At 38.0% G+C, this 287,760-nt stretch overlaps 1 protein-coding gene and 1 long non-coding RNA gene across 3 annotated transcripts; one reads left to right on the top strand and one right to left on the bottom strand.

The window, feature by feature from the left end:
* Positions 1 to 120,065: 120,065 nt before the first annotated feature.
* On the top strand, positions 120,066 to 279,233 carry LOC149798640 (uncharacterized). 2 transcript variants are annotated; one of them, XM_089957474.1, is made up of 4 exons: positions 120,066 to 121,622; positions 137,618 to 137,653; positions 270,863 to 270,908; positions 274,373 to 279,233. In XM_089957474.1, the coding sequence occupies exons 1-4, from the start codon at positions 120,283 to 120,285 to the stop codon at positions 274,565 to 274,567; spliced, it is 1,617 nt and encodes a 538-aa protein (XP_089813600.1). In that variant the 5' UTR covers positions 120,066 to 120,282; the 3' UTR covers positions 274,568 to 279,233. The 2 variants fall into 2 exon arrangements, with proteins under 2 accessions (XP_089813600.1, XP_089813601.1); XM_089957475.1 differs by lacking the exon at positions 137,618 to 137,653.
* Positions 184,206 to 192,214, bottom strand: LOC149798641 (uncharacterized). The gene is made up of 3 exons (XR_016421007.1): positions 192,003 to 192,214; positions 186,549 to 186,607; positions 184,206 to 184,528 (listed from the first exon to the last, which is right to left on the bottom strand). It is a non-coding gene; the product is annotated as an uncharacterized LOC149798641 (long non-coding RNA).
* Positions 279,234 to 287,760: the final 8,527 nt, after the last annotated feature.

Below are 287,760 nucleotides of genomic sequence, written 5' to 3'. Positions count from 1 at the left end.
ATATGGCAAAGAGAATAAATATCTTTACGGGGCATATGAGTGGCCCTGAGAAGGGCTTTTGTTTTCTTCTATTTTCTAATTCCTTCTTTTTCTGCACCAGCTTCTTATTTTCTGTCCTACATTTTTTGTCTTCTTCTCATTCTTTTCCTCCTCCTGTTTCTCCTTCTTCTCCTCCTCTTTGTTCCTCTTCTTATTCTCATCTTCTTTTCTATTTTTTCATTCAGTGCTCTCATTCTTCTTCTATCCTCTTCATCCTCCTTCTCCTCTTTTTCTTGTTTCATCGCTTCCCTTAGTCTTTCCTTAGTCTTTCTCAATTTTTTATTTCCATCTTGACTCTATGGGGACTGTAAGAATAGTAATCCTCATCCAGTTTGACCAGCATCTCTTCTATTATCCCCAAATTGTCCACGACTACCTGCAACGTCTTCATTTTTTCAATTGTATTAGAAACCATCTGAATATTCTGTGTAGAATAACGCGAATCTATGTTGGATTATAGAGGCTTGCGCTGTTCTGAGCATGTACCTCTGATTTGTGCCTACAAGGTAGGCTATTTAATTGCTCATAGGGGAAGGAATTAGAGCCACTTCCGCCAGGTATTTATGTGCTCAAGGAGCAATTTTTAATTGAAGCCGTCAGGCAGTGGACTTAATAGAGGTCCTAACTGTCTGAATGGAGGGCTTGAAGGCGAGTGGGAATAGACCCATCACACACTCAATTTTTTTCTGTCGGTACTACTTAGCTGCACTGGGTATTTATGAGTGGGAATGGACCCATCACACACTCATATGTATTGTACTGAATTTTCAGTAGCACTAAGGGCGTGCACTGCACGCTGATTGATTTTTATGTCCGGCTGTGGAAAGGGAGGAGTGGGTGGAAAGGGCGGATTTAAGGTCACAGGTCGGTGCTCCTAGACTCCAATGTATTGGGTTTAAATTGTCGTGTTACACAATTTGGAATGAAAAACTCTGTACTGTTTTAAGTTAGAGTTTTGCTAAGGAGAGATACCTTAGGTGACAGTTTTTAGCAAAGTTTGCCACCTTGTGTGGCTGGTCCTGATGGTCTTGGACTTTTGAGACCACCTTATATGTTGGATTAAGTTTTTAGGGTCCTACGTGTCTAAATTACCGTGGTTTTATTTGCGGCCTTGTGCTGCTGGGCCAGATGGTCTTTGGTGTTTTAGATCACCTTATAGGAGTTAATTTGAGGTCTTCCTTTCATAAAGTTATTTATTGGTTTGCCACTTTGTGCGGCGGGCCCTCATGGTCCTAGGTGTTGGACCACATTATATGGTCTAATTTTAGGGACCGAAAAATGCTCGTGCTATAGATATGACTGCCACCTTCGGCTAGAGTGTTAATTTCTCAGAGGTATTAATTGTGTTACGTACATGCGGGGCTGTCAGGTAGACTTTAGAGATAGATGGTAGATGAGGGGTTACTTAGATGGTGTAAGGGAGAAGTAAGTGTAAACAAAAAATTTATTACAGAAATAAAAAGCAATGTTTTTTTCTTCTTCTTTTTGCTCCCTAATTATGTTCCTAGTTGCGTTATAAATCAGGTGTTATTTTAAAGTCAGGTCAAATACATTTGGCAAGGCCTATTGCATTGTTTAGCGGGTCATACATCCGGATGACCCAGGGTGCTGAAGTGTGTGATAGGAGCAGATGCAGCATCAGTCCGCGCTTAACGGTACACACCCGGACCTGGTGGTAAACCGTATGCTACCCCCCACACCCAATTCCCCACCCAGTTACACCAGGAGAGGCGTCCGGTGGTGAAATGACCAATTGTATTTCGGATAGTTTAGTTATGGTATTTAAGTTTTATATTTTATTTTGTAGCCCAGATTCATGTACAAAGTTAATTATATTTATATGTTAGATTAAGGTTGGCGTTGTTATTCATTAAAAACTCTGGGTATGTTTCCAGGGATCCAATCTTATTTTGCTCCATTTTTAGTTTGGTTCTTTCTTTCTTTAGTTTGTGGCAGGTGTTGAATAGATGTGTTAGGTCTTCTGGAACCCGGCAGTGGTAGCAATTTATGTTGTGGGGTTGAGGTCCTATGTACTGCCCAAAGCTGCTGGCCAATTTAGTTTTTTTCGGTGTAGATTCTAGTTATATACTATCCACACACGGGAAGGAGAAAACCAACCCCAAATCTACTATTCACACACGGGAAGGAGAAAAACAAACCCCAAATCTACTATCCACACACGGGAAGGAGAAAAAACAAACACAATATCAACTATCCACAAAAACGTACGCGAACTCATACAAACACACATACACACAACGTACTCGCACCCATACAAATACACACTCTACTTTTCACACAACGTACACGCACTCATACAAATACACACACACTCAAACACACACACAATCACATCAGCAAAGGAGTGAGTGTTTATAGTCACACTACTCCACATTCACACAAATTGGCAACTTGAATAGTCTCTTTTCGAGGGATTTGGTTAATCCTGAAAAGGACTGTATTTTGAACTTCAGATGCACCTCTTAATGTGTGTACCTTCCGGGTCTGGCCCCACACACGCAACGTCCACTCCAGTCCTGCTCCCAGTTCAGTTTTGTTCTTGGGAGCGCAAAGGCTGCTTGATTGATTCAGCACCCCAATCTTCCGCTTGTGGGATTCTGAAGACTTCTTATTGCCTGATTCTCCTATTCCACACCCGTGGATGATGTGGTCCATTTACCTCCTGCTGACGCAACTCCTCCTCCCAGTTTTCCGTTTGGGGGACCACGCGTCTCTGTGCTGGTGGTAGTGTGTGTGTGATTAGGATTTTTAACGTAGCTTTTAACAATTTTTCAGTCATATCGCTACGTTGTCTGCAGTGTGGCAGTTTATAGTGATGTCTAGCACTGGGGCATCATGCAGCAGACATATAACATGAAGTCTCACCCAGTCGCATTATCCTTACACCAGTCCGACCAGTCCTAACACCAACCTCTTAGTGCTGAGCGCCTAGCGAGGCAGCTGTTAGTACCATTTTTGTAAGTCTTTGGTATGACTCGGCCTGGGTTCGAACCCACGACCTCCCGCTTCCAAGGCGGACGCTCTAGCCACTAGGCCACCGGAGCGGTGTGTGCTGTTGGTAGTGGTTGTGGATGAGGTAGTGGCTGTGTTGGTGGTAGTAGTGGTGTTACCAGAGGCTTCACCTCGCACACCGACCTAATCATCTGATGAGGCAAGATCCTTTCTTCCTTCTCTATCTTCTTTCTCTTCTCCTCTTCCTCATGCCTGGCTTCCTCCCGTATTGCCTCCATGGCCAGCTCAACCAGGAGCCGGCTGGTATAATCCGTGTGCATCTGAAATTCTATCAATTTTGCAATTCTGCTCATATTAAGGAGTGAACGCTGGGTAGCCAGACTGACAATCAATCAATCAATCTTTCAATTTAGGTCGCTTTCGCCCATTGGGCATGTGCGACCGGTTAATACCCTCACGGAGGGCTGGTTAATTTTTTCGAGGGGGGCGGAATAGTATCACGTTCCCCAACGCTATACTGCACACACTGTGTGTTATTTGATTAGTCCATTTTCGAGACATTTTTGTCTCATGGGGCTCTTGGTGAATGGCGGCAGACCGCACGCACTCATTCCTATGATACATGTCCAGCAGAGGCAAGGGATGTCGATCCGAGCGGAGGGGAGGTGCCTTGCATCCGGGATCATTTATTTTTGCTCCCAACTTTCCGAATAGTAAATGGTGTCGTCTTGCCGCATTTATTAATTTTTAAAATCATTATTTGTGCTGTTTGTAGAAAGGTGGATCTGCCTAATCTATTTGGTAGTGCTACTTAGTTGTATCGCTAGTAGTCTGTATCAGTTGCTTCGCTTATTGGGGGATTACACCCCAATTACAGCGCTACCCAAGTATCGTGAAGGCACGTTAATCGGGCTAATAGGTTTAATACGTGCTAGCATAGTATGATTGAATATCCAGTTGAGGGTAGGACGGTAGGGGTATAAATAGGAGGTGAGCCGTTTGTGACATCCAGAAATACTTTAGATCCCAATTTCTAGAATAAAAAGCGTCTTGCTGAATTTTGAAAGATTGTATATGTGCTGTTAGTTATAGTGAAAAGAACGAAAGAATAATAATGAAATTATTATTTTTATTTTTTTTATTTGTTTTTTATATATAAAGTTGGGATTAAGTTCTACTTTATTTTCATAGGGTTTTTATTTGTATCATTTGATAGTTTATAGTTCTAAGTGGAGTGAGGGGATGACCATTAAGGGTTAAATTTTATTTGTTTGCCAGTTTATTTCTGGAAAAGTAGGATATTATTTATCATACGTTGAATTGATGTTAGGGTTACTGGACGACAGAAATTCCGGGTAGGTTGTTAGGGATCCTATGTGTTTTTGATTGGTCTTGAAGATATCCCGTTGTGCATGATATTCGTGGCACTCATTAAATATATGTTGTAAATGAATGTCAGACTGGAGACTGTCCTGCTTTATATTGTTCAAGAGCGGACGCGATAGAAAACATCCCTATAATGTTTAGAGTCGGAACGCTATGATTGTTGATTTGAGTGAGAGGGATAGAGAGAAGTCAAAGAGCATGTATAATGATAAAAATTGAAAACAAACGACAGGCGCATTTTTTTCAAAACAATTTTTTATTCAAACAACAAATAACCACAATTAACCATAAAACATTTTTTCAAACAAACATTTTTCAAATAACTATTTTTGATAAGGTTGACAACGTTGTGAAGTTAAGCTAGACTTCCACTGATGGAAGTCATTGGGCCATTGATGTACAATACATTTCCTAGCTAAAGACAAAAGATAACCATAATGGTCACAAAACCATCGATCTACTTTGTCATCGTTTCTAGAAGAGTGACGATCAAAATAAGTCACAAAATGTTCTAAAGAATATCCAAGACTGTGTTGATGAAGAAAATATACACAATATTGTCCACACACAATGGAATCTGTGCTTTGTACTTTCACATTATTGAATCGTGTCGTCTGGGCATTTCTTCTCATAAAGTCGATGATGTCGTCTTCCAAAGATGGCAGTCCATACGAATCAAAATACTCTACACAACCATCACGGGGAAAGTAGACGGATACCCAGTGGGTTCCTGAGAGCTGACTGTCGTCCGTGTTGAAGACATAAGCTTGATGGTCTTGAGGTTTGCGATGATGCAGTTCATCTTTAGCACACACGACAGGATTCCAAAAAGCAGTGTACGAACTGTGGTTCAAAAGGTAATAAAGTTCCCAGGTATCCATTTTTTGTGTTGTTTTGCTTTTCTGTTTTTTTTTCTTCACAGATAATGATAAGCCATCAATTCAATCCTAACTGTTTGCTTAAAAATGTCTGACAAGTAACCGTTTCTTCGCTTCGTCTCCGCACTCTGAGCCAAGAGAGCTTCGATGCGATGGATCTCTAGAGCAATCAGGGGAGGAGAGGAATGACCACGCAGGTCTTTATACCACTGATGCAACACGGCTTCTTCTAAGATGTGACTCCAAGCTTCGTCCAGATACTCGTCCAATTTTTCCTCTTGACTCAGCATCAGACATTTAACGTGTTGAATTTGACTGGGATGATCGTTTCGACACCCATACCAATCTTTCTTGATCAATTCCGTAATTTTTCTGCTAGGTGTTTGGAAAAACAGGAGACTAAGTGTTGTTCTTGTTCTGGTCATCTGGACGTCATGACTATGTCCTCTTCGTCTTTGTCTTTGGGTTCTACTTCCACGGTATCCTCCAATTCCATTTCCATAGATTCTCGACTATTCAAAGAAGGATTACAGGCTTCCATAATTTCTAATTGTTATGTATATTTGATTTAATTATATCTGATTTAATATATATTTATTTCAATTTAATTGTCTGTCAGTTTTAAATATTTTTATTTTTCATTATATGATATTGTAATGAAAATTTATTCACTAGAGATGATATATTTTTAGAAAATAGTTTGAACTTGACTGTTAGTTTATAAACACCAGGTGTTGATCTAAATACTGACCTTGTTTCAGAATTTGTAGTAACCTTCGTAAACAAGTTCCATTTTATTTTAAAATGATTGGTTGTTTCCAAGGTCATGATGGGACCTTGCCTTTAAGATATAAACAATTTTGTTAAAAATTTCTTAGGGTAAAAATAATTGGTTTTCGTCAGGGTCACACTGGGTGTACGTGACCTATAACAGGTATTTGATTCTATAAACTTCTAGAAGATGATCACATGACCCTTGTTTACGTTTTAGAAAGCCCATATAACCCATGTTTTGGAGAATTAATCAGTAGAAGTTGAGCCGTTAAACTGTTCGTTGTATGTTGTGCTGTTTGGAGTTATTTCAGATTATTTGGATTCAAATGGATTAATTCTGTTATTTTTCTGGAAAATACATGTGCTCATGTAATATTGTGGAACAAGGACAGTTGTTTTTATAAAAATTTATTTAGCTATCAGAAACCGGAGTGACAGTTCTCATTTCTACAATGAACTGTAGACTTCAACACTACAGATTGTAGCATATATCATCGTCTTCCATCTTGGATTCTTCGTCGGGATTCGAACGTGAAATCAGTAGAACAATTTGTTATTAGGACTACTAAAATTGTAATCTCGGATTATTTTTGGATCATTTTTTGGGGATTTTATTCTATAAAACCGTAAGTTCATATTTTGTTTTCATTTTTACAGAATTTTTCCAGGGAAATAATTTATTGTATTTTTCAAAGCTTGTTGTTTTCACTCTTTCTTGTGTTACTGTTTATTCGAGCATAAATAAGTGACATAAGAAATTGCGCGCTCGTCCTAAGTATATTATTGAATTTTGGATAGAATATTTCAGAAAACTTTTTTTTTTAATTCCCCTAGTTTTTGAAATTTTAGTGAAATCGGCAAGCTTTTTCTAAAATATCATCAAAGGTAGATAACTTTTCTTAAATTCTACTCGGGAGTGGTTGGAAATTTTGAAAATGGAAGTACAGCTAAAAAAGTTGGAATTAGAGATAAGACAGGTTCAGTTTCAGATAGAAAAGATACAAAAGGAAAGAGAGATGGAGGTAAGACGAATGCAGTTCAGAAAGAGATGGAAGTAAAACGATTGAAGTTGCAAAAAGAGAGTGAGGAGAGAGAAAGACAAATGCAGTTACAATTTGAGAAAGAGGAGAGAGAGAGAGAAAGGAAAGAGAGAAAGAAAAACAAATGCAATTGGAAGAAAGAGGGAAAGAAAGACAAATGCAGTTACAAAAAGAACAAATACAGTTACAAAAAGAGATAGAAGTAATGCAAATGCAAAAGGAAATGTCAGCATTCGTGACTCCAGATGGACGTTACCAATATAAAGTAATGCCGTTTGGGATGAAAGGGTCGCCAGGTACATTTAAACGTCTCATGAATATGATTACCTCTGGTCTAGGCAATTGTGATGCTTACATCGATGATGTCATCATCTACAACGATATCTGGAAAGAACATTTAGCAACAATTCGGAAATTATTTGACAGACTCACAGATGCATGCTTGACAATTAATTTATCTAAAAGTGAGTTCTGCCGTGCTAGTGTAACATTTCTAGGACACATCGTGGGACATGGACAAGTTAAACCTATAGATGCTAAGGCCAAGGCTATCTCTGAAATTCCCGTGCCTTTTAATAAAAAGAAACTGATGCGATTTTTAGGCATGGCCGGATACCATCGAAAATTTTGTTCTTATTTTTCTATAATTGCTGAACCGCTGACAAATTTATTGAATAAGAAAAACAAGTTTCTTTGGACTGAAAAATGTCAGGAGGCTTTTGACAAGTTGAAAGCCATACTTAAAAGCGCGCCAGTTCTTACAGCTCCAAATTTCAGCCAATCTTTTAAACTGTCTGTTGATGCAAGTGATGTTGGGCTTAGAGCAGTTTTGATTCAAGAAGATGAAAGTGGTATTGATCATCCAGTGTGCTATTTTTCCAAGAAATTGAATAAGCACCAAAGGAATTATTCAACAGTCGAGAAGGAATGTTTGGCTTTGCTATTGGCATTACAACATTTTGTAGTTCAGCTCCTTCTTTGATTATTGTATTTAGTGACCACAACCCCATTACTTTCATCGGCAAGATGAAAAATCGAAATCAAAGACTACTAAGGTGGAGCTTGTTGTTACATGAACATAATCTTGACATCAGGCACATCGAGGGAAAATATAATTTAATAGCAGACGCACTTTCCCGTGTATAACAATATATTATTTCATGTACACTGTGTAATTTATATGAGTTCTTTTAAACCTCATGTATAATTAGTCTGTGGTAAAAAGAAAGCTTCATGTATAAATCTTTCTTTTTCTTTATGGGAGGAAGTGTTATGTATAATTGATTTAATTATATCTGATTTAATATATATTTATTTCAATTTAATTGTTTGTCAGTTTTAAATTTGTTTATTTTTCATTACATGATATTGTAATGCAAATTTATTCACTAGAGATGATACCTTTTTTTAGAAAATAGTTTGACCTTGACTGTTAGTTTATAAACTCCAGGTGTTGATCTAAATCCTGACCTTGTTTCAGAATTTGTAGCAACCTTCGTAAACAAGTTCTATTTTATTTTAAAATGATTAGTTGTTTTCAAGGTCATGATGGGACCTTGTCTTTAAGATATAAACAATTTTATATTTATTTCTTAGAGTAAAAATGAACTTCTAGAAGATGATCACGTGACCCTTGTTTACGTTTTAGAAAGCCCATATAACCCATGTTTTGGAGAATTAATCAGTAGAAGTTGGGCCGTTAAACTGTTTGTTGTATGTTGTGCTGTTTGGATTTATTTCAAATTACTTGGTTTGGAGTTATTTCAGATTACATGGAATCAAAAGAATTAATTCTGTTATTTTTTTCTGGAAAATACGTGTGCTCATGTAATATTGTGGAACAAAGACAGTATTTTTTATAAAATTTATGCAGCTATCAGAAACCGGAGTGATAATTCATATTTCTACAAGGAACTGTAGACTTCAGCAATACAGATTGTAGCATACGTCATCGTCTTCCATCTTGGATTATTCGTCGGGATTCGAACGTGAAATCAGTAGAACATCTTGTTATTAGGACTACTAAAGTTTTATTATCGGATTATTTTTGGATCATTTTTTTTGTGGATTTGATTCTATAAAACCGTATGTTCATATTTTTGTTTTATCTTTACAGAATTGTTCTAGGGAAATAAATTATTGTATTTTTCAAAACTTGTTGTTTTCACACTTTCTTGTGTTACTGTTTATTCCAGCATAAACAAGTGACATAAGATTAATAGTCAAGAATGACTTCTCTCAAACTGTTGATTTTTATTGTCGAATTCTGCATACAGATGACATTCACCGTGTTGTTTACGGGTATTGGCTTTGCAAACTGAAGTTCCACACGAATCTGGCCGGATTTTTTTAGGGTGGAAATGTTCCTCGTCGCTGCCTTGGTCTGGAGTGAAATCAAAGGCCCACAAAGCGTAGCCTCCTGCATAATCCTCGTACGTAATACCGTGACTGGTGTTGGTTCCTAGCTGCCCCGTGGTTTCGCACAGGGCCAAGTACGACCTCAGGTAATTATTCTTCCCGTCACTAAAGTCAGGGTTCTAAGGAATGGTACACAAAGTTTTGCCATCTCGACTGACTTCGATCTTGGGCGCGTTTTAGTGCTGAAACTCAAAAGGATTTTCCTCGAAGGCTCCAATGAAGGCTGTATTTTTCACGATACCAATGATCACACGTTTGGGTAACTGTCCTTGGAACAGATGATCTTCGATCATGGATTGATGTCCAGCGGGAATAGTGAAAGTTTTCACTTCCACGCGTCGTATCGGATACTTGGCGGTCGTTCTGCTCGAAGTGTGACTGATGTCGTTTCCCACTTTAGGTTACACTTCTACACGTCGTACGTAGAGTCTGGCTTCTTGAATGACTGTTTTGTTATAGGCAGACTCAGCTATCAAATGGAAAGCGGTACTGCTACGATTTAGTCTCAAGCGGACATCCACTCCGTTCAGCAAATACTTCTCTTGCAACCACATGTCTAAATGCAAACTATTCATCAGTGTCCGCCAGGCGTTATATAAAGTTATATGTCCCGCTCTGCCCAAAGAGAGACTCACATACAGAATAGAGACTCCATAAAGAAAAGTCTTCTGTATGGGTACAAAACATTTATTCAAATATATACATGTACATGGGTTTTATGGCCTAAGCACTATCCATTTAATACATACAAATTTCGACATGCAACAAACACATTCACAAGTTATCTATTTCTTGGTTCGAGAAAACTACTTGTAAAAATTAAAGTTCATGCCTTCACAAAAAAAAACATATACAACGTATATGCCATTCATAAAAGAGTGACATACTACAATTAATGTCCATTTTTGACCAAAAGCTAAAACAAGAAACAAACAATCAAATAGGACAAAGTTCCTGCTTTTCTTTTTATCAGTCACTCACGTCGTTTAGATTTGGTCAACTACCATTTGTGTCTCAGCATAGATGTTTCCCATGACGTACTCCCTTTCATCTGTACATCTGCGGGCATATCCATCATGCTAGGTGCACTTATCGATAAACAGATCAATGGCGGTTATTGTCTTCTTCCCATGGAGGTAAAACGTATGCCATATGAATGGTCACTTTTCCATCGATGATGTCAAACTTTTCTCTCATTGTATGCACGTCTTCAATAGTTTGGAAGAAGTTAATTCTGCAGGTGTACTAAACACGAGACATACAGGAGAGTTCAAATTATCTTGATACATAAATAGCCTCAAACGACCTTGATCTTTGACTTGACAATGATGTTTGAGTTCCAATAACAGTGAGTCAAATAAGTCCGTGATGAAACCTGCTGCTTCCTCGGCTGCAACGTCAGACGCAAAGTCTTTAAATTTCACTGTGTAGGTGTAAGTTGTCGTCCTAATTTCTCTCGAAGTCGCTGTATGAGTCATTTGGATGCTAAAATACTCCTTTAGGTCTACTGACGCACTTTGCTGTCACGGTATGGTGGTGAAAGAGGACAATGATGTGTGTTCCTTCTCTTTTTTTCATCTGTGTAGAGTGCAACATCTTCCTCGACGTTTCTCCTTGCAATGAAGTGTCCTTCTTGGAAGTCGTCCCTATTTATAATAGGTGTTATCCCGTGTTCATATGGTAAAGTCTTGTAGTCTGGAAGTCCCACTGGTTGCACATACTTTTCCATGACGTTAGTAAATAAACAACTAAGATATGGTACTGCATTGGTGATATGCTCGTTAAGCACATCATCGCACTCGAGTTTTCTCTCGCTCGGTACTTGCTGTGTGAAAAGATTCATCTTCCTCGCTTGGTCTTTGTAGTTACAATGAACTATCGGTCGTGGAAGTTGTCCCTTTTTACATGCTGACCAATATCGACGTGACCGTACGGCAAAGTGAAGCGGATGGGAAGCCGCACTCGCTTCTGGTACACGATTTGATACACTTTTTCCAAAGGTCGACTGACGATTTGGTGTACAGCTAAACGTACAATCTTGTGCTTTCTTATCGTCGGTGGTCACATTAAAATTTCCATCCTGTCCAGACTGCAAAACTTCTCTGAGCACGCCAAAGTTCACTACTCGACTGATGCGATAATTGAGAGTCAATAGTAGTGAAGGGGGATCCTATAGGGTCTATGGGATTTATCATTAAAAACACCCTTGGGACAATATAGGGTCTATGTAAATTTAACATGGAGAAAAATCGTGGGACAATATAGGGTCTATGGGAATTTAACATGGCCAAAAATCGTGGGACAATATAGGGTCTATGGGAATTAACATGGCCAAAAACCCTTGGGACAATATAGGGTCTATGTAAATTTAACATGGCCAAAAAAACCCTGGGACTGTATAGGGTCTATGTAAAATTGAAACAGGGAGGGTCTCTATTTTAAAAAAAATAAAAAATAAAATAAAAAAAGGGGTAGGCAATGGTAAGGCTATCTCTTTTCGAGATATATGGCTGGCCCTGAAAAGGGCCTTTGGGTTTTCTTCTTCTTCTAATTTCTTCTTTTCCTCCACCAAGTTCTTATTTTATCTCCTACACTCTTCTTCTCTTTCTTTTTTTTCTTCTCCTCCTCTTCTTTCTTCTTCTCTTCCTCCTCTTCTTTCTTCCTCTTTTCATTTTCTTCTTCTTTTTCAATTTTTTCGTTCCATTTGCGTATTCTTATTCTTTCCTCTTCATCCTCCTTCTCTTCCTTGATCTCTTTCATGACACCACTAATCTTGTCCTTTGCTTTCCTTAAGTTATTAATTTCCATCTTCACAAGATGGGGACTATAGGAATAATGGTCTTCAACCAGTCTTATTAGCATCTGTTCCATTATTCCTAAGTTGTCTAAAACGTCTTGCAAGGTTTGTATTTTGTCCATTTGGTTTGACGCCATCTTCTTTTTATTCTTTGCAGAATGGTTTGAACAACGAACACTGTGGGTTCTTATAGTGAAAGCGCGGACGTGAAGGAAAACATCCCCCTAATAACATAAATTTGATCTTACCTAGATTATGACTAACATCGCGCGTACGTGAAGGAAAACATCCCCTTACTTTCTCATTTCATATAATATAAACCTCAACTATACTCTCTACATACGCTAAGAATCAATAAATAAACCCATAATCTACTATTCACACAAACTTACTTCATCATTTACAAACACAAACACACAAACTTACTTCAACATTTACAAACACAAACACACAATCACATACACTTCCACTATTAATAAAGAGTTAGTGTTTATATTCACACTACTCTACCTACACACATTGGCAAATCGATCGTTATTTCTTTTCTAGAGTATTGGGTAGCCCTGAAAAGGGCTGTTTTGTTTGGAACTTCATGGACACCTGGTTAATGGTGGCACCTTCCAGGCCTGGCGCCACATACACATCTTATCCCCCAGTTACTTTTTACCTTTTGGGGGGAGAGAGCAGAGGCAGGATATGTCGCTTCAGAATCCCAATTTTCGCTAACTGGGATTTTGAAATTTCTTCTCTCCTTTTCCTCCTCCTCTTCTTTGTTTCTTCTTTCCTCTTTATATCTTCTTTCTTCTTCTTCTTTGTTTCTTCTTTCCTCCTCTCTTATCCTTCCCTCCTCGACAATGGCTTCCGCGGCCAGTTCATTTAATATGCGCATGGCATATTCCAGATGCACATGAAGCTCCAACAGTTTCTCATGTCTCGTGTTCATTTTTTGGTGTTGATCAATCAACAAGGGTAGCTGGACTGCCGAACGAGTTTCAATTTATACTGAAAGCGCGGACGTGAAGGAAAACATCCCCCTAATAACATAAAATTCATCTTACCTAGATCATGACCAAAAAAAAACAACAACGCGCGGACCTAAAAGAAACACTCACTCACTTTTTTATGCTACCCATCACTATTTTAAAATTTTTTATAAATCACTTCAATAGACTATCCACATACGCAAATCAATCCAATCTAACCCCAAATATACACCTCAAACACTAAGAAAAGATATCATTTTAATCTACTATCTCCACCAACTTACTTGAGCTCTTACTAACTCAAACACACCAACACATACCCTCACATTTTTTAAAAGAGTTAGTGTTTATTTTCACACTACTCTACCTACACACATTGGCAAATTAATAGTTATTTCTTTTCTAGAGTATTGGGTAGCCCTGAAAAGGGCTGTTTTTTTTGTTTGCTATGGTATTCTTTTTTAGTTTCTAAGAATGCGATGTCCTCTGAGGATAGACTTTCTGGCGATAGGTCTGCTTCTTCGGAAAGAAAAGAAGAACTCTTTGGTGTCGATACGGCAATCGACAAAGCCTCTGTCAGGTTCAGGTTGTTGCTGTTGTTGTTGCTGTTGCTGCTGTCTCTGAAGTCTGTACTTCTCTGTCCATTCTTCTTTTTCCCTGTTCATTTCTTCTCTGAAGAGCTCTTCTATCAGGTCTTCAGTGATTTTTAACATTCTCACATTTTCGATTTCTTCTGGCTTCGGTATCAGACTGTGTCTGACCCTATGCAAATTCACGTAGGCTTCGTTGAGCTTAGCTAGTTTGGAGCACATCTTCTTAGGAGGATGAGTCGACAATGGATGGTTAGACTGGAAACAACCCGGTTCTTAAAGTCAAAGCGCGGACGTGAAGGAAAACATCCCCACACGGTTTTCGAGTCGCAACGTTTAGTGAGTGTCATGAGAGGGATAGTAAGAAATCAAAGAGCATCAATCAAACATTCTTCTAGGTAAACAAAAGACAAAGACATTTTTTTCAAAACACAACATTTTTTATTCAAAAATCACTTAACACTAAACAACAACTCTAACATTTTTAACAATAATCCAACACTATAACATCAAACATGTTTTTGAAATCACTAACATTTTTTTCTCAATGGATAATTTACTTTAAACAGGGCTGACAACGTTGTGAATGAAATTGTGATTTCCACTGTTGGAAATCATTAGGCCATTGATGGACACTACGTTTCCTAGCTTGAGACAAAAGATAAGCATAATGGTCACAAAACCATCGATCTACTTTCACATCGTTTCTAGCAGAAGAACGAGGATCAAAATGAGTCACTAAATGTTCTAAGGAATAGCCTAGGCTGCGATGATGCAGATAATACACACAATATTGTCCACACACCAAGGAATCTGTGCCTTGTAATTTCACATTATTGAATCGGGTGGTTTGAGCATTTCTTCTCATAAAGTCAATGATATCGTCTTCCAAAGGGGGCAATCCGTACGAATCAAAATATTCCACACATCCTTCTTGAGGAAAGTAGACGGCTACCCAGTGGGTTCCTGGGAGATGACTGTCGTCCGTGTTGATCACGTAAGCTTGATGGTCTTTAGGTTTGCGATGAGGGAGTTCATCTTTAGCACAGACGACAGGATTCCAAGAAGCTGTATACGAACTGTGGTTCAAAAGGTAATAAAGTTCCCAGGTATCCATTGTTTTCTGTGTTGTTTTTTTCTTCTTCTTCACAGGTAATAATAAGTCGTCAATTCGATCCTGACTTTTTGCTTGAAAATGTCTGACGAATAAACGGTTATTCGTTCTGTTTCCTCACTCTGATTTAGGAGAGCTTCGATACGATGGATCTCTTGACTGGTTAATGGTGGACAAGAATGTTCACGCAAGTCTTTATACCACTGGTGCAACACGTCTTTGTTCGAGATGAGACTCCAAGCATCGTCCAGATACTCGTCCAATTTTTCTTCTTGACTCAACATCAGGCATTTATCGTGTTGAATTTGACTGGGATGATCGTTTTGACATCCATAACAATTTTTCTTGATCAATTCCGTCATTTTATCGACCAAGTGTTTGGCAAAACAGGAGACTAAATGGGCTTCTTGTTCTGGCCATCTCGATTTCATCATGATCACTTCTTCTTCTTCCACAGTCTCCTTACATTCCATGTCCAAAGTTTCTCCACTAGGTAAAGAGGGATAACAGTCTTCCATGGCTTCTAGTAATCTAGAATGACTTCTCTCAAACTATTGATTTCTATGGTATTATCAAATTCGGCATACAGGATGACGTTCACCGTTACATCAGGGTCTCGGTTTGCAAACTGAATTTCCACACGAATTTGGCCGGATTTTATAGGGTGGAAATGTCCCTCGTCGCTGCCTTGGTCTGGAGTGAAATCGAAAGCCCACAAAGCATAACCTCCTGCGTAATCCTCGTACGTAATGCCGTGACTGGTGTTGGTTCCTAACTGGCCGGTGGCTTCGTACAGGGACAAGTACGATCTCAAGTAATTCTTCTTCTCAAAGTCAGGTTCGAAAGGTCGGGTACACAAGGTCTTGCCATCGCGACTGACTTCGATCTTGGACACGCCAAAGTGTTGAAAGTAGAAAGGATTTTTTTCGACAGCTCCGTTGAAGGCTGTATTCTCGACGATACCAACGATTAAACGTTTGGGTAGCTGTCCTTGGAACAGATGATCTTCGATCATGGATCGCTGTCCCTTGGGAATGGTGAACGTTTTCACTTCCACGCGTCGTATGGGATACTTGGCGGTCGTTCTGCTCAACGTCTGACTGATGTCGTTACCCACTTTAGGTAACACTTCCACACGGCGTACGTAGAGCCTGGCTTCCTCGATGACAGTTTTGCAAACAGTAGTACCTATCAAATGGAAAGCGGCACTGCTACCATTCAGTCTCAGGCGAACATTCACCCCGTTTAGCAAATATTTCTCTTGCAACCACATGTCCAGATGTAAACGATCCATCAGTTCTAAACTTTGTCCGTTTTTGATTTTGTCTCTTCGTTCTACAAATCCGTCATTGTTTGGTGTTTTGCTTGCATCAGTTTCGAAGCTTTCAAACTGGCCTGCTTCGTCAGCTTCCCATAGCACACAGGCATTGAGATGAGTGTTCTTGGCATCTATTCCGTACGTCAAGAGATTTTCCAGGTACGCTCGATAAGGGTAAGTATCCATGCTGCTGCTGACCAGTTTGTTGTTCAAGTACAAGTCCACTCCGCTAAACAAGGAATGCATGAAATTGTTGACGGGAGCTATTACCTCATCGCCATCTAGGGTCGAATTGTCCTCATCGACAACTTTGACTTTCAAGTACAAGTAACTGCTATTCAGATCGATGTAATCTTCGGGCTGTCCTTTGATTTCAAACTCGATGGGAGCTGAGGCTGTCAATGAGGAGACGGGGTGAAATTCCACCCACTGGGATTCTTGCATCGTCATCATGGTGGGGGGCATGGCTAACAGATCCAGTTCCGTCTTGGAACAGGCGCATGACTCTCGGTGCATCATTTTTTTGTTCTGTTCTTTCTCAATAATCGAAAACGTCTAAGTCTCGAACGGTTCTTCTTTTCTTGGCCTTTCTCGCTTGAAGTCTGGTGAAAGGGTGTTTTCTTCGTCGTCTCTTTCTGCCTTGTCCTTGCTGAATGCCTGATTCGGTAGCGTGCAGGGCATTTATAGGTGTGTCTCGTCGACCCAAAATGTCTTTGCCCGTTTGCAGCAAGACATTTTTGCCTGCCCTCATGAAGGCTTCTTTAGGGTTTTGTTTGTCGATGATGACATTTTGGAGAAATTCTTTGCCTTGCGTCAGTGCCGCATCTTTCAAGGCGTGCAATCCGCGTGTCACCATCGGTTCAACACCGGAGCCACCGAACGAAAGGCCGATTTTAACATGTCTCCTAAACCGTGTCCTCGCTGTCGAGCAACCCCTCGGTACACTGGATACATGACTTACTTACGAGTCGTGAGAAAACCGTTTTCGAAAATGGAGTTTCACCGTGACTTTTCCTTTGGTGAATGAAATATTTTATCCCAAATCTCCTTTTATAGTAATGTTGACTGTGTCCAAATACGACTTGCTGACAGGCAAATAGTGAGGATGGACAAATTCACGGTGGACGTGGTAAGTGTTTCCACCTTCCTCGTCAGCGTTTGCGGCAGAATCCACTTTGAAAGGAATGACACGTAGTAACGGTACGGAGGTGTGTCCCACCACGTTGTACTCCACCACATCGGAGTACACGAACATCAAATTCAGTCCTTGGTTCAGTTCTACCGGGGTACGAAAATACTTGGCAAAAGAATCGTTGTCAGAAATGACTGGTAATTCACCTTTTTCTTTTTCTACTTTCTTCCCCAGCTCCATGTCACCGCCCAACATGTCAAACAATTCAGGACAAAATAAGAAAGACATGATTTTGGGCCCCTCAGGAAATTTCATCAGGAAGCGACGAGCTGTTTTGTGGTACTCCAGGGTGACACTTTTATTGACACTTTCCAAAGCTTTCAGAAACACACCATTAAACCTGGTGGCTATGGTGTTGACCAAACGTTGACCACTAAAATAATAGCCTGGGGGAATGAACAAGTGATAGGTGGTCCACTTTAGATTTGGTGTACGGGTTTTCTTGTCATATTTGCTATGGGTATCCATCCACTGTTGCATTTGCTCGTCATGAACTTCCACATCAAATTTATTTTCATTGGGAAGGACATTGAGGACTTGGGTCGGGTGAATCATTTCTACTAAAGCCACTTCCCAATGGGCTTCGTGATCTAAGGGGATGGCCTGAGGTAATTTGGCCGTGTAACAGCACAACGTGTTGTGGGGAAACACCTCCATGGAACTGTCACTGGGTAAAGTTAAGTAAAATTGGTTTTCGTGACTCATAATTCCAGAGTTCTGTGGCTGTCCGAGGGGATATTACTGGACGTCAGAGGCGTGTCTCCGCCCAAAATGGGGTTCTGGTTGTGGTTGGACTGGTGACTGACACTGGCACTGGACACGAGGTTCCCGTGGTTCCCGTTCGAGGAGAATTTCAGGGAGGGATTTGGAAGCAGGTAACCGATGCAACTGCTCAATAAAATGGTCCACAATTGTTTGTCTCCTTGTTGCAAACTCAAATTGGCAATGGCTGCCCCGATGACACAATACACCACGAAGATTTGGCAGAAAAAGACGATTTGCGTTTTAGGCACACGTTCTCCACACCACACCCACAAGGGTTGTTTTTGTAAATCTTGCACAGAAGAACTAGGTGAAGAAGGAGTGGTCGACGTAGCTGCGTCTGCTGTGTGAAAGGGCATGATGGTCACTTCTTCTTTTTATAGTCGATGACTTGCGAAGCGTCGATCCAAGAATCGAAACTGGGTGGATATCCTTTCCAACGTACTTTGACTTCTTTGACACGTCGTTTGCCCACTTTACGGGTTCTGCGTTCGAGAATGCTTTCGATGTCGTACACGTCGTCTTCTTTTTTGGTGACACGTTGTAACTCGGGTAAATAAAACGTTCCTTTGAGCACTTCTCCGTTCATGTCTTCCAATTTATAGACGGCAGGATGACGGCCATGCACTCGTCCAGTGACACGAAACAATTCGGTGGTCCAGTTAGGTAAGTAACCTTTGTCGAAAGTGCGTTTGGTTTTGCCAATGCGTACCCAATCTCCTACGGTCAACTCTCCACTTTTCTCGGGGACAGCCCTCGTCGGGGACGTACCGAACAGACGCTCGAACACCAGCACTTCGTTGTCGGGAGTCACGTCTTGCGGGGCACGTCCGATGCTTCGATGGTAAGATTGGTTGTACGCTTGCACCAGGTGCGGTAAGATGTCGATGTACTTCAGAGTGTGGTGATGCGTAAAATATTTCCACATGCGTTCTTTCAAAGTACGTTGAAAACGTTCCACGATGCTGGCTTTGGTTTCGGGATTCTCGGTGGTAAAAAAAATGAATGTCACGTTTCTTTAATTCTTTTTGGAAAGCTTGGTTCAGAAATTCGGTGCCTTTGTCCGTTTGCCATCGAAGAGGGTGACGACCGCTTTGTTTCAACACCCGTTGTAGGGCTCGCACTAACTCGCTGCTCGATTTGGAAGTCAAGGGCACGACCCAGGCAAATTTGGAAAAGACGTCGATGACACAAAACAAATATTTGTAGCCACGATTGTAGCTGGCCAAATGAGAGACATCGGCTAAATCGGCTTGCCATTGATGATCGATGCCTTCCACTCGGGTGCGACTTCTGGCAAACTTGCGTCGAATGGGTTTGTGTAAAGTGTAGGTAGCTTGTTCTTGTAACCATCGTTGCACTTGAGGTAAACGGAGACTTTTCAGTCGAGTTTTGGCAGCACGATACAATTTTTGAACTCCTGCGTAACCTGCAGGATGTGAGGGATCGTAGTAAATGCTGGCTAAGACTTTTTCCATTTTTTATTTTGTGTTGGTGTGTTAATAAGTCACCCACTCTTCGGTGATGCTACTTTGGGTGGGTCGAAAGGGTGGTTTGGAAACGGATTTACGTGTCCGATGGGCTACGGGAGTAGAAGTCGAAGGTAGTGGTGGTGGTGGTGGTGGTGGCAATGGAATGGCTTTGGTCTTCTTTTCTTTTTTCGCTTCTGGTTTCCCTTCTTTCTTTTTCACTTCTGTCGAAGGAGGCGTGGACATCATCTTTTTAACCCAAGCTTTCATTTCTTCTCGTTGGGGTGTAGGGGACGGGGTCAACAAGGATGCTGCAATCTTACTCGAAATGGGAGCTGCTGACGGTGTTTGAAACACTTCGCGCATCTCTTCTTCCTCAGGTCTTTGTGGGGTAGCATCTCTGGTGACCCTTGGAGATGGTAGTGGTGGTAATGATGATGATGGTGCTGGACTTTTCATCAAGGTCTTAAAATCTTTTAGAGTGGGTAAAGCTGTTTCGTCTAAAGCTTTCTGGTGAATGAGTTGCAGTCGTTGCAAGAGTTGACCGTACTTTTGCGATTTTTCTGTTTCGGACAAATCTTGGCGATCCATCAAGGACTGCAATTCGTGTTGTAACTGGGACATCTCGCTCAAATTGGGATTGGGAGGTAAATGCGGGGTGCGTTGTTCTTGCCACCGATGGTATTCCATCCATCGTTTGTAAGGCACTAAAGCTAGTTTTCGTCCTTCCATGGGGTTGTCAGGGGTCGATTCTGAGATCTTGGGACTTTCGAAGGCCTTTTTATCTTGCTCCCATCAGTCCTCCCAACATGGTTCCCAAGACTCCTTTCAGTATGGGGCCTAACAAGAGAGGCAAAATGCCTCCACGTTGAACCAACATCTTCTTTTTTTGACGAATGGGAATTTTCTTTTGAACCATTTGGCGAAGAACGTGACGATGTTTGCCTAAGCATTGTTTCTGGTGTTTGGACAAAGGGATCGTGCCTTTCAAAACGTTCAAACAACATTCGCACACGGTATCGATGACCTCTTTGGAGGCCGTTTGAATGAGTTTTTTTCGTAGGGGTGGAGAAGCTTTGGACAGGACAGATAACAGGTCCCCATGTTTGGCTAAACGTGGTGGCAGTCCTTTCCTTTTCTTTCCTTGGGGTTTTCTGGAGGGTGACATCTTTGAGTCTTTAGGAGCACCAAAAGAACACTGATACCCTACTTGGTCACAGGCCTTTTTTATACTGGAACGCGTCGCCACTGATTGTCTTTACGGCGTATCAACTTCATGACAGGCATGACACGTCGTGCAGGGGTACGTAACGGACTAAATCGAGTCAGTTCTTGCTTGGACAAATCCAGTAAACTTTGTAACATGCCCGATCTTTCATGGACTTTGATTTTGGGAGAAGGTAATTTGTGAGCAGCAGCCACTGCCGCTAAATTGGAAGGTCCTGCCACTGGGGAAGTTCTTTTGGGGGTCATCAACGGAGAAGTTCTTGGTGTGATTAACGTCTCCAAGTACTCTTCAGTTCCTGGTGACATCAACGGAGAAGTGGATAAACGTGAGGCTGTCGGAGACACAGTCACCGCTGTGGCAGGTCGTGGTTTGCGAGTGTAAGGCTGCGTCCTGGCCGCAGTGCCTCTCTTGCGACTAGTTTTCTTCTGTGGGCTTTTCTTTTTCTGGGGACTTTTTCTCTGTTTCTTTTTCTTGGGGCTTCTTTTCTTTTTCCGGGGTGGTGTCTGGTAAGAGGAGGGTCCCGCCACTGGAGAAGTTCTTCTCATTGGGGACCTGGTCTTTTTCTTTTTCTTCTTGGGGCTTCGTTGGACTTTTGTCTTAGGGATAACTTTGGGGGCATTAGGATCCCATCTTAAGAGTGAGCGAATGATGACCCCTCCTAGAGTACCGCTCCCTCCAGGTTTCAAAATGATTTATTTTTTGGTTTGAGTGTCGATGCGAGAATCGGCCAGTTGGACCAAAGCGACTTTGTTTCGATCGAAAAAGCGTTTGGTTTGATGAGGAATCTGAATGATTCCTTGGAGTAATTGACGTGCCGTCACCGTGAACCATCGTAAGACTTCTTTGAGACTAGCTTCTAAGACACGAGCTCGTGTTCGTGGATCTTTTTCTCGACTGATGCCATACAAGGCACGAATCAATTTGACGGGAAGATGCGACTGAAGGGACGTCATGTTCGCACTGAGAGTGAGACAGACGAAAAAGGGTCTGAGGTTTTTATAGATTTTTTTATGGGGAGTGAAATGAAGTCGAGGACGGAGACGTGTACAGGACAGGCCCTCCGTCTTGGCACCAGTGGTGAAACAAGTGGGTACGAAATCGCAAATCCTCGGGAGTCGTAGGTTTCAAATCGACGAGTAAATAGGCGTGTGGAGTTTGAGTGGCATCGTCGTACGCCTGAGTCAGCCAAGGCGTTCCTAACTGTTTGGCTAAGACTTGCACTTGCGATTTATCTCGAGGGCTTTTAAACAAGACCACGTAATGTGCATTGAGACTGATGGTGCGATGGGCTTTACTTTGTTGAAACAAATTTTGGGTGATGTAAATGACACTGGCATTACGGTGATGCCCTTTGCGCGTGAACCACAATTTAATTTCTTCTTCGTCTTCTCCTAACATGTCGTCGAAAATGACCAAATGGGTTTGACGGGAGTCAGAGACGATGCCGTCGTCTTCTTTAGGAATGCCTTCCACAAACACGATGGAATCGCCTTGACTTTCTCGCAAGAGGCTGTACGCCGATTGCCACTCTTTGTAACACCACACGATCCGTTGAGGGGGTCGATCGATCAAATGATGTTTATGTTCGATCAAACGTTTGACGAATTCGGTTTTGCCTGAACCGCTAGGTCCAGCAATGAGCATGTTAAAGGGATGGCGAAGATACAAAGCCTCCCAACTGGCACGATCTAAGTGTTCGTCGATGACTTTGACAGTAGAGGAAGAGGGAGCAGAGACAGCAGAGGTAGCCATGGTGTGAGAAATGTCACTTGTGACACGAAAAACAAACAAGACAAGAGTTTATATACTTTTTCAGAACACGTTTATTGAATGTTTTTTTCAAACATGAATACGAAAGACAAAAATACATAAAAGCCAAAGGCTTAAGTACAAGGATAAAAGGCACATGATAACTATGAACGTGGAATAAACACAAGTGTCTGTACAACAACATGTTTTGGGTAATGTTCTAACCAGTTCTATAGTAGGGGTAAGGTCACACAAGTGTCCTCCCGAAAGGGTCTTTCAGGCCTGTCCACGACAGTCCTGTCCTGGGTGACGGGTTCTTCTGGCACCGTCACTAACACGGGTTGAAAATAACTTTTTTCCTTGAACAACTCTCGTGCATACTGGGCCACTTCTTGGGTCCAAGCCTCAAAACCCCATTCTTTCCAGGCACGGACATCTGTCCAATGGGGATGTAAGTCACAAGCTACACACACATCGTCATACACGTCTTGGGTAGCTAAAAGTTGACGAATCTTTTTTTCCTGTTGAGGTCGAGAAGTATCCAGATGAAACCGCAAGGCTTTGAGCAAAAGGAGTTTTTCGTGACCATTTAAGGCCATGGAGGTGGTAAGTACTGATCGTAAAGAGTCCACAAAGAATCGGCTGGTAAACGAAATCCCAGAAAACAAGTCACTAAGACACACACCACTTGTCGTCCCAAACTGAATGGATACAGTTCTTGTAATAATCGATGGTAATGATCCACGGTTTGAATATGGTCATTGAGTTCCTTCCACGGAATCTGTTGGATGACATGTGACATAAACCGTGGCATGGCAGCCTGTTTTTATATTCTCTTTTTTTCGGATGCAATACACGTACTTTCTAGCCAGAGATCTTCGTTCTCCAGTAGGGAATCTAAATCTTGCATACTGTAACCGAAACGTCAGAGTTCGATTAGGTGTTTCCTCTTCCGCTAAGCAGATTCCACGTAAAATATGTTTGTAATCCTTTAACTTGTCTTCCTCAATGCGTTGCACTAGGTGAATCTCGAAGTAACCATAATCATGAACATGTCGATCATTAGCGACCTCAAAGTTTCGAACAATGTCTGACCATTGAAAGAATTTCTGACGAATCAGTTCTCTTATACCATTCAGGTACCAGTGGTTAAAGATCTGGTGACGTAACGGATGCAATTGTTCTTTACGTTTCACTTGTATTTTGACTAGCTCTCGGTAAATACGTTCTCTCAACTCCACAGGCAAAGCACGAATGTTCTCTAGCAAAGTATCCATGAATAGGTCATACTAAATCCTCTTTGGTCTGACACAAGAAATGTACTCTTTGCACAAACATGGTTTTACTTCAGTGTCGAATTTAAATCGTTGAGTCACTAATCTACACATTACAATTCGTTCAGAAGTTTCCTATTTCACTAAGTTGACATTGTGTTCAAGATGTTGGTAATTCGTTAACTCTTCCTCTGGAATTCGATGCAGTACGTTTACAGTGATGTAGTAGATAGAATCGTCCATACCAAACCAATCCTTTTTAAAACTAGAGGATCGTTGATCAATGTCCGTCCGATGGAACACTTTCAATTGAATCAGTCCTTGTATAGCCGTCAGGTACCAGTGGTTCAAACACCGGTGACGTAACGGATGCAATTGTTCTTTACGTTTCACTTGTATTTTAACTAGTTCTCGATAAATGCGTTCTCTCAACTCCACAGGCAAAGCACGAATGTTCTCTTGTAAAGTACTCATGAATAGGTCAGTCTGTACAATTCACAAAAGTAATCCACATAGTGAGTAATTTCTGACCACTGCCATTCAGGGTAACGTCCAAGAATGTCACTGAACTCTTTTGATGTAAACGGTCTAAAGCGATATAATAGGATGAATGCAACCTTGACCCAAAGAAATCTAACACACTGGTTGACTTTTTTCACTTTCCTCTTATGAATTTCTCGACACAAAAGTTCTACAGTGACCCATTGAGATTTCACTCTGGCAAACCCCTGCCAAACTTCCTTATAAATCTTCTCTTGCAGTTCTTTAGGTAATGATTCAATATCGTTTTTGAAATGAAGTTTAAATACTGGTCTCGGTGATGTCCAACATTTGACTCCTAGCCAATCTGGTTTCTTCTTCGTCAACGACATGGTAAGTTACTTCAATGTCTCGGTCCCACTAAGGGTAAGTAATGACAATTCGGTGACCATCGAGCATGCTCTACGTAGGCCGAATCTTGCGGTTCCCAGTGGTGAAGTGACACACCGCAACTGAAGCACTTGACTTTATCTCCTTCACCCAAGTAGAAAAATCCGGCTCTGGCTAATTCTTCGGGGGTCGGTCCTCCCAGATACTTTGGCCATTTTCCTTTGAACGATTGAAGACGATTTTCAAAGTCGCAGTATTCCGACAAACGCACAGGGAACGAATATTCGTCTTTCACAGGTTCGTTTCGATGAGGGTTAAGTGACATAGGTAGGAGTTTGCTCAGGGCTGGATGATATCCGTAAGGGGGTAGACGTGAAGGTGGACATTCCCCTTTAAAACGAAACCCAGTAAAATGTCCAAGAGGACGAGCGGCATCACTTTCGCATCCCTCAGGTTTGACACGCACAGCATCCCTTTCCATGATAGGGGTAGGGACACTAAAGTTCCCATGATGCTTTACGGCATCGCTCAGGTCACAACGTACAGCATCGTACACATCGCAAGGCTCACAATCGCACTCGTCTGCAAACTCCGTTACGCAATTACAATGGTAACCACATGGACAATCGCAGTTTCCTTCCGGACATTTTCCGTCGCAATGCCTGGGTCTTATCCATCCAGTATTAGTCACACTAGAGGAAGATACAACTTTTTTACAATCCCCAAACTGGAACGATGTCTCTTTCAAAGTATTCATCTTGTTCGCTCGGTCTTGGTAGTCCCAATGAACTATCGATCTTGCCTAGGGTTCCTTTTTTATATACAGACCAATACCGACGTGACCGTACGGTAAGGTGAAATGATTGGGAAGTCGCACTCGCTTCTGGTACACGATTTGATAGACTTTTTCCAAGGGTCGACTGACGATGTGGTGAGTGGGTAAACGTACAATCTTGTTCGGTTGATAGGTGGTCACTTTAAAGTTTCCATCCTCTCCCGATTGCAAGGCTTCTTTCAATACCCCAAAGTTGACCACTCGACTGGTACGATAATTCAGAGTCAGTCCTTTCACTTTGCACGTCGTGTGCACTTCTCCTTGTTTGTCCCGGTATTCGTAGCCGTAATTTTTGGGACCACCACTGACGAAACTTAGAATCTTGTCGTCGGGATGCTCGTCTGTCCAGGCTCCTAAACGGTCTCCTTCGATGTTAGGGTGATGTTGAATCGGGTGATGGATGTAAATGCAACTGTCCGTGTCAAAGTACAGGACGCGTTCTTCTAACAGTTCTAAAGCTTCGTACAATTTTAAGCGAGCATGGGCTGTCACGTAAGCCGCAATGATGACATTTCCAAAAGGGTCGTCTTGTACAAAGTCCAGATCTTCTTCGTAATTGACCAAGATCAAATTCTCTCGAACGACGTCCACGTGTTTCATGTATTTGGTTTTGTCGTGAATCATCTGGAAGTAGCGGGAAGGTTCTGTCAAATATTCCGTCTTGGGTAAACACGGTCGTTGTGCCATTTTACCCCACAAGCAATTTAACATCACTTTGGCAAACGATCGCCTGCCTTCGTTTTTTTCGATGTGGTCTAAAGTGATGCCTTCTTGTTCGTAGTATTTCTCTTTGAATTTTATTTGGTCTTCGGGAGTGTGACACCAGGACGGATAGCCGCTGGCTTCTTGCTTCAGTTTCAAAAAGGCATCCACGTAGTCTGCGAAAATGCCTTTCTGAGTAGGGTCACCCTTGTGGTATTGTTGTGTCTTGGGAAAGTGGCAAATTTCGTACACTTCTAACAGTTGGTATCCCATGTCCAGAGCTTTGAACAATTCTACGCTGACCCAGGTTCCCGTCAAGGCACGTTCTTCCTGGCTGTGCTGACAAGGTTGGTCTTGGTTGCACGTTTCGGCACAAGTACGGCACAAGGGAAACATCAGTTTGCCTTGACAATGGTGAGGTAAGACGGGATGGTATAGGTTCGTGGGAGGCAAAACTTTACACTTGATCAAGCCTTCGTATTGTCGAATGTTTTTCAGGTCGATGTGTTCCGTCAACAATTGCGGGTGCCCTACAGGAAAGCGACAATATTTGCACACGTAGGGATACAGCGAACACACGTCCAAGTATTTGATTTCTTCTCCTTTCTCTTCGTCGGTTTGGTACAGCAAACAGGTGGCATTGGTCCTTCGTCCGTACAAACTATCCCTCGGGTTCAGCGGGTCCATGAACTGGTAACTTTCCACGAGGCGTTTAAACTCGGGATCGGTTTTCATACGGTGATCGTACTCGTGTTCCCACATTTCCACCACTTGGTATCCTTCCTGTTCTAACTTTAGGCGCCGCTGACAAGTGTCCTGGTACAAGTCTTCCATGGTTCGTTGCAAAAACTGATTTTTAGTGCCACGGTCAGGGTAACAGACGGGACATCCGTGAAATAAGCAACCGTTAAACTCGTACACGATCTTGGGGTTTTCTAAGTCCCAGCCATCGACCGAATACGTTCCGATGGTCTTTTCGCCCCCTCCGTTGCGGGCATGTTGAATCCACTTGTCTTCCTTGTCGCACAAGTAATGTAACCAACGTAGGGCTTTGACCGAGTATTGACGTTTGACAAAGTGGGTCGTTTGAGGACTGATGACAGCCACGGTGTTTTCAGGCATGAATCGTTGTCGATACACTAAGGAACACGCTTTGGCAATGGTGCAAGCTTCTTTCAAAGGATCAACCCCTCCGTGTTCCATGAACAGTTCTCGAAATTTTCCACAGCAACGCCGTAAAATGTCCACGTCGGAACGACAATACTTTAGCATTTCTTCCTGAAAGTCGAAAGGGTCCGAGGCGTGAGCCTGGTACCAAGCGTAGAAAGCTTCTCGTTGTTCGCTACGCATGTTGTCGGGGTCGTAATAGTGAGCCTCAGGTAAATGGGGTAGAATGGCGTGTTGATTGGCTTCCGTATTGAAAAAGTGTGGAAAGTACCCTTTAGCCATTTCTGTCATTCCAAACGTTTTAGGCATTCGACTCAAAGGCATGGCCAAGTAACTCATCGAATCTTTAAACTGTACTTGTCCCACTTGCATGAAAATGATTTTGGCTCCGTTCAAAGTCACTTTAGGACGCTCGGTGCCTTGTTCCGTATAGTACCTCAAAAGAAACTGTCCATCGTATCCGGAGAAATTGTGAGCCATCACCGTGGCATGACGATGACAATCTCCGTAACTTTCGATATCCTCTTGGCTCCACGTCTTGTCGACGGGGTCTAAGACCCATTGGGCAAAATCGGCTAACGTGTTCGGCCCCCGAAAGATTTTTTCACGCCCTCCGGGAATCTTGCTGCAGTGAGGGCAATGACTGAAGATAGGTTCTTGAATGCACTTCTCGCACGCTCGATGAGCCACGCAGAAATTAGGAATGTGAATGCCGGTCTCTTGCATGCATTCGAAATCGAAAAAGATGAAATTGCCTTTCTTCTTGTGACCGTCCTCTTTCTCTGATGGGGGTTGGTATTTTTGCACGTAACATTGGTGTTCCAAGTCCACGATGTGGTGACAAATGTGACATTTTTTCTTTCCTGAACATACGTGTGCCTTGGTATTATTGGTACGTATGACTTGTTCACACGTAGAGCACAATCTCAGCAGTTGACAAGCGCATTTCTTCTGTGAACCTTGCGTCTTCAAATGTTGTTGGTAACAGGTAGGGCTGACAAACGTGCGCAGACAAGTCGAACAAGGCACTGGTTCTTCGCTCAGACAGGGTGAAGAGGCCAAACATCCTGTGCATTTCGATCCACAATGCTTGTGTTGCTCTCGATTATTATAACCATGGTCACATTTCTCACAGTAATAACCGTATCCCAGGAATCCGGTGATACTGGTAATGGTATCGAAATGGTCATCGTGATGATAAACGTGAATGTATTTTCCGTCCTTAAAATCTTGCCCTCGAAACAACAGAGACCCGCGCACTTCTTGAGGGTGCACTTTCAAAGTGTATCGTGGAGCTAGGGCATCTTGCAATTTTTGCATCTCAGGAATGCCACAGGGTGTGTCTTTGGACATGCCAGCTTGTCGTAACAGGAGTTCTGCTTCACTTCGTTGTTTGGCTCGGTCCGATTGTCGAATGTTCTCCCAGTCTCTTTTCCATTCTGCCGTGTCGTTCTTGTTGACATAGGTTCGTCCCACCACGATGGCACGGGCTAAACACATCTGGTCATGAGGATTGTGAATTTGGACAAGGCTACGCTTAATGCTGCGAAGGTCATTCACCAATAACATCTTTTTGCGTCCGGTCCCTTGAGGAGGAGAGACGTGGGTCATGTCCAATGTGGCTTTTCCATCGGTGATGTCAAACTGGTCATTAGATTGTTGCACGTGTTGAATCTTGTCCATGACTTTGGAAGCGGTCAATTCTGCAGGGGTGCTAAACTCGATCCAAACAGGGGATTTCAAACCGTCGTGTTGTATGGAAAGTCTCAAGCGATCGTCTTCTTTGGGTTGACATTGTCGCTTGAGTGAAGTGAGCAGAGAATCCCACACTCCGGTGATGAACCCTTCTGCTTTCTCTAGCGGTACTTCGGACTTGAAATCTTTAAACTTCACCGTGTATTTGTAAGCCGTGGTTCTAAATTTTCTAGAGGAACGCTTTTCCGTCTCTCGAATGGAATAGTATTTTTCAGGGTTGACTAAGGGTGGTGAAATTGGTTTAGAGGTTTCAAATTCTGGTTCACTCATGTCCTCTTCAAAATCACTGGCATGAATTTGTGCCAAGATTTCAGCCCTGGTTCGAGGCGATAGATCACGTTTCTGCCTCTTACTTTCTTCTTCTTTCTTCTCGAATGAATTAGATCGTTTCATCTTGAAAGCAAAAAGTCAAATGACTCAAGTTCAAACACCATGAGCTTCTTTATAGTCATAGCAGACCAGCGTATATAAAAGGGTGTGTGTCTTGTCCTTTCACTATTCATTTCACTCTCAAACCGAGCACAACCATGGAAGAGACTAACCAGATGGAACGTTTCGTCAGAGCTTTGCGAGGGGTCATTAGAAAATTCTCTTCAGACCAGCCTACGGACTACTCTCCTTCCTTTAGAGATAAAAGTCAAGATACTTACTATATCTGTCAGAAGAAAGGGCATTGGTTTTCAGAGTGTCCAGACCGTCAAAAAAGAACAAAAACAGGGACTAAAAAAGACAAAAGTCAAGATACCTGTTATTATTGTAAAGAAAAAGGACATTGGTCTCCAGATTGCCCAAAAAAGAAACAAGAGGAGTCAGAAGAAAAGAGGGATTCTTCAGAAGAAGAGAGGGATTCTTCGAAAGAAGAGAGGGATTCTTCAGAGGAAGAAGAGGAAGAAAAATGACAATTCTATTTACAAGAGGCAAAGAAACAGGAGAAGAAGGAAAGAAGAAGGGAAGAAAATGAGGAAAAGACGGTGAAGAAATTCAAAAAACAGAGAGACTAAACAAGGAGAAAGAAGAAGTCAATGAACTTTTAATTAAAGTGTTGTGTTGTGAATTGTGAATTGGATTGTAAAAAATGGAGAAAAGAATAAATTAATGATATAAGGTAAGTGTCTTTGAGTTTTGATTTTAAAATAAGAAGCTACACTCACGCACTCATACACAGACACGTACTATAAGGGTAAAATGGGTGGGGTTTATTTTTTTGAGTTATTGGCAAATTGAAATTGTATTTCTTTTCGAGAAATGTGGGTGGCCCTGAAAAGGGCCTTTTTCTTCATGGTGAAGGGGTGAGTTTAAGCAATCAACTTTAACTGCCTTATGCCTTTGCCACGGCCAAGGCCTACTTCTGGACTGCGTAATGTTGATGATGATGATAATGATTGGGTTGAAATCACTAAGGGTGGTACGATAGGCTTAGTCACAGGGTTGACGTGTTTAGCTCGGGAAGGTCGTATTCTCTTCGGTCGTGATAAAGAAGTCTGATACATTTGTTTCAGACTTCTTAACTCCGCTAAAATGTCCAACAGTACCGTGACCGTTTGATTTTCACCCTCTTGTTTCTTTGCTGCTACTTCTTCTTGCTGTTGTTGCAGTTGTTTTTTTCTTACCTCTTCTTCTTGTTGCTGTTGCTGTAGGAGAAAAGCCTGTTCCGCTTCCTTTTGTCGTTGTATAAATTTCTCCAATTCTTCTTTCTGTCTCTGTCTAAAATTTTCCACTTGCGGTAATGAAGAAGGTAACGAAGGTTCCGGAACAAATTCTTGCGAGGAGAGAAAATCCACAAAATCCCAATTCACCTCTTCTGAAAGTAAGTCCGGGTTCCCTTGGGCGGTCTCCCCTGTTTGTGCACCCCATTGGATCGTTTTCTGAGTTCCCGTCATGTTGAATCACTGTCGCATAGATTGACTGCACACAAGCGCTAGCGAATCTATATAGACTACGTGACGTCACAGACTGCTCTCTTCAGATTGGATGCGGGCTGACTGAATTCTGTAACGCGTGTTCGGATTGGTGAATGAACTCAATCCGTTTCAATCCTTTCTGTCCCTATAAATAAGCGCAGTTCACTGCATTGATTCACCTATTGTCGGAGCCTCAACATGTGGACAGACGTTGAATCTTCAACCCTTGTGTCAACAATGATGTTCAGGACGGACATGCTCATGTATGTCCGATCCAAGTGGACCGTTGTCCACAGGACCAGCAGCAGCCTGTGGATAAGAAGAGTCTATATAGAGAGACAAGGTTGCCTCAAGAGAACTCTGATGTATGGCCCTGCTGTAAGACGAAGTTTGAGGACAAGAAGATGTCGCAAATGCCCTTTATGTTAAGGGCATATTAACATAAACCAAAGGCCCTTTTCAGGGCCAGCCATATATCTCGAAAAGAGATAGCCTTACCATTGCCTACTCCTTTTTTTATTTTATTTTTTATTTTTTTTAAAATGGAGACCCTCCCTGTTTCAATTTTACATAGACCCTATACAGTCCCAGGGTTTTTTTGGCCATGTTAAATTTACATAGACCCTATATTGTCCCAAGGGTTTTTGGCCATGTTAATTCCCATAGACCCTATATTGTCCCACGATTTTTGGCCATGTTAAATTCCCATAGACCCTATATTGTCCCACGATTTTTCTCCATGTTAAATTTACATAGACCCTATATTGTCCCAAGGGTATTTTTAATGATAAATCCCATAGACCCTATAGGATCCCCCTTCACTACTGTCAATCCTTTCACTTTACACTCTGTGTGCACTTTTCCTTGTTTGTCCTGGTATTCGTAACCGTAATTTTTAGGAACATCACTAGCAAAACGTAGAATATTGTCGCCGGGGTGCTCGTCCGTCCAGGCTCCTAAACGGTCTCCTTCGATGTCAATGTGACGTTGACCCAGGCGATCGATGCAGAAGCACTGTCCGTGTCAAAGTACATGACGCGATCTCCTAACAGTTCTAAAGCTTCGTACAATTTTAAGCGAGCATGGGCTGTCATGTAAGCCGCAACGATGATATTTCCAAAATCGCTTCTACAACGTTCAGTTCTTCTATGTAATTGACTAATATCGTGTCCTCACGAACGACGTCCACCTGTTTCATGTATTTGGTTTTATCGTGAATCATCTGGAAGTAGCGGAAAGGTTTGTCAAATACTTCGTCTTGCGTAAACACGGTCGTTGTACCATTTTACCCAACAAGCAATTTAACATCACTTTGGCAAACGATCGCCTTCCTTCGTTTTTTCTCCACGTGGTCTAAAGCGATGCCTTCCTGCTCTCAGTTTTTCTCTTTGAATTTATTTTGGTCTTCGGGAGTGTGGCACCAGGATGGATAGCCGCTGTTTTCTTGTTTAAGTTTCAAAAAGGCATCCACGTAGTCTGCGAAAATGAATTTCTGTGTCTCGTCACCCTTGTGGTACTGTTCTGTCTTGGGAAAATGGTAAATTTCATACACTTCTAAATGTTGATATCCCATGTCCAGAGCTTTGAACAAGTCCACACTGACCTACGTTCTCGTCAAGGCGCGTTCTTCCTGGGTGTATTGACAATGTCGGTCTTGATTGCACGTTTTGGCACAAGTACGGCACATGGGAAACATCAGTTTTCCTTGGCAACGTTGAGGTAGAACGGGATAGTACAATTCAGTGGGAAGCAAGTGTTATGTATAATTGATTTAATTATATCTGATTTAATATATATTTATTTCAATTTAATTGTTTGTCAGTTTTATTGTCGTATTGTCGAATGTTGTGCAAGTCGATGTGTTCCGTCATCAAAATTGTGGGTGCCCTGCGGGAAAGAGGCAATATTTGTACACGTATGGATACAGCGAACACACGTTCAAGTATTTGATTTCTTCTCCTTTCTCATCGTCCGTGTGGTACAGCAAACAGGTGGCATTCGTCCGTCCTTCGTACAAACTCTTCCGCGGGTTCAGAGGGTCCATCAAGTTGAAACTTTCCACGATACGTTTAAAATCTGGATCGGTTTTCAAACGGTCACCGTACTTGTGTTTCCACATTTCCACCTTTTGGTATCCTTGCTGTTCTAATTTCAAGCGTCGCTGAGAAGTGACCTCGTACAAGTCTTCCACGGTATGTTATAAAAACTGATTTTTAGTATCACCTTGATGACAGCAGAGGGAACATCCGTGAAATAAGCAACCGTTAAACTCGTACACGATATTGGAGTTTCTTAAGTCCCAGACATCCACCAAATACCTTCTGATGATCTTGTCGCCTCCTCCGTTGCGAGGATGTTGGATCCATTTGTCTTTATTGTCACATAAGTAATGTAGCCAGCGTAGGGCTTTGACCGAGTATTAACGTTTGACAAAGTTCGTCGTTTGCGGGCTGATGACAGCGAGGGTGTTTTCGGGCATGAATCGTTGGCGGTACACTAAGGAATACGCTTTGGCAATGGTGCAGGATACTTTCAAAGGAATAATCCCTCCGTGTTCCATGAACACTTCTCGAAATTTTCCACAGCAGCGCCGTAAAATGTCCACGTCGGAACGACAATACTTTAACATTTCTTCCTAAAAGTCGAAGGGGTCTGAGGTGTGAGTCTGGTACCAAGCGTAGAAAGCTTGGAAAAGTATACAGGCCCAATATTCTCCTTGTTAAATTCCCATTAACGCCAGAGTTGCCCACGACCTTTCAAAAACCCTTGAGGCTAAAATTGCCCACAATCTTTCAAAAACCCTCGATGCAAGAGTTGCTCACGGCCTTTTTGACTGGGATTTGCATAGGGGCTAGTGTGTCCCCATATACTGCTTACATCCTTTGCTGTTGTTGTTGCTTGATATTATAATAACTCCGCAAGGCGCAGAAGAAAACAACAAGAGCTTGTTGTTGCTGCTTGAATTTGTAATAACTCCGTCTGGCACAGCAGAAGAAAACAAGGGTTTCTTCTTTTCAAAAATAGTTCATAATGCGTCACTCTGACTGAAACAACCGGGCTGAGACAACCAGATTGAGATAAGAAAAGATAGATTAACAAATCAGGTAGATTTCTCTGTCACATGGATGGAAAAAAAGGATCTATTTCAGAGTTTGTACCAAGACAAGAAAATCCTAGTCGCAGCGTAATCTTTATTTGTCTAGCCTCGTGGAGAAGCAAATATTGTAGCCCCTTGGCTGGGATTTCCTTGTTGTCTCGAAGCAAACTATAACATATATTCTATAAGTATCGATCCGTGTGTTAAGTGAAACTTGGAATAAAAAAGAAAATACGACGGATATACATCTGCTGATTCAACTTTGCGCCTCCACAAAAAAATTAAATTTAAACTTTTCTTGCTGTTCTCTCTTTCATTCATTCTTTCTTTCATTCTGCCTCGTGATGATTTCATAAATTCGAGAACAGTTTCATTGTCTTATGTACGTATTAATACCATCTTAACAATGCAGAACATTTGTGAATTGAGTGGAAGAATAGGAAGAAGAAAATGATGACAACAGTGTAGAAAAGGAAGAAATAACCTATAGCAACCCCAATCGCCAGAGTGTATATGGACCGTAAGATAGTTTAAAACCCTTTATAAATATATAAATATATGCTGAATAGAAGAATGGAACCGAAATTCACCCAAATAAAAAGTCTGACATGATCAAGAATCAAATACGTTTTATGTCACGCAATATTTTTGATGTAAACTATATGCTAAAAACATCCAAGAACCACAACTGTAAAAAGAAAATGTTGTTTAAGTATGAAAGAGTTACCTTTCCAAAAATGGCGTTAAACTAACAACATCAACTAATATAAATATAAAATTTATATTAGTTGATGTTGTTAGTTTAACATCATTTTTTAATCACATGATTGTATATTCAGAACCATGGAAAACACCGGGTACAACCACAGATCCACAGGAAGCTAGTGATAAGATTTCTCACATACCGAAGTTGGCCGAGTCTGAGATCAGTAATAAGGAGACCTCATTAGATCACTCCGACGCCCGAGAACCGATTTTACCCAGTACTGATGTGTCCACACCAATACCAGAGTCAAAGTAAAACTGTCCGATTCAAGAACAGTTTACCATGTCTCAAAATTCTTTGTTCTTTTTTTTTCTCCCTTTTAAGCAATGGAAACTAATAATGAACAACATAATGTGTGAATGTCACCTTTGCCACCAGCTTGTATAACACTTTAATTGTTGTACAGCCACCTATTAAGTTATACAGTAACTCAAAGGTCGCTGTTCTACATATGATCGTGCTCATCCAGCTCCAAATGCCTTTTATGAATGGCTAATGTATCCTAGAGCTTGATTATGGCATGAATGGTGGCAACTACCGGTAACATACGAAAATATGATATGTCCATTATTATTCACTAGATAACAGGTGAGACCGTCATGTGCGCTAGTGAAAGGCAAAGTTAAGAACTGTCCGACTCAGGATCAGTTTACTGACCGTATGTTAGCGAATATAATATGCGTCCAAGTATAACATGCTCTCGTGTATTAATCGCAGTTTTTCTATTGTGTTATTTAAAAAAAAAAACAAAAAAAAAAAACAATATAATAGATTACTAGTCGACGTATATAACCTGCAGGTTTTTGTTTTAAAAAAATAACAAACGACCAAAATCTGTGTTGGCTTCTTTGCATTATAAACATAGTAGAAAATAGTAGGGTATGGTGAATCATCCTTTCTATTTACCACTGAACCACAGTAGAACCATTTCAACCAAATTGTGTCAATTCATAATTAGTTCCCTCTTCTTAAGTTGAGCAGTAGGACCAAATATTAAATGTAGGACCAAAGTCGCGCCTATCCATTACCGGTAATTCAAAATCAATAAACCGCTCCGTTGGCCTAGTGATCAGAGCGTCCGCCTCGGATGCGGGAGGTAGCGGGTTCGAACCCCAGCCGAGTCATACCAAAGACTTACAAATATGGTACTAACAGCTGCCTCGCTTGGCGCTCAGCATTAAGAGGTTAGTGTTAGGACTGGTTGGCCTGGTGTCAGGATAATGTGGCTGGGTGGGGCATCATGCTACATGTCTGCGGCATGATGCCCCAGTGCTAGACATCACTATAAACTGTCACACTGCAGACATCGTAGCGATATGACTGAAAAATTGTTAAGGCTACGTTAAAAATATAATTACACACACACACACACACACACACACACACACACACACACACACGCAAAATCAATAAAATAGTCACCTACCCTTACATAATCGCCGGATGGCATGAACTACACTCCTTCTGATTTTACCTCACACACTAATAACACTGGCAACTATTCGGAATGGATTCCGGAAATGTGAAATTCTTGCGGAAGTCGACTAGTCTACGGTAGTTCTGAAACCGACTACAACAGAGAATCAGACCCATCCATGGCAGTTTAAGACTTTAAGACTCTTCATAAATTAGTTAAATATTAAACTGAAGATGCTGATTTTATTACGTTGATCTTATCTTCTTGTTATTATATCGTCCTTAAACTTTGAAAAATGTAGCTGAAATGTAAAACATAATTGTATGATCAATATTAAAATGGCTTACTATTTCTAACTTGGTGCGTTGTTTAAAATAGAAAATTAGCCTTTTAAAATATTATAAAACGCGGTAATACGAGTAAAAATCAAATTGTATAACTTTGTCACGTGCCTCCTACGGAGTTAGTTTTAACACCTGAAAAGGTGGACAATTAAAATTTAAATAGCTCCTAGCCCCCCAGTCTGCAATGCCGACAGTGTAGTTATATAAATAACTCAAGGTGAGAAGAATAACCATTTGATAAAATATATTAAAATTTCTCAACTGCAATTTCTTTCGAACAAATACGAACAATGACCTATTCACTGTCGCCATTTACTATTTCATCATATGAATTTAAGGTCTTAAATGAGAGTGTTTCCCTTCATTGTTGTCTCTGTTGCTCATCTATCAGCCTCTTATTTCTGTTTTGGTACTTCCGGTACCATTGACTACGTGCTGTCCTGGCACTTCCGGATCCGTCCTTCTGACACTTCCGGTACTCTCTTCCACGGTTCCTTCTGGCACTCCGCCTTCACACAACTACTGACGTTACAATAGACGTGCTCTCAACGTGTTTTCTCTCTCTCCGATTTTCGGGTATCGCCTCTCACACCCTCCCGGAAAACTTCCTCAAGAAGCCTTTGTCCGCAAATCCAAACTAGAATTCCTCTAAAATTCCTTCACGCCTTTGAAACAGCGCACAACTTCGGCTACGCGGAGTACAGTCTAATGCCTTCCAACTTCTCTTCGATCCACATCTGGCGACGTTCGCACAAGTGCTGATGGGAAAATGGACGTAATCCGTACAAATTGCTTATTGAGAATCCGCCCTAGATTCGAATCTCTCAGTTCCGATTGGATACGGTCTGGTCTCTTTGAAAACTGCCCTGGGGTAATTAACATTTACCTGTTGTCCAGGGTTTCCGGTCACCAAAAGCCCGAACTTGCTCCAAGCTGGTCGTGACATAAATGACTGAGTGCAAAACAAGAAAAGGCATCACTACCTGATCGTAGAATTCCCTTTGAACTTAACCTCGAACGGGTCATTGCGTAATGGTTAAGCAACAGACAGGCGGTTTGTGTCCAAAATCGGGTCTATTGTCGTAATCTTGCTTAACACGTATTGACATTATGCCAGGTGCCCTTAACCATCAATTAACTATAAGAAGATATGTGTATACATGAAGATCAGCAAATTTTCCCCACAAGCAACGTGACAAAACACTCGGACATATATGCTCCACAAGGGAGGAGGTACGTGGTAAAGAAAACTTGGATAACTCACGTATTATATTCGCATATTTACGGTACTTCATTTACGTGTCAAGGACTACGTATTCATGAAGTCGTCGAGTGAGGGTCTCCTCTGCCTTATAATTAATATCAGTGTAATCGTGATCCGATGTTAACAGGCATACATGATTCTATTACGGTTTCATTCTTACCTCTTGTTTTTAGAGAATTCAAAGAAAATGTTATTTGGGCAACCCAGATTCAATCTGAAATGTAAGAAAGAAAAATATCAAAATATTTAAAAAATTATAACATTTCAGTGTTTTAGCAGGTTTATAACGATATAATTTCTGAACATTTTAAACATTTACTCTGAGTAAAACGTAATATTTTTAGAATCTTCACATCTGACGATTATAATGACAATATAAATGTAAAGAAATATATTGGACTGAAACGTCATAAAACAATAGTCTAGATCAGGTAGGCTGACAGGGCAGGACAATTAGAACAAAATTCCGGGGGCCCACAACAGTCAGGGAGCGTCACAATCTGTAATTCATAGGGGCCTACTGGAGAATTTTTCCTTGGGCCCACAAATTCTGTCAGCGGTCCTGGTCCAGAAGGTAACTGGCAAAATACGGATAGAAGCCGTGTCATGCATATTTAAATGATACGACATCATTAAAGTGTATTTTTCCGCAATTGTGTTTATGGCGTTAACAATAGACGTCTTGGTAAATCGTAACGTATTCGCTGCCGACAAAGGAAAACCCCGATTTAAATAAATAACTATGCTAATGATGTGGGGAAGAGTTCTGCTAAAATATGTTATACCTATCTTTACTTCAACTTATCGGTAAATGCATCACGAAGGTTAACAGATAATGTGCTACAGTGAAAGCCCTCGAAATCGAAAACCCCTGGACACCCCCAAATGGTTCGATTTGGAGATATTTTCGGCTTTTGCAGATGTGAGAAAAAGTCTTTTCGAAGTGTTTATGTGACGAGAGAGAGAGAGAGAGAGAGAGAGAGAGAGAGAGAGAGATGTAAGCATGAGAGCCTCGGTGTCTGAATGTAAGACTGTGCAAAGTTGATGAAAGCTGAGTTCCTTCCATAAATCATATCATGTCAGATGAATAAGTACAATTGTCAAACAGAAATACAGTCCTCGTCACAAGAAACATCCGAGAAACGAGATACTGTTACAAATTTACAATTAGTCCAATAAAACTATCATTGATACTCCACACTGTTTAAATATTCGTATAATTCATAATAATCATAGTTCAAGAGCATCGACCGAAGACGGTTTGGGGCGTTGTCTGCTTACTTTTTGTTATATATTTCTATTACTAATGTGGATTGTGTTAATGACTCCCTTTACTGTGCCGTATTCAAATTACGCGCATCCTTATCAGTCGCAAAGTTTTCTTAATCTCCGTATATGATCTGAAATTTCATGGCATGTCATTAAGAATCAAACTTGGGGGGGGGGGGGGCGGCAGACAGATCCACTTAACTGCCAAAAAAAGAAAACGTTTTTATGTTTGTGTATCCCCTAAGGTCTGTTGTGTTGTGCCTTTTTAATAAATAAAACTTTCCACAAAAGTTTATTAGATATATTTTCAAGCGGGTACCTTTCGCTAGTGATTCAAGAGCCCAGGCTGGTTCTTTTAAGTTGTTCATCCGGCTAGCGACTTCGTTGTCCGAGGCGAATTCCCTTCCCCTGTGTTTAGTTGTGATCTTTGCCAAAGAATCTCCGAATTCCTGTGTTTGCTATGTGTGTTGTTGCTATCTTATTTGTGTGCTATAGATGTTATTGTAAGGACGGTGATATATCAAATTTATACCCAAGTTGTCTATTCATATTATCATTACACACACACACACACACACACACACACACATGTTGTTGTTGTAGGGTTTAACGCCATTTTTCAGCACAAGATAGGCTATACATGGCGGCCAGTATTAATGGTGGAGGAAGAAGCCGGGAAAACCCCCGGAGAAAACCACCGACCCACGAGAAGCTACTGGCAGGCTTTCTCACATACCCACATTGGCTTAATCTGAGACTCGAACCCACGCAGACAGAGGTGAGATGGTAGTAATCCGTAACGGCCACTCGGGGCCCCCATATATATATATATATATATATATATATATATATATATATATATATATATATATATATATATATATATATATAGGCAAAGCTCCAACAGTGAGGTTAACCTGGTTAAGAAAGACTTTATATTTCTTTTTTTTAAACCAGAACAACGACAAGCAAACTATGTTCTGTTGATCATGTGTATATATATATATATATATATATATATATATATATATATATATATATATATATATATCACCAGCATCAATCGCAAATAGATAAATGGTAAATAAACGTGGTCGTTATAAAGTTCCTAATCTACAAGCATTACACGCTGTCTCTTTCGTCTCTTTGGTATGGTACAGACTTAGGATTAGCCAACCGTCAGTCGTAATCTGCATCAGCGCATGTGTGTCAAGTATTGTTGTAACCACGCATGCCCTTGGGACATTTTCCCAGATGATAGCTTTCGGTTTACTGTGTAATAAAGGATGATTTCAACAAAGGAAAAAAAATCTGGTCTGAAAACAATTCATTCTTGAGAGGATTTCGGAATTCTGAGATTCGGTTTCAGGAGTTTGACTATTTTTGGTACATATATTTCACAAATTTTTAGAAAGTTCTGTCTATAGTGAAATTATAAAGCTTTTATTAAAATACAGAATAAGGTAGTTTGTTTTGTTTTTTAGTTAGTTTTTCTCCCTTGCCTTGCTTACATACCCGTATATTCTTTTCTATATTCCTTCCTTCTTCCATCCTTAATTGCTTTCTTCACTTATTTGGTTGATTAGTTTTATTAGTATGTACGTTTTTTATATAGCTGGAATGGTAGCAAGTAAATAAACTCAGCAATAACAAGGATACAACGATAGTACTATTAGGACGTTGTGAATTCCCATACCCGTGTGAGCACTGTGATATAATATGGATAAAATGGTGTACTTTTGTAGATTCCAGTATTAGACGACATGCATACATACATACATACATACATACATACATACATACATACATTTGTGTGTGCGCGTGCGTGTGTGTGTGTACTATTCCTTCTTCACTTTTCAGTATAAATATAAAAGTACTTAACATGCGCACAGTTTGACCACTATAACATACTAGTATATAGTTGTCGAGGGCTGTGACATTTTGTGTGTGAAACAGCTTAATAAGAAATGCTAGGTCACATCTTGACCTCAGGCTACTCTATACACCAAAGGTAAGCATGCAACACCTACCTCAGGTGGGCTGTCGCAGATGGCTGAGTGGTATAGGTTTATATAGGATTGTTATGTAAACCCATCTCGAGAAAGGTGAAATAGCATCATTTATCATAGCTTGTTCGCATTTATATCAATGTGTGTGTGTGTGTGTGTGTGTGTGTTATCTCGAGAAAGGTGTCATAGCACAATTTATCATAGCTTGTTCGCATTTATATTAGTGTGTGTGTGTGTGTGTGTGTGTGTGTGTGTGTGTGTGTGTGTGGGAGAGAGAGGGGGGAGAGGTGAAAGCAGAAGGAGCACACCTGCACTATTTAAAGGCGACATTAAAGATGAAAAGAAAGTATTAGAGCAAATGCAATAATTATTGCACGTATTTACAGACCTTTCCTTGAAAATAGATGCATAGATGGATGTACATTTCACTGAAAAATAAAGAAGACTAAGACATTCTCGGACGACATAACAATACGTCATTCATATTTTCCCAAAGAGTTACGTCTTGTCGTGACAAAATTATGTTATTCGTCTTCCACTGAGTTTATCCCGACTATGAAAACGATGGAGTGGTATCACAATAGACGTCTTAGATAACTCTTCGTAATTTAGGTAAAGGAATTTTATACCCCGTTACATGCTATAGATAGTTTCCTTTTACCTGGGAATATATATTTTGCTAGAAAATTATCCCGATATATGCATACACAAAAAGTGATAACGGCGCAACTTCAAAACGGTTCCCCAACGTTTCGGGCTAGGGAAGATGTTCGTCAGGGTAGGAAAAAAAATATGCAAAACAAACACTTAACACAAAACCTGCGAAATATTCTAGACTCCTATAGGTTAGGATCAGTAGGGGCAATTTATAACAAGAGATACAACAAAATAAAGTTATACAGTAGTAATAGATGAGCGGATTCTTGTGTCTATCACATAACGAACCAGTTAGTATGCTGTGACCCAATTCTAAGTTAAGAACAAAGGACAAGATAAAGCGTGATGAGAGGTTAGAGTCAGGAATTATAACAGTAGGATTATGCAAGGAGGTTTTCACGGAAAAAGAGTAATATAATTATGTGTCTGGATCATTGACAAAAACTATAGTAATAATAATAATAATAATAAAGATAATTTTAAAAAAATGTAATTACTTGGGTAGATATTAGCGCTAACTTTAAGTCGGGTGTAAATTTAATGACAAGCTGTAATGCCGACAAGGCTGCATCGGGTAGGTTGTGATATTTTCATTTATGCCAAATTCTCCATCCATGTGTTTTCATCATTTTTGAAATGATGTATGAGTTATTTAATGCGGGAATCATATTGCCCAGACAATGGAGTGAATATAACGTCACATATGAGACTAAATCGGTATTTCGCTTAAATTGCCATACAGATTTATTACAGAGTCTCAAACGTTGCTATACGAATTTTTTAAATATGGATCTGGAACGTTTTGATAAATTATTCAAGTTAGGAATTGTAGTGTAAGAACAACGACGTAAACCCCGTGAAGCTTATGTATTTAAAAATAATGCCTAGAAACGTCACTGTATAATATTGAGCAGCAAAAATTTAAGTTCGCTGACATTAACCGAGTCATGAGTCGAATATAGGGAATATAGTGAATACATCACCAGCGATAGCAAATTGTTTCCTTGTTTCTAAACAGGGTAAAACAACTTATCACGTTTACGCTCATATATGTCAACAATTTGCTACCAATGTTGTATCGTATCCAGGAGTCAGATGACGTGTGTCTTAAATCACTTCGAGCTCACAACAGCAATCATTCCGTATGGCCATCTGTGTTTCTTCTTCATCATTCTAAATCTTTTCGTATCTCTTCTCAAGGTAGATTGACCACTCCGGTGGCCTAATGGTTAGAGCGTCAGCCTCGGATGCGGGAGGTTGTGGGTTCGATCCCCGGCTGAATCATACCAAAGACTTACAAATATGGTACTAACAGCTGCCTCGCTTGGCGCTCAGCATTAAGAGGTTACTGTTATGACTGGTCGGCCTGGTGTCCGGATAATGTGACTGGGTGGGACATCATGCTACATGTCTGCGGCATGATGTCCCAGTACTAGACATCACTATAAACTGCCACACTGCAGACATTGTAGCTATATGACCGAAAAATTGTTAAAGCTACGTTAGAATCTAAATCACACACACACACACACACACACACACACAAGGTAGATTAGTGCGGATGTCATTGTTATATTAATACTGAAAGTATTTTCTTAATCATGTGCGGCCCCGGGTCGATGTGTTATCTGCAACATAAATGGTTAAGAGTCACGGTATCATTACATGTGGACAAAAATATTTAGTTGCTTAACCGTCACAGCAAGCACCATTAGTATAAAAAAATTCCTTGTCGACGTTGCCTGTAATTATTCAACACGCAACAGCTGCTTAGCGAACCTGACTTGTACTGCCGTATAATTGGTGAAAAGTCGAAGCGTACAATCATGCTACAACATTGGCAAGAACATTCTCAGAGTTACAACAGTGCAACGAAAAATAAAGTCCCGTATATTTTATCTCCGCGGCCTTCCAATGCTGCGACGTTACGGTAAACATCAACTCAGAGGTTCAGTCGAATACAACGCAAGTTGCTTAACAAGTCCCATGCAGGCTTTGCTACTTGCTACACTGTTGTCAGATACATCGAAGCGACTGAGCTACCAATGTCGTATCGTAGCCAGATGATGTGGGTCTTAAATCACTCGAGGTTACAGCGAAATCCGATAGCAGCTCTCTTAACCCGCAAACGCATAACCCGCAATCCTCGATTTTTCTGAGGCAACTAATTGCTGGATCTGTGATTGTCCATTACAGACATTAGGACTGATGCCGAAGGGTGTGCAACGCATGCAATTTACAGCAATGAATTTATCCTTGCAAAACAAAAATCCCTGCGGTGCTTCATAACCTGATCTGTTATGATGGTCACATAATAGTGCATGAGGTCGCGGTAGTACCAATAACGTGATCCCCAACAACATGGACAAATACTTGACGTTTAGAAACGGGATAATTGCAGTTTATTGACTTACTGCAGTTTTTTAAATGACTGCCTAGACAAGTAAATGGTAATGATTGCTCTGTAATTAAGAAATCTACCCTCACGAAAATATGAGTGATCACAAAAGGATTGTCGAAATTAGGTTGCACCGAATGAAGCTTTTATTCGTCATTGTTTCGAGGAAATTGTTTAACAAAGATTCTGAGCAATCTAATAACGCATACGTTGTGTTCAATTTCTGAAATCTTGGCGATTACCACGATCTGTACACGTGAAAAGAGAACTTTAACTCGAAGACGTCTTTGTTGCGTTACGTGACAGTGCTATGCGGGTGAATAAGCTAGATCCCGCATATTACATATTACCGGGAATGGCTGGGAACGCATTGTTGTATAAAACCAAGGTCGAATTGGAAATATCCACCGACACCGACCGACATATATTACCATCTGTTTGTCGAAAGAGGAATCCATGACGGTATATCGATGTCGAGTCGCCTGTATGAAAGGGTCAACAATCCGCTCTAGGAAATAGTTGCATAATGTTTCTTACAATAATAGTTTATAAGGTTAGGCAATGATACAGTCCATGCCTGTTGAAAGGTTTCACTGGATCGATCCCACAACTGCGCGCGCGCGCGCGCGCACACACACACACACACTGGTTTTAAAAGGACTTCGTTAAACTCATGAACAATGCTGTATTCTGGAAAACAGTGGAGAATTTGTTAAAGCTAATCGTTGTTGATTTTGTTAGGGACAACTAACAAGATAAACTTCACAGGCTCGTTGCTGAAGCCATGTTGAATCACACAATCTGTTCGACAGCGGATTCATTGCTGTTGGCAGTAAAAACATCAAAACTGAAGCTGAAAAAGTCTATACGTTGGCGCATCAATGCTGGATATATCCAAATTATTAATGCCCGAGTTTTATTACGATGAGATGAAATCGCGGAACGGTGACAACATTAAGATGTGGTACGCAGATATAACTTCTCTGCTAATGCATGGCACAAATGATGATGTGTATTCGAATATGGCCGAAACATGTTTGGTAGATGAATTTAACACAAGCGAGTATCTAAATTATCATTCGCTGTTTTAGTAATCCCAGCAAAAAGGTACTGGTAATTCAACGATGAGTCCTCGGGGAATGCTACTCGAAGACTATGTGAGACTGTGTTCCAAAATATAAACCATCGCAGTTGTTCCATGTAAAAACATTAAAAAGGCTACATGACTACGATTTGTTGTCGCGAATGATCTTCAGCATATGTATGTGGAATGTCTTTGCGAGTGATATAAATTCGCACACACATCTGATCCAGTCAAAGAAACGTCGTATGGGTGTTTATTGCTGCACCAAAGTAAGTTTGTCCCCGCTTGACACCATGCGATAAATGTTACCCCATTAGAATCACTTTTGTATGCCTACGGGATCCACGCGCTTATGAATCAACTTACGATTTTAAAATAGACCATGCTTGTATTTCTATATTCATGTGAATTACTTGCAATTCCTTTCGCTCTTATGCTCTGCTTATTCACCAAAAGGCGCTAGATATTAACGTCTTGGTTGTCTCTGAAAATCAACCCAGTCCCAGATTGTAAATGTATCAATAGACCATACCGGGTCAGGAACACTATGTTACCCGCTCTCAAGCTCCCCTGGTCCTACTTCCAAAAGAGTCTAATAAAACGGATGTTATAAAATTGTTTTGTGGTTGGAGTCGCCTCAGCGGACTTTAATCCAATTATGAGTGTGGCTTCATTGCTCAACGTTTCCATAACCGAGCGAAATCGTGTCACCCAATTTAGCGTGAGAAGAGTGTTTGCAGACGTCTCCAGAACGAACAGCGCCTTATGTTTTGGTAACAACACATCAACAGCTCTGAGAAATTATTTGCCCTGTTCGACCTGCAACAACCGTGGCCATGTTAGATATGAACGTTTAAGTGATGAACGTTTAAGCGCGTCTGCGACAATCGCTACAGTTTTTGACGTCAACGGCTCAGGAGCCTTGCATCTACTGACATCATTTACGCGTACTTGCATGTGCGTCCTCGTACCCAATATTGTGCAGAAATCAAATGATCAGCCAAGGGAAATCTTTCTTAGTCCTGGTACATTAATTTGCCATAATGCTTGTTTAGCTAGCCATGTTAGAACGACCTCGTGGGTAATTTTTGCTGCGCTTGCTAACATTTCAACAGCAGCTTCACTCATCGAAAATCCAAGCGGAATTTAGTGTACTGCAGACAATGTCCGCTCGGAAGTCATGTTTCTTTATATTACAGTTTAACCTTCAGCGAGAATCATAGCCTTCGCACCTCCTTTGATTATCCATCTGGCGATTCTTTCTCAGTGTTGACCCGCACGGATGTCACTTGATGCTTTGTACGCAAGATCTTGTTCCTAACATGTGGCACCGACAGTTTATACTTTCTTCTCCAAGCAGTTGCACAAGTATACAAAAATGGTAATCGATTAGAAATGTCTTTGTGTGCTGTACCTTTACAAGGCCAGCCTGTTCAGCAATTAAACTTCGCGATCACATTATTAATAGCAGAACCATGATAACCCTCCTAATAACCAACACGAAAATATAATCGAAGCGGAACAGCTGCGAGATTAAATAAATTTGTGGAATCGTCACAGCAACCCCCGTTGGTTTGGGTGCGGCGGGAATCTCAACCACATTGACTATTATGGCAGTACCAATTGGAATTGCTATCCGAACTATATTGATAGTAAACAGGTATCGCGGGTATTCGTGGTAGAATAATTTCGCTACTGTTACATTTTCGAATATGTGACTATTCAAAACTTGTCACTGCGGCACGCAAAAAATAATCTCATTTTGATTAGTAAATTCTACTCGATAACTTTCGAGGATAAAACGATTAGCATGCCGAAGTTCAAGATTGTGTTGCCGGAAATGGAAAACCACCGACGACTTGCACATATATGAACCGATATGTTAGCGCCCAGAACAGGCAGCTGATTTACATTCAGTAAAACTCAAGTCAATTTTTGCCAGTATATAACAATGTGGGTCTATCCGTTTACTATGCTAGCCGCGCAAAATCGTTCACACTAGCGTTCAAACGAGTTTTACTGACTGAATTTCAGTCACACTATAAGGTATGTCTTTTTAAGTCATAGGGTATAGAAGGCGTTGACCTAAACTAGGGGGCCCCGAGTGGCCGAGTGGTCTAAAGCGCTCTCCGTTATGGATCACTGCCATCTCACCTCTGTCTGCGTAGGTTCGAGTCTCGGATTCTGCCAATGTGGCTATGTGAGAAAGCTTCTCGAGGGTCGGTGGTTCTTTCCGTGGATTTCCCGGGTTCTTCCTCCACCATTAATACTGGCCGCCATGTATAGCCTATCGTGTGCTGAAAAATGGCGTTAAACCCTACAACAACAACAACGGCCTAAACTAGTCAGCAAACTCAAAACCACCAGTTGTGTTACTACTGCTGGCGAGGTGTATTGTTTTAGTAGAAGATTATATTGTTTACATTCCAGTCTGCTTGCAATCACATTGTGTAAACTGGACTCACTAAAATGATGGGTACAGTAATTTACGACTGACCAAGCCTTGGTAAAATATTCGGCGTTTAATTCATTGTGTGAGTAATTGGTGTACAGTGTCAACATGAATAACGGTACCCATGTTTATTCAAGGCATCTTGTAAAAATAAAAAGACATTTTCTATGGTAAATAATTACCTTATCGACCAGTACAAAAGAGCAATTCAAGGTTGTGTGTTCCTTTATTCCCTGAAAAATATACTGGTCTTAATTTGCTTGATTCCTAGAATAAATTCAATGTAAAATAAAAGTGTCCAAAAAGTTGCATTCATCATGTTTCCTTGTTCGTCTACAATAATCAGCAATAAGTGTATGTTTGCCTCAATGGGATGACCATCAGACACAAAGGTGACTTTGTTTTAGAATCAGAAACCAACATTCAAAAACTGACTGTATGAATATGTTTGGCTCATCATCTCCCATACATGAGTGAGCGACGGTACCTCGGATTGGTAGAGCGTCGGAGTCGTAATCCAAGGGTCGCAGGTTCAATACCCGTCCAAGTCAGATAAGGTGGGCACACTAGGTGCGTCCTTGGGAAGGCACTTCACTAGTTTCTTTGGCATGACATAACCAATAATGTCCTAAAATGTGTGATCAAGGACAACAAAAACAAAATTCCCTCATCACACACACACACACACACACACACACACACACACACACACACACACACACACCGTGAGCCTCAAAACAAGTACAACGACACGAGGACTCGTCACCACATCGTCGAAAGTTTCCATTTTGGAAACGTTGCCGCGACAGAATCGACAATGTATCGGTTGGTGCAGAAATTTCCGCGAAAGTAACATTATTTAAGTTGTACATTGTTAGTGGTAAAAACTACCTATGTGTTTGACAATCAGTCGATCACATCTTTCAGACTGAGACAAACTTAGTTCTCCAAGTTTGATGTTGCAATGATTAAAATCCAGCCATGCTTGAGATTTGTACGACTGACGGACACCTCCTGATAAATACGTAGAGCGTGGCGATTCGTAATTTACTCTCCACTCATGCATCCGAAATTTCTCAAGTATATTCTAAATCCTGAGGGAAAATAACTTCATAACTAGAGAGAGTAATAGTTACAGGGTTAAGAATGTTGAACATAAAATGTAGGGCAGTTTGTTTGGAATGAAACACGCAACGTGCTTAATACCGATTGCTAAAAATATCAATCGGATCATTATTGCTATATTTTTATAATTGTCTTAGCGGTTAATGGAGAGAGAGAGAGACCATACGTGTGTGAGCAGGTGCGTGCCTACGTGCGTAATGTAACGGAATCCACTGTGCATAGATAAGATAATGGCAACAGAACGTTCGAAAGAAAATTTACCGAACGCTTTATGAGCAATCGTTTCCGGCACATAGATCGATTGACCTGTTATTTAATTAACTGATCGAACCATAAGATATTGATATACACGGAAAAACAGGTGAGACTGAGAGATCAGTTCATCGATGCCGTCAGTGAATGGGGTCACTTTGGAGACAATGGGAATTAGCATTAGAAACCACCCTGGGTCACTTTAGCGACAATGGGAAATTCACATGGGAATATATTTTGGGTCTGTTGAGCGACAAGGGAAATTAACATGGGAATAGAGTGTGGGTCTGTCTATGGACAATGGGAATTTAACATGGGAATAGAGTGTGGGTCTGTCTAGGGACAAGGGGAATGGAACAGGGGACTAGAATGTGGGTCTGTCTAGGGACAAGGGGAATGGAACAGGGGACTATAGTGTGGGTCTGTCTAGGGACAATGGGAATTTAACATGAGGAATAGATCGTGGGACTGTCTAGAGACAATGGGAAATTTAACATGGGGAATAGATCGTGGGACTGTCTAGGGACAATGGGAAATTTAACATTACGGAAACCCCTGGGGGGATATGGCCTCAAGGGAATTTAACATATGGAAACTGAACATGGTGGGTCTGTATAGCGTCAAGGGGAATTGAACATGGTGGGACTGTCTAGGGACAATGATGGTAGAGGGTCAAACACAACAGAGACAGAGACATACATACACTAGTACAAGCGTGAGATTTATATATAAAGCATTACCAAGACCTGAAATCTTGCTGGGGTGTTCAAAAATTTGCATATTTGTAATGATGCTATAAATAGCTATAATCAAGGAAATGCTCAACGACAAAATGGATGTAACTAAAAGTAACGCTACAATGACGAAATTGTCCCAGAATTTAAAGGAAAATAAACATATCCCCGAAAATTAAGTAACAATGGTTTAGACTAAAATGGATAAAAATAGTAACTACTTACAATATCAACTTGTGTGACGATCGTGGATAAACACCCATGTATCTATTTATAGCTATAATCAGCTGAAATTCCTATTAAATCTCACTATCTATCTATAGCTACATCTTGTGGGTTATTCCTTTGGAAAATCCCACTATCTTTTTATAGCCTCAGCTTGAGTGACGTTCCTGTTTATGAACTCTAGTACATATGAATAGCTACAACCTGTGGAAAACCCCAAGTCCATATTTATAGTCTCAAAATTTCCAGCGTCAGTGACGTCACTGTACTGGAAACTAGGGGATAAATGGCAACAGTGTTGCAAGTGGCTGACCTGAATACGCGCTACTGTAGGTAGGTAGGTAGAATGTATTTGATAGGGATAAAGGGAGTTTTATAGGGACAAACAGAGACCAATACACACACACACACACACACACACACCACAGAGGGAAGAAGAAAAAACAAACCCAAAATATACTATTCACACAGGGAAGAGGAAAAAAACCAACAAATATACTATCCAGACGTTCTTACACACACACACACACACACACACACACACAGATCGAAGAATAAAACCAAAATAAAATATACCATCCATACAAACGTACGCTAACGAATACAAACCCCAAATATACTATCCATACAAACGTACGCTAACGCATACAAACCCCAAATATACTATCCATACAAACGTACGCTAACGCATACAAACCCCAAATATACTATCCACACAACGTCGCTAACGCGTACAAACCCCAAATATACTATCCACACAAACGTACGCTAACGCATACAAACCCCAAATATACTATCCATACAAACGTACGCTAACGCATACAAACCCCAAATATACTATCCATACAAACGTACGCGAACGCATACAAACCCCAAATATATTATCCATACAAACGTACGCGAACGCATACAAACCCCAAATATACTATCCACACAACGTCGCTAACGCGTACAAACCCCAAATATACTATGCATACACCGTCGCTAACGCGTACAAACCCCAAATATACTATCTACACAAAATTACGCGAACGCATACAAACCCCAAATATACTATCCATATAAACGTACAGGAACGCATACAAAACCCAAATATACTATCCACACACCGTCGCTAACTCATACAAACCCAAAATATACTATCCACACGGCAGGGAGGGAAAACAGACCCCAAATATACTATCCACACAAACGTACGCGAACGCATACAAACCCCAAATATACTATCCACACTCGGGAGGAAGAAGAAAAAAACAACCAAATATACGATCTACACAACGTACGCGAACACACACACACATACACACACACACACGCACACCACAGAGGGAAGAAGAAAACCATTATACACTATCCACACGGAGTGAAGAAATACATGTAACCCTTTATATATACTATCAACAGAGAGTGAAGAAAATAACCCATTATATTCCATCAACACAGAGTGAAAAAGAAAAAGTTTTTTTGAAAGTACCTAAGCCCTCACCTGCAATGACCAACTCTGCCAAACACCTACATCCCACACCCCACCCCCAACATTACGAAACCCATTTAACCCGTTATTTTATGGCATCAGTGTGTGATTTAGGAAACATCAAGACACAAAATGATGGATGAATAGACTGACTATTGTTAACCGACTTGCATGCCTAGAGAGCTTGCGTGAAGGAAAACATCCTTCCATTTCAATTTTAACTAAAACATGATCCAGAGGGATAGAGAGAGGTGAAAGAGCACAATTTCATAAAGTGTGAGTAAAAACAAAACACGCCATCCTTATTATACAATGTCAAGACCAAGAGACACTTACGTTTTCTTTCTGGTCTATTCTCTTTTAGAAGGTAGTATGAAATTTCACATCAGGGCCAACGCATCGGCTCACATTGTCAATGTTTCCATTTCCATGTCTTCACTGGCACAAGTTCTTCCTCATCTTCAATTTCTTCTTCTTCTGAATCCCTCTTCTCTTTTTCATCTTGTTTCTGTTTTTTCTCTTTTCTCTTAGGGCACTCTGATTCCCAGTGTCCTTTCTCCTGACAACGATATTAGGTATCTTGACTTTTGTCTCTCTTTCTTAGACGAAGCAGGTATTCTGGAGACAAATACCCATTTACCTTTGCAGATATAGCAAACTTCATCAACACTTACACACTTTCGTATGACTCTCATCAAATCAACGACCAAAAGAGTAAGTTTTGTTGCCACTTTCGCCTGTGAATTATGCTTTCGTATGACTTTTAGCATATATTTGACCAGCAGGTCGATCTGTGCTGACTCTTCCATCTTCTTGATCGTTTGAGAGTGGAATGAATACTCGGACGCTAAGACACTCTCCCTATATACAGGGACCTGCTGCGTATGAAACCTAGTCAAATGTAAGTTTGCAGTAAGATGAAACGATTTCATTGAGAAAGTAAAAGGCAGTGACGTGCCGTGTCGCCTCACACAAGATCTGAAGTGTTAGCTCAAATCCGTGTCAGCGATTTAGAAGACGACATAACTGAACTTTAATCAATGCTCTCCAATTATGCCACAAAACCACGAGTCCTGATTCACGCCAAAAGAAATTTCTTTCGGTCCATAAAAAATAGTATCACATCTGAGAAACGCAAAAACGAAATTCCAGAAAACTGAGAACGACGGCTTACACCTACAACGTGAAATGTATGAGTTCAAGTAGTGCGTAAAACTTAGTCAAATTAAATTTTTATAGTCAAGACGAAACGATCTCTTTTCGAAGAAGAAAGCAGACAACAAGCGACAATGGCGATCCGTGTCACACAACACTTTTCAAAATGTGTATTATTAGAGGTTTGTTCTAGCGATCTGCACGGTTAAATTAAATGTTGATGTATTTTGCAATAAGACGGACACAATTTCCATGGGATAGCCCATGGTACCATTGTTCATGCATTAGTTTAATTTTTTTAAATATTTTTTTTATATAAATCGCCTATAGGATAGACCCAGTAAAGCATGGCCATTCTCGTCACTGTGAATAGCTACTCAAGTCAATTCGAAGTGAACGCGGTAAGAAAATAAGTATAGCCAATGAAATGGCTTACAACGGGTGATGCATTGTTTTGTTCTAGGACTGTGTGGCATAATAATCCCTACGCTCTTGCGTTGTTACCATTACAGTGCAGACAGACTGGAATGTGAACTTACAAGCCCTCTTTGTGTATTGTACCATTTCTTCTTACCACATCAAAATACTGAGCGTCACAGTATTGGTTCGCGTTTTCAAGGTGACCATTTTTTTATATCTTACTTAAACATTTTAACATAAACACTCACACTCACATCGGTAGAGTCAGAACAGACGTGTTACAGTATTGAGGGGCATGTTATCTTTTTTTTCTTCAAACTAATAAATTTGGGGTTTGTATGAAGTAAAGAACCGAAAGTACAGTGAACCTTAAGGATGATGACCCAGTCTCTCTGTCTATTGATGCGTGTATTTACTTAAGAAGGAATATGACCTCTAAAACACAAAGAGATACGGCAAGCATAATTAGAATGAACACAACGATGTTTTCCTTCACGCCCGTGTAATTTAGAGTTTCAATCCTCTTTCAAGACAAACTTGGTCTCCTTTTGTAGGGCTTGAAATAAAAAAAAATGAAAAATCTTAAGCACTTTGCTATAGATAATTTCATCAACAGACTAAACAACATAAATACCGTTACAACACCAGAAAGCCTTAAATCTTCTATCAAAAAGAAATGCATCAAAATATTAAAGATTAACGATAACTAACCAATGAAACCGAATTTAACAAAGGCAATGACATGTGAAGAAATGTCTCTCACTTTGGAAAGGTAGGCGAATGTAATCTGTCATGCACCATCAACTTGAAAAAATTATAAACAGAGAGAAATCTGAATTCAAAATTCATTTTTTTTTAAAAAATTGCTTCGTTTCTTTTTTCTTTTTTGGAACAAATCTAAGCACTAATATAGAGTGGAAAAGGGACAATGCACATAAAAGCTTTGATATTTCTGAAAAAATGAGGGGATATTCCTAACGTTCATAATCACCTATATATGCTTGGACTTGTCTGTGACTTATCCACAAAACACGATGTACATATTTCTGGTCAAGCTGCAAGTGTGTGCGTGTTTTGGAAAATGGTAAAAATTGGATATACAATTTTCTCGTGACACTTATAAAGTGAAGAGTCTGTGCAAGTGTAAAGATTTCCACTTTAGAAAATGTGAAGTATCACAAGTTATTATCACAAACAGAAGTGGAACATAGGGGCTTGCAAGAAAGAAAATAACCCAGACAGTTGGTGTCATCAAGAGTGCTAGAGACGGTACCCGAACTTGCTTGCTTGCTTACTTGAATGAAAGTGATTTTCGCTCCAATGGAGCATGTATCACTGGTTTAATCACGCACCGCGTGATTTTTAATTACTCCTGGGGAAGGAAAGAGAGCCTCATCCCCCAGGCTTTTATGTACTCACAGACTACTTTTAAATTTAGCCACTCAAGGTGTAGGACTAACTAGTCCTTAACAACCTGACGGAAAGGCTTTAAACATGAGTGGGAATAGTCTCACCACACACTCATTTTTCTTACTTGGTTTGAAATGCCTCAGGTGTCAACCCAAGCAGTATGTAAAGCCCGCTACGATTAGTCGGTAGCGATGACGTCACATTAGGACACATGGGCGTGTGGCAGGTGGAAATCGTTCCACATTCTGCCACGTGTACGATGTCCGAACGTGGTAAAGGAGGAAAAAAGGTGCTCAGCAAGCCAGCGATGGATGTTAAGTACTCCCCAAAACGCCAGCCCGTACTTATTTCAAATCAAGTCCCGTTTTTGCTAATAGACAATAAAAAGTACCAATAATGTGTTTTCCACCTGTGCAATTAGTTCAAATCTAACGAGTCTGTTAAATTTCCTACTTCCTAACGTATCTATCTAATATTAGTACTTAGTATACATAAAAATAACCATACTGGTCTTATTTAAATTAATATGTCTAAGCGACATATACAAGTTTTGTCACTGTTAGGTTTAACAAGTTAAGTTTGTTGTGATGTTCCAATGGGTCAAGTTTGTTTCGAGAAAGTTTAGTCAAGGAGGGATACAAAGCCAAATATGGTTCCCTATTTAATAAAAGGCAATCCTTTGGAGCCCTAAAAAGGGCTGTTTTTCTGCTAGAAGGTACCACGTCTCTCTTTCGCCCTGAAGATCTTTGCCGCACTCCTAGTCTCATGATTCTTGATATCAGGAAATGCGTAGCCATGATGGGTGACAATGTAAGCAGCGGCTTCTACCAGTTGGCTGAGGGGGTATCCAGTGTAGGCTTGTCTGTAGAATTGGGGGGAGAACTCTGACCCTAAATCCCCATTGAGAAGGTCTTGGTTTAAAGGTGTCTAGAGATTTGTAGGCAACGTATTGTATGGCTCTTATATACTGTCTTGCTTTGTTGACGTCATACAATGCTTGATCTAGCCCCATTTCGGTGTACTTCTCAACGAGGGTCAGCGTCCCCCTCCTCCTCCTCAACCGCCTCTATTTCCTCTTCTGGTTCTGATACTAATTCTTCAATTGAGGTAGATAGTTTCAAATCCGCTGCTATGGTGTCTGTCGCTGTTATTGTTGTTGTGGTTGTTATTTCAGCTGGGATTGCTTGTAGTATCAGAGTGAGAGAAGAACGTAGTGCCTCCGATAATTGAGTCTGAGTCTGCCATACCGTTTGTCTAACATAATTGGCCCTTTGTTCTGCCACCACTCTTTCCGGGGTGGGTTGTTTGTTAGGTTGGCTGTTGACTAGATGTTATTTGTGGTCTCGAGGTGGGTGGAGTGCTAACTGGCTGGGTCTGCATTTCTTGCTTCCGCTGCTGTTGCGTATATTTCTTCCCTCCACACCGAGTTGTGGGTCTAATTATTTTAATTTCGTTGTAGCCGAACTTACATTATCCATATTATCACCAAAAAAAAAAAAAAAAACCGCACAGACCTAAAAGAAACACTCATTCACTTTTTACTGACCATCACTATGTTAAACATTTTGATAGGCGACGGAAACGAAGGGCTTAGAGTCACACTTTCTAACCAAGATAAAGAAATCATGTACTTATAGACTCACTTCTGTTTTTTTTTAGCTGATTAACATATCATAGGCAATGTAATGTTATTTCTTTTCGAGAGTATGGGGTAGCCCTGAATTTTTTTTTTTTTTGTGAACTTGAAGCTAGGGCGATCTTTTAGGTTATAAGATGGCAGCCTCCTCTGACGACAGGCTTTCTCACAGGATAAGGTCTGCTTCTTCGGAAAGAGAAGAAGAACTCTTTGGTATAGATACGACAGTCGACAAAGCCTCTGTCAGGTTCATGCTGCTGCTGCTGTTGCTGCTCTCTCTGCTGTTTATGAAGTCTGTACTTCTCCGTCCATTCTTCTTTATCCTTCTTGATTTCCTCCTTGAAGAGCTCTTCTTTCAGGTCTTCAGTGACTTTCAACATTCTCACATTGTCTGTCTCTTCAGGTCGCGATATCAGACTTGTCATGACCCTATGCAAATTCACATAGGCTTCGTTCAACTTAGCTAGTCTGGAGCACATCTTCGTAGGAAGATGAGTCGACAGTGGATGGGCAGACTTTGTTGTTGTTGTTGAGTTGGATTATAGTGGTGTGCGCTCGCATTGAGCATGTACCACTGGTTTATGATGCCACAGGCACCAATTGATTACTCCTTGGAGGAAGGAATGGAGCCACTTCCTCCAGACATTTCTGTGTTCACAGAACACTAATTGATTGGGCCGTCAGGTCGAGGTACTTTTTGTGTACACATCGATATGATTGTAAGGCCTATGTTTTGTTTTTGTTTGAGTGGGATTGGACCCAGCACACACTCTGTCATTCATTTGCATTGATTAGCGACTAGTGGGATTGGACCCGATCTAGTTCGCATTTTTAATTTATGATGCGTGCACTGCACGTATGGGTTTTGATGTCTGTCCGTGGCAAAGGGCGAAAGTGGTCAGGCTCGGGCAGAGTTGTCTTGCCACAGGTTAGCAGGGTTTTTCCGATCCAGGATATTTTTTTGTTCTAAATTTCCGTCTTTGGAATTTAAAAAATAAGAAACTCTGTGCTGTTTTAAGAGAGATAGAGTCTATTGAGGTCGATGTTAGCTTACAGGTGACAGCATTTGTCGATGGTTTTGCAGCCTTGTGCTGCTGGCCCCGGATGGAGTTGGTGTTTTTTCCATCTTATTGAGTAATTGTTTAGGGTCCTAATTATCTAGTTGTAAATTTTGGTTGCAGCCTTGTGCTGCTGGCCCTGATAGTCATTGGGTTTTTTGACTACCTTATACGAGTAAGTTTTAGGGTGGTATTCTATATATTTGTTATGTTTGCAGCATTGTGCCGCTGGGCCTGATAGTCGTTGGTTTTTTTCGACTACCTTATATTTGTAAGTTTAGGGTCTTGGTACGGGGATCCCTGATGGTCTATTCTTGCGACCACCTTATACGTTAGTAGTTAATGGGGATACTTTAGCGACAATGGGACTTTAATGTTAAAATGGGGGGTTGTACCCTGGCGACAATGGAAAATTTAACATTAGAGAAAAAAGTTTGTACCCTGGCGATAAGGGGAATTTAACATGCGGAATAAATCGTGGGACTGTTGAGCGCCAAGGGGAATTGAACATGGGGAATAGAGTCTGGGACTGTTGAGTGACAAGGGAAAATGGAACAGGGTCGGGACCCTATTTTAAAAAAATAAAAAAAAATAAATAAAAAGGGGTAGGCAATTGAAAGTCTATCTCTTTTCGAGAGACTGGAGTGGCCCTGAAAAGGGCCTTTCGTTTTCTTCTTCTTCTCCTAATTTCTTCTATTTCTCCACCAGCTTCTTATTTTCTGTGCTACACTTTTTCTCTTCTTTTCTTTCTTTTCTTCCTCCTTTTTTTCTTTTTCTCTTCTTTCTGCTTCTCCTCCTCTTCTTTCTTCCTCTTCTCATTTTCTTCTTCGTTTTCAATTTTTTCGTTCCATTCTCTCATCCTTATCCTTTCCTCTTCATCCTCCTTTTCCTCCTTTATTTCTTTCATCAGAGCACTGATCATGTCCTTTACTTTTCTTAAATTGTTGATCTCCATCTTCACTCGATGGGGACTATAAGAATAGTGATCCTCGTTTAGCCTAACTAATATTTGCTCCATCATACCCAAATTTTCCAGGATGTCATGCAATGTTTTCATTTTATCAAGTTGGTTTGAAGCCATCTTCTTTTTTATTCTCTGTAGAATGGTTTGAACGACGAATACTGTGGGTTCTTATACGAAAAGCGCGGACGTGATGGAAAACATCCCCCTAAAGCCCAAAAGTTATATTACCTAGATCATCACTTAAAACGTGCGGACGTGAAGGAAAACATCCCCTACTTTTCTCATTTCATATGATCTACTATCCACATACCTGAAGCAACAATAAACAAACCCAAAATCTACTATCCACACATGCAAAGCATTAAAATCAAACCCCAAATTTACTATCCACACAAACATACATGATCACTTACAAAGCCCAATAATCTACTATCCACACAAACGTACGTCAGCTCTTACAAACACATACACTCACACCACATAAGAGTCAGTGTTTATATTCACACTACTCTACATACACACATTGGCAAATGGATTACTATTTCTTTTCTAGAGATTGGGGTAGCCCTGAAAAGGGCTGTTTGTTTTTGAACTCCAGTGACACCTGGTTAATGATGACACCTTCCAGGCCTAGCACCACACACACATCTTCTTCCCCAGTCTCCTTTTACTTTTTTTCTTGAGAGCGCAGAGGGAGGATGATTGGCTTCAGCACCCCAATCCTCTGTCTCTGGTATCTTGTAAGCCATCCTCTCTCCTATTTTCTTTTCCTCGTCTTCCCTCTGTCTTCTCTCCTCCTCTTCCTTCTTTATTCTTCCCTCTTCTACTATGGCCTCCGCTGCCAGTTCATTTAACAGGCGCCTGACATATTCCAGATGTATCTGAAGTTCAAGAAGTTTGCTTATTCTGGTATTCATTGTCTTCTTAACGAATGAACAGGGTAGCTATACTGCCAAGCGAGTTTCAATTTATACTAAAAGCGCGGACGTGATGGAAAACATCCCCTAAAACAAAATTGATATTACCTAGATCATGACCAAACAACGCGCGGACCTAAAAGAAACACTCACTCACTTTTTATACTACCCATTACTATTCTAAAAATTTATTAAACCTGTCAGGTTCAGGTTTCTGTTGCTGCTGTTGCTGCTCTCTCTGCTGTTTATGAAGTCTGTACTTCTCTGTCCATTCTTCTTTCTCCCTGGTCACTTCTTCTCTGAAGAGCTCTTCTATCAGGTCTTCAGTGACTTTTAACATTCTCACATTCTCTGTCTCTTCAGGCTTCGGTATCAGACTGTGTCTGACCCTATGCAAATTCACGTAGGCTTCGTTTAGCTTAGCTAGTTTGGAGCACATCTTCGTAGGAGGATGAGTCGGCAATGGATGGTTAGACTGGAAACTACCCCGGTTTTTAAAGTCAAAGCGCGGACGTGAAGGAAAACATCCCTTCACGGTTTTCGAGCCGGAACATTCAATGAGTGTCATGAGAGGGATAGTAAGAAGTCAAAGAGCATGAATCAAGATTTCTATAGTCAAACAAACCACAAAGGCATATTTTCTTCAAAACACAAATTTTTTTATTCAAAATCACTTAACACTAAACACTTAACACTAACAAACAACTATAACATTTTTAACAATATAACATCAAACATTTTCTTCAAATCACAAACATTTTTTTCCAATTAACACATTATTTTGGACAGGGCTGACAACGTTGTGAATGAAATTGTGATTTCCACTGTTGGAAGTCATTAAGCCATTGATGGACACTACGTTTCCTAGCTTGAGACAAAAGACCAGCATAATGGTCACAAAACCATTTATCTACTTTCACATCGTTTCTAGAAGAAGAACGAGGATCAAAATGAGTCACTAAATGTTCTAAGGAATAGCCCAGGCTGCGATGATGCAGAAAATACACACAATATTGTCCACACACCAAGGAATCTGTGCCTTGTAATTTCACATTATTAAATCGGGTGGTCTCAGCATTTCTTCTCATGAAGTCAATGATATCATCTTCCAAAGGAGGCAATCCATACGAATCGAAATATTCCACACATCCTTCTTGAGGAAAGTAGACGGCTACCCAGTGGGTTCCTGGGAGATGACTGTCGTCCGTGTTGATCACATAAGCTAGATGGTCTTGAGGTTTGCGATGAGGGAGTTCATCTTTAGCACAGACGACAGGAATCCAAGAAGCCGTGTACGAGCTGTGGTTCAAAAGGTAATAAAGTTCCCAGGTATCCATTGATTTGTGTGGTTTTCTTCTTCACAGGTAATGATAAGTGATCAATTCGATCCTGACTTTTTGCTTGAAAATGTCTGACAAGTAAAAGGCGTTTAGATCCGACTTCTTACTCTGGTCAAAGAGAGATTCGATGCGACGGCACTCCAGAGACGTTAATGGAGGAGAAGAATGTTTATCCAAGCCTTCATACCACTCGTTCAACACGAATTCTATTTCGATGTGATCCCAAGCTTTGTCCAGATATTCGTCCAATTTTTCTTCTTGACTTAACATCAGACATTTGTCGTGTTGAATTTGACTGGGATGATCGTTGTGACATCCATAGCACTCTTCCTTGATCAATTCTTTCATTATATCTGCCAGGACTGTAGCAAAACAGGAGACTAAATGGGCTTCTTGTTCTGGCCATCTCGACTTCATCATGATAACTTCTTCGTCTTGGGATTCTTCTTCTTCTTCCACGGTCTCCTTACATTCCATCTTCAAAGTTTCTCCACTAGGTAAAGAGGGATAACAGTCTTCCATAGCTTCTAATAATCTAGAATGACTTCTCTCAAACTGTTGATTTCTATGGTATTGTCAAATTCTGCATACAGGATGACGTTCACTGTGTGATCTGGAGGTGGATTTGCAAACTGAAGTTCCACACGAATCTGACCCGATTTTATAGGGTGGAAATGTCCCTCGTCGCTACCTTGTCTGGAGTGAAATCAAAACCCCACAAAGCATAGCCTCCTGCATAATCGTCGTACGAAATACCGTGGCTGGTGTTGGTTCCTAACTGTCCCGTGGCTTCGTACAGGGACAAGTACGATCTCAAATAATTCTTCGCGACACCAAAGTTAGGCTCAAAGGGTCGGGTACACAAGGTCTTGCCGTCGCGACTGACTTCGATCTTGGACACATTGTAATGTTGAAACTCAAAAGGATTTTGATCGTGGGTTCCGTTGAAGGCTGAATTCCTGACGATACCAATAATCAAACGCTTGGGTAACTGTCCTTGGAACAGATGATCGTCGATCATAGGTCGCTGTCAAGCGGGAATGGTGAACGTTTTCACTTCTACGCGTCGTATCGGATACTTGGCGGTCGTTCTGCTCAACGTCTGACTGACGTCGTTTCCCACTTTAGGTAACGCTTCCACACGACGCACGTAAAGTCGGGCTGTTTGAATGATAGTTTTGTATTCATTGGCATGGGCCATCAAATGGAAAGCGGCACTGCTACGATTCAGTCTCAGACGGATATCTACCCCGTTGAGCAAATACTTTTCTTGTAACCACATGTCCAAATGCAAACGATCCATCAGTTCTAAACTTCGCCCTTGCAGAATTTTCTTTCGATGGTCGTTAAACCCCACATTCTGAGGATTGTCATCTTCTGTCAGGACTGTCTCGCTAAACGTGGCTACACCTGCCGTGTCAGGTTTCCATGCCACGCAAGCATCCAGATGAGTATTTTTGGCATCTTTTCCGCAGGTAGGCACGATATGGGTAAGTATCCATGCTGCTGCTGACCAGTTTGTTATTCAAGAACAAGTCCACTTCGCTGAACAAGGAATGCAAGAAATTGTTGACAGAAGCTACTCTAGCATCGCCTCCAGGATTGGTGTTGTCCGTTTTGATCACTTTCACTTTCAAATACAAGTAACTGCTATTCAGATCGATGTAATCTTCGGGTTGTCATTTGATTTCAAACTCGATGGGAGCGGAATCAGTCAAAGAGGAGACGGGATGAAATTCCACCCACTGGGATTCTTGCATGGTCATCATGGTGGGGGCATGGCAAACAGATCCAGTTCTGACTTGGAACAGGCGCAAGACTCTCGGTGCATCATTTTTCTCTTTCTCAATAATCTAAAACGTCTAAGTCTCGAACGGTTCTTCTTTTCTTTGCCTTTCTAGCTTTAGAAGTGAAAGTCTGGTGAAAGGGTGTTTTCTTCGTCGTCTCTTTCTGCCTTGTCCTTGCTGAATGCCTGACTCGGTAGCGTGCAGGGCATTTATAGGTGTGTCTCGTCGGCACAAAAAGTCTTTATCCGTTTGCAGCAAGACATTTTTGCCTGCCCTCATGAAGGCTTCTTTAGGATTTTGTTTGTCGATGATGACATTTTGGAGAAATTCTTTGCCTTGTGTCAGTGCCGCATCTTTCAAGGCGTGCAATCCGCGTGTCACCATCAGTTTCAACACCGGGGCCACCGAACGAAATGCCGATTTCAACATATCTCCTAAACCGTGTCCTCGCTGTCGAGCAACCCCTCGGTACACTGGATACATGACTTACGAGTCGTGAGAGAACCGTTTTCGAAAATGGAGTTTCACCGTGACTTTTCCTTTGGTGAATGGAATATTTTGTTCCAGATCTCCTTTAATAGCAATGTTGACCGTGTCCAAATACGACTTACTGACAGGCAAATAGTGAGGATGCACAAATTCGCGGTGAACGTGGTAAGTGTTTCCACCTTCCTCGTCAGCGGTCGTGGCAGAATCCACTTTGAAAGGAATGACACGCAGTAACGGTACAGAGGTGTGTCCCACCACGTTGTACTCCACCACATCGGAGTACAGAAACATCAAATTCAGTCCTTGGTTCAGTTCTACCGGGGCACGAAATAACTTGCTAAAAGACTCGTTGTCGTAAATGATTGGTAATTCGTTTTTCTTGAGCATGGCCATTCTCATGTCCATGTCTCCGCCCAACATGTCAAACAATTTAGGACAAAATAAAATGGACACGATTTTACTCCCGCCAAATTTCATCAAGAAGCGACGAGCTGCTTTGTGGTATTCCATGGTGACACTTTTTTTGACACTTTCCAAAGCTTTCAGAAACACGACATTAAACCTGGAGGCTATGGTGCTCACCAAATGTTGACCACTAAAATAATAGCCTGGGGGAACGAACAAGTGATAGGTGGTGTACTTTTGATTTTGTGTGCCAGGGGTTTTGATGTTATATTTGCCATGGGTATCCAGGTACAGTTGCATTTGCTCGTCATAAATTTCCACATCAAAGGAATTTTGATTGGGAAGGACATTGAGGACTTGGGTCGGGTGAATGATTTCTACTAAAGCCACTTCCCAATGGACTTCGTGATCTAATGGGATGGTCTGAGGTAATTTGGCCGTGTAACAGCACAACGTGTTCTTGGGAAACACCTCCATAGAACTGTCACTGGGTAAGGTTAAGTAAAATTGGTTTTGGTGACTCATAATTCCAGAGTTCTGTGGCTGTCCGAGGGGTTACTGGACGTCAGAGGCGTGTCTCCGCCCAAAATAGGGTTGTTGTTGTTATTGGAGTGGTGACTGACACTAGCAGTGGACACAAGGTTCCCCTGGTTCCCGTTGGAAGAGAATTTCAGGGAGGGATTGGGAAGCAGGTAACCGATGCAACTGCTCAATAAAATGGTCCACAATTGTTTGTCTCATTGTTGCAAACTCAAATTGGCAATGGCTGCCCCGATGACACAATACACCACGAAGATTGGCAGAAAAAGACGATTTGCGTTTTAGGCACACGTTCTCCACACCACACCCACAAGGGTTGTTTCTGTAAATCTTGCAGAGAAGAACTGGGTGAAGGAGTGGTCGACTTAGCTGCGTCTGTGTGAAAGGGCATGATTTTTACTTCTTTTTATAGTCGATGACTTGCGAAGCGTCGATCCAAGAATCGAAACTGGGTGGATATCCTTTCCAACGTACTTTGACTTCTTTGACACGTCGTTTACCCACTTTACGGGTTCTGCGTTCGAGAATGCTTTCGATGTTGTACACGTCGTCTTCTTTTTTGGTGACACGTTGTAACTCTGGTAAGTAAAATGTTCCGTTGAGCACTTCTCCGTTCATGTCTTCCAATTTATAGACGGTAGGATGACGGCCATGCACTCGTCCAGTGACACGAAACAATTCGGTCGTCCAGTTAGGTAAGTAACCTTTGTCGAAAGTGCGTTTGGTTTTGCCAATGCGTACCCAATCTCCTACGGTCAACACTCCACTTTTCTTGGGGGCAGCCCTCGTCGGGGACGTACCAAATAGGCGCTCAAACACCAGCACTTCGTTCTCAGGAGTCACTTCTTGCGGGGCACGTCCGATGCTTCGATAGTAAGATTGGTTGTACGCTTGCACCAGGTGCGGTAAGATGTCGATGTACTTCAGAGTGTGGTGATGCGTAAAATATTTCCACATGCGGTCTTTCAAAGTGCGTTGAAAACGTTCCACGATGCTGGCTTTGGTTTCGGGATTCTCGGTGGTAAAAAAATGAATGTCACGTTTCTTTAATTCTTTTTGGAAAGCTTGGTTCAGAAATTCGGTGCCTTTGTCCGTTTGCCATCGAAGAGGGTGACGACCACTTTGTTTCAACACTCGTTGCAGGGCTCGCACTAACTCGTTGCTCGATTTGGAAGTCAAGGGTACGACCCAGGCAAATTTGGAAAAGACGTCGATGACACAAAACAAATATTTGTAGCCGCGATTGTAGCTGGCCAAATGAGAGACATCGGCTAAATCGGCTTGCCATTGATGATCGATGCCTTCCACTCAGGTGCGACTTCTGGAAAACTTGCGTCGAATGGGTTTGTGTAAAGTGTAGGTAGCTTGTTCTTGTAACCATCGTTGCACTTGAGGTAAACGGAGACTTTTCAGTCGAGTTTTGGCAGCACGATACAATTTTTGAACTCCTGCGTAACCTGCAGGATGGGAGGGATCGTAGTAAATGCTGGCTAACACTTTTTCCATTTTTTGTGTTTGTGTGTTAATAAGGCACCCACTCATGGAAGATGCTACTCTTATACTCTTGGGGTATTTTCTTGGATTGCAATGCTTTGCGTGTGCGACCAGCAATAGGTGTCGCAGAGGAGGATGTCGGAACAGGGGATATCGGTTCTTGTTTCACTTCTGTCTTCACCTCTGTCTTCACTTTCTTTTTCTCTTGTGATAAAGAAGGGGTGGTCATCATCTTTTTAATCCATCCAATTCTGGAGGTAGGTGGTGTTGTTAACTTGTGTACTTTTTCTGGTGGAGTTTGAAACCCTTCTTCTTCTTCTCCTTTTTCTGTCTTGGTCACTGGTAGTGGTGGTGGTGGTACTGGTGATGGTGCTGGACTTTTCATCAAGGTCTTAAAATCTTTCAGAGTGGGTAGAGCTGTTTCGTCTAAAGCTTTCTGGTGAAAGAGTTGCAGTCGTTACAAGAGTTGACCGTACTTTTGCGATTTTTCTGTTTCGGACAAATCTTGGCGATCCATCAAGGACTGAAATTCGTGTTGTAACTGGGACATTTCGCTCAAATGGGGATTGGGAGGTAAATGCGGGGTGCGTTGTTCTTGCCAACGATGGTATTCCATCCATCGTTTGTAAGGCACTAAAGCTAGTTTTCGTCCTTCCATGGGGTTGTCAAGGGTCGATTCTGAGATCTTGGGACTTCAGAGTGCCTTTTTATCTTGCTCCCATCAGTCCTCCCAACATGGTCCCCAAGACTCCTTTCAGCAATGGGCCTAACAAGAGGGGTAAAATGCCTCCACGTTGGACCAACATCTTCTTCATTTGACGAAGGGGGATTTTCTTTTGAACCATTTGGCGAAGAACGTGACGATGTTTGCCTAAGCATTTTTTCTGGTTGTTGGACAAAGGGATCGTGCCTTTCAAGACGTTCAAACAACATTCGCACACGGTATCGATGACCTCTTTGGAAGCTGATTGAATGAGTTTTTTTCGTAGAGGTTGAGAAGCTTTGGACAGGACAAATAGCATGTCCCCGTGTTTGACTAAACGTGGAGGCAGTCCTTTCCTTTTCTTTCCCTGGGGTTGTTTAGAAGAGGGATGTTTTCTGGAGGGTGACATCTTCAGGAGCACCAAAACACTGATACCCTACTTGGTCACACACCTTTTTTATACTGGAACGCGTCGCCACTGATCGTCTTTACGTCGTATCAACTTGAGGACAGGCATGACACGTCGTGCAGGGGTACGTAACGGACTAAATCGAGTCAGTTCTTGCTTGGACAAATCCAGTAAACTTTGTAACATGCCCGATCTTTCTTGGACTTTGATTTTGGGAGAAGGTACTTTGTGAGCAGCGGCCACTGCCACTAAATTGGAGGGTCCTGCCACTGGAGAAGTTCTTGGGGTCTTTAACGGAGAAGTTCTTGGTGTGATCAACGTCTCCAAGTACTCTTCAGTTCTTGGTGACATCAACGGAGAAGTGAATGAACCTGAGGCTACCGGAGACGCGATCACCGCCGTGGCAGGTCGTGGCTTGCGAGTGTAAGGTTGCGTCCTGGCCGAAGTGCCTCTCTTGCGACTAGTTTTCTTCTGTGGACTTTTCTTTTTCTGGGGGCTTTTTCTCTGTTTCTTTTTCTGGGGGGCTTCTTTTCTTTTTCCGGGGTGGTGTCTGGTAAGAGGAGGGTCCCGCCACTGGAGAAGTTCTTGGAGACACGGGTCTCCTTGGGGACCTGGTCTTTTTCTTCTTCTTGGAGCTTCGTTTGACTTTTTTCTTGGGGAGAACTTTGGGGGCATAAGGATCCCATCTTAAGAGAGAGCGAATGATGACCCCTCCAAGAGTACCGCTCCCTCCAGGTTTCAAAATGATTTGTTTTTTGGTTTGAGTGTCGATGCGGGGATCGGCCAGTTGGGTCAAAGCGACTTTGTTTCGATCAAAAAAGCGTTTGGTTTGATGAGGAATCTGAATGATCCCTTGTAGTAATTGACGTGCTGTCACCGTGAACCATCGTAAGACTTCTTTGAGACTAGCTTCAAAGACACGAGGCCGTATTTGTTTCAGTTTCAAAAAGGCATCCACATAGTCGGCAAAAATGTCTTTCTGCGTGGGGTCACCCTTGTGGTATTGTTGTATCTTGGGAAAGTGACAAATTTCGTACACTTCTAACAGTTGATATCCCATGTCCAGAGCTTTGAACAATTCTACGCTGACCCAGGTTCCCGTCAAAGCCCGTTCTTCCTGGGTGTGCTGACAAGGCTGATCTTGGTTGCACGTTTTGGCACAAGTACGGCACAAAGGAAACATCAGTTTGCCTTGGCAATGGTGAGGTAAGACGGGATGGAACAAGTCCTTGGGAGGCAAAACTTTACACTTGATCAAGCCTTCGTATTGTCGAATGTTGACCAGGTCGATGTGTTCCGTGAACAATTGCGGGTGCCCTACAGGAAAGCGACAATATTTGCACACGTAAGGATACAGGGAACACACGTCCAAGTATTTGATTTCTTCTCCTTTCTCTTCGTCGGCTTGGTATAGCAAACAGGTGGCATTGGTCCTTCCTCCGTACAAACTATCCCTCGGGTTCAAGGGGTCCATGAACTGGTAACTTTCCACGAGGCATTTAAATTCGGGATCAGTTTTCAAACGGTGATCGTATTCGTGTTCCCACATTTCCACCACTTGGTATCCTTCCTGTTCTAACTTTAGGCGTCGCTGACAAGTGGCCTGGTACAAGTCTTCCATGGTTCGTTGTAAAAACTGATTTTTAGTGCCACGGTCAGGGTAACATCCGTGAAATAAGCAACCGTTAAACTCGTTCACGATCTTGGGGTTTTCTAAGTCCCATCCATCGACCGAATGCGTTCCGATGGTCTTTTCGCCCCCTCCGTTGCGGGCATGCTGAGTCCACTTGTCTTCCTTGTCGCACAAGTAATGTAACCAGCGTAGGGCTTTGACCGAGTATTGACGTTTGACATAGTTGGTCGTTTGAGGACTGATGACAGCCACGGTGTTTTCAGGCATGAATCGTTGTCGGTACACTAAGGAACACGCTTTGGCAATGGTGCAAGCTTCTTTCAAAGGATCGACCCCTCCGTGTTCCATGAACAGTTCTCGAAATTTTCCACAGCAACGCCGTAAAATGTCCACGTCGGAACGACAATACTTTAGCATTTCTTCCTGAAAGTCAAAAGGGTTCGAGGCATGGGTCTGGTACCAAGCGTAGAAAGCGTCTCGTTGTTCGGTACGCATGTTGTCGGGGTCGTAATAGTGAGCCTCGGGCAAATGGGGTAGAACGGCGTGTTGATTGGCTTCCGTATTGAAAAAGTATGGAAAGTACCCTTTAGCCATTTCTGTCATTCCAAACGTTTTAGGCATTCGACTCAAAGGCATGGCCAAGTAACTCATCGAATCTTTAAACTGTACTTGTCCCACTTGCATGAAAATGATTTTGGCTCCGTTCAAAGTGACTTTAGGACATTCGGTGCCATGTTCCGTATAGTATCTCAAAAGAAACTGTCCATCGTATCCGGAGAAATTGTGAGACATCACCGTGGCATGACGATGACAATCTCCGTAACGTTCGATGTCCTCTTGGCTCCATGTCTTGTCGATGGGGTCTAAGACCCATCGGGCGAAATCGGCTAGCGTGTTCGGTCCCCGAAAGATTTTTTCACGACCTCCAGGAATCTTGCTGCAGTAAGGGCAATGACTCACGATAGGTTCTTGAATGCACTTTTCGCACGCTCGATGAGCCACGCAGAAATTAGGAATGTGAATGCCAGTCTCTTGCATGCATTCGAAATCGAAAAAGATGAAATTGTCTTTCTTCTTGTGTCCATCCTCTTTCTCTGGTTGGGGTTGGTATTTTTGCACGTAGCATTGATGTTCCAAGTCCACGATGTGGTGACAAATGTGACATTTTTTCTTTCCTGAACATACGTGTGCCTTGGCTCTATTATCACGTATGCCTTGTCCACACGCGGGGCACAATCTTAGCAGTTGACAAGCGCATTTCTTCTGTGAACCTTGCGCCTTCAAATGTTGTTGGTAACAGGCAGGGCTGACAAACGTGCGCTGACAAGTTGAACAATGCACTGGTTCTTGCCCTTCGCTCAGACAGGGTGGAGAGGCCAAACATCTTGAGCATTTCGAGCCACAATGCTTGTGTTGCTCTCGATTGTTATAGCGATAGTCACATTTCTCACAGTAATAACCGTATCCCAGGAATCCGGTGATACTGGTAATGGTATCGAAATGGTCATCGTGATGATAGACATGAATGTATTTTCCGTCCTTAAAGTCTTTCCCTCGAAACAACAGAGGCCCACGCATTTCTTGAGGGTGTACTTTCAAGGTGTAGCGTGGAGCTAAAATGTCTTACAATGTTTGCATCTCAGGAATGCCACAGGGTGTGTCTGTGGACAGGCCGGCTTGTTGCAACATGAGTTCTGCTTCACTTCGTTGTTTGGCTCGGTCGGATCGTTGAATAGTTTTCCAGGTTCTTTTCCATTCTACCGTGTCGTTCTTGTTGGCATAGGTTCGTCCCACCACGATGGCACGGGCTAAACACATCTGGTCTTGAGGATTGTGAATTCGGACTAGACTCTTTTTGGTGCTGCGAAGGTCGTTCACCAATAAGACATTTATGCGGCCAGTCCCTTGAGGAGGAGAGACGTGGGTCATGTCCAGTGTGGCTTTTCCATCGGTGATGTCAAACTGGTCATTGAATTGTTGTACGTGTTGAATCTTGTCCATGACTTTGGAAGCAGTCAATTCTGCAGGGCTGCTAAACTCGATCCAAACAGGGGATTTCAAACCGTCGTGTTGTATGGAAAGTCTCAAGCGATCGTCTTCTTTGGGTTGACATTGTCGCTTGAGTGTGGTGAGCAAAGAATCCCACACCCCGGTGATGAACCCTTCTGCTTTCTCCAACGGTACTTCAGCCTTGAAATCTTTAAACTTCACCGTGTATTTGTAAGCCGTGGTTCTAAATTTTCTAGAGGAGCGCTTTTCCGTCTCTCGAATGGAATAGTACTTTTCAGGGTTGACTAAGGGTGGTGAACTTGGTTTAGAGGGTTTGGATTCTGGTTCACTCATGTCCTCTTCAAAATCACTGGCATGAATTTGAGCCAAGATTTCAGCCCTGGTACGAGGCGATATATCACGTTTCTGCCTCTTACTTTCTTCTTCTTTCTTCTCAAATGAATTGGATCGTTTCATCTTGAGTGCAAAACGTCAAATGACTAAAGTTTAAACACCATAGACTAATTTATAGTCATGGCAGACCAGCGTATATAAAAGGGTGTGTGTCTTGTCCTTTCACTATTCATTTCACTCTCAAACAGAGCAGAACGATGGAAGAGATTACACAAATCGAACATTTCATCAGAGCTTTGCGAGGGGTCATTAGAAAATTCTCTTCAGACCAGCCGACGGACTACTCTCCTTCCTTTCGAGATAAAAGTTAAGATACTTGCTATATATGTCAGAAGAAAGGGCATTGGTCTTCAGAGTGTCGAGACCGTCAAAAAAGAAAAAAAAGGGGCTAGAAAAGACAAAAGTCAAGATACCTGTTATTATTGTCAAGAAAAAGGACATTGGTCTCCAGATTGCCCAAAAAAGAAACAAGAGGAGTCAGAAGAAAAGAGGGATTCTTCAGAAGAAGAGAGGGATTCTTCAGAGGAAGAAAGTAGCCAGGTAAAGAAAAAGAAACAGGAGAAGAAAAGAAGAAGGGAAGAAAGTGAGGAGGAAGAGGAGGAAAAGAATGTGACGGTGAAGAAATTTAAAAAACAGAGAGACTAAACAATGAGACAGAAGAAGTGTATGAACTTTTTAAAGTGCTCTGTTGTGAATTGTGAATTGGGTTGTAAATATTTATAAAAGAATAAATTAGGTATAAAAGGTAAGTGTCTTTGGGTTTTGATTTTAAAATAAGAACGTACACTCACGCACTCATACACAGACACGTACTATCGGGGTAAAATGGGTTTTTTTTTTGAGTTATTGGCAATTGAAAGTCTATCTCTTTTCGAGAAATTTGGGTGGCCCTGAAAAGGGCCTTTTTTGGTGTAAGGGTGAGTTTAAGCAATCAATTTTAACTGCCTTAAGCCTTTGCCACGACCAGGGCCTACTTCTGGACTGCGTACTGTTGATGATGATGATGATGATTTGGTTGAAATCACTAAGGGTGGCACGGTAGGCTTAGTCACAGGGTTGGCGTGTTTAGCTCGGGACTTCTTAACTCCGCTAAAATGTCTAACAATACCGTGACCGTTTGATTTTCACACCCTTGTTTCTTTGCTGCTTCTTCTTGTTGTTGTTTTTTTCTTACCTCTTCTTCTTGCTGTTGTTGCTGTAGGAGAAAGCTTGTTCTGTTTCCTTTTGCTGTTGCATAAATTTCTCCAATTCTTCTTTCTGTCTCTATCTAAAATTCTCCACGTGCGGTAATGAAGAAGGAGACGAAGGTTCCGGAACAAATTCTTGCGAGGTAAGAAAATCCACAAAATCCCAATTCACCTCTTCTGAAATTAAGCCCGGGTTCCCTTGGGTGGTCTCCACTGCTGGTGCACCCCAATTGATCGTTTTCTGAGTTTCCGTCATGTTGAATAACTGTCGCATAGATTGACTGCACACAGACGCTAGCGAATCTATATAGACCACATGACGTCACAGACTGAGCTCTTCGGATTGGATGCGGGCTGACTGAATTTTGTAACGAGTGTTTGGATTGGTCAACAAACTCAATCCGTTTCAATCCTACCTCTACCTATAAATAATCGCAGTTCACTGCATTGATTCACCTGTTCTCGGCGCCTCAACATGTGGACCGACGTACACTCTTCCACCCTTGTGTCAACGATGATGTTCCGGACGGACATACCCATGTATGTCCGATCCAACTGGACAGTTGTCCATAGGACAGACACCAGTCTGTGGATACGTAGGATCTACGTAGAAAGACAAGGATGCCTCAAAAGAGGCCTGATTTACGGTCCTACAATGAGACGCAGCCTAAGGACAAGAAGAAGACCAATGCGGTGCCCCTTATATTAATGGATACATTAACATAAAACCAAAGGCCCTTTTCAGGGCCACTCCAATCTCTCGAAAAGAGATAGACTTTCAATTGCCTACCCCTTTTTTATTTTTTTTATTTTTTTAAAATAGGGTTCCGACCCTGTTCCATTTTCCCTTGTCACTCAACAGTCCCAATCTCTATTCCCCATGTTCAATTCCCCTTGGCGCTCAACAGTCCCACGATTTATTCCCCATGTTAAATTCCCCTTGTCGCCAGGGTACAAACTTTTTTCTCTAATGTTAAATTTTCCATTGTCGCCAGGGTACAACCCCCCTATTTTAACATTCAAGTCCCATTGTCGCTAAAGTATCCCCATTAACTACTTACGTTCTATTTTGGGATTATATGGTTATATCTAATTTTTGTCTTAGCTGTCACCTATGTAGAAGATAGATTTTTGGAGTTGTTAATTAGGGTGTTAGGAGAATAGTATGTTAAGAGAAGTGGAGAAGGGTTGTTTATTATACCACCTACCCCCTGTATATTCCTTCCTGGTATTTTTGGTCTAGTTATCTTTTTGGTGTTCTTTAATTTACGCTTGTTATTTGTATGGTTTTATCAGTCAGTGGACTTATTTGATTAGAATTGTTTGGATTCAGCCTTAGTTTGTTTTTATTATTCAGGTCCATGCACGGCCGTGTTAGTCTGTGAACCCACGAGACTTATCCGGCCGTCCTAGTTCCTGTTTAACTGGTCTATAGCTATGCGTATATTTTATGAATGTGTTTATTGTTGTAATCTAATCAATTTTGTTTTTGTTTTTAGCTTGTTTCAGATTAGATTCTCTCGTTGATCACGCTCGCCTCTCATAAATGGAGAGTTCGGGAGAACCGAATCCTAGTCCCTGCTATTAGTCTAAAAGGGTATATTGCTTAATTAATTATTTATGGTTGGTATTTAAATTTTTGTTTATATTTCAGTTTTTTTAAGGAAAGCTATGATGTTGTTGTATGTGGTTTTTAAATTGGGGTTCGTGCTATTAAGAAATTCTGGATATGTACTCGGCGATCCTATTTTATTTTGTTCAGCTTTGAAAATTTCCCTTTCTTTCTTTAATCTGTAGCATATGTTAAATATGTGGTGCAGATCTTCAGGCACCCGACAGTAGAAACAGTTTGTGTTGTGAGGTTTTGGTCCTATGTGTTTTCCGTAGCTGTTAGCCAACTTGGTTTTTCCTGTATAAATTCTATTTATTACTTTTTGATCTTTCCCTTTAAGTAAAGGCGGTTTCCTATTTCTAATGGTTTCTTTGAGTGTGGTATGTATTTTTTTGCCTGTCTTGCTATTGTCCCAATATTCCTGCCATTTCTGATTTATCATGACTGTGATTAGGCTGTAGATTTCACTAACACTGTAAGCCAGTGGTACGTGGTTTAGCTCGCTTAGTTTTAGTTTAGCTAAGTCGTCTGCTAGATTGTTTCCTAGTATGTTTATGTGGGATGGGACCCATAGGAATTCTACTTGTTGTTTATTGCTTTTTAGTTTCTTTAGTATTAAATTGGTTTTATTTAGGAAATTTTCTCTGCTGTTGGGGCTGTTATTTAGAATGGTTGTAAGGACGCTTAGCGAGTCGCTTATTATTACTGTTTGGGGTGGGTTGCTTTTCTCCACCCATTCTAGTGCTTGTAGTATTGCCCAGAATTCTGCTGTGTAGATTGAACAGTGGTCCGGTAGTCGGTGACCAACTTGTATCTTAAGTTTGGGGATTACGTATGCAGCTGCTGTTTTTGCGGGTTTTGTGGTTTTTGAACCATCTGTGTATATTTGTAGATGGTTGGAATACTTAGTTTCTAAAATTTCTGATGTTATAGTGTGCAGCTGCAGTTCTTGATTTAATTTATTTCCATGTTTGGTGATAGAGGTATTGATGTTTGGGTCTTCGTTATACCAAGGTTCAGGATCGAAGGTATTGTTATTTTCTTTTTGCTTTATGTCTATGGGGAGTAGTTTCGTTAATTCGTGCACTATTTTTCCTGTTGGTGCGTGATGCTTTTGAGTGTTACTAAAGGAGATGTTGCATTTCTCTATTGCTAGCGATGTGGGGTGAGTGTTTGATTGTGTTTGTAATCGGGCTGCGTATCTCAGTATTAGTTCCTGTCTTCTGAGATGGAGCGGTAGTTCGCCTGTTAGTACTTGGAGCTCTACTAGTGAAGTTGATGGTAATGCTCCAGTGATTGTAATTAGGGCTTTTCGTTGTATTTGCTCTAATTTTTTTAGTTGTTTTGTTGGCGCTAGATTGTAAACTTGGCACCCATAATCAAGTTTGGATCTTATCAGTGCCCGATATATTGATAGCAGTGTTTCCTGATTGGACCCCCAGTTCGATCCTTTAAGGCTTCTTAAGAGATTGATGTCCTCATCGCATCTTTTAACTACTTCCTGTATGTGTTTTCCCCAATTTAGGTGTTCGTCGAAGTACATACCCAGAAACTTCTTGAATTTAACATATTTTATTACTTGATTGTTTATTGTGAAAGTTGGTTGTGGTTTGTTTCTTTTGTGCGTGGGGGAGAAAATGATGACTTCTGTTTTATCCTGTGATAGTTTGAACCCCCATTTGTCAGCCCATTTTCCTATGTTGTTTAGACTATCTTGTATAGTTTGTATGGTTTTTTGACTGCTGGGTTTGCCAGCTTTCCATATTCCGCTGTCATGGGCAGACTGGAGACTACCCCGTTTTTATGGTCAAAGCGCGGACGCGAAGGAAAACATCCCTACACGGTTTTCGAGTCGGACCGTTCAATGAGTGTTATGTTAGTGATAGTAAGAAGTCAAAGAGCATGAATCAAAATTCTTATAGCCAAACAAACCACAAAGACATTTTTTTTTTCAAAACACAACATTTTTATTCAAAATCACTTAACATTAACAAACAACTCTAACATTTTTAACAATAATCTAACAATATAACATCAAACATTTTTTTCAAATCACAAAAAATTTTTTTCAACGAACACTATTTTGGACAGAGTTGACAACGTTGTGAATGAAATTGTGATTTCCACTGTTGGAAGTCATTAGGCCATTGATGGACACTACGTTTCCTAGCTTGAGACAAAAGACCAGCATAATGGTCACAAAACCATTTATCTACTTTCACATCGTTTCTAGAAGAAGAACGAGGATCAAAATGAGTCACTAAATGTTCTAAGGAATAGCCCAGGCTGCGATGATGCAGAAAATACACACAATATTGTCCACACACCAAGGAATCTGTGCCTTGTAATTTCACATTATTGAATCGGGTGGTCTGAGCATTTCTTCTCATAAAGTCAATGATATCATCTTCCAAAGGAGGCAATCCGTACGATTCGAAATATTCCACACATCCTTCTTGAGGAAAGTAGACGGCTACCCAGTGAGTTCCTGGGAGATGACTGTCGTCCGTGTTGATCACGTAAGCTTGATGGTCTTGAGGTTTGCGATGATGGAGTTCATCTTTAGCACAGACGACAGGATTCCAAGAAGCCGTGTATGAACTGTGGTTCAAAAGATAATAAAGTTCCCAGGTATCCACTTATTTGTGTGGTTTTTTCTTCTTCTTCTTCATAGGTAATGATAAGTGATCAATTCGATCCTGACTTTTTGCTTGAAAATGTCTGACAAGTAACCGTTTCTTCGTCTCGTCTTCCAACTCTGATCCACGACAGCTTCGATGCGATGGATCTCTTGAGTTGTTAATGGAGGAAAAGAATGTTCATGCAAGCCTTTATACCACTGTTGCAACACGTCTTCTTCCAAGATGAGACTCCAAGCTTCGTCCAGATATTCGTCCAATTTTTCTTCTTGACTCAACATCAGGCATTTATCGTGTTGAATTTGACTGGGATGATAGTTATGACATCCATAGCAATCTTTCTTGATCAATTCCTTCATTTTTTTCTGCCAAGACTATAGCATAACAGGAAACTAAATGGGCTTCTTGTTCTGGCCATCTAGACTTCATCATGGTGACTTCTTCGTCTTTGTCTTGGGTTTTTCTTCCTCAGGGTCTTCACATTCCATGTCCAAAGAATCCCTACTATATAAACATTGATAAAAGTTTTCCATGACTTCTAATAGTCTAGAATGACTTCTCTCAAACTGTTGATTTCTATCGTATTGTCAAATTCAGCATACAGGATGACGTTCACCATATTATCTGCGCTTAGATTTTCTGCAAACTGAATTTCCACACGAATCTGGCCGGATTTTATAGGGTTGAAATGTCCCTCGTCGCTGTCTTGACTTACAATTCGTTAGAGAACCGTTTTCGAAAATGGAGTTTCACTGTAACTTTCCCTTTGGTGAATGGAATATTTTGTCCCAGATCTACTTTTATAGCAATGTTGACAGTGTCCAAATACGACTTACTGACGGGCAAATAATGAGGATGTACAAATTCACGGTGTACGTGATAGGTGTTTCCACCTTCCTGGTCACTGGTCGTGGCACTATCCACTTTGAAAGGAATGACACGCAGTAACGGTACGGAGGTGTGTCCCACCACGTTGTACTCCACCACATCGGGATACACAAAGATCAAATTCAGTCCTTGGTTCAGTTCTACCGGGTTTCCAAAAGCTCTGTAAAAATCCATATTTACTGTTGATCTTGAGGCTCAAATTGTTTGTGACCATTTCTGCATGTCCACCCAAAATTTCAAACCAACTACCATTGAACCTGAGGGACAATGTGTCCGTATCTTGAAATTTGATTATGAGACGATGAGCCACTTTATAGTACTCAATCTTCACACTTTTTCTGGCTCTGTTCAGTGCTTTGCCAAAGGCTAAGTTGAACTTGTCCGCAATAGTGTCCACCAAATGTTCACCACTAAAATAATAACCTGAAGGAATTTTCAATGTGTAGATAATGAAGGCTGGATTGCTGGCTGGTCTTGTGCCCCCTAAAAACCCGATTTTATTGATTTCTTCTTCCAATTGGGCATTCAGGATTTCCACCTGGAAAGTGTTTTGCTTTTCGGTGACGTTTTTGATTTGTGATGGGTGAATGATTTCCACCAAAGCCACTTCCCAATGGGCCTCGTGATCTAATTGGATGGTTTGAGGTAACTTGACCGTGTAACAGCACAAAGTGTTCTTGGGAAACTCCTCCATAGAACTGTCACTGGGTAAGGTTAAGTAAAATTGGTTGTTACTGTTCATAATTCCAGAGTTCTGTGACTGTCCGAGGGGTTACTGGAAGTCAGAGGAGTGTCTCCGCCCAAAATGGGGTTGTTGTTGTTGTTGTTAGAGTGGTGACTGACACTGTACGCATGGTTCCCGTTCTTCCCGTTCGAGGAGAATTTCAGGAAGGGATTGGGAAGCAGGTAACCGATGCAGCTGCTCAATAAAATGGTCCACAATTGTTTGTCTCATTGTTGCAAACTCAAATTGGCAATAGCTGCCCCGATGACACAATACACCACGAAGATTTGGCAGAAAAAGACGATTTGCGTTTTAGGCACACGTTCTCCACACCACACCCACAAGGGTTGTTTTTGCAAATCTTGCAGAGAAGAACTGGGTGAAGGAGTGATCGCAGTAGCTGAATCTGTGTGAAAGGGCATGATAGTCACTTCTTTTTATAGTCGATGACTTGCGAAGCGTCGATCCAATAATCAATACTGGGTGGATATCCTTTCCAACGTACTTTGACTACTTTGACACGTTGTTTGCCCACTTTACGGGTTCTGCGTTCGAGAATGCCTTCGATCTTGTACACGTCTTCTTTTTTGGTGACACGACTTGATTTGAAATAAGTACGGGCTGGCGTTTTGGGGAGTACTTAACATCCATCGCTGGCTTGCTGAGCACCTTTTTTCCTCCTTTACCACGCTCGGACATCGTACACGTGGCAGAATGTGGAACGATTTCCACCTGCCACACACCCATGTGTCCTAATGTGACGTCATCGCTACCGACTAATCGTAGCGGGCTTTACATACTGCTTGGGTTGACACCTGAGGCATTTCAAACCAAGTAAGAAAAATGAGTGTGTGGTGAGACTATTCCCACTCATGTTTAAAGCCTTTCCGTCAGGTTGTTAAGGACTAGTTAGTCCTACACCTTGAGTGGCTAAATTTAAAAGTAGTCTGTGAGTACATAAAAGCCTGGGGGATGAGGCTCTCTTTCCTTCCCCAGGAGTAATTAAAAATCACGCGGTGCGTGATTAAACCAGTGATACATGCTCCATTGGAGCGAAAATCACTTTCATTCAAGTAAGCAAGCAAGCAAGTTCGGGTACCGTCTCTAGCACTCTTGATGACACCAACTGTCTGGGTTATTTTCTTTCTTGCAAGCCCCTATGTTCCACTTCTGTTTGTGATAATAACTTGTGATACTTCACATTTTCTAAAGTGGAAATCTTTACAAGCCGTACACAATACAAAACTTATATGACTTTGGCTTTTGACACTTGCACAGACTCTTCACTTTATAAGTGTCACGAGAAAATTGTATATCCAATTTTTACCATTTTCCAAAACACGCACACACTTGCAGCTTGACCAGAAATATGTACATCGTGTTTTGTGGATAAGTCACAGACAAGTCCAAGCATATATAGGTGATTATGAACGTTAGGAATATCCCCTCATTTTTTCAGAAATATCAAAGCTTTTATGTGCATTGTCCCTTTTCCACTCTATATTAGTGCTTAGATTTGTTCCAAAAAAGAAAAAAGAAACGAAGCAATTTTTTTAAAAAAAATGAATTTTGAATTCAGATTTCTCTCTGTTTATAATTTTTTCAAGTTGATGGTGCATGACAGATTACATTCGCCTACCTTTCCAAAGTGAGAGACATTTCTTCACATGTCATTGCCTTTGTTAAATTCGGTTTCATTGGTTAGTTATCGTTAATCTTTAATTTTTTGATGCATTTCTTTTTGATAGAAGATTTAAGGCTTTCTGGTGTTGTAACGGTATTTATGTTGCTTAGTCTGTTGATGAAATTATCTATAGCAAAGTGCTTAAGACTTTTCATTTTTTTTTTATTTCAAGCCCTACAAAAGGAGACCAAGTTTGTCTTGAAAGAGGATTGAAACTCTAAATTACACGGGCGTGAAGGAAAACATCGTTGTGTTCATTCTAATTATGCTTGCCGTATCTCTTTGTGTTTTAGAGGTCATATTCCTTCTTAAGTAAATACACGCATCAATAGACAGAGAGACTGGGTCATCATCCTTAAGGTTCACTGTACTTTCGGTTCTTTACTTCATACAAACCCCAAATTTATTAGTTTGAAGAAAAAAAAGATAACATGCCCCTCAATACTGTAACACGTCTGTTCTGACTCTACCGATGTGAGTGTGAGTGTTTATGTTAAAATGTTTAAGTAAGATATAAAAAAATGGTCACCTTGAAAACGCGAACCAATACTGTGACGCTCAGTATTTTGATGTGGTAAGAAGAAATGGTACAATACACAAAGAGGGCTTGTAAGTTCACATTCCAGTCTGTCTGCACTGTAATGGTAACAACGCAAGAGCGTAGGGATTATTATGCCACACAGTCCTAGAACAAAACAATGCATCAGCCGTTGTAAGCCATTTCATTGGCTATACTTATTTTCTTACCGCGTTCACTTCGAATTGACTTGAGTAGCTATTCACAGTGACGAGAATGGCCATGCTTTACTGGGTCTATCCTATAGGCGATTTATATAAAAAAAATATTTAAAAAATTAAACTAATGCATGAACAATGGTACCATGGGCGATCCCATGGAAATTGTGTCCGTCTTATTGCAAATACATCAACATTTAATTTAACCGTGCAGATCGCTAGAACAAACCTCTAATAATACACATTTTGAAAAGTGTTGTGTGACACGGATCGCCATTGTCGCTTGTTGTCTGCTTTCTTCTTCGAAAAGAGATCGTTTCGTCTTGACTATAAAAATTTAATTTGACTAAGTTTTACGCACTACTTGAACTCATACATTTCACGTTGTAGGTGTAAGCAGTCGTTCTCAGTTTTCTGGAAGTTCGTTTTTGCGTTTCTCAGATGTGATACTATTTTTTATGGACCGAAAGAAATTTCTTTTGGCGTGAATCAGGACTCGTGGTTTTGTGGCATAATTGGAGAGCATTGATTAAAGTTCAGTTATGTCGTCTTCTAGATCGCTGACACGGATTTGAGCTAACACTTCAGGTCTTGTGTGAGGCGACACGGCACGTCATTGCCTTTTACTTTCTCAATGAAATCGTTTCATCTTACTGCAAACTTACATTTGACTAGGTTTCATACGCAGCAGGTCCCTGTATATAGGGAGAGTGTCTTAGCGTCCGAGTATTCATTCCACTCTCAAACGATCAAGAAGATGGAAGAGTCAGCACAGATCGACCTGCTGGTCAAATATATGCTAAAAGTCATACGAAAGCATAATTCACAGGCGAAAGTGGCAACAAAACTTACTCTTTTGGTCGTTGATTTGATGAGAGTCATACGAAAGTGTGTAAGTGTTGATGAAGTTTGCTATATCTGCAAAGGTAAATGGGTATTTGTCTCCAGAATACCTGCTTCGTCTAAGAAAGAGAGACAAAAGTCAAGATACCTAATATCGTTGTCAGGAGAAAGGACACTGGGAATCAGAGTGCCCTAAGAGAAAAGAGAAAAAACAGAAACAAGACGAAAAAGAGAAGAGGGATTCAGAAGAAGAAGAAATTGAAGATGAGGAAGAACTTGTGCCAGTGAAGACATGGAAATGGAAAAATTGACAATGTGAGCCGATGCGTTGGCCCTGATGTGAAATTTCATACTATCTTCTAAAAGAGAATAGACCAGAAAGAAAACGTAAGTGTCTCTTGGTCTTGACATTGTATAATAAGGATGGCATGTTTTGTTTTAACTCACACTTTATGAAATTGTGTTCTTTCACCTCTCTCTATCCCTCTGGATCATGTTTTAGTTAAAATTGAAATGGAAGGATGTTTTCCTTCACGCACGCTCTTTAGGCATGCAAGTCGGTTAACAATAGTCAGTCTATTCATCCATCATTTTGTGTCTTGATGTTTCCTAAATCACACACTGATGCCATAAAATAACGGGTTAAATGGGTTTTGTTGTGTTGGGGGTGGGGTGTGGGATGTAGGTGTTTGGCAGAGTTGGTCATTGCAGGTAAGGGCTTAGGTACTTTCAAAAAACTTTTTCTTCTTCACTCTGTGTTGATGGAATATAATGGGTTATTTTCTTCACTCTCTGTTGATAGTATATATAAAGGGTTACATGTATTTCTTCACTCCGTGTGGATAGTGTATAATGGTTTTCTTCTTCCCTCTGTGGTGTGCATGTGTGTGTGTGTGTGTGTGTGTGTGTGTGTGTGTGTGTGTTCGCGTACGTTGTGTAAATCGTATATTTGGTTGTTTTTTTTCTTCTTCCTCCCGAGTGTGGATAGTATATTTGGGGTTTGCATGCGTTAGCGACGTTGTGTGGATAGTATATTTGGGGTTTGTTTTCCCTCCCTTCCGTGTGGATAGTATATTTGGGGTTTGTATGCGTTAGTGTACGTTTATATGGATAGTATATTTGGGGTTTATATGCGTTCGCGTAATTTTGTGTAGATAGTATATTTGGGGTTTGTACGCGTTAGCGACGGTGTGTGGATAGTATATTTGGGGTTTGTATGCATTCGCGTACGTTTGTATGGATAGTATATTTGGGGTTTGTACGCGTTAGCGACGTTGTGTGGATAGTATATTTGGGGTTTGTATGCGTTAGCGTACGTTTGTATGGATAGCATATTTTAATTTTGGTTTTATTCTTCGATCTGTGTGTGTGTGTGTGTGTGTGTAAGAACGTCTGGATAGTATATTTGTTGGTTTTTTCCTCTTCCCTGTGTGAATAGTATATTTTGTGTTTGTTTTTTCTTCTTCCCTCTGTGGTGTGTGTGTGTGTGTGTGTGTGTGTGTGTGCCTGTGTGTGTGTGTGTGTGTGTGTGTGTGTGTGTGTGTGTATTGGTCTCTGTTTGTCCCTATAAAACTCCCTTTATCCCTATCAAATACATTCTACCTACCTACCTACAGTAGCGCGTATTCAGGTCAGCCACTTGCAACACTGTTGCCATTTATCCCCTAGTTTCCAGTACAGTGACGTCACTGACGCTGGAAATTTTGAGACTATAAATATGGACTTGGGGTTTTCCACAGGTTGTAGCTATTCATATGTACTAGAGTTCATAAACAGGAACGTCACTCAAGCTGAGGCTATAAAAAGATAGTGGGATTTTCCAAAGGAATAACCCACAAGTTGTAGCTATAAATAGATAGTGAGCTTTAATAGGAATTTCAGCTGATTATAGCTATAAATAGATACATGGGTGTTTATCCACGATCGTCACACAAGTTGATATTGTAAGTAGTTACTAATTTTATCCATTTTAGTCTAAACCATTCTAACTTAATTTTCGGGGATATGTTTATTTTCCTTTAAATTCTGGGACAATTTCGTCATTTTAGCATTACTTTTAGTTACATCCATTTTGTCGTTGAGCATTTCCTTGATTATAGCTATTTATAGCATCATTACAATTATGCAAATTTTTGAACACCCCAGCAAGATTTCAGGTCTTGGTAATGCTTTATATATAAATCTCACGCTTGTACTAGTGTATGTATGTCTCTGTCTCTGTTGTGTTTGACCCTCTACCATCATTGTCCCTAGACAGTCCCACCATGTTCAATTCCCCTTGACGCTATACAGACCCAGCATGTTCAATTTCCATGTTAAATTCCCTTGAGGCCATATCCCCCCAGGGGTTTCCGTAATGTTAAATTTCCCATTGTCCCTAGACAGTCCCACGATCTATTCCCCATGTTAAATTTCCCATTGTCCCTAGACAGTCCCACGATCTATTCCCCATGTTAAATTCCCATTGTCCCTAGACAGACCCACACTATAGTCCCCTGTTCCATTCCCCTTGTCCCTAGACAGACCCACACTCTAGTCCCCTGTTCCATCCCCCTTGTCCCTAGACAGATCCACACTCTATTCCCATGTTAAATTCCCATTGTCCCTAGACAGACCCACACTCTATTCCCATGTTAATTTCCCTTGTCGCTCAACAGACCCAAAATATATTCCCATGTTAATTTCCCATTGTCGCTAAAGTGACCCAGGGGTTTACGTAATGTTAAATTTCCCATTGTCGCTAAAGTGACCCAGGGTGGTTTTTAATGCTAATTCCCATTGTCTCCAAAGTGACCCCATTCACTACTGCCGTCCTTGTCTGCTTCTTACTAATTTAGATTTCTCCTACAACACGTTCATCTAGACTCCTACAACCAGTCTTGAATCAATCGATCTCATTAAATGAAATTATTATAAAACTCAAAATGGGCTAATTACATGTTAATAAGCACCCAAAAAGGGCTAGTTAAATGTTTTAAGTTTTCAAATACATGACTATGTTGGATATATTGGGACCTGGAGTTTGAGCAGAAGGTGCAACCCTCACCACCACGAAAAATAATTTTAAAAAGACTTAGAGGACGTGTATACCTATATAACGTCTTGTAAGCTCCATTGCTGTAACTCTGGGCAAAATATTCAGCAAACGATTTGGCATGCTCATGTTTCAAAGTTATGAAGCCTCGAGCCAGAGAAAGGTTTAAGTCGAAAATATTACGTCTGAAGGTTTCTCACGTGCTTGAAGTGTCAGCACGTCGTCCCTCAAAACACTTGTTTTAGATGACATTGGAAAGTATTTGCTTTTGGGATCACAGCCTCTGTTTGTGTTCAAATCTTTTTGTGTTGTGTCAGTGCGTGCTAATATGTCACTGGCAGATGCATTTAAGTGTCATTAGTGCTAATTTTCCACGCGTGGAGGACGAACTGGCAGTTGGTTATACAAGTCGACCAAATTGTCCAATTTTCAGTAATTTTCATGTGTGTGTGTGTGTGTGTGTGTGTGTGTGTGTGTGTAATTTTTTATTTTTAACGTAGCTATACCAATTTTCAGTCATATCGGTACGATGTCTGCAGTGTGACAGTTTATAGTGATGTCTAGCATTGGGGCATCATGCCACAGACATGTAGCATGATGCCCCACCCAGTCACATTATCCTGAAACCAGGTCGACTAGTCCTAACACTAACCTCTTAATGCTGAGTGCCTATCATGGCATCTGTACTATTTTATAAGTCTTTGGTATGACTCAGCCGGGGTTCGAATCCGTGACCTCCTGCATCCGGGGCGGACGCTCTAACGACTAGGCCAGCAGAGCGGTCCTAGTCCTCAGGTTAGACAGCAAGAAGCAAGACATAGTATTAAGACAGCTAGAGACAGAATAGATGATCCTTACCCAGACCATGGATGCAATCAAACACTTGCATCAACACAACGCAACAAGGGCAAGTCATGGTCTGATGGAAGATGAGAGAGAGAGAGAGAGAGAGAGAGAGAGAGAGAGAGAGAAAGAATGTGTGTGTGCATTTGTGTGTTTTGGATTTTTTACGTAGCTTTAACAATTTTACAGTCATATAGCTACGATGTCTGCAGTGTGGCAGTTTATAGTGATGTAGTCACATTATCACCAGGCCGACCAGTCCTAACACTAGGCACGCTGATTGCTAACGAGCTTAGATAGCCTTGGAAATTGTCATCCCAACGAGTCACAGTTTAGCCTCCTTTGAAGGATCTAATACTTGCTGACCTCATCGATCCTGACTGTGGCGTTTGGTAGGGTTAGGGTGGGGTACTCCCAATATATTATTTAAATTACTATTGAAGTCCCACCCAGGCTCGATGTTGTAGGAAGTGAAATTAGAGAGAGGTAAAGCTCCGAGCCCCCAGTCAGCAATGCCGACAGTTAAATTATTGAGAACACAAAGGTGAAATTCAAGAGAATAACAATTTAATGCAATTCAATATTCAAATGATAATAATTTCCCAATCACTCTTCTTCTTCTCGACCAAGTGATAGCCTATTGCATCCTGTGATTTATAGTGTGAGATTGCTTTTCCATCTGTCATCGTTTTCTACTCATCTGTATCTCTCCTATCCCGCCAATTCCTTCTCTCCTTCAGACTTCCCTCCTAACTCCTTCTCCTTGACTGCTCCTTCTCCAATTTCTCCTCCTCGACTCCTTTTCCTCCTCCTCCTTGACTCTGCTTTCCGACTATCCTTCGATTCACAATCGACTTCTCCACTGGTCTCTATTCCGTCTCTCTCCTAGAAACTCGGGACTAAACCACATCGGAAGTCTGTCCCCTGAAAGCTTCCTGTGAAAACATAAGGACGTTAGCATATTTTCTAGGCCATCTCGTCTCACCGCCTCACACTAAACCAACAATCAATCATCAGATAAAGGCTATTACATTTTTCGGTCACGCATTCGTGCACATCGAAATACCCATACGCTCTTGTATGGTAAACAACGTCGTAATAATAGCACGGTATCAACTACTTATCATACAGACATCAATAAATTGCATCACATCAGTATATATATTCTTAATCTCATTATACTGAACAATAGCACAGCAATCAGACGCATCTCTGTACATTACACTCCCACAAGTGTACACAAATATTCAAATATCCATATTAGTTAATTTTACACACTGCAACCATAGTTCCAAAGTTACAATTCAATTCAACAGTTGCAAAATCTAGAATATCACATGAATAAATGCACTAGTTTATTACGAATTAATCAAATAGCGAATTACAATAATAATTCTAACTACGAGCTAGCAATCTACATAATTCTTTACATAATCATAGCTCATTTCTCAAATACGCATGTAAATTAAACACTACAAAGGTAATTCTACGTACTAACGATTCTAGTAATGAAGTATACATACTGCACATAATTACAATTACAATGCCTTAATATTCTGCAACAATCGAGCAAATAGCTCACTGATCTTTACGAAGCTTTGTCTTTCCTTAGAATTTCCTACGTTTTCCCGCCAATTCACGAGTTATTGCTACAACTTCTCAGCACGATGTTTCACAATGACTAGGGTTTCTAGTCTAAGGTACTCAGTTAAATTCGGGTTGAAATGGTGACCACACCCTCTCTCAATTCCGATCGGATATCGATTCTACCCTGTTCTATTCAACTTAGCAGACAATGCTCCAGCCGTCTGTCAACGTGGTGAGATTTACGACGCCAATAAGGGTCCTTTGTTCTTGAACAAAGCTTTCAACGTCCACATGTGATTTTTGACACCCAGCAAAGCGGGGCTCTCGTAACAATTACGAACAGGACCACTATAGAAGCGGGGTATAACATATATATATATATATATATATATATATATATATATATATATATATATATATATATATACGGCTTCTAACCATTTGCTTTGTTCTTGACTTACGTAATCGCGGGCAGGCAACGTGACATTGACAGTACCATGGGACGGACAAGGCAAATGTTTGAATTGCCCCAACACCTGAGGCCGTACCTGTTCCCATCATTCGTGGTTACATCTCGGCCCTTTCATGGGCTAGTAACATAACTGCCTCAAATGCCTAAGGGTGTTCACGCTTGCTTGACAATCATTTTCTATAAAAGCTCATTTAATGTACAATCATGATCCATTCGTTTTCTGTTCTAAAAGATTAATCGAATATATCATAATTAAGACTATACATTTTTAATGGGTCACAGACCTGGTATTGATTTATTGTTATTTTGGGGGGAAAATTATGTTCACCATTATGTACACTATGTACATCAGATTCTAAAGTAGCACAGAGTAGGAAAATTCATAGTTAGCGTGATCCTAACTACAACATACGGCTTAGGGGTCATCCATTTAGTACGTACGCAAAAATCTGGCAAAGCTTGACCTCCTCCCTGTACACATGCATACTTTTTTACACACCCACCTGCGTACGTACGCTTAACGCACCCACCCACCCCCAAATTCTACAGAACTGCCTATATTTTAATCCACGCATAAACGATCATGGATTAACAATATTAACGTGGTTGATAAAACAGATAGTCCACCGACGTTGAATGTCTGGCTGCATCAAAGAAATAAGCTGCGGAACTTTAAAAAGTTTGTCTAGTGTCCGCTAAAATTCAAAACCCAGTCTAAACCCAGTCGAACAGGTTACGTATTAGACAATTATTATCGAGGTTTCACCACCATCACCCCCGTTTCCTATGCGTACGTACATTATCAGTAGACACCCCCACCCCCGACGCAAGCTTACGCATTTGTGTTAACCCCCTCCCCCCTCCATGCGTACATACTAAATGGACGGCCCCTTACACACAGTTGGTTGTTGGGAACAATTCGAATTAGATAACTCGTCAGAATTTGTTCGCTAGTACATCTATGACGTTTAAAAGAATTCCGCTGACGCTTGGGGACTCCGGCTCGACTGGTTCGCGTCCAGACATGTTCATTAAATAGCATGCGGTGCATACAACAGAGGCAAATGGGTATCTGCTACACATTCAGTGAGTAATTAAGCAGCACGCATGCGCACAGTAATTTAATTCCTGAATTGGATACAAACGTCGCGTGGCTGGAGGACCGATAAACGTCCTTAATCTGAGATCGAGCGATCCATTTAAGTGAGTCAGATACTGACACCAAGCTATTACACAAATTACTAACACTGACAGTTACGTTGTATGTTACTTTTACTGATGTAGGCATTATACAATGTTATTGAAATTTAACTAATGTGGCTCATGTTAATGACTCCATCTTTTGTGCCGTAGCCAAATCACGCGCATCCTTAGTAATCGCGAAGTTTTCTTAATCTCCGTATAAGATCTGAAACTGCAGGGTTTGTCACCGACAATCAGACTTTCAGAATAGTACTCTGTCGCTCTCGGTCAGCAAAGGATCGAAAGAGAGGTCATGTACATGGCTAATAAATCCTACTAGTGTTAAAAATAAACAAGCCCACAAAATGAATAGCATTAATTTTTAATTAGATAATTGGTAAATAAACATGGTTTTTATAAAATGTTTTACGTACAGGCATAATAAGCTTGTAGGTAACATTAGTATCGTGCAAAGACTTCCGATTAATCTATTGTCAGTGCGCATGTCAAGTAAATGTTTTAACCGGGCATGCTCCGGGTGAAGATGTTTCATTTTGCTCGGGGAAAAGTATGATATCAAAAAAGGAAAAAATCGGCACGACCAAAACATCGTTCTTGCGAGGATTCCGGTATAATGAGGTTTGGGATTTGAGGAGTTTCGCTTTATATGCACAATATTTGTTTGTAAACAAGTACCTTTTTCAAGTTACAACAAGTTCTAACAAACACATATCCACCATTTCTTGACGATGGAGATGTTCATTGGGAGCGAGGTGATATATATATGGAGGCGAACGTAACAGGGACGTCATTTAAACCTTTTTCGGGGTGTGTGTGAAAAACTTGATGGGGGGGGGTAAAATTTTACGTGCTTGCTAATTTTCGTATATAGGCAACAGCAATTTCAATTTTACATTTTACAGCACATGCAAATTCAGGGGGAGGGGAATCCCCCGCCCCCTACCCCCACCCCCCATGACGTCCCTGGAACGCAAGGTCAAAAATTTGTATTACCTGAGCTATAAAGTTAACTGGTAAAAAAATAAATACGAAAAATTGACAATAAACAATATTTAATGATATAACAACAAATCTGATGATAGAGGAGGGTCAATATAGTTAGCACGTTTTTCAAAGCCCATAATAAAAAAAAAAAACATCATTAGCGTGGTGTCGACTTACCCGTGCCTGAGCGGTGCATGTGAGTTGTAGTTATAATTTTAATGTATATTTGATAGTGTCTTACATTAGCGCCAGATATTTTTCATACGTATTTAATTGTACGTATTGTGAAAATGAAACCTGTTTCGTACGAGAGAGAGAGAGAGAGAGAGAGCTGCCACAGCATATTTGGAGTATCGGACTCGTACGCCGAGGGACGTAGGTTCCATATCCCACCAAGGGCAGTCCAGGGTTAGCTGCCTTGCTGTTTTCTTGGGGAAAAGCGTTAAGCTCCAATTTCTTCAGCAGGATTTTGCCAGTAATTTGCTGAAAGTGCCTTTGAAAATACAACTGGCAAAATTATTCATCTTTTTTTATTTCTGACTACTTTTGAAAAGGTGACAAAGATTTTGAAATATGTCGCATGGAAAAAAGCTGGTTTGCATTTAGTGAAATTTCTGTCCAATTTTCCAGACTTGGTAACACGTTCGCTTCCCATCTATGCTGTCCCTGATGCGACAACTGTTGCTGGCAAGGGTTTCGGTTGGCCAAGTGGTCTAAGGCACTCGCCTTTACAGATCACTAACACCTAACCTCTGTTTGTATGGGTTCGAGTCTCACTCGGCTAACGTCGGTATGCGAAAGAGCTTGTCAGTAGCTTCACGTAGGTTGGTGGTTCTTCTTGTGGCTTTCCAGGGTTCTTCTTTCTCCAGATATATTGGCCATCATGTACAGCCTCAAATGTGCTGAAAAATGGCGTTAAACAAACAAATCCAGATGAAACCATTGCCGACACGTAGCTTTAGCGCTATCCAATGCCCATAGCTTTTCCAAAGTTTTCCTTATTTCTTTCTACCTAATTTTTCCTTCGCTCTTCTCCACATGGATCTACGAGAAGATTTAGTATACTAAAAGACACTTTTGACAGTCTCGTATAAAGGATTCCTTGCTGTGGGTATATCGAGAACGAGGCTAGAAGGTGTAAATCTTCTGACAATCGGAACTGGTTTCTCTATAAAATTTCACCTCCGAATTGATTAGTTCACAGTCTCAGGTTGATCCATATTGGCTACTCTTTGTTGGACATGTTGCCGGTCTAATCGTGGAAAAATGCTTTTATGTAATGATACGGCGTATTAAAAAAGAGACATAATCGTAAAACAAGGGAAATAATCGTAAATGGCGGAGATCGCTGTTTATGCCATTTAATTTTTGTACATAGCAAGCACGCGCTTCATTTGGTAAGCCTTTTGCATAAGTTGATCGATCGTCTTCCTTCGCCGCCATAGTGGTTCTGCCAACCAGAGCTCTGCACAAGCTTAGTTGTGACGTCACACAAGGAATCCCCGATATTCCCTATAAGGCAAAATAGAACCATGTCCAAAAAATATGATAGGATACTTTTATGACATTATTTTCACAAGTTCAGTAAAAGTTGATAAAAGAAGCATGTGAACATCCGGACGAAGAATAAGTCAACCCAATCCCTGCCAATGTGGATATGTGGATATGTGAGAAAGCTTGTCGTTGGATTGGTGATTCTTACCAGGATTTTCATGGATTTTTCCTCCATCATTTGTACTGGCAGTCATTTATAGCCTTTCTTGTACTTAGAAATGGCGTTAAACAAAAAAAAAAAAAAAAGGCATGACAGTCTAATTGTACTTAAATAATTGTATGATGTATTATGCATAATCGCCGTTTAAGTAAGTACCTCTGCTCTGTAGCGATTTACTATACGATTTCATGTATGATTCCTAAGACATCAATCTCTTCGAACATGTCAGTATTTAGAAGAATGCAAAATCGTTCGACTCACATGATCCATTTGATTTATTCTGAATACTTGCTAATTCAGTTTAATAGATGCCTTGATATAATTTGAACTTAGTAAAACTCTACGCAACAATATGTTAACATGGGTTTTTCAAAACATAAATTATCAACGCTTATGAGAGAACATACATTGTCAAATTCTTCCATTCGGAGGCGAGTAGTTCTTGCACGTTGTCAGTCCTTCGATTTAGGAGAGAAGTGCTTTTTGTGTTTTTTTCATGTGGTGCGCAATCTCATAACCACTAATGGAAGAGCTTGTTTTGAAAAACACCGAAAGCTTGTAAGTTTCCGCTACGTCGGTGTAATGAGCGCATGACGTTTTTTGGTAAACGAGGTATATGTATATACAAGAACGGTGCATATAGGAGTCACGGTACTAATTCAACCCCCATAGTAAACATATGGAAACACCATCATATTCAAAATTCAATAACTTAAAATTTCTGGGTCCTGATGATCAGACTTATATTTCTCTATGCAAACCTACCTTTGGTGAAAGCTTTTGTGTGGAGAACACCATAGGACCCGCGGCATTTTTTAAATCTACATGTGCATGAAACACATGTTATTGATTCTGCACCAAATGAATCAGGTGCTACTTTCATTATTGAGTACTCCTAAGTCAAGCCTGTAAAAATACTAAAATTGCATCAATAGAATTTTGTCTATATATTTTTTTTAAATTACAGATAGGATAAGCTCTCAAAAGATATTTTTACTAAACTTTTAATTCTCATTATTAACCAATTATGGACCACCAAACACATATATACTCTATTATTTGTTAACCCATTTCTAGACTGGTTCACAGCTCTTCCGTATAATTAGTACCGTGTGTCCAAGACTCACGGTACTAATGATGTGGAAAAATGGGAACCAGTCAAGAAATGGGTTAAGATAAAACAGAGAATGTATGGGTTTGGCTAGCCAAGATTGATTGATAATGAAAGTAAGATTTTAGTAAAAGAATCTTTTGAGAGCTTATTTTTGTTGCAACTGAAAAAAAACCCGGAGACATCATTTTATTCATGGGATTTCATTCATGTTAAGACTTTAGTTTGGAAAGCTCAAGCTAGTATCTGACTCTTTGCTGCGGAATTGAAAACACACGTTTCAGACACACGTAGATCCAGAAAATGTCGCGGATCATCTGGTTTTCTTTTCGCCTAAGATGTCATCTGTACTGTTAAATATAGGTTTGATCACGAGCGTTCGGAAATTTAAAGTTTTTCAATTTTTAATATCATGGTGTATGCATAGATTTACTATGGGGAGCTGTAGTAGTACATGAGTTCTGAAGCCACCACCTAACATCAACGCAACGCAATGAAGATGGTGTCACGTTATAGGTTACTCCATGTATTTCAATGATTAGATCTGAAATGAGAAGTCATTTAAATTACTATGTCAAATTTTATATTTCCTATGGTGGCAGATTTTTGCCAACCAACTGCCACTTTTCTACTTAGATAAGACTAATTATTCATTCAAATATATCATCATAATAAATAAGTCGTTTTAAGACAAGAATTGAGTCAGCCTTTGTAAAATCAAGGTCGATGCATTCATGTTTTTTATGTCGACTTAAGAAACAGGATACATTGACCAATAGCCGTGTTAATGCCCACTTGACCAATAGTCGTGTTGTCAGATAACCGAAGGACGACGAGCTCTTAACATAAATCTCAGGGAGATATCATAGGGCTGCTCTGCATTTCACATTAGAAGATATCATAAGGAACACGGGTATTTACACATCCCACATTAAAACAATTATCCCAAAAATTTGACAAATGAAGAAAATGATAGCAAATTCATGTCAATTTATGATGTGATGTACTAAGGCATGTATGTATGTATGTATGCATGTGCCTGTATGTATTTATGTCTGTATGTTTGTGTTCTCTTGTACTGATGCATACCATTTTAAACAATATTTGATAATGTTCAGACTAAAAATGATCTAGTTAGAAGTTTTAATAAGTACTAACATGTATGTATTAATTATGCATATATGTATGCATTAATGCTTGTATGTATGCGTGTATGTCTGCTCTCAAAAATACCATTGTGATATTATTAAATATCGCTAAAAATACTGCTATTAATAACAAGAATAATATAAAAAATTATTGTTATTAGTAGAAGTATTAGTATTATTTCTTCTTCTTCTTATAATTATTATTATTGGCATCCGTCCGTCTACGGGAGACGATGGTATAGCTTCAGAGTAAGTTGTTTCGCATTCATCCTAGCTCTTTCAGCGTGCTTTATGTTTCTGTCTGCCTCGGCTTTTTGAACGCCCTGTCTGACAGCTAGGCGCCAGGTGGAGCGTTCGTTAGCGCAGCTCTCCCAGTCGTTGATGTTCATGTTGGCCGTCTTCCTGTCCTTCTTGCAGACATCTTTGTAACGCAGACGTGGCCGTCCGGTCGGTCGTACACCTGCTGCTCGCTCACCGTATAACACAGGTCCTTGGGAATACGGCCTGGGTTCATTCTCGTGTCGTGGCCGAGCCAGCGAAGGCGCCTCTTGCTGAGAATGGAGAACATGCTGTTCATGTTGGCACGTTCCAGAACCTCTGTGTTGGGTACTTTGTCCTGCCACTGAATGTGCAGAATGCTCCGCAGGCATCTCAAGTGGGAGATGTTGAGTTTCCTCTCCTGTCTTGCATAAATGGTCCATGTCTCGCTGCTGTAGAGGAGTGTTCTGAGCACACAGGCCTGGTAGACGATCAGTTTGGTCTTCTCAGTGAGGTTGGGGTTGTTCCAGACCCTCTGGTTCAGTCTGGCCATCACTGCTGCTGCCTTGGCAATCCTGCCGTTCACCTCAAAATCAATGGAGAGTGAGTTGGAGATGGTGGACCCGAGGTTTGTGAACTTCTCAACAACCTCAAAGTTGTACCCATCGATGGTGACGGAGGGAGGGAAGTCTGCGTCCTGCGCCATGACGTTAGTTTTCTTCAAATTGATGGTCAGTCCAAACCCCTTACAGACATGGGAGTGGCGGAATACCCACTGATGAAGTCCATCTTACGTGTGTGATGTCAAGGCTGCATCGCCGGCGAAGAGCAATTCACGGATGAGGACCTCTGTGACTTTAGTCTTAGCACGGAGAAGGGCGATGTTGAACAGCTTGCCGTCAGCCCTGGTATGGATGTGAACTCCCTCGCTGAAGTCATTGAAGGCGTACTGGAGAAGCATGGAGAAGAAGATGGCAAAGAGCGTCGGATCAAGGACGCAGTCTTGCTTCACTCCGCTTATTATTGGAAAGGCCTCCAATGTTGCGCCATTGAAGCACGCTGTGCTGTGCATGTTCTCGCGGATCGACGTGACAACAGCGAGCAGTAGTGGGGGCCAGTCAATCTTCTTTAAGAGCCTGAAGAGTCCGCTCTGACTGACTAGGTCAAACGCCTTCGTCAGGTCTATGAAGGTGATGTAGAGGGGCATCTGCTGCTCGCGACACTTCTCCTGCAACTGGTGAAGTGAGAAGATCATATCTACAGTTAACCGGCCGGCTCGGAAGCCACACCGGGACTCTGTGTAGACGCGGAAGGCTAAAGCCTGCAAGCGCGCCAAGGCGACACGGGCGTAATTCTTTCCGAGGATGCAGAGGAGGGAGATGCCCTGGTAGTTGTTGCAGTCGCTACAGTCTCCTTTGTTCTTGTTCAAAGTGACGCTGTTTGCGTCACGCATGTCCTGGGGAATATGTCCCTGTTCCCAGCAGAGGCAGAGGAGTACGTGCAGGGGATGGAGCAGTGCTGATTTTCCGCTCCTGAGGAATTCAGGCGGAATGCCGTCGTTTCCAGGAGCTTTCACACGGGTTAGGCAATCGATAGCTTTTCCGAACTCTTCCAGGATCGTCAGTGTGTCTAGTTCCTCCATGACTGACATGTCTTTGATGGCGTCCAGGGCGGTGTCGGTGACGAATTTTGGGCTGCACACAGCTCGAGATAGTGCTCAAACCATCGTTCCAGCTGTTTCCCCTGGTCTGTGATGACTTCGCCCGTCTTGGACTTGAGGGAGCGGTCTTGAATTGGGGGGGGGAGGACTTCGCCTTCTTGATACCCTCGTACATGCCTCTTTCATCCCCGGTGTAGACAGCTGTCTGTATACTGGAGCAGAGGTTTAGCCAGTAGGTGTTGGAGCAGCGGCGGGCGGTCTGCTGGGCGTTGTTCCTGGCAGTCCTGAGGGCTTGTAGTGTACTTAGGGCTAAGCGCAGCCTTATATACCAAGAGGGCTTTCCTCTTCGCCTCAGTCACGGGCTCCATCTCCTCCAGTTGGCCTCATACTAGTCGCCATTTTTGCACTTCTTCTTCCCGTAGGCAGTGATGGCTGAATTGTACACAGCGTCACGGAGGTGGGACCACTTGGAGTCGATGGTGTCATCAGGTGTTGCTTTGGTGAGAGCTTCCTGCAGTTTGCTGAAGAGAGCTGTATCAGCAAGATTATTATTATTATTATTATTATTATTATTATTATTATTTAGCACATTTTGCAGCTCATTACAGTTTTTTTTTTTATCATTCTCTTTATCTCGAATTTCCGACATGACGCCCATCTCTGTCTCCGTCTCTCAAAATTCTGCCGTGACGGCACGACTCACACGCAAGTATTAGTCAGTTCCTAGTGATATAGACCTGGATAGAAGGTTTCCAGTCGTTGCTCTTTCCTTTGGATGATGTTGCTTTCTACGCATGCGTCAGCAATTTGAAGAAAAGAAAAAGGTCATTAATAGATGTATTCTTAGGTTTTCTGTTCTGACAGGGATTAATACTAATAACAGTGAGTGTTCTGAAGGATTTAATGCCATGGGTCAAAAGAAGAGGTTTTTTTTCTTACCATACTCATACCAATGTCAGTTTAATAAATTTATTAATTACAAGCGAGCGTCCGATAGTCAGAAATAATCGGAGGGTGAAAACTTCAGTATGAAATACGTCCCAACCAGGTTGGCTACCAGTAATGTCAGAAAAAAAAGAGGAGGAGGACGCTCTAACCACTTAGGCCATCTGAGCGGTATTCAACCAAGTTAAGCGTAACAATACCCACACTATTCCTGTCCCCTTAACGACCCAAGCCGGCCAGTTAAATAAACGTAGAACCTAGTAATTTGACTCCTACAATCAGAGAGCTCGAGGCACACGAGGTCAATGAAATCACCGTACTCCCCAAATCACCCGTCACGAAGGAGAACCGTAAAACCCAGACGTACGCAAAAATGACCAAAAAAAAGTAGGGGGACAAGGGCAACATAAAAATGCAACCCAGACAGTAAAAAACAAAACTGAAACAAATAAATGTTCAGAAAACTCAACGCACTCAGGTTTACAGCAGCCAGGTAGCCGGACCCTCCTAAACTAGATCAGCGAGCCCATTTAAAATAGAATCAGCTAAGGCAGAGCCTATCAAAGTCCCCTCAAACCCCAATTGATTACAGGTACAACAGATAATAGGGAAGCAACCATTACGTGGACCACCAAATTAAAACTGAATTAAGTCCAGCGACACATTACAGGTAACAAAACCACAAAAAAACAACCAGAAAAATGAAGGAAAAAAATAAACCTACATTAACCGCTAAGAAAACCCTCAGTGCACTAAGGTGTACTGCGGCCAAGTAGCTGCACCATCCAAAACAAGACCGGTAAGTCCAAGTGTAAGCACAACAGATAAGGCAGAACAACTAAAATCCCCCCCCCCCAATCCGAAACCAATCACAATCGAATAAGGAAAAGGAAAACAACATCTACATGGGGTACCAACTTGAAAAAAGTCAAATAGATCCAACAACACAGTCCAAAATCAACTAGTGATATTGGGATCCTCAATTTCGAAGAAAGCAAACACTAACTCGTTGTCACATGGATTAGCTCATAGCAGGGGAATAAACACAAAACTAAGAAAAAATAACAACACTGATAAACAAACAATGATTACACCACCAAGCCCAATTTTTTAACATCATCCCATGGAAATAACAATCTATCACAAGCACAGAGGTTAATATCAATGCGATTAGTGATTGAAGCATCACAAATGAGCTTCTGTAAACCCCTCTCCAACTCAGTTGGGGGGAGAGCTTAAAAATAGTCCGTACCAAACAAAACGGGCACCAAATAGTGAGTTCAAACCGTCTCAGACACAAACAAAAAAGGGGAGAATTCCTCTGCAGTTGAAACAAATTTGACTCGGACTATACGGCATCCGTTACAAGGTCCAAGAAATCAAAAACAAACCATGATTTTGCGCAAAATGGAAATGATGGGGGCCTTTTTCCACGAAATACAATTTCAGACCACGATGTGATAGATGCGAATCATAAACTACATGGTACAAGATAATGTATCATACTCTAACTCCAATATACATACTATCGACAGCGAATCTATTATACAGTCCAAGGTTACCAATACCAGACATAGTATGGATTGCAGGTGCTCGATTACAATTACGATTCCAATTACGGGTTGTTTGTCACTGATGATTACGATTACGATTATAGAGGGATTATTACTATTGCAATTGCTTTGTATTTGCTTCTTATATTCTTTGTTCTGGGCAGATGTCAGGAAATTTAGCCTGTATAATGGTCACCTACAGTTACAGATTCATTATTGTAATTGTCAACATTCCTGGTCTTTTGTTTATGGAAACTTTTATTATTCTTACAATGATTAAGAACATAATTAGTGATGTTCTGGTTGTAATAATTTGTCATCATGATTATGCTTAGGCGGATAGTAAATCAACCCCTCCCCCGTGATGATATTGATTTCAGAGTAGGGGCTGATATCACCTATTCATTAAAACATGCAAACGTCTACAGACACTTTTGCCTGCACACATCGGTGTACATTTTATACACTTACCAGTATTTCTCGCGGCTGTGGAGCTTCCGTCGACTGAAGGTTTTCTTGGGTGGCATGTACGTTATATTTCCGGAGCAAATCCTATGTTTGGTGACTTGTAAATCCACGTGGAACAGCACAACCCTCAGGCCAGTTTGAATTTCGCGCTCGATATGGCTGTTACTAGTTACTGGTATGTGTCTAAAGTGTACGCAGGTTTGTTCCAGAAAGATTTGCAGGCAGCAAAATTGCACATATAATAAACAGATCACATCAGACTCACATATCGTCGGTCAGTATCAACACAGATTTTGGGGGTTGATTTCTTGGACTATATTATACTAGGCGAATACACTGCCAATAAAGGATAGTTACGATTATGATTATAGAGCTACCGAAATCAGTGATTACGATTACAGCTCACACTGTAATTGATAACAATCGATTACGATTACACTCGTAATCGGCCCCATGCCAGACCCCCCGCGTCTGGTCAAGACAAAGACCCTATAGAACCCCCAAACACAAACATAACCAAGGCCTCAAAAAAGAAACCACAATTCTCCCCAAGCCTCAAACTTGCGCACAACCAAACGTAAATAAAATATCCACACCCCCAAAACAAATAAGCAATATAATACTAAAATAAACAAAAAACACGTACACGTTCAGACTCCCACAGAGCTGAAAAACATCCCCAAAACAGGCAGCCAAAAACTGTTTCCATCACTCAGCTGCTCGAGTTCATCCGGGATATAATGGACGGGGTTATTAAGCTGAATGTAGAGAACCTTTTATCCTTCGACACTGTATGATCCCTCATAAGATCACTGACAAACTTTACAAGTTCCGGTGTGTTGTTTTCTTCTTCAAAACCGATCGTATCTATTTAGGAATTATGTGATTGCGGACTACAAGCAAGATTTAGTTATCTCCGCAATTAAAGAGTTTTACAACCTGCAAAACTATGCACCTCCGAAGATGAATTTTTTTACAACGGAAATGCTCTAATAGGCAGCAGCAGATGTACGCTTTGCAAAAGCACATTATTAATACCCTTTTTAAAAATAAAAAAAAAATTGTGCATAGTTTAAAATTTCTTCAAAGAGATATATTAGGTTGAGTTCAGTAAAACATGAAAATTAGCAAAGTAATGGGTCCACTTCTTTAGAACTAATTTGTTGAACATACAGACGTGACCTTAGAGCTGGTCGGCTTCTCCCTACTTTATATGCAATTTATGACAGGAACTCTGCTCATCAGAAGATGCTTAAGGTCAAATAGTATATCTAAATATAAAAAAATCAGACATGAAGTCGACAAACACAATTCGCATTCTGCAATGGACCTGCAGTGGAACTAATCAAAATATCCCAGATGTAACCGAAAAAAAATCGAGCAAGAACAAATTAAGCCATATTTGATATGCCGCCAGGAGACTCACTTGAGTAAAAAATGGAAACATATTCCCCAAATCTCAGGACACTCAACGTTCTATCTACAACACATATCCTAGAGAACAAATAGGAATTCGACTGGCGAGATTCATCGATTACGCTCTTTCAAGAGAATCTTTCGACCTCTACAAAACCTAGGACCACTTCCCGAATTTAAATTTATGAAAATAAAAATGGGAAATAGACAATTCATAATAATAAACACGACCTACCAAGGCGAGATAAAAGCACACAGAGACTTGCTACAATACTGCAGATAAGTTAGGAGAAAATATAATTATCTGTGAAAATTTAAACGCCCACAGTGAACAATGGATAGGAAACCACTTGGACATGATAGAAAGGAATGTTGAAAGGTGGATCACGACATCTATCTTGGTAATACTAAACAATGGACCCCGTACCAGAGTAAATCTTGAAAACGGGTCATTATCAGCCATTGATTTAACTATATGCGCTCCCGCGATCGCAGAAATTGGACACCCACGACAGAAGGGATTAGGCATCAAACAGCCCGATCCTTGCTGGAATGATGATTGCAAACCAATCATAATGGAGACAGTAAGACTCTAAACAGATTTAGGCACACAAAACAAGCCAAAGACTTTCTTTTTTCTTTTTTTTATAAAGAAAGAGAAAGGACAGCACGAAAGGTCATTTTCACTGCCAAACCAAACTCGTGGAAAGATTTCTGCTCGTCATTAAATCATAAGGGAAACTCTAAACAAGTATGAACTAAAATTACGAAAATAAGGTTAAAGCTATCCTCTCCACACCCTCACTCCCCAATTAGTAAAAAGTAAAGAAAAAAATAAAGAAAAAGACGACAAAGTAGAATCACACTTTGTCAGTATGAGCAGAAATTGCAACCATCCCACCATATTCCAAAGCCACCGGAACTGGGTGGAAAAAGAATACATCCAGCTGTTCGCAGACAGGGGTAGCCTTTCAAGTTATCTAAACAACGACTTTACTATTCATGAAGGGTGAAAGGATCTCATTCCACCCCCACCCACCACCCACCCCCGGGAGTATACGCTGGGCTATAAACCAAAACACGGAACTCGCTATTTTGGATCTGGTGAATGCGATCTGGAAATCTGGAGAAATTTCAACGAGTTGGAAAACACTCAATAGTGATTCCTGTCTCGAAACTCGTAATGGATCTGGATGATGTAAACCCTTGTCAACAATATTTGTGAAAGTATGCAGACAGTGATTAATAAAGACTGAAGCACTACCTACAAAGTAAAACTTTGTTATAATAAAACCAATGTGGGTTCCGCAGCAGAAGATTCACTCTAGATCAACCTCTACAAGCACGTTCGGAACCAAGCAAAAAGCTGGCACTCAACGCAAAGAGGAAATGTGACACAACCTAATTGCAGTTTTCCTTGTTCTTGAAAAAGCCAATGATCTAATTTGGACATATGGATTAATTGCGAAGTTAAACCACAGTGGGTTAACAGGCTGTATAACAAATGGATATTAAACTTCCTAAACGGTAGGAAAATCCAAAACAGAGCGGGGGACCAACTCTCAGAAGTACACGAACTCGAAAATGGAACCCCACATGGCAATGTACTGAGCCCCACTCCATTTGTCCTCACGATTAATAACCTGGAGCAGTCAATAAGATCGGTTTCGTCTGGACCTATCGCAGTTTGCCGACGAGAGCAGAATCTGGAAAGCGGATAAACCATCCAGTGAAGCTATAGTGGGCGAACTGCAATCGGGACTAAATAGGATTGGTCGCTGAGCCGATAAATGGGGCTTCAGACTAGAAGCCGGCAAGACAACTGGAGTACTATTTATACCAAACACAAAATACGTTCGGATCCACTAAAGTTATGCCTTCATAAACACATACAATTTAAAATATCAGATGTTATTTGATGAGCACCCAACATGTGGCATGCACATAACTCCGAGGGAGAAGATGTCGACAGAACCCTAAATCTTAAGGGAACCGAATGGGGAGGGGGGCGGACCAAGACCAACTTGTCGCATTATATAGGTCATTAATTCGTTCTAAAATAGACTATGAGTAAATAATGAGGGAATAGAAAAGATCAAGAGGAGATGGGAGGAGGAAAAGAGGGCGCGGAAGCAAAAATTGATGGAAGAGGTATTTTCGCCTACTGAAAGATGGGTGAAAGTACAGGCATGGTTGAAGAAATGGGAGGAATAAGCACAGAGAGAGGAGCAGCGGTAGCAACTGCGACCGCAAGAGCCAAAACTGTCCCTTGTTCGGCAGGTCGGGAACTGGTAAATGGGGCGGGGGGGGGGCAGGGAAGATGAGCCTAATTTTAGGCTCACTGTCTCCGTCAGCAGAAAAATGACTTAGACCAGCTATGCCCTTCCTGCCGAGACTGGAATGGGAGATACTGGTTTTGACTCTCAGACTCTCCAGTGCATGTTCGTATGGCATCATGTTTGTGTACATAGTGTGTTTTGTACTCCTATTCTCTTGTGTGTGATTATATATATATATATATATATATATATATATGTGTGTGTGTGTGTGTGTGTGTGTGTCCTTTTCTCTCCGTGAACTTTACTGCTAGGGTTATAGGGATTATAAAGGGTGGGAGTGGTAGATTAGTTTTAGTTTTTTCACTTCTTTTCATTCCACTTGTTTTACATCCTTATCTTTGAATGATAGCATATAACTCTCTCTCTCTCTCTCTCTCTCTCTCTCTCTCTCTCTCTCTATATATATATATATATATATATATATATATATATATATAGCCAGTAACACAGGCCCCAAGTACCAAGTGTCCTATTAATGATGTTTTTGTGAACATTTTTACATTCCAAGTCCCAAAGAACACCAAGTACTATCATTCCAAGAATTTGTTCATGATGTTATTCTTATGACATAATTTTAATTTAATTATTGCTAAACCTACATACATTTTAACATGGAATTCCCACTGACCTCAAAATGCAATTTTTCAAAATGGCGACCGTTATGTTAATTGCCGTAGGATACAAAGTGTCACTTTTGACACCCGGGTTCCATATAGTATTATTTTAGCGAGAGAATGCAATCTTTATGCAAAAAGTAAATGTATACGTCAACGCAAGTTTCTTTTTTTCACGAAAAAGTTATTGCCCTTATTAAAAGTGCAATCTTTAGCAAAACTGTCACCTGATTTTATTTGGTATCATGCCACATACAAGCATTTTTCGCGAAAACAGTTACATATTTTTAAACGGTATCATTTTATGAAGTCTATCACTTATTACACGAAGACATATCTTTGGATGTTGAGGCAAGCCTTTCAAGTAAAAGCGAAGTGACTTTATCGTTCAAAAAGGTAAAATTTTGATCAAGAATGAAGATTCAAATTTTACTATGACAATGTTTGTTTTTTCAAGAAATTTTTTGTGTGGATCTGAATGACAATGAAGAATGGTGTCATGTAGACCTTTTCACGGCGAAAGTGACTCACCAGAACAAGTTTCCTCATAAGAAATTGCTTCATGTTTTACATGTTTGGCCAGAGTACACGTTTTCCATGAAAAGCAAATATCATGAGACAAAAAATAAATATACTGGTTGGAAGGAGAATCGCAGTCAACCCCAAACCCCTTTCATCTGCATCTCTGCCCCTCGTTTCAAATACGAACTTTTTTCGAAAGAGAAGCTTCTTTAAGTTGAACGAAACTACCCTTTCTTTAATCAGAGTGAGTCTATGTTAATCAGAGTGAATCTATGTTAATCAGAGTGAGTCTATGTCCAAATATTGTAGTGAGCTGACTCGAAAATTGCTCAGAGAAGATGGGCTGAAGCAATATATGAAATATACTGGATCAGCCCCATGGTTTTGTTCGCTTCATTTTGTAACTTTATGCCAACTCCTCAACAAACAAACGACGGTGCATATTTACCAGAATTAAAAAAATTGTATGTGATTTAAAAGAAAAACAATCCTAGATGCTTCCAAGTAGATTAATAGCTGCCTTTGTTCAAGGACACTTTCTTATAATAATAAAATTAACGATAACAGTAAGGACTGTATTTAACGAAGGCCACTCAGTTACACAAAAATGTTAATTATTCATTGAGTCCTTCTAGGCAAGCGCACGCACGCATGCGCAGATTAAGTACACACAAATCACAAACCGAGACTCATTAATTACACCAGTAAACTGTAACAGACGAAGTTAGAACTGCCAATGTTCACTGGTCAACATTAAATAAACTAATAACAGTAGTGAATAGGGGGGGCACATTAGCGACAATGGGAATTAGCATTACAGACCCCCCCCCCGGGTCAGATTAGCGACAATGGAAATTTAACATGGCGAAAAATCGTGGGTCAGATTAGCGACAAGGGAAATTAACATGGGAATAAATCGTGGGTCACTCTAGCGACAAGGGGAATTTAACATGGAACTATAGTGTGGGTCTGTCTAGCGACAAGGGAAATTAACATGGGGGAATAGAGTTTGGGCTTGTCTAGGGACAAGGGGAATTGAAGATGGGATTTTTTTTTTTTAAATTTTTTTTTAAAAAAAGGGGTAGGCAATTGAAAAGTCATTCTCTTTTCGAGAAATATGCGCGGCCCTGAAAAGGGCCTTTGGTTTTTCTTCTTCTGTTTCTAATTTCTTCTTTTTCTCAACCAACTTCTTATTTTCTCACCTACACTCTTTTTCTTCTTTTTTTTCTCCTCCTCTTCTTTCTTATTCTCTTCCTCCTCCTCTTCTTTCTTCCTCTTCTCATTTTCTTCTTCTTTTTCAATTTTTTCATTCCATTTTCGTATTCGTATCCTTTCCTCTTCATCCTCCTTCTCCTCCTTTATCTCTTTCATGACACCACTTATCATGTCCTTTGCTTTTCTTAAGTTGTTAATTTCCATCTTTACACGATGGGGACTATAGGAATAGTGGTCTTCATTGAGTCTTACTAACATCTGCTCCATCATTCCTAAATTGTCAAGTACGTCTTGCAATGTTTGCAATTTATCGAGGTGGTTTGAAGCCATCTTCTCTGTAGAATGGTTTGAACGACGAATACTGTGGGTTCTTATACGAAAAGCGCGGACGTGAAGGAAAACATCCCCTAAGACGTAAAATTGATATTACCTAGATCATGATCAAACAACGCGCGGACGTGAAGGAAAACATCCCTACTTTCTCATTTCATATAATAAAACCCAAACTATACTCTCCACATACGCTAAGAAACAATAAAGAAACCCATAATCTACTATTCACACAAACATACCTGAGCTCTTACAAACACAAACACATACACTCGCACTATAAAAAAGAGTTAGTGTTTATATTCACACTACTCTACCTACACACACATTGGCAAATTGATGGTTATTTCTTTTCTAGAGTATTGGGTAGCCCTGAAAAGGGCTGTTGGTTTTTTTTTTGAACTCCAGATGCACCTATCTAATGATGGCACCTTCCTGGCCTGGCGCCACACACGCATCTTCTTCCCCAGTCTCCTTTCACCTTTCTTCTTGGGAGTGCAGAGGCGGGCTGATTGGTTTCAGCACCCCAATCCTCTGTCTCTGGTATCTTGTAAGTCATCCTCTCTCCTATTTTCTTTTCCTCCTCTTCCCTCTCTCTTCTCTCCTCCTCTTCCTTCTTTATTCTTGCCTCTTCTACTATGGCTTCCGCGGATAGTTCATTTACTATGCGCCTGGCATATTCCAGGTGCATCTGGAGTTCTAGCAGTTTCACAATTCTGGTGTTCATTCTTCTGGTGGTGTTGATCAATCAACAAGGGTAGCTAGACTGACGAGCAAGTTTCAATTTATACTGAAAGCGCGGACGTGATGGAAAACATCCCCTAAAAACATAAAATTGATCTTACCTAGAGCATGACCAAACAACGCGCGGACCTAAAAGAAACACTCACTCACTTTTTTATGCTACCCATTCCTATTCTAAAATTTTTTTTTTCATGAATCACTTCAATAGACTATCCACATACGCAAAAGTAATCCAATCTAACCCCAAATATACACCTCAAACACCAAAAAAAAAGACATCATTTTAATCTACTATCCACACCAACGTACGTGAGCACTTACAAACACAAACACACAAACACATACCCTCACATTTTTTGAAAAAGAGTTAGTGTTTATATTCACACTACTCTACTTACACACATTGGCAAATTGATGGTTATTTCTTTTCTAGAGTATTGGGGTAGCCCTGAAAAGGGCTGTTTTTTTTTTTTGCTATGGCAATCCTTTTTTAGTTTCTAAGAATGCGATGTCCTCTGAGGATAGACTTTCTGGCGATAGGTCTGCTTCTTCGGAAAGAGAAGAAGAACTCTTTGGTGTCGATACGACAATCGACAAAGCCTCTGTCAGGTTCAGGTTGCTGCTGCTGCTGCTGTTGTTGTTGTTGTTGTTGCTGTTGCTGCTGCTGCTGCTGTCTCTGAAGTCTGTACTTCTCTGTCCATTCTTCTTTCTCCCTGTTCACTTCTTCTCTGAAGAGCTCTTCTATCAGGTCTTCAGTGACTTTTAACATTCTCACATTCTCTATTTCTTCTGGCTTCGGTATCAGACTGTGTCTGACCCTATGCAAATTCACGTAGGCTTCGTTGAGCTTAGCTAGTTTGGAGCACATCTTCGTAGGAGGATGAGTCGACAATGGATGGTTAGACTGGAAACAACCCGGTTCTTAAAGTCAAAGCGCGGACGTGAAGGAAAACATCCCCACACGGTTTTCGAGTCGCAACGTTCAGTGAGTGTCATGGGAGGGATAGTAAGAAATTAAAGAGCATCAATCCAACATTCTTATAGCTAAACAAACCACAAAGGCATTTTTTTCAAAACATCATTTTTTATTCAAAAATCACTTAACACTAACCAATAACAACTCTAACATATTTTAACAAAAATCCAACATTATAACATTAAACATTTTTTTCTTCAAAAAAATGACAAACATTTTTTCTCAATTCACACTCTACTTTAAACAGGGCTGACAACGTTGTGAATGAAATTGTGATTTCCACTGTTGGAAATCATTAGGCCATTGATGGACACTACGTTTCCTAGCTTGAGACAAAAGATAAGCATAATGGTCACAGAACCATCGATCTACTTTCACATCGTTTCTAGTAGAAGAACGAGGATCAAAATGAGTCACTAAATGTTCTAAGGAATAGCCCAGGCTGCGATGATGCAGAAAATACACACAATATTGTCCACACACCAAGGAATCTGTGCCTTGTAATTTCACATTATTGAATCGGGTGGTCTGAGCATTTCTTCTCATAAAGTCAATGATATCGTCTTCCAAAGGGGGCAATCCGTACGAATCGAAATATTCCACACATCCTTCTTGAGGAAAGTAGACGGCTACCCAGTGGGTTCCTGGGAGATGACTGTCGTCCGTGTTGATCACGTAAGCTTGATGGTCTTGAGGTTTGCGATGAGGGAGTTCATCTTTAGCACAGACGACAGGATTCCAAGAAGCCGTATACGAACTGTGGTTCAAAAGGTAATAAAGTTCCCAGGTATCCATTTGTGTGGGTTTTTTTCTTCTTCACAGGTAATAATACGTTGTCAATTCGATCCTGACTTTTTGCTTGAAAATGTCTGACAAATAACCGTTTCTTCGTTTCGTCTCCTCACTCTGATTCAGGAGAGCTTCGATACGATGGATCTCTTGAGTGGTTAATGGTGGACAAGAATGTTCACGCAAGTCTTTATACCACTGGTGCAACACGTCTTCGTCCGAGATGAGACTCCAAGCTTCGTCCAGATACTCGTCCAATTTTTCTTCTTGACTCAACATCAGGCATTTATCGTGTTGAATTTGACTGGGATGATCGTTTTGACATCCATAGCAATTTTTCTTGATCAATTCCGTCATTTTTTCGACCAAGTGTTTGGCAAAACTGCAGACTAAATGGGCTTCTTGTTCTGGCCATCTTGACTTCATCATGATCACTTCTTCTTCCACGGTCTCCTCACATTTCATGTCCAAAGTTCCTCCACTAGGTAAAGAGGGATAACAGTCTTCCATGGTTTCTAGTAATCTAGGATGACTTCTCTCAAACTGTTGATTTCTATGGTATTATCGAATTCTGCATACAGGATGACGTTCACCGTTACATCAGGGATTCGGTTTGCAAACTGAATTTCCACACGAATCTGGCCGGATTTTATAGGGTGGAAATGTCCCTCGTCGCTGCCTTGGTCAGGAGTGAAATCGAAAGCCCACAAAGCGTAGCCTCCTACATAATCGTCGTACGTAATACCATGACTGGTGTTGGTTCCTAACTGTCCGGTGGCTTCGTACAGGGACAAGTACGATCTCAAGTAATTCTTCTTGTCAAAGTCGGGTTCGAAAGGTCGGGTACACAAGGTTTTGCCATCGCGACTGACTTCGATCTTGGACACGCCAAAGTGTTGAAAGTAGAAAGGATTTTTAGCCAAAACTCCGTTGAAGGCATCATTCTCGACGATACCAACGATCAAACATTTGGGTAACTGTCCTTGGAACAGATGATCTTCGATCATGGATCGCTGTCCCTTGGGAATGGTGAAGGTTTTCACTTCCACGCGACGGATCGGATACTTGGCGGTCGTTCTGCTCAACGTTTGACTGATGTCGTTACCCACTTTAGGTAACACTTCCACGCGTCGTACGTAAAGCCTGGCTTCCTCGATGACAGTTTTGCAAGCGGTACTACCTATCAAATGGAAAGCGGCACTGCTACGATTCAATCTCAGGCGGACATTCGCCCCGTTCAGCAAATATTTCTCTTGCAACCACATGTCCAAATGCAAACGATCCATGAGTTCTAAACTTTGTCCGTTTTTGATTTTGTCTCTTCGTTCTACAAATCCATCATTGTTTGGTGTTTTGCTTGTATCAGTTTCGAATGTTTCAAACTGGCCTGCTTCGTCAGCTTCCCATAGCACACAGGCATTGAGATGAGTGTTCTTGGCGTCTATTCCGTACGTCAAGAGATTTTCCAGGTACGCTCGATAAGGGTAAGTATCCATGCTGCTGCTGACCAGTTTGTTGTTCAAGTACAAGTCCACTCCGCTAAACAAGGAATGCATGAAATTGTTGACGGGAGCTATTACCTCATCTCCATCTAGGGTCGAATTGTCCTCATCGACAACTTTGACTTTCAAGTACAAGTAACTGCTATTCAGATCGATGTAATCTTCGGGCTGTCCTTTGATTTCAAACTCGATGGGAGCTGAGGCTGTCAATGAGGAGACGGGGTGAAATTCCACCCATTGGGATTCTTGCATCGTCATCATGGTGGGGGGCATGGCAAACAGATCCAGTTCCGTCTTGGAACAAGCGCAAGACTCTCGGTGCATCATTTTTTTTTTGTCTCTTTTCTCAATAATCGAAAACGTCTAAGTCTCGAACGGTTCTTCTTTTCTTGGCCTTTCTAGCTTGAAGTCTGGTGAAAGGGTGTTTTCTTCGTCGTCTCTTTCTGCCTTGTCCTTGCTGAATGCCTGACTCGGTAGCGTGCAGGGCATTTATAGGTGTGTCTCGTCGGCCTAAAATGTCTTTGCCCGTTTGCAGCAAGACATTTTTGCCTGCCCTCATGAAGGCTTCTTTAGGGTTTTGTTTGTCGATGATGACATTTTGGAGAAATTCTTTGCCTTGCGTCAGTGCCGCATCTTTCAAGGCGTGCAATCCGCTTGTCACCATCGGTTTCAACACCGGGGCCACCGAACGAAAGGCTGATTTCAGCATATCTCCTAAACCGTGTCCTCGCTGTCGAGCAACCCCTCGGTACACTGGATACATGACTTACTTACGAGTCGTGAGAGAACCGTTTTCGAAAATGGAGTTTCACCGTGACTTTTCCTTTGGTGAATGGAATATTTTGTCCCAAATCTCCTTTTATAGCAATGTTGACCGTGTCCAAACAAGACTTACTTACGGGCAAATAGTGAGGATGGACAAATTCGCGGTGGACATGATAAGTGTTCCCACCTTCCTCGTCAGCGGTCGTGGCAGAATCCACTTTGAAAGGAATGACACGCAGTAACGGTACGGAGGTGTGTCCCACCACGTTGTACTCCACCACATCGGAATACACGAACATCAAATTCAGTCCTTGATTCAGTTCTACCGGGGCACGAAATAACTTGCTAAAAGACTCGTTGTCGTAACCGATGGGTAATTCGTTTTTCTTCATCATGGTCATTCTCATGTCCATGTCTCCGCCCAACATGTCAAACAATTCAGGACAAAATAAAATGGACACGATTTTACCCCCTTCAAATTTCATCAAGAAGCGACGAGCTGCTTTGTGGTATTCCATGGTGACACTTTTTTGGCATCCTCCAAAGCTTTCAGAAACACGACATTAAACCTGGAGGCTATGGTGCTCACCAAATGTTGACCACTAAAATAATAGCCTGGAGGAATGAACAAGTGATAGGTAGTGTACTTTTGATTTTGTAAACGGGTTTTCTTGTCATATTTGCCATGGGTATCCAAGTACTGTTGCACTCGCTCGTCATAAACTTCCACATCAAATTTATTTTGATTGGGAAGAACATTGAGGACTTGGGTCGGGTGAATGATTTCCACTAAAGCCACTTCCCAATTGGCTTCGTGATCTAAGGGGATGGCCTGAGGTAATTTAGCCGTGTAACAGCACAACGTGTTGTTGGGAAACACCTCCATGGAACTGTCACTGGGTAAGGTTAAGTAAAATTGGTTTTGGTGACTCATAATTCCAGAGTTCTGAGGCTCTCCGAGGGGTTACTGGACGTCAGAGGCGTGTCTCCGCCCAAAATGGGGTTCTGGTTGTGGTTGGAGTGGTGACTGGCACTGGCACTGGACACAAGGTTCCCGTTGGAAGAGAATTTCAGGGAGGGATTGGGAAGCAGGTAACCGATGCAACTGCTCAATAAAATGGTCCACAATTGTTTGTCTCCTTGTTGCAAACTCAAATTGGCGATGGCTGCCCCGATGACACAATACACCACGAAGATTTGGCAGAAAAAGACGATTTGCGTTTTAGGCACACGTTCTCCACACCACACCCACAAGGGTTGTTTTTGTAAATCTTGCACAGAAGAACTAGGTGAAGAAGGAGTGGTCGACGTAGCTGCGTCTGTGTGAAAGGGCATGATGGTCACTTCTTTTTATAGTCGATGACTTGCGAAGCGTCGATCCAAGAATCAAAACTGGGTGGATATCCTTTCCAACGTACTTTCACTTCTTTGACACGTCGTTTACCCACTTTACGGGTTCTGCGTTCGAGAATGCTTTCGATGTCGTACACGTCGTCTTCTTTTTTGGTGACACGTTGTAACTCGGGTAAATAAAACGTTCCTTTGAGCACTTCTCCGTTCATGTCTTCCAATTTATAGACGGTAGGATGACGGCCATGCACTCGTCCAGTGACGCGAAACAATTCGGTCGTCCAGTTAGGTAAGTAACCTTTGTCGAAAGTGCGTTTGGTTTTGCCAATGCGCACCCAATCTCCTACGACCAAGTCTCCACTTTTCTTGGGGACAGCCCTCGTCGGGGACGTACCAAACAGTCGCTGAAACACCAACACTTCGTTCTCAGGAGTCACGTCTTGCGGGGCACGTCCGATGCTTCGATGGTAAGATTGGTTGTACGCTTGCACCAGGTGCGGTAAGATGTCGATGTACTTCAGAGTGTGTTGATGCGTAAAATATTTCCACATGCGTTCTTTCAAAGTGCGTTGAAAACGTTCCACGATGCTGGCTTTGGTTTCGGGATTCTCGGTGGTAAAAAAATAAATGTCACGTTTCTTTAATTCTTTTTGGAAAGCTTGGTTCAGAAATTCGGTGCCTTTGTCCGTTTGCCATCGAAGAGGGTGACGACCGCCTTGTTTCAACACTCGTTGCAGGGCTCGCACTAACTCGCTGCTCGATTTGGAAGTCAAGGGCACGACCCAGGCAAATTTGGAAAAGACGTCGATGACACAAAACAAATATTTGTAGCCACGATTGTAGCTGGCCAAATGAGAGACATCGGCTAAATCGGCTTGCCATTGATGATCGATGCCTTCCACTCGGGTGCGACTTCTGGCAAACTTGCGTCGAATGGGTTTGTGTAAAGTGTAGGTAGCTTGTTCTTGTAACCATCGTTGCACTTGAGGTAAACGGAGACTTTTCAGTCGAGTTTTGGCAGCACGATACAATTTTTGAACTCCTGCGTAACCTGCAGGATGCGAGGGATCGTAGTAAATGCTGGCTAAGACTTTTTCCATTTTTTATTTTTTTGTGTTTGTTTGTGTGTTAATAAGTCACCCACTCTTCGGTGATGCTACTTTGGGTGGGACGAAAGGGTGGTTTGGAAACGGATTTACGTGTCCGATGGGCTACGGGAGTAGAAGTCGAAGGTAGTGGTGGTAGTGGAGGTGGCAATGGAATGGCTTTGGTTTTCTTTTCTTTTTTCACTTCTGGTTTCCCTTCTTTCTTTTTCACTTCTGTCGAAGGAGGAGTGGACATCATCTTTTTAACCCAAGCTTTCATTTCTTCTCGTTGGGGTGTGGGGGACGGGGTCAACAAGGATGCTGCAATCTTACTCGAAATGGGAGCTGCTGACGGTGTTTGAAACACTTCTCGCATCTCTTCTTCCTCAGGCCTTCGTGGGGTAGCATCTCTGGTGACCCCTGGGGACGGTAGTAGTGGTGGTGGTGGTGGTGGTAGTGATGATGGAGCTGGACTTTTCATCAAGGTCTTAAAATCTTTCAGAGTGGGTAGAGCTGTTTCGTCTAAAGCTTTCTGGTGAAAGAGTTGCAGTCGTTGCAAGAGTTGACCGTACTTTTGCGATTTTTCTGTTTCGGACAAATCTTGGCGATCCATCAAGGACTGCAATTCGTGTTGTAACTGGGACATCTCGCTCAAATTGGGATTGGGAGGTAAATGCGGGGTGCGTTGTTCTTGCCACCGATGGTATTCCATCCATCGTTTGTAAGGTACTAAAGCTAGCTTTCGTCCTTCCATGGGTTGTCAGGGGTTGATTCTGAGATCTTGGGACTTTCGAGGGTCTTTTTATCTTGCTCCCACCAGTCCTCCCAACATGGTTCCCAAGACTCCTTTCAGTATGGGGCCTAACAAGAGAGGCAAAATGCCTCCACGTTCGACCAACATCTTCTTCTTTTGACGAATGGGAATTTTCTTTTGAACCATTTGGCGAAGAACGTGACGATGTTTGCCTAAGCATTGTTTCTGGTGTTTGGACAAAGGGATCGTGCCTTTCAAGACGTTCAAACAACATTCGCACACGGTATCGATGACCTCTTTGGAGGCCGATTGAATGAGTTTTTTTCGTAGAGGTGGAGAAGCTTTGGACAGGACAGATAACATGTCCCCATGTTTGACTAAACGTGGTGGTAGTCCTTTCCTTTTCTTTCCTTGGGGTTTTCTGGAGGGTGACATCTTTGAGTCTTCAGGAGTACCAAAAAACACTGATACCCCCGACATGGTCACAGGTCTTTTTTATACTGGAACGCGTCGCCACTGATTGTCTTTACGTCGTATCAGTTTGAGGACAGGCATGACACGTCGTGCAGGGGTACGCAACGGACTAAATCGAGCCAGTTCTTGCTTGGACAAATCCAGTAAACTTTGTAACATGCCCGATCTTTCTTGGACTTTGATTTTGGGAGAAGGTACTTTGTGAGCAGCAGCCACTGCCACTAAATTGGAGGGTCCTGCCACTGGGGAAGTTCTTTTTGGGGTCATCACCGGAGAAGTTCTTGGTGTAATCAACGTCTCCAAGTACTCTTCAGTTCTTGGTGTCATCAACGGAGAAGTGGATGAACGTGAGGATGCCGGAGACGCAGTCACTGCCGTGGCAGATCGTGGTTTGCGAGTGTAAGGTTGCGTCCTGGCCGAAGTGCCTCTCTTGCGACTAGTTTTCTTCTGTGGGCTTTTCTTTTTCTGGGGACTTTTTCTCTGTTTCTTTTTCTGGGGGCTTCTTTTCTTTTTCCGGGGTGTTGGTGTCTGATCAGAGGAGGGTCCCGCCACTGGAGAAGTTCTCCTTGGGGACCTGGTCTTTTTCTTTTTCTTCTTGGGGCTTCGTTGGACTTTTTTCTTGGGGATAACTTTGGGGGCATTAGGATCCCATCTTAAGAGAGAGCGAATGATGACCCCTCCTAGAGTACCGCTTCCTCCAGGTTTCAAAATGATTTGTTTTTTGGTTTGAGTGTCGATGCGGGGATCGGCCAGTTGGACCAAAGCGACTTTGTTTCGATCGAAAAAGCGTTTGGTTTGATGAGGAATCTGAATGATTCCTTGGAGTATTTGACGTGCCGTCACCGTGAACCATCGTAAGACTTCTTTGAGACTAGCTTCTAAGACACGAGCTCGTATTTGTGGATTTTTTTCTCGACTGATGCCATACAAGGCACGAATCAATTTGACGGGAAGATGCGACTGAAGGGACGTCATGTTCACACTGTGTGAGACAGACGAAAAAGGGTCTGAGGTTTTTATAGATTTTTTTATGGGGAGTGAAATGAAGTCGAGGACGGAGACGTGTACAGGACAGGCCCTCCGTCTTGGCACCAGTGGTGAAACAAGTGAGTACGAAATCGCAAATCCTCGGGGGTCGTAGGTTTCAAATCGACGAGTAAATAGGCGTGTGGCGTTTGAGTGGCATCGTCGTACGCCTGAGTCAGCCAAGGCGTTCCTAACTGTTTGGCTAAGACTTGCACTTGCGATTTATCTCGAGGGCTTTTAAACAAGACCACGTAATGCGCATTGAGACTGATGGTGCGATGGGCTTTACTTTGTTGAAACAAATTTTGGGTGATGTAAACGACACTGGCATTACGGTGATGCCCTTTGCGCGTGAACCACAGTTTAATTTCTTCTTCGTCTTCTCCTAACATGTCGTCGAAAATGACCAAATGGGTTTGACGGGAGTCAGAGACGATGCCGTCGTCTTCTTTAGGAATGCCTTCCACAAACACGATGGAATCGCCTTGACTTTCTCGCAAGAGGCTGTACGCCGATTGCCACTCTTTGTAACACCACACGATCCGCTGAGGTGGCCAATCGATCAAATGATGTTTATGTTCGATCAAACGTTTGACGAATTCGGTTTTGCCTGAACCGCTAGGTCCAGCAATGAGCATGTTAAAGGGATGGCGAAGATACAAAGCCTCCCAACTGGCACGATCTAAGTGTTCGTTGATGACTTTGACAGTAGAGGAAGAGGGAGCAGAGACAGCAGAGGTAGCCATTGTGTGAGAAATGTCACTTGTGACACGAAAACAAACAAGACAAGAGTTTATATACTTTTTCAGAACACGTTTATTGAATGTTTTTTTCAAACATGAATACGAAAGACAAAAATACATAAAAGCCAAAGGCTTAAGTACAAGGATAAAAGGCACATGATAACCATTAACGTGGAATAAAAACAAGTGTCTGTACAACAACATGTTTTGGGTAATGTTCTAACCAGTTCTATAGTAGGGGGCCTGTCCACGACAGACCCGTCCTGGGTGACGGGTTCTTCTGGCACCGTCACTAACACGGGTTGAAAAGTAACTTTTTTCCTTGAACAACTCTCGTGCATACTGGGCCACTTCTTGGGTCCAAGCCTCGAAACCCCATTCTTTCCAGGCACGGACATCTGTCCAATGGGGATGTAAGTCACAAGCTACACACACATCGTCATACACGTCTTGGGTAGCTAAAAGTTGACGAATCTTTTTTTCCTGTTGAGGTCGAGAAGTATCCAGATGAAACCGCAAGGCTTTGAGCAAAAGGAGTTTTTCGTGACCATTTAAGGCCATTGAGGTGGTAAGTACTGATCGTAAAGAGTCCACAAAGAATCGGCTGGTAAACGAAATCCCAGAAAACAAGTCACTAAGACACACACCACTTGTCGACCCAAATTGAATGGATACAGTTCTAGTAATAATCGATGGTAATGATCCACGGTTTGAATATGGTCATTGAGTTCCTTCCACGGAATCTGTTCAATGACATGTGACATAAGTCGTGGCATGGCAGCCTGTTTTTATATTCTCTTTTTTTCGGATGCAATACACGTACTTTCTAGCCAGAGATCTTCGTTCTCCAGTAGGGAATTTAAATGTTACATACTGTAACCGAAACGTCAGAGTTCGTTTAGAAGTTTCGTCTTCCGCTAAGCAGATTCCACGTAACAAATGTTGGTAATCCTTTAACTCGTCTTCCTCAATACGTTGCAGTAAGTGAATGTCGAAGTAACCAAAATTATGAACATGTACATCATTGGCGACCTCAAAGTTTTGAACAATGTCTGACCACTGAAACAATTTCTGACGAATCAGTTTTCTTATACCATTCAGGTACCAGTGGTTAAAGATCTGGTGACGTAACGGATGCAATTGTTCTTTACGTTTGACTTGTATTGACAAGTAGAAAAATCCGGCTCTGGCTAATTCTTCGGGGGTCGGTCCTCCCAGATACTTAGGCCATTTTCCTTTGAACGATTGAAGACGATTTTCAAAGTCGCAGTATTCCGACAAACGCACAGGAAACGAATATTCGTCTTTCACAGGTTCGTTTCGATGAGGGTTGGGTGACATGAACAGGAGTTTGCTCAGGGCTGGATGACATCCGTAGGGAGGGTAGACGTGAAGGTGAACATTCCACTTTAAAACGAAACCCAGTAAAATGTCCAAGAGGACGAGCGGCATCACTTTCGCATCCCTCAGGTTTGACACGCACAACATCACTTTCCATGATAGGGGTCGTAAGAACAAAGTTCCCATGATGCTTTACGGCATCGCTCAGGTCACAACGTACAGCATCGTACCCATCGCAAGGCTCACAATCGCACTCGTCTGCAAACTCCGTTACGCAATTACAATGGTAACCACATGGACAATCGCAGTTTCCCTCCGGACATTTTCCGTCGCAATGCATGGGTCTTATCCATCCAATATTAGTCACACTAGAGGAAGATACAACTTTTTTACATTCCCCAAACTGGAACGATGTCTCTTTCAAAGTATTCATCTTGTTCGCTTGGTCTTGGTAGTCACAATGAACTATCGATCTTGCCTAGGGTTACTTTTTATATACAGACCAATACCAACGTGTCCATACGGTAAGGTGAAATGATTGGGAAGTCGAACTCGCTTCTGGTACACGATTTGATAGACTTTTTCCAAGGGCCGACTGACGATGTGGTGAGTGGGTAAACGTACAATCTTGTTCGGTTGGTGAGTGGTCACTTTAAAGTTTCCATCCTCTCCCGATTGCAAGGCTTCTTTCAATACCCCAAAGTTGACCACTCGACTGGTACGATAATTCAGAGTCAGTCCTTTCACTTTGCACGTCGTGTGCACTTCTCCTTGTTTGTCACGGTATTCGTAGCCGTAATTTTTGGGACCGCCACTGACGAAACTTAGAATCTTGTCGTCGGGATGCTCGTCTGTCCAGGCTCCTAAACGGTCTCCTTCGATGTCAGGGTGCTGTTGACTCGGGTGATGGATGTAAATGCAACTGTCCGTGTCAAAGTACAGGACGCGTTCCCCTAACAGTTCTAAAGCTTCGTACAATTTTAAGCGAGCATGAGCTGTCACGTAAGCCGCAATGATGACATTTCCAAAAGGGTCGTCTTGTACAAAGTCCAGATCTTCTTCGTAATTGACCAAGATCAAATCCTCGCGAACGACGTCCACGTGTTTCATGTATTTGGTTTTGTCGTGAATCATCTGGAAGTAGCGGGAAGGTTCGGTCAAATATTCCGTCTTGGGTAAACACGGTCGTTGTGCCATTTTACCCCACAAGCAATTTAACATCACTTTGGCAAACGATCGCCTGCCTTCGTTTTTCTCGATGTGGTCTAGAGAGATACCTTCTTGTTCATAGTATTTCTCTTTGAATTGTATTTGGTCTTCGGGAGTGTGACACCAGGAAGGATAGCCGCTGGCTTCTTGTTTCAGTTTCAAAAAGGCATCCACGTAGTCAGCGAAAATGCCTTTCTGACTGGGATCACCCTTGTGGTATTGTTGTGTCTTGGGAAAGTGGCAAATTTCGTACACTTCTAACAGTTGGTATCCCATGTCCAGAGTTTTGAACAATTCTACGCTGACCCAGTTCCCGTCAAGGCACGTTCTTCCTGGGTGTGATGGCAAGGCTGGTCTTGGTTGCACGTTTCGGCACAAGTACGACACAAGGGAAACATCAGTTCGCCTTGACAATGGTGAGGTAAGACGGGATGGTATAGGTTCGTGGGAGGCAAAACTTTACACTTGATCAAGCCTTCGTATTGTCGAATGTTTTTCAGGTCGATGTGTTCCGTCAGCAATTGTGGGTGCCCTACAGGAAAGCGACAATATTTGCACACGTAGGGATACAGCGAACACACGTCCAAGTATTTGATTTCTTCTCCTTTCTCTTCGTCGGCTTGGGACAGCAAACAGGTGGCATTGGTCCTTCCTCCGTACAAACTATCCCTCGGGTTCAGCGGGTCCATGAACTGGTAACTTTCCACGAGACGTTTAAACTCGGGATCGGTTTTCATACGGTGATCGTACTCGTGTTCCCACATTTCCACCACTTGGTATCCTTGCTGTTCTAACTTTAGACGTCGCTGACATGTGTCCTGGTACAAGTCTTCCATGGTTCGTTGTAAAAACTGATTTTTAGTGCTACGGTCAGGGTAACAGACGGGACATCCGTGAAATAAGCAACCGTTAAACTCGTACACGATCTTGAAGAAGGTAACGAAGGTTCCGGAACAAATTCTTGCGAGGAGAGAAAATCCACAAAATCCCAATTCACCTCTTCTGAAAGTAAGTCCGGGTTCCCTTGGGCAGTCTCCCCTGTTGGTGCACCCCAATGGATCGTTTTCTGAATTTTCGTCATGTTGAATCACTGTCGTATAGATTGACTGCACACAAGCGCTAGCGAATCTATATAGACCACGTGACGTCATAGACTGCTCTCTTCGGATTGGATGCGGACTGACTGAATTTTGTAACGCGTGTTTGGATTGGTGAATGAACTCAATCCGTTTCAATCCTACCTCTACCTATAAATAAGCGCAGTTCACTGCATTGATTCACCTGTTCTCGTCGCTTCAAGATGTGGACCACAGTCGAATCATCCACCCTTGTGTCTTCCATGATGTTTAGAACGGACATGCTCATGTATGTCCGATCCAAGTGGACCGTTGTCCACAGGACAAACACCAGTCTGTGGATACGTAGGATCTACGTAGAAAGACAAGGATGCCTCAAAAGAGTGCTGATTTACGGGCCAACAGTGAGACGCAGCCTAAGGACAAGAAGAAGACCAATGCGGTGCCCTTTATGTTAATGGATACATTAACATAAACCCAAAGGCCCTTTTCAGGGCCAGCCATATTTCTCGAAAAGAGAATGACTTTTCAATTGCCTACCCCTTTTTTTAAAAATTTTTTTAAAAAAAAAAAGATCCCAAAAGCCCAAACTCTATTCCCCATGTTAATTTCCCTTGTCGCTAGACAGACTCACACTATAGTTCCATGTTAAATTCCCCTTGTCGGTAAAATGACCCACGATTTATTCCCATGTTAATTTCCCTTGTCGCTAATCTGACCCACGATTTTTCGCCATGTTAAATTTCCATTGTCGCTAATCTGACCCGGGGGGGGGGGGGCGTCTGTAATGCTAATTCCCATTGTCGCTAATGTGCCCCTATTCACTACTAATAACAAATATCAACATACACGTACCTACAGAAAAGTAGCCGCCGGAGGTGGATAGGTCAAACTCTATTATTTAGAACTTAGATTTCATCTATTTAATACATCTGTTATTTAGAACATATTTGAAGGTTCTTTTATTTCTTATGGGATATTGACCCCAGAATATTGAGAAAGGTTTTTAATATATATATTTTTTTTCTTTCTTAAGTTTGGGAATTTAAAGCACATATGTGTCATTGATGTCATGTCGGGTATCCCTCCATTCTCTGAATCGAAAACTATTTCTGCGGTAGACGAAGCGGCAGGTTTATACTTCATTCTGGCTTGTCGAAGGTAATGGTAGGATTTAAAAAACATGTATTAATCGCCTCTTGAACGTTTTCAGTTTGAAACTCCAGCAGTCCTGTATGCAATAAATGCAACCGCGGTGTTATACAAATAAGCATATATATATATATATATATATATATATATATATATATATATATATATATAAGCACACACACACACACACATGCGCGCGTTCAGGAGTGATAGTTATACGTTGGAGGAGGACCTGGGATTTTCTGAAGATTAAAAAATACAAATTTCGGATTCTCAACTAGCTAGGAGAAACAAAATACTCTTGTTCCGATTTGGTTCGTACAAGTCCCAGTCCCCCCCCCCCCCACCGTTTTAAGTTGTCGGTCTGTAAAAAATTGTGCAGCCTTAATTAATTTAATTACTTGTCAGTGTTGCACTACACGCGTACATCTCCGTATTCCTAACAAACACACAACTCAACAACAACAATTGAATGGATGTTACTTGCGGATGCACTCGGGGTTAATGGAAAACTACAAACCCATTACCATCTTGTTGTACATGATGGGTAGATCACAATATTTGATTAAACCGCTTTACATCTTTTCACTTGTTTTATATTGCTATAAAACGCATTCATATCCCATGTCATTCACTCACTGCGTAAAGGCTGTATGTGCTATAGTTGTGGCCTAGCCTATCTTTGTAAACGTTCGACCCCATTAAATAAAAAATAAAAAAAAACTCGGTCGAAGGTCACGTGCTAGTCGCCGCTTGAAAGGTCAGACTGTTCTCGTGACGTCAAAATGTTATCCCAGAATGCAATATTGCTCATGTCCGCCTGTATACTCTGGAAGAAGAAGGGTCCAGTTAGTTGAGTTAAATTTTGTGTTTACTGTTTCATAAGAGCGGATTTATGTTATGAACAACGCCATGGATTGAAAGAATTATAATGGATAATTCACTCCAAATCCATTTTCTTTTATGGATTTTGAGTACAGCAAGGAAAAGGTAACTTTCTTTTTAGAGTCGTGTGTTGTCAAAAATGGCTGATAAATCTTTATCAGAAAAGATGGCAGTTGCTTCGGAAACACAAGCTGCTGCTCATCCTGTAAGAGAAACTGATCCAAAAGATGACATTGAACAAAAACTCCATCTTAATGCAATGAAACCTATGGTAGATGTCCAGCCTAAGAAAAAGGGTACGTTCAAAATCACCAATGTAATGAAGAATGATGCAGACGGAGACAGCATGGATGATTTAGACGAAAGTCACACCGAGGTTACCGAAGATGTAAGTTCGGATATCCTCGATATTTCCAGAGCAACTGATAATGGACAAGATACTCCTTCGGAAGACATTGTCTTCCAGGGTCTCTCAAATGAAATGGATGCCAAAGAGAATAAAGATAAAACTGGTTCTGATATGCATTCAAGATTTCGTGTTGTTAAAATAGAAACTAAAGAACCGTTCTTTAGGGGTAGGTGGCGATGCCATGATTATCTTGACACAATGCAAGTTATGTCAGAAAGGAGTGATACAAAGTTAGCAGAAGAAGGTAATTCAGGCAGTTCAAGTGCTGCTAGTTCGATACATTATGTACATGGTGTTGATGATCCGTCAAAAAATCCCTTATTAGCAGATGCCTGTGGGACCATGCCAGTTCCAGTTCCTACAGAGATTCAGAATGCAGCTAAGCATGAGAGCTTCCAGCCTATCCATCCAGCTCCTGTGTCAGTGAATTCCGGCAACTTGGTGGTTCCGGCTTTCTTTCAGGAAAGTCCCTCAGTTACTGGGATCAGTTCACAAAACCCAAAATTTATACAACATTCAAATTCCCAACAGAATATTCCACAGACAACTCCAATTTTAGCAGACAGTTCACAAAACTTGCAACAAGGACAACTGACACAGAGTAGTCATGTTCCGCAACAACCATTATTTATGGCAACCCCTACTCAAATTGGGACTGTGGCTGATCTAGTACCAAACATAGCTGTTGCTTCTATTGGCATACCTTCGATGCCATCAATTTATTCTACAATACAATCTATGTCCCAGTTGCCGAGTGTTGTGTCATCAGTTTCTGGCACAACAAATATGGCTCATCCACAAGTAGCAACCAGTACATACCAAACTTTTGTGCACCCAGAAAATCAAAGCTTGCCTGTTTCCCATTCTGGTCATTTAGAACATGTGAATGTCAGTGGACTTATTCCAACAAGTCAGATCAGTAAAGCAACATTTAGCGACCCTCCTACTTTTATGCCATTTACTAATGCAGTCCAAGTATTAGATCGTGATCTCAAAGATACTGTTTTACAGAATACACCTTTGTTAACACCCCAAAGTGTTGGAGACAGTACTGAAGAACCAGATGACAGGTAGGTCAAGCATTGCATACATAAATTAATTTCTGGATGATGATTGTGAAAAATTGTTAGCATTTTTTTCTTGGGTATAATATCTGTCCAACTTTAAAAGGTAGACTCAAAATGAACTACTAATAATGTACTGTCAGATGACTAGACTGACCATTCCGTCTGCTTTTAAATGAAGGAAATAGTGAAAATGTCAGAGGTGGATTGATATACAGATAAATCAGTATAGATATTATAGGCCAATATGATAACTGGCTGTCATTCTTAACTTTTCAAAATTTAAAAAAATGCTAGACTTGTAAAATTTATGTTTAGTAAATAGAATAGATAAATGAAATGGTTGTTTTTAACGTGAACCAGTCATTCACGCAGTAGAGGCAGTAAAGACAATCAACTATGTTCAGCTACATAACGGTTTTTCCTGTCTGCACAACTAATGGTGCACCTTGTTTGTTCACCCATATGCCTGCCGAACTCTACAAGGGAAAATATACTTGCCAAACTCTACAAGGGAATTAGTCCTACAATGTCCTGCCTCCCCAGATATTTGTCTTTTTTTTGGTAGCTGTCCTAAATAAAGGCACTGTTTAGCTTGTTCAGAGGTCGACTAATATCAGAACAAGAAGACAAATTTTCAGGAATATCTCACACTTGGCAGCCCATATCAATTTTTCCTCCCTACTAAATAAAGTCATTTTAGACTGTCTATACTTACTCTGATGACTTTTTCCTAATAAATTCAAATTCTCACACAGGCAAATAGATGTGTTTTTAAGTACCATCAACCTAATTTCAGCTGTCTGGAATGTGATGTAAGCGGGGAATGCCGAAATTGGATTACATTGAAGTACGTTTCTTTACACAAATTAAAAATATGCAGATATTCAAGAACATTTAGATAGCTTTGTTTTGATCAATATATTTATGATCCTTTTAACACAATAACCCCTTGCAGGTTATTTGTAGTTTTCGCCTGAAATTCGAGTAGGAAACACATTTTGAAAGCTATTTCTGAATACATCCTAATACATCAACTTCCAGGTGATTTTCCAATAACCTAATGCCTAGTTGTGTTAGAAACATCATTTTTCTTTGGCTATTTGGCTCATGCATGAGCAGAAGGGTAAAAGTTATTGTTTTTTTGCTTTACGGACCCATTATTTTTGTATCGAGGCGACTCTTGTTTCCAAATGCCCATCTTATCCTACTTTTTGCAAAGGTTCATCTGTCTGCTTGCAGTTCATCTTGGTCTGTATTAGATCTGAGACCAAAAAGTTGAAAATCCAGACACAAAATCGGATTCCGACCATAAGGTTTTTCCCTCTGTATTTTGTAGTGCAACTAGAAGTTCCAGGTTATTTGGTATCATTGTAGAGCTACATCTGTCTACCTTTCTGTAATACCACCCACTTTAGTGCATTGTACATGACCTTGACACTACAGAGCTCGGCAGTAGGCTACTACCTCCTGCCACGTAAACTCGTCGCCAGGGGTTAATGTGTTAACTGATTGAACATTCCTGGCTTTCATTGCCTTCTGGCCAACTGAAATATTGGTTAATGGAACTTGAAAACACTCCATTTGCTTCAAGTAAAATAAATACCTTGTGGCAAACTAGTTTTAATAATTCTAAAATGCATAGAAAAAGGAATATTTACCAATATTTTGCTTGCTATATTCTTGTACTGTATACTTTATCACTTTCTTTCATGCAGTTTAGGTTTGTTTTGCTGCTTAGGATGTTGCAAGAACCAGAGAAAATAAATTGCAGCGGATGTAGTTACGTTTTTATTTATTCAACATGTTATTCAAAGTTATACTTAAAACGTGTTGTAGTTCCTTCACATTCCCAAACTTCTGGATTAAAGTATTCATAACTTTTTTTTAGTAGTAACATTAAAGAATAAACTAAAGTATAAATAAGATTTTGTAAGTTTATTATTTTTGCTGACATGAAAAATGCTAGTAGTAAATAAACTAGTTAAATCCAAGCCCTGCAATTTGAAAACAGTATATATTCACTTATAAGACAAGTCAAACTGCAAACAACAAATATACTGAACTGCATAATGCACATGCAGATCAGGGTCTGTATTGTTTGTTCTACTGACAACTACTAAAAAACCTGTACAACGATCTGCCACTGCATTATGCAATAACAGATCTGGGTCTTGGCATTTTGCAGTTGTACTCGTCTTATAAAGAGTGAGTATAGATGGAATGCATAATTATTGGGCATGAAAATTAGAATTTATGTGCGTAAAATGGGCTGGCTAAGTGTATTCACAGTCTGTATAATTATCAAGCTCATTATGTTGTTGCATCATAGATTTATACCATTTTACAACAAGGACAGAAATAGAATTTCAGAGGATGCGTGAAAGTGATTGCATTTTGTAGGCCTGACATCACAGGAGCTTGGCTTCAGATAATCATAATATTTTCAATAAAAAATCATGTTTTGAGGGTGAGCTCACATCATTTTGGTTAACATTGTTGCCACTCCAAAGGCCATGTTTCTGGTCTTGTTTTAATCACCCAGAGAATTATAGTTTTTATTATATACTCATTTTATTTCTTCCATTAACTTTACATTGTGAAAATGATTCAGTATTTTGCAATACTGAACACTTTAATACTGCACAACACATGTCTAAAAGTAGTATAGTGTATTAGGAACTACTTTGTAAACAAAACATGTAGTCATGTAGTAGACATTTTTATTTGATTTGTTTGTGGATGAACTAAAGAAGCTGTTTCATCTGTTTGAAAGTAGAGATGATAAAGTGAACTGTGTGGATGAATTTAGTGAATCACAAATGGAACTTGAAAAGAAGCAGACATGGTATTAAAAATAACATTCTGATCATGTTTGTAACTTTTTGTAAATGTAATGGTTCAGACTCTGACTAGTGCTCTATGGAATATATAAAAATAGCATAGAAAAGCATATTGAGGTCAAGGGCTGTCATGCATTTATGAGAGCCATGTCATTTTATAAGTCAAAGTACTAAGTTAGAGAGAGAAAAAATGGATCTGAAGGTTTTGATAGAAAAGTAAACGATAGAGCCAATAAGCCAAGATGACAAAGAATTCTTTTATCTGCTGGCTAAATGGTCTGTCACACAACAGCTGCTTTGCATTTTTCCATGTTAACATTTTTGATACAATGCTTTGGATTTAGGCTAGCAATAGATGCTGTACGGGTCATAACACAGCTGGGGTCCCTACAAAGAGCATGCAAGTGATGATGCATAAGACAGGTCTTCCTTTGCTGCTAATAAGAATGACAAAAATATATTTATATTTTTGCATCTTGAATTTCCTCAAAATGTACTTTCTTAGTTCTGCAAATCAAAATTACATGAGCTATATCATGGGTTCGAAAACTTCATTACACACCGTGAAATTATACTGTAATTTTGACATTTCCAACTGCAGTAACAGTCTCCTTACTGAACTCAAAATGAAATCAACATCCATAGTGTCTTTTATATAATTTCAATTGAAAGAGCTCATATTTTTTTCCCACATTGTGATTCCAAACATTCAGTGACAGAACAGAAACACACATTCAGCTCAGTAAAGTCACGTCCCTCCCTGCTCTTGTAGTGTATTTTTTTATTATTAAGGCTTAGGTAGAATAAGAAAATGAGTATATAATAAAAAGGTTAATGCGTTTGTATGGGAAAATATGAATTAATTTTCTTGGAATAATACTGCACTCCAAAGATTATGCAGTATTAATATGAAAAAAAACCTTGTTCATATTTTCCCATATAAATGCAGTAACATATAAATATTTAGGTTTGATAATGAGCAAGATCTATGCATACTAAGTAGGCAGTCTTGCTTTGTTTTGACCAAGCTTGTTATGCCTCTGGAAGCCAAATTTCTCATCTGATTAAAATCAGATCTTCACTGTGCTAGGTGAAGATCTGATGGGGTAACTGCTTAGGGGTTATGTTCTGGTGACCTTTGAATTAGCCAATGGAAAAGCAGCTTTAAAAAATCTGAAAGTGAATTAAATTGTCTGGAACACATTGGTGCATGTCAGCCACACTGCCCAGTCTCCCAAACACAAGGATATGAGACTTAATTTAAATGGTTGATAAAATTAGCCATTATGATAATATGTGTTATCCAAACATTACCCCCCACCCCCAAGCAGTTGCTGTCATATCTTCTCCTAGGAGACTTGAGATCTGATTTTAATCAGACTGGATTTTGGTTAAACTTAAAATATTGGCTTATATCATCAAGATCTTGCATTGTCTCACTAAGGAGCATGATCTTTGCATATTATTGATGTACTATTCTTTCTGATTGGCTGAAATTCTGTAAGTTATATTTGTCATCCGATTTTGATAAAACTTGGATTATTTGCTTAAATCATCAATAATTTGGGCAGTTTTGACAGCTAGTGGGATCCATGCATATTAATGGGGTGATCTTGCATCTGATTGACCTGCCTTGTTACCAGTTTTTAAGGCATAGTTGTGATCTGCTGGGTTAAATTATCATCAGTATGTGGATGACCACAGTTATGAACAAGAGATTTTGCATATTATTTATGTCTTTGTCTTTAAAAAGAATATTTATCAGAATATTATAAAATAGCTCAAACCAATATGATCTAAAGTTTGGGATATAGTTTACATAGGTTGTTTTTAAATATACAAAAGCATGGTCTGCTGTTAAGTTATGTATGCCATTTGAGTGATACCAGGCCCACTACGACCTCTTGTTTAAATGGCGCAAACCATTGCATCTCATTTTAATCACTGATCAAGTCTCTGACATCATCTATGAAAGAGATACTGGAGAAGTTTACAGCATGTCATCAGAACCATTGGGGAACTGGTGAGAAGAAATATTTATCAGCAACATTTGTCTGTGATTGGGATTAGGCAAAAAAAAATTAGTTCCAAATTTAATGTAGAAGAGTAACATTACACTGGTTAAATGCCTTCCTCAAATTTCCCTAACTTTTATATCCATAATAATTATATGTGGATTGATAAAACGGTTGATTAATCATGCCAGCTTTGTGTGTAAAATCAGTTGTGTTCATCACTGGGTATATCCTGACCTGGATCATAAATTGAGTATCATTGAGATTCTCACCCTATACAGTACAATACTCTTTTACTGTAAGGCTTCTCAGGCTTGAGTTTGTCCATTTTATAGGGTGTGTACTTTTACCCTCATTCACTGGTTTGAGCCTCTCTCGTCAAGTCCCAGAAAGCAAGAGCTTGCCATGGGAATAATGTAAGCTGCATATATGTACAAATCCTTCTCATGTATAGAATGTATTCTATTGTTACAGGGTGGTGATTTCAGTACTGTCCAAGCTGTAACACCTCTGCTTTCCCATATCATGCCAAAGTATCTCAACTTGCATGCACATGTCAATCTTTTGATGCTAAGTAACATATATAGTACTCAATTACTATAACTGTTAATAGCAGTCCTAAAAGCAGATCACCTTGTATACAAGCCTGACTAGTAAATTTAATGTTGTTGTTGTTGTTGTAGGGTTTAACGCCATTTTTCAGCACAAGATAGGCTATACATGGCGGCCAGTATTAATGGTGGAGGAAGAACCCAGGAAATCCCCGGAAAGAACCACCGACCCTCGAGAAGCTACTGGCAAGCTTTCTCACATACCCACATTGGCCGAATCCGAGACTCGAACCTACGCAGACAGAGGTGAAATTTAATGTTGGGCTAGTATTATTTATACTGTCATTAGTCCATTGTCTAGTCATGTTTTTGTTGCTGCCAGCGGCGTTTGTGGGAAGGACAAGTGAAGATTTAGCAGAACTAGTAAATTTATCAAGTAGTCCATCGCAGTGCTGTACAATTAAATTTACAGTAAATTCAAGTAGAGCAAAGCATTGTATCTGCTAATTTCACACTTTGATTCTGTTGGTGGATTTGGTTGCCTTCATTGTTTGAAGTTTGATGCGAAAACATCCACAATTGATGTACGTGCATTTTTTTCTTATTTGTAGTTATTGTCCAAATATTGTAATCATTTCATCTCTAAGTAATTTTGCATAGCAATAAAGATAAGCATCTATTATAAAAGTTTGACAATTATATTTGAAGATTATGTGTACATGTAAGTTACTACTTAGCATATGAATTGCAAACATTAACTAAGATAATATTTATTTATCCTGACCATAAGTGTTAGCGTGAGATATCTATAAATTTCAGACTCACTTCATATGTAACATATGAATTGCATATTTAGGTAAGATAACACTCATCCTGTGTATGAATTGTACTGTAGCAGTTTTGATCAGGCACTGTGTGTATATGTATGTATATATATATTGGGTTGGCATCTGTTCGTCTCGAGAGACGATGGAAGTGCACCCATGAGACAATTAGAGATGTCAAGATGCTGTGAGTTTTAGCTGGAGTGTCATCTCCAGGGCGCATGCCTTGGCAGGTTGATATGGAGAATCAGCTGTTGTCCATGCAGCCGATTCCCCCTCTTCACGCAGCTGATGGATCCAAGGGAAAGGAAAAGCCTATACGTTATAGCATCAGCGATGTTGCAGGAGTTGCTGAGATGACACTGAAAGCAATGCCAAGTTACCTTAGGGAGTCCATCTCCGGATTTTCTGTTGGAGTTTACTTAGTACTAATATTACTACCCGTACTCCTACCTCGTGTACGGAGTACTAAAATGAGCATATATGTGTCAGTGGTTCACACCTGGCATTCTTTTAGCCTAATATTTCAGCAATTTGAACATATTCCTTATATATAATGAAATAAATTGAGTAATCTGCTTAATTAATACTGGAAATATCACAAATCGTTGTATAAATAGTTGTAAAATCTCATTTACCTTTCTTATCCGATACTTTCGTTTAGATCATCCGCCATATTAGTTCAAATAATGATTACTTCCGTTCTCAGCCTCATTTATTCGTGTGGCATACATGGACATTGAGACCTTATTTGGAAACGTAAACAAATCATAGTAAAAATATGGCGCAGTTTGAATCAGAAATTCTGCACATTGAAAGTAAATACGGTTTATCAGCAGCTTTGAAATTCCAACAAGAAGCCATTATTTGCCACTGGACTGATAATAACATAGCGTAGCTTATCCAAATATGGTCTGGCAAGTCTTATATATAAAAGGGGTTATGGCAAGAGTATCACGTTATCTGTCATGGCGGACATGGTGAGGTTTGTGTAACCATGCCAATTTATTTTGTCATGTAAGGGCTTACTAAATTCAAAATAAGCCAAACTTCTGTCACAACATGATTATATTTATGTAATAGATTTCTACACTGTTTGTTTTTCTGACTTTAGTGATGAATTATTTGGGCTCCATTACATGATATGGGATCAGTTCGTAGCCTCAACCACAACAAATCAAGTTGAGGGTACGACATCGTAGCTAGGGTTTACTCCCTTAGCCTTTCACATGAGAGGGTATAGTCTCAAGGCAGCGAAGGTTTGAAGTCAGAGTTGACTTTCTTATAGATGGGCGACCACCCAAGGTTAACGAACCCCATCTGCTAGAAGCATCTGGTTTTGAGGCGCCAGAAACTCGCCTGTCATCCCTTCTGCAGTCAGTTTAAACAGGTTCGGCCAGGCTTAGTAGTTATATATATATATATATATATATATATATATATATATATATATATATATATACACACATACACACACACACACAGAGTAAACCTGTCCTGAGTGACCATGTTTTCCAAGTATACATTTATTATTTATATAGTGTTATGACCTATTATGAGAGACCACCTGTCATGAGAGACCTTTATGTTTTGGCAGAAGGGGTGGTCTTTCAAGACAGGTTCCACTGTACAATGGTGGTTAGTGACATGTAGTGTCGTCTGGTTTACAGTGTGTTGCATACAACTGCTACCTGCATCACCTATAGATTTTAGGAAGTTCTAACCAGACTCAACTTTTTTTGTATTGTTTGTTTGCTTTAGCACAATAATGCCACCACAAATGGCCATGGCTTCAAAGGATTAAGTAGAAGTCCGTGTTATTTTATCTGTTTATGTGATGCTGTTATGCATAGCATTGTTGTTTTAGAACAGTTGGCACTTGGTGGTAGACACTCCAAAATGGTCTTAGCATAGGTGTGTAGACACCAAAATGATCATAGCATAGGTGTGTAGACACTCCAAAATGGTCATAGCATAGGTGTGTAGACACTCCAAAACAGTTATGGCATAGGTGTATAGACACTCCAAAATGGTCATAGTATAGGTGTATAGACACTCCAAAACAATTATGGCATAGGTGTGTATACACTCCAAAACAGTCATAGTATATGTGTGTAGACACTCCTAAGTGGTCATAGCATAGGTGTGTAGACACTCCTAAGTGGTCATAGCATAGGTGTGAAGACACTCCAAAATGGTCATAGCATAAGTGTGTAGACACTCCAAAGTGGTCATAGTATAGGTGTGAAGACACTCCAGAACGGTCATAGCATAGGTGTGTTGACACTCCAAAACGGTCATAGTATAGGTGTATAGACACTCCTAAGTGGTCATTGTATAGGTGTGAGGACACTCCAAAGCGGTCATAGTATAGGTGTGTAGACACTCCTAAGTGGTCATAGTATAGGTGTGAAGACACTCCAAAACAGTCCTAGTATAGGTGTGAGGACACTCCAAAACAGTCATAGTATAGGTGTGTAGACACTCCCAAGTGGTTGTAGTATAGGTGTGAAGACACTCCAAAATTATCAAATCATAGGTGTGTAGACACTCCAAAACGGTCATATCATAGGTGTGAAGAAACTCCCAAACAGTCATAGTATATTTGTGTTGACACTCCCAAGTGGTTGTAGTATAAGTGTGAAGACGCTCCAAAATTATCAAATCATAGGTGTGTAGACACTCCAAAACGGTCATATCATAGGTGTGAAGAAACTCCCAAACAGTCATAGTATATGTGTGTTGACACTCCCAAGTGGTTGTAGTATAAGTGTGAAGACACTCCAAAATTATCAAATCATAGGTGTGTAGACACTCCAAAACGGTCATATCATAGGTGTGAAGAAACTCCAAAACAGTCATAGTATATGTGTGTTGACACTCGCAAGTGGTTGTAGTATAAGTGTGAAGACACTCCAAAATTATCAAATCATAGGTGTGTAGACACTCCAAAACGGTCATATCATAGGTGTGAAGAAACTCCAAAACAGTCATAGTATAGGTGTGTAGACACTCCTAAATGGTTGTAGTAAGGTGTGAAGACACTCCAAAACGGTTATAGTATAGGTGTTTAGACACTCCTAAGTGGTCATAGTTACAACAGAATAAATGTTCATTAGTGGTGTTCTTTGCAAAATGGTTATTCATAGCAGTGTCAGAATATCTTCTGCCAGAAATTTGTGGTGGTTGGTTGCATTCTGTTGTGAGCGACCATGTGCAGAACACGACCAGCGACCACAGTTTTTAGGGAAATATGTGTTCGACAGTACTATATCGACCACATTGCAACATCACTGACCTTCATGTAATCCTTTGCAAACATGAATGTGAACCAGACATAAGTACATGTCACTAACTGCTATTGTAGTCTATAATGGATGTGATGAATTAAACCTTTGTCTTCATCTATGATACTTGCAAGTGATATTCATTTCCGGATTTGATTGTTGTTATTAAAGATTGGTGATAGTGATGATAATGTCAAAAAAGGTAGTCTGTTAATTAGGTTTAAAGTTACAAAAGGCATGATAGTATAAAGTATGTGTTGGTGCTTCATGCTTTCTTGACATAAAACAACGTTGGACCCAGACTGTACCAATCTTGAGCAATTCTGGGAAGCAGTGACATCAATCTGAATCAATCCACAAGCAGGAAATACTTTAAACTTCCCGGTGGTCTATGTAGAGTTTTACAAGTGTTGCCACAATGCAGACACTAAAATGACTTTTTCCATTCTGAGGAAAATTCAGGCTGATTGATTTGATAAGATGATGTGCATATTTGAATTTTTTTTTAAATTTAATTTTTTTTTTAATCCGATTGCATGTTAACAATTGGGTCGCTGAAAATCCTCCATCTAGATGTAAAAAATTCTGACCTTTTTTCTCACATGTATGCACATATATGCATACAGATTTTTTCGCTTCACTATACAGTGTATTATTGCTGTATGAAGGAACAATGTGACTGGTTACTGGGAGTTCATTATTTTTCCTAGGGTACCGAGTTTTGTTGATTTCACTGTTGCTACAAAACTATGAATTGAAAATAATCTTTATGTAGAAACTATACAGTCCAATTCTTACGTGAAAACAATACAGACCAGTCCTTATGCAATGCTTTCCAAAAGATTTAAAGTTGGAGCGTGAGTTGCCAAAGTAGGCAGGTGGTTGGGGGCCTCCCCCAACAGGAATACAGGGGGTTGAGGAGGTGAAGCCCCTGACTAAAAATGATTTTAAGGTTTTCAAAAACCAATGGACAGTTTTGTATTGACATGAATTAGCTATCATGCAAGTTACAATCGTCGTCAGGCGTCAGATTTTAAAGTATGGATAGGTAATCCATGTCTGTTTGTTTGTAATACAAATGTTTTTTTTTTTTCTTCTGATAAATATCTATCTTCCAGATGAAAATGTTGGTAATTTGTCACATCCATTTCATTGTTCATCAATGTCATAGGCAACTAAACACTGGTATGATCTTAACGGTATGCCTTGAAGAAAATGCACCACATGGACAACTAGTGTAGACATACTTAGCTACTCTGTAAATTTGACCCATGAAAAAAATTTAGATTTTTTTTTAAGGTGGTATAAAGTAAAAGTCAGGTAAACTACCCAACTACCAGCTGATAAGAAAAGTACTGCTTATCTGGAAACAATACAGACCAGTCCTTAATGTGGAAAGAATACAAATCAGTTCCAAAGTAGAAACAATACATACCAGTCCTTATGTGGAAACAATACAGATCAGTCCTTGTGTGGAAACAATACAGACCAATCGTTATGTGGAAACAATACAGACCCTTCCTAGATTTGTGAACAAAAATCATTCGTTTAAAATCCACATAAATTTGTACGTCACACACACACACACACACACACACACACACACACTCACTCACATATATATATATATATATATATATATATATATATATATATATATATATATATATATATATAGTCTAATTGCAGATTGCATAGACTGAGATTTGCCATCACACAGTGCACTGGCAGATCTCGGTCTGTGCAGTTTATTAGGAGATGTATCATAGAATCTGGTCTGCCTGTGCTCTGGTCATTTTTGTTCTATCTGTACAGTCTAATCTTTGGCTTTGGTTCATAGATCTGTCTCATGGCTTAGTTCCTATTTCAATCCAGCAAACAGATTTTCCAGCTTAAGATATTGCAGACAGATGAAGGATAAATTGAGGCTATCTTTATCAGGAGAATCTTCAGTTATGATATTGGCTTTAAGTCATATAAACTGACTTAGTTGAAGACATGATTATGAAAATCATACATGGAGTCGCTCTTTAAATATGCTTTTAAAATAGAGAATGTGTACTGTGATACACTCCATCCATACATGCTTATGTACATGGGTATGGTATATGTGTAATAACCTTGAACTCCAAAATCAGCTAGAGACATAAAAAGTGAAATTCTTTAAAAGTTTAGAATGCATATTGGACTGAATTGGGACATCAGATGAGGAGATCTCGATTTCAGAAGTTTGATACATACATGTAGATTGACTTCTAAATCAATAGGGTTTCTTTTAGACATAAATTTTTAAACCTTTTGTTGCTGTTGAAGAAAACAAAACAAGTGAATTTCTTTGCCATAATAATATACCCTGCTCATATTATCATAGAGCAGCAAGCTTGAACATAAATCAGATTGTTGTGTCAACTACTATATGAATAATGGTGAATACTAGTCAGGTTTAATTGAAAAGGAAGAGTTCAATAGCAGTGTCTCATAGTTCACTGCAACAATTTGTTATAAAATCCATCCGCATTTTTTTTCTCTTCACATTTACTGCTAGGCATCCCATGTAGGCATGGTGTTTATTAAGTTTAACACTTAACAGCTGGCTGCAGGTGTCTGCAGATTTCTTCCCCCATATACAATCTTATAATGCACTTTTGCATGAAACACACAATACAACTACAGCCTCTTTGCTACTTGCCTGCACTGACTTAAACTATGACATCCAAGCACTGTTGGACTTGTAATGTTTTTGTTTTTAATTGGGAGAAAGCACATGTTTAGAGAATTTTCATACCGGTACATTGACAAAAGAATATATTGAAAGCACAATAACAGTTTAACAAAACAAAAACAAACCCGAACAGTGTTTAGTGTTTCAGCTGAAATCATCTTCTTGTCGGTTTCAACTTTTCATCTCACCTCCTCCAAAGGTTAGTCAGTTTTTCATTAAACACATGCAAACTATAATTGACCACTTTTGATCCCTTTTAAAAAGAGTTAAATAAATCTGGCTGTTGGCACTAAAGGTGCTCGATTACCACAGTAAGATAATTGACAGCTTGTTATGTAAATGTGTCAGCTGTTGACGGCAATTCTTAATGGATTGGTAATCACTTGGCATGTACTGTTAATGCACTCAGTGACAGATCAGTCCCCAGTAGACTAATGAGTGGTTTCTGTAATGTTTGGATAAAATATATAAAAATACTGAGAGTTTTTCAAAATCTTTATCTCCTCATTTTCAGAAACTATTGATTTCAACAACAAAAATTATGTTTAATAGATGGCCTTTGAAACATTTTGTTTGTTTCTACCACCAGTAGAATTGCATACACTTTTTTTTACCTCTCTCCAAGAAGAGATGTTGAAGTAGGATGATCTTAAATTTAAGAAAGTCTAGTTGTTTGTCTCCCATGATAAAAAATTAGCACATGTGATCTGTGATTTAAGTGTGAAGAGATTCCAGACCCCAGGATCATTACCTTCCACTCAACTGACTAACCCTTGAAAACTTGGTCCTTGAGTCACAACATAGACACTACTGCCATGTATAATCATAAATACACTTGATGAACATAACAAGACTGATTTATACATGCAACTGACATTGATACTTGGGTTCTTCCCTACCACTATCAATCACTGAAAAGACCCCACTGGTCCAGAATTAGTGGGTCCAGGAAAGAGTGAGTTCTGTGCTTACTATGGGAGGCAGGTTTTAAAACTAGCTAGTAATCTTATTACAGTATTATTTATTTTCAGGCATATGTATAACTTTAAAGTGAAATATACATGCATGTCATACTGCATTAGGATGTGTTCAAATAATGGTAACTAGGGTTGTCATACTATATTAGGATGTGTTCAAATAATGGTAACTAGGGTTGTCATACTGCATTAGGATGTGTTCAAATAATGGTAACTAGGGTTGTCATGCTGCATTAGGATGTGTTCAAATAATGGTAATTTGGGTTGTCATACTGCATTAGGATGAGTTCAGATAATGGTAACTAGGGTCATCATACTGGATTATGATGTGTTCAAATAATGGTAACTAGGGTTGTCATACTGCATTAGGATAAGTTCTAATAATGGTAACTATGGTCGTCATACTGCATTAGAATCTATTCAAATAATGGTAACTATGGTTGTCATACTGCATTAGGATGTGTTCCAATAATGGTAACTATGGTTGTCATACTGCATTAGGATGTGTTCAAATAATGGTAACTATGGTTGTCATACTGCATTAGAATGTGTTCAGATAATGGTAACTATGGTCATACTGCATTAGAATGTGTTCAGATAATGGTAACTATGGTCGTCATACTGCATTAGGACGTGTTCAAATAATGGTAACTATGATTGTCATACTGCATTAGAATGTGTTCAAATAATGGTAACTAGGGTCATCATACTGCATTAGATTGTGTTCAGTTAATGGTAACTAGGGTTGCAATGATATTTTTACTGCTTAAATTTAAGTTTAAATTAGTTAAATCCATGTCAGTGAATTTTTTAGTACATTCTCTGAAAAGGTACTGATTAAAAAAGTTATCATAGTCGAGCTTCTAGAATAGAAAATAAGTATACTGCTATTAATTTAGTTTATATGAATAAATATATGATATGGCATTGTTGTATTGCAATGTATTATATCTTGCTAAAATATACATGACATTTAATCAGAACTATTAGAAACTCAACCTTTTCCCCAACCCATTAGGCTTACTGAACAGCCAACATCCATAATCATGTTTAATGGCATTATATTGTGCTGCATGCCTAATTCAGCAGTACATGTTTGACCACTTACTGTGATGGGAATAGTAAGCCACATATGTCTGTATGTTCAACATATTGGATAATTTTAAAAAAAAATTCCTTGGATCATCAAGATATTGTTTTCTATTTGAAGATCATTTTTTATTTAAGAAAAGAATTACAGAAATATCCCACTAAACAGTTCCATTAAGTAGAGTTGTTGTAATATATCATTTATTGTTTGGAACAGTAAGTTTTTGCTTCACTGCCAGTTGCATGCATGTTGTTTACTTGTTTATCAATTTTTAAAAACATTTACATATAGTAAACTACACTATGTTGCTTACATGTGTAAACTGCTGTCAAAAAGATCAGTGTTCATATTCTAACAGTTTCATAGCAACTTGACCTGGTTTTGTAAGAAATGACAATTACTACAACTGAAACTATTTTCTAATGTTCTTACAAGCTGACAGAATGGTGACCATAATATATAATATAGATAAGTAAGTAAAGTGGACACTTCCAGTGACTTGAGGCATTATTTGTATGAAAGTAGGGCATGCGTCTTGAACCTGCTTGTAATTTCTGTGACTTATGCCACTATTTGCATAAAAGTACAGTAAGAGTCTAGAATCTAATTGCAATTTGAGCCATATATATTATTTGCTCCATGAACCATTATGCTAAGACTGTACTGAGTTTGACCAAACATGGACATTGGTAGTTGTGTGCTTGTCTGTTTTATTACATACATTTTTAGTTTGAATACACTGTTTTTCCTTGACAATAATAATAATGATAATAATAATAGCCACAGCTAAGAGAATGTGATTGATTTTGACTTGCATTTACCATTGGCAGGTATTTAAAAGGATTCGACAGGGCAGTCAAAAAGGGTTTTCTAATCTGACATAATTTTGCATAAAATAGGGCAGGTCAGAATTCCTCATGGACATTAAAATGACCCAATCACAGCTGGAAATATTTATTAAAGAGACAGAATTACAATTTTCAGCATTTTGTGCCTTAAAATATTAATATTGAGCCGAAATGGTTGACCAGACTCTGCTCAGAATACCCTAGAGTTTTTTTTAATAAAAATTATACGATTTTTTGACATTACTATAGTTTATAGGGTCAAGAAAACTGGTCAGATTTGTTCAGCAAAGCAGAACTTACTGTAGGATTTTAAAACAGTCTAGAACAACATTTGTACAGGTATACGTATTGCTTTGACCAACAAAATTTTATTTAGGACTTAAGTACAGAAAGTTTCAAGTCCAGAATTTGGGCCTACTTTCAATAAGGCAACCACGGTAATGATGTATGCTTGATGAAACTCGTGTTTCATAAAATGCAAGAAGACCCAGACATTCGGAAAGATACTAAAGCCAAGTTAAAAGGTATGCAGCAACTATAGCAAGTCACATATTCATTCATTTTTATTTATTTATTGATAAGTAAAGGTTAGGTTTGCACATCTAGGGCCTGTGATTGATCTGTAGTTCAGGTATGTGTGAGGCGTAGATCAACTAAGGTTGGTGTTTTTCTCTGGGTACTCCAGTTTGTGCCACTTAAAATATTAACATGTAATTATCAAGGTCATTGAATGTACAGTGGTTTCATATGCTCCAAGAAAATAGTAATATGCAGAGCAGAAATACCCTAACCAAATAGTTTTCTGGGCGTAAATTGTAATTTACGTCTTAATCCTGTCTTCCAGGTCTGGCTATGGAGTATTGTCATCATACAAGTTTTAGTAAGTACGATTATGCCTAATCCCTGACACCCGTTTAATTAACTTGATCTTTTTTTTTTTTTCCATTGTGATAGTTTCATCCTTACAGTTTCCATCACATAGCATTACTTAAACTCCTTTCCATTATTGGATTTGCCACAGATCTTGATCCGGTTGATACAGATCCTTTGCACTTTGCTCTAGGGCTTCTGGCCTTATTTCTGTTTCTCTCTGCACATCCACTTTTCGTTCATTGTGAGCAAAATGGGGACACTCTGATTATATTTTGTTGCTTTTGCATCCAATGTTTTTTTCTTCTAATTTTACCTTGCCAGTATCTTCAAAGAGGGTCCTTCCTTTCCAGCAGGATGTTCACAATATATGTATTCCTGGTCTTTCTGCAATGGGAATTGGTGTGTATTAGGTAAACAGTTAATTGTATGTGTATATGTCATGGATAATTCAGGCAACCAATTTTATACTGGCAAAAACCTGGTGTCTCCTTATGGGGGCAGGATAATTGACACTGTATTATTAACATAAATCACTACTGCAGTATTATTGAAAGTAACTTTATAGTTTATGTATTACAGAGGAAGCTTTTTAACAGTCCTTTGTACAGATCAGTGTCATTTTCAGGTAACCTGGATGTACATCTGTATACAGTATGGCTGGGCTGAGCATGATAAATTGATTTTGGACAAATACAGTATGCAGGACAATAGTTGTGTGAATTAAATTTGGACAATTTTGTTTTAACAGCATTATGTTGGCTCAAGGAACTGTTAGTTTTGCACATACATGGTGAAATTGGTGCTTGGATAACCTAAATACTCAATTTGTTTTGGTATAAGACTATTTTCAGTAAACTGTAGCTTTTATTTCTTTGCTGACATCATGACATCAGTGCTGCTACCATGCAAGATTGTGTAACCCATTATTGCATCTTTCTTTCATTTCATATATCATGTCACCAGTCTCTTGTTAGGTATTCTACTACTTAGAATCAATCAAACAAAAGAAAGTACAGTCTCAGTACTTTGAATACTTTGATTGATTTAATCTTGAAATACCATGTATACTCACTGTTGAGTTGAATCCAGCTGCAAACAAGATAGACCTTGAGCTACCATCATCTAATACACCAACAGATCAGGATCTATTTTGTTTGTTCTGCTGATCACTCCTAACAATCTGTACTGACACAGATTTGCTGGTGCATTCTGTGCTAGCTGATCTGGGCCCATGCAGTTTGCATTTGTACTTATAAGTGAGTATGTTTGATCGATTTAAACCTTGCTTCATCATGCATTCTGAGTGCAACTGTACATCATCTCTACAGTTTTTATGGCCATTTTGCAGTTTCAAATTTGGCATTGGCAAATTATCATCAATCATTCATTAATTACTATCATTACATAAGAAGTATTTTTTGTGCTCTTGATTACATGCATTATAGCACTAATTATAAATTTTAATGCATGTATGATTTATGCTAACACACTGCATGGTTGCCATATATACTCGTGTAATTTGTCAGCCAATTATGGCGTATGTCTTAAACTGTATAGGCTGAGATCAGCTAATGCATTATGTGGTGACAGATCTGGGTCTGTGCAGTTTGCAGTTTGATAAAACTGATACACGGGTATATATGATATTAAATTTGATGGTGTTTTATTATGAACTTCATGTGTGGATTGATACTTGATATGGTTTGCATATTGTTGCTTCATGTAGAATGCTTTTAATTTCAATAATCAAGAGATTCTTGTATATTATTCTGATGAGCTACGATAAAAATGTTACCATCTTTAGCTATAATGGTATTCTGTAGGCTACAGTGATTTTTGGACAATTTTCACAGAGATGAGGAATTTGGAGATTTTTCAGGTGCTTGTGTTTTTATTGTAAGGGAGTATGTTGTGGGTATTAAATTTAACGAGATTTCCTGAAGCCCACATTATGGAAAAAAAACCCACTGGCATAGCCATATTTTTTGTATGGTATTCCCTTGCTATAAGATGTCTCAATATTAGGCTGCCTCTTTCTGTAATAAGGCTGATTTGGTCATGGGTCCCATTTCATGATTTAATACGGTTACCCCTTTATAAGACTTCTATGTTCATGGATCACATTTCATTATTCAATAGTAGCAGGCCTTGAAAATTCAACAGGGTTTATTCTTAGATGTATAATTGCATGAAACAGATCTTTTTTTTCATTTAAAAAAATCATGAGAGAAATAAATACATTCAAAATTGCAGATTGAACTTCTGGGACCATTGTTTTCAATTTCACTCTCACAAGCTAGATAATTGCTCAATATGCACTGTATACTGCTTGTAATGTTTTCTCCAGGATGTTTTAACAAAGGGGAGATTTCTGCTCAGGCATCTTTTTAAGGGGTGCTTTCCGATGTTTTGGGAGGGGGATATTGGAAAATAATTGCTTTTGATTAGTCCCTGTTACAGTAAGTTTAAGCAAAATTGTGTTTCACAAATAACTTGTATACATTTACATCATACTTCTGGCAGTTTATCTTCATTATTATTACAACAAGATTAAACTTGTGTTTGCATAATGGCATTATGTTATATGTATATACATTATAATAATACAGTAGCAGCGATATTTTCACAAATGCCATTGTTAAACTTCTTAAAGTATGTTAAAATGTAAAAAAAGCATATCATTGCTTAAAATTTACACTATGAACCTGATTTGGGCAGTTGATCTAAATATTAAATGATATTATAATCATTGCGACTTATTTAATATTAATGAAGGTTACAGGTCATGACATATTCATTAATATGAACAGATCTGAATCAAATGATTTAGGCGCTTGACTGCTAGATCGATTGCCATATTATCAAGCACCTACTAAATGACCTTTTTGTAACTGACATGTTTTCAGTTGTGATAAAGTTATTTAAAGCATTTTACAAAATGTTGTACTATGGTAGACATGAAGTTTTCGCTACTTAGAGCTAATATATCTGTTGTTATTCTAATGCATACAGTGTTAAGTGCCTTGTTATAATTCATAATCACTGACACTTGTGCTGATCATAAAGATTAACTCGTTAACTGCACCTTCCCTAATTGTGGTTGTACCCTACTTCCAAGTTCTGTGCAGTGAACATTGTTTTCAATACACCAAATTTGTGGTATTAATAATAATAACAATAGTAATAATAATTTATTTATAGAGGGTGACTAATTGGTCAAGGACTCTTATTCCTTGAAGCCCTCTGAATTACAGAAAAGTAGACACATGCAGCTTTTCAGTGATACCAAATAATGTAGACTTTCTACTTCGATTGTAGAATATAGTTGGTAAAAGTAATTTTTGAGACTCGATTTTTATTTAGGCCACAAATTACCACTTTATGGATCCTAAGTGTCCAGAATTTAGACTATTTGTCCTGTGATCTAAAGCAGACAGGTCCAAACTGCACACTGAAAAGTTTGATAAGTTTGAGATATAAGAGTGAAAGGTAGCCAGGACATGAAAACCATGCATTCAATATGCATGAAAAAAAGTAGCTAAAACTTTTACCCATCTTTACATGGGCGAGAGAAATAGCCAATATAAAACTTTATTTATACACCTTTTCATCCAACTAAAAGACAAACTGTCAGAAGTAAATGTATTCAGAAGTAACCCCATAAATGGGTTTCCTAGCCCAATTTTATTTGAAAATAAAAAGATTCTCCAGGGGATAATATCACATTTGTTAAAACCAAAGTATATGAGATCCATCTGTAGATAATGTTCTTGTTTAAACAAACTAACATTCCCCCATTGCAAAAATGTCTGAAGGGAGAATTCATCCTGTGTGGAAAATCGTGTACCAGTAAACTAGATCTGCTACTGCACCATTAAGCTTTGTTGAAAGTATCTTCATCTTGACATGTAGAATAAAAAAACTAGATATTCATATTACCTGGTTCATATTACCATATTTTGATGGAATATATTCATATTACCTGTTATTACATATTTAGACAAAATATATTTGAGTTTAAAAAAATGCTTTTTAGCATGCATTCGCAATTTCGAGTCAATCCTGCAGATCATGTATGCCGATAGTGCCCTACAGAAGACCGCATTTATTTATGAAACAAGGATTGAATGAGAATTTGCAAGTGCATCAAACTATTTTTTCATATGCAACTTTTCCACCAATCCAGCAGGCAGTCCAATCATTGAAATTGCTGAATGGATGGCTTTTCTAGTTACTGCTTTGACATACATCCGAGGCATAGCATTGTTTCACAGAATTAAGATGATGACTCTCTGATTGTGTAGAATGCTAATTAAAATATAGAAACTTATAAAGAACATGCATATGATCAAAATGATTACATCGTGTTTTCAGATGTGTACTGGTAAGAAGTATTTGTAAATATTAAATTCAGTGTGCAGACAAGAAGATTTTGTTAATTATCTTTGCACAAGTTTATGAATTATTGTTCAGACCATATTAGTCACTCGTCTTGACTTTACTGATGTGCACCATGTAGCATTAATGTGCATATTTACCACTGTTATTTTGCCTGTAATATAATTGGAACTGTGCGTATTGATTACAGAGTCAAGTGAATATGTGGCCAACATGGGTGACTTGTTATGCATTTAAATGGTGATTTTGAGCGGTTTAATATTGTATATAACTCATATCTTTTGCCCTGTTATTTATAATGTGAGTAATATTGCAGAAATGTGAGATACATGTATATTTACTTGTATACATTGGATGTATTTAATGTGTTAAATGCAGGCATGTGCAGCCTACAGCCAGGAGGTGGATCCAACCCGAGACCTGGTTTTATCTGCTTATTTACATTATAGAGTATGCCTTTAAAAATCACTTATCCAGCCTGTGCCCTGGAGGAAGCTGCTCATGCCAAGTGTTAGGGCTGAGATGCTTGTACTTGTATAAATTTTATGTGCTGTGTGTGAGTGTAGGGGGTGAGATACACGTACATGTACTTGTATATGTTGTGTGTAATGTGTGATGTTAGGGGTGAGGTACATCTACTTGTATACATTTTATGTGTGTAATTTGACAGTGTTAGGGGTGAGATAAAGGTACATTGCTAGATTGTGTGTTATGGGTAAGTGTATCAGGTGTTAGTGTGATGGGTTATATGCATATACTTGTGTTCATTCTATGTGTTGTGTATCAGTGTAAAGAGTGAGATACATGTACTTGTATATGTTATGTGTAATGTGTCAATCTTATGGGTGAGATAGTGTACTATACATGGGATGTGTGTTGTGGACATATTTATGTGTTAGGGGTTGAAGTACATGTACTTTTCTATATTGTATCTGTATTATGTATCAGTGTTAGGGTGATATAAATGTACTTGTTTGCATTGTATGTTTTCTTTATGTTCGTGTTAGGGGTGAGTATATTCAGCAGAAATGGATTGTAATATATTGTGGTATAAATGATAGTATTGCATTATGCATCCATGTGTATTGCTTCAAAGCTGACCATATAGAAATCCAGTAGGATACCAACTGTCAGCATGATTTGCTATTAGAGCCTTTTAGCTTTATTACAATGAGTACATGGATATCAGTATGTATTGCTACCATTCTAACCATATCCGTTGTTTTCACGTGACGTCACAAAACGTGTGTATGTCCATATCCGCCATTTTGAGTCCCTAGCCCTGAAAACCAGCACCTAATAACTTTGTTTTTCCCGCATAATTACGATGGCACGTCTCATTTTGTGTGTAAGAATATAATAATACATAACATTATAATGTGCATGTCACCCGCACAAGACTGAAGGCGTGACTTTCCTACTTGTTTTCTTCAAGTAAAACATTTAAATTTCAACCATCCTTGTTATTCTTTCATAAAAAAATAGATCGATCAATAAACCAATGCATAAATAAATGGATACACAAACAAGTTTCAACATATAATGATTTTCAATTTTCATAGGCTGAACTCAATCATTTGGTTATCGTTCAAGTTAAAAGGCTAATTGTTAATATATAATTTCATATTTCTAAAAGCATTTCAGGAATACTTCTTTTTGACATTCGACACAAAGTCATGTTCCGTTTGGCACATGTTTCATTTGAATACACTGAAGATGAGACTTCTTTGAACGGTTATCGCTTTCATTCAATATCATCCTACACCCAACATCACCACAAATACAATATTTGACCATAATAATTAAATTGATTTGTCAGCTGTCTTTGGCACAGTCATTGTTGTTGCAAAAAGTATTTGTACATAAAGGTTCTGGCATAAAACACATGCTACGAAATTTTAATTCGTAACTGATATTGCTTACCAAATATTCAGAAACACTATTTTAAGATGACAAGCTTAGGGATATGATGCGAAACACTTTTTAAAAATGTTAATAGTGTCTGTAAAACAACAAAATAAAAAAAAATAACTGCATTTCTATTTAATAGCAATATGCACGATTGGGTTCAACTTCACTATACTGTGTTTCGATTAAAGCAAGGGAACTTCCAGCTTTACTTTTATTTATTTTCATGCTATAAGGCACTTAATTTCAAGTATAATCTATGTATCGTTTCGATGAAGTAAATGGCCTTATTGACAGTTAAATCAGATTATTATCTTGAATATAAATGATGACTAATGTTGTCAAAGGTTTGTTAGGGACTCAAAATGGCAGCGCAAGGTTTGCGCATGTTGCATTGTGGGTATTTGTGTGCTCAATCGTGACGTCTGTGAAAACAACCCATAGAAATCCAGTAGGATACCAACTCTCAGCATGACTTGCAGAGCCTTGTAGCCTTTGTTACAATGAATACAGTATGTATCAAGCTGACCATGTAGAAATCCCCTAGGATACCAACTGTCAGCATGATTTGCTGAGCCTTGTAGTCTTTGTTACAAGAGTACTGGTTAGTATGCACAATCAGCTGTGTTTTCTCCTTGCTTGGGGGAGGGGGGGGGAATATTGTGTAAGATTGTGTAAGAATGCTACATGTACATCAGTTGACCAGTGAACCAGATCTTTGTACTGGTACATGTAGGTATTTACTGTAGGACTTGTGATGTCCACATGCCATGCTATTGTGTGAATGTTTCAAATCAGACCTCTGACATATTATGTGTTGCTGTCAATTGAGTGTGAGCTGATTTTTACTTACTAAACCAACAACCTGATTGGACAAGTTCCTGTACTAGATAATGTTTTGGCTAGCTACATGTGGCATGGTTGTAAATGGAAGTGAAGTGGTTTGACAAATGTTTTTTAGGAAAGATGATGACAGCTTTGAAACCCCTCAGACTAGCATATTATCTTGTGTTTGAGCTGAAGTATAATAAAAAGTCTGCGTTGACCATATATATTCTACAAGAATAACAACAAAACATTTCTTTTATTGCAAAAGGCTTATATTGGCACAACTTTGAAATAGTGTTGCATGGTTTTCCTTAGAATAATATCATGCTATGTACAGCTGTATAGCTTGTGCCTGACATAATTAATTGGTTGGAGAAAAAAAAAACATGTCAAGGCAGTAGGTACAAGTGTTGACATCAAATTGAATAACCCTGGTTGTAGTGTTGGTTACTATTAATAAAAAGTCCATCTTTAGCTTTTCCTGTTAGTGATGATCTACCATATTTACCATGAGAAAAGAATTTGATTGCATAGAAATTAAAGGACATTTCCTTCATGGAGAGGCACTAAAGGACAGCTGTTTTCATATATGTACATGTATACTATATCTTTGCTTATGAGAACTCCTGTCTCAAAAAATGCTTGAAGAGATTTTGGTGAGAAAGAAAGTAGCAGAAGTCAAGAAAGTTGTGATTGATTGCAGTGGAGTAGAGGACGATTTGGAAATGCAAAATTGAAATGGTGCAGGTAGATCAACTCCAGTTAGACTGTACTTCTTTATTGGAGAAATGTGAAATTTGTTTGAAACTTTTTTGATAAAAGTTTTATAAAATTCATGTTGATTATTTATATTGCTGGTTTTTTGTTGTTGTTTTTTTTTATCTAGATGATCTTACAGGTTTCTTGCTGTCAATAAGGAAAAAAAATGTATCAGGCCAAATCATCATGTTTAAGGATATTGATATTATTACTGAACCATTGTAAGAAGTGTAGCCCATGCTTGCCTCCTTAAAATATTGCATGTGATACATGGCCATGCCTCATTATGATTGATTAGTCATGGTTGTCTTTGACGGAGATTGAATCATGTATCAGGTAGTTGCTTCCAATAATACTAGATCATTTCTCACAGATACCAACCTTCTGTGAGGAAAGTAATGCTGAATCAGAAAAAGCACGCATCTTCAGCACTTAGATTGATCTGCATTAAATGGAAGATTACACAAATAAATTAATAGTCTCTGACAAAATGAGGTAGTGAATTATAAATCTTTCAAAATGGTTAGAATTCTGGAATTTTAAGTGGCAATTCCTATAAAATTAATGCCAAAAATCGGTTTTTCCAGAAAGTTCTGGTTTGAAAATCATCATATATTTGGGATTACTATATATACCCCAACATGACAGTGGTAGGGAATATAGTATTGGCCTTATCCAGACTTTGTGTTTAGGCTAATTTTCATACCCAAGTGGGGCACCTGTGTTCAGTGAACATGGTGCTAGATTTGTGAAGTGCTTAAGGTTATATATAGGCAACACTGTGTGTTGATGGGATTTTAAATTCAGAAAGCTTTAGAAAAATCAAACATGTTACTAATGTTAAAGAAAGGTATTATTGCTTGGAGGGATAGATGCAGGCCTGATGTGGCTGTATAGGGAATTGATGGGTGGAACAAATGCATCACTTGTGGGACACTGAACAATGATATTCTGGCACTGTGTTGTTCTTAGTGTGGGTAAAAAAAAAATGAAACTTTTGAAATTGCTGGGGAGTTTTTATGCCAATTAAGGTGCAGAACATTCAACAATGAGGATTGAATAGGTCTTGATTGAACTATTTTAGTACAACAATTAGTTGATTTTTAGTAAGTGTGCCTACATGACCTGTATGACTTTTACTCTAGTTCTAATCATGAATCTAATTGCCCAATACTCCATAACCTTTTGGTGTTGACTTTGTACACTGTTAGCCAGGTACCAAACTGGGACAAGAAATGAAGATGTAGGTTATATCATAACAGATAACAAAGTAGCAAGAATTTGTTTTCTTTTTAACACATGCTGCTTTCATTGTGACATCAGCATGCATGACATTCAGTCTGGGTTGTGTTGGATCTCACGTTTAGGTTGACTTCACCCAAAGATGTCCACATAATTTAACATTAATTCTGCCGTATGTACTTCTTGGGGCATGTAAAGAAAAAAGAACTTCCAGAAGATTAGGACGCATGAGGATGCAACTAAAGTTAATTAAAAGTATGTGTAATCAGAGTTTAAAAGATGACACTTATTTGTGAAATAGGTTCTGAATATGACCTGTATGACTTGCACTATAGCAGGTTTTTCTAAGAGGCATTTCAAAGGAGCGGTGGGTTATGAGTAATTAGAATCACGATTAGAACTAGTAGTCCGCAGCAGAGCAGCATTGTTTCTATACATTCTCAGTTATCACTACCTCAGTATATGCATTATGTATCCCACCCCCACCAGTTTTTACCCTAACTTCTGTACCTTCCATAGGGTTTATTGAAATTTCAGAACTGTTGTGCAGATCTGTAGACCACCTCTAATGATAATGCAAAGTTCTAAGACATTTTCTTAATGGCATGGCCTGGCTCTCAGTTGTGAAGATCCTTCTTTCCAAGATCTCGTGTTTCTTGTCCAGAATTGTCAGACCTCATGCAGGTTCCTGGATGTAAAATAGGTCTGATGCATCCTCCTGCATGTCATAGGAAGCAGTTAATGGAGGCAGGAACCGTGTTGACTCACTGGATAGCTAGCTCACCAGACTTGTGACTGAATGGGTGGTGGTTTTGAACCCTTCCATTTAATTACCCTGGGTCAGTAATCGAGTTACATCCTAGGGCAAGGTACTTTACTCCAATTGCCTGTATATTTGGACCCACAATTTTCTCTACACTTGACACCAGTTTTTGCAGAAATGTGTCACAGAACACCCTCATTTTGAAAATATATAAATAGGTTGGGTGTTGAAGGAGTTGCCTGATATTACACCATTCATGAAATCACAACGTATTTTTTTTTTAAGAAACCACCGTGTACATGTGTAAATGTTTCGATTAAAAAATAAATCCCCAGTGTACCCCAAAGTTTGAAGTCTGAATTTTAATCTTTTAATGGGGCAATTGCACAGCATTACAAATGCATGGGCAGCAAGCAATGCAGATAATTAAATAAGTTATCATGACATCAGAACATTAGGATCGCAAGGAGAGTTATACACCTAAGAAAGACTTTATTTTCAGAGGGTGATTCAGTTAGTTGCAAACAAGAACTGATCTACCATGAGGCCTTTTGTTACATACATGTATATTATAAGCTAATAATATGTTCACACACACACTACATGAAATCTATTCACATAATTGCGACATTGCTGTAGTAATGACAAATAGGAGGTGGGTGGTGTAACTTGTACTTTAATAACTACACCATGTTATTTTTTTTTTAAATTATGATTTCATCCATCTAAGGCTGTGATACTTGGAAATGATTTAATATCTTAAGCAATCTTATTTATTGAAGGATGTTTTGAATGGCTTCTGTTTTGGCTTGGGTACTTTGAAATTTTGACCTTTTAATAATCCTAGATTTCTGGTACCAGTAGATTCTCTTTGCTGAAAAATTTGTTCAGGAAATTGGTGTAGAATTTGCAGACTCCTTATACATCATTTTCCCTTTTCTCAAGAAGTAACACTTTGATTGTAAGCAATGTATTATGAACATTACCTAAATTATTTCCTGGAGTCAGGAAATTTTTCTCATATTTGTTGCAGATGTATTCCCACAGATTGCATTAGAGAATCCAGGTGCAGTTGAATGTAACTTTTGTAATCTGTACTGTAATGGAATGAAGACAACGATTTTCTTCAGCAGCCAGAGATAAGAGTTTTCTTTGAAATATAAGTTGCATGATGAGACCATTGCAAATTTTTCTTTACAAATAGTCCAAGAATTATTATCACAGTTGTTCACTTTCAGATCAGTGTTATCATAGAAAATATGCAGCATATCAGTTTGCAGTCCTGCTCTTTTTTGCTGTGTAGTTATCAGCTAGATTTTTATTTTGTCCATTTTGAGGATCATACCATATTCTTGGCACCTTAGCATTTTAAAAGTTTTTTCCTCATCTTCACCATGATTGCTTTGAGCATCGGACAAGGTAGTGTCTTCAGCATAAATGTCAGTTTACATTTGTTGTTTTTAAGGGTAGGTCATTTATAAACAGAACAAAAAACAATAGCTTTAAGATAGAAACCTGTGTTACTCCACAACTTATCATTTTATTTCCTGATGCCCATTTAATTTTACTCGTTGAGACCTATTGCTTAAGAATATCTCCACTATATTGATCTATTTTTAACTTTTCAAAAAGAATTTCATGATCTACAAGGTCCAGAAGCCTTTCGTGATTAAGGTTGCTGAGGGTGGAGTACATGGAATAAAAAATGTGGTGGTGGTGAGGGTTTTCCGTTGTGAGTCTTTGAACTGAATTTAGCTCTTGTATGAATTCTTTCCTTTCATATTGGGACATTTCATTTTGGTTGAATGTACAGTTAGAGATGCCAGTAAATACATCCACATAATGAGAGAGAGAGAGAGGAAGTGTAAATAACATTCAGTAATGCTTCAGTTAAAAAGGACAACTTAGTTTTAAATTTGATAGGTATGTGTATCTGCTGCAGCAGTTAAAATACTGTTTGAAAGATGTCATGCAGTGTGGAAAGACTTGATGGCATTGCTATAAGTGATGACATGTCATCAAATCTGTGACATAATGAGATTATTATGACATTATCCAACCATTGGACTAAAATAGATCAAAATTGCCTCCAAGGTATTTTTCTACGAGTGACAGAGGCCCATGTTATTCTCTCCACAACGTGCCACAGTTTTTGTGAACATGGGGACCGTTGCATCCTATTCATAATAAATGTGGGGCCCCGAGTGGCCAAGTGGTCTAAAGCGCTGTCTGTTATGGATCACTGCCATCTCACCTCTGTCTGTGTGGGTTCGAGTCTCGGATTCGGCTAATGTGGGTATGTGAGAAAGCTTGCCAGTAGCTTCTCGTGGGTTGGTGGTTCTTTCCGGGGTTTTCCCGGGTTCTTTCTCCACCATTGATACTGGCCGCCATGCATAGCCTATCGTGTGCTGAAAAATGGCGTTAAACCCTACTACGACAACAACAAAATCATAACGTATATTGCATGGTATGGAGAATCCATGACTACCTATCAAAAGGTTTCTTTTCGGTCCAAATTAACTTCATTTGAAAAATGTATGCTGGCTTCACCATCATTTGGGTCAGTCATTTTGATAAACTAGGGAGTTTCAGCTAGAACTGAAATTATGTGCAACTATGTACATGTACTCTGTATCTATATATGCAGAGGGCCACAGAGAGGATTAGCTCCATGCAACTAATTGTGCCACTGTCATCAAATAAAGTAATTATTATTATTATTGTTATTGAAGATGGAGGGATGCCATGGCAGCAGTATTACATATTTTACAGTTAAATTCCCTAAAAGATAACAAGGCCACACACAAAAAAATTATGTTTCCAATTGTATGGGTTTTAAAATTTGGGTATATAGGTATTTATTTTCTAAGAAACATTATATATATTATATTGATTAATATACGTATTGTACTAAACACTTTAAAGTACTGGGCAGAACTGACTCAGAGGCATAAATCTGTTTTGGGAATAAACATTTGTACCATGGGGGTGGGGTGGGGGAACAAGTGCTGTGGTTTGGCAATGAAAAAGAGGGACAGTCAGCTTACTGGAAACACATTTTTGGGGACTAATATAAAATATAACAAGAAATTATTTTGTTGAAATTTCAAATATTTATAGTAAGATAATCGATATCATTTTTACGTAATTTCATTTTTACTGCAGTACATGTATACATGTGTACAAACACTTTACCATATTTACATTTATTGTAACATGGGACCCATCATGACCATTTAAATCTGTTGAATGTGTAGTTGTCAAAGTTATGACCCTCAAGTGTCATGTTAATCAGCTAGTGTAGTAAGTCCAAGTGGAATTTGGTTATTGTTCATTTATCACCTTTTGAAGCATTTTCAAATTCTGAATAATTGTAATACATGTACATTGAATTTTGTTATGAACTTCAGCATAGATCAGAGTCGAATGAAAGATTTATTTTGTTTCTGTAAAGTTGTGTAGCTAGATTGTATATTTGTAAGAACTGCATTAGCTTTATTGATTTTATTAACTGGGTGTGGATGTGTATGCATGGTGATGTGTGTGTATGTGGTGGTGGTGTACATTTCTGTGTGGGCATAGTAATTGAAATCTGATGGAATTGTTATTATATACAGTATACATATTGTGCATTTGACAGGTGTTGTTCATGTGCATTTGAACACAAATTAAGGATAAGAAGAGAAGACTTCCCGATTCATGTGTGCTTGACTACAGCTTACAAATATTGGAATGAATTTAGCATTGCTGATAGCAAAAAGAGAATAAATGAAAAATAGAATTTGTGCTCAGAAGTAAATGCAAGGCATTGCAGAATTTGTGTTCAGAAATAAAGGCAAGGCATTGCACCCCTCTAAATACAAAGTAAAGTCCCTTGACTTGAACACTGTTGCTCAGTGTCAAATTGAGCCTAACTCGATTCGGATCACAATTATTTTTCCTATATAGTTTTGATATTTGTTTTTTAAGAACTGAATGTTCAGCTGTGTCAAAATCCTAATGTATGTTAATCTAAAATACTTTTAAAGATGAACTCACAGTGAAGTTCTTGTCATAGGTTATCAGGCATTTCTTTTAGAGGCTGGACTGTAAACAGCGCACCGTACAATGGGTCTCAAATTTCATTTCTGGATCAGCAATCAATGCCTCGTTACTCACTGTGCACTGTTGCCAAAGTAACACCATAATACTCATAGTCTAAAGAATAAACAATTACTTTTATATTAATGCCAATAATGTCTAAATCTGTCTCTTGTATCACCAACAAGCTGAGAGAGGAACAAATGCTCTAAAATTGACCAAGACTGCATTCATGGGTATTGAAATCGAAATAATAATTGTGAGCCACATCTACAACTTTGGAGTGGGGTGCTATTGGAGACAGTAACTTGATAAAGACAGGCATTATTTTCTCATCCTGTTAATCATAAAGCCATTCAGTTTTGCTATTTAATAAGCCTTCATGTCTCTCTCTAAAAATTTGTCCCTTTATACATAAAAGCTAAAGGTTTTGCTTTAGTTTCGATATATCGTTTCTGTTTTAGTTCAATTATAAAGTTAGAAAGTGGCCAAGTTCAAACTTTGTGCAAGGTGGGTTCAGATTAAAATGTAGTCTGTTCTGTTTAAATTTAATACAGTTCCTAAGGACAACAATGTCATCTATCCTGACAGAAGTACAGCCGGGCTTGTCCACTAATATCAGTGAAATTTACAGATGGGTCACTAAAACCCTAGCCCTTGTACCTGTACAGATTTTTGCCAGAAGCTATTGTAAGTTATCAGGTGGACTGGATGTATCAAATGAAACAGGTGATGACATGTCCTTTCATGGTTGACTGATCTATCTGTTGTGCAACTTGAGTTCCTGCTAAGACCTTGCATTTCACTAGGTACAGTAAATGAAGAGGGGGAAATAGCATCCAGTTCTTCCATGCATGAGGGTAATATTATGAATAAAATACCTCATTATTAGGTGACATCATCTATAAGGCTGCCTACTTTTTTGAAACCGATCTGGTGGCCTAGTGGTTAGAGCATCCACCTCGAATGCGGGAGGTCGTGGGTTCGATCCCTGGTCGAGTCATACGACTTAAAAAATGCTAGTAACAGCTGTCTTGCTTGGTGCTCAGTGTTAAGAGGTTAGTGTTAGGACTGGTCAGACTGGTGTCAGGATAATGTGAATGGGTGGAACATCATGCTACATGTCTGTGGCATGATGCTCCAGTGCTAGACATCACAATAAACTGCCACATTGCAGACATCATAGCGGTATGACTGAAAAATTGTTAAAGCTACATTAAAAATCTGAATCACACACACTTTTTTTGAATAAAATAACTTAATATAAGGTAACCCTAACCTATCTGGCAGTCTACTTTTATGAAGAGAATACCTCAGTATAAGGTAACCCCAACCTATCTGGCAGTCTACTTTTATGAAGAGAATACCTCAGTATAAGGTAGCCTCACATATCAGGCAGTCTGCTTTATGGCTGCCATGAACAACAGTAAAATTTGCATCTGCATCTTTAATGTTCATTATACTAGGACCTATATCACAGATCACTACAGAGACACATTGTTTACTGGTAAATTTTTATTGTTTTACTACAGTTTCATTCAACAAAAAAATATACCTGGTAAATACTTAGGTACAAGGTCATCAGTTCAGGTTTTATTGACATACAGTATGCAGGAACAAATCAGTATGAAAACTATCTTTCTGCTAATATTGCTACTCAGATCCAAACAAATCTATATATAGTCCACAGCTCATGCAGATACATCCAAATCTATAGTCCATAGCCCATGCAGATACATCCAAATTTATAGTCCATAGCCCATGCAGATACATCCAGATTTATAGTCCATAGCCCATGCAGATTCATCCAAATCTATAGTCCATAGCCATGCAGATTCATCCAAATCTATAGTCCATAGCCATGCAGATACATCCAAATCTATAGTCCATAGCCATATAGATACATCCAAATATATAGTCCATAGCCCATGCAGATACATCCAAGTCTATAGTCCATAGCCCATATGGATACATCCAAATCTGTAGTCCATAGCCTATGCAGATACATCCAAATCTGTAGTCCATAGCCTATGCAGATATATCCAAATCTATAGTCCATAGCCATGCAGATTCATCCAAATCTATAGTCCCTAGCTTATGCAGATATATCCAAATCTATAGTCCATAGCCATGCAGATACATCCAAAACTATAGTCCATAGCCCATGCAGATACATCCAAATCTTTAGTCCATAGCCCATGCAGATATATCCAAATCTATAGTCCACAGCCCATGCAGATACATCCAGGTTATGAAAAGAGTAATTTTATGGTATGTAGATAATTATCTGAAAAGCCTGTAGTAAGAGAGATCATATTTAGAGATTATTATTCTTTTTTTTTTTAGCTCAACTGGTTGGACGTGAAGAGTTTATAGAATGGCCTGTTTTCTGTTATAGATCACAAGTTGTCTGATGTCCATCACCTATCTCTATGTTATCACTACTATTCCTAAACCACTTGGAGGATTGCCATGAACTTTATACACACATGTATCACAAGGTTTAGCTAGTCACAAATGAAAATGGTGTTGCTCAAACATCCAGTATGATTGCCATAGTGGCCATCTTGAATATCTTGTTATCTCATCTCTTCTTGCATATATGGCCACATCACTTTTCACTAAAAGACTTATTGTGATAGGCAGTTGGTCCTAAATGGAGATGGAGCTGATTCAACACAGAATGACTGCTATGGCATCTCTCTTTAAAAGCTTGTTATGGCTACTTACAGCATGGATGGTCATATCAAGAGTTGGGTTTTCACTGAAAAATATTTGATGATATTTCATTGGTCTGAAATGAAAATGGCTATGCCCAATATGGGTAACCATGGCAGCCATCATGGAAATTTTGTTATTGTTACTTCATCTGAACAAAGGTCATACTTACATGGGGTTTGAAAAGTCATATCAACATGTGGTTTTTACTAGAGGCATTTTTTTGTCATATAGTTGATCTTGAGTAAAAGTGATGCCACTTGGACATCAGATATGACCAACACAGTCTCTTAAACATCTTGTTTTTGCTGTTTCTTCTGAATGGATGGTCATATCAACATGGGGTTTTCACTGTAAGACCTAATATCTGTAGTTGTTCCTAAATTCAACTTCTCTAATATGGCCACCATGTCAGTCATCTTGAAACTCTGCTATATTACATCCAGTATGGCTGCCATAGCAGCTACTTTGAAACTTGTTATTGCTCAGAAATATTGGAAAAGGTTTCAACAACCTTCTTTTGAATTTTGGGGAAAAAAATTCTGCCAGTAGATCACTAGTACATTTGAGGGACTGTTGCTTAACTCAAAGAATCATATAAATTCTGAAAATTTTGAGAAATTTGTTTCAGGGGAGATAAATATGAAAGTTATTATCATTATGTGAAAACTTCTTGTAGTTTGTTTATGCAGTATCATCTTGGACTTTTTTACATGATAACATATGTAGCCAGAGCTTAAGATGAGCAGTATATTTACATATTTTATGCAGATAAATCAACTTAAAAAATTCAAAATTATGTAATGCTTTCAGATTACACACAGTAATTTAATTTTAAGCATTAGATTCAAATTTGTCTGAGGCCAAAAAAGTGTTTCCAGTCGACCGACCATCCTTATTTCTCACTGCCGACCCTAGTATTCCCCTTCCCCCGTTTAAAAAAAAAGAAAAGAATTTCTGAAATTGATTTGTACATCCAACTGAGCCAGTTTTACCAAGTACTTTGAAGTGCTTAGTATATTATATATGTTAACCATTGAAATAAATATAATGTTTAAACAAATCCGCGACCTAGCTACCCTAATTTTAAAACCAGTCCAATAGGAAACACGTTCTTATGTGAGGGGTAGGCTTAGTCCTTAATCCTGCCATAAGCACAGTCCATGTTGTCAACCTGGTGTCAGAGTGATGTGATTAGGTGGGATATGATGCTACATGTCTGCAGCATGATGCCCCAGTGCTAGACATCTTTATAAACTGTATACCTGCCAACTCTTACGATTTTGCCGTAAGTCTTATGAAAATTACCTTAAAATATGAACTTACGGCATACTAGCAAAAACTACGCAAAAATGATCATTGCCAAAAAATCCAGATAATTGGTTTATCCGTGTTTTATTTGGATCCGGGTTCCATCTTAGAATTAGTGAAACTAGTCAGGGAACCAGACTAACTTTACAGCAGCACCCCAGATGCTTTAAACTCACCTATTTGTTCATGTGAAGCATCTGCATGATAAACTCTTCATTATATAATTTTTAAATATGGCATCCAGAAAGCGATGCATGTTTAAGACAAAAGGAAAAATAAGTTTCTAGAAAAGTGTTAACAATCAACACAGAAATTAAAAAGGAGCATTGAGATTCTTATGAATAAAAGCTGGAAAGGACACAATTACATTTATTGGACATCTCGTGCCAATTTGAGTATGTCTCATGGCAGGAGATATGATTGTCGTCGTCATGTGAAATGGAAATGAATTTCCAAGGATTATGTAAAGTTAAGAGACAGCAACAAGCCATTGAGCAGCATCGGGATTGGAACTAGAGTTTGTGCAGCTCTACTGGTGGTAAATAAAATCTACGTGTACTTTACAAACTTTTCAGTTGAACATAATGTTTATCGTCGATGCATCAATCCTTTAAATATGTTTTCCAGCTTTACAGTAGCAGTTATTGATATTTTGTTACACCTTACTGAAAAGTGGTCAGTCTTATGGGAAAAATGACCTGCTTTACTGAGACAGGTTCATCGTGGTTGGCAGGTCTGAAACTACCACACTGCAGACATTGTAGCGATATGGCTGAAAAATTGATAAAACTATGTTAAAAATCTGAATCACATGCACATACTGGTCAAAACTCTAATAAAAGTATACATTATGAGTGCACGTCCTGATCCTGGAATGCCACGTCGGTGGGAAGTGGCACCCCACGTCGGTGGGAAGTGGCACCCTGAACATCACCATTTTCTTGCACCCTAGTATAGTGCATACCTGGTGACAGATCTTTAAACATAAATTATATTTCTTGATCTTGTGTGCAAGTGCATGGGATGTGGCTGCCAAAACAAGCTTAAATATCATGATTTTCTTGCAACCTGCTGCCATGCGTACCTGGTGGCTGATCCTTACACTTGAATTTTTTTAGGTATAATTAGTTTAAAAACAGATCCTATTATAATGTTGGGAGAGAGAAGATACCCTCTACTGTGAAGACCATGTAACATAGTTAAATTGCACCAACTGCTAGTATGTACATGTGATATGGACTTAGTTTTGACATCTTCATAGTACTTATATTGACCTTTAACCTCTGATTCAAAGCGTATGCTGACAGATTAAATATTTATTGCAGATATGATTGTTCAGGGCACAAAATGAATGTAATAATGATACATTTTACTTTCTGTAATAAACAAGAAACACATAAAGGTAATTACAACCAGGTTTTTTTTCTTCTTCTCTAAAATGACCCCAATTTTTGACCTTGGTTGTCGCCATTGTTTTTCATTGTTAGAACAACACTGGACTGTCCTATGGACCTTTTCAGCTTAATGGGTATTCCATGACATATATTCATTGTGTGAAAGCTAATAACATATACAAATTTACAGAATAACTTTTTTAAATGTGATAATTCCATTTTGATCATTTAAATGTACAGTATTCATCAGATTGTCATGTGCTATATTTTGCACATTAACATGCACACTATCAGGCTATGAATAGGAATGCATTGGTGCAGCTGTGTCACTATAATCACATGTTTGCAGTGCATATTTTCTTGTCTGTTTAGTACAGATGTTGCTACTGTATCTAAAATGTCATGTCCTATATGGACACTTAATATAATTATTGTCACCATATTTTGCAACATGTAATTCTTGCCCTTATGGTGTTTATTGTTGTTGTAGGGTTTAATGCCATTTTTCAGCATATGATAGGCTATACATGGCGGCCAGTATTAATGGTGGAGGAAAAACCCGGGAAAGAACCACCGACCCACGAGAAACTACTGGCAAGCTTTCTCACATACCCACATTGGCTGAATCCGAGACTCGAACCCACGCAGACAGAGGTGAGATGGCAGTGATCCGTAACGGTGAGCGTTTTATACCACTTGGCCACTCAGGGCCCCTGTTGTGTTTGTGTGTGTGTTTATGTTGTGTGAGAGAGAGAGTTATGGCATGTGTAATGGAATTTCTCCACCATGTAAGATAAAGACTTGAAAACTTGTATTTGATTGGGATTGGAAATATTATCCACCTGAAGATGGTAAAGTATGGTGTTAGAGAGGAATAAACAGTTAATCTGAGCTATGTTGGCCTTTGAAATTGTCAGAATTGTTATCAGCGATCAAAATTTTCAGGTGGTGATGCATTCAAGTAAAAAAATACATGTTTGGTCGTTGAAAATTGGAAGGCCTGTCTCTTTGGCTGTTTTGGCCTTGAAAATCACTGCCAACTGGACGTGTAATGCAATTTTGAGGTTTAATTTAATAATAAAATGGAATTCAGGAACAAACTTGCAAATTACATGGTAAAGTGATAACATTAATCAGTCACAAAAATTTTACACAATTTGTAATAGCAACTACTTCAGAATGGATGGTCATATCATCATTAGGTGTTCACAAAAAACCTTTTGATGTCTGTGCTGGTCCTAAATGAAAATGGTGCCATTCTTACATCCAATATAACTGCCACAATGTCTGCCTTTAGAATCTTGCTCTCACTACTCCCCTTGAATGGATGATCATTATGACATGGGGTTGTCACTACTCCCCCTGTATGGATGATCATTATGACATGGGATTGTCACTACTCCCCCTGAATGGATGATCAGTATGAAATGGGGTTGTCACTACTCCCCCTGAATGGATGATCATTATGACATGGGGTTGTCACTACTCCCCTGCTTGGATGATCATTATAACATGGGGTTGTCACTACTCCCCCTGAATGGATGATCATTATGACATGGGATTGTCACTACTCCCCCTGAATGGATGATCATATGACATGGGGTTGTCACTACTCCCCCTGTATGGATGAGCATTATGACATGGGGTTGTCACTACTCCCCCTGTATGGATGATCATTATGACATGGGGTTGTCACTACTCCCCCTGAATGGATGATCATTATGACATGGGATTGTCACTACTCCCCCTGAATGGATGATCATTATGACATGGGATTGTCACTACTCCCCCTGAATGGATGATCATTATGACATGGGGTTGTCACTACTCCCCCTGAATGGATGATCATTATGACATGGGAGTATCACTACTCCCCCTGAATGGATGATCATTATGACATGGGATTGTCACTACTCCCCCTGAATGGATGATCATTATGACATGGGGTTGTCACTACTCCCCCTGTATGGATGATGATTATGACATGTGGTTGTCACTACTCCCCCTAAATGGATGATCATTATGACATGGGGTTGTCACTACTCCCCCTGAATGGATGATCATTATGACATGGGGTTGTCACTACTCCCCCTGTATGGATGATCATTATGACATGGAGTTTTCGCCAAAAGACTTCTAATGATGTCGTCTTTGCCGTACGTGAAAATAGTATCAAGCTGACATCCACTATGCATAACACAGCAGCTAATTTGATAATCTTGTGATCACTGAAGGATATCAGAGTTGTTTCATAGATGTTTCAACATTTGACATTTAGAAGGAAGAATTGGTCTCATCTTCTATTCCTGGAAATTCTTTTTGCTTTGTAGAGTGTCTGTCCCTTGGAGGAACTCGTATTTTTTTGGGTTGTTGTTGTTGTTATTGCATAGTATATTAATGTTGTTGTGATCTAGCATTGAACCAATCAAGATACCACACGTCCAGGTTTTTATATTTAGACTATGAGAGGCTTATAAATATTCACCCCCCTCAGTTTCAACTATAACATATCTGGGACAAACATTTCATTATTATTAGATAATCCGGATAGGTGATATGTCTGATTGGCTGTTATGTGATATTTGTCTGTGATTGGCTGTATGTGATACTTGTCTGTGATTGGCTGTTATGTGATACATGTCTGTGATTGGCTGTTCCCTAAAAATTATGGGCAGAAAGATGCAAGAGCTTCAAGTCACAACTCATACTTCACACAATTAATTTTGATTGCTGAAAGTATGTAAACCTAAAACGTTAGCCCTGAAAGTTGACCAAAAATGAAAAACCTATGATCAGTTCAAGCCAGATTATGAATGTTAATTACATATTGGGTACATACATATCAGTTTGAATCGATAGTTGTCACTTTGCGTCACAGAACATGGGAACAAATTCATAAGATAAAGTTTGTAGCTCTACATGGAGATTTGGAAATGTCATCTGGTAAAATATATGGTTATTTGTACTTTTTTGCACAATATGAAAAGAGCATCCAGATACAGCTTAAAAAAATTTGTGTGGGTTTTAATGTCATTTTTATCACATTATTGGCTGGATCATGTCGAGGTTTTAATGTCATTTTTAACACATTATTGGCTAGATCATGTCGAGGAAATTGGAGCTAAGTGCCTTTTACAAGGGCACAACGAGGCAGTAAACCTGGGCTTACCTGGTATCAAACCTGTCTTTTGGATTACAAGACTAATTCACTACCATCTGAGCTACGTGGCTTCCTGCAACATTGAAGTAAAGGCTAATTAATAAACATATTTTTTATGTCTCCACCTCTTTTTGTGCAGTGTTTGTGTAGAAATAGTTCTCAGATCCGTGTATAATGGTCAAGGTGATTCTTTGGAGGTAGAGAGGAAAGGCACATATCGCAAAAGAGGGGATAAAAATATCACTGATAAATAATGAAAACAATATATAGGTATCATTAGGACAATTTGAGATACTATTTGGTTGACTAAAAATGAATAAAAGTCATGAAACATCATAATGGACATTCCACTGTTAATTATCCAATTATTTGGTTAATGTAGCATAGCAATGAGAGTGGTGTTGATGAGATGTGATCATATATATTATGTGGGAAAATCCAATTGCCTTGGCACTAAAACATCTTGTGTTGCTGTGCTGTACAGCATCAAACCAAATTGGTGGGGGGGGATATTTATTACACTGATAATCTAAATGCCATTATTTCTTAGTATGAATATTTTGACAAGATTGTGAAAGAGAAATACGGGAACGACTCTTCTGATTGTAATTAAGATATGCATAGCTATTAAATTACACTATATATTATTCATAGCTTTTATGTTGTCAACATGTACAAGCTCTTACTGTAAATACTTATATAGAAGCTAATATGAGAGGATTTGGGTCTAGATTCCAAAAGAGTTTATATATTGACAGTTTTATTGATTACAAAATAGGATGAAACTGCATGTAACTTTTGCAGACTTCAAGGTACGTTTCTTTTCTCCTGTTTTTGCGCACACAACGGAAGTTAATTATGCATAAAATAGCATATGCATGTATATTTTATTTAACAAACTTTTGAGTATGTTATTAATTGGCACATTTTTACTCTAATTTGAATGTAATTTTGAGATAGATTTTGCTTCATATCTTTCATTATCATCATTTATGACACCCTACATGTATGTGGGGTGTCTGAAGGAGATGCTACATCGTGAATGTACTTGGAGCAGAACGAATATCAGGCACATCCTCCTTCTTCAGTTCTGCTCTTGCATTTAGGTAACTGAATTGGGTGAATTCCTCAGAATGCCTGCTCATAATGGTTCTTGCAAATACACATTGAGCAAAGCCACCTTACTGTTGCACTTGAAAAGCAACACAGTATGGCATTATATTTATCTCAGACAAGTAATACCAAAGACTTGTAAAAATGGTACTGGCAGCTGCCTTGCTTGATGCTCAGCATTAAGAAGTCAGTGTTTTAGGACTGGTCAGCCTGGTGTCAGGATACTGCAACTGGGTGGGACATGATGCCACACTGCAGACATTAAAGCAATATGACTCGGATTGTTAAAGCTACAAATACAAACATGCATTATATTTACATGGTCAAGAAATCCTACGTGGCAGTTATTATAACCCATTGGCAACAGGCATGACATCATAACTGGAAATTGCAGAATAATGATGAATGGATTTTGCACATTTTGCAACAGCTTTTTAAAGTAGATGCAAAAAGACTTGATTCTTGGTTGGCTCTTGCATGACATACAATGGAATTGTATTTGTAGGTGTACTTAGCGATGTATTATCAGATATGAGAGGTTTTATTTTCTTCTATAAAATTACTCATCAGATGACTTTGAATCATTTTTTATATGCCTGCAATAAGGTGGTGTATGTTGTTGCCTATCTGTCTTTCGATCAATCCATCCTTTTGTTATCAAGTTGGTTTCTAGATGACTCAAGTTGCCCACCAACAGTTGCGAACAGTTTGTGCATGGTTTGCACTTGGGGTAAGGAGTAAATAGCTCAAAAGGTTAAAGGTCATGATCACTGGCTGATGAAGGAAAATGGTTTCAGAAAAATTATGCTGCATACAAACTTTGTTGATGGCTTGTACTTTTGTATTTTTGTTGTACTTTTGGTAAGGAAGAAGTCTATTGACATTTGGGTCAAATGTCAAGGTCACTTACTGAGAGAAGGGAAATTGATGCTGCAGTCTCATTCTACTTCACAGACCTGGACCAAAATTATGCAGATATCTTGTACTTAGGGTAAGAAAGAAACCTATAGGTCAGAGGTCAAGGTCACTGTTATACTTAAAGAAGAAAAATTATATATGCACACAAATTTCTGCTATCTAGGGGACTGTTTAAATGGGGCAAGCATATGTGCCAATTGTTCAAAATGGTTATAAAGATTTTTGATTTGTTAGCTGTTAATGTTTTAAAAATGCAAAATACACATCCCTTAGCAGTTTTTTTAAATCACAGTTTGAGACTCTGTACAGTACAAAATGAGTCATTTTACTTGTATTGACAGCGTAATCAACATTTTTCTGCATTAGTGGATGGTTTGCTCGTTCTAGAACTGGTTTGCTCATTCTTGAATGATGTAACATGCATACAACAGCAGACTGTCAGGGGAGGTAGTGCTGTCTCATTTTGGACAACGTAACTCATTAATTTTGAATGGTGCATTTTACGAATTTTGGTTGGATTAAATTTACCTGGAGAAAACAGTCTTTATGATATTTACAAAAAGCATGAAAAATTGTTGTATGGAAGATTGTGTACTTGTGCATGCCTATCCTGTGTACTTGTGCATCCTTGTGCATACCTATCCCCTAACATAAACCATGTAATCAGCTGTTTTCTTGATACCAGATGTTAAGAACCATTACATTTCTCTGATTTCTCAAATATGCCTGGTATGTGATCTGTCTGAACATTTTGAGGCTCTTTAAGGGAGGGTAGCCATGATTCATATGCAGTGTAGTAACATAATGAGAGATTTTTGTCCAGCCATCAAGGAGTGTCTAAGCAGGCATACAGTTAATTTTGTAGGTCATCCATTCAGTAGAGAAAAACAACATTTTTTACCCAGTCCTTTTCATACACGATTTTGAGACAGTCTAAATGTAATCCTGAGTGTCAGTGCATGCATTTTAATATTGTAATACTGTAATGTCTGCAATTTTTGTACCAGTAATAATAGTTACATACTGCATATTTATTTTCAGTTATTTCGTTTTAAGAGAAATTTTAGTGGTTAAGAAGGGGCATAGGGAATTGGCTGATTGCTGTGAAACTTCACATACACACACAGCTGTGGCCATCTTGTCATCACTACTCCTAAATGGATGGTCATATCAACATGGGATTTGTGCACAAAAATTTCTTATAAGGTCTAGTTGATCCTAAATGAAAATGGTGCCCATCTGATTTCAAATATGGCTGCCAGCTTGGAAATCTTATTATTGACATCACTGCTTCTCCTGAATTGATGGCTGTGACATGAGGTTTTTACAATGCATGAAATGGTGCCAATCTGACAGCCAATATGGTCGCCACATCATCCATCTTGGAAACCTTGTTATTGTTATTGCTGTTGTTCCTAAATGGATGGTTGTATCAACATCAGGTTTCACTAAAAGACTTTTTATGATGTCTAGTTTGTCCTAAATGTAATGGTGCCAATCTGAAGCCCAGTATGGCCACCACAGCAGCCATCGTGAATTGATTTGTGCATCTATTTGAGCTGGTTTAGCCCAGTACTTGAAGTGCTTTGTACATTATATATTACTAATCATAATAAGATATATAAATCAACCCACCTACCCCAAACCTTAACCTAATTTTAAAACTAGTGCAGTAGGAAACACATTTGTTTTTGCCAGGTGTCTAGTTGTTCCTAAATGGAATTACTAACCCTTAATATGGCACTTATGGTGGCCAGCTTGAAAATATTTGTATATCCCTGCTTCCAGATCAACAGCTTCATCAACATTAGATTTTACCAATAGCTTTCTTATCTTTCCTAGCTGGTCCTAAAAGAAAATGGTGACATTCATACATCCAATATGTCTGCCTACTTTGTTCTAAATGAAAAAGGTACCAAGGCCAAAACAAAAATTTATTTCCTATTACACAGTTTTTCAATTTAGGATAGGTAAGTAGTTTTTTTTAAAAAACATATAATGTATCAAGCACATAAAGTACTGGCCAAACCAGCTCATTTTAGATGCACAAATCAATTAAAATCAATTTTGGGATTATTTTTAAAAAAAAAAATTATTATTATTTTTAAAAGGGGGGTGGGGGGATGATAGGGTCAGCAATAAAAATAGGGATGGTCGGCCAGCCAGAAACACATTTCTTTGTTTGGCTCAATCAGGTATCCACTATGTCCACTACTGTCGGTAATTTGAAAGTTGTTGCTAAAGAATATCAGAGATGGTTTCAGTACTCACCAGTTGAAAGGAAGAAGCGGTCTTATTTTGAATTCCTGGAAATTCTTTTTGCCTAATAGAGCTTAAACTTTAGTATATAAGTACATGTATGCCAGTATTTGTGATGCAGGAGTTTAAATTTGACTACTGAACATTGATAGTAACTTCATTAGTTTGCAAGTTATATGTATAGTTAATTAGTCTAAGCCTGTAATATCTATGTACAGTACTAATGTATGTGAACATATATGTGTAAGATGTCTAGTCATTGATTGCACTCATTGTATGTCTTTTCATATATCTTTGATGGCCTTAGGGTAGATTGTTATGTTTTGTAACTAAGCTACCCTAATTAAAATAAAGTCTTTATTATCATTATTATTATTATTATTACTGAAGAACTTCATGGACTGAAATTAAATTTCATGTGTGATATTTTACATTAAAAGTTGTGGCCACTGTTTGACACTTTAAAAAAACACACCAGACAACTAGAAAACTTTGCTTGTTATTTTTGTATGGTAACGTAATGTGTTTTAAATCAAATTTGTTTTGAGGATTAACATTAAAAATGTTGCATTTACTTTTAGCTCCACTCTCTAGAATTTTGCCCTTTATTTTGGCTTAGTCACGGTTGAAGGATGTTTGAAGTAAGATTTGGAATATTTGATTTTGAGAAGAATCTGGTGAAGTTAAGTTTGCTGGTGTTAGACCCTGTTTGACTTAAAACTTTGCCCATTAAATGCATCAGATTAACAGAGGTATCTGTGGCTTATAGAAATGTATCTAGCTATAAAAAATAATGAGCCCAGCATGAGTTGCCAAACTAACATATATACTTGAATGTAAGTTGAGTCTACATTTGAACAAAATAGCCCATGATCTGCAGATTAAGGTTTGTGTTGTTCTGCTGTTTAGTTGAAACAAATTAAAAGGACTTGGATCTCTTGGCACATTGTGTGGTTTGATGACAGAGCTGTGCAGTTTTGCATTTGTACTCAACTTATAAGTGACTTTATATGGTAAAGAGATTTATTCATTTCAAAGGCAAGATAGATTGTCACAATCAGAATACAAATTATTTTTATCCTCTTCTTTTCCATTCATCTGTCTCTTTTTTTTTTTTTACCTCACCAATCAGAGGGCTGAAAAATCCTTTTGCCATAATCTGTCACAAATATATTTGTATTGGTTTTAAAAAGAGACCATTGTAATTTATACCATTAGTGAATATATGGTACTGAAAGATGATCTGTTTTATAACACTAGATAATGCAGTGGGGTAGATAAAAAGAAATAGTGCCTAATAACTTGTTAGACAAGTTTTACTGCTGAGAGGTTAAAGATGGTAACTTGCCAACTGTTTTGACTGTTCTGGTGTTGTTGTTGTTCTAGGGTTTAACGCCATTTTTCAGCACAAGATAGGCTATACATGGCGGCCAGTATAACTGGTGGAGGAAGAACCACCGACCCACGAGAAGCTACTGGCAGGCTTTTCCACATAACCACGCTAGCCGAGCCTGAGACTCGAACCAACGCAGACAGAGGTGAGATGGTAGTGATCTGGAATGGTGAGCGCTTTAGACCACTCGGCCACACGGGGCCCCCTTCTGGTGTTGTCATTTATTATGTCCTTAATAATAGTAGAGGTAACTGGACTCCTAAATAATTTTAGTATGTGAAAGAAGAAATTTATCTTGACCTAACTCCTCAGTTATTATTTAGCATAGTAAATTACCATGCCTTGACCATTTATATATTTTGATGTCATGTGATTTTTTTCAACAATGACAGATATTTGCTGAAGTTAGACAACTAGTGACTACAGTAGAACCAATTTAGTGGACACTTCCGTATAAAGTAACTGCAGTAAAACCTGTTTTACAGGCAACCTCCACATAAACAATACCTCCACATAATGAACCTGCAGTAAAAACTGTTTTAACGGACACCATGTCATAGAGCAGCTATATGAAAAATGGTAATAGTTGTCACCATTATAAAGTAGCTGTATTAAAATCTGTCCTGATGGACACCTTCACATGAAGCAACAACATTAAAGCCTGTCTTAATCTACACCTAGACATAAAGGGAGTTCTGCACAGAGAAGTTGTTTGCATTTGCAACATGCAAAGTGGAGATAATGTGGGCATACCTCAGGACTATTTTCATGGACTGTAGCTGAAATTTCTTTACATGTTATAGTTGAAGAAATCATGAATCAGTGACACACCTGACCACATCGTCTGCACCCATGTCCTTTGAAAAAAATTCAGGCTAACTAGTACACTAAGTTTAGCATTCATTACAAATAGCTTCTGAAAGTATAATGAATCAATTACAAATTATAGGGATGATGATGACTGTTTTGATACAGAGGCGAACCCTCCCATCTGCTGGAATGTCCTAGTCACCCCATGTCCCTGACCGGTTTTGTTACTATTGTAACTCATCAGAGGGAATAATATGGGTTGATTCGTTTGTTCAACTGTTCACTTTGAGCCAATCATGGACAGCGGGTAACTAGGACATCCCAGCAGAAGGGAGGGTTTACCTCTGCATCCAAACAGTCATCATTTTCCTTAAGTCTGTATTCTGTCGGAAGTGAAGGCAACCGTCAGCGGGAGTCCAATCTACAAGATCCCCAAAACCATTGAGAGCCCAGTGAGCAATGAGTCTATACGAGAGTGCATCTCTACTCTCATCCAGCTGTCCTACACATACAGTTGTCAGTAGAAATGAGAACAAGAAGAGAAAACTGGAAGAACCCGTCACAGGATGCTCAAAAGCAAAGCAGTTACTATTGCCATCCCAATCGATTCCTCTTTATAAAGAAGTAAGAAAACTTCTTACCAAATATGTGAAATTAAATTAAAAAGGTATCAGATTACCTCCAAGAGGGTGGCCTTAAAGGGAAAATTGCTAGAGGATTAGAAATTAATCTACACCCGAGATTCACTAATTCTTCTGATTTCGTCAGTGCTTAAAACACCATCCTCTGAGAAGCCTCGAAGAAACTAATCAGCCTGACATTCAACCAAACTCTTAACAAGACTGATGAATGTGGTGCATTCTTCCAAATTGCCAGGAATAAACTTATAGAGACTTGCTCTCTGGACTTAATCAAAAGTAGCTTTTAAATATATATATGAACGTTTATCAGTATTTTACCGTGAGAAATATGATAAACTTTTAAAAGAGAACAAGAGTGGAAGACAGCGGGTAAAACATAATGAACAATTCAAGCCCAGTAAACGGATGAGGAACAAAAGAGGTCTTGGAAGAAGAAATAATACCCTAACAGGTATTCTAAATACCTTAAGACTGCAAGTTTAGCAAACTTTAACAATAATTCAAACAATAAAGATACTCATCTTTATGTCTCAAACTTTGACATAAATCTTTCTAACTTCCCCCTCACCATGTCACATATCACTGCCTTAAATAAAGGACTATCCTTTAGTCCTACTGTCAGGGAAATTAACCTTGGTCTAAATCCACAAGGACTTAGAGAAATTCTTTCGACAAATTAAACTGAAACATTTTTTCATCATACACTAAACAGGTATGATGAGGCTAACTTATTTGAATATGAATTAATAAATAAATTCAGATAAAGAAGCACATGGTCTCCATCAAACCAAAATGAGTATATTGAGGTGTTCTGCAAATTGGTAAAATTATCATTAGCTTACTTTAAACAAAACCGCTCCGGTGGCCTAGTGGTTAGAGCATCCGCCTCGGAAGCGGGAGGTCGTGGGTTTGAACCCCAGCAGAGTCATACCAAAGACTTACAAAAATGGTACTAACAGCAGCCTCGTGAGACGCTCAGCATTAAGAGGTTAGTGTTAGGACTGGTTGGCCTGGTGTCAGGATAATGTGACTGGGTAGGATGTCATACTACATGTCTGTGGCATGATGCCCCAGTGCTAGACACCACTATAAACTGCCACACTGCAGACATCGTAGCAATATGACTAAAAAATTGTTAAAGCTACGTTAAAAATCCTAATCACACATACTTTAAACAAAGAAGGAGATACCGCCTGAATATCACCAAAAATGAGAACCAGGCCTTACTTGAACTTACCAATAACAAAGATATTGTGATAAAAAAAAGCTGATAAAGGCTCTACGATTGTAATCATGAATACAGATGATTACGTCAAAGAGGCCCAAAGGCAACTGATGAGAATTATTATACCAAATTGAAGAAGGATGTGACAGAAATACACCACACACAAAAAATATGTTGAAAAATCTCGTAATACAAATTCACGACAAAGGGGAATTAGATACGATTTTTCATAACCTCGTCAGTGACAAAATCCATTCTTCAAGGTTTTATCTCCTCCCTAAAATACATAATACCTTATTCCGGGAAAAATCCCTGGAAGATTAATTACCAGTGGAAACAATTCACCAACGGAAAAATTAGCAGCCTTGTTGATGAACACATCAACCCATATGTAAAATTAATTCCTTCCTATATCAGGGATATGACCGACTTTATTAATAAAGTTCAAGTGATTCACAGTTTACCTGATGAATTCTTGGTCACTATGGATGTACACCAGAATACTGAATCATGAAGGTTTAACATCTATAGCTAGAACCCTAGCTTTAAATAAACAGAATTATCGTCTATCTAATCTTAGCAACTTGGCTTTATTAAAATTGGTTTTGCATTGCAATAACTACACTTTCAATGACACCCAGTTTCTACAAATTGGTGGAACCACAGTGGGAACAAAAGTGGCCCCATCATATGCCAATATGTTTATGAGTAAGCTTGAGCGGAAATGCTAAAATCACCACCCTATAAACCGTATGTCTACCTTAGGTTTATTGATAATACATTACCGCTCCGGTTACCTAGTGGTTAGAGCATCAGCCTCGGATGCAGGAGGTTGTGGGTTCGATCCCTGGCCAAGTCATACCAAAGACTTACAAAAATGGTACTAACAGCTGCCTCGCTTGGCCCTCAGCATTAAGAGGTTAGTGTTAGGACTGGTCTGCCTGGTGTCAGGATAATTTGACTGGGTGGGACATCATGTTACATGTCTGCGGCATGATGCCCCAGTGCTAGACATCACTATAAACTGCCACACTGCAGACATTGTAGCGATATGACTGAAAAATTGTTAAAAGCTATGTTAAAAAATCCAAATCACAATTGACGATATATTTATGATATGGATTGGCTCTGAGGTGGAATTAAATAAATTCCACTCGTACTGTTACAGTTACCATAAAACTATCAAGTTTACAATGGAATATTCAAAGAACAAAATCACGTTCCTGGATACTACAGTTATTCATGAAAATAACACAGTAGTATTTAATTTATACTGTAAACCTACAGATAAACATTGTTATCTACATTACGATTCCTACCATCCATACCATTGTAAAAACAATCGGGTTCATTTGGTCAATTATTAAGAATTAGACGAACCTGTGCTAAACAGTCGGACACGCCTCCAATTAATTCAATTTTATGAAAGAAGAGGTTATCCAATTACGATTCTAACAGAGGCTTTTCAAAAAGCAAGCTGGCTAGGTCGTTCAGAATGACTAAAACCGATTAAAAAAGTTCACTGCATTGCTGTGCAATGCATTGCCGTGCAATACCAGCTATCTTTACAGATGATAAAGATGCTCATTTCCTCCAATATGCAATCCAAAATCTCTGGCCTATTATCAAACTGAGTCTCACAGAGATCTTTCATGATCAACCAATTTTGCACAGAGGAATGGTTATAAACTCAGTAACCAAGAGCTAAGTTTTGTAGCAAACATCCTGGTCTTACTGGAAAAACTTTCGCTAACGAAGTATTACCAGGTAGATTGCGAGACCATTCATTGCAGTTTTTGCAGTAGAATGGATAAATCTAAGATCTTTGAAAGTTCATTTACTAACCTCAAATATAAATCAAAACTTAGAGGACTCTGTACCACACATAATGTCATCTATTTACTCACCTTCAACAAATGTAATAAACAATATGAAGGTGAAACAAAAAGGGAATTCCAAGTAAGAATAAAAGAGCGCCTGAGGGATATCTGTAATCATAAAGATTCCCCGGTGTCTAAGCATTCTAATTTATCTGACCACAACATAGTTTGTGTTAAGTATCAGATAACAGAAATTATTCAATCAGTTACAGAGCTCTCTAGTAGCACTATTTTTAGGATACCTAGAGAACCTTATTGGGTATACCAGTTACATACTCTACATCTGGTAGGTATTAATATTTTGGTCTAAATTAGAGTTCAGTCATTTTCAATTGAATAAATATATATATATATAAGGTAAAAAAGTTGTTGGCTTGTTTCTTTTACTATGCAGGAAGTAAAAATAACCAATCGGAGCTAGCAGATTTTTTATAGTTGCACATCTGAAGTTAGGCCAAGCTGTGTACTCTATAATCCAAATGAAATCCATGTGTGTGTGTCAGTTTATGGTGATGTCTAGCACTGGGGCATGATGCTGCAAACATGTGGCATCATGTCCCACCCAGTCGCATTATCCTGACACCAGGCCGACCAGTCCTAACACTAACCTCTTAGTGCTGAGGGCCTAACAAGGCAGCTGTTAGTACCATTTTTGAAGTCTTTAGTATGACTTGGCCAGGGTTCGAGCCCGTGACCTCCCGCATCCAAGCCGAATGCTCTAACCATTTGGCTAACAGAGTGGTAAAATGAAACCCATTAATCTTACACCAAAAATAAAGGGAATTAAAAGTTGTTTTAATAGTACTTAAGATAAACATGGTCTTTTCTAATTAGCCCAGATAACTAGTGAGGAAAACTTGCAAAATTCTAAATTAAACCAATGGAAAATGCAAAACTGTAGAATGACACCAAATCGTTTACAGTAAAGCCTGTTTTAATGGACACCTCCACATAAAGCAGCTACATTAAAACTTATCTTAGTGAACACCTCCTCATAAAGCAGCAACAGTAAAACCTGTCCTAATGGACACCTTCGCATAAAGCAGCTTCAGTAAAATGTGTGGACACCTCCATAAAAAGCAACACTAAAACCTGTTTTAGTAGACTCTCCCCACAAACCTGCAACAGTAAAACCTGGCCTAATGGACACCTCCACATAAAGCTGCAACAGCAAAATATGTTGTTGCAGGTACCTCCATGTAAAGCTGCATCCATAAACCTACCTTTGTGGACAGTTTCACAAAGCTGCTACCAGTAAAGCCTTTCTGAGTGGGCAAGTCCACATGAAGCAGCAACAGTAAAGCCTGTCTTTGTGGACATCTCCACATGAAGCAGCCACAGTAAAGATCATGTATGGATCCCTTGAGATGGTCTGATGGTCTTTGTAAATTCAGCACTTAACTGTGCAGTTTGAAATGATGGGGCCCTTATATTATGATGTCATCAGTATGGTGTAATGTTTTCACTACATGTAGGTATATTGTAGCACAATGTACTTTATAGGGATGTTATCGTAAAATGATGTGGTTGTGCTCCGTTTTTCATATTGCAACATACTAAGTACCTTTAAGATTTAGTATCCATAGGGAAACCTACTTCACAATTTGTGTGTCCGTTTCTGATTATAGGTCACCAAGCCCCAAATAATTTGGCTGTCATAGAATTTGTGAACAGTTATCAATATTGAGTGGGCAGTTAATTGCAGAAGATGATAAACAAGTGAAGTTTTTAGTTGCAAGAAAATTAAAGAATAATTTTTAAAATGATAAGGTTATTTTTTTGGTACATGTTTATAGCTCTGGCTGTCAGAATTGTAAATATTCATCATTTGCTTCAGCCTTCTAGTCAGCCATTGAAGTTCTTAATTAGGTATTAATCTTCACAATTTCTGTACATAATGCCTGATCCCATATTTTCTGATTAATGCCTTTTTTTGCTTCTTCTGATGGTATTTTATATTAATAAACCCAAAGCCATTTCAGGATTTGTTTACATGGCTTCATTGTTATGGTTCTTTACCATCAGCTGAAGTTAATTGCATACCTTGTATATTCAACTGGTTATCTTGTACATGTATGCCAGTAACTAACAATATCTGTATTGCCTGTGGGTCAGATTTGCCACACATAAAGATGGCCATTTAATATAGGATTCTGCAATCTCGCAATCGATTCAAATTATGTTGTGAATTAAATTCATCTAGTATTTTTAGTGAAAGTGTTTTATATACTAAAAGTGGGAAAGTGTTGATGTCATTTTGAGCTGCCCACACTATCCGATTCTAAAGATTATCAAATGGTGACCAGTTGACTGTTTTGACTCCCAGATGCTTATTTATGGTTGCAAATGCAACTATTTTACTCACAACTTCGAGTTCTGTAGAATATAATAAAATTAGAAATTCTTATATAATTGTTGTAATTGCAATAACTGTGCTGTAAAAAAAGTTATCGCCATCAAAAAGTATGTGAGTTCGTTGAAATATTTAGCAGTTTTTGTCCTTTTATAAACTAGCTGTGCTAACAGTTATGGAAAACCAGTGTAACTTGGGTCCTGCTGCAAATACTCTATATTTGTGCATTTGTTAAGAGGGGAGTCATTGATATGCAATCTGTGCAAAATTGATAAATTTTTAAGTATCCTGCAATTTTGTTTTATGGACACGTAGTGACAGGGTACCTTTTACCATGTTTATCCATGTAATGACTCTTGCTTGGGGTTAGATATTAACCAAAATTTGCATAAGGAAATGAAAACCAACCTCATGCATTCATCTTTTTAAGTGATTTGGATATTTTGCACCAAAATCATGCAAGTAGGAAATGCATTTTTGGCATAAATTCTGAAATGCATCCAAACACATCTGCTTATGAGAGATTTTCATTTAGATGGATGCTTACATGCATTAAAGATGTTTTTGATTGACTATATGCAGAATGTTGTAAATTTGACTCTCTTTTTTTTTACACATATATTGGACCAATGATCTTCATGTTCTGGCCCCATTTTTACTCCAAGTCTCTTACTTATTCTGCCTTTTGTTAAGGTTGATCTGTCCATGTATATTTCTGACCACTCTGTTTAGAACTTAGGATAAATGTCTAAAATCTGGAGACAAACTCCGGTTCCGAAACACTGACGTTAACAGCGCTCGCTTGTAGGGTGCAACCTCGTGATGCCTAAATGTGGCCGATATGAATCAGCTATATCAAAATATAAATTTTTGGACAAGTTATATACTTCAACATTTCACAAGGGATCATTTGTAATTTTGCTGCGGTATTTTGTTTCTGTATAAAGAATACCACTCCGTATAGAAAATAAATGTTGGCTTTCCTCGGTGTCATATATAAATTTGTCATTGTACGTGTATGTAATCAGCTTGCAATGCATTAAAAAATGGAATTTGTGGATACCTACTTTGCATAAGCCTGCAATTTTTTTCAGAATGTATAGATGTGTACACAGTATTCGGTAATAAATGAAAAAGGTGTCAAAATTATCTTTTACATGTTAGGCTTAAAGCTGACAGCTATATGTATGGAAGCTATTGACAGATTTTATGCCATACCTTTCTTAGCTTGTAGTTGTTTCATTTGCTGTACATTTTTTACCTCTTTTGACACCATTATGTTTGCAGTAGATGTCTTTGTTGAACATATCAGAAAAGTTTAGTTAAAACATCCTTAGGTTCTTTGTGATGTATCTGTACTGCTACATATATATATATATATATATATATATATATATATATATATATATATATATATATATATATATATATATATGTGTGTGTGTGTGTGTGTGTGTGTGTGCGTGTGTGATTTAGATTTTTAGTGTAGCTTTAACAATTTTTGTCATACCGCTACGATGTCTGCAGTGTGGCAGTTTATAGTGATGTCTAGCATTGGGGCATCATGCCGCAGACATGTAGCATGATGTCCCACCCAGTCACATTATCCTGACACCAGGCCGACTAGTCCTAACACTAACCTCTTAATGCTGAGCGCCAAGCGAGGCAGCTGTTGGTACCATTTTTGTAAGTCTTTGGTATGACTTCACCGGGGTTCGAACCCACGACGTCCCGCATCTGAGGTGGACTAGGCCACCGGAGTGATATATATATATATATATATATATATATATAAAACGTGGATTACGCTACTGGAAATACTGCCTGGGGACATTATAAATTCTGAATTTCATTTATCCCCCAGCTCAGTAACAAACTTGTGAGTGTCTGCTGTAATAACAGAATGATCTCATTGCAAAATCTTGTTTTTAGTTACTACTCTTAGTGTGGAGTTCTCAGTAAAAGACTCCCATCGATGTATAGTTGGTCCTCAGTGAAATGGTACCAATCTGATATCCAATATGGTCACCACTGCAGCCAATTTGAAAATACAGTGTTCCTGTTCCTCCTGAATGGAGAAGCAGTTAATTTCTATTAACACAGCTTGATGGAAAACGGACAGCAAGTAAGATATTTTCTTGAAGTCATTACACTGTTCAAGTTCGGTTACCAATTTAACATTTGGGGTCCAGAGGAAATTGCCTTTGACTCAAGTTTGGTTGTTGTGATTGCTAGTGTTAATAAACAGGTAATTGTATTTTTGAACTGGTGATGATCCTGAACCTTTGCTGCCAGTTAGTGTACAAGGGTCACTGTCACCTTACTCTCCTCTGATAAACTGGGTGACAAGTATTCTGTTCACATTTACAGAGATGTTACCGGCTGCTCGATTGTGTGTTTCTCGAAACAATGATCGCTAGTCACACAACTTTTAAAAACTAATGGGGGAGGCTCACAGAAATCAGTTGCTTTTCCAGTAATTTGTTGTACCTCATGTGCGCTGTTTTGTTTTTTTAAACACAAAAATTCAAAATAAAGGTTGTCAAATCAAGTCTTGATCGTCCATTTTGCCGGTGATCTCAATCAAGCTATTCTCAGGTAAATTTAGTGTTTGAATACAAGCATCTGTTTGAATCTGCCATGGGTTTTTTTGTGTGCAAAAACTGTCCAGGGGTTCTGATATAATTGTCTCATAGGGGGTATAACAAATGACTGATCCATTGATCAGCCATATCAGATATTTATAGACCATAACAACTTACAAGCAGTGAGTTTATGAATGTCGAAACGGAAGATAACTGATTGTTTTACAGCAAGATTCTGTTATGGTTGATGCCTTAGGATAAGTGGACAACTCTTATGTTCCAACGTGAACTGAAGATGTCACAATGACTGATGATATAGAATAACAGGTACCATGTCCACATATCACGTGGAAGGGGAACTGGAGGCTGGGAAAAAGAAAAAAGGAACTGAAATTTCAAGACAAGTGGTTGAGTATCTACAACTGGTTATGGAAAATCCCAAAAGTGGGATGTTATGTGTTCTGTGTTGCCAAAAATATAAGTAAAATAATCAGTTTACTAATGCAAATGGTTGCACAAGTTTTCTAGCATAGACTCTGACACTGCATATGGAATGGGAATTTTTTTAATTCAAACATAAGAAAGAGTGAATAAACTGATGACTTCAGATACACGGGGTCATATGGATGTTTTTCTATTTTCTAAGGTTTTGAAGAAGAGGAAGATAAGCAAAAGAAGAATATTTGCAAGGGCAGCAAACTTAATTAGGTATGCAGATACCATATATATATTTTTTTATCAAAGAAGTGATATAAAGTCATTAAAAGCATATGCCTTACAATAATGTTGTCACCCATCATCTGTCATTTGGCATTCTCCCCCGATCCCCCTTCTCAATCTGAAGGTAGGTTGGGGGGGCCCTCCCCCTGTTAAGAAAATTCCTGGCAGTATCTCTGCATTTATGAAATTCTTGATAGCTGATAAGTTTTAAAATGAATTGGTTTGAATAACTAATTTTTACAGAGCAACCCAATATCACATCAAGAAACAATATATTATTTGTTGAATTCTATTAATGGATTGGGTTTTCATCGTTGACATTTTTATATGCAAAACATAATGAATATTATCAGACATTTTTGTTCACCACTGGATCAGAAGTGATGGGGCGTTGTTGTTTTTTTTTTGGGGTGGGGACAGCTCCTCGACAAATTAATCAAAGTGAGAGTCGGGTGGGATTACTTACGAGCATGAATACATAATCCGGGTAATACGATCATTGACTTTATATTGTACATGGCACAGGTTCGGTGTGTAGTGGGCAGTTTTTATTGTTTCGAAATTGTATGATCTAATTGCATAGCAGTTTTGCAGTGTTGTAATTTTGTGCTGCCTTTATGTCATGGTTTAAATTAATAGTCATTTTACATTTTATGAAACTTTTGTGGAAGACTGAATGGTTGATTGAGAATATCCCCACACCCATGTGTATGCATATATACAACATCAGAATAACTATTCACAGTTTAGTCTCAAGTTCATATAAACACTCTTGGTTGCTTGTTGGATATTTGCAAAGGACCTTGCATTAACATGTCTCTCTTTTTTTCCCTCCAGGCCAGACAGATTAATATGCAATATGTTACTGTGCATACCAAGAATTGTACAAGTCTGGCAAATTGGTGGGGCTCTTGTGGTATGATGCAGATGCTGATTTAATATGCATTATCTATTGTGTATGTGTATATTTATATATATAAACTTACAGCAACATATTGAGATGGGATTATGGGATTTCTAAATTTAGAACTGTCAAAATACCAGTGAAAGTAGTATAGAGTGCCTCATAAAGTCAAGTACATGTACTTAAAGACTCACTTAAAAGTAATCATTCCAGAATTGGAAAAATTGACGTCCAATGGCCTATCAGGTCAGGTCAGAACCTAAGATAGTTAAAAAAAACAAAAACCAATAAACAAACAGGGGTTACAGAAATCTTGACTTTATCTTTGCAAGAAAATGCAAATGCACTTTTAATATTTGCCTCCCTTGATACCGGACTTGCATACCAGGAATTTAATTCCTCATGCTTGATTAACCATTCCCATCTAGAATATTATTTGGACACTTCAGTCTCAGTTTTGTAATCCAGTAAACTGCCTTGCAAATAAATGAAGATTTATTTTATCTTCTTTACATTTTCTAATTTAATCATTGACATTGTGCCTGAACTGTTCAGAACAAGTAAAGCATTTCTGCCACAAGTCAAATTAGTTATCATGTGCTTCTTTGGCAAGGCGTTCACTCAGTTCAGTAAGTCGTCTAGGGGTGTAACTTAATTCAGTCTAAAAACGATATAACAGTTTTGTATTTTCATGACTCAATATGGGTGCCTTAGAGCCAAATTTATTGCACCAAGTAGTAAAAATGAAGTTAGAATTAGCAGTGCAGCTTAGAATGAATGATAACTTTACTCTCCACAAAGTACAGCATCTTCAGGAGAGCCACATTGGACTTGTAAATTAAAACTATGCCTTTCAAAGTCAGCCTAGGTCAGCTAGGTCTTGTGTTTTTGGGAAAGACACATGGGTCCCATTTCTTGATGTAGCTAGAAATGTGTTAAAATGTGTTATAGTCAAGAAAAATAAAATTCAGAGTTCAGATCGCTATGATATTACAAAGTCTGGAGCACAAATTTTATAGGTGTACCATGGAATAGTCCTGATACATAATTATATCCTAAATTTCCTCTGGTGATACTTTTGAAGAGGGAAAAGTTGTGAATTTTGTTATTTCTCCAGCTTTCCATGAAAAAAGCTCTTTGGGTAAAATTTGTGATTCAGAGGGCCCTGCATATTGTTATTCATTTATTATTATCTTAGTATTTATGTATTACATGTAGATCACCACAGTTGTATGTATGAACATTTGCATATCAGTCTAGTCAATTATTGTAGTAATTGTATGCATGTACATATATTTCTTGTTGATACCATATTGTTTTACAATTATTATAACATGCTGTTATTTAAAATAAGAATCTTTACAGTTAGAACATACACATATAGTGCCTACACATATTTGTACCATTCACGTTCTCTTCTAAGTTGTTGCACTGTTAAGAAACTGAAATGTTATATTTCATGTGGACTAATTATTCTGACGTCAACATTTTTATTTGGAATCGGTCGCATCACAATTATTCAATTATTTTGGACATTATGCTTAATCAGCTCTGCTGTCACTCCTGGTACAGGTGTTGGATTGTGAAGCATTGCTCCCATTTTCATATTTTCAGTTCTGCCATTTGTCACAGCCTCTAAGTACGTATTATTTGCTTTTGTATCAGACCTTCACTTGTAATCTTTATTGAGTTGAAGGTATATAATGTGAAAAAAGGTATGCTGTGATTTTTTGATTTGCTTATTTATTTAGAGTCTGTCAAAGCGCTTGGTAATCTTGGTCATTGAGAAGCTTTCCATCTAGCTTGAGTGATGATATTATGCATCCTCCTGACTTGGTGGGCGTACCTAATAGGCAGGAAAGCAGGCATAAGAGTGTGAACAGATGTGTTGCAGTTGTTTATCAGCACTCTTTCCAATTTTAATGTGCTAACATGTGCTAGGGAACAGCCTGGAGAATATGTCATTGGCTGAACTTGATATTTCTTAAGTTTATTTGGTAGGACACATGACTGTAACCACAATTTATCATTCTGTTTGTTTAACAGTATGGCAGATTAAAAAAATGCTGGTAACTTTTTTCAGATTGAAACACCTGAAGCATTCTTTGTAAAATCATCTAATGGTTTAAGTAAATTATTATAGTATAGTTTACCCCACCCCATTCAATCTCATCATGCATAAAGAGGGGTGTACACTCTGTAAGATGTATATTACCTTGAATGTGGTGTTCAGGTACAAGAAGTGGATTTATACAGGTAGATCTTAACCTTGGCAGTAATTTTTGGTGGGTGTGAGAAGTGCCTATTTTAATATTTGGGTTCTGTACTTGTTAATCTTATGGTAAAAGGTTGGCAAATATCTGATAAGAGATATGATTGATATTGTTTGTTTACGTCTTTGTGAATTGGTATAGACATTTTCAGTCAAAAACACATGAGATATAAAGGTTGTCAGTGGGATTTTTCAAGGATTATTGGGTTACAGGAAACAAAAAGTGTTTTACTTGGCCTTATGGACATAGCTAATTTGTGATTTTAATCTGCTTTGAATTTATTTGTGTGCTTTTTACCAAAAAAAATGCTATTGATTTGGGCACTTATGTTTGTGCACTATGGAAGGAGTCCTATTATTTCCACAGACAAATACACCAAAAAATCATTGTTTAGTCTTTAGATTTGTGATGACAAATTCCATCGCCTTTGAAATATAATGAACTTAGAAGATACAGGGAAAGTTTATCATTATTGAATTAGGACCCATTGTAGATGTTACTCACGATCTCGTTTCTTGAATAATAGATCTGATGAAGATTTGGAACAGAGGAGGGCTTAATATTTTGTACAGACCTCTATAGCTTGTCAGTGCTGATACTTCTAAATAGGTTTAATGATTATATGTGTAAATATAACACTGTGTGGGTTGCCATACAGGTGACATACCTGGAGTACACTGTAGTTTGATCAGTCAATAGTAGAGGATAGGTGCTTTATGAATGAACTCAGAAGGGGTGTAACCGATTTAAGTCTACCTGACAAATGACTGTTTGGAGTACCATGTATACTTGCTTATAAGAGTCCAACTGCAAATTGCACTGACCCAGATCTGCTGCCACATAATGCACCATCAGATCTGGGTCTGTGCAGTTTGTTAAGAGTAACCAGTAGAACTAATAACATAGACCCTGATCTGCAGGCACATTATGCTACAACATATCTGGATCTTTGTTGTTTGCATTTTGACTAGACTTATAAGTAAATATATATGGTGTATATGTATGGATACATAAATCACTTCCATATATAATAATGGCAATAATAATGGCATACATTAACACAAATAACATTCTAACCCAATTCAAGTGGCTCATTTATGGAAAGGTGAATGTAATGAAGGGAGATAACTAAATACATGAGATTTGGACATTACTTGTTTGGCTTCCTGAAGTTATCTGTTCTTGAACATTTTCAGAATTTAGAAATACTTCTTAATTAATCTTTTTATGAAAACCATTTCTTAACCATATTTTGCCCATATATAAAGGAACCTGTTCATGAAGGATAGAATGTACTGGCCGTTTGAATGCACTTGATAGGTTTCAAACTATCACTGGAGGTAGCCATAGATGTTGCAGGTACAATTACTGTATGCTGAATACACTCAAAATGCATGTGGAATACATTTTAAACCTGTGGCCAAATGCTTCTCAAAGGTAAGCTTTGTCTATTCTCTTTGTAATCTTTTATTTTGTTGCACAGTTGTAGCCAATGATTTAGTGCAGTAACTGACCTCAAAGGTCAGTTACTCGTGATAAATATATTGGGTATTTTTGCTTGGGGTATGCAAAAATTGAACTTGAATTCCAAAATTTCTTCTAATTTCTCCTTTAATAGATGTAAATGAAAGACTGTCAGAGTTCTTGAAGAATAACTGTTGAGTATATATTTGTTGAGCTGTTTTTGCAGAAGTACAGCATAGTGATACTTGGGCATATGTGTACATGATCCTCATTAATCTGTCTGTATATCAATCTCTACATCCTTTCACACTCTAGATTAACCTCGCTGTTAAAGTTTTTCTTTCGATACCATTTTATCCACCCTCTTCAGAAGGAGATGCATGACTTTAGTGGTCAGCATGCAGGACTTGAGACAATGGATATGGGTTTAAAGCCTACCAGCAGATCAGCCCAGGTTAACTATGGTGTTGTTTATTTTTGGTGAGGCATGTTGTTCCAGTTGCCTGGGCTCTAAAATAATCTACTTGTGTTGCTGTGCTGTAAAACTAATAAAAAAAAAATTTTAAACCCCCAAACTTTCAATTTGGATTATCACTCTGGGCCAGACCAGCTTTTTGTTATCTTGGAAGTTATTGTGCCCGTTACTAACAATACTCTCATAGTTTCAGGCTTAACAAGTAATGCTCCATAATGGTGGAATGAGGTTAGTGGAAACTGGTATTAAATGTTTAGTTCCTTGGACCTGGGGTAGCAAGAGATTGTGTTGTTGTGGAGAGTTTCTCTTTAATTACAAAGTTAACTGTTTGATAAGTTTCTCCAAAAATTTCATAATGTGGCTCCTTGTGGCTGTTCTCAGACTTCATGTGGTCCATAAAGTATATTATTCTGAATTGAATATACCCATATTTACTGTGTTTGCAGGAAATCTCTATCAATGAGGTTCAGCAATTACCATATCTCTCTTTTCTTGTCAAAGTTGGACATTTTACATTCATTACCATTTCATTGTCAAATTTGCATATTGCTTGTGTTTCACTGTAAACAGACTTCCATTTTGTGAGCTCTTTTATTGACAACATTTTTGTTTGTGATCAGTGATCATGTCGTCAGTATATAAATATTACAGTAATATATGTGGTTCATATACACTTACATTGTGAAGTTATAGTGAACATGTTCAACTAATTGAGTAATACAATTATAGGATGACACTATTTGTGCCTAGTTGCAACCTAGCTAGCAATTGTACATATATCTCATTTGGTAACAATTGTACAGGGTCATTGGTCTGCCACAATTTATCCATTGTTGAGGTGTTATTTTGTTGCTGAAAACTATGTAGCAATGTTACCAGATAGAGTTTGAACCTTAGTGTTTGTACAGAATAAGGAATTGCACACAGAAAATGTTATTATTGAAATAGCTTGAAACTTATTCATGTACAGTCGCTAGCATAAGAACAGTGGCAGACAGAGTTTTGCCAGTTTGCCACATTTGATTGGTTGGTGGATTCAGTCTGCTGAATCTCATTGGTCCTGTACTACCACTTGGTAAGAAACCAAAGGTTATTTTTGGGGTGAGACTGACAGTATTTGCCATATTACTGCTAAATAGGATCAAGTTTAAAACTGAGCAGAATTCATTTGAAAGTGTATTTTTGGCATATAATCATCGTTATTGAATCTCAAAGTTCATTACCCATGTAGGTAATAACAGTAAGAATAATAATAATAATAACATACTCTATTAAAATGAAAATTTAATAATAATTCTTACAGTTGTTTGGACATTGAAACCTGTACCTATATTTTGAGTTAAATATTGCAACAGATTCATATATCAGTAATGGCTGTGAAAAGCTAATAAAAGTTGCACCAGCTGGATAATTTGAATGTCAGTTGTTGTTTTTTTAAACTGTGCAGATGCAGATATTTTGATAATTATGTAGCTTATATCTATCAGGAAATACTTGGAAGTAAATTAATCTTCCAAATTTTCTTGCAGTTATCTTCCACCACATTGAAAACCTGGGCTAAAACAAATTAAAAACTTTTGTCAACAGGAAATTGTATGCCTTTCAACCATTACCTCACCTTTTCAGACATTTAAATACTTTTTTATAAAACATTTTATTGAAATGATTTCATTACAAGCCATGAAAATGAACTTCAGTCGCTATTTTGTACTGTACAAAGAATGCAAGCAAAGAGTATCTCCTTGCTGAAGTCTTGTATGTGGGAACCAAATTACTTTTTTTTTTACTGTTGACCTGTTTCCATCTTTCTGCCAGTGTTACTTTCATTACATATTTTTGTTGACTTTATTCTTGAATGAAACTTCTTTACTGAACTCCCTTAGAAGACAGGAAGTACAGGCCACTTATAGTATTTTCCTTGTTAATTGTACTTTTAATAGGTTGGTGTTTAATTCATGGTCCAGTTTGTTATACTATTCCTTGTAAACACATTGGAGGATTGTCATGAAGCTTCATACACACACATTCATCTCATGGTCTAGTACTCAATAAAAATTGTGCTGCTTGGACACTTTATGGTACATAATCGCAAAAAGGCTACACTAAGGAATATACACATTTTTTAATTATATATAAGATCAAACTGATCAATAATTGAGCAAATGTTATATATATATATATATATATATATATATATATATATATATATATATATATATATATATATATATATTAGGGCTAATTTGGGGAAGGGATGTATAAAAAACTTAAGTTTTTCACACACCCCTTCCCCGAATTAGCCCCATTGTCATTAATTCAGTCTTGAAAATTAATTGGACCTTTGCAGACTACTTCACCTTGAATATTTTTATTCCTGACAATGTTATTTTAAAATTGAAGTGGACTGTCATCTTACCCTTATTGATGTTTGGTCCTTGCTAGAGCCAACATAGACTCGGATAGATCTGTACTAAAAGGAAATATTAGATGTTTTTTTGGTTATTTTTCCCTGATGAAGAATTAATCCTTGGGGGTGCCAGGATTCAATATTTGGGGACCTTCAGATACACTATCAAGGTGCAGAACTAGAGAACCATGAAATCAATGAAGTTTAAGAAAACAATTTCATTCACATTATGTGCTTCAAAAAAGCACACATATCCTTGAATAACATGGGATATGGACAACAAAAACCTAGTACTGAATACCCCTGACAGAGGTCGGACAAAATCCACCTAGGACAAAAGGCCCCCCCCCCCCCTTCACATTTCTTGAAATTGTTATGGGGATGGTGTTGGTGGTTATTGATATTTAGAGGCCGGTCAACCTTGGTGTTATTGCCCAGATAGAGTGAATAATAAAAATGTGAAATTAATTGACAGAATAAATGGAGATCTGAGCAGAGATATAGAATAGAACAACATGAGCCCCCTTATACAGAATATAACAATTTAATTAGATCAGCTCAAACATTTTTTTTTACATGGCACTTGAAGGATACACTTGTGCAAGAAAGATAACTACCAAAATTAGCAGGTCCGTTTATACAGTTTAAGTTATGACAAATTTCATCATAAAATCTAGTGAGCATTTCAAACTTAATTGTCCAGCATGGCTGCCTATCCTGATATGGCCACCCTCCAGAATCAGTGTAGTTTGTCAGTTGGAGTTGACTTGTACAGAAACACTCTGTTCCCTTTGGTCTTCACTCTTCATCAAGGCATGGATTGTTTAATCCACCAGGGATCCTTTCTATTCATTGTGGAATCTTTCTGTTCAGTATTCTCACATTCTGACCATCTGTTGTTCTGACATAGAAGCCATTTCACTTTAATTTAAGACAGTTCAACTAGATTCCTGTTCTACATAACTCATTAGAATGAACTATAATTCCATATCTCATCCCCTTCAGCCTTTAACCATATATTGCAAGCACCAACTGCTAATATGGTTTCAGGATGCAACCTTTGCATAAAGTAGTGTAATTTTTGTTTATATGCCACTTCATTAAATAGTGTAGGAATTTTATGCATACCCTAATACATCCAGCCACCATTACTAATTGACTGAAAGCTTAGTCTGCTCAAGACTCATCCAGTTAACAAGTAGGCCCCTGCCATGTGAACTGTTAATCACTATCTTTACTAATGCTGGATACATGTACACATACAACTGACAATAAAAAGCCATCTGGTCCCTAATGATGCTTCAGTGCTAGTACATAGATTCTTGGGGTAAGAGAATTCAGTTTCAAGTTATAAAAATGAATTAAACAAAATTCACTTCTTGTCTTAACCACATTTATTTTTAGCAAATAATTCATCATCATAAACATCCTTGAGACCTAATAATGATCAGTTCCTAGCATACATGAGTTGTATGATGTATAAACATAAATTAAAATAATTGTCTCAAGACTCGTATCAAGAACATAATGTCAGAAATTTTTAGAATATGTGAGTTATATAACATTCAAGACAAATGAATTCAAGCAAGTATTGTAAGATTTGTATCAAAGAAAAATTGTATAAACTGAGACAAATGAATTCAAACAATTATCTTAAGACTCATGTCAAAGAAAAACTATGAAACAAAGACATGGTACCTTGCTCTCTTTTCCCCTTTTACAGAATTGTCTCTGAAGACTTATGATACTTGTCTCTTGGACATTTTTACAAGAGAATACTTGCTATTCCTCTAGGAGTAAAGACTTCTTGCCTTCTGCAGAAAAGACTGATGAATTTTGCGTGGTAGTACATTTATAAAACACGTAACTTTGCCAGAGAAACCCATTTAAACTAATTTAACTTATCTAATCAGGATTTTAGGTTTATTTATCTGCCTTGAATAACACAGGGTTTGCAAAATTTGACATCATTCCCATTTTCCTTAATAAACTGATCTCTGCAAGTTTCAACTTATGACAGATATTTCAGCAAGTACAACCACTGTGCCAAGTCACACACATCAACTTTAAATGTGCCACAGTAACATCTGCAACATTCACTCAGTTTTGTGTTACAGTGACATCTACAAAATTCATGCTGTTGCAGAAATATTGTTTAATTACTTACTATGAATCACAGCAAATTTAACACAGAATCACTGTTTTTGATTTAAATAAGAAAACATTTATATACTTTTTACAAGTAATATAATTGTTAAAATAGAATCTTTTATCATATGTGTAATATTTGTAATTATATAATTCTACACATGGACATGTTTAAACTGTTAACTGTTTACAATTGCAGTTATCCAAGCTGAAGTGGGTAATTGTCTTTGTTTGAGAAAAAGGTGTAATGAACCAGAACTGCACAATGAACTGCAATTGAATATGAAAGTAACAAAAGGTATTATGTGGGAGTACTTTTGTTCCAATAACATTTGTCAATAGCGAACTGGTATTATTCATTATATTTTTATTCTTTTATGTATATACACCTACATTTGTTGAACCATATGGTTTTGTATTAATGCCATGCACTTTAAAACTGTTCATTTGTAGGATTTTGTTTAATTAATGAGGTCTTAAAGTGATTATCTTGTGTGATATTTAAAAAAATATGCCTGTATTGTATTATCATGATATTGATATATATATTGGGGTGGTGGTGGTTGGTAGCCAAAAAAATTACTAAGGGGTGCAAGGGACACCATTGTACACCGTATTAAATGGGACACCATTGTACACCATATTAAATATAGTTACATTAAATAAATAAATAAAATACCAATCAAATATAAAAACAGTTCTTTAAAAATTATGAACGAAAATGAATAGTACTGTAAATTATGTCAGAGATCAAGTTTTTTTTTTTAACCTACCCCATAGTGACTTTCATCCTACCCTTGTCAGGGGTTTTCTGTCCTTGGGGTCTTTTATCCTGGAATTGAATAAAATATTAGTTACTTTATGCATAGATGGAAATATCCAATACTTTGTATTGATCATGGAGGCACTGTATTATCTATTGTTAGACATCATTACGTAAATAATTATAGAGGCAGCTCCCATGTTTGATTCAAATAATATTTTTTGTTTCTTGTATAAAATTGGTTTCACTACATTTTATATCTGTTGATTGTATGTCCTATTGATTATTCCATTAAGCAAACCGGAAACAGGAGCACTACTGGGTAAATACATTTCATACATGTGTACTAACAACTTCTGAATAAACATTCAGCTAATCAGTACTGCATTCATGATAATCATTTTAATCATGTCCAACAGAAGCAATACTTTGTCACATGTAGAAATAATCCACTTAGCATTAATTGGCTTATGGGTAGATTTTTCAGCTTGATAGTATATCTCCATTGTCTACCTGTTCATGTAATTGAGCAATCACCTCTGGGGTGAATACCACTCATGAAAGTATGATTTCAGTTCCTCCGTGGAGAATTTGTTCATAGATGAATCTGGTGGTTCCTTGGATGCAACTGATACAATGGTATGATTACGTTTCCTTTAAATGGGACAGCAATCTCTGACAATGCTGGCTTTGAAAACAAGAAAAGAGTGCTACACTGATAAAAGAAATGGTGAGCCCTTAAAGAATTCATGTGGTACTTAGATCCAGTCAACAGAGGACTCCTTAGGATCAAATAATCCAGCAACAACAGAAAAATTATGCTTCAGGCTTTCTGCTTTTTTTAATCACTGTTTTAGCAATAGTGTGACAGTTGAGAGAGAGAGAGAGAGAGAGAGAGAGAAAAAACTCTGCTTCAACATAGCTGTTTATATCTTGAAAATTTAGCTTTGTTTTGGTAAAATCATGTTTAGCACCTAATTCATAATTGCTGAAATCTTTATGTTTTGATAGCAGTCTTTAAGTACACTGAAAAACCTAATTGCGGCCATGAGAGAGTAGTTTATTTCTTGAAAATGTAGATTTTTGTTTTGGTGAAACAATGCTTAGCACCTAATTAGTAATTGTTCATATCTTTATGTTCTGATAGCTGTCCTTAAAAGCCTAATTGTAATCTTAATTAAGATTCTTTGCATCTACATAATGTACATGCTGAAAGATGTTGGCATCTAGATTCAGATGTCTGCCTTTTATGCCAAGTTTTAGCAGTGAATAACATACATAGTCAGTCCAATTACTGCATTAGCAATTAAGCAAGATTGCTTGGAAATATGCTGAAGTGAAAGATAAGATAATCTTTTATAGAGATCTCTACATTAGAACTCAATATTTTATATTCTTTTTTTTTAAAATGACAAATCTATTAAAGTTAAGTACCTATGAATATGTATTTTTTTAAAAACAAGCCATGAAATCTGATACCAACAAATTTTGAATGAGTAACAGTAGTATTATTGTTTTTAATAATTTGCAAAAACTCGTCTGACTCCAAGTGCTGTAGAGGGATCACATGTTGGCTGAGCTGTGGTAGTCTTTCATATGTAGTAGATTGGGAAAGCATCTTACTTTGATACGTGTGCATACACCCTTCCAATCCTGAAACTGGGAATAGAACTCGAGACCACAAAGGTGTGCAAAGCAAGAAAATTACCACTGCTTTTCATGTCCCTGTTATTAATAGAACTGTTGCTACTAATACTGCTACTATTTAATTGATTGTTGATGCAAAATTTATTACAATTTGGTGGGGGAATTTTTTCCCTGAAAACATTTCAGTGAAAGATGTGCGCTTATGCTCTCCTTTCCTTCAGTGTTGCTCCATCGTCATGACCAGTCATATAAACATTCCAGCCAACTCTGCCAGTGCCAGAAGAGTGCCAAGTAAAAAGTGAGTAGTCATCCGAGGAAGAAAAGTCAGCATCATGTAGTGAAATATGATTGCAAATGGTCACTGCATGGATCAGATTTTATTCTATCTGTGTTGCTATGTACATGTTACTCTGAAAAAAATGAATTTGTAACAAGTGTTGTTTTAGGTGATATAACCAAAACATTGTAAGGACTTGACAAGGTCAGAAGCAGATGATTATTGAGTTACACAGACAAGACTTTGATGCTTCAGATTGTACAAGATTATATTGTGTTCTACAGTTAAGACAGTTTTGAACAGATTTCACAAAAGGGGGTAAATAAATAATGAGAAATAAGCAGGAAGACCACAAATTACAAACAGAAGGGATTATTGTGTACTTTTTTGTGTCTTTTTCATTGCAGTGTTTTTTTTTACAATCATAGGCATTCTTCCTTTGCAGGTCTTGTCCATAGCTTTTCTTTTAAGAGATCAGTTATTGTTCATGTCTCTGAAAGCATTGTCAAGAAAAAATCAAAAAGAGTTTAGGATTCAGGAGATGCAGTGTAAGTAAGCAAACAAAAATTTCTTTACAGAATTATGTATCACATACTATCATCATTTTAAGGACATAACTGGAAGCCAATGGTGATGAAACTGATGTTGTTGTGGGCAAAGTTTGGTAACGTAGGTTTGGAAGAAGCCTAGTGAAGAAATGCAGCCAGGATGTGCCTACGCTCACTGTTCAAAAATATTTCAATGATGTTTTAGTGTTGAAAATCTGACTGGTTGGGTAACATTGATACTGGTAAGTGTAACAGCATCTTTGATTAAAATTTATGGCTTGTTCTTGCGTAAGAGTCTTTAAATGGGCAAAGTACCTTTCAGGAAGATAATGGACTGGCTTGTTTTTTGGGGGACAAAAGAGTGGAAAGAGTACAAAATACTGAATTCTTGCCCTAGCTGTACAGACCACAAACCTCAATATTATCGAGAATATATGGGATACAATTAAGTCCTAGTTTGAAAAAAGAATGCATGAAATGATACCGCGGTCTGATCACATTCAATATTGTTCTTGACATTTTTGACTCAATCAGTCTTAAGCAGAGGACTCACTACTTAAACAATTACTCGCTTCTAAGATGAGTCCATTTGCAAACTGCACAGACCCAGATCTGCAATTGCATATTGCATGGGCAGATCTGGGTCTGTGTAGTTTGCTAGGAGTAATCACTAGAGCAGCAGCATAGACCGTGTTCTGCAGGCTTATTATGTGACTGTAGATCAGGATCTTTGTTTGCAGTTCGATTTCACTTATAAGTTGGTATAAATGGTACATAATATAAGAACTAATAATCAGTTACCAAGCATTATATGTACAAGTCCTAATTTCTGTTGACTGCTCCGGTGGCCTTGTGGTTAGAGTGTCCACCTGGGAGGTTGCGGCTTCGTACACTGGCTGAGTCATGCAAAAGACTTAACAAAAATGGTACTAACAGCTGCCTTGCTAGATGCTCAGCATTAAGAGGTTAGCGTTAGGTCTGGTCGGCCTGGTGTCAGGATAATGTGACTGGGTGGGACATCATGCTACATGTCTGCAGCATGATGCTCCAGTGCTAGACATCACTATAAACTGCCACACTGCAGACATTGTAGCGATATGACTGAAAAATTGTTAAAGTGGCGTTAAAAATCCAAATCTCATCTCATCAAATTTATGATATAATTTTGTATGAGACAATAGAGAATAGCAGAGACATTAATTTTCCTCCAGTGACATCAGCATAGATGGCTACGTGCTTTTGACTTGGTATTATACATTCTTTCCATCAGCACACATGTAAATGTTTAGACTTTTATAAAAAAAATGGCCTTTTATGAAAAATCTTAGAATGGTTCCAATTTCCATATTTCCCATCATATATCTACTTAATATTAACTTGCATGGAAAGAGAAAGTTCATTTTGGCCTGCATTGAATTAAAAACATTTTTATGGTTTCCTCCTTTACATATTTTAGGGTCAAAGAAGTTTGCAGTCATTAAAATTTATAAGGAAGGTTGACTTGTTTCTTTTGTTTTTTTTTTTTCCAGCTGATCATTGCACTGATTTGATAACATTCACATATAAAGTTCTCTCATTATTGTAAATATCCAGACCCTTAAATTTTTGCTATTCAAGATTTCGAACATTTTAAAAATAATTTTCAATAATGTATATAATTTATTCTTGTGTTCATTCCAGAAATGGAAAGAGTTAGGCACAATGGGCCCAAGCAAGCTAAAATGTGAGCTCATTTAGCAAAAGAATGGTTGTTGTAAATACCCTTTTTTGTTTCTCCTTTACTGAAGATATTTAAGTACATATGATTATCATAGGCCAGTGGTTACCAACCTTTTTTTTGCTGCGACCCAAAAAAATATTTTTTTCTGAACCTCATAACCTCGTTTCAACATTTTAAAAAGTTTTGCCACCCCACCAAGAGTGTCATTGCAACCGTACCTGACCCTCCAGAATGTCATCACGACCCAAATCAGTCATGGTTGTATTCTGGAGGATCACAGATGGTCATCAGAAACCATGGCATCAGGGACTTTAATAAATATAAAATCATCATGCAATTTGTGCTTTGTAATTGATAGTTGTGGAGTCAAACTCCTTGACCATGGCCGCTGTTCAAGATGAGAGTTATTTAGTTCACAAGGACACAGTAACAAACCATGTGATAATTTGACTTCACGACAACTGATTAAAAATATATTTGAATAGCAGCAATAACTTACCTGTCACTATTGCATAACTTTGACTTTTTATTGTCAATAAAATCTTTTCAATTTGATGTGAATACATCCTCCAACAGAGTAGAAAATTGTCACCAAAAAAGAACTACTGTCCACTTGTGCACATGCTCAGAATGGTCATCTTCAGGGATGCCATATTATGATTGTTTCGTACATAACTTGACCAGAGAAAAATTGCTTGCTGCATGCAGTCTTCCCATCAACAGTATTCTGTCTCAGTGTTACATTCATAAGCTTCAAGCAGGTAACCCTTACCCCTTTTTTTAATGTAATGGGTCATTAGCTTTTCATTTCAAATTTTGCAGTTATAGTTTGATAGCAATTTTTGTTAGGTGTGGAATTATATATTCTGCCTATATAAACATGTATAGTAAGAAGAAACTGATTTTTGTTGTAAAAAAGTAAATTGATTACATTGTCAGAATTGGTACTGGATGTTCAGAGAATGTCAGCAGGGATGGCTTAGGATGGTATTTGGAGAGCAGCCATCATAGTTACTAGGTCATTCAGGAGGAAAACAAATTTCATATTGTGTATATTATTCTCATTGTCAGTATTTCATTGTTTAATGTCATATTCAGTCACATGACTAAAATATTCAGATAAAAACTGTCCAAACGTATGTTCCAGATAAAAGCAAGGGAGCTGACTGGTAGTGCATAATACAGCTAGTTAATTTAAATGATGTTGTGAAATGGTATGGCATATTCATGACTGATTCATTTGCTAGAATGGAAAAGATGGGATACAAACACCTTGTTTCATGTAGCTCAGTGGGTCCCTTTAATTCCCAGAATTCCAATTTGGAATCGTCACAGCCATCATTTCCACCATGGACATCTGTACCACGAATATCACTCCCGACATCATATCTTTATGCTGTTCATCCAACGAACTCGATGATGGGACATCATTATCATCAAGTTCACTTGTCAAGAAAGCTTTCACATAACCGCATTACTGCCATGTGAGTAGTAGAAAACATTGTTACCTTGTATACCATGCATCCTGTTAGTTTGCGTAAAAAATGCTCACTTATCAATCAGAGTGAACTGCAAAAGGAACAGGCCCAGATCTCCTGGTTGCATAATGCAGGCAGATTTGAATACATGTAGTTTGTTGCTTATTTTACTGCATACCATAAACTTGCACATTATGCAATGGTAGAGCAGCGTCTGTGTTGTTTTGTAGTTGGAATAGACTTCTAAGTGATTGTACCTTATGTTGTGGTTTTAACAGTTTTAGAGTCAGGAGGCATGGTGTTTATAGTTCAGAGTGGTCTTGCCATTACATGTTCAGTTTTCCCCTACTTGAAATTTTGCAACAGGATTATCATAAATATTAATGTTTGTTTATATATATATATATATATATATATATATATATAGAGTATGCATGCTTTGTCAGTGATATACCACGAGATGTATACATTTTTCATTAAAAGGAAACCAGGCTTGCAAAATGTAGTTCTATGCCTTTTCTTGTTCACAATCATATTTGTAAATTGATGAGTTGATAGTTTTCTTTCGAAGTTTCTAATTTTATTCACATTGATTAGATCAGTATAAGACACACTTATGATTTAAACATGAAAGATTATTTTTATGAAGAAAGTAGAGCATAGGTATTCGTGTACTGGCATGTGAAAATTAGCATGGAATAGAAACTAAGCAAAATTACGAACCAGCAAGAGGTAATTAAAATATTTTAATATATTACAGTTGTTCTAGGTCATTATTCTGCTTTAATTAACATTACTATTGACCAAAAAGCTCTATCTTTCTCTCTCTTGCCCCTTTTCGTTTTGACGGTTTGACTTAACTTTACCATCATTCATAGGTCCAGAGACATCTTCATATTGAATTTAGAACATTATAATAGGTTAAAAAAACAACAACAATAAAGCATTAAATACATTACAGTATGTGTGCCTCATAAACTGACAAATTTAGCCTATAGTGTCAACAGGCTATTGCAACTATGTATCATTGATATTATGAACACTGTAGATAAGATCCCAAGGAAAGTGTAAACATACACTTACAATGAACTATATTCCAGTACGTTACTTGGTGCAAGTTCAGTTTTGAGGTTTTCATCCAACCCAAATTATTTTTCTCTCACTCCATATTTCTCGTTTGTTACCCCTTATGCATGATAGAGGAGAGGGGAATGGAAAAAAGAAAAGATTGCAATGAAATTGTGTTCATGTTAAATTCATTTAGAAAACGGGGATTTTTTTATACATTTTATCGTTATTTTCATACATCATTAATGATTAATGAGTGGAAGTTCATCATTGGTCTATAGGCTTGCAGTTGAAAGATTGTTTATATATTCATATTATTGCACAATGGGCGGATCATCATTTGATATACCAGTAGTACTGGTATATCAATTTGCTTTATACCAACACTTTAAATGCCATGTTGTTTTTAATATATATATATATATATATATATATATATATATATATATATATATATATATATATATACTGTACTATATAATCACTTTTATAACCTCTAACTTGATTTCAAAACTATTGGAATTGATTCAGAACTTTCCATACTTTTGGACTTGTGATAGGACATTTAACATTTTTGGGATTAAATTTTAAAAAAGCTGTAGAGAAATAAGTTGTTTGTTGATTTAACTGCAGCCTAAAATTGATTCTTTTTTGGCTCAGCATCAAAGGCAAATTCTTCATCCATTTCCTCAAGTTTTGACACTTATTATGGCTTCATAACTTTGAAAGAGAGAGGTAAGCCGTAAAAAAAAGTATAAGCATTACCCACTTTCAATGAATACAATTAATCAGCAATTTTAGCTGGACTAAGCTGTGCTCAGTTTTAGTCATTTTCTTGATATACATATTTTTGTTTTAAATTTTAAGGCAAGGATGTCAGGTGTTCTGCATTGTTATGGAACAAATATAGAATCCCAAATACAGATGAGACATCAGAGGGAATGAATGGATTGTTATAATAACATGGAGTTTCTCGCAAATGAGTTCTGTGCTTTCACCAACAAGACAACATTTAGTTGGTCATAAATGGAAATAGTGCTAATCTGAAATCCATTATGGCCACCGTGGCAGCCATCTTAAAAATCTTTTTATCGTCATTTCTCCAAAACAGAAAGACATTTCCACATGGGGTTTCTGCCAGATTGTTTTCTGTCTGGTTGGTCCTAAATGAAAATGGTGTCAATGTAACATATAAGCAGCTAATATGAAAATCTTTTTTTTCCTTCAGAATAATATTAGAAATGGTTTTAGTTCTCAGAATTAAAAGAAAGAAATGGTCTTATTTCCTGGAAGTTCTATTCTGCCAGTAGATCATATGCCTCTTTGAAGGACTCTTGTTCCAGTTTCTTGTAATATGAATGCAGAAATATCTCTTCAATAAAAAGAGAATGCACATGACTCGTTATTTTTTGGAGACTTGAAACATTCCTGAAATTAAACAATTTCACAGAACCTGGAAATATTTAAACTTGTGACTGCAGAACTAGGCACTGTACAAGTTTAATTATGCTGATTTGTTGTTCTTGTTCTGGAGTTAGCACCATTTCTCAGAGGTGAGATTGTCAGTAAACTGTAAAAAACAAAACAACTGAGGATACGAGGTGAGATGTCAGTGATCAGTAAAAGCAAGTGCTTTAGTCCACTTGGCCACCTGAGGCCCCTAACCTATGCTGAAAACTCAAATTGGAAACCATGTTTAGAACCTCCTAATATCACTGGAGCTTGGCATGAGACTTAAATAATAAGATAACCTGAAAGTTTTGTTTCCATTTTCAATCTTAGTGAAGTTAAATAAGATTAAAATGTCAAAACAACCGTAGCATCAGTATGATTTTTGTGCTAAAATTATAAATCATATTTAAAGAGACAAATAAAAATAAGCTAACCACCAAAATTGCATTTCCATCATCATTTTTAGTCAAGTTACAAAAGATTTAAAAATTTTAAAATTGGACTTGGAGAGCATTTCACACAACTATAATCATAGTGCATGTGCATTGTTTTTTGTCTGTTATTCACAGGTATATTTTATTTAAACAGAGATAGTGCCAAACCAAGTGGCATAAAAAATATCCTACAAGTACTGCCTGACAAAGATCCTCCTTTAGAAATTGATGCAAAGGGGCTGGCCCAAGTTTTATAGTAATGTTTCTGTTGGAAATTGATGCAAAGTGGCTGGCCCACATGTTATAGTAATGTTTCTGTTGGAAAATGATGCAAAGTGGCTGGCCCAAGTGTTATAGTAATGTCCCTGTTGGAGTCTGAATGTCTCCGTATCACATTGTCGAAACATAATACATGTCATTAGCATAAGAGAGTCATCAAAATTCATGAGAACGTTAATTGGAAAGAATAGGCAAGATGTACCATTTATACTTGCTTATAAGAAGAGTCCACCTGCAAATTGCACAGACCCAGATCTGTCATTGCACCGGCATTTTGCTAGGAGTAACTAATCAGTAGAACAAACATTATAGACCCTAATGTGCAGATGTATTATGATACAGCAGATCAAGTTCTTTGTTGTTTGTGATTTGACTAGACTTATAAGAGAGTACATATGGTAACAGAAAAAATCATGTGATGCCCTTAGGGTTATTTTTTTATGAAAGAGAGTATACCGTATATATTTATTTTTAAATAAACTCTAACTGCAAATGGCATAGACTCAGATCTGCCACCACATAATGCACTGGCAGATCTGTGTCTGTGCAATTTTGTTAGGATTAGTCAGATGAAGAAACAACACATGTCAGACTCTTAAATGCTGGTGTATTCTGCAACAGCAGATCAGGGTCTATGTTGGTTGCAGTTGGTCCCAACCTATTAGCAAGTATATATGGTACTACTGGTGGCTTAACTGTTGTAACCACCATTAACATTGCCATGGTCTCAGATTCAAGATTGTTGCATTTAAAATAGCACACTTTTGGACATTTTTGCTGACAAAAATATGTACATCACTTCATCAAAGAGAACATGAACGCATACACATAACAATCAGTTAACTCCTCTGGACTCTTTATTTTAAAATGGATATTACCTGATTTTTGACTGTTTATAAAAGTTTTAGATGCAATTTGTATTGCTCCAGTTTCCCCTGTAAATCTCACTTACAGAAGCAGGTCAAGAGGGTGAATTCGACATTACTTCCTTGTTATATTGCTGTTCACTTGAGCCAGTACAAAGACTCTTATTTATAAGCATTGGACCATGTATAACAGATAATTGGTTCTTATCTGCAAAGAGCGTAAATAAAGTTAAAATAGGGATGAATTTAAAGGGATCCATGACAATACCTGTGTTATAAGATGGTAGCAGTATATATAAATTGTTATTGTGAGGGATCACTATAGCACTTTTAAATGAAAAATAAAAAGGTTGACATTTTAAGCAAAACCAGTTACCCTTTTCCTAATGAAACTATAGGATCCAACCCTTAAATTAGCATCAGTACCAGTCAAGGTGTTAAATAGAGCTGGGTACTTTGAAAAATTTGGTACTGCCATATTTCTGAACATACTGCGATATGATGATTACTTTAGAGACCAAAGGACAGTAGCTTGACACTTGAATTTTAAATTGCGATCTGTCAGTAGCTTGAGAAACATCTTCTACCGATTTATAGCAGAAATAATAACATCATGTTGTGCCCTTTATATTATTGGAAGAATTTTTTTATCTTGATAAAAGAAAAGAAAATGCCCCCCCCCCAATGAAATGATCAGTACTATATATTATTATGAAGTTGTTATATGTATGTTAATTGATGTATAAATTGATAAATTGTAATCAAGAAATTAAGGAAAGTGGGATGATTAAACTTTCACTATAGCTGACATGTGTGAAAGACATTGTGTTGACCTAAGAGTGATTGTTGATAAAATTAATGAATGTTGACATTGTAACATACAATTTACAAGTTAAACTATTGATATAATAGGTAGGGAAACTTTGGTATGCCAACACCTGGGCAAGATATTTATCAGAGGTGGCCAGTTAACATCCAGTAAACATTAAACAAACTCAACAAACCAGAAGATTCTTTCTGGACTTGGGAAATAACATTAAAGTCAAAACAGAAAACAACTGCTGTCCTGAAAATGATAGGATGATTTGCAATCTTAGAAGGGAATAGATGTACTTAAGACATTAATATATGCTAGTAAATAAATAAATAAATAAATATATATATATATATATATATATATATATATATATATATATATATATATATAATGAAGACTTTGTATAGCGTCTGATCTTTAGAAACTCTAAGCAATTTACAACATTAGACAACACCTATAAAATAAAAAACATATATGATTACAAAAACAAACACCATGAAATTAGAAAACAAAAAAAAACATGCTGAGAATATTTAAGGTAGGAAACATTATTAGGTCTTTAAGTTTGTTCTTGCAGTCGAAATAAGTGAGTTTTGAGAGCACTCTTGAATGGGATCACTGTGTCTTTGTGTCAAAGTTCAGTGGGCAATTCATTCCACGTTGCTGGGCCCAGGTATGCAAAAGAACGCTGTCCATATGACTTTGTTTTCATAGTGGGAATAATGAGTATACGATTGTCAGAAGAGGAGCGTAAGTATCTTGCTGGTGTGTACACATGGGTGAGGTCGAATAGGTATGTTGAACTAGAGTCCAACAGTGAAACGTAGCACAGAGAACAAATTTTATGTTTGATTCTGGATCGAATGGATAGTCATTGTAGGGTACAGAGCAGCGGAGAGGTGTGCTCTGATCGTGGTACTCTAAGTATGATCCGAGCAGCTGTGTTTTGAACTTGTTGAAGTTTCTGGATCAGATATTGAGATGAACCAGACATATATATAAATCCAAGCTTTCTCAGATATATTTCACAACATAACATTCAGTCAACATGTTGAAATGCATGACACTATCTAACATGCGATTAATGGATCATAAATATAAAGATGATAAATATAATTATATTTGTAATATTCAGAATTATTTTGCCCTGAAAAATGAAAACATGAGGTTAATATCATTAATTTCGGAACAAGATTAGTTGGGAATTTCCATACATTCCTTACTGATGGAAACTACTGATGTACCAGTACAGTGAAAAAGTATCATGGTACATACCACTGGAAAAATTAGCATGGTAAACCAGTATGCTGGTAATATTGGACACCTCTATTGTTAAACATTAAAGATGAGGAATGTTCTTCCTTACCAAAACTGTGTAAAGAGCAAATAGTGTCACCAGTTTATATCCTTCAATTTTCTTCCCCATCTGTCCTTCTATTTATTTGTATGTTGCAGCTGGTAAAATTTTGCATTTAGGCATTGGTGGGGCATCAGTGCTCCATGAGTATATTTAAGGTTATTTTGTTGATAATTTTGTTGGAATGGCAACAATTTAAAGCTCAAAAACAAGGACTGCAATTCCTTCATAATATGGTAACAGTTAGCTGGAAATATTGCTTTGAGAGCCATTCCATCCATAACATGCCCTTTCACTTTTAATTGTTAGTGTTGTACCTATGGGACATTGTGTAACACAGGTTTGTAATAATTTCTGCATAATTGTTACATGGATTACATGGAGATCATGTCAGTATAATGCATACTGAAACATTGATTTCAGAAGTTTAATTCAGGTTGGGTGATGAAATGTGTCATTCTAGCCTGACTGGCACAGTGAAATTTAGGGTTTTAATCACCTGGAAATTCCATCATTTGACATTTAAATTAACATGATTATATTTCAATGCCATTTGTCAGAACCAGTTGCCAGTTTTCCAGTCATTATATTCAAGCATCCATTTTATTGGCTGCCATACTCCGTTCTTTTTTTACATCAGGAATAAAAAGCAAAGTAAAAGCATCCTTAAATGGGCTTTTAATAGTAAAAATAATAGAGAAATCATCAGCTTGAATGATCTGGGAAGTATCTGAATGCCTGATAGACACATCCAGAATAAACATTTCTTCAAGTGCAAAATGCAGAAAGTTCTTCACAGAGAACTTGCACTGAATGATACATAATGTTTGGTGCTTAATCTATTTCTTATGCAGCTGAAATAGGCATCCAGCATTGAAATTTCTCAAATAAATCTAGATTCATACGTAATTAGGCCAGTTCCAACTGGTTTGAGTTCTGCAGTTATATACAATTAGCTGTTTTTCAAATACTGTATTAGAATTGCAGGTGCTAATCAAGTTTTAACAGATTTTGAGCACACTTAGTATAGATTTCCATCATTAGGACAGTGCTACTTAACTTTTTTGGGCTGATTGGGTTTGTGGTGTTAGCCTTGCAACCCATTAAATGCTTAAAAACCACTTTGGCAGGAAATTTCAAAAAAACATGGTTACCCAGTTTTGGGTCATGACCCAGGGGTTAAGAACCACTGCATTAGGACCTTAATTATGAATAAAATCCGTGCATACAAAATAAAGCATTGCCATCTGATTGGATCAGCTTATTAACATGCAGAAATCATTTCTGAACAGACTTTTATCACAATTTGTTTATAAGCTTAGATCAGTTACATGATTATGTTTGACATATGCACATACTTGTTACTTATTTATGTGTGTCATGTGGATGATATCAGGCTCACTTGAGTCTCTTAGTTTGTTTGTTTCATTATGTTGTGTCATTTTGTTCAGCCAGCTAAATGGATTTGACAACTTGCAACATTAAAAGCACTTATGGGACAAACTTAGAATATATTATACAACCAAAGCATTATGTAATTTATTATAATGGTATTACATAATTATGTGATGGCCAAATTGAATCCTCCTGCAAACTAGGGTAATGTTCTTGCTTGAAACTGTACTGTTTATATGTTTGCATTTACTTATAGATCTACGGACTATACTTGTGGGTAAGTCAGGTTGAACAACAAACTGCCACCATATATTACACTGGCAACTCAAAGTCTGTGTTTGTTGTTTGCTGCAACTAATCACCAAAACAGACATCATAGCCCCAGATCTGCCATTATAGCATGCAATGCATCTATGTTGTTTGCATTTTGATCCAACTTTTATATGAACATATATGGTAATATCAGTGAGATGTCCACTTGGCCATTATGGGTATGTGAGAATGCTTGCCAGTGGCTTCCCTTGGGTGGTTGATACCAGGGTTTTCCCAGGTTCTCCCTCCACCAATTATATTGGCTGCCATATATAACCTCTCTTGCATGAGAAATGGAATTAAACCCAAAAAGCAACAAGATTGTTAATGAGCTGATTACAGTGTTTTATGTACAGTAGGTTAGCGTGTCAAGGTGATCTGAAAATTGCACTGTCTCCTCCCTCCCAGACTGAACACCTGCTCTTTCTGCATTGTATATAAAAGAAAAAGTTGTTGGTGTAGTTATATGGATGGATAATAGAGAAGTATGGATTGTTCATAATGAAAAATTACATTGTTAAACTGGCCATTTCTTTCAAATTACTGCTGCTATTGCTTAATTTTCTTTCAAAACATCTCTCATGTTTGATTTCATAATGATTTCTTGCAAAATGGAGGGACAGTGTTATAATACACTACTTTGAAACTAAAAGATACCTTGGTTATTTTATGCAGTTGTTAGAACAGAAATGAATAATCAAACATCTGAATACTTTTTGTAAATCTTCAGATGGAAAATGTGTACATGTATTTGAATATTCACTCCTTTAGCTAGTGAGTTTCGCATGATTATGTGAAAGAAACAAACAAGGCAGAATGTAAACTATGCATCAATGAATTGGTTATCAAACAAAAAAAAAAAAAACAACTTTAAACCTGCTGAAACTAAAAACTTTAAACTGCTGAATCACCAGAAATTCATACCCCCACTTGTAAAGTTATGTCAAATGCAAAATTTTTAATTCTAAATGGGAACTCTTCAGTACACTTTCATATTGAAATTGATGCATTTCATATGTTCGCCAGTACATTTAATCAAATCATATGACTTGTAATACAGTCAGATTAAGTAAAAAATTAATTTGAGTGGCAGTAAAATTACTGTATGACAGTTATACCGGTAATCACCTACTAAAAGTAAAGTATTTGGCCTGTTGTTGGCAAATAAACAGTGGGGTGGGTGGGTGTTGGTATGGGAGATATTTGCTTCCGTTCACTAGCAAGTTTTCTGGATATGGGTTTAGAATGCATCAGTGCAGCATTTTGTTGTTTTCACCCATTTGGTATCTGAAAATTGTATTGGATTTAATAGTTCAATAACTGAGTTCATTTCAGTTATTTTTGCTTCAGGTCTTGTAAATAACTGGGGCAGATCCAGTCTGCTAATACATATTCCTTTTGCCCTCATTTGACATTTATTAGGTCAGTAAACATCAGGTAGGGTATGATCTATATATAGCTTGACCTACACTGCTTGTCATATGATAGGCACCTATACAGTACCATACACACCCAGCCAATGTGCCAACTCAGCTGGTATTTAATTATCAGCTGTTACATTATGTATATTGACCTTAGGTATGTAAGTTGACATTTACCAAGGACATTATAGAGTTCTTTCAGCATTTGTGTACTATAATTAAAGGGGCAGGGGCCAGTTTTTATGTACAAATTTAATGCCGCAATCAGCGACTGAAATAATAAAAAATCAAATATACAAGTGAGGTCAAAATGTTTCATATTTTGGATACCTATATTAAAACAAAGCATTAAGAAGAGTATCCACTTGACCAGAGAAGTCAATGGCAGTTCATAGCAGAAGACATTTATGCACCTCCAACCCCAAATTTATACCTGCATTTTTTCATGTCCGAATGTAATTTTTTTATACCATGTGATGCTCACAGTGCAAACACAAGCCGTTTTCCTAGATGACATTTCTGCAAAACAGTGTGTACTAAACAGCCTGATGCAATTGAAAATAGTTGTCATCCAAGCCATTTTTGAGATATTCTACTTGCCCTAAACCCATGCGTTTACTGCTATGGGAGGCTAGCTCTTCTTCCTAGCCAGCTATTTGTATTTCTCTGTCAACATACTGCAGAGTAACTATGGAAGATTACATGCCTGGACCCTCCCACCTTAAAATGTGGCAGATGTAGCAAAGATAGTGTAGGGGAGACAACTCTACCATTGAACTGGTTATGCTTGTAAGTTCTGACAATTTGGACTTCAGAAAATTTGACTGCTTTGCATCATCATTGTAAACAAATTCATTTTTTGGCCGAGGGCAGAAATACAGCAAAAATAGTGGTTTATATTGTCACCCCTCCCATTCCCCAAAACAACAAAGTTTTAATATCAGTAATAACATAGCAGCAGGTAAGTAATAAATTAGTTTTTACCCATCCCCTAAAAAACTTTATTTTCAGACTCATGTCCAAGTGTTTGGACATATAAAAAAAGAGAAGTTTTGTCATTGAAAAACATAGTATAAAGATGGTAAATTGGTGTCTTGTATGTTTAAATTTAGTTTGATTGAATAAGAAAGAATGTTGTTTTAATTGTGAGCAAGGGGCTAATTTTGGACATGCAGAAGAGGTGTTATAAATTCATTTGCAATAATTGCTTCAGAGGATATGAAAGTTGTGCACACACATGATGTATCTATAAAGACTGCTTGCTCATTGTTGATGAAAAATGATGCTTGTAGTTGAATGTTTTAATGACCATATATTTTGTTTTTATCATTCTGTTCAATGTTTCAATGAAACATCACTGACCAGCCTTCGGAAAAATAAGTACATCTGCATGTACCTCATTGTTTAATTCTGGAATTGGAAAGCTATACATGTACAGTAATTGGAAGATGAAAGAAAAGTAAAAGAGGCCAATAAATTGTTGTCAAAGATGACAGGAAAGAATGAATTAACTCCGGGTACCTAGAGCTGTGTTATTGATGACAAGGGCACATATTTGAACCCTTAAGTTGCAAATACTTCCTGGAAAAGTCAGATCGATGGTTGTGCTTTGACGGTGCTTTCTGACACTTGTAACATGCATGTAAACCTCTTGCATGGGAGGGTTTTTCTTCCGAGTTGAGCGGTGTCTCCCTTCTCACTCAACTGAAATTTACCTCGTGTGCAAACTCATTAGTGAAAAATTTAATGTATACTATTTTTGTTTAACATTTTGGTTCCAGTGTAGTATTCTTATGATATTACTGTCTTAAGCAGGTAAGACATTGATCCTGTTGGCAGTCAACTGACTTCATTGTTTGATTTGTTGTTGTGGGGTTTATTGCCATTTTTCAGCACAAGATAGGCTATACATGGCGGCCAGTATTAATGGTGGAGGAAGAACCTGCGAAAACCCCGGAAAGAACCACCGACCCACGAGAAGCTACTGGCAAGCTTTCTCACATACCCACATTGGCTGAATCAGAGACTCAAACTAGCGCAGACAGAGGTGAGATGGCAGTGATCCGTAACGTAGAGCGCTTTAGACCACTCGGCCACTCGTGGCCCCACATTGTTTGAAGCTTGTTGAGGTGGGTTATACTATGTACAGTATGAGTAGAAGTAGTTCCAAAATGATTAAAAATGTTAATTGAGTATGACTGGGTTACTAAAGAGCTCAATAAGCATAAAACAATAAACATTACTTTTTGATTCTCTCCACAGGGTAGCTTTGGTTTGGTGCTTAAAAGTTGCTGACGTGGATTAGAGTCTATGCTAAGTAATTTGGACAGGATTAATGATGCTGGTTGATTATTGTTGAATTACGGGGGAAAAGATTAATTGCTATATCATTGCATTGATATTCGGTATTGAATTGATGCAAAATTATATCAGTGTTTCTTGAATCTAAAGCAGTTGTGAATAATTATTAGTTGTCTTTTCATTCCATGTTTGTTTCTCAACTACTTTACTGATTATTTAATAACTTATCTGTTGCTTCGTATCTTGTCTAATTGAATTTGAAGTCTACACTAACAGTGTTTCATACTGTGAAAGATGTTAAATTCAGTTTTGATTGTTGGTTACTGTTTACTTAAAGTTTTTTGAGATATCTAAGTATGCCAATGCCAAAACAACAAGATCAATGTGACTGAAATATCACATGAAATTTAATGATGGTTAGAAATGGAAAGTTTGGTGCCTGCAATCAAGTTCAAAATGACATCAGTATGCATTTCACTCTTCCTGTAAAGCTTGACTTTAAAGTCTGTTATTGTAGTAAGAGTGATACCGTGTCATGCAGAAACACCCAATGTTATAGAAGGATATTAACTGTGACAACAAATATGCCATCACTGAAATCCATGTTTGCGGAATCTACATCAAATGTGCATGAAGTTAATGTGCAGTCCATTTGGTAGAATTATAGCTGAACATAATCTTCATTGATGGTAACAGACCAGTTTTTCAGATCTGTTGTTGTTGTAGGGTTTAACGGCATTTTCAGCACATGATAGGCTATACATGGCAGCCAGTATTAATGGTGGGGGAAGAACCCGGTGATAGTGATGATAATGATAAAGCAAAGATGTCTGGAAATCAGACTTAAAGTCACAAAGGCCGTGATGGTATAATGTACCTGTTTATGCTAGATGTGAAGCATCTTACTGACGATAAAATGTTAGACCCAGACTAGTTCTGGCAGGCAGTCAGCGATCTGGAGCTACCCACAGGCAGGAAACAATTTACACTTTTTGTTGGTCTTGTTCAAGTTGTACTGAAATTGCCACATTCCAGTGCAGACACTAAGAACGACATTTCCATTTTGAGGAAAATTCTTGCTGACTCTAGAGCAGGGGTCTAAAACACGTGGCCCACTGGCCCACATGCGGCCCACAGAGCTGTATCATGTGACCTGCTGCAAAATGATTTGCGTCACAAGGTGTCATGAAAGATAAAGGTGGTGCAGCTCTTGGGCCATCGAAAATGCCCTCATGCGGCCCTCAGGGTGGTTTGAGTATGAAGCCCTAGAGGAAACTTTGATCCAATAACAGTACATCATCTCCCAAGTGTTAAGATCAACAATGATGAGGACTGCAAAAAATATCATCCAGCAAATGATCTCATAAGAAATGTTAGAAATGATTGTGGTACATATGAGAAGACTGTGAACAGCAACAAGGATGATATTCATGTTTTAATATTTAGAAAATGTAATTGTTCAATAGTTTTAATCTTTGCCTATTGTATGCTAAATCAGGTTAATGGAAGTTCTCTTTCTTTTAAAGTAAATCTCCTGACCAAATTTGGCAATCTCCTGAACTGTCCTGACATCGCTTGCTCTTTACTATCACGCATATGAATTGCCCACTGAACTTAGATACAAAGACACAGCGATCCCATTCAAGAGTGCTCTCAAAACTCACTTATTTCGACTGCAAGAACAAACTTGAAGACCTAATAATGTTTCCTACCTTAAATATTCTCAGCATGTTTTTTTATGTTTTCTAATTTCATGGTGTTTGTTTTTGTAATCATATCATTATATGTTTTTAATCTTACAGATGTTGTCTAATGTTGTAAAGTGCTTAGAGCTTCTAAAGATTAGGCGCTATACAAAATCCTCATTATTATTATTATTATTATTATATGAACACAGCATGTTTAGTGTTTTAGGTAGAACAGGCTTTGAAAAAACTAGAAAAAAATGTTTGAAAGTCACATTATTATTAGGCTGATCAACTTCCATTGCCATGGTTACAAACAACAGGAGGAAGTCCCCTCCACTGATTTCTTTTGATGCCCCCTTTCTATTTCCACTGCCAAATTTAGACGTCAGTGTTTAATGGCTGTTATGTATTTGTTAATCTTGCAATCCTAACATTGTATATGGTACATTATCAACAGAGACATGTTGGAGCAAGAAATGTGACTTGGGCAGGACGTATATGAAGTTTGTCATTATTCTTTTGGTGGCAGATGTGCATATTAAACTCGTGGAATGTCACTTGAGACCCTGAGGAGTGATGAATGTGATACATGGAATCCCCTCCTGTTTTTCAAAATATTTTGTCATGTGCATACAGGCAGTTCAACTTAAAGTGCCAGGATGATTCAAGACAAGAGTTACGAAGATTTCATTGGGGAAACTCTTGGATTATATGGTACTCTCTTGATAAACAATATGTTAGAGTTGATGGAATTCATTAATATTTTCCTTTAATATGTTTGCCTATGTATGAAAATTTCCTGAATTTATAACTGGTCTTTGACGACATACAAAGACTATCATAATGACTTCTTCAGAGAAAAGACAACATATATCGGTTCAAGAAACATCTGCATTGGTGACCGATGTAAAAGAGCAACAACAACAACAGGATGAAGAAAAAATAACAGTACAACTACTGCACCCTGCCATTAAAAGTTTACCAGCACCATGTGGTGTTGTGATAGCAAACTTCAACCAGCTGCAGGAACAGGAACGGGAGGAGAAACATGTGCAACTAGATCGGAAAAGCTTGCCAGCTTTACCAAGTGCAGTGACGAATCCAGTAACTAGTAGCGTGATGTATATGCCAACACAGTTAATGTATGTCCCTATGGCAACTTCAGTCAGGTCAGTCCCACTACAGCCACTGGGGGATAATATGCCAGTAGGTGTGGGGTCTCCAAGTGCAGCAAGTCCTCAGTCAGCTGAGGAACATATTGAGCCCAAGCTCTTGTCCCCAGTTCAGATGTGTTTTCCTATCACATCACTGACATCACAGCAAGACTTGAATGGGTCCATCAGATCCAGCTGGAATACACTGTAAGTGGATATTAATTTAATATGAAACTTGGTGGGTGAAAAGATGTCCATGATTGTAATATTGCAACAGTTGGATCTTATTTTTGTTTTGCATGTTCTTCAGATTATATTCTGTGGTAACAGCTTAATGGGATATCTCTGAAATTGATCTACAATTTGGAGATGATTCTGTGGTTAATTCTGTAAGGCAGTCACAGGAAATACTTTTAGGAGCTACTTCCTGTCCGATTACATGCATTTGTCTGGTCTGAGCAATACAGGAATCACAGGAAATTACTTATATGAGTTGCTTCCCCATGCACATTGGATTCATTCTGCAAAATATACCACAACAAATGGGAAAATCTATTGATGATTGTACAAGTTTAACTTATTTTTCTTACTTTTAGGTTAAAAACCAGAAGTTTTTAATAAACTAAAATAGTGCAGAAGTATCCTCAGCTGATGCATTTTGGGAGAAATAATGTGGTGTACCATGCTTTACTAACATCATAAGAGCATTTCTCCTGACTTTCCCCATTTTTAAAAGTTGAAGGTTGCTCAAAGATTAAATTGAAATTCAGAGATATATATATAAGTAGGAAATTGGCAACATTGTTACCTGTTTTAATGTTTTTTTTGCCACTTGTTTAAATTTAGTAGAAAATCTTGGCTAATAAATTTGAAAAGATCAAACCTTCATTGATACCTGTGCATCTTGGTGATGTATATACACACCTTCAGGATGAGTCCAACTGCATACTGCACAGACCCAGATCGGCCATTGCTTAATGCACTGGCAGATCTGGGTCTTTGCAGTTTGTTAGGACCAATCAGTAGAACAGTCAGCATTTTGACTGGGTTCAAACTTGGGAACGCCTAAATCTTTAAAAGCACTTTACCACTAAAGCTATTGAAAATGATGCTGTTGATTGAATTTAAATGCATCATATTTCTCCCCGTTTTTTCTCTCTCAGAGATATGCTGCTTATCCCACGTAGTTCTCTGTAGTTCTAATCTTCACCAAGTGATCCTTCCAATACAGTACCTAAAACCTCCCAGTTCTCTCTAGTACTAATCCTCACCAAGTGATCCTTCCAATACAGTGCCTAAAACCTCCCAGTTCTCTGTAGTACTAATCCTCACCAAGTGATCCTTCCAATACAGTACCCAAAACCTCCCAGTTCTCTGTAGTTCTAATGTTCACCAAGTGATCCTTCCAATACAGTACCTAAAACCTCCCAGTTCTCTGTAGTATAATCTTCACCAAATGATCCTTGCAGTACAGTACCTAAAACCTCCCGAAGACTAGCTAGGCTCTCTTCAACCTAAACCATCCAAGCAAAGTTTTTCTTGGGACTTAAGAACTGAGAGTCCTATCAGTGCTATATATTTAACCATTTTGGTAAAATGGGGAGTCGCAACCAGATTTCACACATTTCTGAAAGTTAGGGACTCACAGAGAAACACTGTCCCTTTTTGATTTGCTTGGTTTGTCACAACTGCATGCAACTAATTGCTATTACTGTGGGTCAATCTTAAATTAACATATTAAATGTTTGTATATAGGGCCTGTTCATGCAAATGTAAGTAACTATATTAGGACTTAAACCTTCATCACAGCTAATTGCAATTAACTTCTGCCATGGCAGTAAACAGAAATTTAAAATTTTAGAATATTTGTCATGGCATGAACTTAGTTCCCTAATTCTTGAGGGTTGGGGCTAAATGCTTTTTCAAGTTTTAGTTTATTTTGTGGAACTATGCACTCTTCAGATGACAGCTCACATTGTACACCACAGGTTTTGAAAGGGATACAACCCTTGTTAGATAGTGAGTATATTGTATATTAGAGTTATTTCCCTTATATAGCAGCTGCATGCTGTTTATGTTGTTACTGTTATGCACATAGAACAATGTTTACTTCAACAGGGCATAGTACTTGTATTAGTGGTAATTGCAAGGTGTTTTGATGAATTTGCCTTATATAGTAAGCAGTCTTTTGCCTAATTATTTTTTTTTTTTAAATATAACTTTTGTAAAGCAATATCATGTAAAGATTAGTTGTGCAATACAGACAAATTGGCAAGTATCCAGTAAGCATGCAGAATTTCTTTTACAAAGAGAAAACAAATATGTTTTATATACAACTGTGTAATGTTTATTTCACAATTCATTCTACTCTAACTCAAGTGGCGCTCAACAGTTTCCTATTTTGCATATGGTTAGAATTTTAAAGAAAAAGAATTTCCCCTGCTTTCCTCACTGGTTATACTGACTATTTAGAAGAAAAAAAACTTGCATATCTTTAATTCCCTTTATTTTGGTGTATGATTGATGGGTGTAATATGGGTTATAGAGTATTCAGCTTGACCTTACTCCAGATGTGCACCTTTCAAAAAAGTGCTAGCTCCACTTGGTCATTTTCATTTCCTGAACTTCAGAGGTAAATTGCATAAAAAAGAGCTGATATTTTTGTTTACATTTTGTATATTTGGTAAATCATTGCTTGCACTTTCAGAAGCAGGTATTGTCATTTTCCCTATTTTAATAGCTGCTACGGATAGTGTACTTTAGACTAATTCAGGCTGATTTTTTTAGCACAAGGGAGCAGTCATTTTAGTTAGCAGTGTGCTTAGATCATGTACAGTTTTCAAAAGTACAATATCCAAAGAAATGTCAGCCACATTATATTAAAGTAGCATACAGGTATGCCAACATTCTATCCACTGTGCATGTTTTAAACGTAAACAACTTCACCTTACATGAGTCACTCTTTCAAAAGTACATAATAACTGGTGAGCGCCCCCTCAATATTTTAGGACTGTATGAAATGGGGCAAATTAGGACTATGATTTTATACCCTACAGAATATGTACAAAATATAAAACATGGTGAGAAATGTCTGTTAAGTCCACTTGTATTTTTTTTCTACTGGTCGTAGACGAGAAGAGCTTCTGAAATGGTCTGTTCATCTTTCCTTTAGCAAACATTTGCTATTACTTCTCCTCGTGAACTACTTTCAGCATTTGCCATACACACCATTCTTCCCATAGTCTAGTTGATCCTGCTTGCAATCCTCTTGCTGCCACAGTAAAAAAAAAAAAACCTCATTGAAGACAAAAGAAGAAAAAACTGAATGTTGAACCAAAAGAAAAATCACTGGTTAATAAAAGGAAAGCAAAATAACTCTTTGCCAAGGCTGCAGAAAGAACAAGACTGGTACATCAGTTTCAGCAGTTTTTGTGTCCAATCGGAAAAGAGACATGCGAGTTTATGTGAAATATCTGTCAATAGTTTTTTTTTTTACATGTTTGATTTGAAAAGAGAAAATTGTGATGTGTATGCTGCCAATATTAACATTGTTTGAACACTGACATGCACATATAATAGACTCATCACTAGTACTATTATGTGAACACTGTTATGCACATGTAATAGCTACAACACTAGTACTATAACGTGAACACTGATATGCCCATGTAATAGCCTCAGAACTAGTATTATTGGTGAACACTGACATGCACATGTAATAGCCTCAGCACTAGTATTATTAGGGAACACTGTTATGTACATGTAATAGCTACAACACTAGTACTATTATGTGAACACTGATATGCCCATGTAATAGCTACAGCACTAGTAATATTGGTGAACACTTACTTGCACATATAAATAGCTACATCACTACTATCATTGTTTGAACACAGGGATGCCCATGTAATAGCTACAGCACTAGTATTAGTGTGTGAACACTGACATACACATGTAATAGCTATAGCAATAGTATTATTGTGTGAACACAAGCATGCCCATGTAATAGCTACAGCACTAGTATTAATGGTGAACACTGACATGCCCATGTAATAGCTACAGCAATAGTATTATTGTATGAACATTGACATAACATATTGGTGAACAAGTAGATATGACACTGAACATTGAAATTCTTCAAGCATTGTTTAAAGTTAGACAAGTATGTAATTTTTTCAAGTGATTTATTTTGTTAGAATGAAATACTAATATTGCAAAACATTATGATAAAGACATTTAAAAAAGTATATATAGTTCTTGCTACCTGACCAACCCTTTTTTTTAACTGCTGACCCTACATTTTTTTATTTATTCACCAAAAAATATATTTGAAAAATTTGGATCAAAGACCCCAAAAATATCATAAGAATGAGAAAATTATCAAAGAGGATGTGATTCAGAATGTCAGTTATGTTCTTTTTTATCTTATGCTTCATTTAAATCCATTCAAGCAGATCATTGTGCCATTGGAAATGCACCCTCCAAACCAATTGAAGATTGAAGAATCTGCTGATCTGGTGACCTATCAAACTGTTTAACACATTAGCCCCATTAAGTTTTTGTCGTTTTTGCCTGAAACACAAGTAGGAAACACATTTTGAAAGCTATTTATGAATAGATCCAAAAACACCAAATCCCAGGTGATCTTTCAATAACATACTGCTTTTGTTGTGTTAGAAACATTGTTTTTCATTGGCTATTTGGCTTGCGCATGAACAGAATGGTAAAAGTTGGAGTTCTTTTTTCTTTTTCTTTTTTTTGCTAAACGGAGCCATTATTTTGTAGTGCAACTAGAAATTCCGGATTATTTGGTATCATTGTAGAGCTACATCTGTCTACCTTTCTATAATACCACCCACTTTAGTTTATCATGCATGACCATGATGCTACAGAGCTCGGCAGTAGGCTACTACCTCCTGCCACATTAACTCGTCACTAGGGGGTTAATGTATTAATAAGAATTCTAGACGGCATGGACACTGAAGATCCATATATCACAACAGGAAACCTCCCAGAAGTCCAATGTTCACCACATTCATAAATATGTCTGGCACCATAATACAGTGCAATTACTGAAGCTTATGGACAAATTTCTACTTAAAGAACATGATCCAATAACTGTATGCCTTCTGGTTATTTTTTCTAATAGGAAAACAGCTCCCAAATTTTTCTGGACACTTTGTTTTTTTTAACATTTTTTTGTTTCAAATGTAACTATTTGTCTACACAGCCACTTGTGTGCTGAGATGCCTTAAAAAACGAATGAGTGGCCTAACTGTAAGGGAGTTTACTCCTGTGTTCTTAGTATGCATTACAGGAGAAAGGTTGGTTCCCTTGATTTGTACACATTTTCTGGTTTTTCTTTCCTTTTTGTATTTCTTTCCTGCATATGGCTGTGATTAATACTTTGTTACAATATTTTTATTGCTTTTTTTATATCAATAATTAAATTTCCTTTTTATTGTCTCTTATTTTTAAAAAAATGTTTGTTGACATATTTCAATTCCCTCAGAAGGGTTCCTTGGTAATTAATATTAGATCAAATACTTGCTGATTCGATTGTTACTAGTTTTGCAGATTCTGAAATATCATATAACATCTGTTTGTGATTTATTGTATAATTTTGTAAGATATTTCTTTAGTCTAAATTTAATTGTTTTATGTTTTGAGTTTTCATCATGAAATTAATGGCAAACAGTTGGTTGTTTCACATGTTTTAGCAATCAACTAAATCTGTAAAGTTAAGTCTAGAGACTCCTAACCTTGTGTCATTTTAAAACTAGAAACATGTATTGAGATCCACACACTGATCTTTAAAGCAAAATAGTTGTGTCAGCTTATGACAACTAGATGCATTTTAGAATCATAGAAGGAGCATGAAGATTGAGGTTGACCTCAGTACTTTCAAAGTTAATGTCCCAGGAGCTGTTTTCATGATGGTGGTGGTGGACTTGAGGTCAAGTATCAACTGAATGTGTACATTTTTCTCTTCTAGTATATACATGCTTTCAATGGTTTACAAGTTACTGATCAGGGATTCAATCCTTCAGTATGAGGATGGACTCTGAGGTCAGTGTCAATTTCATGTATAAATTTGTCTGTTCATGTGTGTGTGTGTGTGTGTGTGTGTAATGTCCACCCTGATTTTCAACCCGTAATGGTGGTAGGTGGGGTGGACTTTGTTATGCTATATATAATGCATGTGATACAATTAAGAGTGGAAAATCTCCAGTATATGTGGTAGTCTGATGGGCTGCAAGAGGGGAAACTATGCTAGACCACAGTACTATGGTAACCCAAATCTTCATTGGGTAAACATTTCCTTTTCATTTGCCATTAAAAACATGAAGACAGACAAAATTGTAAAGTGGTAAAAGTTTAGAAAAAGAAATATTGATATCTGTAATTATGTGATTATGTTGAAAAGACAACAGTGAGTGGAGTGATCTCTATAGTCATGAAGAAATATCAAATACATGTACTGTGAAAAGAAAAAAGTGTGATTACAGGTTGGATCACAATTCAGATTGCTTTACAGCATAAAGCTCTTAACTAAATGTCAAAATATTTATATCAGAGGCGTAGCTGGGGGGGTCAGGGGGGTACATATGTCCCCGGGCGCCAAGGTACAGGGGCGCCAAAATGAGGCTTACAACGTTACATTATAATAAGTAAACAAGGGTAATATTCAAAAATGTGATTAAACGGGGAGGGGGCTGGGGCGCCAATTTTATAGTTTGTCCCCGGGCGCAAAATATCATAGCTACGCCTCTGCTTTATATACACTGATGAAATGATCCAAAATGCTAGAAATATCTCAGTTTCATTACCAGAAGAAAATATCGCATATTTCATTTACAGAATTATGAAATGCTTTGATTAATTATGTGTATTCCTTAAGTCAAGAAGTCTGTTAATCCCCAACCCCTATTTTTTTATGGATTTATATTTCTTCATATATGATCAGAATGTTTGTATGTTTGTTCACTCAGTATCAGATATATATATATATATATATATATATATATATATATATATATATATATATATATATATATATATAAAAGATGAGTGTTTGTAACAACGGGTTTAGTGTGATTGCTGTTACTACAGTGTTCATATAAATGATAGCATTGTTAGCTGGTGGGATGTTATGTCCTGCAGAATCATTTTCCACAGTTTAAAAAAAAAAAATCCAACTTGGAGAAAATCACAGTATGATGTCATAGGTGTTTACATAATGACATGTTTACATGTTTAATCTATTAAGAAGAATGTACTAAGGGAAACTGGCATGCTGCATACCTGTACTGTTTACCTTTAAATACCTTTTTGATAGCTGTGTTCATCTGGTACATACATTTGAAAATGTATGTGCATTCTTATCAGGCAACTTCAAGGTGTGTGGCGACGAATTGACGCAATAGCAGTTGAAAGAATTTCTAAATATCATTAATCAATACCTGATGCAACTTATAACTTTGATCTTAGATTAGGTATCATGTGCACTTCTCCAACGCATGGGCTGGAGAATAAATTTTTAAAGCCACGCCCTATAATTTAAACTAGTGGACAAATCAGGTTGCTGGCAATAGGTTGCATGTGTCTCTCATTAATTTTGGTCCTGGATATGTGTCATTTTGATTAGGTATTCGGTTTAGTGATGGGTATATAAATAAAAATGTGTTATACGGATATTTGTAAATGTACATAATCATTAATACCTGTCTTAATTTTCATAACAAATAAGTTTTTAAAAACAAAAAAACTATTGTTTTCCATGTTATTTGAGGAGACAGTGTGTGCTTGTTTTTGTCTTTGTATAATAATTGTTATGGGTTTAAGACCATTTTTGTGCACATTGACAATACATGGCGGCCAGTACACCCCCAAAAAAACCACTAATCCATGGGAAGCTCCTGGCAAGCTTTCTCAAATACCCACAATGACTGAGCCCAGAATTTGAATCCACATGGGGGAAAGTGATACGTCAGTGATCTGAAAAAGTGAGCGACTGTTCAGTTACAGGGAAACTGTTTATGAGACTTTAAAAAGAGAAACTATTTACAAGAGAAGTGTGTGTGTGTGTGTGTGTGCAACCAATTTAAAAAGATGTATTTAATGGAATATTAGCTGAATAATATAGATTACTGGCAAATACTACTTTTTTAGTCTCCACTGGCAAAATGTCAAAAGCAAGTCATCAGACCTGGTTATTAAAGCGTGGATATTACAATTTTTAAAAAATATTATTTTGATAATTAGCACAGTTGAAATATATCAGTCATGAAGAGTTAATAGCAGATAAACTAATTTTTCTTTTTGGGATTTTAGACAGTCATTTTGTTATTAATAATTTACTGCCTTGTATTGAAAAAATGGCCTTTCTTTAAGGTGCAGAGACCTCAGATTAGCGTATAGTGTTTTCTGAGGTCTTGGTTTCATCTGGCCATGTGTCGGTCTCATCACATGTCCCATCCTGTCTTGAATTGCTTTTCAGTTCAGTACCTTTTGAAACACATTGTTTTATTTGAACTAAATTTGCTCTGGGGAATTAAATTTGATGGAGATAATGCACCTGTTTGATTTAATACTATACTATCAACTCAACTGTATCATAATTGAATTTTCACCTAATAATTTTTCATGTATTTAAACCAACCTGATTAAAATCAGATCAGTGCTGTTCACTGTGAAGATTTGAGAGCATTGGCTTAGGGGTCATTTTCTGGTGACCTTTGAATTAGCCAATGGAAATGCAGTTTTCAGACATTTGAATGTGAATCAGATTGCTTGGCACATGTTGATGGTCATCGTCAGCCATACTGCTTTGTCTCCCAAATGCGAAAATACAAGACTTTGTCTAAATGACTGATAAAATTTGCGATTATGGTAATAACATAGGTCTTCAGAACATGACCCCTAAATTGGTCACTGTTTGATCTTTACACAGGACACCGGAGATCTGAGTTTAATCAGACTGGTATTCAAACTCATTTTGGTATGCAATTTTGCATTGGGAAGACCTTAAAATTTTATTTTCATCATTTTCTTACAGCAGTTATGACTCTTGCTTGATATGGAAACTACCTTTCAGTTGGATCAGAATTTTGTTTTGGCTAAATAAAATTTCACTGACTTGATTGACTTAAATTTGGTATAAAGATTTGCATTACAAATTAAGACTGAGATCAAGTTTGATTTTCATTTTCCACCAGGTTTTACAGAGGTATGGCTACTGTTTCTGACCTAACATTTTATTTGTCATTTACATAATATTTGCAGGGGCAGCCATGTCATGTTGACACATTTTGAGTATTTTCGTTTTTGCATGCTGATTTTGTGATATGACAAAATAATTCAGTGAGACTAAAGTTGTGTCCTATTGCAAAAAGTCAGAGGTCTTTCATGAAAGAATACATCACCATATTTAGGTGTACATTTATTTGAGGGTGTTAAAAAAATATAACAATGAAAAATTAAAGAATTTTATTAGATTTCACAGTAAACTTTCCTACACCATGTTAAAAATTCTCTTGCTGTCAAAGAAATCGTATTTTCCCCAAAAACATCTGACATCAGCATCTCATCAACAGAACACTGGTGGTCGTAACAGCTGGCAGTCTGAATGTCAGTTAATGAATTTTCTTTATTGATAGCAAGTAGGAGGAAACCTTTACCTTCATCCCTAGTTTTTGATGTATTATTCTGCATTTTAATTAGTTCGGATTTTTTTCCTCAAATTTCCAGATTGAACATTGCATCAGTATAATTGCAATTTATACTTGAGAGGAAACAATTCTGAGAGAATGTTGCATGATGTAAAGCAGAAGATATTGATTTCTGTTTCGAAGGGAGAAATTTGCCAGTAAATATTATCAATTATGCAGTAGTCTTCCACACCTTGGTACTTGGATTATGGCAACATCACAGAAACTTTTTTTTCTGTCTGTATGTAATAGAATAGTTATAACGAAAAATGCCTCCTGGAGGAATATTCTTGACGGCTAGATAGGACTTTAAATTGTTTTATGTGTCTTATAGCATTGACATTCATGCCAATAGGATATAGGACAGCATTCACTGTCTTGTATCTATATCTATTCATTGTCATGCATTGGCGGCACAAATCTGTGGTAGACATCCTGATATTACCTGGATGTAGACATTCTTCGTCAGCGTAATTATTTTTTATGATAGGATCAATTGTTATAAATTTGATTCATTGATCATCTTTTGGGTCTAGCCAGCCTACTGCAGTGTTATCGGCAAAGGAAATAGAAATTTTGAGCACATGTTGAGATTGGGTAATACAATAGTTAATTAGATTTTATACAAGTTTTACGCTGACCCGAGTACATACAGGAGGTTGAGTTTTATGTAAACAGGGCCAACCCGGAAATTACAAAACTATTTCATGCGCAGATTAAACTCGGAATTTGTGTCATTTGATTAAAATCACTGACCAGTTTGCTATGGCTGAGATAAAGTCAATAACCAGTCTGACAGAAGTCACAGCATTAAACTCGTAACCAGGAGAGAGCAGGTTTGAGTTCCACCATCCAGTCACGCTGAATCAGCTAAGATGGTGTTTGCTTAGTCAAGGCATTGTACTCTTCTTGCCTCTGCAAAACTTACCCTATTTGCATTCAACTGCTTTTAGCTTTTTGAATGTTATAACAAAAGTTCCTCGACAGTTGGGCAACATGCAGGTGGTTTTTTTTGTGTGCAACAAGACCAGTCTGAGTGAAAAACCTGTGATCCCTTTTCCCTTCTCATGCACAAGATTATATGGATGACAGTTTAATTTACTTTGAGAGGGGTAGGTTTGGATAAATGTCCAGTTGTAAAATAGCTTGAAGGAAATTATCACATGGTAAAAGAAAAGAAAAAAATATCCAGCTAAAAAGAAAATCTCAGCCCCCTTCCCTTATATGGTCAGTCCATTATATGATTAAGCCTCTTCACATATATCAGCTGCCTTTAAACTTGTATCTTTCATTTAATTACCTTAGGTAACTACATTAGTATTGAAAGAAGTTCACAGATAGTAATGTACGACTATTTAAAAGGAGTGGGACTGAGATTTGCTTTCAAACAGGAATCCTGTTTTTAATCAGTTACCTCAGATTAATTTCTAAAGCTAATATACCGAGTGTAATAAGTTCATTTCCACTAACAGTTGGAGCAAGATTATTTTTGTCATGGTGTTTGTATGCCAGAAAGGGGTTTTCAAAAAATTGCAGGACCCCTTGCAGAAAATTAAATGGTTGGTCCCTTACAGTCGACTTGCATGGACCTCAGCGGTCTTACTTTTTGTGTGTTTTTATGTAATGTGCCTATATAGTCATGTCTATTTTACTGTACTTTTTGTTCTGATGAAAAAGCGAGTGAGTGCAGCATGTGGTTTATATATATCATCTTTTGGATGTGTTTTTTTTTAAAGACCTTAGATTTATGGATGTGGCCTAATTTATGTTCATAGCTTTAATTAGAAGCATTGATGTGTTCTAATTACCTTTCAGCTCCATCCCTATAGAAACTGGCTTTCCCAACATAAGAATTCTGTTTCTCTATGCAACTAGTAAACAGTAAACTTTGATTAATCACTGTTGGATTACAGTATTTGGCCAACTGCACCATTGTTGGAAATGGTGGTGGATTCATCATTCATTGTACTCTGGCCTGGTTTCTGTATCATTGTCATATTGCTGTATTAGGTGAATAGAGGAGGGATGAGAACAGGGAATCAACTTTTTTCTCAGTTTAGTCAAATGACATGCATACGAACAGTATATAAATAGATGGTTCACTGAATTAAACATATTCTATTACTGTTTACTTCTTTGTTGTTGTTTAATGCTATTTCAAAGAGCATGATAGGCAATACATGGTGGTCAGTATAACTGGTGGAGCAAGAACCCATGAAAACCCTGGTAAGAACCACTGACCCACCAGAAATTAATGGCAAACTTACTCACATAACCTCATTGGCTGAACCCAGGACTTGAACCCACACAGAGGTGAGATGGCAGTGATCCATAACGATGAATGCTTTATACAACAGCCACTTGGGGTATTTTTGCTCTTATGGTATCATTCCTTACACATGATTTTGAACTCGGTTTTGTATACAGACCCCCATCATCACATAATGAAAGGTGTAAATATTTTGAACTTCAAGTAGATAAAATTTCAAATGAAGAGAAAGCATTTTACATTCTAGGCAGTATAAATAGAGACCTTCTCAATGATCAAATAAAAGGGAATTGGATGGATTTTATTGCTTCGTTAGGTGTGGAGCTAGTAAATGAACCCACAAGAGTAACATCTACCTCTAAAACACTTTAGATCATATTTATACCAATACTAAAGAAAATGTTTTGGAAGTAATGGTTCCAAAGATTGGTATAAGTGACCACTTTGCAATTTTTCTAACACATAAAGTCAATGGCAAATCAACAAAAAATAATATCCATAAATCCATTACTTATAGATCTTTTCAAAACTTTAATACCATTAAATTCCTGGAAGATCTGAAATAGATTCCATGGAATACAGTCCAAATCTTTGAAGATATTGATGATGTTTTAGATACTTGGACAGATCTGTTCATCACTATAGTGAACAAACATGCCCCTTTAAAAACACACAGGATAAAGAAAGACCACCAGCAAGGATGGATCTCCCCAGAAATTTTAGAAGCTAAAAGCAAAGAGACCAGCTAAAATCAGTAGGAAATCAAGCTGAATATAGAGTTTGGAGGAATAAAGTTAATAAAATGATATGTTAAGCCAAAGAAAGTGCTGGATGAAAACCAAAATAACTCAAAAGCTATCTGGAAAGTGTTTACAGAGTTTGGTGCAGGAAAATGTAAGAGTAACACTGACATTTTATTCCTCAATCATGAGGGCATTTATACTGATAATCCAACTGACATCTCAAATATTTTTTAATGACTTTTGCGTTCAAATTGCTGAAAAACTTAAAGAACCCAGAACTTCATCTGATCATCAGGAACTCAAACATTTTTGTGCTAAAAAAAAACCTACCAAACAATATAAAGTATGAAATTCCTGAAACGAGTCCAGAATTTGTGTTGAAATATATTTAAAAAATGGATGATTGTAATGCTACAGGACATGATATGGTTGGATCAAGGTTGTGTATTAAAGGTAGCTGCACCTGCAGTTGTAGAAAGTATAGCTTTCATTAGCAATGAAAGTATTAGGTCTAATAAATTTCCACAAACATGGAAAACTGCCAAGGTTACACCATTGCATAAAGTGGGAGCAAAAGATGATGTAAATAACTACAGTACCATCTCTATCCTTCTTTGTCTCTCGAAATTACTAGAAAAACATGTACATGATTCTTTTCTCAACTATTTGAACAGTTGTGATCTTATTCATGATAATCAGTGTGGCTTTCAACAGAATCACTCCTGTGAAACTGCACTTGTATCTTTGATTGATAAATGGCTGAAAGCATTAAATCAAGGAGAAATGGTAGGCACTGTTATGGTTGATTTTTGTAAAGCTTTTGATCTTGTAAACCATGAAATTTTGCTTGAAAAACTACAAATCTATCAACACAGCGAAAACTCCCTAAACTGGTTTACTTCTTACTTAGCAATAGATTGCAAAAAGTATCTTTAAATGGTAAACTTTATTAACATAAAAATATTAACTGTGGAGTACCACAGGGCTCTATCCTTGGACCTCTGTTATTAATTCTATATATCAACAACTTACCTCTTAAAGACTGGAACTTCAGTTTCTTCCACTGACCTCTATGCAGATGATACTACACTGTCTGAGATGGGTAAAACCAAAATGGTACTTGAAAATAACTTACAAGATGCTCTCAGCAGACTTCAAGTATGGTGCAAGGAAAACAGTATGCTCATAAATACGGGGAAAAAAAATGAAAGCCCTACTAGTTACAATGCAACAGAAGGCTAGATAGTGACAAACTCCAGGTTCTGTTTGACAATGTGAGCCTTAATATGACCTCTCATGATAAAATTCTTGGTGTATTCGTAGATAACAATCTTACTTAGTCTATTCACGTAAAAAATGTTTCAAAAAAGGTTAATTCTTATCTTTAGCTACTGAAGAAAATCAGAACATTCAAAACATACATTCCTCTTCAGTATAGGGTCATCTTTTATAAAAATTACATTCAGCCATATCTGGACTATTGTAATGTAATTTGGGGTAATACCTCTAATTCAAACATAACATTTTTAAGACTTCAAAAGAGGGCCTGCCATTTAATTCTAGATCAATGTATGGACAATTTCCAGGATGCAATGAATAATATAAAGATTGTAACAATACATGTTAAAATATTTCTTAGAAAGGCCAAGTTGATGTATAAAGTATCCAGAAAAGCCATTCCTGTCTAAGCAGTATCTTTCACCAAAGAGATGCTGATGGTACTCCAAATTTAAGGTCCGTAAAAATTAAAAATTACATTATACCAAGGCCAAATAAGGAATTGTTTTTAAAAAGAAGTTTTCAATATACATGTACTGGTCCAATGGTATGGAACAACATTCCCAATGACATAAGGCAGGCTTCTAGCATTTCTTATTTTCATAGTCAGTGTCTCAAATTGGTGAAATCTTTAGACAATTGAACAGTTCTAGTACAATAAATACTGCCTGCTTTTCTGTAATTTTGCATCATTTTCACAGTTGAATTTTTCAATGCAGGATGATATTTTATATATGTTCATGTGTTCACAGATGCCTGCACATATGTTCCAGACTTGATACTTTGATTTTTAAAATCACTTAATTAATTAGTGTCAAGCCAGACTCTTCACATCATGTTGTACATACTGTATATATTGTACATAACAGATAGAAGGCCTCAAGGTAGATTAGTTCTGTAACTAATTGAGTTACCTTCTCTAAATAAAGTCTTTATTATTATTATTATTATTATTATTATAAATGGGCATTAAGAAATTACTCTTGTTATCCAGTATCACTAATGGTAACTGTCATGTCTGTGTTCATTGTTAATATAGTTCTTTAGGTGTCCAGTATGTTAATTATTCTGTAAGTCAGATTCAGAATGCAGGAGCTATGGATACCACCTATACAGGTGTCCCCTTCTGAGAAGTGATTTCATTAACTCATGTTCATTTTCAGTGTGTTTATGATCCATTTTAAACAACAAGTCATATTTACCTAACCAAATGCTTCATTTTGACGGATGAGTTTTGCTTTTTGTGGAGCCATTATTCCTGTCTGCACGTGACTCGTCCATGGATTTTAAGATCCATCTTAGATGACATATATAGAAACAATTATTTGAAGATTTTTGTAATTTAGTGCTGCTATTCTTTAATCAATTTAGTTTCATGAACTCGTTTGTAATGCCAAATACATGTTTTATAGTAGTAAATATTATAGATCACTGTTCCATTTTAGTGGCTTTCTCGTCAAAAGACCCTCCCACACGCACAGACACACACACTTGTGAAAAATGTACAATGTATACATATAATTGTTGAAGCCCTTGTGAAAGATAGGTTTGTTGACCAAATGAGCTTTTTCAAATAAAGTAAATTTTTTGCTTCAAAATTTTATTTTTTTTATTATTATTATTATTCACAGACAATAATACAGAATGAACTACATGTATCAAACACATTGACCATAGCTTCAGTCTGTCTGGTACATTGGTGTCTTTTCATTCAGATATTTGTGACTGTTGGAAAAAATTCTTTTAGTAGATGGCAGGCCAGATATTTCAAATGCGAAATATGGGAATTTACAAGAAAATAATATAGACAACAGAAAATGATTATAGTAGTGAATTTCACTGGCAGTGGGCTTTAAATATGAATAAAGGTTATGGTTTTCTTGAACACTTCTCTTTTTCAGTCTGATAAACATTGGTATCTTATTTGACATAAATTTTGTTCTTTTGCCTGGCCATAATGTCAGTTGAGTTTATGATATGCCCCTGTGTCCATCAACATTTCAGTTCTATCCTGGTTGGAAGAAGATCCCAGTCCCCCTCCCCTCCCCCCTTTAGGAAACTAAATGGTTGGTTCCTGACATGGCTAGAGCTCTTAATGTACCGTTACACACATTTGAATTGACAGTTCTGTGACCTATTGAAAATTGTGCTCATTACCATACTGTGCAGTATTTCAGTTAGAATTAATATTTTTTGCTCCAGATATGGTATAGTATTGGGTTGACTTAATTTGCTCAGGTCATGTGACATAACTACAAGAACATTGTACAGGATATGTCACATCTGACAAAGCTCAATATTATTTGGGACATGTTTCTTTTTTGGTTTACATGCCTCCAAATAGATTTATTTGTATTTTTATGTAGAAACACGCTCAGGGTTTTGTTGACACCCCCACCACCCCTGATTTAGATGTTACTGGATGTTTTCAGGATGGGGCTCTTCCCATCAGTTTGTATAAAAAATAGGTTAGTTGTACATATGTAAGTAGGCCTTTTTGATGTCATGTAATTAAAAGAATTCACCAGAGAGATGTTACCGTTTAAATAGCATGCATGTATCATTAAACGTTATGGGGGGGGGGGGGGTAAGTAATGAAAATGATGCCATTGCTAAAACACATGGATATCAATCAACATAGTAATGAATTTTCTTTTCCTTTAATGCATATGTAAAATGCCAGGGTTTTTATAGATCCAAAACTGAAATCATTAAGCTACAAAGATCGTAGCTAAGGATGCTAAAAACTGAATCATATTAGCAGTTCTAAAGTTGGCAAATATACGTACTTGTAAAGAAGCATTTTATGGCGCCACACCATGATAATGGTACCAACTTTAAGATAAAAAAAAGTAATAAAAAAGTAAAGTATTAATACTATTATCTTTTAGCTGCAAAGTCTTACCTCATTCCTGGTCATAGGCACGGTCCTTCTCAAAGTTAGAAGATGCTCAGATAGTAGAACACGTTATTTATTGTAATAAATCTTGCATGCAGAGCAAATCGCGCTTATTGTTGGTATCACAGGAGTTTTCAAAATAGTCATGTACATGTATATTCATACTTATGTACACTGTTAAGAAGGTATATCAAGGTACCAATAAATGTTTCATTGACCTTGTGTATTCACTCAGGATTGTAAATTTATGCTGTTTCAGGTGAAGTTTGATGACAATTGTACACATAATAAGGCAAGCTTGACATTTGTGTCCTAATATCCCCATGTTCCTCACTGTCATACTTAAAGGGATTTATTTTTGTCTTACCTGCATAGTTTAAGCAAGGCATTATCATACCTTTATCACATTGACATTGGCATTGAGATTTTGTCTTACTGAAAGCCACATGCAGGGAGAGTATGTTGTAGCATGGTTCACTGCCAGGACGGAGTATGCTTTGATCTTAACTTTGTTAAATATTGATGACAGCCTTTGCAGAAAATTTTTACCAGTCGTGATCAGAGAAAAAGAACACTGATGGACAAAAATGTGTGCCAGCATGCTTTATTCCCTGTTGAAACCTTATTGTTTTACTTTTAGTTTTGTAAATTGTTTGAAAATCCTATAACTACTTCAGTGTGTGATTTACAGCAGTGTTTCCCAAGTATACTAGCTGTATTGTCTCTGCATTTTTTTATCCTCCAATTTCTTTTATATCATTAATCAGTACAAAATTGTATTCAATATCTTAACTCAGATTGTTCACACTAAGAATTTATTTGTTCTAAAATACTGCAAATCTGTTGTTTGTTAGAAAATTATTATTATTATTATTGTTATTATTATTCATGTATTACCTATGCTCAGTGTTGCACATTGAATCAGCCCAGGGACATTTTTCCACTCCAAACTGCCAGTGTTCCCTGAAATGTAACAAATTCTCATATCTTGATCATTATAGTGGTACAGAAGTAACAAAAATGGCAGCTCAGGTGATGTGTAGAATTACAGACTGTATTTATCACCTATTTGAATCTTTTAATGGAAGCTGTGTAGGGCTTACGCAGTAGAAATTTTTGAAAAAAATATCAATTTATTTTAAAAGAAAAGAAGAAAAAAAGGCACTAGGTATTATCCAAATATATTTTGGCACTCAAGGTGATGTGTGAACACAGGGCACTGCTGATGTGTAAACAAAGGTCACTGCCCGATGATCAGGTCCTTTGGCACAGTTAACACTAGAGTACATTGCTGTTATCATGACCAGAACAAATGTACAAGTGCCATGTGTATTTGCGGTCTGTGACAGAGTGCCTTTTTATTATTACCAGAACAAATGTACAAGTGCCATGTGTATTTGCCAGTCTGTGACACATTTAATGCAGAGAGTACCTTTTTATCATTACCAGAACAAATATACAAGTGCCATGTGTATTTGCGGTCTGTGACAGAGTGCCTTTTTATCACTACCAGAACAAATGTACAAGTGCCATGTGTATTTGCCAGTCTGTGACACATTTAATGCGGAGAGTACTGTTTTATCATTACCAGAACAAATGTACAAGTACCTTGTTTGTTGACCCATCTTTGACACTATTAACACTTTGTTATCATGACCAGAACAAGTGTACTATTTACTTGTTTGTTTGCAGAGAGGGACAGTTTACTGTGTCTTTTGATGGGCAGTCACATTGTCTTCAGGGCCATGCAATGTTGTATGAACAGTTTTGCAAAACTTAAAACACTTTGAATTATTCAAAAGACCATCTTTTCTTGTGCTTTGCATTTTTCTAGAGTGCTCTGGTTAGCAGAGTTTACACTGCTTCGGTATTATCAGTATTTGCTTGTCATTTATTTGAAAATACATAGTTATCCAAAATGCATCATTTTGAATACTATATTATGAGTGCACTGCGGAATTAAACGTTTATATCAGTTGAATAGATGTCTGAAATGGAACTGTAGGCTATTTATGATTTACTGATTTACATATCTGCAACTGCTCCAGTGGCCTAATGGTTAGATCGTCCATCTGGGATGCAGGAGGTCGCAGGTTTGAACCCCGGCCAAGTCTTAAAAAAGACATAAAAATGGTACTAACAGCTACCTCACTAGGCGCTCAGCATTAAGAGTTTAGTGTTAGGACTGGCCGGCCTGCTGTCAGGATAATGCGAATGGGTAGGACATGATGCTATATGTCAGTGACATGATACCCTAGTGCTAGACATCACTATAAAATGCCACACTGCAGACATCATAGTGATATGACTGAAAAATTGTTAAAGCTACATTAAAAATCCAAATTACACACACACACACACACACACAACATATCTGGCTTAATTACTTTATTTCATTTGCCAAGAAAAGAACTGTTTAACCACTTTTAGTGGACACTTTTTTAATGAGAAAGAAAATCTTTGATGAAAATTTGTTGCTGACACACTGCCACCATCTTGACAGAAAGTAAATAAAATTTGCCAGTTAGAAAAATAAAAATTGTGATCATCTGACCAGAGCAAACCAATGTACAGTGAACCCAGCTCCCATTCATGATTTTTAAAGCAGGGAGCCATTCCATTAAATTTGATTTGAAAGAAGAAGAAAAAGTAGAGGGTGGGTTTATAAGCAGATAAAATATCTTGACTGGGTAAATATGCTGGGTTGTCTCATCATCAGACATTGCTGTATTATCTGATAAATGTGATACGAAGTACATCCATATATACTCACGTACAAGTCGAGTCCGGCTGCAACCAACAGAGACCTTGATCTGGCAGTTCAGGGTCCATGTTGTTTGTTCTACTGCTCTGGCAGTTCGGGGTCCATGTTGTTTGTTCTACTAGTCTGGCAGTTCAGGGTCCATGTTGTTTGTTCTACTAATCTGGTGGTTCAGGGTCCATGTTGTTTGTTCTACTGATTACTTCCATCAAACTGCATAAACCCAGATCTGTCTGTGCAGTTTGCTTTGGCAGATCTGAGTCTGTGCAGTTTACAGTTGGATTTGACTGATGAATATGTACATATGGTAACTTCATTTAAATTATAGTACAAGTGCTCAGATTGCATTTTAGAAGAAGAAAGTACAAATCGCATCTCTGTTTATGCATTTGAATGAAGAATCATGCCTGGAGCAGGATATTGGAATGTCTGTAGTTTGTAAAGGAAACTCAAATTTAATCACACTAGGTACATACACATTTGCAATCTTTGCATTTGACAGAGATAAGAACAAAAACATGGTATACATGCAGTTTCACATTCAAATGAATACCAAGTATACACTGTACTGCATTTGACGAAGCCGGTGTGCTTCATCATCAGTCGACTGCCATTTTTCTATTCAGATTTTGAATAATGTAAGAATCACAAATTGGTACATGTATGTACCCCATGAATAAACCCTGCAGCAAAGCAGTCTGTCTGTCTCTATGTAGTTTTCTTCTATCTGCTCCACATTTTAACCTAGTTTCATTTCTACCCCTTGATAACAAATAAGACCTTTGAATCAGTGTGATACAGAAAGAGAGATTTAATAAATATACACATTCCTCAATGTTTAACAGTCATAAATTTAATTTGGCCCAAATTATAGAAAAATGCCATTGACAGAATCAGTTCAGGTGAAATACAGCAGTCTTCTCAGAAAGTTCGCATCTAAATTTGAACATAAAATTAAATTGCTGACCGGATAACATTTTTGTGATTTTGGCGGAAAATCTTATGTTCATTTGGCCTAGTGGTTAGAGCGGACGCAGGAGGTCATAGGTTCAATCCCCAGCCAAGTCATACCAAAGAGTTACAAAAATGGTACTAACAGCTGCCTCGCTTGGCGCTCAGCATTAAGAGGTTACTGTTAGGACTGGTCATCCTGGTGTCAGGATAATGTGACTGGGTGGGACATCATGCTACATGTCTCTGGCATGATGCCCCAGTACTAGACATCACTGTAAACTGCCACACTGCAGACATTGTAGCAATATGACTGAAAAATTGTTAAAGGTATGTTAAAAATTCCAAATCACACACACACACTTAATGTTAATTACCATGTCCATGGACCATGTAGTTTAGATTAAGTTAATACAGGTTACCCATAATTGAGCTTCACACATAATTACATTATATGGTTATTATTCATCATTTGGAGCTGTCAGTTGAACTTGGCTTGATTTGCTGATGCTAGGTGTATTGTCCATTTGCCTATTTGTATTTGCCTGACATAGGTGGCGCTCTACAGTTTCCTGTTTTGCATAGGGTTAGAATTTTAAAGAAAAAGAATTTCCCCGGCTTTCCTCACTGGTTATACTGTACTGGCTATTTAAAAAAGACCTTGTATATCTTGGGTATATTCTGAAGAACCTTTAATTCCTTTTATTTTGGTGTATGATTGATGGGTGTAATGTGGGTTATAGAGTATACAGCTTGGCCTTACTCAAGATGTGCACCTTTCAAAAAAGTGCTAGCTCCACTTGGTCATTTTCACTTCCTGAACTTCAGAGGTAAATTGTATAAAAAAGAGCTGATATCTTTTTTTTACATTTTATATTATTTGGTAATTCATTCATTGCACTTTCAGAAGCTGGTATTGTCTAGTCTGGCAAAATTATTTTCCCTATTTTAATAGCTGTTATGGATAGTGTACTTTAAACTAATTCAGGCTGATTTTGTAACACAAGGGAGCCGTCATTTTAGTGTAACAGTGTGCATAGATCATGTAGAGTTTCCAAAAGTACAATATCCAAAGAAATATCATCCACATTACATTAATGTAGCATAGAGGTATGCCAACATTCTCTGCATTGTGCACGTTTCAAATGCAAACAACTTCACCTTACACGAGTCACTCTCTCAAAAGTACATAATAACTGGTGAGTGCCCTCATACCCATAACTGTGTAACAGTTGGAGAGATTTTCATGAAACTTTGCCCTATTATGTACCATGGCTAGAAAGTATGTCAGTTACATGTACCAGTCATGTGCTGGCCTGAAAGTCAATGTTGTGAGGATTTATGTAAATTTGACTTGTATCCTTGTCAGTAGTTTAACTTGCCTCAGGGTCAAGGTGAAAGCAAGTGACCTCTGTCCATGTATAGTATAATTTTTTTTTAATAATGAAGAGATTTTAATAAAATTAGTATAAAGCCTGCTTTATATCTTAATTGTCTCATGTTCAGAGTCCTTGTTGGTTTTAATAGTACATTCAGCATTATTGGCTATATTATGCCAAAGAAATGGGAGCTGAGTGCTGTTCTCAAAGACACATTGAGACAGCTGACCCATGTTGTCCTTGGCAGCCATTTGCCTTAAGGTCAAAGATACAGTAAAGGAAAATCTTATGTCAGTGGCCTGTTTTTTCTATCCAGGCTGTCACTTTTGAACCTCTACAGATATTTTGATGAAATTTAACCCAAGTACACATCTTACCATACACTATTCAAGTCCCTAGCTTAAAGGTCAAGGTCATATATTGGAAAACGTTCAAAGGACAAGTGTATCAATGCTGCTGTCAGCATAGTAATTACTCTTAGACCATCAAATACGACCAAAGTTTTAGAAAAAATAAGTGTTTACTATAACTCAGAATTTGTGAAAAATGTAGTGAGAAGAAAAGAGCATTGTATTTTGTAATATTTCTTACTAAAATCCTCCAACAGACTGGCTCCCTATCTTACTTGATTCTAATATAATGTAGGTGTTGGACGTCATATAAAGACACTGCATTTTTTCTTTCTAAAAAATACTGAATACTGTTATCCCCATGCAAGTTTATATTCTGTTTAGGTGGGATTTTTTGGAGTGGTCAGTACTAGATGTCCTGAGCAGATACTGTCTCTGTCACATTTATATCAGATAAGAAATAGAAAGTTATTGACATAAAACATGTAAAAATATCTATTGGCAACAGGTTTAAGTGTGTTACTTGGGATTTTTTATGAACGGGTTGGTATCACAACATTCATTAACTACGCACTTGTTCTTGAAAGTACATATCATTCCACTGGCTCCAATTCACAGGTCTTTGCTTCATATATTTAGGTAAACATTGTTTTTTTCTCCACTTGTCAGCAATGTATTCAGCTTCCTAATTAATTCCAGTTGTGTACTTCATGTGCAGTATAGGGTAAGTGCACCATGAGGCATTATACTTTTTTTTTTATAACCATCAAATCGTCACCGCTTTATATACCCCCCCTTCCATGCGAATGTGTACATGTATTGGTGCAAAATTTTATAAAATTAGTTCTGTAGTAAATTTCACTTCAATAGTAAATTTCCTTGTACATTCTTTAGTAGTGCGTTTGTTGGGGTCAGCACATCATGGCACATAAACATTAAGTTTGATGTATTAACTAGGATTACTATAGCTTGGCAACTTTTAATAATTACTCTGTTCTGATTTGGGGGCATGATTTGAATTGTAATTAGTGGCTCCCTTGTTTAACAGTTTGAACTGGAGAGGGGCACAATGTTAATGTGAGGTCATAGTGGTAAACTGTCCAGAGTTGACTTAAACCAGAGAATATTTTAAAAAATTGTAGTCCATTTAAAACAGATGTCACAGAATGGTATTTTCCAGAATAGTTATTAATAAAGGTGGACTGGGAAGAATTTTCTGACTTCTTTGGGACTGATAAGAATTTTGATGGGCAGAGTAGTAATCCTGATTGGCTAAGCTAAACAAGGGTGTGTATTCCCAGACAAAATTCAGGTGTTTTAGAATAGTTCTCCTCATAGAATTAAGCAGTCCAAGTTTTTATTCTGAGCAGAAAGTATGAGGGACTACAAGGAAAATGAATAAGTAATTTCTCTCATTAAACAAATTGTTGAAGGAGAAGGGGGTTTAGAAATTTGTGAGACCTGTATCCAGGGAAAATATTGAAGGAATTTTTGGATAATAGTGAGCAAGGGCATGGAAAGGCACAAAGGAAGTAGCTGTACACACACCTGGCTGCATAGTGGGAAAGACCATACTGTCTGTAACAAAGATTTGTTGACCCAAAGAGGCTAATAAAAGAGAGAGAAGGAAAGATATGGAAATGTTGACCATCACCAGCAGGGATGTAAGACTGGAAGTACCAGGTGATGCTGTCATGACAGGCAGTCTGAGTTCGGTCTGTCACTTAATCGTATGATGAAATTTGTTCTATCAGTAACAGAATGACTCAATGAAATTTGCATCATTTTGTAACTCTCTCTGAGAGAGAGTGAATCATTCACATGACATTTTTCTTTTTTAATTTTGTAATTGATTAAATTAATATATTTTATATACAGGGACTCTATTCTATATCTTTGCTCAGTTCTCTGTTATTCCATCCTTTAATTTCATATTTTACTTTATTGTTTGCTTGATCTGGAAAAAATCACTGTGGTTAATCATCTCCTAGAAAATGATAACAAAAATCCAAACAGGCCACCTCTGACACCCCCAAAGTATAATAGTCTATCGGTCCAGTCATATATCTATCACATTTGTATTTAGTTAATATCTCCGACCCTTCTGAGATATTCATGAAAACTAGTATGCTTTTGTATCTCCAACTGACATTGTGATCTGTTTAACACATTAACCCCTGGTGACGAGTTTACATGGCAGGAGGTAGTAGCCTACTGCCAAGCTCTGTAGCATCAAGGTCATGTATGATACACTAAAGTGGGTGGTATTATAGAAAGGTAGACAGATGTAGCTTTACAGTGATACCAAATAATCTGGAATTTCTAGTTGTACTACAAAATAGAGAGGGAAAAACCTCATTTTTTGGACCCAATTTTTTTCCATCCAAAATTCACCCATGGACGGAATCAGATTTTGCGTCCAGATATTTTACTTTTTGGTCTCAGATCTAAGGTAGACCGGTATGAACTGCAAACAGACAGATGAACCTTTGCAAAAAGTAGGATAAGATGGGCATTTGGAATAAAGAGTGGTCTTGATACGAAAATAATGGGTCCATTAACACATTAACCCCTGGAGGATTTTGTCATTTTTGCCTGAAAATTGAGTAGGAAACACATTTTGAAAGCTATTTCTGAACAGATCCAAAAACACCTATTTGACTCTCGTATGAGCAGAAGGGTAAAAGATGGGGTTTGTTTGGATTTTTTTTGCTAAACGGAGCCATTATTTTTGTATTGAGACCACTCTAAAGTCCGAACACAAAATTGGATTCCGACCACGGGCAAATTTTCGGTAGAAAAAAGTCGAGTCCAAAAAATGAGGTTTTTTATCTTTATTTTGTAGTGCAACTAGATATTCCAGATTATTTGGTATCATTGTAGAACTACATCTGTCTACCTTTCTATAATACCACCCACTTTAGTGTATCATGCATGACCACGATGCTACAGAGCTCAGCAGTAGGCTACTACCTCCTGCCCCGTTAAGTCGTCACTAGGGGTTAACATGTTAAGCCAAAAAAGACGAAAAAAGAACTCCAACTTTTACCCTTCTGCTCATGCGTGAACCAAATAGCTAATGAAAAATGATGTTTCTAACACAACTAGGCATTATGTTATTGGAAGATCACCTGGAAGTTAATTTATTAGGATGTATTCAGAAATAGCTTTCAGAATGTGTTTCCTACTCAAATTTCAGGCGAAAACAACAAAAACCTCCAGGGGTTAATGTGTTAAAAGAAAATGGATGCTGTCAAATCGGGATTTAAAGAGTTGTCCATTACAAATTGTGTCCATCCATCCATTCATCTGTCCATTACGTATATGATTCAGGTTTGTCTGACAAGTACCTTTATAGTTTTATTATAAATTGTTTCCTTCCACCAATGTATCATCTAAAATTAACTTAATTATCACCAGCACAAGTATTTAAAAAACACCATTATATCAACTGCATGGGTGCGAGTCGCAGGTTCGGCCTATGTTGGTATGTGAGAAAGCTTGCCAACAGCTTCTCGTGGGTCAGTGGTTCTTTCCGAGGTTTCCCAGGCTCTTCCTCCACCATTAGTTGTTGTTGTTGTTGTGGGGTTTAACGCCATTTTTCAGCACACGATAGGCTGTGTATGGCGGCCAGTATTAATGGTGGAGGAAGAACCCGGGAAGAACCACCGACCCACGAGAAGCTACTGGCAAGCTTTCTCACATACCCACATTGGTCGAATCCCACCATTAGTACTGGCTGCCATGTACAGCCTATCTTGTGCTGAAAAATGGCGTTAAACCCTACCACAACAACAACAACCATTATATCAAAAACAAATGTTTAGTCAAGACCAAGTACTGTCTACATATCTGTTTTCCTTCATGTGTGACTATGAATGTGCATAATCCATCATTATTTTCATAATTTTATGTCTTCCACGAGTCCTTTACTCCAGCAAGACTTGTTTCTTCCATCTTTCAGTTGTTCCCTCAATTCTGTCTATAGCAACATGTTCTGTTTAGCTGTAACATGCTTTAGTAACAAGTGACTAATATTGTCCGAAAATTTCATGTCAGTGTCTCTGTTCAAGTTACTAGTTTTTTGTGTGTGGAGAAAAAAGTAAATTTTGAACATTCTGTGATGCACAGTTGATGTAGTGACATAAATAGTTCTTGGAGAGTGGGTCAGTTACAGTGTGGCAGACTGACCAGCTTGAACCCCATATTTGTATGAAAGGTCAGGTGATTGGTATATTGGACCACATTATGACTTTTGTTAACATAAAAGGGAATGGGCAGAACTTGAAAATGGTCTCTGACCCAACAATACAAGCCATATGGAGAAAGGCATGGCTTACTACCTGAAAATGGTCTCTGACCCAACAGTACAAGCCATATGGAGAAAGGCATGGCTTACTACCTGAAAATGGTCTCTGACCCAACAATACAAGCCATATGGAGAAAGGCATGGCTTACTACTTGAAAATGGTCACTGACCCAACAATACAAGCCATATGGAGAAAGGCATGGCTTACTACTTGAAAATGGTCACTGACCCAACAATACAAGCCATATGGAGAAAGGCATGGCTTAATCCAGTTTAACCCTACTTGTAGGTTAAGTTGACTGTGTAGGTTTATGATGGTTTATGTAGTGTATAGAGAAAATTAGGAAAAATTTGATGCATATTCACCTGAAAAAATGACCAACTATGTAGGGGTGGGCAAGGGGTGGGAAGCTGAAATGTTGTAGAAAATAAATATTTTTGCACAGTTTGTCAACTCCACCAATTCCTAAAAACAGCAAATTATATCCTTATTATTGGTTTTAAATATCTTGAGGGGCAAAAGAAAAAAAATGTTGTTTGAAAGTACTCCACCCTCAGAAATTAATGGTTGGCCCCAAAGGTGACCCAAGAGACCGAAAGAAGATGGTCTTTTACGAAACTCATTTTTTTGTGGGGAAACATGATACAATTTTGAATTGAGATGACATTTTTATCCTTTTCTTTATAAACCCATTTCACTTCATTCAGGTTTACCTCCTTTATGAAAGGTGTGTTTGCCATCATTTGTGTCAGCCTGATTCTTTGATGTCATTTAAAGGAACAAAATTTGTTGCATGCCAGCATTATCTGATATAACTATAAATAAATGATTTAATCTGCAAATAATATAGGTTATTTACAAAATTATTCTTTTTTTCTTCTTTCTTCAATACACACGGAGGCCTTGAAATAACTCAAGATTTACTGGAGATAATGGTTCCATTACATTCACTAAGGAAGATGACGCAGAAGATGGCTCACAGTGATTTAAAGGGAACTAGTAATAAAAGTCTCTGACATCATGGGCAAAGTATCTATGGTTATGGCTATATATTTATGGCTTCATACATATTGAGATGGTAACCCAACTAGGTTTCACTGTTATGTTCAATAAAGCACACATACATGGAGATGTGGATACATGAGGTAATTAGCATAACCAGAATCATGATTGTCCAAGTAAAGAGCTCCAGGATATTTGCAGTATGTTTATTTATTTATATAACTATTGTAAGACCAACAGCACTTAAGACCCTAATCGTTGGGCGCATTAAATCATATGATTGCATCACTGTTGGTAGTGGTTATTGAGGACCAGCATACAGTATATTTTGGTTGTGTGGTTCATCATACACATCAAGGGTCATGCTGTATCTTTGGTTCCGCATACACGTTGAGGGACACATCATGGGTCACATTAAATATTTAACTCAACATGTGCAGTCAAGGGTTGCACTCATTATTTGGCTCAGCATACACATTGTCAAGGATCACACTGTATATTTGGCTCAACATACAAGTCAAGCTTCACTATATTCAGTTCAATATACATATTGAGGGTTCCACTGTATATTTGGCTGAATATGCATATTGTCAAGGGACACAGTATGTTTGTCTGAACATGCACATCAAGGGTCACGCTGTTTGACTGAGCATACACATCAGGAGACCACTAGATATTTGACTCAACATGTGTCATTGAGGGTCATGCTGTTTGTTTGGCTCAACATACACATCAAAGACCACACTTCATATTTGGCTCAGCATATGTCATTGAGGGTCACACTGTCTGTTTGGCTCAACATACAAAGCCAAGACCACACTGCATATTTGGCTCAACATACACATCAAGACCACACTGCCTATTTGGCTCAACTTACACATCGAAAACTACACTGCATATTTGGCTCAACATAAACATCCAAGACCACCCTGCATATTCAGCTCAATATACACATCAAAGACCACACTGCATATTTGGCTCAACATAAACATTAAAAGACCAAACTGCATATTTGGCTTAACATACACATCAAAGACCATGCTGCATATTTGGCTCAACTTACACATCAAAGACCACACTGCATATTTGGCTCAACATACACATTAAAAGACCAAACTGCATATTTGGCTCAACATACACATTAAAAGACCAAACTGCATATTTGGCTCAACATACACATTAAAAGACCATGCTGCATATTTGGCTCAACATACACATCAAAGACCATGCTGCATATTTGGCTCAACATACACATCAAAGACCATGCTGCATATTTGGCTCAACATACACATCAAAGATCATGCTGCATATTTGGCTCAACGTACACATTAAAAGACCAAACTGCATATTTGGCTCAACATACACATCAAAGACCATGCTGCATATTTGGCTCAACATACAAATCAAGACTACACTGCATATTTGGCTCAACATGCACATCAAAGACTGCACTGCATATTTGGCTCAACATACACATTAAGACTACACTGCATATTCAGCTCAACGTACAAATCAAGACCACTGCATATTTGGCTCAACATGCATATCAAAGACTACATTGCATATTTGGCTCAACATACACATTAAGACCACTGCATATTCAGCTCAAGATACACATCAAAGACCACACTGCATATTTGGCTCAACATACACATCAAAAACTACACTGCATATTTGGCTCAACTTGTATGTTGAATAAGTGGCATATTTTGGCACAGGCTGACTAGGTCCAGATCTAGGGAAGCAAAATTTATAGGCTGTAAAATTCTGTTGGCACTTTTTTGATATTGTCTTTTAAAAAAATGCTGACATTAATAAAATATATGACAAACACAGCATTTGTAAGCAGTTGTCAAAAATAAGATTTATGATTCTCGACCGTTTTCCTGCCAACACTCACCTCTTTGTCATCGTGTGGGGGCAGCACTTCCAGATGGGCCTAGAGGCGGCCAAAACCTAAATATGTTGCTGCATTGAAGGTCACTCTATTATGTGCAGGATAAGGTTCATTGAAAATGTCACAAACATTAAAATCTTAAAGTCCCATTCTTGGATACATTGCCTTAAATGATGTAAATCATCTGTTTTCCACTTTTAAATTCCAATTCTCAGTTTGGTGAACTTGAATCAACAAAACTTACATCAGTCAGTACATAGGTCTGATGATACGTGATTAAGTAGTAGACATTTGAAGGGCTTTCCAAATATGAAAGCATAACCATAAGATGTGTCCTGGTGTCACTATGATACAGTTATGGACACCTGCATCAAAAGTGATGCACACACAGTTTTTTTCAGTAATAGTGGTGTCAATATATATATATATATATATATATATATATATATATATATATACACACACACACACACACACACACACACACACACACTTGTCATATGTATCTTAACTAAAGATTTAATGAAGCACAATTATTCCTGTATTTTTTTAATTATTTTTATAAATTTCATGAATTAATCATTTCATTACAATATACAAGCAGATTGTTATAGTTCTTACAATGAAAATGAAAGAATAATTTTCATTTTGTCATTAAATTGTACCAAAATTGTAGGGACAATGGACAATTGTTTATTCAATTGAGATCTCAAATTTCATTGTTGGAGCCCAGGAATAAAATAAACAAGATTGTTGAGTGATGATAAATGAATGCTTGTTGTTAATAATTCTTTATTTACCTATCCATCTTTTATATGTCTGTATCATGCAGTGCAATCCAAGTGTGTTGGCGTGACAAACTAGATTGAGGTGTGTACAGTCTACTGTCAGAATCTAGTGTTTGTTGAAAAGAGGATGTAATAAGTGTTTCAGACTTTAATTGCCCATAAATATTACATATATTGCATCTATGCACTGTTACACGTGTGTTGTGCAGTTCATATAGACTGCTTTGGCAACATCAGTTCAGAATGGATGGTGTAAATATTCCTAATAATTGGTACAGACTACCTTTCTTCTAGTACTCCAGTATTAATTGTTGGAATAAAATACATAGCGTAGCAACTAAAGTACCGGTATCTAATATTTTCTATTTTAATTAATACTTTTCATTTTTTCATTCTGAAACCCTTGTTTGGTTGATTGTTGTTGTCTGTTCCAAGTCAATACATTCAGTCATTCACTGAGTTTATTATTTTGGAAAAAATAAACCAAGAGTCCCTGGAAGTGACTGACGCTCAACTGTCCAAAAGAATTTTCATGAATTTAAATAAGAAAAAAGAAATGGCTGGAGCAGTGATAAATAGATTTCAATATGGCAGCCATAGGCCAAAGTTGATGCCAAATTGTAGGACTTTTATGCCATCACTGTCACTCATAGAATCAGTAATGTGAGATCTATGCGTATTATGGAGATAACCTTGCATGTGCTTGGCTCACCTTATTGTCACTTGAAAGGCCAGGTTTCTTATCTGATTTGATCAATCAGACTTGGAACATTTGCTTATATCGTAAAGAACTCAGATGGGTTTAGTATTACATATGAGATTCATACATATGAGATCCATACATATGAGATTCATACATATGAGATCCATACATATGAATGAGGTGACCATGCATCTGATTGGCTGATCTTGTTACCATTCTGGAGGCCATATTTCTGATCCAGCTTTGATCAGACTTGGAATACAGTATATGCTAATATTATTAAGCACAGTTTTGATGATGAGATGAAATTATATGAACAAGTTTTTTTTGGAAGCCATATTTATGGTGACATTTTCCTTACCTTAAATGTTTTCAGCATGTATTCTGTTTTCTAATTTCATGGTGTTTGTTTATTGTAATCATGTCCTTATGTGTTGTCTAGTGTTGTAAAACACTTAGAGCTTCTAAAGATTAGGTGCTATAAAAAGTCTTCATTATTATTATTATTATTATTTTGATCAAACTTGAAAGATTGATATTGTCAAGATATTGGATGAATTTGATAATGTGTGAGATTCACATATATTAAAAATGTTATCTTGCATCTGATTGGTTGAACCTGTTGCCACTCTGAAAGTCATAATTGTGATCTAATGAATTGATCTTGCATCTATCTGATTGACTGGGCTTCTTTCCACTTTGGAGCCATCATTGATCTGTTGAGTTTATTATGAAAGGATGACACTGATTATGAATAAGAAGAAAAAAATGCGTATTAATTATGCCTTCATATTTAGAGTAACATTTTATCAAGATATTTTAAAATAGGTAAAATTAAAATTATATAAAGTTTAGGGGATAATTTACACAGTGTGTTCTTACACTAGTACACAAGACTGCTTAGTGAAATGGTCAACTACAGACCTGTCAGTTCTTATGATTTTGCCGTAAGTCTTACGAAAATTACCTTAAAATACAGACTTACGGCATGCTAGCAGAAACTGCGAAAAAATTATCATTGCCAAAAATTCTGGATAATTGGTTAAGCCTTGTTTTATTTGGATCCAGACTTCATGGTAGAATAAGTGAAATTAGTCAGGGAACCAGACTAACTTTACAGCAGCACCGCAGATGCTTTAAACTGAACCTATTTGTTTGTGTGAAGCTTCTGCATGGTCCAACTGTTGATTATAGAATTTTTTTAAATGGCTTCCAGAAAGAGATGCATGTTTAAGACGAAAGGGAAAATAAGCTTCTAGAAAAGTGTTAATAATCAACACAGAAGAATAAGAAATATTCAGATTCTTGTGCGTAAAAGCTGGAAAGGACACCATTACGTTTATTGGACATCACATGCCAATTAGAGTATGTCTCATGGTGGGAGATATGATTGCCATTGTCATGTGAATGGAAAAGAATTTCCCAAGAATTATGTCAAGTTGAGAGATAGCAACAAACCATTGAGCTGCATAGGGTTTGGAACTAGAGTTCGTGCAACTGTACTAGGGGTAAAAAAAAGTCTCTGCATACTTTACAAACTTTTCAGTTGAATATAATGTTTATCGTCGATGCGTCAAACTTTTAATTATGTTTTCCAGCATTACAATAGCAGTTATTGATATTTTTTTACACCTTACTGAAAACTGTCAATCTTACGGAAAAAAAATCAACTGCCTTACTGAGACAGACTCGTCAGAATTGGCAGGTCTGCAAGTATCAAGTTACTGCTCATATGCACCTATAAGCTGGGACCAACTGCAGACTTCAGACCCAGATCTGACATTGGATAACATGCTGGCAGGTCAGAGTCTGTGCAGTTTGTTAGGAGTATTCAGTAAAATACACAACATGCACCCTAATCTTCAGGTCCATTATGCTACGGCAGATCAGGATCTTTGTTATTTGCAGTTTGCCTCGACTTACAAGCAAGTGTATAAGAATGTAAACCAGAGTACCTCATACTTAAAATTAGAGTGTAGCTGCAGTGTCAGACAGACTATTATTTTAGGAGTCATTTTAGACTCGTTATAATTTTTCTAATTTTATTGTTTTATTGTTCTTAAAACGATTTTAAAATTTGACTCCTACATAATTATTAACATTAGTAATTCTTTTCTTCTAAATTCAATTAATGTTAACTGAAAATACAGTGACATGTGTAGATATGCTGGAGATAATATACACCCCCACTGAAAACACAACTACCACAACCCCGCCCAAATTAAGGTCAACATATTATTCTTTAATAAATTTTTTTAGAAGTGCATGGTAAAAAAGTATATGTGAACTTGTAGTGGTTTAAAAAGGATTCGTGAACTTAGTCTTTTTACGAGCCCAGGCCCTTACATTTTTTTGCAATTTCTGAAACATAATGGGAATTAAATGAAATTGCTTGTGCTCTAACTTATTAGTTGAAATCACCATTTTGTCTGAGGGGTGTGGGGCATTTAAGATTGAATAAGAGAGGGTTAGTTTGTTTTACTCTATTCAAATTGGACATTTTTTATTATTAAAATGTACTTTCTTCTTGTAATTCTCTTCCGAAGATTTACAACTAATCATACAAAGATCAAATGATAACAACAAATTATTATTATTATTATTATTCCTCCTATATCTCAGCATTAAGAGGTTTAAGTGTTAGGACTGGTCGGTGTGGTGTCAGGATAATGTGACTGGGTGGGACATCATGCTACATGTCTGCGGCATGATGCCCCAGTGCTAGACATCACTATAAGCTGCCACATTGCAGACATCATAGCGATATAACTGACATTTTTTTAAAGCTACATTAAAAATTGAAATCACATCACAACACATCCTCCTATATCTTTGCAGATTTAAATAATTCATTGAGGCATGAACAGTCAGTCCAATTTCCATAACAACATTGTTACACAACAATTATTTAAAAGACCCTCTTTGGACAACACACAAAAGTTGTCACTTAGATAAAGGTGAAAAAAACAATAAAGTTTACTGAACAATATATCACATGATTGTCTAAAAAACAATATGGCCCAAGGCACAATGCCTAGTGGGTAGAGGACAGTGTTTATAGTGAGCTAAACAACCCTATTGAAATAATAGTTCACACACAACTAGGGCTCTTTCCCAGAGGTTTAGTTTATATTTAGCGTGAAAGGTGAAGTGGCTGGTGAATGCCCTGTGGAAACTATTATACAACAATCCACAGTTAGAAACATCCAAGGTGGAACAACTAACTTTCTAGCTCACTTTAGTGTTTACTGAGATATGTTAGGTTCACTGAGGGAAGAAAGAAAAAAACACAAACACACACAGAGCTAACATAGAGGACATTACCCTAAATAATGGAACCTATAAACTGGTCAGGCAGTTATTTAGCAGAACTATTGATTTATGGTAAATAATCTTGTGTTTGTATTTTTCCCCTCTGCAAGCTCCATTAATACCCAGCTCATTGTGATATAGGGCTTGACATACAAAGCTTTGAGCTCCTTTTCAGGTTGAAACTGAAAGAGAACACTGAACTTGAAGTTGCTGACATCAGATTTGGATCTGTTAAACATGCCTATCATTGTGTGTTTTGCTCAGGGGCATACTTGTATATAATATTGTCCAGCTTGAAAACTACTTTTTAAGTATATATTTCTGTTCCAAATTTATCCGGTCATTGATTTAGGTTTATTTTTAGGACATTGAATCATGCATGAATATATTGGGTCTTAATTTACCTTTTCTATTCTTCTCAAAGGTGTTAGCAAGTAAAGATTTTGTATAGATTGCATCGAAGATGTGATGTTTTAAGTCCCAGATTTAATTTTTCCTTTATTTCTGTAATTAATTTTTGTATTCAAGTGTAGTATGATTTTTTGGGCCAGATTTGCAAAGCACTTTCCCACTGTGGGAAATTTGATGATGTCTGTCTGTCTGTCTGTCTGTCCATCCATCCATTTGCTATTATCATGTAGGTTAGGGTTCACATTTCTTGTACATTATTACATGTAGTCATATTAGTTGGTATGCATATGGGTCATGTGCAGAACAGTAAATTTCTATATATTTCACTGCCAAGTTATTCTTTGCAGTAAGCTCATTGCTCTGACACTATAGTCTCTGGAGTCAAACACAACTTTGTACATGATTGCATTATGAGGAGTACTGTAAGTGAAACTAGGTTACTGTGACCTGTGTTTAATGGTTATTTGATTTGTGTTTACTCTCTAGTTGAGCTCAGTTAGATTAGGGTTTGTGTTCAGGTTATTTTCTCAAATTATTTCTCATAACTAGTGTACCATGAACAACAGTTCCAGTTCATTTCTCGGCTTTGAAGCAGCTGTCATGATGTTGTTTACCTAATAGCACATGTATAGAAATTTCAATCACACAAAGTGAACAGAGAAAGTACTAACTGTGCTTGCGCAAAGTGCAAACAACTTCACTTTGTATCTGTCCTTTCATAAGTATGTTGTGTAATTTTGTACATGTGGGACCATCTGCAACATGCATAGGTTCAGATTTGCTGTTCCATGATGTGATGGCAGATCTGGGTCTGTGATATATTTAGGAGTAATCAAAGTAGCAAATAACATAGACTCGGATCTGCTAGTATATTATACAGCAGCAGATCAGGGTCTGTGTTTGCAGATGGATTTGATATGTACACGAGTACATACAGTACTTTATAACTTTAGAGCAGAACCTGTATATTCGGCCAACTGCTCCGGTGGCCTAGTGGTTAAAGGGTCCGCCTTGGATGCGGGAGGTCGTGGGTTCGATCAAAGACTTACAAAAATGGTACTAACAGCTGCCTCACTTGGTGCTCAGCATTAAGAGGTGAGTGTTAGGGCTGGTGTCACACACACACACACACACTCACACACATTTGGCCATATTGGATACAATTATGAGTAGTAATTGGCGATAATTTGAGGGCAATAAAATACTTTCTTAAACAGTATAAAAACATACTGTATATACTCACTTATAAGTAAAGTCCAAGTGCAAACAAAAGAGATCCTGATCTGCCATAGCATAATGCATATGCAGATCAGGGTCCATGTTTTTTGTTCAGCTGATTACTTATAACTGCACAGGCCAAGATCTAATGGTACATTATGTGATGGCAGATGTGGGTCTGTGCAGTTTTCAGTTGGACTAGTAAGCGAGTATATATGGAATGTTATTTTTCTTGCACTATACATTATAAAATCAGTTATTACATTAGATATGATTCAAAATAATATTTGATAATAAAACCTCCAATTAAGGCATTAATATTATTTTGATAATAAAGATACTGTCAGAAATGATAACAACTATGATCAGAATCACAAATTACCTTTGTTGAACACTGACAGTGCACAATAACAGAGATTAGTTTGGCTGAATTTAGTCTAAAACCTGTGACCCTTTTGAAGTTTTGGTGTTGTCTTTCACACATGCTTACTTGTGTTCATTGGAAGTCCATTTCCATGGATACCTCTACCTATTTAGGATTAATATGGATATAATGAAAATTTGATCAAACTGTTCTTGATACAGGGTATTTAATATTCATTCATTTGCAATAATTTTCATCATAAATGAAAGAAAGAATTATCCTTACATGCTGTTTGAGAATGGGTTCTTCAGGCAACACAAAATAATAATACTTACACGCTATTCGACAATGGGTTCTTCAGGCAACACAAAATAATAATATTTACATGCTATTTGACAATGGGTTCTTCAGGCAACACAAAATAATAATACACGCTATTTGACAATGGGTTCTTCAGGCAACACAAAATAATAATATTTACATACTATTTGACAATGGGTTCTTCAGGCAACACAAAATAATACTTACATGCTATTTGACAATGGGTTCTTCAGGCAACACAAAATAATAATACTTACACGCTGTCTGACAATAGGTTCTTCTGGCAACACAAAATAATAATGCTTACATACTATTTGACAATGGGTTCTTCAGGCAACACAAAATAATAATACTTACACACTATTTGACAATGGGTTCATCAGGCAACACAAAATAATAATACATGCTGTTTGACAATGGGTTCTTCTGGCAACACAAAATAATAATACTTACACGCCATTTGACAATGGGTTCTCAGGCAACACAAAATAATAATATTTACACACTGTTTGACAATGGGTTCTTCAGGCAACACAAAATAATAATACTTACATGCTATTTGACAATGGGTTCTTCAGGCAACACAGAATAATACTTAACACGCTATTTGACAATGGGTTCTTCAGGCAACACAAAATAATAATATTTACATACTATCTGACAATGGGTTCTTCAGGCAACACAAAATAATAATACTTACACGCTATTTGACAATGGGTTCTTCAGGCAACACAAAATAATAATACTTACATACTATCTGACAATGGGTTCTTCAGGCAACACAAAATAATAATACTTGCACGCTATTTGACAATGGGTTCTTCAGGCAACACAAAATAATAATATTTACATGCTATTTGACAATGGGTTCTTCAGGCAACACAAAATAATACATGCTATTTGACAATGGGTTCTTCAGGCAACACAAAATAATAATACTTACACGCTGTTTGACAATAAGTTCTTCTGGCAACACAAAATAATAATACTTACATACTATTTGACAATGGGTTCTTCAGGCAACACAGAATAATAATACTTGCACACTATTTGACAATGGGTTCTTCTGGCAACACAAAATAATAATAACACACCGTTTGACAATGGGTTCTTCAGGCAACACAAAATAATAATATTTACACACTGTTTGACAATGGGTTCTTCAGGCAACACAAAATAATAATACTTACATGCTGTTTGACAATGGGTTCTTCTGGCAACACAAAATAATACTGTACTATTAACCTGACTTTCATTTACTAAATATACTAGGCTGATTAATTATTGTACATGAACAAATATATACTTGACAAGTACATTTTACACTCATTCTTAAAGAAGCATATACAAAACTCTGTTATTGATATGATGAGGAGGACTCAAATTTTAATTTTTGTTACTGCTTTTGGGAGTCTCCTTTGAAAGAATTTTGTGAATTATATAAACTTTTGGAGTTCTATTAGTACTTTCTGCAAGGTATCAGCAGGCAAATAACAGGTTTTATTGCCATATTTTGTCTTGTAGAATCCTCATTACTGTATTGAAAGCATCTATTAGCGGATGTAAGTAATGTTGAGACCAATTAAATTTGCAGGAATATAAGTGTATTTGTGAATCAGTTAACATCTGATGTAGGAATTCATCATTTATGAATTAATAAAATGAAATTAATAATAAAATATAAAACATTAGTCATATTGGGGTTATTAATAAGATTTGGCAAGATTTATAAAGGTACATTTTCAGTAGGACAGTAAATATTATAGTAAAGCTCCCAAAATAAAACAAATTAGGTTATTTTGAGCTTGTGAAAGCAAGACAGGGCAGTGTAGGAAATGTCATTAGTCATTTTCAGTAAGGTGGAGTAGTCACCCTTCATGTAAAACATGGCATACAATAATTAACAGAAATTTTATTACTTGTTCCCTTATCTACATTTTAGTCACAACCCAGTTATAACTGGAATAAGCTAAATCTTGAATGCATAAGCATTGTTATGGCTTATGTGCCTGCTGTGATCATTACATCATGTTTTGTCCATACAACTGTTGTGGTCATTTACACCATGTTTTGTCCATATAACTGTTGTGATCATTACACCATGTTTTGTCCATATAACTGTTGTGGTCATTACACCATGTTTTTATCCATATAACTGTTGTGGTCATTACACCATGTTTTTATCCATATAACTGTTGTGATCATTACACCATGTTTTGTCCATATAACTGTTGTGGTCATTACATCATGTTTTGTCCATACAACTGTTGTGGTCATTACACCATGTTTTGTCCATATAACTGTTGTGATCATTACACCATGTTTTGTCCATATAACTGTTGTGGTCATTACATCATGTTTTTATCCATATAACTGTTGTGATCATTACACCATGTTTTTTGTCCATATAACTGTTGTGGTCATTACACTATGTTTTGTCCATATACCTGTTGTGGTCATTACACCATGTTTTGTCCATATAACTGTTGTGATCATTACACCATGTTTTGTCCATATAACTGTTGTGGTTATTACATTATGTTTTGTCCATATAACTGTTGTGGTCATTACATGTTTTGTCCATACAACTGTTGTAGTCATTATACCATGTTTTGTCCATATAACTGTTGTGGTCATTACACCATGTTTTGTCCATATAACTGTTGTGATCATTACACCATGTTTTGTCCATATAACTTGTGATCATTACACCCTTATATTGGGACCACACTGCTAATAAGACCACTGTGCTGAAGTCATGCTAGTGGTCTTATAGGTAGGGCTTTACTGTACCTCTCCAAGAGACAAATATCCAGGCCATTTCAGATGATAAATTAAATGCACTGCATCACTAAATATTTAGCTCCCTGTGAGATAAACCTGCAATAATTAACATAATTGTGTGAGTGCATCTTAGGAACTAGCCATTTAATTTCTTTTGCGGGCAGGGGGATATTTTTCTTCTGAAGATTTATTTTAAAGTAATGGATTTTTATTCACTCCTGTGGAGTAGTGATGTGTTTGACAAATTTCTTTTAAACCTCTTTGGAAGCCAGAAATTTACCCCCCCCCAAAAAAAAAAACCCTTACCAAACAAGAACAAAAAACAACAAAAACAACAACATCCCAGATATCTCCACTTCCCCTCCTACCACTCCGGTGGTCTAGTGGTTAGAGCGTCCACCTCGGATGCGGGAGGTTGTGGGTTCGATTCCCGGCCGAGTCATACCAAAGACTTACAAAATTGGTACTAACAGCTGCCTCGCTTGGCGCTCAGCATTAAGAGGTTAGTGTTAGGACTGGTTGGCCTGGTGTCAGGATAATGTGACTGGGTGGGACGTCATGCTACATGTCTGCGGCATGATGCCCCGGTGCTAGACATCACTATAAGCTGCCACATTGCAGACATCGTAGCGATATGACTGAAAAATTGTTAAAGCTACGTTAAAAATCCAAATCACATCACATCACTTCCCCTCCTAGGCCAGGAAAGTTTTCAGTTCCTTAAACAGGAAACATGATGAATGTAAATAAATGAACAGAATTTCTAATGATCACTGGTAACTTATACACTGCTGTGGAATTTTGATGCATCTGGAGTCTTACATTACATTCATATTTTTAAGAATTCTTGACTTGCAATTTTTTAAAAATAATATGACCTACTGTTCCTTAAAGTAGGATCATGCCATCTTGTGTTACAATATTATTGACAGTTGACCTATTATCACTTAGTACCTGCGTAACTCTCATGAACTGGTTGTGTTGACAGCAGGGACATTGGACCATGAAGAGATTTTTTTAAATAATTTGCTATGAAAATAGGCCAGCTAAGCAAAGAACATATTTAACCCAGGGCCTAACAGACATGACAGGACAAGACAAAACTTAATTACACTCAGGTTGTTTTGTTTACAAGATTCTTAAAACAATCTAAACACCTGCAAATATTTGTTAAGAGTTGTACGTTACCTGTGTTCAATAATTATGTTTATAAATGTTAGTCCTGATAGTGTAAAACTGAGGTAAAATTTTTTGTCTTGCATCATGAAAATAAGATGATATTCATCCCCGTTTCTCGAGACTGATACAGTGTGCAGTATCTTTCGTTATAGGAAACATTTGCCTATCTACAAGTTTCTCTAGACTGGCACAGTGTGCAGTATCTTTCGTTATAGGGAACATTAGCCTATCTACACATTTCTTGAGACTGGATACTGTGTGCAGTGTCTTTCGTTATAGGGACCATTAGCCTATCTACACGTTTCTTGAGACTGACACAGTGTGCAGTATCTTTCGTTATAGGGACCATTAGCCTATCAACACGTTTCTCGAGACTGACACAGTGTACAGTATCTTTCGTTATAGGGACCATTAGCCTATCTACATGTTTCTCGAGACTGACAGTGTGCAGTATCTTTTGTTATAGGGAACATTAGCCTGTCTCAGGGCTGAGCAATTTTTTTTTTTAACCCCTAATCCAGGACAAGTGGTTTCAGAAAATTCACTAGTCCGACCTTTCTCTTCCCTAGTCCCACCTTACTCTTCACTAGTCCCACCTTACTTTTCACTGGTCCCAAAATGGTAATCACTTGCCGAGATTTGATGAGACGTATGTACTTAATCCATAGAAGAAAACAAACAAAATAATATACAACATAATTATTTCTTAAAAGAATTTAATTTTTAAAAACATTGGTTGTTATACATTTGGCTTCTTCAGGTTCATGTGTATATGTTTTAGCTCATGGATTTGAAAATATGTCCATGTATATGTCTGCCACCTTCCGAGTCATATTCAAGACAGGGATAACAAGCACACTCAGTATCCATTTTACGTTTTATCCCTCCATTTTCAAACAAATTACCTTCTCCAAATCGCCGTTATTACCTTCTTTGCGAAAATAATTTAGCAAACTCATTTTATCCGCAGAGTAACTATCATAAGATCAATTTTCTCTTTTAAATACGAACTGAAACAGCTCATTAATTAGCGTAATTGTTTCGCTTCAAACACAATATCGCACATGGAAGTTAATCATCTGTATAGTCAATTATAAATTAAAGAATCATTACTGTCAATTAATCAGTTCATAAAGGAAACCAACACTGATGTCGGTAAAGTACCTTTCATTAATTTAATTACACTGACTCGCTGGATTAAAATCATAGTGAGCCGCTGGTTATGATCAAGATTGAGTAAACTCATTGCAACAAAACCACTTACAACACTGCTAATTGATCATACTGGCTTTCTTTTGTTTGACGTGTTTTGATTTGCCGATAATTTGGTCGCTTAGCCCAATATGCAGTCAGGCGGTAACAGGATGTAAATGTATACATGAAGAGGAGTAGAATCAAGTATTCAGTACGCCCGGAGGGCATGATTGGCCAGATAAAAGTAGATATAGTGATTAAAGCACGAAAATAAGGACTAGCCCAACTTTTTTAAAAAGCACTTGTCCCGGACTAGTGACTTGGAAAATTTTACTTGCCCGACTTCAAAAATGACTAGTCCGAGACGTCGGGCTATGGGATTTGCTCAGCCCTGCTATCTACACGTTTCTCAAGACTGACACAGTTTTTCAGTATCTTTCATTATAGGGAACATTAGCCTATCTACACGTTTTTCGAGACTGATAGTGTGCAGTATATTCATCCCCGTTTCTCGAGACTGATACAGTGTGCAGTATCTTTCGTTATAGGAAACATTAGCCTATCTACAAGTTTCTCGAGACCGACACAATGTACAGTATCTTTCGTTATAGGGAACATTAGCCTATCTACACGTTTCTCGAGACTGACACAGTGTGCAGTATCTTTCGTTATAGGGACCATTAGCCTATCTACACGTTTCTCGAGACTGACACAGTGTGCATCATCTTTCGTTATAGGGACCATTAGCCTATCTACACGTTTCTTGAGACTGACAGTGTGCAGTGTCTTTCATTATAGGGAACATTTGCCTATCTACACGTTTCTCGAGACTGACAGTGTGCAATGTCTTTCGTTATAGGGAACATTAGCCTATCTACACATTTCTCGAGACAGACTGTGCAGTATCTTTCATTATAGGGAACATTTGCCTATCTACAAGTTTCTCGAGACTGGCACAGTGTGCAGTATCTTTCATTATAGGGAACATTAGCCTATCTACAAGTTTGTCAAGACTGACACAGTGTACAGTATTTTTCGTTATAGGGAGCATTAGCCTATGTACAAGTTTCGCCGGGAGACCTATGACTTGCAGTTCTAAACTTAATTAAATAGATATATTTTGGGGTAATGAGAAACATAATTTCTAAATCCAAAATAGTTTTAAATAACCTTTACTTAAGTTGACCAATTGATGTTAGCTGCACAAAACTTTGATTTCTCCATATGTAGTTTAACCCAACTTCATCAAATAACCATTTTTTGCCATAAGAATGATCACCAATGTGTGTACAAGAGAGAATACATTTGATAAGGTATAGTTTTAAATAACCACTAACCAGTCTGGCCCAGTAGTTGATCATGTGACTTTTAATGTTTACAGTTAAAAGGAAATAACGTTGGGCGCTGTATAGCATAATATATAGAGGGGTACATTTTTTGACAATCAGTATTTTTCTGAGGAAAGAAAGACATGTTTTTTTGACTGTATCAGATCTCATCCCCAATTTCAGAGGCATTTGTTAAAATCGGTATAATGGCTCGATCAAAAAGTTACAGCTTGCAGTCAATAGTCAAATCCAAATTGTGTGTATGCTTTTTAAGTAAATGCATGCCTTAAATTATTAGCCAGAATAGGTACTAGATTATTCAGGCCATTGGAGAACTTTCCCTTCTTTTGAAATATAAGACCTAAGTATTCGTATTCATCTACAACATCAATATAGGACTTGTCTTTTATTTCTAAGTATGTTTTTTCTCTTTATTTTTGTTAACCAAATATGATAATTTTTGTTTTCTCTGTATTGATTTTTTTGTTTCCAGTTATCACAGTATCTACGAAAACATTTCAAGAATATTTTGCATGTCAGCAGGATTATCTGCAACAAGTTTAGTATCATCGATGTATACAAGTAACATAACATTTAACATATTTACAAAATCAGTATGCTTGGAGGATTACAGTGCATCCATTTACTAGTATAAAAAATTTTTTCTCTGCCATAGGAATAAGGAGAGCAATAATGGAGATATGTTTTGATATTATAAATACTTAATATAACGTTAAAACCTTATCCCCTGATGCCTGCTGGGTACAGTTTATGTCATATTCCAACTCACCAAACAGTATCAAAGGCACAATGAAAATCAACAAGCGTGCAGTAAATGTTTCTTTTTGCATTGTCAATTCAGTAAGGGTATACAAAAGAAAAATATTGCCTGTTGTGGAATAGCCATTCCTGAATCCAGCATGACTTTTGGATAATAATTTATTTCATCCAGGAATTTAATCAATCTTTTATTTAGTATTGCATTAAAAACTTTACCAATGCAGCTAACTGAAGTAATAGGTTAGTAGTTTGACATATAGGTTTTGTCACCTTCATTTTCATAGACTGGCACAATAAGACCTATAGTCCAACTACCTGATACATGTACATAGCCATTATTCAGGATTGTCTTAAAATGCTTTTCATACATATTTATCATTGCAGCAATTGTGCTTTCTGTATATCAGTTTGTTATCAATTGAACTCGCTTAATTATTTTTTTATATTGTTAATGACTTTTAATATTTCTTCAGCTGTAATTGGGTCATTGAAACAAGGGGTCATGTTCCCGTCTTTTTAAACTAACAACATCGACCCTGATTTGCATGCCTGTTATTCCATGGCAGATCATGGTGTATACATAGTTGTATGTGCTATTAACATGGATTACTAGAACATCATCACTGCAGGCCAGTAGCTCTGCCGTGATAACACAAACTTGCAAAAGCTATGCATTAGTTGGTTTATCAAGCAAAGCTAATGGGATTTTAACACACTGTTTTTTATTATCTTAAAACCGCTTAAGGCAGCTAAAAATAATGACTTGCGTTAATGTCTTGGGAGATCAACCCTGGAAGATATATTCAGTGATCTGTTACAGTTATTGATGTTATTGTGACTTTGCATATTATTAAATTAATGAAGGGCTCTTTTTTATTTAATAAGTTGGTTCTTTTTGCAAATAAATAAGTTCCACCCATCTAGTGCTAATCACTCCCTCTCCGTAATGGTTTTCTATTGCTGGTCAGTGCCCTTTAGATTTGGCAAACATGTTTTATTGGCTTGACCTGGAGTGTTTGTAACCTCATGGCGTAAGAGTGCCTGCCATCCTTGAACTTGTTTATCAGTGTACTTCTAGCAAATATTGTCAACTCGGCATTGACCCCAGTCTTAAAGATGTGGCATGGATATACGGCAGATCAGACCTCATGGTTAGTATCAACAAAGATTAGGGGGTCTGATTTTGTCGTACCAGTATAAGGACTGAGGTCAAAGTAACAAAATCATTTGGTTGTAGCTGCATGGATACAGTCGATATGAACAGTTGTGTCCAGTCATACACACGTAAAATCACAGTATTGGAAACATGGATGCACATAATGCAGCCATGTCTGACCATGCACACTCAGATGAGACAGTGGTACACATATAAATCATTTATGGTAAGGCGGGAAGGACGACAGGGATTTTTCTGAACCAGGATTTTATTTCTTTTACATGTTTAAAATAATAAAAAAAAAATTCAACGTACATAATGAATGGAATTAGTTAATTTTCTACAAATTGGAGGAATAGTAACTTTCAAGCTAGCCCTCCTTTTCATTGAAATGGTTTCTCCCAAACTAGCTGTTGTTGCCGAGTACATACACATTGTAATTTAAACTTATGCATTCAGAGATTACTAACCAATTTAATTGAGCTAAACATGTTTTTTGGGTGGGAGATTTTTTTAAATATTTTTTTTTGTTTTGATTTCACATACTGTGAAAACAAACGTGTACGTAGGACTAGAACTCCACAGATATTCATGGGATTAGTAGCCAAGCCCTATTTGAACCTACCTCCGACTCCCTGTTATTATACCGATCGGGATCCCAGTCGCTGCTTTACCTCTGTAGATAAAGGATCATCAAAGGAAACAACTGAATGTCTATTCCGTTACTATTTACTGGGGGGGGGGGGGGGGGGGGGGGGCAATAATGTTTTGGGATGAAGTGACCTTGGACTTTATTTCCAACCAGAATTTTCTTTTACCTCAAAATAATTAATTTTGTCAGCTAATATAATGAGATAGTAAGTTCTTTTTCTCTACAAGTTGGATGGAACAAGAACATTTTTGAAGCTATTGCGGGGCCAGAATATTTTTCCTTTAAAAAGTCCCAAGAGACCCACATAAAGTTTTAAAATTCAAATGGTTGGTCCCTTATATGTGTGTCATGCTAATGAATCCATCATGTTGCATACTTTATCAGTTGATTGTTTTTACTACTCTTCCTAACTACTCGAAGGAAAATCGTAACGTGTGGCGTACATTTATTTCATCCCAAGGAGTTGATCCTAACGAAAACTTTTCTGATCATCATCCAGTATGGCTGTCACGGTAGTCGTCTTAAAAATCGTAATACTACCCTCTTGAATCGAGGTCCAAAATCATAATCGTTCAGTTTTGATGTTCAGCATGGTCACCATGACGACCATGTTTTAAATCTTGCTATTGCTACTCTTCCTGGACATATAGTTATATTGACATGGTGTTTTTATTGTCAGGTTTCGGACAGTAAAAGTTGGCGATGTTATGGAGTTAATATTATTTTGCTTCTCGTTATTATTACGGAAATTTGTAACGGTCGGTTTGTTTAATATTCATCACTAAAAGGTTTAGACCTTTTGTACATCATGGTGTGTTTCTTTTTAACAATTTATGTTTGTAAATAGATCAGAAACATGTAATCAGACGGTATCAAAATTATCCCAACATCTGAATCGATACATCATTGTAAATGTTGTTGTGTGTAACGCCATTTTCAGCACACTATCGGCTATACATGGCGGCCAGTATAACTTGTGGAAGAAGAACCCGGGAAAACCGAGTAAGAACTACCAACCAACGGGAAGGTACTGGCAAGCTTTCTCACATACCCACATTAGCCGAGCCCGAGACTCGAACCCACGCAGAGGTGAGATCTCGGCGATCTGTAAAGACAAGTGCTTGCACCATTTCAGTGAGCTCTATTTTACTTTCGGTGCGGTGTTTGATATCCTAGAAATCAAAGTAAAAATAATTTTCACTTAATGACAAATGTAAAGATAAATGAATATATAAAGATGGCGTATGGTGTACACTTTTGGCACTGCTATGTGCCAGCGGGCTCCTGTATTACACTTGCCCTTTGCCACAAATAGAGGCAGGAGCAGCTCTGGTGCTGAACTCGCAACCGAAATTCCAGGTTAGAAACCAACCATTTAGATCGCCCTAGGTAGGCTATTGTGGTGGTCCTTGTACAAGACTCTACTCCTATTGCTTGGGACACAAATTACATGCTTGTGTTGCCTTACCGTTAAAAAAATATACAATTGTATTTTTTTTTAAAGTAACCCTCTCCCTTCTTACCAGAAAATAAAGTGTTTGGAAGCCACCACCGCCCCACTTAATGAGCGCTTTATTCTAGTATAAATTTAGACCCAGGCTGGACTAGCTTGATCGAGAAGCGAAAGTACAATCATGATTCGGAAAGCAGTAAAAACATCCTTTATTTTTATGGAGTGTTTTTAATTTCCAGGTTAATAGGTTGAAAGTTCACCCTAGGACATTGAACCCCCCCCCCCCCATCTACAGAGTTCTAATTGCATAGCCAGTGATACACAGTAATTATACAAGATGGACTTGAAATAAAACTGTTCATGTACTTATTCAAGCCATTTTACACTGATAACTTGTCAAATCTTGTTTTGTCACGATTGTTTTTCTTCCATATTTAGTCAGTAAGTTTTCAACCACCTAATCTGATCACCTGATCTCTGGAATTTTAATTATCCATGCAGAAAACCAAAGGTGCAGATATGAATATTCAGAGCAGAAGATAGCTTGCGCGTAAGTGATTCGTTGTCTGTTATGAAGCGTGTATCGGCTCCGCCCTTTCTCCTGCAGATATATTTGTTTACATAGCCAAAACCCAGTGTAAAGTGTAGATTCATCATCGGAAGTTGTGTTGTGTAGTGTGTAGGATACAGGGCGTTACCCCCATGCGTGGACTATATAAGTAAGGCCCTGTTGCCATAAATACTTCACGGTGTGTTGTGTACCTAACAGCTGTTCGGAACAAATGCTAAGCAAAAATCCATACGAATTATAGCGGACTGGAATTGGAATAATTGCAAGCTTAGAACTAACTTAAGGAAGTACACACGAGATATTGAAAATTAAAGGCTGTAAATTTCATGCGAAAAGACTGCCATATTGGTGGTAATTATTATTGGATTGTTGTAAATCACCAGTGATTGTCACCAACTTCAACTCATGAGTGCTTTGGTGGCTATCCCAGCCTCTGCAGTTCCAATGGTCATGGACTCGTTTGACTGCAGTTTTGATAACAGCTTCTGCAGCTCGCCAAACAAAAATGGGGGAAGTTTCTGCCGTTCGCCAAACAAAAATGGCGAAAATTGGGAGGATAGCTTACAATTTGCTGCTATAACTTATGTCAAGGCCCTCTGGTAAGCTTCTTTTTTTTTATTATACATGACATCATTTTCTGTTCGTATATTTACCTGATTGTAGTGTGTGCCTTTCTTTATGTACATGTTACTGCGTGTAAACTGCGATAATACATTTTCAGATTTCAGGTTATATGTTTAATAAGTCTAGGCCTAATGGGTTTTATTACAGGGTCAAGATAATACTAATATTAGTACACCTAAACCCTCCCGCTTGCTGGGGCTACATCTCACGAGTTCTTTGTTTCAGTGTAAGTGTTCACGAATCATCCCCCTATTTTGATTTTTTAAAAACTGCGAAAGCACATACAATTTCGTTTTAATGATTTACGTCACACCAATTGCAATTTATAAATTATTTCCTAAATTAAGTGAATAAAGTAAAATTAATTTTCGTTTAATTTTGATACAAGCATATCAGATTGTCTACCACTGCAAGATCATCGCTTCTCGTACGTTCAAAGGGCCTTCAACAATGTTTCGTTGAGAGATGCTCACAATAGTTGTACTGTTGAGTAATTAAGATTTTTTAGTCTCATTTTTATTTATTTATTTTAGAGAGTGCTAAAAACTACAGGTTTTAAGGAGAGGCAAAATAATTTTACACTATTTACTTGTATGGAAATATTAAATAGCGACCGACCATTTTTTTCCCAGCCAGGTTATACATTTTTTTTTCAAGCACGGAAGAATGACCAGTAGTAATTTGTTTTTCAAGATATTTGCCCCCTCCATGGGTTTTCATTTTCTACAACACTGCTAGCTCCTGTAGTTCTATCCGTTTCAATGTACTGGGAGGAAATAACGTTTCCAGTTATTTCTGGATCAAGGCTGTTAAGAGCTGACCTAGTAAAAACGTAACCATGGATACAAGCTGTTCGATTGTCAATTGCTTGACTCGCAAACGTACGTTCTGTTTTGCATGGCTTACTTGCATCCTCTAGTTATTGGTGTATTTTTGGTGAAATTAGACGAGCTGCCGATTCATTGATCCAAGCTTAGTATTGTTGCTGGCGAATTGCGTCAGCCACTTATAAGTTTGGTTTGCGGTGCATGTACGCTTGAGCACGTAAACAAGAAGGTGAAAGATAAGTGTATATGTGGGCGTGTGTTTTTTGACGAATGCAGAAGAAAGTGACTGTCTCTCTACCTACTCATTTGTCTAAGCGACTAGTTAACGATAAAAAGTCATCTCAAATGTCTTGCACAATTTAATGCTGGGGGGGGGGCTTCCTTTATGAACAGCTGTTAGTCAAAATGCATTTATTGTTGACTGTTTTCGGACTGAGATTTAAAAAGAACTGGGGTAGGCGAGGTTGTTATTGAACTGGAAATTCAAGTGGAGGGTCTGTTTGTGTGATTTGGATTTTTGACGTAGCTTTCACGGTTTTTCAGTAATATCGCTACGATGTCAGGTTGCATCTTGTACCTTGGTAATAGTAACATTCCTTATTTATTCTATTCATTTAGCAGTTGATAAGATGGCCTTGATACTTTTATCAGTGTGACCCGAGTTCTAAAAATGAGCCATGTTGACCAAAGTGAACTTGGTACAGGTATCAGACTGATAGTGGTGGTCTGAAAACGAGACTGCCGCATTTGGTGATAACACTTTTCAAGCATTTAACATAATTTTCTGTCATGGTTGACCAAATTTAGATGCCCGTTTCTCTCTCCCTTATATTTTAACAGAATGTATGCACCAGCCATAATTGCTTTTCCATAGCATGCCTAACAAACGTTTGTAGCTCAGTTCTCTGGATACAGTTTTGGTCATGCAATTTTATGTGTGCACCAAATGTAATGTGAAAAAAACTTGCCAGTAGCTTCCCGTGGGTTGGTGGTTCTTACTGGGGTTTTCTCAGGTTCTTCCTCCACCAGTTATATTGGCCACCATTTGCAACCTATCATGTGTTGAAAATGGAATTAAACACACAACAACAATAGTTATAGCGCATATCTTCAAATTCACAACCAATTACAACTGAAAGCAGAGACAAATGTTTCGTTCGGTTTTAACTTTTGTTTCATGAAATATTTCATGTCCATTATTATCAGAAGTACATATTCTATTCTTGTATTGAAGTTTTCCCCTTTCTTTTTTTAGCTGTTCCACTTGTTCACAATAAAATCTTTATGAAATGTACAATAAGGGCATAGCTTCCTGGTAATATAGACATCAATGTTTAGGAGAGGGGATCCCAAATTAGGGTAACAAGGTGGGGGTGGATGGGGTGACAAGGTAGTACCGTAAAAAGTCGTCTGAAGGGATCAGTCATAACCCTGAGGGTTTTGAGGTCCTCTTGGTGGTCAGTTTAGTGTCACAGCAAAAGAGGTTGGGAACCACTGGTTTAGTACAACTACGTGTTGACTTCACGACAGATTACAGATATGCTGGTATATCATTAGAATGAATTGGGATACAAAGAACTTGTGCATTTCAGAATGTCTCAAACTTTCTGTGTTGACAATGAAAAAATACTGAAAAAATACAGAAATATCTCCAGCCAATTAAACTCAGTAGTTGATTGATTATGATGAACTTACAGTATCAACCAATTCTTTACCTTGTTAGGCTGTTAGCTGCAGATAATTTACATTATTTTGTTGTTAAATTTTCCAGTCTGTTGCACCCATGGGCACTGCCTGTATGTAAAATGTCCATAATTACTGATTATGGTCATATTACAAATGCAAGTCTAAAGCTCTGATGGAGAAATTTTTTTTTAAATCCATGCAGTACCATACATCTAAGCAAGCTAAGTTTAGAAAAGCAGGCCATTGTGTAATTTTGCCATATTTACCCCTGTGGAAAAAGAATTGAGATTGAATTTTCGATGTTAGTTTGTTTACAGCATCTCTATTGAGGTTTGATTGATGTCTTTTTGTAACTAATGGCTATGGATGGCATTTAGATTGTTAAAATGTTATTTACTTCATCCTAAAGGCTGATTCACTATAAACTGTAGATGGTAAATCACCTTAAAAGTACAAGTTCAAATGATGTATGCATCAGTGGTTTTGTTTGCCTCCTGGGTACATGTTTCTTGCACTGATGACCAAGTATTATTGCAGGTTTTATCACTTACTTAAGTAAACAAATCATTATAAGTTATTGGTAAGCATGTATGTCAATGTTTTGTAAGTTATTTTATACACTTGGATAAATTGCATAAAGAAATTCATAATTTTCTCGTTAAAATTCTACTGTGACTATACCAGAGGGTTGCATAACTGATACAGTCCATTGAGCACTTGCAGGGTCACACATTTTGGATTTGTATTGTTTTTTGTGGTGTAGGAAAGAAAAAAAAAAACACAAAACCATATACCACAAGTAAGCAACTACTTTACCTTAGCAAATGCCATAGCATGGGATTGAACCTCAGAATGCATAGATGCAAAGCAACTGTTTAACCACTGCGGTGTTAGCCAAGGCTTCAGGTTTGATTCCAACCATTAGGTCAGCCACGATTGGCACATATGATTTGTTGTGAGGCATACAACTTATCTTGGTGCAATATAACCTTCAAAGTGTTGCAGTGCTACAAAATACCAAAAAGCAGAAGAAGAAGAAGAAAAAACATGAGCATTGTGTTCATGTATATTGGCCAGACCCTTTTGCATTAGTACTTTTCACCTGAAAACCATGGTCCTTTAGGGGGAAATTTAATTCCAGCTTATTAAAATAGGTGACAAATGACCTAATTAAAAATTACCTTTCAATACAGATGAAACAGTTAGGTACATTTAAAGTTTACCTGTATAACATTTAAGATCATTTTAGATGGCTCATCAGATTAAAATACTTTACCAAGTCATTCCAAAGACAAAATTAGAGTTGACCAAATTTTGCACTCATGACATTTAAATTACAAACTTGACTCATTATGCATGCAGTGACTTGAATACAAGGTACAAGTATGATTCATGGTTCTTAGTCATTTTTCTCATTGTCTATGGCAGCTAAATATGGTCTGATCGTTTTTATAGCATCACACCAGGACATTTGCAAGAAAAACATTTTGAAATCCAGTCTTTGAGGCTCAAGTTCGCAGTGGGGTGGGTAATAGGGTCAGGGTCAGAGTATTACTTACAAATTATGATTAGTGAAAAAGATGGGGGAGGCAGACATTTTCTTTTGATACAGGATACAAATTTTGTTATGTCTTATATATGTCTTACAATGGTAAAACTTGTGTGCCTACAGCCCTTATAACTGGGACCACAGTTGTACTCGTAACATTTGTGAAATTTTTTCCTTTCCTGAAATGGTTTTGAAATTTGTGGAAGTTCTTGATACATATCAAAGCTGTGGGTATTCCCATGGTCATCCAGACATTGAGATATTTGATGGAAATTGCCTTCTTGTCTTTTTGTTGTCTGTACAGATAGTCCATTCAGAGCATCAGTCATGTACCATATGAAGTCACTTATTTGGAAGTCGAGTCCAACTGCAGGCTGCACATACCCATATTTGCCATTGCATAATGTGTAGGCAGATCTGGGTCTGTGCAGTTATGTGTAATCAGTAGAACAAACAACATAGACCCTGATCTGCAGGCACATTATTCTACAGTGGATCATGATCCTTGTTTTTTCAGTTTGACTTGTAAGTGGGTGTATACAGTGTTTAAATGGTTATTTAAGCATTAATCTTTGGCCTTGTAAATTAAAGCTATTTTAAGCTTTACATTGTTTAGCGGGGCCCCGAGTGGTCTAAAGTGCTCTCCGTTACGGATCACTGCCATTTCACCTCTGTCTGCGTGGGTTTAAGTCTCGTATTCGGCCAATGTGGGCATGTGAGAAAGTTTGCTAGTAGCTTCTCGTGGGTCGGTGGTTCTTTTCAGTGTTTTCACAGGTTCTTCCTCCACCATAAATACTGGCCGCCATGTATAGCCGGTTGTGTGCTAAAAAATGGCGTTCAACCCTACAGTAACAACACCATTGTTAGCAACAAACTAACAAATTAACATATAAAAAGAAAGTGGAAATACATAATGTAATCATTCCTAATAAGAACTTTGAGATCACATGTAACCAGTCTTTAAAGAATATATCCAAAATCAGTATTTGACAGGATGTATTTGTAAACATACACACCATATCAATTGGGGGAGGGGTAGCAGGTACAAAGGGGTTGGATCTCTTTAAATGGGAATACACAGATCTAATCCCTGGCTTAAGTACATTTTAGAATTAAAGACATATACATGCTTCTGTGATTTTTATTGCGCCATATTTGCATGGTCACATGTACTCTAGCTGGTTCCTAGATCTTTCAATGACAGCAGAATATTCCGACAGAAATGTCCACCCTATTTCCTCCAGCTTTAACAGACTTTATATGTCTTTCTTTTCTAACACCTCTTGCTTTATGTCATTGGGAGGAGTTGCTTTATGTCGTTGGGAGGAGTTGCTTTACGTCGGAGTTGCTTTATGTCATTGGGAGGAGTTGCTTTACGTCATTGGGAGGAATTGCTTTATGTCATTTGGAGGAGTTGCTTTACGTCATTGAGAGGAGTTGCTGTTTGTCATTGGGAGGGGTTGCTTTACGTCATTTGGAGGAGTTGCTTTATGTCATTGGGAGGAGTTGCTTTACGTCATTGGGAGGGGTTCCTTTACATCATTGGGAGGGGTGCTTTATGTCATTAAGAGGAGTTGCTTTACGTCATTGGGAAGAGTTGCTTTACATCATTGGGAGGAGTTGCTTTGTAAGGTGCACATTTTTTAAATTAATAGTTATGAGGAGTCTTTAGTCCAGATGTAACTTTATGTAGAGTAGCTTCTTGGAGGTTTCAATCTTCATATGTCAATCACTGTGTCAGTTGGTTGTGTTTTTCTAATGTCTGTTAGCCAGGCAGACCACAATTAATAGAGGAAGCTCTTTTGGGGTGGGTGGTAGGGTGAAACCCCTTCCATTTTATAATAACTTCAGCCTAATAAGTCAGCCTGTGCCTAAATGTAGGATATTTAGTTGGGTCGTACCTTCATAGCAGCATATACAGCAGTCACTACTAGAAGAAACAGCACTGTAGTCATAAATTTCAGCTGGAATGACAAAATGATAGGAGCTGTAACACTTGACCTTAATCTGGAAGAAAATTATGTTGTACATGTATAATGTGCATCGTAATGCCATATTTTCTAAAACGTCACACAAAACATTTGTGTTAAAATATGTTAGTGCATGTACAATCATTTAAAAGCAATTCCAGATAAATTATTTTCCATGTTACAGCTTAAAGCTGTGTTAATAGTGACATAATTATTTAATGATTGCCCCAAAGTTAGTCGCGCCAGTGACAATGAGTTGCAAAAGAACAACCGGATCCATATGGCCGAAGAAAAATGAGATCTTCTTTGTCCAGTGATAGGCCCATGCTCTAGATGAGTGGTTCCCAACTTTTTTTGGACCGCCACTGTAAAAAAAAAAAATCTTCCGAGTTTCAGGACTCCATTTCACATTTTGTTAAGTTTTGCCACCCACAAAACAAAATTCTGGCAACCTTCCAGAAAGTCCTCTCGACCTTGATTTGGGTCACGACCTGTGGGTAAGGAACCAGTGCTCTAAGCCATTCAGACTCCAATGAATAACTGTGGTGGCTTATTGGTTAGTCTTGGACTAGAGACTTAAGTGACTTTACCTGCATGTTCAAATCCCGACGTCAGATTAGGCCATGTTGGCTTCCAGTTTGTGCCTCATGAAAAGACTTGTTTGCCTGAGCATGATACAACATTGTGTGTGTTGATGTCATGTAAAACACTATTCACACATGCACACACACACACAATCATCTTTCAAGAAATCTTGGGACCACTTGAGAAGGCCATGCTTGTGGACAACCCCACCTCTGCCTACAGGGTTACTGGGTATAGGCCTTCAGTCTCACAGCATAATGTATCAGATCCTGTCACAGAATTTGATGGAGTACTGTGGTCATTTTAATGTTAATTTCATTTAGGATGATTCATATATATTGTTTACTATTCAGAAGACTTGGTTGGCTTTGCTAACACAAAAATTGATCTGTATGCTTTGCCAATGTGTGTGTGTGTGTGTGTGTGTTGATACTGCAATGCAACATTTCATTGTCTATTTTAAAGGGGTTTTCATTTTTTTTAATGACTTTAACCTCTGCAGAATGCCATGAAAACAATTGTGTCCTGCAGAAAGAGTTCTGTACATAAGAAAATAAGATGGTTTGCAAAGGACATGCAGCAGCACACTGTTTTAAGTTTTGGACTTCCGACCAAGAGAGTACTGGTTCCGATCCTATCATTGGAGCCCCCACTCCCACCCCACATATGGTCAGCTTTTATGGTGTATTCATGAGCAAGTCAATTTTACACCATTTGTCTTTGCATTTATTAATCTAAAGGTATTGGCTGTGTTGTAAAACACCAAACCAGAAACCAGTTCATCAGCTTAAAAAAATGCATGTTTACTCATTTCTTATTGGTGAAAACAAACGAATAAAGCAGCATTTGGAATTAAATACGAAAACATTTTCACTAGTTCTTAACTTTGATACATTATTAATTTGTACTTACTATATACATTATTAATTTGTACTTACTATAGATGTGGGTGTGTGCGTGTTTGTGTGTGTGTGTGTGTGCACCTGCATTCAGTCCAGGTTTGGAAAAGGTATCAAACAAAGGAGTATTTTAGTACAACACTATTATGTTACCTGTGAGAAGTACACAACAGGTTTCCAGGATATATAGAATGTGTGCCTGCTTGTTCCAGTAATTGCCCTAACTGATTTCACAAAAGACAGAATGCAAGTAAATGTACTGAAATGTTCTAGATAGTCGATCGTGTCATGTGACTTTGTATTGTTCTGTTTATGAGCAGCAGGTTCAGTTGATAATCAATGCAAACGTGACATCATGGACAGAGATGAAGAGCTGCATGACGTTAATAAAAAATATCCTCTTCACATTCGGTGTTACTATATATATATAGTATGTGTGTGTGAGTTGCACAAAAAATACACAATAAAATATGTTGGCTCCGAATATTTTTATATTTCATACTAGTGTGTGTTCCTCGTAGCTTCTAACCAAGGCATATCGTTATGTTTGATATGAGACCCCAAAAATTAGTGCTTCGTAAGTAATAGTTGAAAGAACCCATGGATTCGATAGTAAAAGTGGGGGTTTTAAATCATGGAATACACTTAAATTTCAAACAGCAAATTTATGTTGTATAACGTGAATAAAAACCAATAATTGCAGCAATTGATTCTTTCTTGGGTAACACGTCGATGGGTTTGTATTGAGAACACGGTGTTGTAAGGCTGTAAGATTGCTAAATGAAGTTGACCTAAATGTGAAGTAGTGTGTGAGGCTATTTAAAACCAGGTTTAGGCGGAAGACATAAAATCACACGTGTGCATGCACGGAGGTAAAATCTAGTTGAATTGGTAATGTCATACAGTACCAGTGCTAGGCTGATCAATCTAGTTTTACCCAGCCAAGCCATTAGCCCATGGCGCAATAAAAAAGGCAGTGAAAGAAGGGCGTTACTTGGCCCACTATGTTTATCGCCGGATTGGTTATTGGATATATATAATGCAACGATTTTGTTGAATCATGCATTATAATGTGGTACCTTGTTAAATGTTGTTAAATTGTACGTATTTGAATTCTGCGATTTTGATCAGTCAAGTGCAGACAATTACGCTGCTTTTTTTCTTCTTCAGTCCCACTTAAAGGGAAAATCGGGCCTTAAAACATCCGTACACAGTGCAAGCCACTGTGCCACCACAGATCCTATTTTTTTTGGGGGGGGGCGCGTTCTATTTTTGTATTTTGTACAGTAGTAATTACCTTTTTTTATAAAAAAAAATAATAATGTTCCTTTCCAATAATAATGATCAAGAAGTATTTGGTTGAAATGTATTCACCGTTTCACCGTCAAATTTTAAATTAAATTTCCATTAATGCCCATGCCCCTTTCATCACAGACCAGTTTGAAAGTGCACATGTACATTGGAAATTTTATCGGTATCAGAGACCAGTACTAGGACAGTTTGGCCAATGAAGTGTAAAGAATACACAAGGAAACTAATTGAGCTACTACATGATTACATTCAACTAAAATAATAGAGTATTCTAGTAATCTAATGAATAATGCCTCACACTACGCACTCAACTTTAATGCATGTTTTGGAAGTGTATGTGCCCAGAACGATCTTTTAGAGTTTGTCCACACACAAAAAAAGTTTAATGTCACTATACAGAAAACTTATTTATGGAAATGAAGAGACATTTGCCAGGATCTTTTGGCATTTTAATAAAAAGTTTAAATTTGCTGGAAACTGGCAGATTGCTAGATTGTCCAGTATTGTCCAAATAATGCCAGTGGCAGGGTAATTTGCAGCATAACCATTTTACTAATAATTACTTAATTGTCCTTTTCTCTTCGGTGGGCATCCATAATCATTTTTATTGGAACTGATAATAATTATTTATTGAAGGAGATTGCTAGATATTATAAATTATTGAGATCAGAACAAAGAAAGAAAGAAAAGAGTGCTTGTTCTTTTAGGAACAGTAATCACTGAATACCGCAGAAGAAATATATTTGTTATGTAAGGAGATCAGGGCCCTGTGTGGTCCAAAAGCGCTCACCGTTACGGATCACTGTCATCTCACTTGTTTGTGGGTTCGAGTCTCGGGTTCGGCCTATATGGGTATGTGAGAATGCTTGCCAGTAGCTTCTGGTGGTTCTCTCCGGAGTTTGCCTGGGTTCTTCCTCCACCGTTAATACTGGCCGCCATATATAGCCTATCTTGTGCTGAAAAATGGCGTTAAATCCCACAACAACAACAAAATGAGGAAAATAATTTGTCACTCTCAGAATAGAAATGTGCCTTTTTTTGTAAATAAAGTTGCATAATAATTGGTGAGAAGGTTTGCGTGCATTAACTTTTTCTGGGTTCTTCCTTCGCCATTTACATTGGCTGCCATGTATCTTGTGCTGAAAAATGACATTAAACCCCATAACAACAACAACTTGGTCTTGCCATGCTTCCTCATGTTGGGTAAACCTACCCAAATACATCCCTTCGACAAGTTGTGCACATGTATACTTGAAATATCTTGCTCAGTGACTTCATTTTAAGTGGAAACAATCCATGTCATGATAATACTCGTCAGCCTTCAGGTCAGTTGTATGTTTGCTTTCAGTATCCTTCAGATTGACTCATCTCACAGTAGGAATTCAGCATAGTCACTGATGATTCCATTTAATCCAGGAAACGAGGTCAAAAAGGGGGCTTGCATGTTTAAATTCAAAGAATAATTGCATTTCATGCCTAGTGCAGTAGTCCTTTCAAGTTATGTTAAGTATATGACTGTGCTCTTAATGACCCCCTTTGTCATTAAACTGATTTTATTTAGGCAGCCAACATTAGCTTTTACTTTAAATGTAAAATGGATCCAAGGTGCCTTAATTTAGAAGTTTTGTTCTTTGAAAAAAATGTGCAGTTTAGGAACATAATTCTAGAGTAAATTTATTAGGATATACAGATATTTTGCAATTGGTTCTGGCACTTGTATTGAGCCCCATATAAGCCGTTACATATTGATCCTACAGAAAATGTATCCAACTTCTGACACCAGAAAAGGTTAGAAGTTTTTACTTAAAGGCATAAATATTTATTCAAATCTATGTAGGAGTCTCTTAATCAGTTAATACATTTAGTTTGCACCATGGTAATTTACCATTCAGTTCCATAAGATTTATTTGATGATTATTGGCCGTGTCCTTAAACCTTCAGCAAGTATCAAAAGATCTGCAGTTGGTTTTGTAATACTTAAATTTATTGTGTACTCTGGGTTCATGTATAGCTCAGTCAATCTAATCTTGTTGCCATGGACAAAGACAGATCAGTCCAATTGATCCATTACAGTAGCACTGATTCAATGTAATTAGTGTTGGAACATGACATGAAAGATACATTACTTAAGAAGTGTAGCTTGTTGTATCTGTTCAGTGTAGCTACGATGTTGTAGCCTCAACTTGATATTGTTGTGGTTGAGGCTACGAACTGATCCCATATCATGTAATGGAGCAAAAAATATCATCACTAAAGTCAGAAAAACAAACAGTGTAGAAATCAACTACATAAGTATAATCATCTTGTGAAAAAAGTTTGGCTTATTTTGAATTTATTAAGCCCTTATGCGATAAAATAAATTGGCATGGTTATTCTAACCTTATACTGTCCGCCATGATAGATAACGCGAGACTCTCCCCGTGACCCCTTTTCTACGTAAGGCTTGTCAGACCATATTTTTGATATTCTACGCTATATTATTATCAATCAAGTGCAAATAATCGCTTCTTGGTGAATTTCAAAGTTGCCGATAAACCATATTTACTTTTAATGCGCAGAATTTCTGACCCAAACGGCGCCAAATTTTTACTACGATTTGTTTACATTTCCAAATAAGGCGTCAGTGTCTTTATATGGCACACAAACAAACGAGGCTGAGAACGGAAGTAATCATTATTTGAAATAATATGGCGGACGATCTAAACGAAAATATCGGCTAAAAAAGGTAAACGAGATTTTACAACTATTTCTACAATGATTTTCGATACTTCCAGTATTAAATAAGAGGACTACTCAATTTATTGGATTATATGCAAGGAATATGTTTAAAGTGTCATTATTAGGCTAAAAGAGCGCCGGGTGTGAATCACACCCGGCTTGCTCCATTAACACGTATATGCTCATGTTAGTACCCTGTCCACGAGGTACGAGTAAGGGTACTAATATTAGTACTACTGTTCAGTGCTGATCTCAACAGAACTTTCATATTACTTGACTTGAACACTTAAATCTGTCTTTCTCACTGTTCTCCACATAAAAGACCCAGATAAAAGAGAGCAGATGTCATATGACATTTGCTGCAGTAATTAGGTAGCAATTATAAAGGAAATCTTTGGGGAGTTAGCATATACAATTTACTTTGTCCTTCTTCCAGGCTTTGTTTGTTTGTTTTTTAAATTAAGTAGACTGTGTATATACATTAATTAGTTTCATTTGAAAAATAATAAAGAATATATTGGAACTAGTAAGAGTATAAATATAGAATAATTACAGATAAGTCATGCTTTACAGAATTTTAATGTTTTTACATTATATCTTCTATCTTTTAGGACATGTTAACATTTGTTTTGAAGGGTCTGAGTTACCAAATTTTTATTTTTATATTTTTATTACCTCTACTGGGTTATGACCATTAGAGCTTATGGGTGGTGTGTTGTCCATCATTTGTCCATTTGTTGGTACAAGTTTGTTCTTGTTGCTACTCCTAATATACTGTACTTAGAGGATTACCTTGAAACTTGCACACACATTCATTCCATAGTTTTTTTCAGTTGTTCCCAACCTTTTTCACTCTAACCCTAAATTAGCCACCTACAGGACCCTGACACTCAGGTTTATGTGATTTTTTTTTCTGATGACCAGAGGATGGGTACCACTGGTCCAGTTGGTCCTAAAACAAAATGGTGCTGCGTGAACATGTATGTCAACCACAGGGCCATCTTGAAAATCATTTTATCGTTACACCTCCAGGATGGACAGTCATAACAACACAGGCTTTTCAATGAAAGATTTTATATGGTGTCTTGTTGGGCTTGAAGAAAAGTGGTGCCAGTCTGAAGTCCAGTTTGGCCTTCATGATGGCCATATTGAAAATCTTGTTACCACTGCTCTTCAAACCGAGTGATCACATCAAGAAGGGTTTTCACTGAAAGACTTAATGTGATGTCTTGTTGGTACTAAATAAAAATGATACTGATCTGATATCCTATAAGACTACCACAGTGGCCAAAATTTTGTTATTGCCACTCCTGCATGGCTGGTCATATCAGCATGGGGTTTTACTAAAAGACTTCTTATCTCTAGATGGTCTTAAATAACAAAACTGCCAATCGACCATTCAGTATAACCACAGTGGAAGCCATCTTTTAAAAAAATCTTGTCACATCTCTGCTTTAACATAAAGTTATATTGACATGTTTGATTTTTTCACCAGAAGATATTTACTTTGTCCTAATAAAAATTATGTTAAGCAAATCCAGTACGTGCACCATGGCAGCTCATTTGAAAATCTTATTTTCAATGAAAACATATCAGAAATGGTTTCAGCACTGCAGAATTAAATGGAAGAAATGGTTTTATTTTGAATTCATGGAAATTCTTTTCGCCCAGTAGAATGTCAGCCCCTTAAAGAAACTCTTGTTTGTCTTTTAATTTTTTTAAGAACTTGTCATGCAGTCAGTACATTATAACCAGTACTCTGCCGACATGCCGTTAAACCAATATACTGTATTTACATCGTTTACTTTGAAGGCTAACTGGTTTAGTCAGTCGACACTTTTGTGATATGCTAATAGATAAGTTGCTTCCTAGACTATTTTGTTCTTTGCATGTGCTACCGACCACATCACAACGAAGGTGATGGACATTTTCCCTTGCCCAGCTATCCCTGGCATATAATATTCATTTCTTTGTCCAAGTATCCCTGGCATATCATAACCATTTCCATTGCCCAGCTAGCCCTGGCATATAATATTCGTTTCCCTTGCCCAGCTATCCCTGGCATATAATAATCATTGTTGAGCAAATTAAATGTTATCTAACTAGACCAATTTAAGATAGAAACACACAAACCAAAATAGAAAGAAGAAAAAAAGAACACGGGGAGGTTTAGGACCATTTCCTTGCAGGGATAGTCAGTCAGAATAAGAAATCAGGTCCCAATTACTTTATTATGAAAATCTCCGTCTGTGTCACTGACTGATGCTAGTTGCACTTTTACATGCTGATGAATTTTACTGACAACTAGTATTTGCAAGATTTGTCCTAATCAGGTCAATAGTGAAACCTGGACTGCCCTTATGCCAGGGCATACTGTTTGTATTAATTAGTGATCCACCTGTTCATGCCTGCATACATGTAGAACCGGCTGAAACTGCTCCAGGCTTGTTTTCCTGCTGCGAGGTTATCAAGCGTAAATACACTGTAGCAATGCTTCTGTTTGTTGTTTGTTTTGATTTTATTTTTATTTCAGAAATTACACTGAATTTCATCAATAACGTTATTACGAATCCCTACTGAATTGCAGAATCAGTACGTTAAAAAAAAAAAAAAAAAAACAACCAACAACACCACAATCACATTTTCATCACCAAGAAAACTGAAGTTGTTTTGTAGAGGAAAGCAGTAACTGTATCACTTTACCATGAAAACTGAAGTTGTTATGTACAGGAAAGCAGTAACTGTATTTACCATGAAAACTGAGGTTAGACTGCAGGAAAAACATATCCACGCATTTTCAGTATAAAAAAGTACATTTTTTCTTCATTACAACAATTGCAAGTGCAGAATTCGCACTTCAAAATCAGAACAATAGAAAATATTCCATTGTTAATACTATGATTCTCACCACTTATTGCTTGATATACCATGTTTGAAGAAGGTTGGACATGGATATGCGTTGATGTTGGGTAGGAAAATTCCACCTTAGGGTCGGAGTTTCATGTCTGTTGCAGAATTCTGATCCTGTGGGTGAAATTTTCCAATCCATCACTGATACATAATGAATGTATATTTCTCTCATATTACTAAATGAAATTGAGGGTTTAAAGTCAACCTGGCTTATTGTGAATACTGTTGCAACTATAAAATAGCCTTGCAACCATTAAAAGCTTCCACGGCTTCAGGCAGGGCACAATAAGTTATAATTTATGTTTAAACATGCATCAGTGTCAAGTCTTGCTCTTGTCACTTAGATTAAATGAGACCGAGAAAAACCTAATCCACACATATTAGTATTTTTGGAAGTTATTGTTTCATTCTGCATAAAGCGTGATGGCCCACATACCCTCCCATATTCTTCCTTCTGTTAGAAGTAATTACTGTATTCTCACACCATCTCCTTCGTTTGTGTCCCCAACCACTTTTTAAATAAGAGGGCATCAAGGGGAGAACATAGCAGCAATTATTATACTAGATTAGTGTCAAATATGTCCAAATATCAAAAAATGGGGTGGCAAGGGTCGGAGGAAACTGGACTAATTCTACATTTTTATGTTCATGGAAGTCCTACAGTCCTGATCAATTGAAAATCTCAACCTTCGAGACTTGACCAGTCGCAAAAGCACTAGTTGCATAGGGGACTTAAATCCTTTAATAGATTGATTGATTGATGAAAGTGCCACTGATTTTACTGATTTCATAAAATGCTTGAAATTTTTGGTGGGCCATCTCAGCTAAAGTTATTTGTTTTGTTTTTTTCATCCCACCATGATGTTTCCTTTGTCCATTCATCTTGCTGTTACACCTCAGGTTTTGCATTAAAGCAACTTTTCTGGTACTATGGTGGGACGTTCATGTTCTGTGAAAACTTTGTAGTCATGAATAAATTCTATATGCAAATTCTGATGTCGCCTGGTGATAGATATTCTATTCATCAAGTACAATGAATTGGTTACTAAATGGGTCAGTGGGGCTCCAGTAGCGCTGAAGGTGCTGTGGGACTCCAAAAGCTGTGAGGATGCCAAGATTATGCTTGGAGGGGTGCCAAACGCACAAGGCCCTATCTGCTTTACACCAGCCACCACTCCACTGTATTGAAAGTTAGTCTATGAAAATTATAAGTTAGTATCCTAACACGATTGAGCACACTTTTAATGTGAATTTCCTTCTCTTTTCAGTGGCTCAAGTACAGTGGCTATTGACAACAAAATAGAGCAAGCAATGGTAAGTGGTTTGTAGTTACTACTGTCAGATGTATAAAGAAATTGCCTCCTTAAGAATATCTATAAAAACCTTTCATAGTTTGTTTAGTTTTTTTTTTTTTTTTCTTCCCACCAATAATTTGTTCCTGCTTTGATTCAGAAATGATATGGATCATTGCAAACCTACAAGATACAGCTTGGCAGCTAAATAGAGCTTTGAAGTTTTGCTTGGTACAGATACCAAAATAGAACTCTGTGGGATTAATCAAATTTGGCATCTACTTGGAGTACTGAAACAGGGTTCACGATTAGGATTATTTTTACTATCTTGAATTTCATCACTCTTTCTAAAATCGGACAGGAACCAGCTCATTTCCTAATTCAACATTTATTATTCATTAAAATCAGGTCAAAACAGTATTGATTGTATTTCACCAACAATATCACAAAAGAGGTACCGCCACACTTTTGTATTTCTCTGAGTATCATTACAGAAAGCGCACAATATCACAACCTCACCTGGGTTGTACATCGGCCATTTGTGTTCATTGTCCCAGCATTTCTTGTACTTTCTTGGTCTCTTCTTTTGATAATGTTTGTGACAGTACATGTATTTAGTTTCTTCTGTTGCTTTTTGCACACTGAAGACTAATTTTTTCCCATCTTTATCATGGTTACAGATAGCATTATCAATTATAGTTGTAATTAAAAACATTCGTAGCAAGCACAGAAACTAATAGTTGTGAAGTGCACAAGCATTGTTTATAGGAAAATGGTGAAGGACCACATTTTAGACTCAATTAAGTCTTGTGAAATCTTCGTGAGAACCCTGTCAGTTATCCAACTTTTCCCCATGGCAGTGATTTTTTCTTTCAAAAAATGGTCATTTTCGACAGGGGCATTTTTCCAAAGGTTAAAATTTACAGGAGTACTTGCAAGCAAATAAGCCACATAATCAGTGAGCTGAAGGAAGAAGCTATCTAATTTTGTATCACCCAAGATAAATTGACTGTTAAAGGGAATGCCATTGATACAACAAATGTTAACCAGATTTTGTATGGGTTACTGTCATCTTTTATATTATATTCATTTACAGAATTTTAACAGCTTTATGATTGATCTATTGTCTTGTTGTACTTACTGTTTACATTTATTTGGAAGTGATTATCATCCAGAATTTTTGTGCATTTCATTTTTACATTTTTTAAAAAAAACTTTCCCTTTAGTTCACACTACATTGTCACAATTGCACCGAGATGCTGTAAAATGTTACCACGTGCATATGAGGAAATCTACACCAGGAAAGATAATGTTCTGCAGTATTATTGAGTACAAATGTAACGAGTCATAAGCCCTGTAGATATGAGAGGATTACCGGTCTACAAAGTGGCTTGTGTATAATAGATACAAAACATATTCTGATATTAGTCATTGTTTATAGATGGCTGCATGGGCAGGTTGTTGGAAAGAGATAAGTTAGTGATCTCCTTGACAATTGTAGGTTTGAGTCATTCATTGGTCACCAGTCCTTTCTGTTGAAGTACAAGTGTGTTAACCTGGTATATTGCTTTTGAGAATCTCAATTGTGGATAATTTAGTAGAATCAGAGTAAGCTCTATATATTCCAGAAATAAAAAAAAATAGGAAACATGGGGTTCCGACCAGGTCAAAAAAGTGGGATGATTTAGGCAAACTTGGGTTCCATCTATCCTGGACATTCAATATTTAATTCCTCATGCTTGAGTAACCATTCACCTCTAGAAACAAATGGAAAAGACTTCATCTTGTCTTCTTTACATCTCTAAGATCATTAACCACACCCTCTTGGATGGTGTCTAAGATCATTTACCACACCCTCTTGGATGGTGTCTAAGATCATTAACCACACCCTCTTGGATGGTTCCTAAGATCATTAACCACACCTTCTTGGGTGGTGTCTAAGATCATTAACCACACCCTCTTGGATGGTGTCTAAGATCATTAACCACACCCTCTTGGATGGTGCCCAGGTAAATCAGAATCTGTAAAACCATTTGTATACCAGTGAAATTGATCACCTCTTTGACAAGAAAGGCATTCTATTCTGCTAGCCAGCTTTGGGTAGAAAAATGTCCAGTTCAACAGTTTACATGTAAAACAGACAAAAAATAATAGACAATATAAACAGGGCAGGGCACATAGTAATGACAAATATAGCAAGAATAACACCTGCCTGACAGAACGAACATTAAAAATTTTTTGATGTCTTATTGTCTTAGCATGTATTAAGCACTTTTAAATGATACAAAATAATTGAAGCAAGATTTTGTTTCAGGAATATTTGTATTAATTTTAGTATTGGGTACAACAATTTAAGAACAGTTTTTAATATTGCTAATAGTGCTATATAATAAAGTAAGTTCTACTGTTTGTGGTGTTCAGTATTGTGGTCTGGGCCAATGTACATTGGGCTAAAAAACTTGCTCCATTGTAATTTGGTCTTGCTAACACCAGCCAAGAGTACAAACATTATAATGTTATGTATATCTATATTTTTTGTACTTTTAGTACATGTATTTAATAGATTTTTGTAAAAAAAAATTCTTGGCATTAAGTTGTGCAGATTATGTTTAGTTGGATTTTGCCTACATGACTTGGATCTGTTAAGAACCTAAAATTACATAGGATCTATAAATAGATGCTTATGTATGTGTTGACAGTTACTAATAATAATCTTAATAAAGCTTAATGCCTTCTTTTCATTGGCTGATGGGGTTTGGACAGTTCTTGAAGAATTCAGTAACTTCCCATTGGTTGGGCTAGGTTGCATGAATAGACAGTTTCAAGATTTATGGAGTAATGAGATCAGTCACATGGAGTATGGTGTGAAATACAGTCATAGTACGAGACGTATACAAGGAGAGCACAGAGTAATCATATTCATTCCTGTTTTGGAGTCATTCTTATTTCTTGTGTTCCTGCTGTACATCTGCACGTTTTATTTTGTACTTAGATATTATTTGAGAGGAAAGACATTTGTTTGGACTGTTCAGTGGAAATAAAGTGCTCATTATTTGGACTATAATATTCTGGAACTATAGAGAATTATTCAGAGGAATTCTGGACGTGACCATTTTGGCAAAATCTGGATTCTTGGCAGACCAGTACATTTCTGATTTTGAAATTTATACAGAACGTTTTATTCTTTTGGACTTTCATAGAAATTTATCCAGGATTATTTTTGGATTCACTTCACAAAACTGCAAGTTCCTTTCACATTTTCATTTATAAATTTGACAATTAAATAATTTATGAAGTTTTACAAAATTTGCTGGTTTTCCTTTCTGTTGCTTAGTTTGTAACTACAGAATCATAACAATAACCTACAATTACAACATTCATTCATCAAGAAAGATATTTTTAAAAAAGCGTGAAAGAACAATGGTAATATGCAGTTGTTATTTTAAAATAAACATGTTTCAAAGATTTTTCTTGCTTCCTTTCCAGGACCTGGTGAAGAGTCACCTGATGTATGCAGTACGGGAGGAAGTGGAGGTTCTAAAAGAGCAAATTAAAGAACTTACAGAAAGAAACAATCAGTTAGAACTTGAAAATCAAATTCTGATGGCTGCTGCCTCACAGGAGACTATTTCAAAATTAGCACAATTGAAAACACAGGCTCAGCAGCAGTCGTTGTCATGAGGGGTTCAACACATCATATTGACTATCATAGCTAATGGGATACCTGATGAAAAACCCTGCTATAGGGAAATTAGGTAGATCCTGTTATGAAGAGACAATTAATTCTCTAAAAGGAGAGCAGTCACTTCCAAGGCATGGTATGCAAGCAACTTGACCTGTTATTGCTACTTCATGTACAATCCAGATGACCATTAGTGGCAAGATGGTGAGTGAAATTGGAAGACCAGGAAAGTGGTGTGACAGTTGTGATATAAACACTCTAAGCATCCTGTATACTTCTGAACCCAAATCACATTGATATACCAAATCACGACTCCTTTAGACTGATGGCTGAAGATGCCACCATGATTTTTTCTTTTTTTGTTTGTGATTTTATTACAATGCATTAGGCAGGTTGCAAGTTGTATTATATTCAAGATACTGCAACAGACTGCCAGTCATAGGTTTTGGAAGGCTTAAAAAGAGTACAACATCACTAGATGATGAAAATTTGTGACAGAACATGTAAGATGGGAAATATTTATCCTATCCATCCAAAAAAAAAAAAAAAGTGAAATCTTTGATAGTTTTGTCATTAAGAGAAGGTCAGTGAAGTTTGGGATATCTTTGTCACTAAGAGAAGGCATGAACTAAAGAAAACTGAATGCTTGGTGTGGACATTAGACTCTCCATAATTTAAAAAAAATGTTCTAAAATAATAGTGATCATCAATCACTTGTGTAAATTATGGAAGGCTTATCAAATATTGCATTATTTGTACAGTGTGCAATATACAAAGTGTGATTCTGGACTTAATTCAGCAGTTTTATGATTCTTGCTTGATTGGTTTTAATGGCACTTTTAGCACATTATTGGCTATACATACATAGAAAATGGGAGTGTGTCTTTCCCAAGGATACATCAATGCAGACAATCCAGGCAGGTATAGGTGGGTATTGAACCCACAACCCTTTGATTAAGAGTCTGTTGCTCTGTCTACTGAGCTAGCATGGCTAAAGTCATAACTGAAAATGCAGAAGGTTTTATTCTATTGCGCATCAAGATACGAATGATTACCCAATAGAATTACAGTGTTCTGACTGTAAATATGTCATTTGCCATTCCTTTGTCATTACTGACAGTTTTGGGATATCAACAGTACAAAAAGAATGCAGCAAATTTTGAATTTAGTTTGCTATTAACTTTCATGTGTTTTATTTCTACAGTATAGTGTTTGAAATGGGTTATGCTCATTAGTAATCCCAAAAACTGAATTGGCTGATGGAATGTGAATAGGACTCCTGGAGTAGAATGTCAAGGCAAAATGTGAAGACATTATTTACTAAAATGTGGTCTATGATGAGTATTATTAAAGTAGTATTTCAATAACAAAATCATCAGCATATTGAAAATAATAACATAATTGGATTCTACTAAAATGTTTTATCTGGAGCTTCATGTGACAGATCATCATCTGATGAAGTGGGGGGGGGCAGGTATTTGTTAGGGTGCTTTAAATGTTTCAGATTTGTTGTGTTTGATCTTTTATGTATTTAATCTCTTTGGTTGGGAAGATAACATATTGTGCCACATATGTGTTGAAAGATAAAACTTTGCACCAGAATATTTTCACCAGCAGAAATGCATTTTAAACAAATATATGTAAAATTGGTTCTATTTTGCTTTACGGGTTGGGGGTGGGGATATGTTGAGGTGTCATGAATGTTTTAAAATTTAAAATGAGATACAAAAGTACAACACTGGTTGGTATGGGGAAAACCAGGGTCATAACTGATGGTCTGTTGATCAAGTGGTCTAGGAAGTGACTGTCAGTCGACAACTGTACATCAGTAGTTCCAATGACCAGTGCTATCGCTGTGCTTGATGTTCACCTTAATATGTTTACTCCACAAATTAGAATGGTAAAGCAGTCTGCTAATAGGTCACCTACTTGAGTTGTCTTCACAACATATATACAGCTTAAAATCTTTACAACTTCAGTATCTCTTGTCCAGTTTTCATAAAATTTTAACACCATTCATCAAAGACCTTTATGCCACATAACGTTTGTAAGGGGAAAAACAATGATATTTAAGATTTAGGCTAGGCTGGTCATCTCTGTTAGATTAGGGGGCTGATCATCTCTGTTCTGAGTGGTCAGTTATGAGCCTGGGTTCGGGTATCATCTCTTTAACAGGAAATATCATTTGTATTTCCTAATGATGATGATAATAATAATTGTAACATTTTTTTTAACTTCAACTACAATCAAAATTAGATGGATGTTTGTAACATCTAAAAATTGAAGGTAAATTTTTATGGCCAATAATAGTTAAAGTCATAATTAAGTCTGTAATTATTGATTATCATGGTCAAAACCAAAATTAAAATTTACCATAAGTTAGATATGTATTCTAGTCAAGTTTTTGAATAAATGGCATGTCTTGAATATTTTTTTATCACATTAAGAGGCCCTGGTGTTAGTGTTTTGTTACAGAAAATACTTCAGTAGAAACAAGATACATGGAAAAATGCACATCCATCTGGGGAAAATTTTGTGTTATATTACTTGGTTCATATAATCAGGAACTGGCCAACTTACATGTTTGCTGTTGATGGAAATCAGTCAACAAAACAAATCTTTGGTATTTAAACATTTTATTTGTAACTATTTAATATACATGTTGATACTTTGGGGTTAAAACCATTTCTCAGCACAAGATAGGCTATATATTGCAGCCAGGATAACTGGAGGAAGAACCCAATAAGAACCATCAACCCATGGAAAGCTACTGACATCTTTCACGCATACCTTGGCCAAGCCCAATAAGATACATGTATAAAGATGTGCTTAAGAATTTTTTTGTCTAAATAAAAATCTAACTGTAATGGTGTAAAAAGAAATGTCTTAAGCAAATTAATCACCAAAGAAGTCGGATATTTCAGGTTATAAGTATGATGCTTGCAACACAAAGATGTGCTTCCAAAAATCTAGTTTTGAAGTTTCAGACTAAAGATGTGTGATGTTTTTTATTCCTTCGTCACAGTGTGGTTGTTATTTGCCATTTTAGATTGATATTTAGCATTCAAACAACACTGTACATACCCAGGTGGTCAAAACATTGCCAGTTATTCAGACATTAAGTATATATTATTAAAATTACTAATTGCTTGCCTTTAGACTCGTCACTCTGTGCAAGATCTAATATTTCTAAATATTTTTTACTAATATATCAATAAATTTCCTAATATAATTTTAGTGTTATCACATCCAGGTTTGTTTGTTTTTTGTTGTTTTTTTTAAAGTCTATACCAGTCTGATTCCACTGTTTGGGTGAGTGTAGTAGATTCGTTATCAAATTGTCTCTCCTACTGAATAAAGACTTCCGACACAGAACTTGTAACAATGTGAATTTATTAAATATCCTTCTTTCTGGTTTAGATCCATGTCTGTAGCGTATAGTATCTATTCTCTTTTTCCAAGTTAAATAACAATAATACCAACAAATTGCATTTTGATACCAAATTGGGGAAATTGAAAAGACCAGGGAGGCAACTCCTATATTGGTTAAGTCATTCAACTTTATAGTAGTTGTTTGCCACTGATGGTATTATTTGCAACAGTAGTAGAAAATGCTTTTGAAAAGAAATTCTTTAAATAATTTTTCTAATTTTAGATCAAATTCTCAAGCATGATAAACATAAAGTAAAATGTACGATAAGATAATGATATTGAGGACTTCGCATACCATTCTACCATTCAGTTGTATAATCTACCATTCGATCTTATGTAAATTTTCACTTCAAACCTATCCCCACCGCCAAGCACCATTATTCTCAGTACTTTGATCATTGATTTGAAATGAATTTCTTCAGGACCTTAGTGTCACAAGATTCACGTACCCATGCAGTCTTAACTAGAAACAACCTTGTACGAATCATTTTATTGGAAAGGATGAAGAAAGCTGTTTTAGCCATTTATTTACTTTTGTATATATGTAAATATATAAATAGTTGAAATAATCACAGCTGTATATGTAAAAGTGTATATAATTGAAATAACCACAACTATATTTTATGTTTATTTAGATATGAAAATTGTGCATGTCATTCTGCTAATCCCTAAAGTTGTTTATATTTCTATCAAGTTGATTTAAGCACATTCTATGTAAACTATGTATGAAATCTTGATGGAATATTCTGAGATTATATACTAATAATACAGTGATACCTTGCATTATGTTGAATGTATTCAAGAGAGTGGATGTGTGACTGCATGTTATCAATATGGAAAATGAAAGTACATGTAAAATTCAATTTAAGTTGATCATATATTACCCATTTCCTAATCTGTATTAATTTGCCTTAGACTTGTTTGTTTAAAAAATTGTTGCTTTCTGTTTTCCTTAATTCTAAACAAATAATTTTGTCAAAGGTTTCAATGATAAAATTTTATGTAATGGAAAATGCATTATAAACGTTTTGTGCCTCATGAAAACCACATATCTAGTGATGAAGTACACATAATTAGACATGTCAGAAATTGCCTGGTCTTCAGTTAAAAGGATAGCCCTGCATACAGTTCATTTAGGAAAATAATACATTTTACATGTTATACGCTATTATCAGTATTGTTGTTTATGTTTATTTACAGAAAACATAAAAATAAAAGTTCTAATATCTCGAAGTTTGTTTGTTGAATTTTTGTTTTAGTTACTGACGAAAATAAATTTTGAACAGGATGTTCAAATCTTTATTGATGTTGTGCCAAGGGCCTTTTGTATTTCCTATCACTACTTCAAATCTTTATTGATGTTGTACCAAGGGCCTTTTGTATTTCCTATCACTACTTCAAATCTTTATTGATGTTGTGCCAAGGGCCTTTTGTATTTCCTATCACTACTTCAAATCTTTATTGATGTTGTGCCAAGGGCCTTTTGTATTTCCTATCACTACTTCAAATCTTTATTGATGTTGTACCAAGGGCCTTTTGTATTTCCTATCACTACTTCAGATCTTTATTGATGTTGTACCAAGGGCCTTTTGTATTTCCTATCACTACTTCAAATCTTTATTGATGTTGTACCAAGGGCCTTTTGTATTTCCTATCACTACTTCAAATTTTTATTGATGTTGTACCAAGGGCCTTTTGTATTTCCTATCACTAAACTGAGTACTCATTGAAATCTTTATTGATGTTGTACCAAGGGCCTTTTGTATTTCCTATCACTACACTGAGTTCTCATTGAACATGATGTTGAAATCTTTATTGATGCTGTACCAAGGTCCTTTTGTATTTCCTATCACTACACTGAATTATTATAACGTTGAAGAGGTTGTTGAAATCGATATTAACGCTATACCAAGGTACCAAGGGGCTTTGGTATTTCTTGCAACTACACTGAATTCACGTTGAACAGGTTAATCTTTATTGTTGCTGTATCGACTACTCTGTTGACCAAGTGGTTAGAGCATCCACCTCGGATGCGTGAGGCCGCGGTATCTAACCACGACCGAGTGTTACCAAAGACTTATAAAAATGGTACTAACAGCTGTCTTGCTAAGCGCTCAGCTAGGACTGGTTGGCCTGGTGTCGGGATAATGTGCAGGGTGGGACATTATGCTACGTGTCTGCGGCATGATGCCCCAGTGCTAGACATCACTATAAACTGCCCACACTCCAGAAATCGTAGCGATGTGACTGAAACATTATTAAAACTGCGTTAAAAATCCAAATCAGGAGTTTCATAATGATCATGTTTTGTTTTTTGTTTTTCTTATTTTACAGTCGGGTCTGAGGTCTCAGTTATGTAAGTTTAACAAGAAAATAATGGTTTATGCACACGGTGCCGGAATAAACCCATTGGAGGCCCTTGGGCAGTCGAAATCTTTGGGTCCCCCTCGCAAATGATCTCCAAATACGTTTTATCATTATTATTTTGTCGCGGGGCCCCTAAAAGGCGTGGGACCCATAGGCCGGTGGCTAATCTGCCTATTTGGTAATAAGGCACTGTATGCACAAAGACTTGCACGACTGTACAAGTTGACCAAAGGTCCTTTTCACTTTTGACCTTTTGTCAGTTATCTCTACTCAACCATGTCCTAGTAGGGCCAAGATAACGCCTATATCAATTATCTCTACTCAACCATGTCCTAGTAGGGCCAAGATAACGCCTATATCAATTATCTCTACTCAACCATGTCCTAGTAGGGCCAAGATAACGCCCATCTAATACAGTGCCGCATATGATGTGCATTAATGACATTCTTCATGTAATTTTGCAATATTTAAAGGGTCCCCGAATGGCCAAGTGGTCTAAAGCACTCACCGTTCCGGATCACTGCCATATCACCTGTCTGCGTAGGTTCGAGTCTCAGACTCGACTAACGTGGGTACGTGAGAAAGCTTGCCAGTAGCTTCTCGTGGGTCGTTGGTTCTTCCCGGGATTTTCCAGGGTTCTTCCTCCACCAGTTATTGTGCTGAAAAAATGGCGTTAAACCCTACAACAACAACATTTAAAACAAAACTTCTTAGTATATGTCAATTTTTTGTGTTATTTTATGAAAATACTTTGGTCAAGCTTTGTTAGTTGAAATTGAAACACAGCAGTCACATTTATGACAGCAGCGGCAGCAGCAATAGTTTGGTAAGGCTTTGGTTCAGTTATTTTATTAGCTCACGAAGCCGTAAGGCCCAGTGAGCTTATGACATGGTCCTGAGTCAGGTGTGTTCACACACCATCTGTCAGCATTTTACTGTTACCTCCCTATAGAGTCAACGTTTTGACCCAGTATAAATAAAATTTGGAGTATGGGTTTATATCATCCAAATCTCAGCTGAGTTAAATAATGCGCAAGATTCATCCGCAATAAAAAAAAGTGATTTTGCTTCTGATTGGTTAACCTTGTTACCACTCTGGAGGCCATATTTGTTTTATCCAGTTTTTTTAATCAAACTTGCAATAAATATTTGTATCATTAAGAACTCGGCTAAGTTCGAAAACAGCAAGAGACATGCTTGCTAAGGAAGTCGTATTGCGCCTAAAAGGTTAAGCCTGTTAGCACTCGGAATGCTCCATTTCTTATCGGACTTTGATTAAACTTGAAATGTATGCTAATATTATTAAGAACTCAAACAAGCAAGCTCCACGAAACTAACTGTTACCCTCAGAAGACCAGATTTCTATCGGATTTTTATCTAACTGGGGGCTTTTATCGTTAAGATCTTTGATGGGTTTGAGAAGGAGCAAGATCCATACATTAATGAGGTTATCTTGCAGTTGAATGGCTGAACTTGTTACCTCTCTGAAGGTCGTATTTCTGATCCGGTTTTGATCAAAATTGGAATATATGCGTTTAACATGAAGCTCACGGACAAGATAATGGGTGAGCTGCGTGCATTTTAATGAGGTAATTTTCAGGGTAATATCGAAAACAGTATGGATTTGTTCCCCACCTGGAAAAGCCCTTTAATTGTGCAAATATTGATCAAAAGTCGGTGTAAAAACGGGGAATTTTCAGTTGCCACTTTACCAAAAATACCATATGTAAATGAGTTCTAACTGATGAAATCAGTAGTTAATTTTTGTGATGACCCTAAACATATTTGTATAGCCAGTCCAAGTGCTCAGGTAAAGGGATTTGGTCACGCGGCCTATTTATATCAATAGACCAACTTCTGCCTTTTGCGTCTGATTAAGAATGAACCATGAATGTATGTAGCCACCACAGAGAACTCTGTTCTGAACTAATCATAGGGCACATTATGGCAGTGGCAGGAAGCAAAGTTAGGATTGAGAAATTGGCCTTCTCTGTCATTTGTTACGACTCTTAATCTATGGAACAGAAAGTGTGTGTGTGTGTGTGTGTGATTTGGATTTTTAACGTAGCTTTAATAAAAATTCAGTCATATCACTACGATGTCTGCAGTGTGGCAGATTATAGTGATGTCTAGCACTGGGGCATCATGTCGCAGACATGTAGCATGATGTCCCAGCCAGTCACATTATCCTGACACCAGGCCGACCAGTCCTAACACTAACCTCTAAATGCTGAGCGCCAAGCGAGGCAGCTGTTAGTACCAATTTTGTAAGTCTTTGGTATGACTCGGCCGGGGATCGAACCCACGACCTCCCGCATCTGAGGCGGATGCTATAACCACCAGGCCACCGGAGCGATCAAGCAACAGAAAGAATTGCTTGCCTAACGTCCATTATCTGCAGGATGTCACCTGACCTATGAAATAATTGTATTTTCTGGAAAACTAATAATTTCTAATGGAAAAGTCACTAATTCGTAAACAAGGCCAGACCTTGAACTTAACTTTTAATAAACATCTTGTTTACCACTTAATAACCATGGTGAAAAGCAAGGCTATAGTCGGGTAAAATAAAACTCTACCCTCAGTCAGACACACTATATAAATTAAATAACAACACTTTAGATATGTGGTGTATTGCGCTGGAGGCCAATCACCAAACCCATCAAACTGATGTTCATTACTACAGCTACATCCAACGTAATTTCTCAGCCGAATAGAAATGACAATGATGTTATTACGATCATCATTGTCTCTTAAGTATACCATGGTGGTATTTTTTTCTTTGTGTAGAAATTTGGAAAATCAGTCTAAGGCTGCATCGTATGTTCGAAGTGAGAGTAAGAGAAAAATAATAAAGCGTTTATGTCCGATTTCCTCATTTGCCATGCTTAGACAATGCAAATGTTTTGTGATATATCTTTGCTTATTACATTGTAGTGTCCAGTGGGAAAATAAGTGTTGAGCATTTTCGTTAATACATGTAGTAACCTTCGACACAGTGGCTCGCTTTTATGTTGAATTTTATTTTCAGATTACGAGATAATTGTTGCATTAAATATATACTGACCAGTCAGATTACATTGAAAGTAGAGGTTGGGCGAACTAACTAGACATACGTGGGTTTAAAAAAAAAATCAGCCCATTTTACTCTTCATACCAACAAATGCAGTAAAGCAGAGTAAATTTAACATTTTTATTCTGAAAATTTAAAAAAAAAGTGTCACATACAAATTTATATGAATAGTTCAATAGTTTTACTTGGAAATATGTCTTAACTCAATGCTGTGAGAGAATCTCACAATAGAAGCTGCTTTTAATTTGGGCTTGGATAATCAAGACATAGTCTTTTTAATCATGAGCATTGCTGTTACACCCACGCATATTTAATGAGGTGATCTTGCATACGATTCTTAATACTTGTGAGACTGTATGACCCGAGTTTCACCAGACATGGAAATAGGCCAATATCGCCAAGATGCTCATTGATTTTGATCAAGACTGAGACATACGATCTCGCATCAGCGATGGAGTTATTTTTACACTAGGAATGTTGTTTAAACTTGGTAAGTGGGTGCGTGTCATCAGTATATTAGTTGAGAATGTCTATGAGTGAATTTCATGCCTATTTGTTGTGGTCTTGCATCTAACGGCTGAGCTTTTAAATAAGCAACTATATTTATGATTTATTCTCTTGATAAATTGTTCAAGTAGCAGCAGAACAATACATGATGTAACATTTTTATTGTTTTAAAATATTATTTGCTATGTCACGTTGACGAAAAGGAACTAAGTGCCTTTCTGGAGGATACACCAAGGCAGCCGACACGGACTGGCCTGGACAGTTATTGAACCCATGTCCCTCGGATTACGAGTCAGACATTATACCAACTGCGCTACATATATCCCTATATAAACCGCCATGTACACCAAAACCTAATATTGCGCCACATTCTTCTCTGGTTTGTTAGCGTAGCAGTGTCTTGCTGTCATTTTCACCAACATTGCAGTACAATAGATAGCAGGTCGCTGAAATGTATCAAACCTAGGACGACAAAAAAAAAAAAAAAAACAACAAAAAAAACCAACACAACAAGAACAATACATTTTAAACAAAGTGAACCAAACTGGATTCATGCAGCATCTACACTGAATATTTTGAAACACTCTTGAAAATCAAAATTGTATGTGACTCTATGGGTGAATGATGTAAATAGTGTATGTAAGAGTAAACCAATTCCTGTCATTAGCTTTGGTTTTTTTTTCTTCTTGTCTTCATCCAGTTCAACGTCTATAGAAGGCGACAGTGATTCTTAATGTTTAATTCCCGGAGGATTGTTGGTCAGCAGTTGTGGGCGCTGGTCAGTTACATAAAATGTTGATCAGTTGAGAAGGGTGATGGTCAGTACGATAATACTTGGTATGTTTTGTTCAATAAGAAGGTGATGCTGAGTAGAGGTTGGCGCTGGTCAGTAAGATGGTGTCTTGGTCAGTGTCTTGGTCACTGTGTTGAGAGAATGATTGGCAAGAATGTATGTTGGTAAGTAGATATTGATTCTGGTTAGTAAGACGGCGTATTTGACAATACAAGTAAATGCAAGTTAGTAAGACGGTGTGTTGGTCAGTCCTTGTCATTGTTTTTCACATTACCAATTCCTTTGATCCCATGCCAGCTCACCCGCTTCAACTATAAACATTTATCACATGTCATTCACCTTGTTGCCATTATATTTCCCCTTGTCTTAAGAGAGTCACATCCAGTTTAGCCTATATGATGTTTTTCACATACCATTCATCTTGTTTCCACGTTTTTCTCCATTACTATTCCTACAATCCTATCATAAGGGTTCCCGGGTGGTTGAGTGGTCTAAGGCGCTGCCTTGACAGATCACTGACTTCTCACTTCTTTCTGTGTGGGTTCGAGTCTCTAACTCGGCCAACATGGGTAGGCGAGAAAGCATGTCAGTGTCTTACCGTGATTGGTTTTTCCCCTCGTTCATCCTTCACCAGATACTCTGGCCGCCATGTACATTGTCGTGTTTGTGCTGGAAAATGGCGTTAAGCCCACAACTATAATAACAACTCCTAACATATAATGGGGATGGGTAGAATCCACCACCCACGTAGCTTGAAACAAACATTTTTTTGATGGGTGTGGGGATGGGTGAACTAATTGTATTCATTATAATTTTAGTTGAGAAAGTCGATTATCTTGAGGTAAAAGGAGATATAAACAAAACTAGTTCAAAACTAAATCCCAGTTACACAATCCGAAAATTAAATTGTCGGGTCTTACATGACATGTAACCATGATGTTTTTTTCTTCTCCTAATGTCTACAGAAATTCTTTGTTTGGAGAGCTTATTTGTTGTTAGCATTATATTATTTACCTTCTCAGAAATTTCCTGATGACAAGATTATTTTAGAGTCAAGTTGGTTATAGGCATTCATACATTTTTACATATGGACATACGGACAAACTACAATTTGATGAGTGTGAGGATGTAAATCTATTTAACGTATTAACTGAGTCTTTTATTAATGCCCTTTTTTACCGACCGGTCCAAATGAAATTTTTATTTTAAGTCGTTTAAATCCCAAAGTTAATTTACTTTTCGAACTACGTGTTAAATAATTAATGCAACTTAGGAGAGATGTTAATTAATTGGGAATTGATTTTGAAGTGTGCGCTTCTTAAGTTTATATGGAGGACGGCAATTTCAAAAGCAATAAACACGACATTGTAAATTTCTTGACTAGCACTTACTTTTCACATTATTCTCTTCTTTTTCAACTTGATCAGGTGAAGCGAGTAAACATTTTTAAAAAAAAAATAGTTTTGTATCTAAGATCTGCATGCCACTCGGCATTGCTTAACAAATGGGAGCAATATGGCGACGATCTCCATACATTTCTCGCATAACAAGCAATAAAGAAAAATTGTATCTAACATCGTGACCAAGTATAAAACGCGATGCGGCTGCAAAAGAAAGAAATATGTCCTTAACCTATTGAATGTTTTTCGTATAACAAAACATATGAAATAAACAATTAATATTAAAGACGCTACATAATGACCAGTAAAAATTTATTGTATTTGGCTTTTGCTGGGAAAGCATTCTGGTGTGGTCAACTATGTATAAGTGAATAGTGTTGGATGCATTCATCTCATTGCTAAAGGTGAAGGTGGTCTTACATGTTGTTGTTCTTTTTGTTGTTGTGGGGTTTAACGCCATTTTTCAGCACACGATAGGCTATACATGGCGGCCAGTATTAATGGTGGAGGAAGAACCCGGGAAAACCTTGGAGAGAACCACCGACCCACGAGAAGCTACTGGCAAGCTTTCTCACATACCCACATTGGCCGAATCCATGACTCGAACCCACGCAGACAGAGGTGAGATGGCAGTGATCCGTAACAGAGAGCGCTTTAGACCACTTGGCCACTCGAGGCCCCCCTCTTACATGTAAAACACGTGGGATTGGTGTAAAGGCTAACTACGCGTTATGTAAAACAAACAAAAAATGTAGCGCTGATGAAGTTCGATGGATGAGCTGGAGTGAAACTAGTAAAGCTGCTGCGTTAGTATGAATTAATTAGCAAAAAATAAAAAATAAAAAAAAAATTAAAAAAATGCTAACCTATTAATCACTTTTCATTTAAAGTTCATCAGATATTCTATTGTATTACTGATGAGAGTAAATTACCAGGCTGTGGCTACACCCGAGCGATATCTTTTAATTACCGGAGTAAGCCCACGTTATCACAAATCGCGTGCTATGTTAAATTAACTTCATCCCGAGATTGATCAAATTTTGTACGAAGAAGAGAACTACGTGGACATAATAAGAGGGAAACCGCATTAGTGTTTAATCTCAGTCGAATAATCACACGTGGAGTAGCTCTTCGGCGAAATCTTTCGCGTGATGTATGTTTGTGTTGGGTTTAACGCCATTTCCCAGCGCAAGATGGGCTATACATGGTGGCAAGTATAACTGGTGGAGAAAGAACACGGGGAAATCCCATTAACAACCACTGACCCGTGGGAAGCTGCTGTCAGCTTTCTCACATACCCACATATAGCCGAGGCCGAGACTCGAACCCAAGCAGACAGAAGTGAGAAGGCAGCGATCTGTAAATGCGAGCTCTTTAGAGTACTCGGCCAGTCGTGGTTACAGCGAAAATGATACAAACGTTTTAAAGATGTTCGAGGCGAATTTCTTGTAGACAACGCGGTTCGTGTTTTGACAACATGGCAATTCAACAACTAGACACACAACGTCGTAAGAATCAGGTTTTTACGCCATATTATAGAATACAACGACATAATATCTACTATGGATGAATGGATAACGCACGCACACAAAAAATTATATCAATATTGGTGCCAAAACA

This window comes from Sinohyriopsis cumingii, chromosome 5, assembly GCF_028554795.1.
Source record: "Sinohyriopsis cumingii isolate HCF-2022 chromosome 5, ASM2855479v2, whole genome shotgun sequence".
NCBI classification, from domain to species: domain Eukaryota; kingdom Metazoa; phylum Mollusca; class Bivalvia; order Unionida; family Unionidae; genus Sinohyriopsis; species Sinohyriopsis cumingii.
The sequence above is the reverse complement of the archived record's forward strand: the minus strand, read 5'-3'. Positions and strand labels throughout refer to the sequence as shown.

Excerpts from the sequence above, each read along its gene's own strand:
- LOC149798640 (XM_089957474.1), top strand. The coding sequence starts at position 120,283 with ATGGCTGATAAATCTTTATCAGAAAAGATGGCAGTTGCTTCGGAAACA. Across the intron at positions 121,623-137,617 it reads ACTGAAGAACCAGATGACAG|GTCTGGCTATGGAGTATTGT; the intron begins GTAGGTCAAGCA and ends CCTGTCTTCCAG. Across the intron at positions 270,909-274,372 it reads ACAAAATAGAGCAAGCAATG|GACCTGGTGAAGAGTCACCT; the intron begins GTAAGTGGTTTG and ends CTTCCTTTCCAG.